Genomic DNA, 261,712 nt, shown 5'->3' on the forward strand with positions numbered 1-261,712 from the left:
AAATATTTGCTAAAAGTTTCAAATTGGGTTGAATCCATGACAGATTGATGCAGACTAGATGGCTCTTTTTTTTCTTTTGACAATTCACCAAGCACAAAGAAATATTGATGATAATTTTAAATAGCAAGTGTAATATACCAAGAAAAGGAAGTCAGCATCTGAAACTTCAAAAGTTGACCAATCTCACACTGACAGATCTTTGGGAACACTGTTTGGGATGGGTTGTTGTGGTCACAGATGTGGGCTCCTAAACTGCCTTGTTGCCTCTGTTACTGTGGGCCTCACTTTATAAACAACAAACAACTAAACAAACGTGTTCTGCTTCTTTTATATTCCTTACGTTGACTCGTTGTCCACAACAAAATTCCCTATAGTATCTTCTTTTTCTGTCACAAAGCCATATAGCCTTCTAAAATATCAACTATAGAAAAATGGAGCGACTTGCAAGTGGTGCGACGCAAGGGAGCTCATGGCCTTGCTGGTGAAGCGACAGGTAGAGCCTGTGGGCAGCTGTCGCGGGACTATCTAGGTAGTGGGTTGCTGCGGAGAAGGCTGACAGGCAGCAGTGAGGTGACCCTGTGGTCGTCACAGTACTGTCTAGTGGAGAGGAGGGCGGCATGTGTAAGGCGCAGTGGTTTTGTGGGTGGCAGCGTGTCTGGGATACTGGTTGCTAGGTGGAGCAGCCGTGTGATGGGTGCTGTGGCGCATTGTTTTTTTCCCGTTGGGTGGCGGCAGCGATTGGGTGAGGGTGGATGCAAGTTGCGGGTGGTGGGTTTGGTGTTGACTGGCGGCGCGCAGTGTTGGGTGGATTCTGGTGGGTGGGTTCCTTGCGATCGGTATGGCTGATGGGTTTATTCTGTTTCGTTTGATTTTTTTTGGACGGCGGTGGTTGCTGGTTGGGTGTGGGTGGATTCCGGTGTGGGAGATTCTGGTGTAAACTCATTGTTGATCATTGATTCTTATGGAGAACAATCAAAAACCTGGCTCTAATACCAAACTGATGCGGGACAAACAAGCAATTGAGATGAAAGTTTGAAAAGAGAAGCAGAAGAGAAGAAAAAGCTAAGAGAAGAGAAAATAAACGAGAGAGAAGCTCAGTAAAGACGAAAAACAAGGAAGATAGACGACAACAGTCGATCAAAAGTTTAATTCATCATAAGCTGCTCAATACAATAGAAAATTAGGCTTAAATAGACTAGGAGTTAAACCCTAATCCTAACCAAACTTGGGCTAATGGCCCCCTAAAATTAAGATAAAGCCCAAAATAAAATAATGAACCCAGTCTGAAAAATAAACAATAAAACAAAAACGCAAACTAATGAAAGCCCAATAATGATCCAACTCCCAATCACTCAATCACAAGCTCATGGATTGGGCATCCTCTGATGTTCACGTCTCTATGCACATGTGATATGTGGCTCGGGTTTGGTGTCATGCATCAGGAGGATTTTAAACACGGCACATTAGATTCTCAATCCTCAAATAGGCGCCGATTTCTTTCTCTCCAAATGCTCCACATCAATAGTACAGGGATAACTTTCTAGATGGCCTCTTCGGAGTGACCTCGTCCTCTAGTCTTCCAACAATGAAGCAGCTAAAGCAGTATTCTAAGTATACAATGATCTCAAAAACATAAGCCTAAGCTTGTATAAAGTAAGCTCAACACGGCCAAAAGTTAGATTGGCAGTACACTTAAAAAAATAGTTGGTTGAGGTCTACATGTTGACTAATTTGAAGAAATTGAGTTGGGGATTGGTTTGACCTCTCCTGGAAGGATGCTAACCCAACCCCCTCTATCTTCCCACTACTCCTTTCTCTTTCTCATACAATTAGGTAAACTTTTCCGGCATGAGAGCCTTTTTCTTTTATAGACCCCTAATTATCCACTTCCACGGTACACAAAGTCTATGGTTTCCTGCCCTATTTCTGATGTTTTGTACAAGCTAGCAAATCTCTTTTCCCTTATCATTCTAGCAAGAAAGAAAAAGAAAATGAATTAATTACCTAATGATTTGCAAATCTCCTTTTCATTCGCTCTTTCTTGTTTGCGTTTTATCTTATTTCTCAGATTTCAATGAAATGAAGCTTTTGTCCTGACAATCAAATTCAGCTAATAATTTCACTTCTACTCAGGATTTTGGCCCACTTGAATTACACATCAACAGTGCGATATGCAATCAACCACACAATCTACCTCCTAAACTTTTGGGTTACAACTCACCACAATTTATTTACCATCTCTTAATTTCAAGCAATGTTAAACTCAATAAGTTTTTTTTTGGATAAGTGATAATCAGTCTTATTAAAAGCGTAAGACGCTCCTAAGTACACCGAAAGTATACAAAATGAATGACCTAACTAGAAAGATAAGTAAGAAGTTGTCATACATTTTTTTTTTTTTTGACAAATGAAGTTTGTCAAACTTAATATTAATATCCATTAGTTTGTCACACTGGAAAGCTGCCTTCAATTTTAATATTCTTGGCTTTCATATTTTTCTTGATCTTTTTTCTTTTGCTAGCTAGGTGTATCTCTTGTATACTTTCTTGTGTAATTGGGTTGTGCCTTTGTGCTTTTTAATAAATTTGAGATTACTTATCAAAAAAGAATCTACCTAGCACCACTAACATGGGGAGGAGAGAGATCTTAAAGGCTCTGTAGATTTCCAAATTAGCATAGCTGGAAATACTTCAATTTCCTACCCAATCAAAGCATGAAGGAAGTTTAGTGAATACGCAACTATCCCACACCCATCTGTCTGTTTGCAACGGCCACATATTAATTAATGATCTTTATGTATAATGCTTAGTAAGCATCATACTTAGCAATGTTAAGACATTTTTTGACTACCAATACTGATTTAATCATTTATATAAACACCATGGACCTTGGATAGGCAAAAAAAGGGTCTAGATGTTGCCTGGGCAACACTAAGAATAGCCCAATCTAGCTTACCAACACTATATGTCATTGGCACCACACAATCACACCTTAGCACATGACCATCACATGAGTACACCAAAGCGCTCTGGAACCTCAAATTATCTAACTAGGCCCTATACCAGTATCATGGTTTCCAGCTAGGCAAAGGAATGGTCTACATGTTGACCATACAAGATTAAACTGGCCCTCTTATTGAACCCCTACTTCGACAACATACAATACTTTTTGGCAACTGCAAGCAATTACATGGAATCAGAATGTTTGGGGTGTATGCCAAGTGGATAAGATAGGAAATTTGGAATCATAAGATAAACTGATGATTATGAGAAAATAATATAATATAATCCGATCATTTACTTGAACAACTTATTATCAAGATATAACCCTCTAGAGCATCATACTTAAAGGTACCTCCTATCTGACATAGATTACTGTTATAAACCGCTAGGCAGAATCAATGGGAACTAAATGCAACAAATGAGCAGCACAAAGAAACTGAGATGTTCTAGCTTCAACAAATTGATGCAAACTTTGAATCAGAAAGTGGGTTTTATTGGCAGTGGCATTATAAACAAGCACATAAAAAGTTCATACACTTCAAACATATAAAAAAATCCCTCTTAAGATTCGAAATGTTAGCTAACCAAATTTTCTAGCATCTTCAGTGAAAACGTGCATTTCAAACTCCCATAATTGAAGTTCCAAACAAGCTCTTATATAAAATGGCACCAAGTTTATTAAGAAGTTAAGACGCATATGCATACCATGTTCCTAAGCAGCAAAACCCGAGTGGGTGGCCCATTGAAGTTGACACTCTTCACCTTCTTATCCTGCTTCGGCTCACTAGCATTCACAATCACTCCGGCTCGCCGGTCCGTTTTCTTGGCCATCAAAGGAGTAGTAATCCCCTGCTCCTGCTTGCCAAGCCCTTGCCCCTCCTTCCATCCCATCTTCGCCATCATCCTCTGTGCGGCGGTCATCTGCCCGCCCGCGCCTACGCCCAACCCGACCGTCTCTGACTTCCCGATGCTAAACCCGTCTCCACTGCTCGGCGGCGAAGGCGACCTCGGCACTGCCCCGCTCATAGCCGCCCGCCTTCTCCACGCCTCTTCACCCGAGATGTTCAACCGCGAATCTCCGTAATCCCTCTCTCTCTCCCTCTCCTCCCTCTCCCTCTTCTCCCTCCTCTCCCTCTCCTCCTCCTCCTCCTGCTGCCGCCTCTTTTCAAGCTCCCTCCTCATCTCCGCCTCCATGGCCTTCCTCTTCTTCTCCCTCCGGTACTCCTCGTAGTCGTTCGGCCTCGCCGGATCGTACTCCTCCATCACCGTCGAAGTCACGCCCACCAATGCCGTTTGAGCTGTGTCGTCCGGCACTACGGAATGCGCCGGCACTATCGAGGAAATGGCGATCTTCGGCTGTGCCGGCGCCGAGGCGGTGATCTTGGGCTTGGTTTGGGATTTGAGAATGGTCTGCGGCGGTGCGAAGACCGACAACGACTTGCGGAGGGTCGGCGGCGCCATCTTGGCGCTGCTCGACCATACGGTGGCGTTGCTCGGCTTCTCTTCCTCCGCCGAAGAGGGTGGAGGGAGGTCTCCGTACAACCCACCTAGCATTTCGACACCTGTGCCCTTTTCCTCTCTCTCTCGCTCTAGAATTCCGAGTTTGGGGTCTCAATTAGGGATTTGCGTGGCGACGATGAAGAGGGGTTTGAATCGAATTGAGTGTGAGAGAGTAGGCGATAGGTTGAATTAGGATTAGGGCAAGCCTGAGTGGAGCTAAATTAGAATAATTTGTTTATTAAATTTGATTCATTTATTTTTTTTGTTCGTTTTGATTTTCGAATAGGAGCCGAATCAGTGAAATAATTTATTCAAATTTTATTTTATTTATATAGTTTTTGAAACAACACAATCTTGTTTTTTAATAGATAAATAAAGAACTATATAAAAGCATAACAAAAAATAAATAAAAAACAAAAAATTACAGAAACCAAGTTAAAGACTAGCAAGATAACATTATCCATGCACCAATTCATTTCACAGCCTCGAAGAAGATTCTCAAAAATGGAAGGAGGATGCGGGAATTCTACTAGCAGTGCTAGTTGCAGCAGCTCATGGTGCAAGTTTAAGTGTTGTGTGTTGTGTTCGAGTTATATCGAGACATGTATATAAAATTATATAGGTCAATTATAATTCAATCTCTTTAACTAAACTCTAACTCGCTAATTTCGTGTTGGGTTCATGTCGGGTTTGCAGACTGTGTTGAAAATTGTCAGTCTTGTCTATAAATAGATAACGAGTCCACACCTTGAACTATGAAACACATGGCAACAAAGTTAGTGTATCATGCGGTCTACATCTTAATTTAGAATCTACTTTACAACAAAAGGCTCCACTAGAAAAAAGTTGAAGGAGTACGGATTAAAAAGATCCATGAAATCTACCCGAATAAATAAAGGATGGTAGTGGCACATGTACCACACGCACACTATGGTAGTGCGTGGCATACACATATTGTGACGAAAGATGTCGATGGAAGAAGAGGTAGTCGGAGATGGTGGATGAGAGCCACATGGCTTGTATGGGTGGACCATGGACTGGTTATGGTAGATTTAAAATCCAAACCCCAAACAAAAAAAACTATTGAAGCTAAAAGGAAAATAGAGAATGGAAACCAAAATGAGGCAAATAAATGTTTACAAGGGCACAGGTGCTTCGAATGAGGGAAGCTCAAGGAAGAGCTTCTTAACTCTTGGGCTTGGAGCGAAAAGGTTTTGCAAAGGGGTCCAACAAAATCTTATCCATCCCTTATATAAAATAAATATTATTATTGTTTATACTTTTTATAAGTTTATATTAATTATTAGTTACTTAATTATTAATAAATTTTATGTTCGAGTTAATTAAATACATTAATTCCTATTTGTGAACTTATAAAATTTACTTTTAGTAATTCATATATAATTTTTTATAATAAAAAAGACTATTTATGTGAAGACCCATTTTTTAATATATATACAAAAAATGGAATCGCACAGTAGCATAACAATAAGTCACAAAGCCAACTCATAGCACATATTCCATGATATGTACCTGATATATCAGAATATAACATTTATGCAGCGAATAACATTTATGCAGAGAAAATTATATCTTATGAAACTATCAAATGTTAATTATAACATTCAAAGTTATTTAAATGTCTATATGTTTAGAGCTTAATTAAAACATTGTATACATCAAAGTATGGTTGTACAAAAATACGTGTCACATACGATATGAGCCATTTACAAAATACCAACAAAAGTGGACTATCCAAGTCCGACCCATCTACGACCCTAGCGAAGGTGCCTCAGTCGTAGTATCCCAAATAGTATGCCACAAGGTCATCGTCGATGTCTGTGGTACTTGCAGCCAAAACATTAGCATCTACACGATCGTGATGTTAGTCACACCAGCATAGATGAAAGCATGAGTCCATCAACTCAAGAATGTAATACACATTGATTTTCGCAATAAATCATAAGCATATAAACATTTCTAAGCATGCCAACTATCATAACATTTGAAACATCATAAACATATCATACATCATCATTTTGCTATTCATACTCAACATCATTATCATCACACTATACATGATCACTTTACTATACATTCTCAACTTATACTTTCATCTCATTCTAGTGCCAAAGGGGTCGCAGCCCAATGGTCTTACTTTTTGTCATTTTACTTTACACATTTTTTATTAACTTTCATTTCGTTGTGCCAAAGGAGACGCAACCTAGTGGTCTTTCACTTCTTAATGTCAAAGGGGACGCAACCTAATGGTCTTTCACATCACATTACCAAAGGGGATGCATCTTAGTGGTCTTTCACTTTACTTTGCTAAATGGGACGCGGCCCAGTGGTCTTTCATTTCACTTTCTTTCTCTTTCATTTCGCATATCCTTTTTTCATTTTCTCTTTTCATGTACACATTGATCATCTCTCATGTTCTTTTCACAAACTAACATCATTCTATATTCACAACTCAATCATCATCTCATTGTCATATTAAATTCACATTTTAAACATCATTCTATTTTCACAATTCAATAATCATCTCATCATCATATCTCAAATCAACATTTCCTAATCATTTTTCAAACAACAATTCATAATCACATTTCAAACATCATACTATTCTCACATTTCATATTCATACTCATTCTCTAACTCATATTCACTTCACAATCATCATGTCATGATCACATCTCAAATATTATTTCATCATCATATGCATATAATCAACAGAATGTTTATTTATAATCAACATATGCATTGCAAGTAACTTTGTTTTCGTCCAAAGAGACAGACAACATGGACGGAAGGTACTATTTAGCAAAGTTGGCTAGATTTGGAAGTCTAGTGCCCATTTTTCAACACCTCTCTCCTACCTTTAGTCTTTTGGCGGGCAACCATTGATTCCCGATGAAACTCCTCTTCGCTAACGCTGGCATCCAGGATAGCCAAAAGCGGAACCTCATCCTCATCACTATCTTCTGCACAATCCAAATGTATATCGGGCGGACAAACACCCAAAGGGAAAGGGAAAACACCATTCTCCCCATCCCATACCTCATCGCTCTGATCCCACACAACAACCTCCTCGGAAGGATCAAAACCAACCGACCACTTCTGAGACTCGAGAGCAAACCATTTACCCTAAGGTCCTCACCTTTTTCAGCTGGTGGAGAGACGCAACGACCCAAATAAGAGGGAACCCCTACCACCTCATCTTCCTTAACAACTAGAGTTGACGACGACACAACCGACACTTTAGGCGAAACTTGCCCGGCCAAACTCGAGTTGAGAAAATCCCTCCGTAAGAAACCTCTCAGTAGAAGAATTTGCTTAATAACATCCCTCACAGAAGCTGCATTGTCAACAAGGAGTGGCACCCGAGAGCTTTGCACTAGCTTAGACTCCAAAGGGAGCTCTGACTTAGGAGTGGCACCTGAGAGAGGAAAAGGAATCCCACCAGCAAAATCTAACCTCATCGCCATCACATAATAGAAAATAAATGCTTATCCATTTTCACAACTCGACCTTCCCTAGCCTTCCTATAATAATTGTAGAATGGCTTAGAGATCAACGCCATTGGACAAGAAAGATGTAGCCTCTCTCCTACCTCAACAACCCTTGAGGAGGAACCACCAGAAAAGAGGTGAACCGGAGCCGGAGAAGACACCTCAAGCTTGAGAGACGCTTCCAAAGATGCCGAAGCTGAATCTTGCACAAGCAGCCAAGCAAAGATGCCAAAAGAGAAGGACTAGAGCTCACAAGGACATTGCTTATAATTTGCTTTTAGGGCTATAATTTTCGGTAGTTCACTTGTTTAAATAGAGCTTAAAATTGGTGTTTCTTCTATTTTCGATGTACTAAATTATGCTTAAGTTGCAGGCTAGGTCACTTATATTGTTATTCATATTAAGCATTTTGTGTGCCTTTGGAACTACCCTTTAAGATATCATGTGATATTAGAAAATGCCAAAATATTTGTATATTGTTATTTATGCTTAAATAATTAACATTATTCGTATATAGTATCGGCAATATTTTGGTTGAATTTGTTATGCTATTATTGGTGGAGAAGTAATGGCTAAATGTTATGTGGATCAAATTTTGATTTAGGTCTTTCAAAACACTTGAAGTATGAGAATCAGCTACATGAATATGCCCAGAGGTCTGGAATTCCACTACCAATATACCAGACTATCAATGAAGGATCTCAACATGCACCTTAATTTAGGTCAAATGTTTGGATAGATGGATTAAGTTATACCTCTGTACATACTTTTTCTTATCGAAAAAGCATCTGGACAGGATGTTGCCAAACTTGCGCTGGAAGACATATCACTAAAGATTTTGAAGCATAAGAATCGGCTACACGAATATACCCAAAGGTCTAGAATTCCACTACCAATATACCAGATTATCAATGAATGATCTCAACATGCACCTCAATTTAGGCCAAATTTTTGGATAGATGTAGTAAGTTATACATTTCCAAATACTTTTTCTCATCGAAAAGCAGCCGAACAGGATACTGCCAAACCTGAGCTGGAGGGCATATTGCTAAAGATCAAGGAGGATTGATGTCCTCTCATTACTCATGGCTTGTTGCAGTGTGATTGTAGATTTAGACCTTGAATGTTTAGTGACTCCTTTTTAGATCAAATTGTAATATTATTTAGTTCAATCTTTTACATGTTATATTATCTTTCCTAGTAAAACCATGGTCTCAAAGTAGTTTTCAAGTCCTTTTCCCATACTATTTTAGTTGCTAAAGCCAATATTCCTTATTGGAAAAATATCTAATTAAATTTATAGGAGAATGCATTACTGCCATATCAATGAAGAGGTCAACCATTATAGTACCAAACCAAATTCACATTTTATTGGCATTGGTAATTTGCATCATTTCTTTCATAATGGTTTACTTGATTTAGGCTTTCCTTTTTCAACCACTTACAACCAATATAGATTGCTTGTTGGTGTATGTCCTTTTTAATATTTTGGATTAGGTAATTGCTCAAAGCTTTCTTAAGTAAATGGCAACTGCCCTAGCCTTTTCTGTTGAATTCATATAGGGGTTCACATTTTATGTTCAGCATAGAATCCATTTAACCGACCATTAGCCTTGGCTCATCCATTCAAGCTTGATTCAGCCATGAAATTTGGGGAAGGATTCATATTAATTTACGTATAGATTTCATTGAATGTGGACCGTTTTGTTGGATAGAAATATCCTTCTTGCCTGCCTTGTAATATGATATGGTTAATTCAATTATCAAGATAATCTTTTCAGTTTACTACTGTAAAGTTTTGCTAAACTGCTAGAACATAAATATTTAGGTTGTATCTTTTCTAAGTGGATTAATTTTCAATATCAGTAATGCAGTTTGAGTCATAACTATTTGAGCTATTGGTAACCAACATTTCCTTAATGTCTATCTCTACAAAACTTGTTATATCAGAAGTACAACATTGTCCATCTGATTTCGCGTTCACGTGTGAGATCTTAATTTTGTTATGACAGAATTAGTATGGTTGTGTTTATTGATAAGTTAGATAAGTTGGAAAATATGTGTTATTGTCATAGAGACAATTATTATTAATATTATTTTTATTTTTCATTTGGAACTTCCTTTATAAAACAATGTTTATATGTTATCCAAGGTCTCACTGCTATTTCTGATGGCACTGAAATTTATTCATGATTCTTGTTGTGAAGAATGGCAGGAGTTGAGATAATAAAATTAGGTGTTGGATTCTCATGGCATATATTATTACATGTAGTCTTCTATTATTGCTTGAAATATTGTCCAATATCTTAATTTTTATTGTTTTAATTAACTTTTTTTTTTTGTGGTATTTTCCAGGATACGGTGTTTTGCAAGTCTATCCTTAACGAATTTGCTAGCAAGATGAATCTAGAACAAACTACTTATGGCACCGTCAAGCGAGATGGTTTGCTTCCTGTTTTCATATCTTCTTTGGTTTTCGATGCTGTAAGTTACACCAGTGAAGTTGGTAGAAACAAGAAAGAAGCTGAATAATTAGCAGCACGTGTTGTTATTGTATCTCTCCTAGGTATCCTTTTTCTCTACAATCAATATGGATTTTTTTTTAATCTATTCATTTAATGTGTGCTCTTATCTTTTGTGTAGCTAAGTATTTGAAATAATATAATTCAGGTAGTTCTGGGTCAAGAACACTTCTTTATGAGATAATCAAGTCCAAACACAAACCCTATACTCCTTCGGATAAAGTAAAGGACCAAAGCTATGTCCATAAGAGTCCTGGATCCTAGGGAGCAAGTGTAGAACAAATTAATGCCATGCACCAGAGCGCGAGCATAGGACAAATTAATGTCATACCTCCAAAGGCAAGCCTATGACAAATTAGTGTCATACCCGGAGTAAGTGTTTGACAAATTAGTGCTGCACCGTAGGGAGTACAAACTTGCTACAAAACCTTAATTTCATGCATAAACAACACTCCTAATCACTACAGAAACTCTAACACATGTCATCTACCATGCACAAGCATTACTGTTAGATCTAAATTCATACGTTGTTATAAAATATTAAAGCATTTTAGTTATCATTATCATAATCAAGCCCATTTGCGAAACTTACAAAATAAGTGTATTAGAACGTGGATTATTGTGTGTGTTAGTGCTGTTTGCCATTTAAAACAAAATCAAACTTCAAGATCTATAGTTCTCATGCATGGATCTACTTTCTTAGAATACAAATATTAACTTTAACTCGTTTCATTAGAAAACAACTGAGCATATATAACTAAATTTAAAGTAAACAGTGTAATCATGCTTAAAAATTGAAGTTAAAGGTTGGGTTTAGCTCATTACTGTAATTGTAGAGATTCTCCAAGCAAGGTCTCCAAGAAATCCTCCTCCTCGTCCTCCTCTCTCTCTCTCTCTCTCTCTCTCTCTCTCACACACACACACACACCATAGGGTTTAGCTCTCAAAAATGGCGAAAATATGACCAAGGGATTATCATTGGTCCTTTTATAGAGCCATACATCGCTTCATAGTTCTAAAATTTTCTTTTAAAAACCTAGCATGTGCACATTGATCGTTCGATCCTTAAATCGATTGATCAGTGTGCCACGAGTATCAATTGATCGATGATCACTAAACCCTAAATTTTTTAAATATTACTCCTACCAAAATACAAAGAAAAGCCTCGACAGTTAACTCTTTAAAGACAAGGACAATCAATGACACAAAGTTCTTAGAATAATTTCACCTTTGCTGGCATCAACCTCCACATTTTAAAAAAAAAATAAAAAAATAAAAAAATTATTTGGCCTAGCTAGCTAGTTGATATTTGATAACAACAATCTAAAATAAATAGCTTTTGAGCTCAACCTTAAATGAATCAGTTATTGATCTCTTATAATAATAGAGGAAAAGTACACACACCCCCTTTAAACTACTACCCAATTATCAATGTGCCTCTCAAATTAACATTATTCGTATATAGTATCGGCAATATTTTGGTTGAATTTGTTATGCTATTATTGGTGGAGAAGTAATGGCTAAATGTTATGTGGATCAAATTTTTGATTTAGGTCTTTCAGAACACTTGAAGCATGAGAATCGGTTACATGAATATACCCAGAGGTCTGGAATTCCACTACCAATATACCAGACTATCAATGAAGGATCCCAACATGCACCTCAATTTAGGTCAAATGTTTGGATAGATGGAGTAAGCTAAACCTCTGCACATACTTTTTCTTATCGAAAAAGCATCTGGACAGGATGTTGCCAAACTTGTGCTGGAAGGCATATCACTAAAGATTTTGAAGTATAAGAATCGGCTACACGAATATACCTAAAGGTCTGGAGTTCCACTACCAATATACCAGACTATCAATGAATGATCCCAACATGCACCTCAATTTAGGCCAAATTTTTGGATAGATGGAGTAAGTTATACCTTTCTACATACTTTTTCTCATCGAAAAGCAGCCGAACAGGATATTGCCAAACTTGCACTGGAGGGCATATTGCTAAAGATCAAGGAGGATTGATGTCCTCTCATTACTCATGGCTTGTTGCAGTGTGATTGTAGATTTAGACCTTGAATGTTTAGTGACTCCTTTTTGGATCAAATTGTAATATTCTTTAGTTCAATCTTTTAGATGTTATATTATCTTTCCTAGTAAAACCATGGTCTCAAAGTTGTTTTCAAGTCCTTTTCCCATACTATTTTAGTTGCTAAAGCCAATATTCCTTATTGGAAAAATATCTAATTAAATTTATAGGAGCATGCATTACTGCCATATCAGTGAGGAGGTCAACCATTATAGTACCAAACCAAATTCACATTTTCTTGGCATTGGTAATTTGCATCATTTCTTTCATAATGGTTTACTTGATTTATGCTTTCATTTTTCAACCACTTACAACCAATATAGATTGCTTGTTGGTGTATGTCCTTTTTAATATTTTGGATTAGGTAATTGCTCAAAGCTTTCTTAAGTAAATGGCAACTGCCTTAGCCCTTTCTGTTGAATTCATATAGGAGTTCACATTTTATGTTCAGCATAGAATCTATTTAACCAGCTATTAGCCTTGGCTCATCCATTCAAGCTTGATTCAGCCATGAAATTTCGGGAAGGATTCATATTAATTTATGTCTAGATTTCATTGAATTTGGACCATTTTGTTGGATAGAAATATCCTTCTTGCCTGCCTTGTAATATGATATGGTTAATTCAATTATCAAGATAATCTTTTCAGTTTACTACTGTAAAGTTTTGCTAAACTGCTAGAACATAAATATTTAGGTTGTATATTTTCTAAGTGGATTAATTTTCAATATCAATAATGCAGTTTGAGTCATAACTATTTGAGCTATTGGTAACCAACATTCCCTTAATGTCTATCTCTACAAAACTTGTTATATCAGAAGTACAACATTGTCCATCTGATTTCGCGTTCACGTATGAGATCTTAATTTTGTTACGGCAGAATTAGTGTGGTTGTGTTTATTGATAAGTTAGATAAGTTGGAAAATATGTGTTACTGTCATAGAGACAATTATTATTATTATTATTTTCCATTTGGAACTTCTTTTATAAAACAATGTTTATATGTTATCCAAGGTCTCACTGCTATTTCTGATGGTACTGAAAATTTATTCATGATTCTTGTTGTGAAGAATGGCAAGAGTTGAGATAATAAAATTAGGTGTTGGATTCTCATGGCATATATTATTACATGTAGTCTTCTATTATTGCTTGAAATATTGTTCAATATCTTAATTTTTATTGTTTTCATTAACTTTTTTTTTTTGTGGTATTTTTCAGGATACGGTGTTTTGCAAGTTTATCCTTAATGAATTTGCTGGCAAGATGAATCTAGAACAAACTACTTATGACACCGTCAAGCGAGATGGTTTGCTTCCTATTTTCATATCTTCTTTGGTTTTCGATGCTGTAAGTTACACCAGCAAAGCTGGTAGAAACAAGAAAGAAGCTGAATAATTGGCAGCATGTGTTGTTATTGTATCTCTCCTAGGTATCCTTTTTCTCTACAATCAATATGGATTTTTTTTTAATCTATTTATTTAATGTGTGCTCTTATCTTTTGTGTAGCTAAGTATTTGAAATAATATAATTCAGGTAGTTCTAGGTCAGGAACACTTCTTTATGAAATAATCAAGTTCAAACACAAACCCTATACTACTTCGGATAAAGTGAAGGACCAAAGCTATGCCCATAAGAGTCCTGTATCCCAAGGAGCAAGTGTGGAACAAATTAATGCCATGCCCCAGAGCGCGAGCATAGGACAAATTAGTGTCATACCCGGAGTAAGTGTTTGACAAATTAGTAAACAGTGTCTATAACTAAATTTAAAGTAAACAGTGTAATCATGCTTAAATTACAGTAATGAGCTAAGCCTAACCTTTAACTTCGATTTTTAAGCATGATTACACTGTTTACTTTAAATTTAGTTATATATGCTCAGTTGTTTTCTAATGACACGAGTTAAAGTTAATATTTGTATTCTAAGAAAGTAGATCCATCCATGAGAACTATAGATCTTGAAGGTTTGATTTTGTTTTAAATGGCAAACAGCATTAACACACACAATAATCCACGTTCTAATACACTTATTTTGTAAGTTTCGCAAATGGGCTTGATTATGATAATGATAACTAAAATGCTTTAATATTTTATAACAACGTATGAATTTAGGTCTAACAGTAATGCTTGTGCATGGTAGATGACATGTGTTAGAGTTTCTGTAGTGATTAGGAGTGTTGTTTATGCATGAAATTAAGGTTTTGTAGCAAGTTTGTACTCCCTACGGTGCAGCACTAATTTGTCAAACACTTACTCCGGGTATGACACTAATTTGTCATAGGCTTGCCTTTGGAGGTATGACATTAATTTGTCCTATGTTCGCGCTCTGGTGCATGGCATTAATTTGTTCTACACTTGCTCCCTAGGATCCAGGACTCTTATGGACATAGCTTTGGTCCTTCACTTTATCCGAAGGAGTATAGGGTTTGTGTTTGGACTTGATTATCTCATAAAGAAGTGTTCCTGACCCAGAACTACCTGAATTATATTATTTCAAATACTTAGCTACACAAAAGATAAGAGCACACATTAAATGAATAGATTAAAAAAAAATCCATATTGATTGTAGAGAAAAATGAGACCTAGGAGAGATACAATAACAACACGTGCTGCTAATTATTCAGCTTCTTTCTTGTTTCTACCAACTTCACTGGTGTAACTTACAGCATCGAAAACCAAAGAAGATATGAAAACAGGAAGTAAACCATCTCGCTTGACGGTGCCATAAGTAGTTTGTTCTAGATTCATCTTGCTAGCAAATTCGTTAAGGATAGACTTGCAAAACACCGTATCCTGGAAAATACCACAAAAAAAAAAGTTAATTAAAACAATAAAAATTAAGATATTTGACAATATTTCAAGCAATAATAGAAGACTACATGTAATAATATATGCCATGAGAATCCAACACCTAATTTTATTATCTCAACTCCTGCCATTCTTCACAACATGAATCATGAATAAATTTCAGTACCATCAGAAATAGCAGTGAGACCTTGGATTAACATATAAACATTGTTTTATAAAGGAAGTTCCAAATGAAAAATAATAATAATATTAATAATAATAATTGTCTCTATGACAATAACACATATTTTCCAACTTATCTAACTTATCAATAAACACAACCATACTAATTCTGCCATAACAAAATTAAGATCTCACACGTGAACGCGAAATCAGATGGACAATGTTGTACTTCTGATATAACAAGTTTTGTAGAGATAGACATTAAGGGAATGTTGGTTACCAATAGCTCAAATAGTTATGACTCAAATTGCATTACTGATATTGAAAATTAATCCACTTAGAAAAGATACAACCTAAACCTTAAAACCCTAAAACCCTACAATTACAGTAATGAGCTAAGCCCAACCTTTAACTTCGATTTTTAAGCATGATTACACTGTTTACTTTAAATTTAGTTATATACACTGTTTACTAATTTTTTTTTAATAGTTTAATTTAGTTTTTTTTTCTTTGAATTTATAAGGATATATTTATCTCATTCAAACTTTTTTTGGTAGTTTCGCGCGGGGAGGAGTGGGGGGTGGTAACATTGACACAATTTGATGACACATTGAGAAAAGAGTAATAGTTTACTTTTCCCTAATAACAATTTAAAGCCTTAACTAACATATAGGAATGTAACACATACACATGCGAAAACTTCATTTTTGTGTCTGTGAGGAAGTGGCAGACGTTATTAATGGAGATAACTCAAATTCAGCTAGTCAAAAGGTTATTTTAACTAGTCATGTAGTATATATATATATATATATATAAACTCTTCATTTGGCTAGCCATTTTGGCTCAAGATTTGACTAGTTGTTTTAGTGCTCAACAAATTTGTTCGGATAGGACTGCACGCAGCTCATACGTAATCATGCGAAAAACTCTGTTTTTGTGTCTATGAAATTAAAAGTGGCAAATGATATCAATGGAGAGCACTCACATTAACCTAGCTAAAAGGTTATTTTAACTAGCCTCGTAGCAAATATATATATACATAAAACAAAAAAAAAAAAAACCTTCATTCGGCTAGTCACTTTAGCTAAATTTGATTAGATGCTTCAATGCTCAACGAACTTGTTGAGTGGTAGCTCAACAATACATGAGTTAAATTAATTAAAAAAAAAAATCAATTTGATTATTTATCTTTTTGAAAATAGTAAAAATAGACAAAAAAATAAAATAAAATTAATAGAATAGTGAAAATGAATAACTAAAATGTTGAGTAAGATGTAAATGCTTAGAAAAATAGATAGTTAAAATAAAAAAAATGTTGTTCTTAATTAGCTAAACATTTGCAAAGTAGAATGCGAAAAGTCTGGTCATACTTTGTCTTATTAACTTACAATGCTGCCATTATGGCCCTCCGAGCTTGAGTCCTTGTATAGAGTCTATAGACTAGGTTTTGTTTGGTAACCCTTGTGTTGAATTTTTTTGTTTTTGTTTTTAATAAGAATAAAATGTGATTGATGTGATATAAAGTAGAAAGAAGTTTGACATTTTTTATTTGAATAATAATAATAACAAATAATTGATGTGATATAAAAAATAAATAAAGAAAAGAGGAGAAGAGGAGGGAGGTTTATCAAACACGGCCTAGATTGCTTCACTAAAAAGAATTTTATGCTCGGATTGTCGCTCAAAAGCATATCAATATGTGATAATAAATAAGCATAAATCTCACTACTCCTGAAATTAGGCATACATTTCAAGCCATTTCATCTCATAAATTTCACAAAAATATTAATAATAATAAAATAAAACAAGCACTAAGCACAAGCAAGAGAACTTCAAAACTTGGATATAGACCATATAATTCATTCCCTTTTCTTTCAATTTGAAAATTAAAAAAAAATCGTATTATATACATTACATTGAAAAAATGATTAACACCCATAATTATTAGTTATTAAAATTGCCTTTTGATATCCTTAAAATCCATGGAATCAATGCACTCCAACTCCAACCGATCCTTGTGAAGATTCATCGCTTTCAACAGCTCCGTTGCCTTCTCCCTCGTTCTCTCCGTACATCCAACTTGCAAGAGCAACAGAAGCTTCTGAAAAGCACCCACTTGAAGAGCTTCAACAAGAAGAACTCTTCCTCCTACTTCATGCTCCCTCTTTTCATTCTTCCAGAGCTTCCATAGGATGGAAACCGAGAACTCGGTTGTGAAATCCGATACGCGCAACAACTTCTTGACTAGAACCGGCACTGTCAAAGCATGGCTGTAGGCCTTTTCTCTACCTTTTTCTCCGCTGCATATTCCGTCAAGAACGCCCATCGCCTTCTCGCATACGCTTCTTTCGCTGTCCACAAGTTTCTCCAGCAGCAATGAGACCAAACCCATGTCCGCAAATCTTTCTCTGTTTGTCTCGTTTTGATCGTACGAGGAGGAACTGTTAACCATGTGATATATCACCATCAATGAAGCTTTTGTGGCAGTGGGGCAAATGGGTTCTTTGATCAGCTTCACCAGTGCTTCTAAAGCTCCTTCAATCTCCGCCAATGCGTCTGATTCAAGAAGAAGCTCTTTTAACGCCAAAACCGCGTTCCTTCTCGCCGACAAATCTCCGCCCTTCAAAAACCATACCATGCAATGCAACGAAGCAGCCGACCCAAGATTAGACTTGGCCTGTTCGTCGAGCGGGAAAAGCAGTGTCAAACCCGACAAGATTTCCTCCAACACGGCACCGTTTGTGTCGAACGACGCGGATCTCGAGAAAGATTCAAACGCGGCCGACAGAACGCTGCCGGCTCTATTTGCCGCAATGCACCGCTTGTTGCGGTCGCTCTCCTTCCCCAACGCCTTGATCTTCGCCGCCAACTCCCGGCAGCCGGCCTGGTCTCCGCGTTTACTTGCCGTCGTAATCTTGGAGAGAATTTCTGAAACCTGCGCCGAGCTGGTGGGAATCCGCGGCGTGGGGATCCTCTCAATGCCGTAGGATTGATTCTCAACGCACCAATCCTGTACCATCTTCCTCAACGTGTGGTTCGGTATTGGGTCGAGATTTCTCAACTGCTGGTTAGTAATGGGACAGGTCTGGTTCCCGCCGTCAATCCACGTCTCAATGCTCTGGCGGTCGTACGTAATCCCCGTCGCCAACGTGACCGGATCTTTCATCAACTCTAGAGATATCGGGCATCGAAAGTGGCTGGGTATCATCAGCTCCTCCAGCTCCAGGTCTCCGTTCTTAGCAGCAGCACGGCGGCCAGCTATTCGCTTTCTCCAGGAAGAAATCATTTTGTATATACTTGTTAATTTGCGTTATGCTTCTTTTGTTAAGGATTGATTCTAGTAGTTGGCCGGGCTATCTATATATAGAGAGAGAGATATTATAAGGACGGACGCGGTCCAAGTTTGAAAAGTTGGGAATAATAAATTAATTATAGTTTGAAAATATTTTGGAAAAGGGTTATGGGTTTTGAATATAATGAATATTCAACCCGAAACCCGTTGAATTGAAATGGTAAAATACGACACCGTGGGGTTTCGGTTTAGAAAAAAGAATTGATCAAATCAAACCCCCCAAAAAGACTCGAAAAGTTTGACACAAATTAAAAAGGTGGTCAACTGGTCGGTGGGACTGACCGACTCGGCGCCAACCTTTTGCACATGTGAGTTAGGCTTGGACCCGGTGGGTAATAGTATATAGTATATGTGTATAAGAGAAATGAAAATCCTACCATTAGATTTTGGACAGTCTTAACTGCAAAATTTTTAGGTGGCTTTTGGATGGGATTTAATAGGATTTTTACTGTTAAATTAGGAAGTGTTAACTTTAGAATGCATGTAATATTTTTCTTTTTCTTTATTTATATATATATATATATATAATGAGAGAATATATTTGTCATATCCCATCTTACTTATATTTGGATTTGGTTTACATGGGAATCAGATGGGATAAAGAAATTATAGTGTCTTGTAAATTAATTTATATTTTTTTTATGAAAAAGAGAGATTAAATTTGGACCGTTGAAAAAATTACAGTGCTGGAGTTTTTTTTTTTACAAAACCTAAGCCAAATCATTCTATTTTACTGAGTTGATGTATTAGTTTTTTTTTTTTAGAAAAAAATGTAAAATCAATTCATGTGGTTGGTCTAATTTATAAATCGATCCATGTCGTATCAAAGTGAATTAAGAAGTTCTTTGTGTATGCCAAAAAAATAATTTAATCTATAGAGTCAAATTCTATTAAAACATTTGACGTATTCTGTTAGGTGTCATGCTAGTACCAATCAAATGACAACACATGTCACTCTTAAATGACAACACATGTCACTCTTAATAATAATAATAATAAAAAAAAAAAAAAAAACTCTTCATCTAACTGGCAACCACTCTTTTTTTTTTTTTTTTTATTAATAGTGATATGCGTCTTCATTTGATTGGCGCTAACGTGGCACCTAATGGAATTCGTCAAATGTTTTAACAAAATTCGACTTCAGGGACTTAACAATTTTTTTAGCATACCTTAAGGACCTCTGAATTCAATTTGATACAACATTGATTGATTTGTAAATTTGGTCGACCAAAAGAACTGATTTTATATTTTTTTTCTAGTTTTTAAAATAAAGAGTAACGTAGTAGGAAAAATGGACACGGCCACGTTAATCCAATAAAATATAGTATGACAAGTAGAACCATCCACATAAAATTATATTCTTATTTTACTAGATTAATGTGAGTCATAACAATTTTTTAAAATAAATATGAGAATTATTAAATATTTCAATAAAATAAGGGTGAAATGGAGAATGAGAAATAAAAATTGTCTTTGTTTTGACAACAGTCAGAACACGTTGGTACACCGACGCGTACTTGACTCGCGCCCCTTGCAATTCGGCATGACGGGAGTCAGTCAGTCACATTCTGGGCTCGTTAACTTCCCAACGCGTGCAGCACGCTTGCGCCAACCCTTACGCATCCGTCACACGGAAACATTTTTTATCCGTGTGGGACACTCGGGACTTTTCTATCAAAATCTATGCCAAAATTACAAGACAGAATTTATTTATTTATTTATTTATTTTTATTTTTTTTTCTTTTTAGATGGTGTACATCTGTATTATTATTCTTATTCTTGTTATTTTTTATTTTTAAATCAGCAGTTGAATTTGTGCAAAAGAAATGGACAGCATATATACAAAAAAATGAACCTGTGTCGCATTAGGAATTTTCAATTGCCATATTAGTTGTCAAATTTCACTTTCATCTTTTGGAAGCGTCTGCCCCCAAGCCAAAGGGCTCCCCTCAAAAAAAAAAAAAATATATATATATATATAATTTTTACCCCTATTCTTTAAAAAATTTGTAGTTTTGACCCCCCAAATTATTTTTTTTCAATTTGGCCCCCCCAAAGCCTAAAAGCTGGCTCCATCCCTGCCTGTGGTGATGCCCCTCCAAATTTGTACCTCATTTTGTTGGAGACAACTGATCGGAAGCTTGCTAATTACCGATGCATCTTCATTCGTGAAAATAAATAATATGTAACTCGATAAAAACTTCGAAATTTATTTATTTATTTATTTTATAAAAAATGTAAAAAAAAATAAATTGAAACCTATAGACATTAATATTTTTAAACCAGTAAAAGCTTATGGACTGAGTTTTTATTTTTCAAAATCTATATGCCCATGTTACCGTCTATCATCGGGGCAAGACATTGTCTACTTTCGTAGTTGCTGAGTTGTTGTTTGGTTTCTGTTATATGTGCTAATAAAATTTTGAGTTGAGGCGTTTAGGGTTATTTACTAAGGCCATTTTGTTTTGGCGGAAAATATTTTTTGAAAAATGTTTTATATATTTTTTGGTGTTTGGTGTAACCGAAGATAATAGGCACTCTCGAGCCATCGAGCCATCATCAAACCACCACCAGAACACCACTAAGCTGTCCCCGGACTATCATTGGACCACCACCAAACCACTCTCAAACCATTACTGATCCACCATCGATCCATCCCGGACCATCACCGAGCCACCCCCAAATCACCACCAAGCCGTCCCCAGACTACCACTGAGCCACTCCTAAACCACCGACGGGCCTTCGCTATACCACTGTCATAACTCAAATTTGTAGGTTAATTTTTTTTTTTTAAAAAAAAATGTTATATTAATATTTTTATGTCTTGAAAAAAATTAAGTTTTATAGGTTACTATGATTGAATGAAAATATAAAAAATATTTGTAATTTTTTGTATGCGCTAAACACTAGAAAATGATTTCCCTGAAAACAAGAAAAATGTCTCATAGACCGGTGTTGGCTCTTTTACTAGATGACTTAGACAATCGCTTAAGAGTACTAACAGTAGCTTCCATTAAATTTTTCTTCAATTTAGGGAATTAAATTACTTTTTACTTTTCTATTTAAATGCACTCCCCATTACCTTCCATTATCCTTTCTTTATACCATTTAAACATATTTTTAAATTAAATTATAGGGGAAAGAGAGGGAAAAGATAAATCGTTTTAATATTATTTCAAATAAATGCTAGAGAAATGAGATAAGAAAGATAAAGTTTTTTTTTTTTTTTTTTTTAACATTTAGAAAAGAAAATAAGATTTAAAGAATAATTTCTTCTACTTCACTTGCGTGTGAATAATTTGTGGTTTAAACTTTTGTTTGCTATTGAGTATTGATAACATCCTACCATCAACAATGTCACGACATGAAGATTAAGTAGATTAGTAAATATTAAAAATTTAAATAATAATTTTGCTCTCAAAAAAAAAAAAGAGAAGAATAATTTTTAAATAAATAAAATAATATAAAAATTAAAATAAATATCTTAGGCCTTAATTAAAATTAATCGAGCCGCCGTGCCATAAGATAGAGCTGAAACTTTGCAGTACTATTAAGAAACAGGAAAACAGGTTATGCTGGGAAAGATTGCTTGGTGATTAAGTCAGCTAGGCATGTGATGACCGGCCAACAACCGTTTAAAAATACTCAATTAAACTTTTCCAAGCATTAAAAGTGTCGTGATTTTCGCGTATCATGAATAGTGTCCAAATCTTTTTTTTTTTTTTTTTGACATGTAATAGTATCCAAATCAAAAACACATGCATGTATGACATAATAACATATATATGAATTCATTATTATAAGAGTTAATGGAAAAAAATGGTCTCACTTTATCCTTAATCTTATGGTACGTAATAATCATGAAACTTCTTTATTATATTATATATATATATATAAAAGTCGAGTTCCAACTTAGAGTTGAAATATAATTATGACACGTGAATTATTTTTAAACATTGAACCGATTTTTTAAGTAAAAAAAAAAACAGTTTTGTCATGATTTTATTAAGTTTATTGTGCTTTAATGAAAATACCATGGGAGTGAATCTTCATGTGACCAAAATAATGACTTTTTTTGCGTTATAAGATTAAGAGCCATTATATCATTAAGTTGTGAGATTTTATTTCAAAAAATTTCCATATATAAGATTTCATTAAGTTCAAAATTTTAATATACAATATTATGGTTTCAGAATTTACTACTCTCCAAAATTGTAGAGAGGCAAAATTTAAAATTAAGAAAATATTACATTAATTACCCATAATTGACCATATAGGTATTGCATGCATTAACTCTAAAAAAAATTAAAAATATTAGTAATGCATCAACGCATAATAAAAAAGTGAAGAAAGAAACCATACAAATAAGCTGAAAAGTCATATTACTCTCTTAGATTAGTTATTTTTACATCTATCTGTTTAGGATTTAAAAGATCTTGAATTGTGAAATCAATAGCATCTAGCAACTACATTCAAGAGAATAATAGAGTGTTTAAATACATAATTTTATTTTATTTTTTATTTTTTTAAGGACCTTGCTTTCTTTTTTTGGTTTTTTCTTTTTAGTGGAGGTTGAATTTGGCATTGATTCAATCTGGGAACAAAGATTTTAACAAAGATTCAATCTAAGAACAAGGATTCAATCTAACAATATCATAAATTCCTGCTATTTTTATTTTATTTTATTAATATTTTAATAATTAGATTAAACTATGTTTTTTTCTTACTATTTTTCTTTTTCCTTTATACTTCTTTTTCGCTATAAACTACTCATATGGGAACAAATATTTTAACATGTTTTATATGGATTGAACTAAAATTAATAGTCTTATTTTTTAATTCATTTGAATATTTTATGGAATATTTTTGCTTTCGTTTGTATGATTTACTCGATTTTCAGCCATTTTTAAAAGTTTTTTTTTTTTTTTTTGCTTTTGAAAGCAAAACAAGACAAAAATTTATTTGATTGTTGCGCATAAAATGAATATAAATACTTTCGAAACACTAAAAAGATATAAAGCATTGAACCTAATATAAGGTTTATTTGATTGCGTTAAATGTTTAGTGAAAGATTTTGTTTTATTTTGTGTTCATAAAAAAATATTTTGTTTAGTTTGCTATGTAGTTTTTTACAATATTCAGAATTATATGGGTTTTATTTATATTGAAATGTAATAGGTATCACCTCAATAATATTAGGGACTTCTACTAATTTTTTTTTTTTTTTTTTTATTAATGCTTTGATAATTATAATCTACAAGTTTTATTCTTGTTGTTTTTTCCTTTATACTTCTTTTCATTTTAAACAATTGATCATATGGGAAATAAATATTTTAACATGTTTAATTTATATGGATTAAAATAAAATTAAGAGTCCTATTTTTTAATTCATTTGAATGTTTAATGCTATTTATTTTTCGTTTCAGATTTTATTGTTCGGGTGAGATTTTCGCCGGGGGAGGGTGGCTTCACGCCTCCCTCCTCCCGGTAAGGGCTTCACTTGCAAAAAGCAATGTCAATGTCATTACCATCGGCAAAAGTAAATTCTATCACATCACGTTCAATGTCAAGAATGAGTAATTCTACATATATATTAAGTGTCTATCAATTATCTATCAAAAAATGAGGTGGTTTTTAAAATCACAATTTGATCAATCACACGCCCAATAATAATTTTAAAAGTTATCTCATTTTTTTATGGATACTTGATGGACACTTAATATATATATATATATAGAATTACTCGTTAAGAAAAGAGCGGAGAAGAAAGAGGAAGATGAGGCTAAGTGTACATTAAGTGTCCATAAAAAAATAAGGTAATTTTTAAAATTACCATTTGGTCAATCACACGCTCAATTATAATTTTAAAAATTATTTTAATTTTTTATAACTACGTAATAAACATTTAATATGGACGTAGAATTAATTACTCGTCCTCACGGCTCAAACACCTCAACTTGTGTCTCCTCCATGATTTGTGCTGTATTTGTCGCTTCATTAATATTTTTGTCGTTTAACGTTTTTCAGAAGGGATGATCTTCTTGCACGACAAGCATTAATGTCGGGTCGAGAACATGACACTTGCAAGTTGAGAAAAGTGAGGCTGTTTTATTGACTTTATTCACACAATCTGTGTTACGATCCTTTATTGATTTGGGAAAATAATAAAAAATAATAATAATTAGGATCTTGACTTGGGAAATAAAAAAATCTTTGCCTTCCTGTTTCCTCTGAGTGATACATTGGGAGTAGTAATTGTATTTGTCTTTATTTGGATAAATATAGTGCGTTTGAGATTACGATTTTGTAAATAAAAGATACGATTTTAAATCAAATTCTAAAAAATAAATCGTTTAGAAATTACGTTTTTAAAAGTTGTAATTGAAAAATGTAGAAAAGTACTTTTTTAAATCGCAGGCAAGTGAGTATTTTTTTATGAAAAATCATAATTTAAAAAATTAATTACGATTTTACCAAACACTGAACTTCGTTTTTAAAAATTACTTTTTCAAATCACAATCTTAAGCAAACCCTTAATGTTATTTCCATGTTAGTCCTTATTTTATTCTCATGTTTCCATCCAAGGTTGATATAGGAGACGTGTAGTACAAGTAATTCCATATATATTTCTGCCGCACTAATATTGTTATTTCCATATATACCGAGTTAATGTCGGTTTTGCATGCAATCTTTATTTAAGAACATATAGTTTAAAATAAAGTATGAGCATAGAATTATTTAACAAAAATCAACACTTGTATTACGAGGTTTCGAGTCCTTCTAAACGCCTTGATCTACATTAACAATATATAGGTTCCTGTCCAAGGTAACAATCTCTCTCGATCTCGATCTCGATCTTTATGTTGTTTTCTTGAATGGGGTCGATCTGTTTCTCGTGCTCGTAACAATTTTTCTTTTTTTATGTTGTTTTCTTGAATGTGTAGGGTATGTAGGCAGTGAATATTGTGGGTATCGCTCCGATAGTGGACTTCTATCGCTATATATCAGAAAAAGGAGTAAAGCTTTGATCATCGATCGGCCGCGTAGCGATATGAAGGGGAGAGGGTCAACAACGGCGATCGCATGCATCGTGATCGTACTACTTTTCTTGGTATTCCAGTTCAAATATTTATCGAATATACCAAGAATAAATGTGACTGATCATTCAAGTACTATTAAGAGTCAAGGTATGCGTTGCAAAACCTTTATTTATTTATTTATTTTTTTAATGGGAGTTTGAAAGTGACATGTGATTGAAAGGGGTTAAAGAAAAATCACTAATAATTCTTGATTTTTTTTTTTTGTTATTTTTAAAATTATGTATTTAAATTTTAAAAAATGTCAATTTAAGGTATTTATATTTAATTTTTTTTTTAATTTCAACTTCCTGTTAGAATTTTCCGTTAAATCTTATTAAAATTCTCAAAATACTTTTTTTTTTATTTTTTAGGAAAAAAAATTGCAAGATTTAGGTGTTGGTAAGAATTTAATAGAATTTGCAAAAATACTCATGCCTGAATCTTTAAAATGTTTTATAGATTTTTTTTTTTACACAAGGGTATTTTAAATTTTTTTTAAATGGGATTTAAAGGGAAATTCTAATAGAGGGTTGGAATTGAAAAAAATTTTGAAAGATAGATACACTGAATTGACACTTTTTAAAGTTTGAGTACTTAATTGCAAAAATAATGAAAGATTAAAGGTTATAAGTGAAGTATTTTCAAAAAATAATTAGTGGTTAACGCGACTTCAAGCACATACTAATACATGATGTAATGAAAAAAAATAAAAATAAAATAAAAATACATGATGTAATGGATTTTAAACCACGTCACATCAATTAATTTGAAATAAATGTGATAAATTAGTGTAAATAATAACATTATTTCATAATAAAATATTGTATTTCATTTCCTCTTACTTTTTGTGCATCTTCTTTCCACACGCTTTTAACAAGACAACAAAAATATAACACGATGTGTGGTTCATGTGTTATCACTAAACTCAACCCATCTTCCTTAAATTGATACGTGCCAAAAAAAATATTGTAGCATAAGAATATCACTTGTTAGAGGGGAAGGGATAAGATGCAATAGATATTAAATTATTAATATAATATTTAAAATTTTAGAATAAGCGATGATTTAATTGTTATTTGTTCACATAACTGTGCGCACCTTGAACTCTTAAAGTAAATTTTCATGGCTGCAGATGAAAAACAAAAATCAAAGAGCAATGGGAAAACACTCCCTCTACCACGTCGGCAATCAACAGAAGAAATCAGTTGCGATCGATCCCACAATGCCTACGACATCTGTTCAATCAACGGCCCAACAGTCCTGGATCCCGCAACCTCCACATTTTTTCTAATGGACCCCATTAGCTCGACCCCACAAAAGCCCCTAGTGGAAAAAGTCCGACCATACGCTCGCAAGATGGAGAATTTGACGATGTCCTTAATCACAGAGGTCACCCTCGTGGCGGGCCCTCCAAGCCCAAAATGTGAAATCCAGCACAAGGCTCCGGCCCTGGTATTTAGCGTTGGCGGGTACACCGGATTCTTCCACGAGTTCAATGATGGCTTCATCCCCCTTTATGTCACTATCAATACAATCTTCCCCGATCAAGATGTTGTGCTTGTGGTATCGCACGCTCGTGATTGGTGGATTCACAAGTACAGTGAATTGTTACGCACTTTCAGCAATCACCCTATCATAAACCTCGACAATGATACTGCCACCCACTGCTTTCCTTTTGCCAGTGTGGGTATGATAACACATTATGGTGTGGCCATAAACCCTGCATTGACACCAAACTCAAAAACCTTCAAGCATTTCCGCGCCTTCCTCGGCATAGCCTACAACCAAAATCATAAGGTCCAAAACCTTCCAAAATCCCGACCACTTCTTGTGTTAGCTGGTCGCACTGGCAGCATTGGTCGCTTGCTCTTAAACCAAAATGAAGTGAAACTTGAAGCAGAAAAAGTTGGTTTTGATGTGACTGTTTTCGAGCCAAGACGTGGGACCCTTCTAAAGGAATCCTATGCGTTAATAAATTCGAGTCATGCAATGGTCGGGATACACGGCGCAGCGCTTACACATTCTTTGTTTCTCCGACCTGGCTCAGTGTTTATGCAGGTGGTGCCGCTTGGGGCGGAATGGGTGGCTGAGGTTTGCTTTGAAAGGTCGGCAAGAGCTATGGGATTAGAATACATGGAGTATAAGATAAAGGCGGAGGAGAGCAGCTTGATAGACAAGTATAACAAGGATGAAATGATTATAAAAGACCCAGTTGCTTTTCGAGGAAGCTACATTTCCAATCTTGAGACTAGGAAAATATACTTGATGGATCAAAATGTTAAATTGGATATTGTAAGATTTAGGGAGTACTTGAAGGAAGCATACATAAAGGCCAAGAAATTCATGGACAAGGAAGGGTAGTAACGAGGGTTCTCAATATTGAAAGGACATAAATAATTTTGATATTAATTTGTTGAAGAAAATTAAAAAAAGGGCCCTGCTTAGGTTTTTTTCTTGTACTAACAAATAAAGAGTATATTGGTTTTCTTATTTATTTTAATTTCATTTATTATCGAACGAATATATTAATTGAATAATGTTTTTTATTGCCCAATCGATCAAAAAAAAAATTCACGTAAAAATAATAAAAATACTTTATACTAATATTTTTTAGAGGAAATCATTTTTTTTCATTTTTTATTTAATTATAATTTTACTTATCATCATACTTAGATGTTAATTAAAAAGTCACTTTTTATTATTGGTCAACCGAACAAAAGAATTTAAAAGTTAAGAATTAAATGATTTTACTACTCACATCCTATAATTATTATCATTAAACGTAATAAGTTATAAGGTAAAATATCAAGGATAAATAAATTCTCACATTCTCCCTAAGGCTTTCTTCAGTAATATATGATAGTACATGCTATTTATTCAAAAAAAAAAAAAACTATATGATAATTAATAGGGAAAAATACAATTTAGCCCCATAAACTACCAGTTATTTTTCGGATAGTCTGCCAAACTATTAAGGCTTGGACTCTGGCCCCCCAAACTACCAAAACCTTTGAAAAAACTCATTTTTGATGAAATATACCCATAATACCCTTGCTATGTATCCTTTTCAATTAAAAATTTTAAAAAAATAAAAATAAAAATTGAAAAAATTAAAAAAAAAAAAATTTTTTTTAAAAAATAAAAACTAAAAATAAAATAATTTTTATTTTTTTTTTAAAAAAATACTGCGATTGACCGGATCGTCGTTGGGCACGATGCACGCCTGCAACTCGGCGAACTCGTCCCCGCCCCTCCAAACGCGGACATGGTTAATTTCCTATCATTCGATGTCTATGATATTGATTTTTCGAATGTTATGAACGATTTTAATAAGAATTTTGTTTTGTTACAAACAACAAGCAAGTCTATCATCGTTGTGGAAGACTTTGATCGGTTTATAATGGAAAAATCAACGGCCGTGAGCTTGTTCGTTGATGTTGATATCCATTTTCATCTTTGTGATTTTTTGGCATACAAAACGTTGGCCAATAGCTATTTGGGGCTCAAGGATCACAAGCTTTTCTCTCAAATGGATGATATATTTCAGAGTAGGGCGAGCTTGAGCATGGCCGAGATTAGCGAGTTGATGATTGTGAACCGGAACTCGCTGAGCCGGGCTATCAAATCGGTCATCATGGCATTGCAAACGGACGGTGACCGGAGAGGTGTCGAGAAAAAAAAAATTGCAAGATTTAGGTGTTGGTAAGAATTTAATATAATTTGTAAAAATACCCATGCTTGAATCTTCGAAAATTTTTATAATTTTTTTTTACACAAGGATATTTTAAAAATTTAAATAGAATTTAACGGAAAATTCTAATGGAGGGTTGGAATTGAAAAAAAAATTGAAAGATGGATACCCTGAATTGACACTTTTTAAAGTTTAAGTACTTAATTGCAAAAGTGATGAAAGATTAAGGATTATAAGTGAAGTTTTTTCAAAAAATAATTAGTAGTCAACACGACTTCAAGCACATACTAATACATAATGTAATGGATTTTAAACCACGTCACATTAGTTAATTTGAAATAAATGTGAGAAATGAGTGTGAATAATAACATTATTTCATAATAAAATATTGTATTTCATTTCCTCTTGCTTTTTGTGCATCTTCTTTCCACACGCTTTTAACAAGACAACGAAAAATGTAACACGATGTGTGGTTCATGTGTCATCACTAAACTCAACCCATCTTCCTTAATTGATCCGTGCCAAAAAAATATTGTAGCATAAGAATATCATTTGTCAAAGGGGAAGGAATAAGATGCACACCGGCTTTTTCCATGAGTTCAGTGATGGCTTCATCCCCCTTTACGTCACCGTCAATACAATCTTCCCCTATCAAGATGTTGTGCTTGTGGTATTGCACGCTTGTGATTGGTGGACTCGCAAGTACAGTGAATTGTTACGCACTTTCAGCAATCACCTTATCATAAACCTCAACAATGATACTGCCACCCACTGCTTTCCTTCTGCTAGTGTGGGTATGATAACACATTATGGTATGGCCATAAACCCTGCATTGACACCAAAGTCAAAAACCTTCAAGCATTTGCGCACCTTCCTCGACATAGCCTACAACCAAAATCATAAGGTCCAAAACCTTCCAAAATTCCGACCACTTCTTGTGTTAGCTGGTTGCATTGGCAGCATTGGTCGCTTGCTCTTGAACCAAAATGAAGTGAAACTTGATGCAAAAAAAGTTGGTTTTAATGTGACTGTTTTTGAGCCAACATGTGGGACCCCTCTAAAGGAATCCTATGCTTTAATAAATTCGAGTCATGCAATGGTCGGGATACACAGTGCATCGCTTACACATTCTTTGTTTCTCCGGCCTGGCTCAGTGTTTATGCAGGTGGTGCCGCTTGGGGCGGAATGGGTGGCGGAGGTTTGCTTTGAAAGGTCGCCAAGAGCTATGGGGTTAGAATACATGGAGTATAGGATAAAGGCGGAGGAGAGTAGCTTGATAGACAAGTATAGCAAGGATGAAATGATTATAAAAGACCCAGTTGCTTTTCGAGGAAGCTACATTTCCAATCTTGAGACTATGAAAATATACTTGGTGGATCAAAATGTTAAATTGAATATTGTAAGATTTAGGGAGTACTTGAAGGAAGCGTACATGAAGGCCAAGAAATTCATGGACAAGGAAGGGTAGTAACGAGGGTCTTCAATATTGAAAGGACATAAATAATATTGATATTAGTTTTGTAATTGTTGAAGAAAATTAAAAAAAGGGGCTCTGCTTAGATTTTTTTTTCTTGTACTAATAAATATAGAGTATATCGGTTTTCTTATTTTTTATCGAATGAATATGTTAATTTAATAATCATTTTTTATTGGCCAATCGATCAAGCAAAAAAAAAAAAAAAAAACTCTATACTAATACTTTTAGAGGAAATTAGTTTATTTATTTATTTAATTATAATTTTACTTATCATCATACTTAGATGTTAATTAAAAAGTCACTTTTTATTATTGGTCAACCAAACAAAAGAATTTAAAAGATAAGAATTAAATGGTTTTACCACTCACATCCTATAATTATTATCATTAAACATAATAAGTTGTAGAGTAAAATATCAAGGATAAATAAAATCTCACATTCTCCCACTTAGCTATATGATAATTAATATTTATGAAGGTTAATTTTTCTCATCCTCTCTCTATTTTCGCATTGAAAAACAGCCTAACCACCGTGGATTCACAAACGTTCATCTCAAGTCTTGGCTAATCGGCTCAAAGAAGTGGTGCCAGGAATTATATCCCCTTCTCAAAGGCATTCATCCCTGGACGTTTGATTACCGACAATGTCATAGTAGCTTATGCATTCTATGCAGACTCAAATGTGGAGTAAGGTCGGATTTATGGGGTTGAAGCTTGATATGAGTAAGGCTTACGACCGTGTGGAGTGGGTTTTCTTGGAAGCTGTCATGAGACGATTGGGGTTTGATGAGAGGTGGATACATTTGGTTATGAGTTGTGTTCGCTCAATTCAATATTCAGTGGTGGTTAATGGAAATCCGATGGGCAACATTCATCCTACTAGGGGAATTCGGCAAGGTGATCCAATTTCCCCTTATATTTTCATAATTTGTGTTGAAGCTTTAAGTTCTTTAATCTATCGAGCAATTGATACAAGTATTATCACAGGTGTTCCTACCTCCCATTGTGGCCCACATTTGAGTCATTTGTTTTTTGCGAATGACAGTTTGCTTTTCTGTAAAGCAAATTCAGTTGAGTGGCGATGATTAATGAGGATTTTGGGAGTCTATGAATCTGGTTTGGGGCAAAAACTGAATTTCAAAAGACTTCAATCATTTTTAGTAGAAACACTACTGATGTGAGAAAATAGGAGATTCTTAATTCTTCTGGTTTTGTGGAGGCTCAACGTATAGATACTTATCTTGGTTTGCCTTCTTACATTGACAAATAAAAAATCTAATCTTTTAGTAACATTAAAGATTGGGTTAAAAAGTGGTTAAATAATTGAAAGGTTAAATTCCTATCACAGGTTGGAAAAGAAGTACTTTTAAAAGCTGTTGTGCAAGCAATTCCAACTTATAGCATGAGTGTTTTCCAGCTTCCAGCCACTTTGTGTAAAGAGTTGTAGGGCTTGATGCAACGTTTTTTTGTGGGGATATATGGCTAAGGAGGCTAATGTACATTGGATGAGCTGGGAAAAAAATGGAAAGATCCAAATCTATTGGGGGGCTCGGTTTTCGGGATCTTATTATGTTTAATAAAGCCTTGCTTACTAAGCAAGGCTGACGACTTATGCAAAATCCAGACTCCCTTATAGCTCAAGTACTAAGGGCAAAATATTTTCCACATGATTCTTTCTTGTCATCTGTGGTGGGAACACGCCCTTCTTTTGCTTGGAGAAGTTTGTTGTCTGCAATGGAATTATTAAAAGAAAGTTTGGTGTTGAGGGTTAGTGATGGGAAGAGTATTCACATTTGGAATGATCGGTGGTTGCCTACACCTGCAGTACAGTCTCCCCCAAGGGTAATTTTTGCAGACTCGGCAATTTCAGTTCTTATTGATTCAGAGTTACGAGTATGGAATACTAGCCTTATCAATGCTGTTTTTAGTATGGAAGAGGCAAAGGTCATTGCTGCTATTCCTTTGAGTCATACTCTTTCTTCAGATAGAGTTGTGTGGCAAGGCACAAAGAATTGAGTTTTTTCAGTTCGAAGTGCATATCATATGGGAATGGAAATCAATGCTTGCAGTATGGGAGGTACCTCATAGGAGGCAGGTGGACTGCAAGTCTGTTTGTTATTTGGAATCTGAGAGTTCCAAACTTAGTAAAGCTCTTCATGTGGCGTGCATGTAATGGTTTACTTCCCACTAAGAGCAATTTATTTCGGCGAAAAATTGTGGATTCTAACCTTTGCCCTTGCTATAGCAGTGACTCTAAAACTGGTTTTCATGTTCTTTGGAAATGTCTAGCTGCTCAAGATGTTTGGGGTGGAAGTTTAGTGCAATTTCAGAAGTGTTCTTTTATGGGAGATAATTTTATGCAGCTGATGGAGTATTGTATTGAGCGTTTCTCATATGAAGATTTAGATCTTATGGCGGTTATCTCTTGAAGAATTTGGTTACGTAGAAATCAATTTATTTTTTTATAATATTTTCACTCCCCCTCAAACTATTTTTAAGGAATCTATGGAATCTCTTGATGATTTCCGCAGGTACAATAAAAAAGAGGAGGAGTTGGTAATTTATGGGGGGGAAACTAGTTCTCATATATTGCTTAAAGGGTGGCAACCTCCTCTTGCTGGAATTATAAAGGTGAACTGGGATGCTTCTTTGCGAGTTAAGGAGCGTCACATTGGTATTGGTATTGTGGCTAGAGATGAATATGGAAACTTCTTGGGTGCACGGGCTATAACGAAAATGGTTGTGACTACTTCGAAAGTGGCTGAAGCTATGGCTGCCCTAGAAGCGATTTTATTTTGTAAGCAGGCTGGTTTCTTCATCGTTCTCCTTGAAGGGGATGCTAAGCAAGTGGTAAATGAAGTTAATCATGGCTCCATAAATATGTCAATTGGTGGCCATTTTATTGAGGGGATCATTTCATAAATGCAAGGGCGCAAGTATGCAACTATGGCTTATGTGGGTAGAAAGGCTAATAATGTGGCCCATTGCTTAGCAAAGGACGCATCTAGTAAGTGTGTTGATTTAGTTTGGCTTGAGGATATACCTCATTGTATTTTGCATGCACTACTTAGAGACCGTTCTTGTACCTAGATCCTTTTTTTGAAGATCAGTTTTTGTTCTATCAATGAAGAAGTTCCAACGTTGTTCAAAAAAAAAAAAAAAAAAGAGATTGCGATTTCGTAAACAAAAACTATGATTTTAAATGCTAAACTGTGATTTTACTAACCACTTAACTGCGTTTTTGAAAATTATTTTTTCAATCGCACATTTTTAAATCACAAACTCAAACGACTCTTACCAGCACTCTTTCATTTTTCAGCTGTTGGTTATTAACATTTTTATTTGTGTTACTTAAATGCTTTTACCATATGATATTAAGACTTATTCATGAGTTTTTTAAAGAGATATAAAAACCTCTAACCAGCTTAACAAAGGTAAATACTATAGTTTAATCTTAAGAGGTTGTATGTCAAGGAATTCGATTACACTGAGTTATATACTTCGAGAGGCACGAATTAACCTTTAAGGACAACGCTCTTGCGTGATTATATAGCATTATAAGATCTTTCCTTACTTTAATTTTATTCTATTGCATTCTATTTATTTTATTATTATTTCCAAGAAATCTCACTCTCTCTCTCTTGATTACCTCTACTACGTAAAAAACCAAATTGAATCAAAAGGTGCAAATCACAACTTACAAACCAAACACTTGTACATCAAAACACTGGAATGCAAACTACCTCCATTTACTCTGTTTCTTTCTAAACACACAATCTATATGACTCTTATATACAAATTAAACAAACCAATCAAACTAATCTATGAACTTTTGAAGAACTTTCTCAAGGATACCCCATCTGCTACAAAGCTGCTCATTCTCCAATGTCCTCTTAAACTTTCATTTTAAAATAATGTATTATTTAATTACTCTCATAGTTCTCATACATTACATATTGATTACATAACTCTCATACATTACTCCTGATAATTCTCATATGTTACATATCAATTATGTAACTCTCATAATTCTCATGAGTTACATATTGATTATATAATTATTGTATTCAGGGCCTCATTCAACTATAAATAGACCATTTTATTGTAAAGTTTCTATCAAGTGAATAAGAGCATAATGTAGTCATATGGGCATTATTTTGTGGACATAGGTCATAAACCGAACCACGTAAAATCTCGTATCTCTTTCTCTTTATTCCGCTTTGTCTTTATTTTTCTATTTGATTCTCTTTTCTTTCATTTCCCTGCTGACCTTCTAAGATCTTGTGGCCTTATGTGATGGATACATTAACCATGAATCATGAAGTCATTCTGAACTTCAATTTGTTTATTGTGCTCTTTCTCTCTCTCTCTCTTTTTTTTTTTTCCTCTCACATTATTGAGACGAATCTTTTGCTTTCCTCTGAAAATGGAGGATCTTATGGCTTATAAATTATGACTCCTTGTGTTTGATGTTCAAGGCTAATTACGAAGATAAATGTATGAATCTTGTGTTTGATCTTGGAGAAGATCTATTCTCATCCTTATTGGAGAGATGTTGATAATTCTTTTCATTGATAATAAGATTTGACCATTTCATTGTTGAAAATTTAAGTTTCTCTCCAATTTGAATATTTCAACTCTCTCTATTTTTTCAATTACTCTTTGTCCCACATTGAAAAGCTATGAGCTTTTTGTGTGTTTTATAAGCATTTATCTTACTATTATACTAAATAAGATTTTGAGTACACATGTACTAGTTGTGTCACCAAATGTGAAGCACTGGTTGTGTACTACTGCTTTTCTAACAGTAATATTTTTTGAATAATTAACTGTTTTCTCAACTGTCAGAAACTGTATTTTCTAATTGCTTTTCCAACAGTCAAATACTATTTTTTCAACAGTTAGAAACTACTTTAAATTGTTTATGCAATTTATTTAAAAGTATATTTTTCCAGCATATTTTAGTCAATCTTTTTCCTTGTTTTCTTCTTCTTCTTCTTCTTCTTATTCTCTGCTGTGTTTAAGTGGGATGTAATATTTGTTTAAGAGACAGATTAATATTCGCCTTACTGTCCAAGAATTCAATGATTTTCCATTCAGTTTTATTTTTTGCTTTCTTCAATTTCTGTAGCTCCACATCTTTATTTCCAACATTCATAACAGTTCCTTTTGTTTTATTTTAATTTTTCACGTTACAAAATTGAAGGAGATACAGGGTGTGCGATTTTGGAGACAAAAAATGCGATTTTAAACCAAATCGTAGAAAATGAATTGTTTGATAATTGTGTTTTTAAAAAATTACGATTTAAAAACGAAAAAAGCTGATTTTTCAAATCGCAGGCTAGTGGAATATTCTTTTGAAAATGCAGGATTTTAAAGGCTGACATAAAATTTTGCTAAATTTTTAACTGCATTCTTAAAAATAGTTTTTTTAAATCACATATTTTAAAATCAAAATTTTTAAAAAAATCGCAAAATCAAACGGATCATAAACACATCGTAGACGGTGCTCAATCAATATTTTCATCTTTTTTTATTTATATTTTTGAGTTTTCTTGTACCAAACAGACCCTAATTTATGGGCCTGGCCTAGTGGGCCAAAGAAACTCTCACCAACTTATTGGGCTTTGGGGGCAATGTTGTACTTTCACAATGCTGAAGACGGATATACACAATACATGTGAGAGTTGCTCACAATTGACTCTGCGTCTGCATCAAGCTCTCTCTTGGAGTTTCCAAAGTCTCCGGTAAATTCATGTCTTTCTTGTTTTCCTCAACTTTTATTTTTTATTTTTATTTTTATTTTAATTTTTAAATGGGTATGATGATTTGTTTTACGGATTATACTGTTTATTGGGTTGTAATTATATCTGGGTTTTGAACTTTTGATTAAATTTGTTGGTTTGGTCTTTGAATATCTCTTTTGTGAAAATCTGCGTAGCTTTGTTTTGTTTCTTGAGGTTTTCTTTTGACGAAGTAAGTGGATTTGAACCCGCAACGCCCTCTCCAGTCTTTGATTTTCCGGTAGGTGCAGGTTTTTCTAAATATCTAAAAAACAAAAAATTAGTTTCTGTATTACGGAAAAGATTATAGAAAAAGGATTCAAAAAAATAGTAACATGTGAATTAAGAATTTTTTATTTTTTTATATATATATATATATTTTATCGAAGTATCACGAAATTAGTGGACTTGTTTGAGTTTTGGGGCCATGATGTTTTTGCAGTTTCGGTGGGTAGGTGCCTAGTGGCTTTGAATTTTGACTCATGCATATGGGCTGATGATAATGGTATACCTGAATCCAAGATCTTAACTCTCGTTACATTTTTCTAGGAGAGAGTCTCATTTGAAACAGAGTTCATTGGTCATGTATTCTCTCCCAAGTACTGATGACAAAGATATGAAATATTTTTCTAAGATTAATTTCAGATCTTTTCCTGGTGAAAGGTTATGAAATTCTATGTTGAAGATAGTTTGTAATTTCTGAAAAGCATCTAGAAGCTCTTTGAGTTTGGAGAAACTTCAAATGATGTTTGGAAATTGGAATTAAAGGAAAAAAAGAGGCTTTTAGGCATGCTTAGTTTTGCTTTCTTATCGGTTCATAATTGGCTTGCTGTTTTGTTGAATTTTGCCTAATTTTTTTTCAAAGATGTAGGGTGTGTGTGCACGTTGTGTTGATAACTAGCAAGTAGCTAACTGGTGCACGATTCACTGTACTTGATGAACGTCTTCAAGTGAGGGTCATTGCAAATAGCTTTGAAGAGCATAACTATACAACTTTAATTAATATAAACATGAATCAGTGATGAGCTAGTGCTTGCCCTGTACTGGAGGTTTATTTTGTTACAAAGAATTCCTACTAGTTGTTTGTCCTTGAAAAGTGGAAAATTGAGAACCCTATTATTTATATTCTTTCACCTTTAGAAATTCTCATTAGATAGATGTTATGGAGTCTAAGCAACCCTAGTAGAATTATTTTGCGTTTGAGGACCAAGTTCTTATCTATAAAGACGTTCAAACTAAATGGACGATTCTCAAGGTGATCGGCAAGCCAATGCTGGGAATGAATTATTAGATGATAACAGGTTGAGACATTAAGTTGTAAAATTTGATGGAACAGCAGACTCATAAAAAAGAAGAAGTGTGTTGTTTATTATTGGTTCAAAGCACGATAGAGATGGAGCCAAGCAAACCCTCATGGAGTTGTTTTGCTTCAGAGGAACAAGTTCTTTAGAAGATCAATGCAAATTTTCAGACCAACTTTACGATTCTTATGGTGGATAGCAAACCAAACTGTCCAACTGTTGCATTCTCTATGATGGTATGATCTTGCTAGACCAGTTTCATTGCATTGGCTCTCTGCAACCCCTTGTCAGAGCTTTGTTTGCATTGTAGTTGGCTGGAATCTTCTTCACACTCTTCATGAAAACTAATGACTTGGACTCTAGAAGTATCAATTTTGTTGTTTTGTTTTGTTTATTTTTTTAAGGTTTATTAGCTAATTGAGTCCACTTCCGCAAATTCGTGCAGATGTTGTAGCTTCTCTGTAGTGCCATTCATCTAGAAATTCCCTTAAGTGCATTGCCAACTTTCTTGTCTATGAATAGTTACTGTATTTGAGAAGGTAATAGCAATGTCAATTTTCAAATAAGGAGCATAATTTGATATGAGAAATGATAACATGTAATGACTTGTAGGAAGACATTATTAGTTGGTAGGAAGGATTGATTTTTTTATTTATTTTGGATCTAAAGGAAAATGTAGAGTAGCTGTTGGATTGTGTTGTGGACTTTTAGCTTTTAAGTAGCTCTATGAAAACCTCCTCTTTAGTTCTTTAGCACTTGAAACTGTTCTTCTCTTCTTATCCTAATCCATTCAAATAGCTTGTAGGACTTTTTAAAAGCTGGGTATTCTACCTTGATTAAGAAAAATGCACTAAAGCTTGCAATTTTAATTTTTGAAGCGTTGCTGGTCAGGATTCGTTGTCTTCTTGAGATTATTTTATATATGACAAAGAAGGCTTTGATATATCTTGTACTTAATCAATTATTTTCTACTGGAGAATGGTTTGTACTTGAACAGTTTTTAAAATGATCTAGGTTTCAATTGATTTTGTACTTGTTATAGGCTTTTTTATTTTTTCTCTCTTTTCTTTTCCTATCTAGTTAATCTATGTTCGAACTTTAAATTCTGTCGATACATTAACTGCATGTGCAATTGCAGACTTTTTTGGTTGTTTGTTATGCTTTGATTTAGTCACTAGGAATTGCAGTTGCATTCCTATATGCATTGCAAATGTGCTCTGCCTGTCCTGCCTTGGGCTTTCGGCATGAGCACTCCGGTGGAGCCTAATGGCTTGCTAGAGGTCACGCTGGAGGCTTTTATGGTTCCCGCGTCTTCGTCTGTCGTGCTCCGTCTGGTTGGGCCTACTCCGGCGAGGTTTGATAATTTCGGAGGTTTTCTTTCCCGCCAAGGCCGGTGGTGTTTCCCCCAGATTTTGACGGGTATGGTATCTGTTTCCTTTCAGCTTCCTTCTTCCTTGAGGGATGTTGTTTGGTCTGATGGTCAGGTTCTGGCGAATCTATGGCCTCCCCTTTCTCAGCTTTAACCAAGGTTGGTGGCTGCTTCCCCTTATGGGGGATGGGTTGGATAGGGCTTTGGGTTTTATGGATGGTGTGGACGGGGCTGGTGTGGATAAACTTGCTGGTGATGGTAGTTACTTTGAGGCAGTGCAACTTGTGAAGGAGGTCTTCCCCTTTCTGGGGATCTCTTGTGGGGGTAATGAGAAAAAGCTCTTGGAACTCTTGACTGTTCTTGATAAGGACCAGCGTCGTGAGGTCCTGGCATCTCCCTCTAAACCGAAAGGTAGGAGGGAGCTTAAAAATTTGGAGTGCTCTACTAATTTTGATGGTAGAGGCGACTGTTCTAGCTGGGGCAAAGGCAAGAGGGTGGTTTTGGCTGGGTTATGTAGTGTTGGGTCTTTTGCAGGTGTCTGTTTGTGGGTGCCTTTTTGTAGTTTCATTCTTTTGGGTGTTTGCAGGTGGTTTTGGATGGGTTTTCTTTGTTTTCTTTTTTGGTGTTCTTTTTGTATATTACATGCCTTACGCTTTTAATAATATTTTCAATTACTTGTTAAAAAAAATACTTGATTAATATTATGATGCTTACAGTTATGATGTTGGTTTTATGGCAGATTTTAGTTCTTGTGGCTAACTGCTTAATTTCCGGAATGCCAAAGGTTAGAAACTTGTCTGCTCACTCAAGGGCATCTTCTTACACTAGCAGCTCCATGATCATTGAGCAATATAAAGTAGAAGAACAATTGGGATCAGCTGCTGATGTGAAAGAATGGGAGGAAGCTAGGTGCCCAATCTGCATGGAACACCCTCATAATGCTGTTCTTCTAAAGTGTTCCTCCTATGGGAAAGGCTGCCGCCCTTACATGTGCAACACTAGCTACCGGCACTCCAATTGTCTTGATCAGTTCTGTAAGTCATTTGCACCACATGCCTCAATAGCACTACTGCAAGAAATTCCTCTTACAAGCTCAGCCTTTCACAGCAGGGAAGATGGGTCAGAGCCTGGGCAAGCAAGGCATTGTGGGAGCCAATTGCAGCCAAAGCTTTTCTGCCCTCTTTGTCGGGGAGAGGTTTATGGGTACAGTATACTAGAGCCAGCTCGTAAATTCATGAATTCCAAGGCAAGGGGTTGTTCTTCTGAGACGTGTGATTTCAGTGGGACCTATTCAGAACTCAGGAAGCATGCAAGGTCTGAACACCCGGCTGTTCGGCCATCGGATGTGGACCCTATGCGACAGAGAGATTGGACAAGGTTGGAACGGGAAAGAGACTTGGAAGACGTTCTTAGCTCACTTCACCCAGAGGTTGGGGAAGAGAGTAGCGAAGAAAGCACTCTCTCAGTAGATTTTAGTGACTGGGTGTCTTCCATTTTTGATTTCATGTTTTGCTCGCTTGGGTTCTCCCTCATGCTATCGGATGTTTCAAGTGATATGGAACAGTTGCATTATAGGAGACCGAGGGGAGACTATGATATGGAGGTCAGTCCCATCACTGGAAGGAACAACAATTTGTCATCAGAGAGTATGCCGCGTCTGAGGCAAACCACTCGAGGAACTCATGGTAATACTGGTACTGCTGCTATACCGAGCAACTTGTCAGTGCATGTGCCCCATCATCGGCAAATGTCTGGGTGGTCATCGGAGGGTATTTCCCGTCCCTGGTCATCACAGAATAGGTCCTCCTTTTCCTCATATGGTCGGCCCCATTTCCGGCAAAGGCCTGGGCAGTCACCAGGGAGTGGGAGTACACGTAGTTTCACACGATATCCTCGACGTTTGCCAGAAAATATGCCCTATTCTCGGCGATTGCATTGGCGGGGTGAAAGGTGGTCACCATACAATAGCCAGCGCTGATTGCAGTACATTGTTTCAACGTTATTTGTCTAACAAGGCAGATTTATCATAGGGTCAGGTTCCCATTGTAAGTTCTCCTCTTATCTTGTTCTATGTACATTCCTTTTCTTTTCCCTGCTCTGTAGCGTTTGATCTTTTGGAGGTTGGTTACCTCAAGGCACTTCACAGAAACACCTGGAGAGAATGATGGTCCATTCAAGCCATTCAAGTGTTGTTGATTTGGTATGGCGAACAGAGAGAATGATGGTCCTTTGGTTGCAAGACTTTGAAGAGCCGAATTTAAGGATATTTTGTTTTTAATTTGCTGGACAATTGAGTTGTATGCATCCCCTCAGTAAGAAAATGCAGTAGAAAAACTTCGATTGAACATTTTCTTTAGTGTATGGATATCCATTGTTAATTTCATTGTGATTATTCTTGTTTGTTTTATTCTGTTCTGTTTTACTTTTTTTTTTTATTTAATTTTCTTTTGTTTGTTGTGGGATCAGGATAACATGTTATGTGGTGATGTAGAGTTGAAAGTGTAATTACTGGGAACAGTTATTTGAGCCACAGATGCAGTGAATCAATTGACCAACCAGGTGAAAACACAATTGACCGACTGTGAAATAGAATATATACTGGATCTTTTGTTTTTTTCTCAGTTTGACCAAAAATCGAGCAGAAAAAACATGGCTGAAATTTAAAAATAAAATTACTTGAAATAATGTTGTTCACATTTATTTATTAGATTCATTTTACAACGACCGGTGTGATATGTTTCAAGTGGTTTTTATTTTATTTTTTTCAAGTAATTAGTATAAAAAGTTATTTAAAATATATTACGTCAGGATTATAAACGGATTTGGGAATGTGAAATTACTGTTTATGATTGTAATATTTTCAGCCATATTATGTATTTTGTGAGGTAAATGGAATAAAATTGCTGATGCATTTGGGTGGACAATTCTAGTCCTACCTATAAGAACTAAGGGCACTAATGCTCTCTATGCTCAATTTGGAATTTTTATTTATTTATTTATTTTTTATTTTTTTGCCTAATTTACTTATCAAAAAATTTGTTAGATCAAAAGGGTAATGCATTTTGCGTGAAGATGAATGTTACGTGCACTTAAACTTTCACACTTTTAAGTGCAAACTCTCTTATATAATTTTTCATCACCATTAGATTTTTGGATGGATCACTATTAGATTTTGTATTTAATTGTAACTTTCACAATCATGTGAGGGGATGCATTTGAAAGAAAGTGAAAGTAAGAGTATAATATTTCTTTTGCGTGAAAGGAAATTTCAAAATAAAGAAGGAAACAACTAATTGCAAATTCAAAGAGGTTGTGCACACATTTTGACACCATCTTCTATCATAATAGAAAATTATTGAGTAAAAAGATAAACTCTAAGAGTATTCGCAATGAACTCTACTTCTAGCTTTTCCCTAAAATTTTAACAAAATTCACAAAATGCACCATTTAACAAACTCGTAACTCAATTTTAAATTTAAGTTCTATAAGTAATGTTCTTTAAATGTAAAGAGTCAAAAAGTGAAAGTGAAAGATTTTTTAAGGGAAAAGTGCATATCCTTAAACTATCACCTAATAGTCGATGTGCTCCTCAAATTACTAATTGTATCAATGTTCATCCCATAAACTACCAAACAATATCAATGTCCCCCAATGATAAAAATACTTTTCATAAAATTATAAAAATTCTTAAAATTATATAAAAACAAAACAAAAATAATAATAATTATTTTTTTTTAAAAAAATTTAAAATAAAAAAAACGAAAAAAAATAAATAACAAGGTTTTTCATTTTTTTTTTTTAGATTATGTCTTATATAATTTTTAGTTTCCACCCCTTGGATTTTGATTTTTTTTTTTTCTATTTTAATTTTTTTTCTCGAATTTATAAGGATATATTTCTCATTGAAGCTTTTTTAGGGTTAATTTTGTCTTTTTGTTAGCTTTAGGAGGATATTGACATTTTTTGGTAGTCTATGAAAGGATATTGACACAATTTGTAGTTTGGAGGGCATATTAACAATGAAATGGTAGTTGGGGTACTTTTCCCATTTTTTAATGCTCTTTCTCTTTTATACTTTCTCGAGAAATATTTAAAGAGTTTAATATTTAGTTGTTTTGAAAAGTGACTAACTAATCAAGTAAAGTAAATTTTTAGAATTAAATATATATATATATATTTTTGTGAAGAATTCAACGTGAATGCTCTAATTTTTTAATTTTTTTAAAAAATGAAAAAAATTGTGAGGTCATATTAGTACACTTGGTAGTTCAGGGAGTTATTTTAAAAATGGTTCGTAGTTTGAAAGTTTTTTATTTTTTAGTTTTTCTTTTTAGAAAGTGACTAAATAAATCAGGGAAAATAAATTTTTGAAGTTAAATTTAGAATTTTTTTTTTTTTTTGAAGAATTCAACGTGCATACTCTAATGCAATATAGGTCGGAAAAAACGCACCTCCACCTCCTTCTAATTCCGTAAAGCCGTAAGGAACGGCTTGTCATCTTCTGCGTACTTTTTAATTTGAATACCTTCGACCCAACGCTCAATCCAATCTATGGAAGTCTTAAGACAATCTAACTTCTTTTAAGACTTGTCAACTCTTTTGTTTCCTAGTTGTTTAGCTTGTAATGGTGGAACCTTTGCGTAATATGTTTCTCAATAAGATAATATTTGAGATGTTGACGGTAGACTGTATATGCAGATGAAGATGTGGTTATTGACTATATATCTGTCTCTGTACAATGTATTTATTACTAACCGCTTTCACCCGGTGGCAAAGCCAGGATTTTGGGTCGGGGTGTAATATATTATTCCTTTTTGGTTGTGGCCTTTATATCACATTTACGGTATTTACTATGTTTATTATTTTTTCAATAAACATATACGGCATTATGGATATTTCCATTAATTTAGATTACCGTAAATATAGAATCGGTATTATGGTTATTTCTATTAATTTAGATTACCGTAAATATGGAATCGGTTAATTGATTTTAAAATCAATTAACGATATTGTTTCCTTGATGGAAGGAAACAAATACGGTGTTTACCATTTTGAGGGTCCCTAACCTAGCCTATAAATAGAGTGCCTGTGTACACCATCAGTACAGCCATCAAGCAATAGGCATAGGTTAGAAGATCCCTCAAATAATCTTTCTTGTTCTTCAGATGGGTCGTGGAGACGCTTGAGCAAATATGGCTAGAGGTAAGCCTGAATCCTGTTTTATTCGTTTTCCGCTGCGCATGTTAGTTTAAGAAATATGTTAAATATTTCCAACATGTGGTATCAGAGCCATCCTCTGTGCTATTTTGCTTAGCGTATAATTTTACTATGCGTTATCAATATTGAATCAAGTATTTTTATTGGTTATCAATATTGAATCAAGTATATTCTATTTGGTATTGTTCGCTTCTGTTTGTCATTATTGTTTGAGCAATATTTCGTCTTTTGTGACATGATAGAAACGCATTAGCGATTATTTTGTGAATATTTGTTGTTCACGTACTGTTTGTGAAAACCCATAAATTTGATAAAACTATTTTTTGTTTTATCACTATTCTGTGTATTGTGATATACTGCCTAATTTTAAGTTGTTGTAATTTTGATATGGGTATTTTCATAAAGGGGTGGCGGCTAGGGTTCTATTTTTAGGGTTTTCAACCCATCTGGAACATTACGGGTCGGGTTGGTTGGTGACTGGGTAGGGTTTCGACCCATTAAAATTTTTGGGTTGGATATATTTTTCGGGTAGGGTTTTTTTTTTTTTTAAAACCCATGCAGTTTTGGGCCATTTAAATGGGCTGACCTAGTTTGGGCCAGCACTATACATAGACCCAGAGGCCCGACCCGATTAAGTGGGTTGACCCAATTGCCTAAATACAGTAGCCCATTTGGAGTCTTGTGACCCAGAAACCCAACCCAATATAGTAGCCCATTACAGTAGCATTTAAATAAAATAAAAGATTTGGCTCATATGGGGTTCGAACTTGGGACCTTCATGTCCATAAAGTGACAAGCTTCAAACCATTGAGCTAAGTCTGGTTTTATGCTTTCACATTAAGGTTTTATTCCCTTTATTATTTACAGTACTGTGTATTAAAATTATTGTTTATTTAATACATGAATTGAGGAATATATTTTTAATTATTGTTTAAATATAAATTGCTTGATGCCTAGACCTAAGAATAATTAACAATACCATATATACTGGTGTGTTTACAGTAATATCTAAGAATACAATGTCGGGGAAAGTTCTGGCAAGGAAAGTCTTGGGATTTAAGTGTGTCCGGTGTGACCCCCCTCACTTTCCTGGGAGCTCATCTGCTTGCACCTTGGAAAATGCTGTTTACCCCTTTTAAGTATTGATTTGTTATATTCCTGGGGCTATTTAGGGGGCATCTATAAAGTTGTTAGATGTTAATGAAGTAGCAATTATCATGATAATTTTGGGAGAGCCACAGCATCCCAATTTTTGAATGACAATTGCATCAAGATTACACACACGTAATTATCATAATAATTATGGGAGAGCCAAAGCATCCCATTTTTTGTATGATAATTACATCAGGATTACACGCATGAACCTCATAAAGATATATTAGATGTTCATGAATTACAGCGTGATTATTATGATTTTGGGAGAGCCAAAGCATCCTAATTTTGTAATAATTGCATAAGGATCGTACACATGAACTTCATATAGAAAAATTAACATCGTATTGTAATTAATTCATAAATTTAATTACCTATCCCCAAAGGGAAGTTTTTATTTTTGTGACTTAATTAGAATAAGATAACAAATTTAGTATTAAAAGTAAAATTTCTTTCGGTTGCCCAAAGGTACGAAGAATTTTATTTATTAATATTTAAATTTGCTTTAGTCTTATTAATAAAGAGTAAATTTCATTCGTGATGCAACCTTTGCCCACAGGTAGGTTGAAATTTACTATTTAAATTGGCATTGGCTAATTTAAAATAAAGTTAATTCATAGCATTAAAGTATTTATTTTATTTTTGGGTTATTGCAGCTATTCATATTACTCTACCTTGGTAGTTTCATATTCCAATACATTATGATAATATTTTTCTGACTGAAAAATATTAATATGCTTATTCATTTGGGGTGTTAAAAATTTTGGTGCTCCGTGTGGACAAACCACCTACTCCCGCGGAATTAAGTACGCCACGTGAGATTATTAAGCATGAACGGTGGGAGTGATTTAATCACTTAAGTTAGATGTTCATGAAATCTCATGTCACTAAAGTCATCAGGGATTTATTCCTGAATGTTTTAGAGCCAAAGTTTTATAAAGGTTGTTTATGAACATTTAGTAAGTTCAAACAAAACTTGGCCAGAACCCTAATAGAAAAAGCTTTAAGGACAAACCTTTTACAGTTTCTAAAGTGTTTATAATATCATTATAGGAATGAAGGATATTATAGCTTAGCTTAAGTCCCTAAAGATTGAGATTTTTTGAGTCATTATTGGTCATTTTATTTTTGAATTCTCTCTTCTAAGTGTAGAATTTTATCTTGTAACACACGTAAGGATAAATGGTTAGTAAATAAACTTCTAACCATGTGTGTTCAAGGATATGAGAGAATCCATAAAATGTTTACATGATTACTCATGTTAAGGGAAAGACCGATAAGTGCAATCATGCCCAACAATTAAAGCATGAGAATAAGGTGCCAATAAAGTATTATGGCAATCAAGATACCTATTTCTCATGCAATAAGAAAAAAATTAAGGGCATATATAGAAAGATTGCGTGAAGTATGAGAAATGACTTAAAATAAAGATAATCTCATATATATAGTATGTCGTGAATCTCTTTTAGTGACTCATTCAAATATGTTGTGGATTGATTATGGTTTAACAATCCACGTTGTCAACACAAATGCAGAATCTTTTTAAAAGTGAATAACACGTGTTTATAATTTGAGCTTGTTGGGATCTATAGGTTAATTTTAAAATTCAGTTATAATTTTGACCTAAAAAATGATTTATATTCCATAATCTTTTTGAAATCTATTTTCTAGTTTGGCTTATTAAAAATTTCAATTTTTATTTTTGAAATTTTTCTTATTTTTGGTGGAATATTGGTTGGGGTTTATTTAAAGTCTATTTAAAATTGACATACATCCCAATTTTTGAAATAAAATTATTTGTTTATTTCTGCATACTGATGTTGACGTAAAGTAGAGTCTTTGAGAATTTAAAATGCTCTGGTTATGGCTTTGGAGATTGAAATATATCTCCATACAGTAAATAAAAGTCGGTAATTTACTGACTTTGGTTCTTGTGTGGGCTGCATAAGGGAAAGCATACCAACAAGACCACTAGAGGTGCCAAAGAGAGCATTTTGAGATTCTTGAGATCATGTACATTGAAATGTGTTAACCTTTCCATACTCATTGCCTAAATGGTCAGAGATATTTTTATCTCTTTTAGTGATGACCATATAAAGTTTATGTACCTCTATCTTCTAAATATTAAAGCTGGGGTATTGAATGTTTTTAATACCTATAAGGAAGAAGAGGAGAAACAATTTGAAGATCATAAGATCTAATATAGGCATAGAGTACTAAGGTAGGTACACACAAAGGGAAATGATTAGTAATACTAATCTGCTATTACCCTTATAAAGTAAAGCTTTGAAGACCATTGTGTATATGTTAAACAGGATTCCATCTAAGGTTGTCTTTAAGACACCTTTTAAAGTATGAAATAGATGAAAGCTTGGTTTACATTATTTACACATATGGGGTTGCCTTACTAAAGAGAGGATTTATAATCCTCGCCTTAGGAAATTAGATTCAAGGACAACCAGTGGATCTTTTATAAGCTATCTAGTAAACTTTAAAGGGTTTTAATGTTTTATTGTCCTTCATATAAGCCTAGAGTTGTTGATTGTAAAATTTCTAGAGGATACGGAACCTAGTGGGAGTGCTCATTCACATAAATTGGAATTTGAGGAAGCACTAGAGTTGGCTAAGTCTCCTCCTCATAGAGGATGAATGATTGAATTCAGGAAAAATCAGATTGATTATCCTGAGCCACAATCATTTCTAGAACAACCAACTCATACAGAACAGGTTCAAAAGTCTATTCTCCCATTGCAAAATGCAGAGGAAGTAGAATTAAGAAAATCCTATAGAATAAATAGATCAACAATTCTTAGTGATCATGTTGTATATCTCCCAGAGTCTGATGTTGACATTGGACATAAAGATGATCCAAATTTGTTTTCACATGCTATGAATGGAGAAAACTCCGCATTGAGATTCAGTGCCATGAAGTAAGAGATAAATCCATTGCTCAAAAGTCAAACTAGACTCGTAGCCAATGGTTTTACTCATAAGGAAGGCATTGATTATCGTGAAACATTCTCTCCAGTGTCTAAGAATGGTTCATCAAGATAATCATAGCATTAGTAGCTCATTTTGATCTAGAGCTGCATCAAATCGATGCGAAAACAACCTTTCTGAATGGGGATCTTAAAGATGAGGTTTACATGAAACAATCAAAAGGTTTTATAAATAACAGTCAAAAAGCTTGCGAATTAAAGAATTCTATTTATGGGCTGTGATAGATCTCTCATCGGTGATATACTTTTTACAAGGTTATTGTTTTATTGTTTATTGAAAACCTTGTTGATTAGTATATATACCTTAAAGTCAGTGGGAGTACAGTAATCTTTCTAGTCCTATATTTCCAAGTGATGATTTAGATTTGCTACATAAAGTTCATTTCACAAAACTTTGAAATGAAGGATTTGGGTGAAACCTCTTATGTCTTTTGACATAGAGATTCATAGAGACATAAAGAATATTAGCATTGTCTCGGAAGGCCTACATTGAAAAAAGTTTTGAAAAAAAAAAAAAAAAAAAAAAAAAAATTTAGAATGAAGGATTTGCACCTTCAGTAGCAATTAAGAGGGATCGATTAAATACAGATTAATGTCCCAAAAGGTATTGGAATAAGGGCAGATGAAAAGTTTTTTCTTTAAGCATCTGCATTATGCATAACCATATGACTGACAATAAGAATATTGGGTCAATAAAGTGCTGCAAATAAAGTCTTGCGGTATATGCAAGGAACCAAGAAGTACAACTTAACCTAAGGATACACTTTCCATTTGAAGGTGGTTAGTTGTTCAGATTTGAGTTTTGCTGATTGTGTAGATAGTAGAAAGTCTACTTTAGGGTATATATCTTTTTATTGAAGGATATATCCTAGAGATGCAGTATGCAGGCTATAGTTGCTACGTCTACCAAGAAAGCTAAAAGTCTAGCGTGCTATGAATTCAGTACACAGGCATGATGGTTGAGACATTTTGTTGAAAGTCTCAATATTGTCGATTTTACAGTTAGACCATAAAGATACTCTGCGGTAATTCTACTATAATATTCTTTTATAAGAATAAAGAGTAGAACCAGAAGTAAATCGACATCAAGTATCTCAATACGAAAGATAACATTAAGAGACATAAATGGTCTATTGAGCATATAAGTACTGAATTAATGATTGCGGATCCCATGACTTAAAGTTTACCGGTAAAGAAAGAATAAAGTCATGCGGAATATATGAGACTCATTAATTCATTTTTGCTTGGTTTGTCTCTTTTTGGTCTATAGACATAAAGTTATTATAATAAAGATTTTGTGCACATTTGTTATTTTATCCATGAGGGTAAATAAAGTTAGACCCGAATGACTTATAGGAAGTTCATTCATAAAGCTTGATTATCCATAAGGTACTCATGTAAGGAGTGTTTTACATTGTGATACATGGAAGGGACGACCTAATTTTATAATGGTTTTACCGCCATGATTCGTGTGAAACATTTCTTAACTGAGTTGGAGGATTCCATAAAAGATTGGCCAAAACTAAAGAACCTAATACCATATGGTCATGTGTTATAAAGTCCAAGTGGGAGAATGTAATATATTATTCCTTTTTGGTTGTGGCCTTTATATCACATTTACGGTATTTACTATGTTTATTATTTTTTCAATAAACATATACGGCATTATGGATATTTCCATTAATTTAGATTACCGTAAATATGGAATCGGTATTATGGTTATTTCTATTAATTTAGATTACCGTAAATATGGAATCGGTTAATTGATTTTAAAATCAATTAACGATATTGTTTCCTTGATGGAAGGAAACAAATACGGTGTTTACCATTTTGAGGGTCCCTAACCTAGCCTATAAATAGAGTGCCTGTGTACACCATCAGTACAGCCATCAAGCAATAGGCATAGGTTAGAAGATCCCTCAAATAATCTTTCTTGTTCTTCAGATGGGTCGTGGAGACGCTTGAGCAAATATGGCTAGAGGTAAGCCTGAATCCTGTTTTATTCGTTTTCCGCTGCGCATGTTAGTTTAAGAAATATGTTAAATATTTCCAACACGGGGGTCAAGATTTGTTTATTTTTATTTTTATTTTTTATAAATAAAAAAAAAACTAAAGCTGGAAAAAAAATAAAAAAAATAAAACTAATGCAATAAATAAATAATTCATGAAAATTTAATTATTATTATTATTTTTAAAACATAGAAATGTAACTTACAATTTATTTTGTCACGCCTTGCGTTAATTAATTCAGTTGTCCTAAACCAGTTTGCATACCTTGAGCTCGTAGCATGGTTTTTTTCTTATTGATAGTCTTGAATATATAATTTTCAAATAATTACAATTATATATTTTATACAATTAAAATATCAAACGAAAATTATATATATTCACAAACAATTAAATATGAAAACAATTCCTTTAAAAAAAAAATAAAAACAATTATAAAAAACAAAAGCAATCCAAATTTTTTAAAATAATAATAATAATGATTTAAAAGAGCAAATGAGAGAAGAACAAATTTTTGTTTTTGTTTTTTTGGAAACTCGGTGCCTTCACTGCCTTGTCACTTCCATGTTTCACAAATGAGAGAAAGAACAAATTTAAAGGAAGGTCATGTCTCGACAGTCTTTTTAAAGGTGCAGTGTCAGTTGTGAGTGAAAAGTTTGTTCTTTTTCTTTTTTCTTTTTTTTTTTTTTTTAAAAAAAGGTGCAAGCTCTCAGAGATAAAATAACAAACAAATAGTTAACCTACGTGACTCACTTAAGTCATACGGTGCTTTTTGAAAAAGAAAAAGAAAAAATATGCTTGGGTCTTCTTCAACCTTGGTCTCTTGTTCAACTTCTGTAATTTTTCTAACCAAATTACAAAAATTCCTTGAAGACTTGAGGTCTGAAAATAAAAGAAAATCACAGCAGATGGTGGACAAATTTGCCCCCTAATGAGTTTCTGATGGTGGGCAACTAAAGTATAGGTAAAAATTTTACCATGGGTAAGAAAAAAGATTTGGAGTTGAGGGGCGGCATGTGACCCCCCTCGACCCCCCTGCCTCCACCCCTGCCTTCACGTGGTTATTGAATGTAGTTATAATTTGTTATTCACATATGAGGTAATGAGTTTTTTGGGCTTATTTTAATCTTTTGAACCTTCTTTGAGTTTCTATAAGTATGACATGTCAACTTTATTACATGGCTACGTGTGATTTGGCGACTAGTTGATGTGGTAAAAACTCTATTAACAATTTGAACGAAAAAGCTAGTGAAGGGAGTGACTTTTAAAATTATAGAAAACTATGTTTAACTCCCTCAAATTGTTACTCTATTTACAAACACTCTCAAACTTTAAAAAGTGACAATCGACCATTTCAAACTAAACAAAGCTTTTAGGTTACCATATTCGATAGCATTTTATGTTAAGCTTGACGGAAATCACTTTACATGACCTACACATAACTTATTTTTACATTTCTTGACTATTATACCCCACATCAGATGTATAATTGTACTCCTTATATTAAAAAAAAAATTAAAACTAAAATAAAACAATAAGGATTAAATATAATTTATCTCTATCAACTAGCATATATTTTTTATAAAGTTCCACAAACTAACAGTTGTCACATTTATGTACATCAAACTATTATTTTATTGTAATTAAGGCCATCTGCGTTGACTGCCTGTTTGGATGGAAAACTCATATTTGACTAAAATCTTTTGGAAATATACTCGTTTTGACACTTGAAAGAAAAAATTTACCCATTATAATTGTTAATTAATAAAAAATATTAAAAAAATTTAAATGAAGGTGACTAGCAACTATCTTAAATGGGTTGGGGGTGGCTCATGAGATACTTCCATGGGCTGGGGGTGGCTGCGAGCCACCCCTCTGCCACCATGGGGGTGGCTTGCAGGCAACCTCTTGTGGGTTGCGGGTGGCCATGAGCCACCCCTTTGACACCATGGGGGTAGTTCACAACTACCTTTAGCCACCTTTAGCACACCTTCAATTTGGGTGGCCAAACCACTTACGTTTTACTTTATTTATTTATTTTTCAAAAAATGGGTATTATAGAAAAGCTGATAGAAAAGGGAACACGTGACCACTCTTCCATCCAAATAGATGGTCTCTAACAGAGTGACTTAAATGTAATAAATTAGTAGTTTAATGTACCTAAGTGGTGAATTTGTCAGTTGTTGGGGCTTTATAAAAAGTGACTGTTAGTTAATGGAGCTAAAGTATATTTAACCAAAACAATAACAAAAAGAGGGTTAATTACACTTAACCTTCCTTTACTACCACTCATTTACATGTTACCCACACGAACTACCACTTGTCACACATGATTAATTTTAAAAACCAAATTTACTTAAATACCCACAAAGTTAAAAAAAATAAAAAATAAAAAAGGAAACCAACAAAGAGCATAAAAGGGATGGTTAGCACCCATAGGGTTGCAAGACCACCCTCAAATGATTTAGGGTGGCCGAATTAGGAGGTGGTCGAGTCACTCCCAACTACTTTATTTACTCAAATGTGATTCAAGAATACCCAAGTAATGCATTGTGGTGTAGATGTGTAGTACGTAGTTCGCATATTTAACAATCACGTAACGTACAAATTTATAGCAGCCCTTGTGACTAACGTTTTGAATTGCTCTTTGTTTTGATCTTTGTTTTAAATCTTCTTTTCGGAATAGAATTCCTTAAAAAAAAATGTCCCCTTTGAGGAGAAGTTGACTAAACCTAAGATGCTAATTAACCTCAAGTCTTTTGATTTTTATGGCCACGAGGGGAGATTAATTTAAGTGACCATCATTTGGTTTTGACTATAATGCAAATTGCAAAGGATTTTGAGTGTAGTTTCGCCTAACACGGTGTGAAAGCACACAATAACTTTCCAACAACAATTTCGTTTTGACTAAGGATCTTGCAGGTGGCCTTAAACACCCTCAAACCATGCCACATTTTTCAACCCGAAAATTTCACACACGTACGTGTTAAATAGAATGTCAATACATGAAATTAGGTTAAATTATAACTTAGTTTATCTACAATTTTTTTTTTTTTTTTTTTTTTTTTTTTTTTTTTTTTTTTTTAAAATTTCTTTCCTTATTAAAAAGAATGGGCAATTTGGAAAAAATATGTAAAAGAGGTCGCGTGTGGAGAACGTGACATTTTTTCCATTTATTTTGATGACAAATACTAATGGAGTGTCTAATTTTTTTTTTTTTTTTTTGACATGTCTACACAAAAGGGGGATGAGAGATTTGAACTAGTGACCTCCATTTCATGAGGCGTGGTCCCCAACCGATTGAGTTACCCCCTGGGCATTCTATTCTCTATGTACTCTTTTTGTTATATATAGTTTTTAAAGTTAGGGCATTCTATTCTCTATATATTAATTAATTAGATTTCTTTAAAGGTTAAAATTTAACCATATTATGACTGCTGAGTTGGTTAAAACAGATAGTTGGTTATAACCTAATATCACAAAATTTCAACCATCAAATTCCAAGTCAAGATTTGAAAAACTTGAGTACACGGAGGAATAACGGCCGTTATTCTTGCCTTTTTATGTATAATTCGTAGGAAATTCCATATATATCCTTAATGGCACATTTGTAATTATGGTAATATGACTTATTCCATTCATATTGATCATGAGAGATCATGAGAACCTATTTGCTGATGTCATGCTAATTTTACTCCTTGATGGGAGGAGAAAAATCAAACATCACTTTGATCGATCTATTTTGATTGAAGGGGTCCCTAATCTAGCTTATAAATAAACTACATGTGTAGTCCATTAGTACGATATTCAGTTGGCATAAATAAGAAAAATCTTCCTAAAATTCTTTTTTCAAAATCAGTACTGATTATTGCTAATAAGGTTTCATCATATTCGTTTGAGCAAAGCATGACTTCTGCTTCTTATTTACATTTGATTTATATTGCTAACATAATTGACCCAAAAAAACTGATGACAAATTTGGTCAAAGCAGGCCGGCTGCCGCAATGAGTTCATATTCATAGTGGAGCTGTTTGGTAACCAATCCATCCCATTTCAATTTCCATTTCACTTCTCCCAAAAAAATCAAATCAAAAACATTCCAACTTTTTTACACTTTTTACATCACATCAATAATTTTTTATTACTATTCAAATAAAAAAACTCACTACAAAACAAAACTTTTTCACTTTTCTATAAAACATTCTCAAATTCTATATCACATCAATCATTTATTACTACTATTCAAATAAAACATCCCATTTTCCACAACTTACCAAACAGGTCCAGTATAAAAGAATGGGCAAAGAAACTTGGTTGCAATAAGCCAATAAGCTAGCTCTTCCATATATTGTGTCTTCCAAAATGGGCATTAAACTACTTGGTGTTTCTCTTCCTCTCCTTGTGATCTCAATTATTGCAGTGACCTCAACAGCCGCCGATGAGAAAGGCAAGCCCCTCATAACCAAAACTTGCGCCGGCACGGAGTTTCCCGATGTGTGCACCTCAACTTTGGAGTCGGATCCTCGTAGTTTAAGCGCAGATCTAAAGGGGCTTTCAAGGATTGCCTTGGAGTTGAGCGCAACCAAAGGAAACGACTCTGCAGGAGTGGCCTACAATTTGATGCAGAATGCATCTGGCTACGATACATGGTCGGAGCGCTCAGCTTGCTTCCATGGTTATAACATGAGCGTGTACCAGATTAAAGATCACGGTCTCCAATCTTTCGACGACGGGAAGTACGACAAGGCATACCAAGCAGTTGATCTTCTTAATAAGGAAGCACTCTATTGTAGCACCTTTCAAATACCAGAGTTGGATGAAAGCAACACAATGCTATCCAAGTTTACAACTGTTGTAAAGACCATTCTGCAACTCCTTTTCTGATCACTACTGTAGTTGTCTTTTCCATGAATAAATGTTAGTTTCTGAAACAGTACCAAAGTATTATGGAGGTCGATCGTGCCGGCCATTTCTATATCTTTTTGTTTTGTTTTTACATCATCGATTCATCATCATTTATCATGGTACAAAATTCTAGAGAAGAGCAGACAGTGAAATATATATATATGTTTTAATCCTTCGACTGATCAACAAGTCTTGCCCCCACACTTTTGTTTCCTAGTTATAACAGCGATGGATTAGCTTGTTTTAACCCAACGCTCAATCCAATCTATGGAAAGTCTTAAGACTATCTAACTTCTTTTAAGACTTGTCACCTCAACCAGCCTTGCCCAACACTTTAGTTTCCTTGTTGTTTAGCTTGTAATGGTGGAACCTTTGCGTAATACGTTTCTCAATAAGATAATATTTGAGATGACGTGGACAGTAGGCTGTACATCTATTAGTTATATATATATCTATCTTCGTACAATAAAGTTATTACTTTTAGATATCTGTATTTGCATCTCCATCATGTGATTACTAACTATTTCTACACAGTGACGGAGTTAGGATTTTGGGTCCGGGGGTCAAGATTTTTTTATTTTTATTTTTATTTTTTATGAATAAAAAAAAAAAACTAAAGTTGAAAAAAAAAATTAAAAAAATATAACTAACGCAATAAATAAATAATTCAGCAAAATTTAATTTTTTTTTTAAAAACATATAAATGTAACTTATAATTTATTTTGTCACGCCTTGCGTTAATTAATTCAGTTTTCCTAAACCAGTCTGCATACCTTGAGATTGCTGCATGATAATAATAATAATAATAATAATAATAATAATAATAATAATAATAATAATAATAATAATAATTTAAAAGAGCAAATGAGAGAAGAACAAATTTTTGTTTTTTACTTTTGGGAATTCAGTGCCTTCACTCCCTTGTCACTTCCTTGTTTCACAAATGAGAGAAAAAACAAATTTTAAAAAGAAATGTCTTGTCTTGACAGTCTTGTTAAATGTGTAGTGCAATGTTTTTTATTTTTATTTTTTTTATTTAAGGGTTAAATACGTTTTTAGTACTTGAGTTTTGAAAACTTTTTAATTTTTGGTACCTGAGTTTCAATTCGTGTTACAAATGGTACCTTCGTTTTGGGAAAATACCAAATTAGTATATCAGTCAAGTTTTTCGACAAAAAACTAACAGCCCACCACATCACTGCTACTTAGCACCATTAGGAACATGACACCTATTCCATCCGACATGTCAGCACCCACATAATTGCCAAATCCCTCCAAAATCAGTAAATGACGTGGGTGTGTGATGTTGAAATGTTTGGGTGATTTGGCAATTATGTGGGTGCTGACATGTCGGAAGGAACATGTGTCATGTTCCTAATGGTGCTAAGTAGTAGTGATGTGGCGGGCCGTTAGTTTTTGGATGGAAAACTTGACGGTACTAATTTAGTTTTTTTCCCAAAACTGAGGTATCATCTGTAATACGAATTGAAATTCAGGTATCAAAAAATAAAGTTTTCAAAATTCAGGTACTAAAAACGTATTTAACCCTTTTTTTTTTTTTTTTTAAAGAAAAGGTGCAAGCTCTCAGAGATAAAATAAAAAACAAATAGTTAACATATGTGGCTCACTTAAGTCATACGGTGCGTTTTGAAAAGAAAAGAAAAAATATGCTTAGGTTGTCTTCAACCTTGGTCTCTTGTTCAACTTCTATAATTTTTCTAACCTAATTATAAAAATTCCTTGAAGACTTGAGCTTTGAAAATAAAAGAAAATCACAGTAGATGGTGGGCAAATTTGCCTCCTAATGAGTTTCTGAGGGTGGACAACCGGAATATAGGTAGAAATTTTACCATGGGTAAGAAAAAAAATTGGAGTTGAGGGGGGAGGGGGCATGTGACCTCCCTTGACCCCTGCCTCTACGTGGTTATTGAATGCGGTTATTATTCGTTATTCGCATATCAGGTAATAGGCTTTTTGGGCTTATTTTAATCTTTTGAAGCTTCTTTGGGTTTCTGTAAGTATGACATGTCAACTTTATTACATGGCTACGTGTGATTTGGCGACTAGCTGATGTGGTAAAAACTCTATTAACAATTTGAAAGAAAAAACTAGTGAAGGGAGTGACTTTTAAAATTAAAGGAAATTACAGTTAACCCCTTCAAATTGTCACTCTATTTGCTAATACCCTCAAACTTTAAAAAGTGACAATCGACAATTTCAAACTAAACAAAACTTTTAGGCCGATTACCACATTTGAAGCATTTCTTGTTAAGCTTGTCGGAAATCACTTTACATGACCTGCACATAACTTATTTTTACATTTCCTAACTATTATACCCCACATAAGATGTATGAAAGTACAATTGTACACCTTATGTAAAAAAAATTGAAACTAAAATAAAACAATAAGGGTTAAATATAATTTATCCCTTTCAACTGATAGATATTTTTTATAAAGCTCCACAAACTAACAGTTGTCACACTTAGGTACATCAAACTATTATTTTATTGTAATTAAGGCCATCCGTTAGCGTTGATTGTATGTTTGGATAGAAAACTCATATTTGACTAAAATCTTTTGAAAATACACTCGTTTTGATACTTAAAAAATAAAATTTACCAATTATAGTTGTTAATTAATAAAAAATATTCAAAAAATTTAAATGAAGGTGACTAGCAACCATCTTAAATGGGTTGGGGGTGGCTCGTGAGATACTCTCATAGTATGGGGGTCGCTGAGCATGGGGGTAGTTCATGGCTACCTCCAGCCACCTTTGGCACATCTTCAATTTGGGTGGCCAAACCATTTGCATTTTACTCTTCTTCTTTTTTATTTATTTTTTTATTTTTAATTTTTTAAAAAAGGGTATTATAGAAAAGCTAATAGAAAAGTGATCGTGTGACCACTCTTCCATCCAAATAGATGGTCTCTAATAGAGTGGCTTAAATGCAACAAATTAGTAGTTTGATGTACCTAAGTGGTGAAGTTGTCGGTTGTTGAGGCTTTATAAAAAATGACTGTTAGTTAATGGAGCTAAAGTATATTTAACCAAAACAATAACAAAAAGAGGGTTAATTACACTGAACCTTCCTTCACTGCCACTCATTTACATGTTGCCCACACGAACTATCACTTGTCACACATGATTAATTTTAAAAACTAAATTTACTTAAATACCCACAAAGTTAGAAAAAAAAAATCAAAAAAGAAAACAACAAAGAACATAAAAGGGATGGTTAGCACTCATAGGGTTGCGAGACCACCCTTAAGTGATTTAGGGTGGCCGAATTCGGAGGTGGCCGAGTCACCTCCAACTATTTTATCCACTCAAATGTTATTCAAGAATTTTCGAGTAATGCATTGTGGTGTAGTCAGGGGTGGAGCCGGGGGGTCGAGAGGGGGCACATGCCCCCCCTCAACGGAATGTCGTTTGAAATTTTGTCTGAATTCTAGGTTTAGGTTAGAAGAAACTGGGGGAAGAAGATGACGACGACTTGAGAAGCTCGATGCCTTTAAACATACCGTTTTAATAAAGTTGTCCTTGGATTGTTTGTGGGCCATATATTGCCTTAACTTCTTCCTTTTTTTTTTTTTTGATTTTTTTTTTGGTTTTTTATTTTTTTGTAAGTTGCATAACCTTCTTTCATTTGAGGCGTTAGTGGGCTTAGGAAAAAAAAAAGGTATGTGGGCCAAAGGTTTTGGTTGAGAGACCAAGCTCCAAAGACTTTTCAAAAGTTAATAAGTTTAAACTCTTCTAACAACACAGCCCCAACACCACTAAAAACAAAAGTCTAAACTCTAAAGCATATACTTAAAAAAAAAAATAAAAAAAAATGAAGAAACACAAAATAGTATATTAAGGCCTAAATCTAGTTGAGCAACAAATAAAGGTTATTGATATCAAAAAACAACATTACAAATTGAGAATTGCGATTTATACTTTTTCAAAATTCTGAAGTTTTTCTTTCAGTTTGCCAATTATTTTTTATTCAAGCCTTTAACAATTCAAATCAATTGCTTTTTTAAAATTTCCCATTTCTTAAAAAATTTCAAGTATGTAATCAAACTTCAATTTTGATTAAGCTTTTAAATTTAGATTGCTCAATGAAATTAACTGTTATGAATATATATAATTTTTCTTACATATTTTAATTGTATGAAGTATATAATTGTAGTTACCTGAATTTATGAAAAACAACAATGATTTCATTATGCTCCAATCAAATTCTAAATGAGTTTGTGCAAAGGTAGATTTAACAAATATAAAAACATATCTTTGCTTAAGATTTTTTTTTTTTTTGAAATTATGAAGATTCGTCGAAAATAATTGAATAAAGTAAAAGGCTAGGTTAGGTATGACAGAATAAATTGTATGTTACATTTATATGTTTTAAACAATAATTGATTTTTTTTTAGTTATATTTTTTTTAATATTTTTAATTAATTTTTGTTTAACTTTAGTTTTTTTTTTTTCTTTCATAAAAATATATATAAAAAATAAAATAAAAATCTTGACCCTCCGACCAAAATCCTAGTTCCGCCACTGGGTGTAGTTGTTCGCATATTTAACATTCACGTAACGTACAACTTTTTTATTTTTATTTTTTTATTTTTTTAGCCCTTGTGACTAACGTTTTGAATTGCTCTTTGTTTTAAATCTTCTTTTTGGAATAGAATTCCTTAAAAAAAAAACGTCCCCTTTGAGGAGAGGTTGACTAAACCTAAGATGCTAATTAACCTCCAAGTCTTTTGATTTTTATGGCCACGAGGGGAGACAATTGAAGTGACCATCATTTGATATTGACTATAATGCAAATTGCAAAGGATTTTGAGTCTACTTTCGCCTAACACGCTCTGGAAGCACACAATCACTTTCCAACAACAATTTCGTTTTGACTAAATCAAATAAAACCATGCCACATTTTTCAACCCGAAAATTTCACACACGTAAGTGTTAAATAGAATGTGAATACAAGAAATTGGGTTAAATTATAAATTAGTTTATCTACAATATATATATTTTTTAATTTCTTTTCTTACTAAAAAGAATGGGCAATTTAGAAAAAATATGTAAAAAAGGTCCCATGTGGCGAACGTGACATTTTTTCCGCCTATTTTGATGACAAATACTAATTAATGGAGTGTGTAATTTCACACGTGGTGATACTATGGGGGCTTCAATGTTATAATTTTTAGAGTTAGGGTATTCTATTCTCTATATATTAATTAATTAGATTTCTTTAAAGGTTAAAATTTAACCATATTATGACTGCTGAGTTGTTAAAACAGATAGTTGGTTATAGCCTAATATCACAAAATTTCAACCATCAAATTCCCAAGTCAAGATTTGAAAAGCTTGACTACAATAAGTTGCAGAAAATCTTAATCCTTGAAAAAACGAGGAATAACGGCTGTTATTCTTGCCTTTCTATGTATAATTTGTAAGAAATTCCATATATATTTTTAATGGCACATCACTAATTATGGTAATATGACTTATTCCATTCAGCCCAATCATGGGAGATCATGGGAAATCCATTTACTGATATCATGCTAATTTTACTCCTTGATGGGAAGAGAAAAATCAACCATCATTTTGATCAGTTTTGACCGAAAGGGTCCATAATCTGGCCTATAAATAAATCACATGTGTAGTCTATCAGTACGGCATTCAATAGGCATAGATCAGAAGAATCTCTCTAAATTTTTTTTTTTTTTTTTTTTTTTTTTTTTTTTTTTTTTTTTTCTTCAGAATTAATACTAATTATTGCTAATAAGGTTTCATTGTAAGATATTATTCCCTTATGTGGCCTTTATATCACATTTACGGTGTTTGCTATGTTTATTATTTTTTAATAAACATATACGGTATTATGATTATTTCTATTAATTTAGATTACCGTAAATATGGAATCGGTATTATGGTTATTTCTATTAATTTAGATTACCGTAAATATGGAATCGGTTAATTGATTTTAAAAATCAATTAATAATATTGTTTCCTTAATGGAAGGAAACAATACGGTGTTTACCATTTGAGGGTCCCTAACCTAGCCTATAAATAGAGTGTCTGTGTACACCATCAGTACGGCAATTCGGTAATAGGCATAGGTTAGAAGATCCCTCAAATAATCTTTCTTGTTCTTCAGATGGATCGTGGAGACGCTTGAGCAAATATGGCTAGAGGTATGCCTAAAACTGTTCTATTTAATTTTCCGTTGCGCATGTTAGGTTAAAGAAATAATTGTTATTTAATTATTTCTAACATGTGGTATCAGAGCCATCCTCTGTGCTATTTTGCTTAGCGTATAATTTTACTATGCTTTATCAATATTGAATCAAGTATTTTTATTTGTTATCAATATTGAATCAAGTATATTCTATTTGATATTGTTCACTTCTGTTTGTCAATATTGTTTGAGCAATATTTCGTCTTTTGTGACATGATAGAAACGCATTAGCGATTATTTTGTGAATATTTGTTGTTCACGTACTGTTTGTGAAAACCCATAAATTTGATATAACTATTTTTTGTTTTATCACTATTTTGTGTATTGTGATATACTGCCTAATTTTGAGTTGTTGTAATCTTGATATGGGTATTTTCATAAAGGGGTGGCGGCTAGGGTTCTATTTTTTGGGTTTTCAACCCATCTGGAACATTACGGGTCGGGTTGGTCGGTGACTGGGTAGGGTTTCGACCCATTAATGTTTCTGGGTTGGATATATTTTCGGGTAGGGTTTTTTAAAACTCATGCAGTTTTGGGCTATTTAAGTGGGCTGACCTAGTTTGGACCAGCACTATACATAGACCTAGAGGCCTGACCCGATTAAGTGGGTTGACCTAATTGTCCAATTCAGTACTCATTTGGAATCTTGTGACCCAGAAGCCCAACCCAATATAGTAGCCCATTACAGTAGCATTTAAATAAAATAAAAGATTTGGCTCATATGGGGTTCGAACTTGGGACCTTCATGTCCATAAAGTGACAAGCTTCAAACCATTAAACTAAGCCTGGTTTTATGCTTTCACATTAAGATTTTATTCTCTTTATTATTTACAGTATTGTGTATTAAAATTATTGTTTATTTAATATATGAATTGAGGAATATATTTTTAATTGTTGAATTTATATTGTTTAAATATAAATTGCTTGATGCCTAGACCTAAGAATAATTAACAATACCATATATACTGGTGTGTTTACAGTAATATCTAAGAATGCAATGTCGGGGAAAGTTCTGGCAAGGAAAGTCTTGGGATTTAAGTGTGTCCGGTGTGACCCCCCTCACTTTCCTGGGAGCTCATTTGCTTGCACCTTGGAAAATGCTGTTTACCCCATTTAAGTATTGGTTTGTTATATTCCTGGGGCTATTAAAGGGGGCATCTATAAAGTTGTTAGATGTTAATGAAGTAGCAATTATCATGATAATTTTGGGAGAGCCACAGCATCCCAATTTTGAATGACAATTGCATTAAGATTACACACACGTAATTATCATAATAATTATGGGAGAGCCACAGCATCCCAAATTTTAATGATAATTACATCAGGATTACACGCATGAACCTCATAAAGATTTATTAGATGTTCATGAATTACAGTATGATTATTATGATTTTGGGAGAGCTACAACATCTCGATTTTATAATAATCGCATAAAGATCGTACACGTGAACTTCATATAGAAAAATTAACATCGTCTTGTAATTAATTCATAAATTTAATTACTTATCCCTACAGGGAAGTTTTTATTTTTATGACTTAATTAGAATAAGATAACAAATTTAGTATTAAAAGTAAAATTTCTTTCGGTTGCCCAAAGGTACGAAGAATTTTATTTATTAATATTTAAATTTGCTTTAGTCTTATTAATAAAGAGTAAATTTCATGCGTGATGCAACCTTTGCCCATAGGTAGGTTGAATTTTACTATTTAAATTGGCATTGGCTAATTTAAAATAAAGTTAATTCATAGCATTAAAGTATTTATTTTATTTTTTGGGTTATTGCAGCTACTCATATTACTCTACCTTGGTAATTTCATATTCCAATACATTATGGTAATATTTTTTTGACTGAAAAATGTTAATATGCTTTTTTCATTTGGGGTGTTAAAAATTTTGGTGCTCCGTGTGGACAAACCACCTACTCCCGCGGAATTAAGTACGCCACGTGAGATTATTAAGCATGAACAGTGGGAGTGATTTAATCACTTAAGTTAGATGTTCATGAAATCTCATGTCACTAAAGTCATCAGGGATTTATTCCTGAATGTTTTAGAGCCAAAGTTTTATAAAGGTTGTTTATGAACATTTAATAAGTTCAAACAAAACTTGGCCAGAACCCTAATAGAAAAAGCTTTAAAGACAAACCTTTTACAGTTTCTAAAGTGTTTATAATCTCATTACGGGAATGAAGGATATTGTAGCTTAGCCTAAGTCCCTAAAGATTAAGATTTTTGAGTCATTGTTGGTCTATTTCATTTTTTGAATTCTCTCTTCTAAGTGTAGAATTTTATCTTTTAATACACATAAGGATAAATGGTTAGTAAGTGAACTTCTAACCATGTGTTTTCAAGAGAATCTATAAAGTGTTCACATGATTACTCATGTTAAGGGAAAGACCGATAAATGCAATCATGCCCAATACTTAAAGCATGAGAATAAGGTGCCAATAAAGTATTATGGCAATCAAGATACCTATTTCTCATGCAATAAGGAAAATTAAGGGCATATAAAGAAAGATTGCGTGAAGTATGAGAAATGACTTAAAATAAAGATAATCTCATATATCTGGTATGTCGTGAATCTCTTTTAGTGACTCATTCAAATTTATTGTGGATTGTTTATGGTTTAACAATCCACGTTGTCAACACAAATGCAGAGTCTTTTTAAAATAAATAACACGTATTTATAATTTGAGGTTGTTGGGATCTATAGGTTAATTTTGAGATTCAGTTATAATTTTTACCAAAAAACTGATTTACATTCCATAATCTTTTAGAAATTTATTTTTCTAGTTTGGCTTGTTAAAAAATTTCAATTTTATTTTAAACTTTCTTATTTTTTTGGTGGAATATTGGTTGGGGTTTATTTAAAGTCTATTTAAAATTGACCTACATCCCAATTTTTGAAACAAAATTATTTGTTTGTCTCTGCGTACTGATGTTGACGTAAAGTAGAGTCTTGAGAATTTAAAAAAATGCTCTTGTTATGGCTTTGGAGATTGAAATATATCTCTATACAGTAAATAAAAGTCGGTAATTTACAGACTTTGGTTCTTGTGTGGGCTGCATAAGGGAAAGCACACCAACAAGACCATTTGAGGTGCCAAAGAGAGCTTTTTGAGATTCTTGAGATCATGTACATTGAAAGGTGTTGACCTTTTCATACTCATTGCCTAAATGGTCAGAGATATTTTTTTCTCTTTTAGTAATGACCATATAAAGTTTATGTATCTCTATCTTCTAAATATTAAAGCTGGGGTATTGAATGCTTTCAATACCTATAAGGAAGAAGGAGAGAAAGAATATGAAGATTATAAGATCTAATATAGGCATAGAGTATTAAGGTAGGTACACACAAAGGGAAATGATTAGTAATACTAATCTGCTATTACCCTTATAGAGTAAAGCTTTGAAGACCGTTGTGTATATGTTAAACAGTATTCCATCTAAGGTTGTCCATAAGACACCTTTTAAAGTATGAAATAGATGGAAGCTTAGTTTAAATTATTTACACATATGGGGTTGCCTTGCTAAAGAGAGGATTTATAATCCTCGCCTTAGGAAATTAGATTCAAGGACAACCAGCGGATCTTTTATAAGCTATCTAGTAAACTTTAAAGGGTTTTAATGTTTTATTGTCCTTCATATAAGCCTAGAGTTGTTGATTGAAAAATTTCCAGAGGATACGGAACCTAGTGGGAGTGCTCATTCACATAAATTGGAATTTGAGGAAGCACTAGAGTTGGCCAAATCTCCTCCTCATAGAGGATGATTGATTGTATTCAGGAAAAATCAGATTGATTATCCTGAGCCACAATCAACCAACTCATACAGAACAGGTTCAAAACTCTATTCTCCCATTGCAAAATGTAGAGGAAGTAGAATTAAAAAAAAAATCCTATAGAATAAAGAGATCAACAATTCTTAGTGATCATGTTGTATATCTCCCAGAGTCTGATGTTGACATTGGACATAAAGATGATCCAAATTTGTTTTCACATACTATGAGTAGAGAAAACTCCACATTGTGATTCAATGCCATAAAGTAAGAGATAAGTCCATGGCTAAAAGGTCAAGCTAGACTCGTAGCCAATGGTTTTACTCATAAAGGAATGCATTGATTATCGTGAAACATTCTCTCCAGTGTCTAAGAATGGTTCATCAAGATAATCATAGCATTAGTAGCTCATTTTTTGATCTAGAGCTACATCAAATGGATGCGAAAACAACTTTTCTGAATGGGGATCGTAAAGATGAGGTTTACATGAAACAATCAAAAGGTTTTATAAATAACAGTCAGAAAGCTTGCAAATTAAAGAATTCTATTTATGGGCTGTGATAGATCTCTCATTGGTAATATACTTTTTACAAGGTTATTGTTTTATTGTTTATTGAAAACCTTGTTAATTAGTATATATATACCTTAAGGTCAGTGGGAGTACAGTAATCTTTCTGGCCCTATATGTGGATATTATTTTTGCAAGTGCTGATTTAGGTTTGTTACATAAAGTTCATTTCACAAAACTTTAAAATGAAGGATTTGGGTGAAATCTCTTATGTCTTTTGACATAGAGATTCACAGAGACATAAAGAATATTAACATTGACTCAGAAGGCCTATATTGAAAAAGTTTTGGGAAGATTTAGAATGAAGGATTATGTACCTTCAGTAGCAATTAAGAGGGACCAATTAAATACAGATTAATGTCCCAAAAGGTATTGGAATAAGGGCAGATGAAAAGTTTTAAGTGTCTGCATTATACATAACCATATGACTGACAATAAGTATATTGAGTCAATAAAGTGCTGCAAATAAAGTCTTACAGTATATGCAAGGAACCAAGAAGTACAACTTAACCTAAGGATATACTTTCCATTTGAAGGTGGTTAGTTGTTCAGATTTGAGTTTTGCTGATTGTGTAGATAATAGATCGAAAGTCTACTTTAGGGTATATATCTTTTTATTGAGAGATATATCTTAAAGATGCAGTATGCAAACTATGGTTGCTACGTCTACTAAGAAAGCTAAAATTCTAGCGTGCTATGAATTTAGTACACAAGCATGATGATTGAGACATTTTATTGAAAGTCTCAATATTGTCGATTTTTACAGTTAGACCATAAAGATACTCTGCGGTAATTCTACTATAATCTTTTTTTATAAGAATAAAGAGTATAAGCAGAAGTAAATCGACATCAAGTATCTCAGTACGAGAGATAACATTAAGAGACATAAATGGTCTATTGAGCATATAAGTACTGAATTAATGATTGCGGATCCCATGACTTAAAGTTTACCGGTAAATAAAGAATAAATTCATGCGGAATATATGAGACTCATTAATTCATTTTTTGCTTGTTTTGTCTCTTTTTGGTCTATAGACATAAAGTTATTATAATAAAGATTTTGTGCACATTTGTTATTTTATCCATGAGGATAAATAAAGTTGGACCCGAATGATTTATAGGAAGTTCATTCATAAAGCTTAATTATCCATAAGGTACTCATGTAAGGAGTGTTTTACATTGTGATACATGGAAGAGATGACCTAATTTTATAATGGTTTTACCGCCATGATTCGTGTGAAACATTTCTTATCTGAGTGGGAGGATTCCATAAGTGATTGGCCAAACTAAAGAACCTAATACCATAAGGTCATGTGTCATAAAGGCCAAGTGGGAGAATGTAAGATATTATTCCCTTATGTGGCCTTTATATCACATTTACGGTGTTTGCTATGTTTATTATTTTTTAATAAACATATACGGTATTATGATTATTTCTATTAATTTAGATTACCGTAAATATGGAATCGGTATTATGGTTATTTCTATTAATTTAGATTACCGTAAATATGGAATCGGTTAATTGATTTTAAAAATCAATTAACAATATTGTTTCCTTGATGGAAGGAAACAATACGATGTTTACCATTTGAGGGTCCTTAACCTAGCCTATAAATAGAGTGCCTGTGTACACCATCAGTACGGCAATTCGGTAATAGGCATAGGTTAGAAGATCCCTCAAATAATCTTTTTTGTTTTTAAGATGGATCGTGGAGACACTTGAACAAATATGGCTAGAGGTATGCCTAAAACTGTTCTATTTAATTTTCCGCTGCGCATGTTAGGTTAAAGAAATAATTGTTATTTAATTATTTCTAACATTCATCAAATTCGTTTGAGTAAAGCATGACTTCTGCTGCTTATTTACATTATTAAATTAGCATTTGATTTATTTTGCTAACGTAATTGACCCAAAAAAACTGATGACAAATTTGGTCAAAGCAGGCCGGCTGCCGCAATGAGTTCATATTCGATCATAGTATAAAAGAATGGGCAAAGAAACTTGGTTGCAATAAGCCAATAAGCTAGCTCTTCCATATATTGTGTCTTCCAAAATGGGCATTAAACTACTTGGTGTTTCTCTTCCTCTCCTTGTGATCTCAATTATTGCAGTGACCTCAACAACCGCCGATGAGAAAGGCGAGCCCCTCATAACCAAAACTTGCGCCGGCACGGAGTTTCCCGATGTGTGCACCTCAACTTTGGAGTCGGATCCTTGTAGTTTAAGCGCAGATCTAAAGGGGCTTTCAAGGATTGCCTTGGAGTTGAGCGCAACCAAAGGAAACGACTCTGCAGGATTGGCCTATAATTTGTTGCAGAGTGCATCTAGCTTCAAGCCATGATCGGAGCTCTCAGCTTGCTTCCATAGTTATAACACGAGCGTGTACCAGATTAAAGATCACGGTCTCCAATCTTTCGACGAGGGGAAGTACGACAAGGCATACGAAGTAGTGGATCTTCTTAATAAGGATGCACTCCGTTGTAGCACCTTTGAAATACCAGAGTTGGATGAAAGCAACACAATGCTATACAAGTTTACAACTGTCGTAAAGACCATTCTCCAACTCCTTTTCTGATCACTACTGTAGTTGTCTTTAATTTCCATGAAGGAGAGTGATTCCTGCACTCCCATGCATAACATGAGTACCATTTCCCTTCCATGAATAAATGTTAGTTTCTGAAACAGTGCCAAAGTAGTTTCTGAAACTCCCACTCACACACTTTTGTTTCCTAGTTATAACAGCGATGGATTAGCTTGTCAACCAGCCTTGCCCAACACTTTTGTTTCCTTATTGGTTAGCTTGTAATGGTGGAACCTTTGCTTAATACGTTTCTCAATAAGATAATATTTGAGATGATGTGGACAGTAGGCTGTACATGCAAATGTGGTTATTGGCTATACATCTGTCTCCATACAATGCGGTTATTACTTTAAATATCCGTATTTGCATCTCCATCGTGTGATTATTAACTGCCTCCACGTAGTAGTAGAGCCAGGATTTTGGATTTTGGGGGTCAAGATTTGTTTATTTTTAATTTTTTATGAATAAAAAATACTAAAGTTGAATTTTTTTTTTAAAAAAAATATAACTAATGCAATAAATAAATAATTCAACAAAATTAATTTTTTTTAAAAAAATATATAAATGTAACTTACAATTTATTTTGCCACGCCTTGTGTTAATTAATTCAGTTGTCCTAAACCAGTCTGCATACCTTGAGATCGCTGCATGGTTTTTTCATAATTTTTAGTCTTGAATATATAATTTTCAAATAATTACAATTATATATTTTATACAATTAAAATATCAAACGAAAATTATATATATTTAGAAGCAATTAAATATGAAAACAATTCCTTTCAAAAAAAAAAATGAAAACAATTATAAAAAACAAAAGCAATCCAATTTTTTTTTAAATACTACTACTACTACTACTACTAATAATAATAATAATAATAATAATAATAATAATAATAATAATAATAATAAAGAGCAAATGAGAGAAGAACAAATTTTTGTTTTTTTGTTTTTTTTTGGGAATTCGGTGCCTCCACTGCCTTGTCACTTCCTTGTTTCACAAATGAGTGAAAGAACAAATTTTAAAAAGAAAGGTCATGTCTCAATAGGCTTGTTAAAGGTGCAGTGTCAGTTGTGCAGTGCAAAGTTTGTTCTTTATAATTGCACCGTTGGTCCCTGTGGTTTGCCATAAATATTTTTCACTTCATATGGTTCAAAAAGTTCATGGGAGGTCCTCGTGGTAAGCAATAATTACGTTTCACTCCTTGGATTGATTTTCCATTCACTAGTTTGACAGAATCTATTAGTCATCCACGTTAGACCCAGTAAAAAATTGACACGTGTATATATTTTTTTTTCAAATTTCTTTTTAGTTGTTTTTTTGGCTTTTCCACGTCTTCTGGGGTTGGCCACATAGGCTGACTAGAGTTCCATAAATAATTAGGGCTTACTTTTTTCCCCAACAGTAAATTCTCTCCATTTACTCCGCCTCTCTCCATTATCGCACAGTTGGGTCCCTGAAAACTGCTGTCTTCAACAGCTCATCGTCTTCATTATCGTACAATTGGTCCCTGAAAGCCGTCTTCTTCAAAAGCTCATCGTCTTCTTTGCCGGTCACGTTGTTCATCGTCTGCTTCGTCGGTCACGCCATTCAGTTCGCTCAACCCATCGTCTTCCTCATGAGTCACGCCGGTTTGAGCCATTTTCTTCTTCAAGCGCTACACCGGTCACAAGTAATCGACGGTATTGTTGTTCCTTATCACCATTTGGGGGTTTTTGTTCCATTATTTTCTGTATATAGATTTTTTTTTTTTGTTGAGAACCCCTCTTAGTCTGTAGAATAGATTTGTTGTTTAGGGTTTATCCATTTATTAAAAATCTTGTTTCAGTTCGGTTTGATGTATTAATTGCTTAAGCGGAAATGTAGTCTGTCTCTCTCGATGATTAATTGTTTCCGTTTGATGTATTTTTCTATATGGGTTGGAGATAAGATCTAAACTTAATTTGACCAAACTCATAATATTTTTTGTTTGAAAGACATAAATTTTTAGTTTTGAATGAGAAACAATGTGGAATTGGATTTGGAACCACTTTGTTAATTTGAAGTTATTTGTCTTTTGATTTAGATGTCTTCAAATTGGTCATCATTGGAAAATTGTTGTGAAGCGTCGGCACAAGAATGTTACTATGGTATGAAAACATATTTAAGGGCTTCATGGACGAGGAAAAATCCGGAAAGATGGTTCTTTGAATGCGCTCAATACGGCAAAGGCCCACATTGCAAATATTTTGAATGGTTTGATCCACGCATTTGTGAATGTGGTGGCGAGGTTGTATACGAATTGAGGGTGAGGATTAAGACTATGGAAGAAGAACTTCGGAAATAAGCAAAAAAAGAGAAGCGATCAAATGTCATTTTGTTTATGTCATGGAGAATAATTTTTGCTCTTTATTTTTCTTTTATGTGTTATGTTTAGATCACTTTTGTTCATCTTAGAGGTGGTGTTTGTAATAAGTGGTTGATATGGACTTGGAAAAAGTAGGTCGATGCTTTTCTTGCTTCTTAATTTAACTAGGATTCTCTTGCTGTACTCCATTGGTTTGATGTCATTGTAATTCCCAAACCAAAGGCACCAAGAAGTGAATTTTGTGTACTTAAAGCCTTATCCTTAGTAGTTCCAATTATGTAACTTGTAACCATAGTTTCTTTACTCCTTGAATAAGAGATTCAATTGGATTTCTGTAACTTGTAACCATAGTTTGTTTATTGGAACAGAACCAGGCTTATAAGTCATCCCACTGAAGGAATTTTCTGTGGCCATATTGCATGTTTCCCTTGTGTGATATTTTCCTGTTACACTGAGATGCTGAAATATTGTCTTTGCAATGTAGGAGACTTTAGCCCCACAGTTTTTGATGGTGTCGGAAGCTCATTAGCACATGTGAATCGATTTGTGCTCTTAGAGGCTTAATTAGGCTTAATTTGTTGATGTATCCTGAATGCCTGCTAAATACACATCGAAATGGAAAATGACCCACTCATGCTTTCCTTCTGTCATTCTGGCAAAAGGATCCTTTTAATAGTTGTTCTTGAAGGCTCAAAATTAGCCCAACTCTGATGCAGGTCATCAGGAAAATACAGACAGAACAATTAAAAGAAATTTTATTACTAACTAGTGGCAAGAGAAAAACAAAATACCATCATAGAGTAGAAATTATGATTACTTTGGGTCAGAGATCTAAAACTAAATAGCATTCTGCAATTCGCCTGTTTTTGGGATCCCATAAGCATCATACATCAACAAAATACATTCTAATTACCACCATACATCAACAAAATACCTTCCAATTACCACTATACATCAACAAAATACCATCATAATGTTCTTAACAAAATACCCCCATACATCCACAAAATACACCATACTGTTCTCGTCAAAATACCCCCATACATCTACAAAATACCATTATATTGTTCCTAACAAAATACCACCATACGTCAACAAAATACCATCATATTGTTTCTTACAAAATACTCAATCACAAAATACGTTACTTCATTCCTGTACCCCATCATGTTGCGAACCTTTAATTGTTGTCACATTCCCCCCCTCGCAGGGAAAAAACAACACATCCACAAAAATCCTTTAGTAACATATATAGGGAATTAGACTAAATCTAAAATATATACAATGACTAGGCTGAGTAGTAATATACACTATCAATTCCTCATTACAGTGCAATACAATAATTTTTTTTTTTTTTTTGCAAAATATGTCCTTACAGTTTCTATCAATTTACTGTGCTGACTAGGCTGCCATGTTACGTTGGATAGCGCATACGCATTTGGTTGCGAGACTTGCTCATTACTCACATTTCCCTCATTACGCACAGTTTCCAACATGAAAAGAGAATATACATCAACAAAAGATTAAGTCAAGTAGCCAAAACTAACATGTATAAATGGCTCATCCTTACAGTTCTTTTCTTTTTGCTTGGTTTCTTCTTCAGGATTTGATGGTTTGGCCTCAATGGCTCGTGACAGGACTTGACATTATGGCCAATCAACCCACAGTTCCCACATCTAACATCATACCCTTGCCTTGTAACTTTATACGGGTGTTGAGGCTCATCTGTATCTTTTCTCCTAACTTGTTTAGGGCGTTCATGTTGAGTTCTCACCAATGGTGGTAGAATGGTGTCAAGGGTAATTTTTGGCCATTCATTAGGGCCAGGCATTGGATGAATTGAAGGAGTGTATGCTTTCTTGTATGTATCATACTGATAGCATGCATGGCCAAAGTCTTCTGGATTACGCCGATCAATGAAAATGGCAGCACATGCATGAAGACACGGAATCCCATTAAGCTGCCATCTACCACCTCCTTGAACCATAGCAGCTGTCTACCTCAAACGTTGCCCCATCTCGCCATTCACAAATGTAGTTTCTCTGTAGATCTTTGGATCTCTCTAGCCTTTTTAGGATCTTTGGACAAATCCTATTATTGGCTTGACTAGCTCATTCTCTTTTTGTGTGATACCTATTCATCAACTGTCTCCTAATTGTCTCCAACATGGTTAGGAGTGGCTTGTTTCTAGCATCCTTAACCCAAGAATTAAAAGATTCAGCAATGTTATTGGATATCATATCAGTTTTGGAATTGGTTCCAAATGCATGCCTTAACCAACCTCTAGGATCAATTTTTTCCAAGTAATCAAAAGCTTCTTGGCTCATACCCTTAATCACATTCAGGTGCCGTTTAAAATCTGATTTAGTTGTGGCTCTAGCTGCTCCAAACAACTCATCTTTAAATGCTCTTCCTTTCCGCCCTTTCTGCTTACAATTGGCATGCAGATGTCGGATACAAAACCTATGTTCAACCCCAGGGTACACAGTATCAAATGTATTCATGAGACCCTGCAAAAGAGACAAATATATCACATTAGCATAGTATCTTTTTCAAAATTATGCATTTTAAGAAAATGGTTCAAATATATCACCTTTTGTTTATCAGACATAAATATCAATTCATGCTCTTCAATAGGGCCAAGGATATCAAGAAGAGTAGCCATAAACCATGTCCATGATTCTTTACACTCGGATTCTACAACAACATAAGCAATTGGGTATCTGTCATCATTCCCATCCCTACCTATCGCACATAATAATTGTCCCTCGTATGGACCCTTCAAATGGCAACCATCCACTGCAATCATCGGCCTGCATCCAGCAATAATACCTTTCTTGCATGCATCCAAGCATACAAACATACTATGAAAATGAATGTCGTCGTTTAGCAAACCACACATGCTGCTTGGATTCCATTTGTGCACCGTTGCAGCATAGTCCCGACTTTGGTAGTCCTCAACCTCACTCCCATATACCTTCTTCATGGCAATTGTCTTGGCTCGGTAGGCAACCCATTTGGAATTTTAATATTGTAGTCCCTCTTAACTCGCTCTCTCAAACGTATACAGTCCATGTGGGATTGTCTCTAAACTCCCCAAGATATTGATTTGCGATCAAATGTATGTTGGCTATTTTGTTCTCATGATGGGTGCCACACTTGTGCGTATTGACGAAGGTTTTAATTTGTATGGCATCTCGTGTGTTTGACTGTGACGTATGAAGCCGCCACCCACACTTTAGTTTGCACACCGCTGTTACTCGTATTTTATCATTGTGTTGGAACACAAAATCAAACCCATTATGAATGGCAAAAGTCTTAAGGGTAGTCTTCAACAATGTTGTATTTGGAAATCGGATCCCCTTTTTCAGCTTTATTTTGCCTTTCAAATCATTCTCAGTGAATTCTGGGTATCTTATCTTCTTACGCCCAGACCGAGAGGCATTCATATCGTCAGACTTTGAGGATAAACTATCCATATCCCGCTCACTATCAGCGGAATCAGATGAGATGACATCCACGTCACGTGCATTAGAGGTTGCACCAACCCCAAACCAATCAAATTTGTTGTGAATATCCTTTATATTTTTACGTCTCCTAACGTTTTTGTAAAGATCTTCATCCTCAGCATCAGTTGTCTCATATTTACTTAAATTTTCATCCCCACTAGCTTCATAATCAGGATCGTCAGATGAGTCCTCACCAACCCCTTCCTTCTCCCCAACACCTTCCTCAACACTAGCATCTTCTACACTTCCCTCATTCACAACCCCTTTCTCAACATTAGCATCTTCTATAGCTCCCTCCTCCCAAACCCCTCTCTCAACACCAGCTAGTTGTTCTGTTGGGTCAATTAAACTAGCCACATTAGTTTTGTGATCCACGTACAAGTGCAACACTCTTGTATTCTTTGTTTGTATCATACCAATCAACTCGATAACATCACTATCATTATGGATGTGATGAAGTCCATTTTCTGACCATTCATCATCAAGCTTACACCAAAATCCACTATGATTCCTATACCCCAAACTATGTAGCTTTTTTTCCCAATGCGTAATCGATAATAAGTCTTCGTCAATTTCTCCTTGGTCATATATCTTGCCTCCGACATAGGTCATGCGTAGATATTCGGGGTAGCTGCCACAGTAAATGAGTACTCTTACCATTTCTACGACAATATAAAGAAGTTAATTAGATGAGTACACTTCCAACTGAATTTTATTTTATTTTTCTCCCAACATAGTTCAAATTCCCAAAAAAATAAAAGAAAAGTAACATGGGCCTAGGAATTTGAAGCCCCCTTAACATCACAATCCAAACATAGTCTAATGAAACCATGGTGTTTTAGTAGTGTTGAAAGTGAATGTGACAAACAAAGGAACAAAAAAAAAAAAAAAAAAAAGCACAACTTTTAAGTATGTGTCATAGTAACAACTGGAAAAGGGAACAAAAAAACATAGTATGATGCATGTCGAATACATGTCCCACTTATAATTATCTGTTTCAATGAAAAAAAATAATGATATGGAACTATCAGCTACCCATGTGCTCAATCGGTAATGGACCACAAAGTATAGTTAATACTTTAGCACATGGACCACACATGTGCATAGTTAATATTTTAGCATTGTTAAGTAACTTTGGCACCCAAATTCACATGCACCATACTCGTGAGATATAAAAAGAGTGGAACATTACTATCATTACGGATGTAGACAAATAAAGGGGGAAAACAAGCCCCACAAATACCACATAGAGATATAAAAATAAGCCCCAAAAGCCAAACTTTTTGGAACCCACTGTCTCCATCCTCTATTTAATCCCATCAGTGGCCGATCAAACTCATCTATCTTCAACCCATATATCTCCAATTTCGAAACAATTAAAGAATACAAAACCAAATAGCATATAAATGAATGAAAGTGAAGGAGAATTGAGTAAACCCTAAACAACAAATTTGTTCTACAGACTAAAGGGGGTTCTCAACAAAAAAATCTATATATAGAACATAGTGGAACAAAAACCCCCAAATGGTGGTGACCGGCAAAGAAGAATGAAAAAGAATGAGGAACAACAACAATACCGTCGACGACCAGCGTGACACTTGGGGAAGAAAATGGTCCAGACTGGCATGACTCGTGACTTGCGAAGTAGACGATGGTCTGGGCAACGTGACTGGGGAAGTAAACGATGAACAGCGTGACCGGCGAAGAAGACGATGAACTGGCAAAGAAGACGGCTTTCTAGGACCCAATTGTGCGAATGTGAGGAGTAAATGGAGAGAATTTACCGTTGGGGAAAAAAGTAAGCCCTAATTATTTACTGAACTCTAGTCAGCCTCTGTGGCCAACCCTAGAAGACGTGGAAAAACCAAAAAAAGACCAAAAAATAATTTGAAAAAAAATATACACGTGTCAATTTTTTATTGGGTCTGACGTGGATGACTAACAGATTCCGTCAAACTAGTGGATGAAAAATCGATCCAGGGAGTGAAACGTAAGTATTGTTTACCACGAAGACCTCCCATGAACTTTTTGAACCATAGGGAGTGAAAAATAATTATGGTAAACCACAGGGACCAACGGTGCAATTATCTAATTTTTTTTTAAGAAAATGTGCAAGCTCTCAAAGATAAAATAAAGAACAAATAGTTAACGTACATGGCTCACTAAAGTCATACGGTGCATTTTGAAAAGAAAAGAAAAAATATGCTTGGGTCGTCTTCAACCTCGGTCTCTTGTTCAACTTCTGTAATTTTTTTAACCTAATTACAAAAATTCCTTAAAGACTTGAGCTCTGAAAATAAAAGAAAATCACAGCAGATGGTGGGCAAATTCGCCCCCTAAGAGCATTCTTAGTAGCCTCACCAAATTTTACTCACCAAAATAACTTAAAATTACTTTTTTCTATTCTGGTGAGCCACTTTATTAAAATTCCCCCAGCAGCCTCACCATTTTAACTAGTCAATATTCACTATTCCATTTAAATAATAATTTTTTCATATTTATTTATTTTTTCTCTATATAATCTTTTTACAAAAAATCATTCATATCCATGAAATAAGGACATTATCGTGTGAGAGATGGGAGATGGGAAAAGAAAATGAGAAGAAAAAGGAAAAAAATGTGCTAATCATGTGAGAGAGAAAGATGAAACAAAATTTGGTGAGTGGGTTGTTGAGTGAAAATGCCTCATCTAATTTGGTTAGTAATTTCAGTCATCAATTTTTTTTGGTTAAAATGGTGAGGCTGTTGGGAGTGGTTTTTCAGAATTTTTATCAAATTGGCTCACCAAAATAGCTAAAAAACTATTTTGGTGAGGCTACTAGGAATGCTCTAATGAGTTTCTGAAGGGTGGGTAACCGGAGTATAGGTAGAAATTTTACCATGGGTAAGAATAAAAATTTGGAGTTGAGGGGGGCGCATGTGACCCCCCTCGACCCCCTTTGCCTCCACCCCTGCCTCGGCGTGGTTATTGAATGCGGTTATTATTCGTTATTCGCATATCGGGTAATGGGCTTTTTGAGCTTATTTTAATCTTTTGAACATTCTTTGGGTTTCTATAAGTATGATATGTCAACTTTATTACATGGCTACGTGTGATTTGGCGACTAGTTGATGTGGTAAAAACTTTATTAACAATTTGAACGAAAAAGCTAGTGAAGGGATTGACTTTTAAAATTAAAGAAAACTACATTTAACCCCCTCAAATTGTCACTCTTTTTGCTAACACCCTCAAACTTTAAAAAGTGACAATTGACCATTTTAAACTAAACAAAGCTTTTAGGTTACCACATTCGATAGCATTTTCTGTTAAGCTTGTCGGAAATCACTTAATTTACATGACCTATACATAGCTTATTTTTACATTTCCTGACTATTATACCCCACATCAGATGTGTGAAAGTACAATCGTACAACTTATATACAAAAATTTAAAACTAAAATAAAACAATAAGGGTTAAATATAATTTATCCCTTTCAACTAACAGATATTTTTTTTAAAGCTCCAAAAACTAACAGTTATCACACTTAAGTACATCAAACTATTATTTTATTGTAATTAAGGCCATCTGTTAGGGTTGACTGTCTGTTTGGATGTCAAACTCATATTTGACTAAAATCTTGTGAAAATACACTCGTTTTGACCCTTATAAAATAAAATTTACCCATTATAATTGTTAATTAATAAAAAATATTAAAAAAATTTAAATGAACATTATTAGCGACCATCATAAATGGGTTGGGGGTGGCTCGTGAGATACTCCCATGGGCTGAGGGTGGCTGTGAGCCACCCCTCATCCACCATGGGGATGGCTTGCAAGCGACCTCTGTGGGTTGCGGGTGGCCGTGAGCCACCCCTTTGACACCATGGGGGTACTTCACATCTACCTCAAGCCACCTCTGGCACACCTTCAATTTGAATGGCCAAACCACTTGCTTTTTACTTTTCTTCGTCTTCTTCTTCTTCTTTTTTTATTTTTTTATTTTTTTATTTTTAAATTTTTTATAAAAAGAAGGGTAGTATAGAAAAGCTGATTGAAAAGTGGTTACGTTACCACTCTTCCATCCAAATAGATGGTATCTAACATAGTGGCTTAAATGCAACAAATTAGTAGTTTGATGTACCTAAGTGGTGAAGTTGTCAGTTGTTGGGGTTTATAAAAAATGACTGTTAGTTAGTGGAGTTAAAGTATATTTAACCAAAACAATAACAAAAAGGGGGTTAATTACACTTGACCTTCCTTTACTGCCACTCATTTACATGTTGCTCACATGACTTGCCATTTGTCACACATGATTAATTTTAAAAACTAAATTTACTTAAATACCCACAAAGTTAAAAAAAAAATAAAAAAAGAAAACAAAAAAGAACATAAAAGGGATGGTTAGCACCCATAGGGTTGCGAGACCACCCTTAAGTGATTTACGGTGGCCGAATTCGGAGGTGGCTGAGTCACCCTTAACTACTTTCTTCACTCAAATGTGATTCAAGAATAGTCGAGTAATGCATTGTGGTGTAATCAGGGGCGGAGCCAGGGGGGTCGAGAGGGGGCACATGCTCCCCCTCAACCTCTAAAAATGTTTCTTACCCGTGGTAGAAAATCTTTTAGGTGCCCTCTTTGCTCACCCTCAATTGTAAAATCAGGGACAACTGAAATCCAATCACCAAACTTCAGGGGCAAACTTCAGCTGTGGCCTGTGGGGATGTCGTTTAAAAATTTTGTCTGAATTCGAGGTTTAGGTTAGAAGCAAATGAGGGAAGAAGATGATGACAACTTCAGAAGCACAATGCCTTTAAACACACCATTTTAATAAAGTTGTCCTTGGATTGTTTGTGGGCCACTTACTGCCTTAGCTTCTTCCTTCCTTTATTTATAAAATAAAATTTACCCATTGTAATTGTTAATTAATAAAAAATATTAAAAAAATTTAAATAAAGGTGACTAGCGACCATCTTAAATGGGTTGGGGGTGGCTCGTGAGATACTCCCATGGGCTGGGAGTGGCTATGAGCCACCCTTTAGCCACCATGGGGGTGGCTTGCAGGCGACCTCCTGTGGGTTGCGGGTGGCCGTGAGCCACCCCTTTGACACCATGGGGGTAGTTCACATCTACCTTCAGCCACCTTTGGCACACCTTCAATTTGGGTGGCCAAACCACTTGCGTTTTACCTTTTTTTTTTTTTTTTTTTTTTTTTTTTTAAAGGGTATTATAGAAAAGCTGATAGAAAAGTGATCATGTGACCACTCTTCCATCCAAATAGATGGTCTCTAACAGAGTAGCTTAAATGCAACAAATTAGTAGTTTGATGTACCTAAGTGTTGAAGTTGTCAGTTCTTGGCACTTTATAAAAAATGGTTGTTAGTTAATGGAGGTAAAGTACATTTAACCAAAACAATAACAAAAAGAGGGTTAATTACACTTAACCTTCCTTTACTGCCACTCATTTACAGCCCACACGAACTATCACTTGTCACACATGATTAATTTTAAAAACTAAATTTACTTAAACACCTACAAAGTAAAAAAAAAAAAAAAATCAAAAAAGAAAACAACAAAGAACATAAGAGGGATGATTAGCACCCATAGGGCTGCGAGACCACCCTTAAGTGATTTAGGGTGGCCGAATTCGGAGGTGGCTGAGTCACCCTCAACTACTTTATTCACTCAAATATGATTCAAGAATAGCCGAGTAATGCATTGTGGTGTAGTCAGGGGCGGAGCCGGGGGGGTCGAGAGGGGGCACATGCCCCCCCTCAACCTCCAAAAATGTTTCTTACCCGTAGTAGAAAATCTTCTAGATGCCCTGTTTGCCCACCCTCAATTGCAAAATTAGGGACAACTGAAACCCAATCACCAAACTTCAGGGGCAAACTTCAGCTGTGGCCTGAGGGGATGTCGTTTGAAATTTTGTCTGAATTCTAGGTTTAGGTTAGAAGAAAATGGGGGAAGAAGATGATGGCATCTTGATAAGCACAATGCCTTTAAACACACAGTTTCAATAAAGTTGTCATTGGATTGTTTGTGGGTCACGTACTGCCTTAGCTTTTTCCTTTTTTTTTTTTTTATTTTTTTTTTATTTTTTTTTATTTTTTTTTATTAATTTGTTCTTTTTTGTAAGTTGCATTACCTTCTTTCATTTGAGGCGTTAGTGGACTTAAGGAAAAAAAAAAATTCTGTGGGCGAAAGGGTTTGGTTGAGAGACCAAAACTCCAAAAACTTTTCAAAAGTCCATAAGTTTAAACTCTTCTAACAACACAGCCCCAACACCACTAAAAACAAAAGTCTAAGCTCTAAAGCATATACTTAAAAAAGAAAAGAAAAGAAGAAGCACAAAATAGTATATTAAGACCTAAATCTAGAAGGAAAAGTTGAGCAATAGATAAAGGTCACTGATATGGAAAAACAAAATTGCAAATTGAGAATTGCGATTTAGACTTTTTCAAAATTCTGAAGCTTTTCTTTCAGTTTGCCAATTCTTTTTTATTCAAGCCTTTAACAATTCAAATCAATTGCTTTTCTAAAATTTCCCATTTCTTAAAAAATTTCAAGTATGTACGTAATCAAACTTCTATTTTGATTAAGCTTTTAAATTTAGATTGCTCAATGAAATTAACTTTGATGAATATATATATTTTTTCTTACATATTTTAATTGTATGAAATATATAATTGTAGTTACCTGAATTTATGAAAAACAGCAATGATTTCATTATGCTCCAATCAAATTCTAAATGAGTTTGTGCCGAGATAGATTTAATAAATATAAAAACATATCTTTGCTTAAGATTTTTTTTTCCTTTTAGTTATGAAGACTGGTTGAAGATAATTGAATAAAGTAAAATGTTAGGCTAGGCATGACAGAAAAAATTGTATGTTACATTTATATGTTTTGAACAATAATTGATTTTTTTTAGTTATATTTTTCTAATATTTTTAATTAATTTTTATTTAACTTTATTTATTTTTCATAAAAACATAAAAAAAAATAAAAAATAAAAATCTTGACCTCCTGAACCAAAATTTGAATTCCTTAAAAAAAAAAAAAAAAAAGGTCCCCTTTGAGGAGAGGTTGACTAAACCTAAGATGCTAACCTCAAGACTTTTGATTTTTATGGCCACGAGGGGAGATAATTGAAGTGACCATCATTTGATTTTGACTATAATGCAAATTGCAAAGGATTTTGAGTCTAGTTTCGCCTAACACGCTCTGGAAGCACACAATCACTTTCCAACAACAATTTCGTTTTGACTAAATCAAATAAAACCATGCCACATTTTTCAACCCGAAAATTTCACACACCCACTAACGTGTTAAATAGAATGTGAATACAAGAAATTATATTTTCAATGTATAATTTGTAAGAAATTCCGTATATGTTTTTAATGGCATATCACTAATTATGGTAATATGACTTATTCCATTCAGACTGATCATGGGAGATCATGGGGAATCCATTTACTGATATCATGCTAATTGTACTCCTTGATGGGAAGAGAAAAATCAACCATCACTTTGATCAGTTTTGACCGAAAGGGTCCATAATCTAGCCTATAAATAAATCACATGTATAGTCTATTAGTACGGCATTCAATATGCATAGATCAGAAGAATCTTTCTAAATTTTTTTTTTTTTTTTTTTCCCGAATTAATACTAATTATTGCTAATAAGGTTTCATCATATTCGTTTGAATAAAGCATGACTTCTGCTACTCATTTTCATTATTAAATTAGCATTCGATTTATATTGCTAACATAATTGACCCAAAAAAACTCATGACAAATTTAGTCAAAGCAGGCAGGCTGCCGCAATGAGTTCATATATATTCATAGTATATTAGTATAAAAGAACGGGCAAAGAAACTTGGTTGCAATAAGCTAGCTCTTCCATATATTGTGTCTTCCAAAATGGGCATTAAACTACTTGGTGTTTCTCTTCCTCTCCTTGTGATCTCAATTATTGCAGTGACCTCAACAGCCGCCGATGAGACAGGCAAGCCCCTCATAACCAAAACTTGCGCCGGCACGGAGTTTCCCGATGTGTGCACCTCAACTTTGGAGTCGGATCCTCGTAGTTTAAGCGCAGATCTAAAGGGGCTTTCAAGGATTGCCTTGGAGTTGAGCGCAACCAAAGGAAACGACTCTGCAGGATTGGCCTATAATTTGTTGCAGAATGCAACTGCTTTCAAGCCATGGTCGGAGCTCTCAGCTTGCTTCTATGGTTATAACACGAGCGTGGACCAGATTAATGATCACGGTCTCCAATCTTTCGACGAGGCGAAGTACGACAAGGCATACGAAGCAGTGGATCTTCTTAATAAGGATGCACTCCGTTGTAGCACCTTTGAAATACCAGAGTTGGATGAAAGCAACACAATGCTATCCCAGTTTACAACTGTCGTAAAGACCATTCTGCAACTCCTTTTCTGATCACTACTGTAGTTGTCTTTAATTTCAATTCCATGAATAAATGTTGGTTTCTGAAACGTACAGTACCAAAGTAGTATTATGGAGGCCGGTTGTGCCGGCCATTTCTATATCTTTTTGTTTTGTTTTGACATCATCATCATTTATGATGCATGGTACAAAATTATTCTAGAGAAGAAGAGACAGTGAAATATAATATACATGTTTTAATGCAATAGGTTGGAAAAAGATCGACTCGATCACCTCCATCTTCTGCATATATACTTTTTAAAAGAATAATACCTTCGACTCAACAAGTCTTGCTCCCACATGCACTTTTGTTTCCTAGTTATAACAGCGATGGATTAGCTTGTTAACGCGTTTGTGTAACACGTACGTTTGTCCCTAGGATAATATTTGGGATGATGTACGTGGACCGTGGGTCGTAATATATGTGATGAAATATATATATATATATATATATATATAGGTTTTTATAAGTTTAAGGTTTTAACAAGTTTTTTTTTTTTTTTTTTTAATTAAATATTTATCTGCTAACACACTCAAACTTAAAAAAAAGACAGTTAATTGACTCTCTGATCAAACTAAGCAATAGTTTTAGGTTACCCCATTTGTTAGCATTTGACCTAGGTATACCTAGCTAGATATGTTAAGTTGGTTGGACATCACTTCATGTGACCTACATATACCTAGTTTTGATATTTCCTAATCACCATTATACCCCGCATCAGACGTATGAAAATACAATTGTACTCGTTAGTTGAAAATAAAGTAAATACTAAACAATAACAAAAAAATAAATGGATTTGTTAAACTTAAACCCATCAACTACTACTCATTTACTCCTTCAAAAAAAAAAAAAAAAACTACTACTCATTTACATTTTGCCCACACCAACGACCACTTTGTCACATAAAAAAAAAAAGGGGTGGTCCTAGTTGTAGGGGGGTGGTGGCTGGACTACTCCTAGTTGATTTAGGGTGGTCGAATTCGAGGGTGGATCGTGTTAAATTTTTCTAAAATTTAATATGTACATATTTATCTTGTGGTTTGTGGATGTTTTAAATAGAAGGTATTAAATAACATTGAATGAAGAGTCTCACATGAAAAAAAGAAAAAAAAGAGAAAGTCAAATTGGTATTTAAAAGGTTAAACCCAATTTAATCATTTGCTTTAAAATGATGCTTGGGTGTATGCACTTGTGTACATACGAACTATCTTGACTTAACATGAAGCAACAGTGCAATAATAGTTTGTTACTGTTAGATTAGTAGTTTATATAGATTACTACTATTAGAATAACAGTGAATGACTATAGGATTCACAGTTAATTTTGAAACTAAAGGACTGTTTCCATCTCTTGCTAGAATAGAAGATTTGATGGTATTCAAGTTTAGTTTTGTTTATGCAAAATGCAACTAAACAATATATTATTTTTCCGGACTCCATTGTATCCTCGAAAAATATTTGTTGTAACCCTTTGCATATATACCATTTCTGGTGGGAAAATAATTTTTTGAGGAAAATAACATTGTAATGCACCTTAAGAGTAATTTTGATGTTCTACCTTTTATTATTTTTCTAATAGCTTGGCCACCGCCATGTGATTAAGGATTTGTAGGAAAACAAAAAGAAAAGCTCTCTATGAAGTAATTTATATATAGAAAACTGATAAAACAACATATTGGGTGGTCAAACCGTCCTTATTGAGATTAAATAGAAAATAGGGTTGCAACTCTGAAAACAAGAGACAAAAATTCCTTATTGTACATCAATCAATTGTGTTGCTTTTTATTTTTTATTTTTAAAAAAATCTAATTTTTAAAGTGAAAAAACCCTAAAAACCACATATGCATTTATGTCGTTCATAGGATCCCGAATTTCCCGGGATCCATAATCCCTCTAAGGAATTAATTTCTCGCAATTTTCTCCCCGAATCTCTTGGGATCAATGGTCTTCTCTTTGGATTCTTCAGGGTCCGTGATCTCATCTGCGATAGAACACTGATTATTCAGGGCCCCGGATCTTCTGGAAGCGTTACCTCTTTAGGGAGATAACGCTCTGTAGATCCTGGGCCTTTCAGAATTCAAGATTGCCGCAAATCTCGGCTGCAGTCTCGTGTTCGATCGGACCTTCTCGAGTCAGTCAAACCAACTGGGCCCGGAGTTTGGTTTTGGGCTCACTTGGGCTCTAGGGAGTAATAATTTTCCCAACAGTTACTTCTCAATTCTCTTATTTGAATTTTGCATGTAAGAGAATTAATTACCAGCATCTTCCTTGAATTTGAACTTGGATTTCCTAGAGTCCGTGTCCGATACCTACTGCTTTTTTTCGAAGTAATTATGACGAATGATGCCTCAAATTCAAGGTTTTGGAACACGAGGCGCCACTTTAATGAATTTCGAATTTCTAGAAGGCAGCTGAGTTGATGGGTGTTGGTTTCGTTCCCCGGCACACATGGAAACCATCGAATTGAATGCTGTCATTTCGATTCTCGGGTAGGCATGACCGACTGGCGCATTAATTACGCTCTCCCTATATATATGTCTTCCTTCTTACAAATTTCCTCAAAGCATTTTGGAACTTACTCCTCCTTTGTCGGAAAAAAAAATGCCCCCTTTCCGATGGCTTTGCAACTCCTCTATTCAAGAATATCGATATTGGCGTCAATCTTGCATTTCCCAGCATCGATCAGCCTAAGTCGACTACTGATAGGAGTGGAGTTTCCATCATGAACAGAGTTTCGGCTCAGCCTAAGTTGATGATTGAGGGTAGCAAAGCCTCCACCATGAATGGAGTTCCAGGATCCATGAGGCTTCACTTTTCCGGGCCGGTTGAGACTGTATTCCCGGATCCCACGTTCATGGATGTCCGCCTTCAATTGTTACTTTGCGCAAGAGAGATTGGAATGTGTAATCCCCGGCTCTATGTCCTTTAAATCTTGATCAAATTCTCAACAACTAAAAGAGGACGTTTGATCTTTCTAGCATCAGAAAATATGCGTACTTCTTCATTTTTTTTCTTCATCTCTTTTGATTTCCAACTGATGTGACAACTGCTTCTCCCAAGTATGAAGTTGTTTGATTTCCAATTGATGTGGCAACTGCTTCTCTTGAGGATGAGGCGGCTTTCGAGCCTTAATTGTTTACTAGCTAGGTTGTTCCCGAGCCTTAATTGTAATTGTTTAATTTTTTGTAATGAAAATTGCCCTTTGATGAAATTTTTGCGTCTCGAATTCTTTGTTTGTTTCTATTGTGATTTGCAATGGCTACTGAGTGAGGTCTTGATAAGTTAGACAAATAATAATTTGCCTAAGTTATTTCAAAGAGATCACTTAATCGGGCATATCGTGACTTAGTCAACTATAACCGAGCTATTCTCCAACCACTTAGGCAAATAGTCGGATTTGCCTGAATGAATACCGGGGAGGGCAACAATTTGAGCGTGCATTCAAAGCTGCGGAATCCGAGTATGCCTCCAACGTTGCGTCCGGGAGTAAAGACGCAATTGAGGACCGAGACTCAACCGGGAGTCTGCTTTTGTAATAATTTTTGTAAACCTTTGTACCTTTCGGCTTTTGAACCAATTGTAACCGGACCATTTTCTCAACAAAATGAAGTTGTTTATTTTACCTTTGTACTGTGATCGCACTGGGTTACCCCCCTAATAACTTAGAATAATATTACCGAGCTACCCCCTTAATAACTTAGACAAATAATCAGATTTGTTTAAGTTATTACCGAGGAAGGTAACTAACCAGTGTTTCCGAGTTAACCTCCTAATAACTTAGACAAATAATAGGATTTGTCATAGTTATTATTGAGGAATGTAACTAACCATTGTTTCTGAGCTACCCTCTAATAACTTAGACAAATAATCAGATTTGTTTGAGTTATTACCGACGAAGGTAACTAACCAAATTTTCGAGCTACCTTCATAATAACTTAGACAAATAATCAGATTTGTTTGAGTTATTACAGAGGAAGGTAACCAACCAAATTTCCGACCCTTGGAGCTAGTGCTACTTTGTTAAAGAGCAAGTGTGATCATTTTCGTTCTAAAGAGGTAATGTTGTTATGCTGTTGGTTTATCTTTATAGATTTGATTGTAGGTTTAATCCTCTCGTCATTATCTTGATGTTAACTCTATGTTAGATTTAGTCTTTTAATGTTCTAGATGTATTAATGTTGCTTAGAACCATGTTGGGGATGTCATTTAATATCCTAGGATTAGTTTTGGAGTATTTTCTGCTAGAGACGAACATTCAATCCCCTTGGCCGAACATTAGATATTCCATGCTTCAAACAAACGTTCTATGTAATTCGAACATTTGCTAAAGTATCACGAACGTTCGACCATTGAACACGAATGTTCGACCCTTGAGCACGAACGTTCTCAAAGTAGGTAGAATACTCGTTTTACACTTGTTATAGCTTATATTAGGCTTAGATCTTAACTTGAGATTAGGTTTAAAATTAGGTTTTTCTTAGATTTCAAGGTTGTAAAGCCTCAAGAGAACTTTCTGGAGGAGCCTTGCAATACAAGTGAATTAAAACTCACATGGATACTTATTATTTTTCCCGCACAGCATGCATATTTTGTGTACCAAACATGCATGCTTACAACTCGCATGAAATATATTGTTGACTACTGTGAACTGTATTGGTGAAAATGATTGATTAATGACAAGATAATAGAAATGATGAATTCATGAATAACATGCATGTAAAATAAGATGAAGATTAAATTGCATCATATAACATGGTACATCGTTTCGTGCAGGATAACGGCCATAGACTTACTATTATATGAGTTTTTCTTTATGTTAAAATGTTTAAGACATGTTATGATGTGCCTTTAATCTAATGTTATTTTGTGACTCACGCACCATGCTTGAATGAGGGTCACAATTACAAACGTTATTCACAGTGTGGGCCACCCAAGGAAGAACTTTGTCGGGCTGTTAATAATGGTTGGTAGCGTAAATATTAAGGGCATCGATTTTGTATCACAGGTTCCTTAGGACAGTGTCAACCTTATCTAGAATGGGTTAAAATCGTGGGCAGACCATATGATGTTGAACTATAGTATGATTATCGTATTACAACATATATTATATCTATATTGCATCCATAATAACATTGTCAAATGATAAACTATAACATTGCATTTTTGTATGTGATCCATAAATAACTGAGTTCACTACATGATAACCTGTCAGCATGTGTATTATTACTCACTAAGTTGTGGACTTACGCTTGTATCTTTCAACCTATGAAACATGTGTTATTTTATAGTTGGACTATCTTTAGATGTTAGATTCGAGATGGACCTCGTAGCAGTTACAGCAGTTTAGCATAGTGATATCGATTCAGTTATGCTCGAGGACTAATTGTGGGATTCTGAAGATCACTCGTGGTAATAAGTACTTTTGGGTGATGTTGTAGGCTTAATATTTAAGGCTTGATTGTGTATTAAGATTTAGTATTGATATTTTATATCGATGATTTATATAGTGTGATTTCAATTAATGTAATGACTCTTGGTAGATGCTTTAGTTGTAATTAATGGTGATAAAATATTTTATATTTCTACTATGTAGTATTATCTTCTTAAGCAGTAGTAAATTTCTTAGTCTCATTCCTTAAATTGGAACCAATAGAGAAACTGTAATATTATTAATTAATTAATTTCTCGAAGCGTTATAACACCTTCACCACCTCAATCATCTTCAACTCCATATCAAGTCTCTCTTAACAAGTGTTTTTTATTTTGCTATATATTCTTTTGTTTTTTACTTGAGAATTTCCTCAAAACGTGTGTGAAGAGTCAAGAGTGAAGACAAATTTATCGATGGTAACGTATACGCACGGTAGAGCTTAATTCTAGAGACTTCATGACTAGGACTCGTAGTCTCGTAGACCATCAATTTATTTTTATTTTTATTTTTTTTAAAGAAAAAAAAAGAAAGAAAAAAGACAGCAAATCACCCCCCCAAAAACCGTACGTTTTGATTGACCCCTCAATTTATCAAGTTTTTGTTCCAAATTGTTAGCCGAAGTACACCATTGTTTCCGCCGTTGAACTCATCGGACAAGGGTCTAGCATCGTCCAAACATGTGTACTTTGCAACTTTAGGCTATGTTTGTTAATATTTTTTAATATACATTTTATGTATTTATTTTTTTAAAGTATATTGATGTAAAATAAATATAAAAATAATTTTAAATATTTTATATCTTGAATTGTTTGTTAAAGTTTTTTTTTTTTTTTTTAAAAGTGCTATCAAACAAAGCCGCTACGTTGGTAAATATTTTGAGAGGATTGTCTTGATTGGCAAATACTGAAAATCATATTTTTATTTTAGAGTTATCCGAAAGTGTTGAAGTGTCAATTACAACCAATTATTGAATCAGTCATTAATAATATATATATATATATATATATATATATATATATATATATATATATATATATATATATATATATATATATATATATAAAGCAGCAATATTGTATATATACCAAAAAATTCAGTTTAAATCTCCACAAAAATCCTCTCTAACAAGTAGATTAGCTCTGTGCCGTCTTTAGAAAGCCATTTGAGGAAGGTAAGTGTTGATATAAGGTAATTATGGAAAAATGATTAGGATTTCCTTAAATTATTAGGGATTCTATTCTGTTAATTAGATTTCTTTATCTTATCTACTAATTTAGAATTCAATAAAAATTGTACTATATAATTGCTGACTTGTTAAAAGAGCGTTTGAAATTGTGATTTCGTAGAAAAAAAGTACGATTTTAACCAAATCCCAAAAAATGAATCGTTTGATAATTATATTTTTAAAAAATTACAATTTTAAAATGTAGCAACCTGCTTTTTCAAATCGCAGTCAAGGGGATACTTTTTTAAAAACGCAGAATTTTAAAAGCTAGCCTGTAATTTTAAAAGTTACACTGCAATTTCACTAAACATTTAACTGCATTTTATAAAATCACTTTTACAAATCTCACTTTTTAAAATCGCAAATTTAATTAAACTTCAAACAGACAGTGAGTTAACAAAATTTCAACCGTCAAATTCCAAACAAGTCATAGGGCAGAAACCGGAGCAAAAATTGCCGTAATTAATTCTTGCCCACTGCCTTAACCAGGCCAAAAAAACTGACCACAAATTTTAGCTTGAATGCAGATTTGAAGCGCCTTTCTAGGATTGCCTTGGAGTTGACTGCAGCCAAAGCAAATGATGCTGCAGAAGTGGCCTATCCGTTGCTGCAACATGCATCTGGGTACGAGACATGGGCGCAACTCTCAGCTTGTTTTAATGGTTATAACTTGAGCGTCTTTCGAATTAAAGGGGACGGTCTCCAATCTTTGAGTAATGCTACACATCATCCCCTTGTCCTCCCAAAATTGATGTGGCTCTTATAATCACCATTGAATTTTTGATATATCATTCTTGGATTTTGATCCAATGGTGATTATAAGAGCCACATCAATTTTGGGAGGACAAAAGGAGGACAAAGGGATGATGTGTAGCATTACTCCCAATCTTTCGACGGGGGGAAGCATGATAAGGCATACCAAACTGTGGATCTTCTCAATAAGGAAGTAGTTCATTGTAGCACCTTTCACATACAAGAGTTGACCGAAAGCAATACATTGCTATCCAGGGTTACCTCCGATGTAAAGACCATTCTACATCTCCTTTTCTAATCATTCTAATATTTACCAAACTATAATGGAGGTTGTGCCATTTCTTGAATTAACTTTTTGTTTTTATTTCGTTCGTTCGTACATTTGTTTGTTTTTTCTTTTGTTATATATTCTTCTCCATGTCAAATCACTACAAAAAAAATTAGATTTTGCCACTTGCATTTAGCCACGTGTCACCTTTTACGTACGAGTACTTTGTAGGGTTGGCAATTTGGATTGCCGTGTCGGGTTCGGGTTGATCCGATTAATCCGTCAACCCGTTTAGGCTAATCTGAACCTGACATGATTAGCTAAACGAGTGGGCGGGTTAACCCGTTTAACTAAACGTGTCATAACCGGGTTATAAACGAGTTGGCATGTGACTTGATAACTAAACGGGTTGGTGAGTCAACCTGGAGTTGACTTGCCAACCCGTTTATAATTGTGTCAGTAAAGGGGTCAACCCGCCAACTTGTTTAGCCTAAACTCTAATCCTGTAATTTCGTATCGTGTTTGTATTGAGTTTGCGGGTTGTGTTAAAATTACCAACCTTAGTGCTAAGCTAGCGGTGATAGCAAGGCCGACGAAAGGCGACTTAGGCCATCATTTAAAGATCCCAATTAATAATTATACGATAATTATCTTCGGTGGATTATTGGCGAAACATGTATCGTACAATACATTTGAAATGGAATGTCTAATTTCACACGTGTTGGTACTATAGGGGCTATGATGTAATTTCGTATCGTGTTTGTATTGAGTTTGCGGGTTGTGTTAAAATTACCAACCTTAGTGCTAAGCTAGGGGTGATAGCAAGGCCGACGAAAGGCGACTTAGGCCGTCATTTAAAGATCCCAATTAATAATTATACGATAATTATCTTCGGTGGATTATTGGCGAAACATGTATCTTACAATACATTTTAAATGGAATGTCTAATTTCACACGTGTTGGTACTATAGGGGCTATGATGTTATTTTTTAGATTTTAGAGACGTACATGAAAATATAGTAGTAGTTCAAGAGGCATTAATGAAGTTGTAATTAAGATGGACATACATGTAGGTATTCATGAAGTTATTGACCGAATTTGATGGCATGACCCAAAATGTTACGAAGAAGCTAATCTAGAGAAATGATTTTTGCATATCTTTTGTACATTTTTTGTGCATCACTTTTCTAAATCAACAATTGAATTTGAAGGATCTACAATGATCCATATGTGGGTCCTACGAATCCAATGGTTGATATAGAAAAGTGATGTACAATAGATATGCATGTAACATGCCTCGCTAATGTAACCTACATAATGTGAAAGGGATGTGTTATTCTTACATCACATTACCTTACATCAATCCTACACCAAAATACATTGAATGTGGGACCCATGTATATGGGATCCACATGCATGGGTTCCACACCCCATGTGTCTTGGTGTAGGATTGATGTATGGTAATGTGATGTAGAAAAATCATTTTCCAATGTCAAAATATAACAATGTGCCATAATTTTTTTTTAAAAAAAAAACAAAATTTAATTAACCTATTTAAATGTGAATTTCCATTTTAAGTATATATGGAACTTAAAAGACTAATTTTTAGGAAAAAACTAAAATCAGTCCATGTGGTTATATTGATTTGCAATAAGCTCTATGTTGTCAACAATGTTTTTTGAGCCCTCTATGGTATGCAAAAATAACAAATAAGTCCAAAATATTAACTTCCGTAAAAAATATTGTCGAATTCTTTTAGTTTGCTACATCATATAATTGAATTATTTAACGGCACGTGCCAACCATAATACTACACTCATTATAATAATGTTATATACTACACTCCTATTAGGAGAGTGTACGTATGTAGTGTATAACATTACTAAAAAAGAAATCTAAGATTTGATCGAGACAATTATATCAACATTTGTCAAATAATTATAAAATAAAAATGTAATTTATAGCCTTACTTTTTCCCAAATTATTGATTGTCTTCGAATCTTCGAATTTATTCGGTACTTGCGGCGCAGACCGTTGACATTGAGAAATTTATAAATTAATTTGCAGCCATTTTGACTAACGTTTGAATTGCTCTTTGCTCTAGATCTTTATTTTTTATTTTTAAAGTAATCTTTGTTCAAGATCTTATTTGCGGAATAAAATTCGTTTAAAAGAAAAGGGCCCTTTAAGGAGAGCTTGACCAAACCTAATTAGATGCTAACCTCAAAGTCTTATGAATAATTTAAGTGACGACCATCATTTCATTTTGAGAGTAGTTTCGCCTAACGCGGTGTGGAAGCACATATACTTTCCAACAACAATTTCGTTTTGACTAATTAAGGATCTTGCATTTGTCGTCAAAGGTGGCCTAAATCAAATAAAACCATGCCACATTTTCAACCCCAAATTTCACACTCATATTAAATAGAATATGAATACTAAGAAATTAGGTTAAATTACAAATTGGTTTATCTACATTACTTTTTTCTTTTCTTTTTTAAATTAAAAAGAAGGGGCAATCCAGAGAGAAAAATGCACAAAAGAGGTTGTTTGTGGCGCACGAGACCTCTTTTCCATCTATTTTGGCGACAAATATTAAGAGTGTCTAATTTCACAAGTGGTGGTAATATGGGGCTCCAATGTCAGCTTTTAAAATCTGAAAGAATAAATAAAAATGTGATGGTAATTCAAGAGGCTAAAGTATATATATTTTCTCCCCTCTTTGGATAACGACCCCTTACTATTTTAAAGTAATTGTAGATTTTAAAATTGTGTGAATTCATGCCGTTATTTGCATTAAATGACTTGAAAAGTGCTATCTAATAAAAAGATGACATGTTACTAATGAGAATTGAGTATACTTTTATTAGATTTTTGTGCTTTATGCTGTAGAAAAGCTTTGAGTCAAAAGCTATCTCAATTTCAAAGGAAAAAAAAAAAAATTAGCTGCTTAATAGTGACATAGAATAGAGAGGGTTATGCACACTTCATATCACATTTTACGAAGTGGTAAAAACTGTTCAATTACATGTCATGCATCAATATTTATATCATTGTATGTTATTAACATATCTCATGTCTCGCAAAACATCAAGCTTACATCAAAATCCACTATGATTCCAATACCCCAAACTATGTAGCTTTTTTCCCTAATGCGTAATCGATAATAGGTCTTCTTCAATTTCTCCTTGGTCATATATCTCGCCTCCGACATAGGTCATGCGTAGATATTCGGGGTAGCCGCCACAGTAAATGAGTACTCTTACAATTTCTGCGACAATATAAAGAAGTTATTAGATGAGTACACTTCCAACTAAATTTTTTATTTTTATTTTTCTCCCAACATAGTTCAAATTCTCAAAAAAGAAAAAGAAAAGTAACATGGGCCTAGGAATTTGAAGCCCCCTCAACATCACAATCCAAACATAGTCTAATGAAACCATAGTGTTTTAGTAGTGTTGAAAGTGAATGTGACAAAAAAAGGAACAAAAAAGTAAAAAAATAAAAAAGAAAAGAAAAGAAAAGCACAACTTTTAAGTATGCGTCATAGTAAAAACTGAAAAAGGGAACAAAAAAACATACTATGATGCTTTCCATTACGTGAATTAAACAATGTCAAATACATGTCCCACTTGTAATTATTTGTTTCAATGAAAAAAATAATGATATGGAACTATCACCTACCCACGTGTTTAATCGGTAATGGACCACAAAGTATAGTTAATACTTTAGCACATGGACCACACATGTGCATAGTTAATATTTTAGCATAGTTAAGTAACTTTGGCACCCAAATTCACATGGACCATACTCGAGAGATATAAAAAGAGTGGAACATCAATATCATTACGGATGTAGACAAATAAAGGGGGAAAACAAGCCCCACAAATAGCACATAGAGATATGAAAATAAGCCCCCAAAGCCAAACTTTTTGGAACCCATTGTCTCCAACCTCTATTTAATCCCATCAATGGCCGATCAAACTCATCTATCTTCAACCCATCTATCTCCAATTCCAAAACAATTAAAGGATATAGAACTAAATAGCATATAAATGAATGAAAGTGAAGGAGAATAGAGTAAACCCTAAACAACAAATCTGTTCAACAGACTAAAGGGGGTTCTCGGCAAAAAAATCTATATACAGAAAATAGTGGAACAAAAATCCCCCAATGGTGGTGACCGGAAAAGAAGAATGAAAAAGAATAAGGAACAATGACAATACCGTCGACGACTGGCGTGATGCTTGAGGAAGAAAATGGTTCAGACCGGCATCACTCGTGACTTATGAAGCAGACGATGGGCTGAGCAGCGTGACTGACGAAGCAGACGATGAATAGTGTGACCGGTGAAGAAGACGGCTTTCAGGGACCCAACTGTGCGAATGTGAGGAGTAAATGGAGAGAATTTACTGTTGGGGAAAAAATTAAGCCCTAATTATTTACTGAACTCTAGTCAGCTTACATGGCCAACCCCAGAAGACGTGGAAAAGCCAAAAAACAACTAAAAAATATATACGTGTCAATTTTTTACTGGGTTTGATGTGGTCTTTTGTTTACTAAAATATATCAATAATAAAATTACCACTCGCAATAGTACGATTCCTTATAGGATAGGGTTATATTGAGGGTGTCGAACCTCAAGGACTGCAGGGATATTGTTATCAAGTTTGTGAAGAAAAAATAACTAAAGAAAAGATTGTTGAATTTGTAATTAACTAAAGTGCATAAATAAATGTAAAAGAGAATTGAAATATAAGAGAGAGAAAGAGTAAAGTATTGACTTCACCGCTATCCGCACATCAATGGTTAATCATATTTAATTAGAGAAATTCATTCTATGCATGTTATAAATAAACAAGAAATTACCTTATTAAAGCATAAGTATAATCCATCTTCGGTTGGCACGAACCGTCCACCTAACCACTAAGATGCGGTACGACCCGTCTTTTATAGGTATGGATTAGCTACGTCTTTAATATAATACATATAATCAATAGAATAGTATAACCCATCTTCGGCTGGCACGGATCGTCTATCTAAATTACACCTAACTAGGGTGTAGTACGATCCGTCTTCTCTAGGCATGGCCTATCTAATCCTTTTGATCATATGTCAATTAAACCCGTTGTATAATTATTAGTCTTATAATCACATAAAATAAGAATGATTTGAGTTCAATAAAGGTAAAAATCTTTCTAAGACAAGAGAAGAATTCTACCAATATTGATTATGAATTGAAGAACAATTGCATTAAATGATGAAGAACAGTATCAAATTATTGTAGCAATTCTCATAATTATACAACCAACATACATAACCTAAAATTCTCAAAATTAAAATACAATCAAACCATTGTGCTTGGATAGGGATGCCCTACAAAGGTTTTTAGCTGCTCATGACGTTGCTACAATGGCCTCCTGCCATGATTACTTCTCTTCAACTCTTTATGCCTTTAAGAAGTTTTTCTCTGAATTTGCTTTAGGTAGCAGTGTGTCTTTCTTCAATGTTTAGATGCCTATTTATAGAGATTAGGAGAGGCCTAGAAGTTCTTGTAATTCTAGAAAAATCATCTGTTGAGTCTTCTTGTCCAAGTAGGAGATTGAAACTTCAATCCAAGTACGAAAAGGATTCCAAATTCGTCTAGAATTGCGGTCTTTTATTGCAGAGCGGTTTTGGCATAGTAAACGTCCGAATTATGGAAATGCTATGTGTGACATATTTGTTGAATGTTTTACTAGATTTCCAACGCCACCAATTTCATTACAATCCAATATTTGAGCCAAAAGTTATGATCAAAACACTGAGATATGTGCAGAATCCAAATTTGAATTCAATCCGATTTTGACTCTTAGTGGAGAAATTTCGATTTAATCATTCACTTGATTTGATTAAACTTAACCACATCATACACGCATTCTATTATGATTGATTAAGCTTAAACATATCTTCTAAGTCTTCTCAAAGTGTGTTTTAAGCCCAAAATCAATGGAATTAATTGCATATTTATTTAAAACCTGAAAACAATAAAACAACACAAAATCAAACAAATAACAATGCCAAGGAATTAACATATGCAAGTCAAGAGGCTTGAATGTGCAACATTCAACGCTTATCACCCTCCCAAACTTACATATTGCTAGTCCCTTAGCAATACAAAACAAGAAATAAAACGGAAAAACAACAAGATAAATAATTCTTTCGTGGGATGTACGATTGCATTTAGCGTATGTAACAAGCCTTTTAAACCCCTAGAATTTCCTAGTGGACGAGTGAAGTCTCGTGAGGATTTGCCAGAATTGATACCCACAAACATTATGCAAGATCATGTTATATATAAGATTGAAGTGTCACAAAAACAATGATTCTCATTCATTAGCAAGCTTAACAAAATAAACTCCATCTTCACAATTTTAGAGAATTAAAAATTAAGCTACTAACATGGCATTATGAGATATCACAAGATTCAATTAGTGTAAAGTGAACTTAACACGTAGTCATGGGGTTTCCAAAACTAATCTCAATCATGAATGGATCAACACTCAAAATTCCCTGGACTCCCCATTAGATAAAACAACCAAGGCATATATATTTATTATTATTATTATAAATATGCAGGCTGTGCAATGCTTAGCTCCCTTCACCTTTCTAATTGACCCATGTAACGAGTGCTAGGTCAATGACTCCCAAACCAGATGGTTTTAGGGCATTAGGTGTAAAACACCTTAAAGACTTACTAACTCGAGTCAAAAAGGCTACAAAGCTAAACTTAATCATTTTATCAATCAAAGAAAACTTTCACTTTTTGATGTGAACACTCAATGCTTAATGAGGCAAGAGATCCGGTTACTCAATGAAAAGCTCAAAGTGATCAATATTATTATTATTATTTTTTCTTTCTTTCTTTCTTTCTTTCTTTCTTTCTTTCTTTTTTTTTTTTTTTTTTTTTAAAAAAAAAAAAATAATGCCAAGGTTATTCCTCCAATAAGTTACTCAATTGCATCCAAGATATTGATAACAGACATAACTGATTTCAAATTTCATACCCCACAGACTACGTGCTAGTGTGCTTGTGAGAATCAAATTGAAACAAGTAACATCTCATGCTGCCAAAGAAAATAACAAACTTCTTAATTCCCTAGTCAAGTGATCATGTGTTTGTCATGTTAAGCTCACCAATGAAATACAAATGAAAGTTAAAGTTCAACAAAATTTTTAGAAATAGCATGATCAGGCAGTCACAATATCTATAACAGGACAACAAAATATTTTTCCCACCTCCAAACTTAAACGATATATTGTCTCCAATGTATAGATAGAGATACAATACCGGATGGAAGGAAAAAAATTGGGGCTGGTTGTACTCCCCCAAACTTCAACGAAAGAATGCCTGTCTTGAAAAACAAAGCACTGCTCCAGTTGTATAATAAGCATCAAGAAGATTAACAGGAGAAGTGTTAGTAAAGTGGGTTGCCTCCCATTAGCGCTGAGTTTAACGTCTTCAGCCAGACAAACCAGATCCATAAAGAAATCAAAAACGAGGAAGGATAAGAAAAACTCTTGGGATCCGTCAAATAGATGGAAGCAACATCTCCATTTTGTTTAATGCCCTTTATGTAGGGCTATAATCATTGCCCTTGGTAACTTTATCATTTACCTTTTTGGACCACCGGTAAAGAATGTTACCTGGAAGCAGTAATCAAGACATTTTGGATATGGCTAATGGAGGAACTTCGAGTTTGGCAGTAGTGGGAAGCTTGTAATTTGCTTGGCCTATGGATTGCCCTGTATTGCAATTATCCACCTTGATGTGCGCCATACCAGCCTCAAAGGGATCTTTAGTAAGAATGCAAGGAGGGGGCTCTGGAACCAAGTTCTCTATGGAGTCTAGAAAGAAGCACTCAGCTTTATCCGGTGGTTGTTGGAAGGTATGAAATATGTTTAATTTTACTTTTAGATTCCCAAACCTGATCTTCATAATTCCAGTCCTACAGTTTATGTTTGCATTAATTGTAGCTAAGAAAAGGGTGACCAAGGATTACAGGGATCATCTTTGTGGGATTAGCCACAGGTTCAGTATCAAGAACAATGAAGTCCACGGGGAAATAGAAATTCTCGACTTGGATAATAACATCCTCGATGATTCCCCGCAGTTTCTTGATGGATCGATCAGCCAATTGCAAGATAATTGGTGTGGGCTTTAATTCCCCCAAACCCAGTTGTAAATAGACCGAGTACGGCAATAGATTCACTTCAGCCCCCAAATCAAAGAGGGCTTTATCAATCTTGTGGTCTCCAATAATACAGGAGATGATGGGAGCACGAGGGTCTTTGAACTTTGGAGGGAGACTGTGCTGAAGGATAGAACTGACCTGCTCAGTGAGAAACACCTTATTTGGAGTGTTGGCCCTTGTTCGTCGCTTTTGAGTACACATATCTTTGAGGAATTTGGCATAAGCAGGCACTTGCTTAATGGCATCAAGGAGTGGGAGGTTGATTTTTACCTGTTTGAAAACCTCCATCATATCTTGTATTTTCTCTCCTTCTTTCCCAAAGTGAGAAGGCACCTTGAGACGTTCTGAGAATGGGGCTTGGGGCTCATATGGCATCTCAGGAGTGGGAGCAAATGAAGAAGAAGCCTTAGTTTTTTCTTGCTTACTCTTTTTCTTCTGTAGATTCTGTGGGGTGGCTAGTTGCTTATAGTCATTTTCTTGCACATGATTGCCGACCCTTCTTCCACTTTGCAATGTGGTGATAGCCAACACTTGTTGGTGATGTGAAGTACCACCTTCTACCATGTAGTGTCCCTTCGGGTTGGCAACCGGCTGACTTGGAAGTGTCCCCTCTTCCCTCTTGTTGATTGTATTAGCCATTTGTCTCATCTCCACCTCTAACTTGGCAATGGCTTGGGAGTGAGAGTTCATTGTCTGATTGAGAGAGGTCATTGTCTGAGCGAGAGAGGTCATTGTCTGTTCCATATTGCTCATAAATTGTAACATCTGATCTTGAAAATTAGAATCCAACCGAGGAGATGGTGTAGCTTGAGACCGCTGCTGTGCAGGTTTGTATGTGGAAGAAGGTTGATAGGACTGCCTGGTAGATTGAGATTGATTGTACACCCTTGGGACTGAGTTACTTGTAGCTTGAGCCTTCCATGAGAAGTTGGGATGATTTTCCACCCTAGATTATAAGTATTGGAGTATGGATCATTTCCCGGATGAGAAAATGCTGCACTAACCTGTTCAGTTGAAACATCAGAAAAATTTGTAGCCGTAGGACAATCATTGACTTGATGCATAGGACTCAAATAGAATGAACATGGTGACTGTTATGTGTTCGTGTGAGCAGAGTGAGGAGCAAAACCAGCCACCATCAATTGATCGAACTTCCTATTGATAGCGTCAACTACTTGAGTGGCTATATCTAAAGAGTGTCCTACTTCAAAAAGTCCTTCGGTCTTTGGTGCTTTAAGTGTAGGTGCTCTACGTCTAGTGGATGCATGCTGAATTGAATTATTACTCAAATTTTCAAATGATGTCCATGCTTCATCCTAACTTTTCATCATAAATGTTCCCTCACAAGATGCATCTACCATTTGTCTATTAGGCTCGGTCAAGCCTTCATAGAAGTTTTGCACTAGCTGGCACTTTGGGACAATTTGGTGTGGGCATGATCTAAGTAGGTCCTTGAGTCTTTCCCAGGTCTTATACAGTTGTTCTCCCTCATATTGGGAGATGCTAGTGATATCTCTCCTAATATCATTGGTCTTTCCTATAGGAATACTTCGTCAGAAATTCTTGTTGTAATTGAGCCCAAGAAGTAACGGAGTTTAGTGCTAAGAAATGAAACCAATGTTTGGCTCTTTCCTTGAGTGAGAAGGGAAAGAGACGCATCCTTAGAGCGTCCTCGGTGAACCCGTTCAATTTAATGGTAGAACAGATTGCTAGGAATTCACTAAGAAACTCGTAAGGATTTTCAGTACTAAGTCCTAGAAAAGATGGTAAACTTTGTATAGTGCTAGGCTTAATCTCATAGTGGGTTGCCATAACATCCAGCAGCCTGAGACATGTTGGAGAAGTGTATGTGGTAGGGAGATAGTGATCTCTCAAAGCCATAGGGTTATTGTCACCCATAGTCTCAGTGGTACGCTCTCCTAGCAAATTAGAGTTCCTTTCGGATCTAAGTTGTCTAAGAATGCGCTCAATGTCGGGGTCATAAGAAATTAAAGGCAATGATAGAGAACGACGACCGAGCATACAACAAAACAAAATAAAGATAAAAACAAAATAAAAAGCTCACAAACGGCCCATAGGAATGCTGGAATTTAGCTGCTGTAGATGATGATGGCGGTCAGCGAGGAAAACTGATAGGGAAAAGCAAAAGAAAAACTAAAAGCAAAATTAGAAACGAAAATCAAGAGTAAAATTAAAAATAACAAGAAATAGAAAATAATGAAGCTAGATTTAATCTTTGAAACTTAATAACACAACCGTTAAGCAGTCCCTGGCAACGGCACCAAAAATTGATGTGGTCTTTTGTTTATCAAAATATATCAATAATAAAATTATCACTCGCAATAGTACGAATCCTTATAGGATAGGGCTATATTGAGGGTATCGAACCTCAAGGATTGCAGGGGTATTGCTATCAAGTTTGTGAAGAAAAGATTGTTGAATTTGTAATTAACTAAAGTGCATAAAATAAACGTAAAAGAGAATTGAAATATAATAGAGAAAGAGTAGAGTATTGACTTCATCGCTATCCGCACATCAATGGTTAATCATATTTAATTAGAGAAATTCATTCTATGCATGTTATAAATAAACAAGAAATTACCTTATTAAAGCATAAGTATAATCCATCTTCGATTGGCACGAACCCTCTACCTAACCACTAAGATGCGGTACGACCCGTCTTTCCTAGGTATGGATTAGCTACGTCTTTAATATGATACATATAATCAATGGAATAGTATAACCCATCTCCGGTTGGCACAAATCGTCTATCTAAATTACACTAAACTAGGGTGTAGTACGATCCGTCTTCCCTAGACATGACCTATCTAATCCTTTTGATCATATGTCAATTAAACCCGTTGTATAATCATCAGTCTTATAATCACAGAAAATAAGAATGATTTGAGTTCAATAAAGGTAAAAATCTTTCTAAGACAAGAGAAGAATTCTACCAATATTGATTATGAATTGAAGAACAATTGCATTAAAATTATTATATCAAATTATTATAGCAATTCTCATAATTATACAACCAACATACATAAACTAAATTTTTTTAAATTAAAATACAATCAAACCATTGTACTTGGATAGGGCTACATCAATGCCCTACAAAGGTTTTTAGCCGCTCATGACGTTGCTGCAATGGCCTCCTGCTATGATTACTTATCTTCAACTCTTTAAGCTTTCAAGAAGTTTTTCTCTGAATTTGCTTTAGGTAGCAGTGTGTCTTTCTTTAATGTTTAGAGGCCTATTTATAGAGATTAGGAGAGGCCTAGAAGTTCTTGTAATTCCAGAAAAATCGTCTGTTGAGTCTTCTTCTCCAAGTAGGAGATTGAAACTTCAATCTAAGTACGAAAATGATTCCAAATTCGTCCAGAATTGCAGTCTTTTATTGTGGTGCGATTTTGGAATAGTAAACGTCCGAATAGTGGAAAATTTATTTCTAATATATTTGTTTAAATTTTTACTAGCTTTCCAACGCCACTAATTTCATTACAATTAGATATCTGAGCCAAAAGTTATGATCAAAACACTGAGACATGTGCAGAATCCAAATTTGAATCCAATCCAATTTTGACTCTTAGTGGAGAAATTTCGATTTAATTATTCACTTGATTTGATTAAACTTAACCACATCATATATGTCTTCTATTATGATTGGTTAAGCTTAAATATATCTTCTAAGTTTTCTCAAAGTGTGCTTTAAGCCCAAAATCAATGGAATTAATTGCATCTTTATTTAAAACTTAAAAACAATAAAACAACACAAAATCAAACAAATAACAATGCCAAGGAATTAACATATGCAAGGTAAGGGGCTTGAATGTGCAACATTCAATGCTTATTGGGGTCTGACGTGGATGACTAATAGATTCTGTCAAACTAGTGGATGGAAAATCGATCTAGGAAGTGAAACGTAATTATTTCTTACCATGAAGACCTCCCATGAACTTTTTGAACCATAGGGAGTGAAAAATAATTATGGCAAACCATAGGAACCAACGGTGAAATTATTCATTTTTTTTAAGAAAAGGTGCAAGCTCTTAAAGATAAAATAAAAAACAAATAGTTAACGTACGTGGCTCACTTAAGTCATATGGTGCGTTTTGAAAAGAAAAGAAAAAAATATGCTTGGGTCATCTTCAACCTTGGTCTCTTGTTCAACTTCTGTAATTTTTCTAACCTAATTACAAAAATTCCTTAAAGACTTGAGCTTTGAAATAAAAGAAAATCACAGCAGATGATGGGCAAATTTGCCCCCTAATGAGTTTATGAGGGTGGGCAACCGGAGTATAGGTAGAAATTTTACCATAGGTAAGAAAAAAAATTGGAGTTGAGGGGGGCAGGGGGGGGGGGGGGGGGGGGGCAGGTGACCCCCCTGCCTCCACGTGGTTATTGAATGTGGTTATTATTCGTTATTCGCATATCAGGTAATGGGCTTTTTGGGCTTAATTTAATCTTTTGAACCTTCTTTGGGTTCTTATAAGTATGACATGTCAACTTTATTACATGGCTACATGTGATTTGGCGACTAGTTGATGTGGTAAAAACTCTATTAACAATTTGAATGAAAAAGCTAGTGAAGTGAGTGACTTTTAAAATTAAAGAAAACTACATTTAACCCCCTCAAATTGCCACTCTATTTGCTAACACCCTCAAACTTTAAAAAGTGACAATTGACCATTTCAAACTAAATAAAGCTTTTAGGTTACCACATTCGATAGCATTTTATGTTAAGCTTGTCGGAAATCACTTTACATGACCTATACATAACTTATTTTTACATTTCCTAACTATTATACCCTACATTAAATGTATGAAAGTACAATTGTACACCTTATATAAAAAAAAAATTAAAACTAAATAAAACAATAAGGGTTAAATATAATATATCCCTTTCAACTAACAAATATTTTTTATAAAGCTGCACAAACTAACAGTTGTCACACTTAGGTACATTAAACTATTATTTTATTGTAATTAAGGCCATCTGTTAGCGTTGACTGTTTGTTTGGATGGAAAACTCATATTTGACTAAAATCTTTTGAAAATACACTCTTTTTGACACTTATAAAATAAAATTTACCCATTATAATTGTTAATTAATAAAAAATATTAAAAAAATTTAAATGAAGGTGACTAGCGACCATCTTAAATGGGTTGGGGGTGGCTCGTGAGATACTCCCATGGGCTGGGCTCACCCCTTAGCCACCATGGGGGTGGCTCGCAGGCGACCTCCTGTGGGTTGCGGGTGGCTCCTTTGACACCATGGGGGTAGTTCACATATACCTCCAGCCAACTTTGGCACACCTTCAATTTGGGTGGCCAAACCACTTGCGTTTTACTTTTTTTTTTTTTTTTTAAAAAAAAAGAAGGGTATTATAGAAAAGCTGATAGAAAAGTGATCATGTGACCACTCTTCCATCCAAATAGATGGTCTCTAAAAGAGTGGCTTAAATGCAACAAATAAGTAATTTGATGTACCTAAGTGTTGAAGTTGTCAGTTGTTGGGACATTATAAAAAATGATTGTTAGTTAATGGAGCTAAAGTATATTTAATCAAAACAATAACAAAAAGGGGGTTAATTACACTTAACCTTCCTTTACTGCCACTCATTTACATGTTGCCCACACGAACTAACTATCACTTGTCACACATGATTAATTTTAAAAACTAAATTTACTTAAATACCTACGAAGTTTAAAAAAAAAAAAGAAGAAAACAACAAAGAAAACAACAAAGAAAACAACAAAGAACATAAGAGGGATGATTAGCACCCATAGGGCTGCGAGACCACCCTTAAGTGATTTAGGATGGCCGAATTCGGAGGTGGCCGAGTCACCCTCTACTACTTTATTCACTCAAATATGATTTAAGAATAGCCAAGTAATGCATTGTGGTGTAGTCAGGGGCGGAGCCAGGGGGTCGAGAGGGGGCACATGCCCCCCTCAACCTCCAAAAATGTTTCTTACCCGTGGTAGAAAATCATCTAGATGCCCTGTTTGCCCACCCTCAATTGCAAAATTAGGGACAACTGAAATCCAATCACCAAACTTCAGCTGGGGCCTGAGGGGATGTCGTCTGAAATTTTGTCTGAATTCTAAGTTTAGGTTAGTAGAAAATGCGGGAAGAAGATGATGGCAACTTGAGAAGCACAATGCCTTTAAACACACCGTTTCAATAAAGTTGTCATTGGATTGTTTGTGGGTCACGTATTGCCTTAGCTTCTTCCTTTCTGTTTTTTTAATTTTTTCTTTTTTTGCAAGTTGCATTACCTTCTTTCATTTGAGGCGTTAAAGGACTTAGGGAAAAAAAAATTCTATGGGCGAAAGGGTTTGGTTGAGAGACCAAACTCCAAAAACTTTTCAAAAGTTCATAAGTTTAAACTCTTCTAACAACATAGCCCCAACACCACTAAAAACAAAAGTCTAAGCTCTAAAGCATATACTTAAAAAGAAAAAAGAAGAAGCACAAAATAGTATATTAAGGCCTAAATCTAGAAGGAAAAGTTGAGCAATAGATAAAGGTCATTGATATGGAAAAAAAAATTGCAAATTGAGAATTGCGATTTTGACTTTTTCAAAATTCTGAAGTTTTTCTTTCAGTTTGCCAATTCTTTTTTATTCAAGCCTTTAACAATTCAAATCAATTTCTTTTTTAAAATTTCCCATTTCTTAAAAAATTTCAAGCATGTAATCAAACTTCAATTTTGATTAAGCTTTTAAATTTAGATTGCTCAATGAAATTAACTGTTATGAATATATTTTTTTTTTCTTACATATTTTAATTGTATGAAATATATAATTGTAGTTATCTTTTTTTCTTTTTTTTTTGAACAAGAAAGTAACTCATATCATTACTCAATAGAAGGATCAATCCAACAAAGAAGATCTAGGGACCAATTAGTTCCATAGTTACAATATTACTGAAACGAGAAGGTAGATCTTCCAACCAAACATTGTTGACCTTCTGCTTTGATGCCTCTGCTGCAAGGGCATGTGCCACATCGTTCCCTTCTCTTGGTGTAAAGGAGAAACCCACCGATCTGAAAAACCTCTTCTCATAATGGATGGACTCAATAAAATGCCCAAATTTAGAAAGGAAGGGAGGGTAAGAATTAATAGCCTTCAGGACTTGTATAGCATCGCCCTCCATTATAACTTCAAAAATACCCACCTCTTTGCAGAAGTACATAGAACTAAGTGCTGCCATCGCCTCAGCCGTTGTTGAATCAGCTACCAATTCTTTTGTCTCGCTTTTAACTCCTAAACAAGCACCATTACTGTCCTTGGCAATCAGCCCCAGCCCTATCCACCCCTTATTCTTGTTTATTGAGGCGTCCCAATTAACTTTTATCAACCCATGAGGAGGAGGTTGCCATTTAACATTTCTATTACATGGAACATATACCTCATCCAACATTGCCCCAGACTCCTTAATCTGACATCTTTTGAACTCAATAAGGGATTTCTCCGCATCAGCAAACACAACATTAGGATGAGTGAAAGTGCCATTAAAAATCAAAGAATTTCTTCTCAACCAAATATGCCTTGCCACCACTGCCATAAGGTCTAGTTCCTCCCGACTAACTCTTTCCAAGCAATAGTTAAACAGCAGCTTGAAATCATTCCCTACCCATTGACACTTTTGGAAACAAGAAGAATTCCCACCCCAAACGTCCTGAGCTGCCGGGGACTCCCAAAGAATATGACAAATGGTTTCATCAGCCGCACCACAACAAGGACATGAGGAATCTTCTAGTACCTTCTTCTGAAATAAGTTCATTCTAGTAGGTAGAATGTTATGACAGGCTCTCCAAATAAATAGCTTGACTGAGTTTGGTACTTGTAAAGCCCAAATAGCTTTCCACACCTTTACCCCTTCCCCCACATAGGAACATTGTCCCCCTTCCATAGCTTGGATCTCCTTGCCAAGGTGGTAAGCACTTCTAACTGTAAAGCTTCCATTTGTTGTGCCTTTCCAAACCATCCTATCTGGAGGCAAACCCGGACTCAAAGGGATGCCTGTAATGACTTTGGCTTCAACTTCATAAAATTCTGCTTGGATGAGCTCCACTTTCCAGCCCTTGGTAACAGAATCAATCAGGTCAGCAACAGTTGTCGATTCAGCAAGGGTCTTTGGAGGAGATTGAACGGCATGAGTAGAAGGGGTCGATAGCCACTTGTCCCCCCATATTTTAATTGATCTCCCATCTCCAACCCTCCACTTGATGCCCTGCAAAAGTAAGTCTCGAGCATTAAACAAACTCCTCCATGCAAACGATGGTCTGGATCCCAACTTAGCCCCCAAGAAGTTCGAGTTTGGGAAGTATTTTGCCTTTAGAATGGTTGCAAGTAAAGAAGATGGATCCTGTAGCAATCTCCATCCTTGCTTGGCTAGCAATGCTTTATTGAACGTCACAAGATCTCGAAAGCCTAATCCTTCCACCGCTTTAGACCTTCCCATTCTCTACCAACTCATCTAGTGGATTTTGGATCCTTGTGACATATGTTGCCACCAAAATTCCTGCATCATCTTGTTGATTTCCTTGCCCAAAGAGACCGGCATTTGGAAAACTCCCATACTATAAGTGGGTATTGCTTGTATCACCGCTTTCAGTAGCACCTCCTTACCTGCCTGGGATAAAAAATTTATTTCCAATTAACCAATTTTTGAGAAACCTTCTCAATAATATAACTGAACGCCTGCTTCCTCGACTTGCCAACAAAGGAGGGCAACCCCAAATATGTATCCAACAGTTGGGTTTCTTGTAATCCTGATTGTTGTAGAATCTCTTGTCGTCGTTCCATACTAGTATTCCTGCTAAAGAATATAGAAGTCTTGTGCAGGTCAAGCTTCTGACCCGAGCCTGCCTTATAGGTCCCCAGGATTCTCAACAACCGTCTCCATTCTACTGAGTTAGCTTTGCAAAAGAGCAAGCTATCATCTGCAAAAAAGAGGTGACTAAGGCGAGAGCCCCTCGGGGAAGTTGGCACCCCAGAAATGACACCTCTCTTTTCCGCCTTAATAAGTAAATTGCTCAAAGCCTCTGCACAAAGGATAAAAAGATAAGGAGAGATGGGATCTCCTTGTCTAATACCCCTCGATGGCTTAATAAGACCCACAGGATTACCGTTCACAACCACCTTATAAGTCACAGTTCGAACACATGTCATAACCAGGTTGATCCATCTATCTGCAAAACCCAATTTCCCCATTGCTGCCTCCGAAAAATCCCACTCCACTCTGTCGTACGCCTTGCTCATATCGAGCTTGATGCCCATAAAACCCGTTTTACTCCACATCCTAGTCTGCATTGAATGCAGGGTCTCATACGCAGCTAGGAAATTATCTGTTATTAGGTGGCCCTGCATAAATGCACTTTGGAAGCAGGAAATGACTTCGGGTAAAACTGTCTTTAGTCTATTGGCCAGAACTTTAGAGAGCAGCTTATAAATGACATTACAAAGAGATATAGGCCGGAACTCAGTAACTGAGCTAGGAGAAGCAACTTTTGGGATGAGGGCTATATGAGTAGTGTTTATACGAGCATCCATACTACCCGAATTTAGAAAATGTAAAATGGCAGCACATACCTCATGGTGGACAGTACCCCAATTGTGTTGATAGAAGCAGGCTGAAAAGCCGTCTGGCCCAAGGGACTTTAGCGGTGGCATTTTCCTACATATTTTAATTGTATGAAATATATAATTGTACTTACCCGAATTTATGAAAAACAACAATTATTTCATTATGCTCCAATCAAATTCTAAATGAGTTTGTGCCGAGGTAGATTTAACAAATATAAAAACATAACTCTGCTTAAGAATTTTTTTTTTTTCTTTTAATTATGAAGACTGGTCAAAGATAATTGAATAAAGCAAAAGGTTAGGCTAGGCATGAAAGAAAAAATTGTATGTTACATTTATATGTTTTAAACAATAATTGATTTTTTTTAGTTATATTTTTTTTAATATTTTTAATTAATTTTTGTTTAACTTTAGTTTTTTTTTTCTTTCATAAAAACATATAAAAATAAAAAATAAAAATCTTGACCCACCTGAATGAAAATCCTGGCTCCGCCACTGGGTGTAGTAGTTCGCATATTTAACAATCATGTAACGTACAATTTTTTTAATTTTATTTTATTTTTTATTTTATTTTTTTAAGCCCTGGTGAGAACTAGTGTTGCCTTTCCGAGGCAAAGATTCTCTAATGGGGAACCAGTGAAGCTTGAAAAACTTCCAGGTGATAAGAAAGGCAGGGCATAAGACATTAGACACACTCAATTGCCTTGTCTTGGAGAGTGAATAGCCTATTGAAGTCTTCGGCAAGAACAAACAACCTGACGCTTGCCTTTGAAGTATGCTTCTTCTCACCGTCAATTGCTCTTTGTTTTAATCTTTGCTTTAAATCTTCTTTTTGGAATAGAATTCCTTACAAAAAAAAAAAAAAAAACGTTCCCTTTGAGGAGAGGTTGACTAAACCTAAGATGCTAACGAGGGAGATAATTGAAGTGACCATCATTTGATTTTGACTATAATGCAAATTGCAAAGGATTTTGAGTCTAGTTTCGCCTAACACGCTCTGGAAGCCCACAATCACTTTCCAACAACAATTTCTTTTTGACTAAATCAAATAAAACCATGCCACATTTTTCAACCCGAAAATTTCACACACGTAAGTGTTAAATAGAATGTGAATACAAGAAATTGGGTTAAATTATAAATTAGTTTATCTACAATATATATATATATTTTTTAATTTCTTTTCTTATTAAAAAGAATGGGCAATTTAGAAAAAATATGTAAAAAGGGTCCCATGTGGCGAACGTGACATTTTTTCCACCTATTTTGATGACAAATACTAATGGAGTGTGTAATTTCACACGTGGTGATACTATGGGGGTTTCGATGTTAATTTTTAAAGTTAGGGTATTCTATTCTCTATATATTAATTAATTTGATTTCTTTAAAGGTTAAAATTTAATCATATTATAACAGCTGAGTTGTTAAAACAGATAGTTGGTTATAGCCTAATATCACAAAATTTCAACCATCAAATTCCAAGTCAAGATTTGAAAAACTTGACTACAATAAGTTGCCTTTCTATATATGTATAATTTGTAAGAAATTCCATATATGTCTTTATATGGTAATATAACTTATTCCATTCATATTGATCATGAGAGATCATGAGAATCTATTTACGTACTTGAGAAATGCTAGAATATTTCCTGGAGTTCTCCTAGTGTTCTCCTGCAATAGTATAAATGTAATTAAAAAATTACATCTATGTCCTTTTAAATGGCATATATGTAATTTTTTAATCAAAAAAATTACATCTATGCCATTGCAGGAGAACACAAGGAAATGTTCTAGCATTCCTCTACGTACTTATATCATGCAGATTTTACTCCTTAATGAGAGGAGAAAAATCAGCCATCACTTTGATCTGTTTTGATTGAATGTGTCCCTAGTCTAGTCTAGTCTATAAATAAACCGCATGTGTACTCCATCAGTACGACATTCAGTAGTCTTAGATCAGAAGAACCTCTCTAAAATTCTTTTTTCAGAATCACTGATTATTACTAACAAAGTTTCATCAGATTCGTTTGAGCAAAGCATGACTTTCATGCTTATTTACATTATTATATTAGCATTTGATTTATATTGCCAACATAATTGACCCAAAAAAACCGATGACAAATTTGGTCAAAGCAGGCCGGCTGCCGCAATGAGTTCATATTCGTAGTATAAAAGAATGGGCAAAGAAACTTGGTTGCAATAAGCTAGCTCTTTCATATTGTGTCTTCCAAAATGGGCATTAAACTACTTGGTGTTTCTATCCCTCTCCTTGTGATCTCAATTATTGCAGTGACCTCAACAGCCGCCGATGAGAAAGGCAAGCCCCTCATAACCAAAACTTGCGCCGGCACGGAGTTTCCCGATGTGTGCACCTCAACTTTGGAGTCGGATCCTCGTAGTTTAAGCGCAGATCTAAAGGGGCTTTCAAGGATTGCCTTGGAGTTGAGCGCAACCAAAGGAAACGACTCTGCAGGATTGGCCTATAATTTGATGCAGAATGCATCTGGCTACGAGCCATGGTCGGAGCGCTCAGCTTGCTTCCATGGTTATAACACGAGCGTGTACCAGATTAAAGATCAGGGTCTCCAATCTTTCGACGAGGGGAAGTACGACAAGGCATACGAAGCAGTTGATCTTCTTAATAAGGAAGCACTCCGTTGTAACACCTTTCAAATACCAGAGTTGGATGAAAGCAACACAATGCTATCCGAGTTTACAACTGTTGTAAAGACCATCCTGCAACTCCTTTTCTAATCGATCACTGTAGTTATCTTTAATTTCCACGAATAAATGTTAGTTTCTGAAACAGCACCAAAGTAGTATTATGGAGGTTGTGCCATTAATTTCTATATCTTTTTGTTTTGTTTTGTTTTGACATCATCATCATTTATCTAGAGATCGAAGAAGAGACAGTGAAATATAATATACATGTTTTAATGCAATAGGTTGGAAAAAGACTCGATCACCTCCATCATCTGCATATATACTTTTTAAAAGAATAATACCTTCGACTGATCAACAAGTCTTGCCCCCACACTTTTGTTTCCTATTTATAACAGCGATGGATTAGCTCGTTAACACGTTTGTGTAACACGTACGTTTGTCCCTAGGATAATATTTGGGATGACCTACATATACCTAGTTTTGATATTTCCTAATCACCACCGCATTAGATGTAGGAAAATACAATTGCATTCGTTAGATGAAGATAAAATAAAAACTAAAACAAAACAATAACAAAAAAATGGATTTGTTAAACTTAAACCCATCAACTGCGACTCATTTACATAATGCCCACACAAACAACCACTTGTCACATAAAAATAAATAAATAAATAAAAAAAAGGTGATCCTGGGTGCAGGGGGATGGTGTGGCTGGACTACCCCTAATTGATTTAGGGTGGTCAGATTTTAGGGTGTGTCGTGTCAAATTTTTCTAAAATTTATTATGTACATATTTATCTTGTGGTTTGTGGATGCTTTAAATAGAAGGTATTAAAGAGCATTGAATGAAGAGTCTCACAAGAAAAAAAGAAAGAAAGAAAAAGTCAAATTGACATTTAAAAGGCTAATCCCATTTCAATCATTTGCTTTAAAGTGATGCATGGGTATATGCATTTGTGTGCATTTGAACTTTCTTGACTTAACATGAAACATCATCGCGATAATAGTTTGCTAATTAATGTTAGGTTAGTAGTTTACATAGATTGTTAGTATTAGAATAACAGTTAATAACTGTTGGATTCACGGTTAATTTCAAAACTAAAGGACTGTTTCCATTTCTTGCTAGAATAGAAAATTTGAGGGTATTCAGGTTTAGTTTTGTTTATGCAAAATGTAATTAAACAATAATGATTTCCGGACTTCATTGTATCCTTGAAAAATATTTGTTATAACCCTTTGCATATATACCATTTCTGGTGAAAATATAATTTCTTAAGGAAAATTATGTTGTAACGCACCTTAAGAGTAATTTTGATTTTTGACTTTTTATTATTTTTCTAATAGCTCGGCCACCGCCATGTGATTAAGTATTTGTAGGAAAACAAAAAGAAAAGCTCTCTATGGAGTAATTTATATATAGAAAACTGATAAAATAACATATTGGACGGTTAAACCATCCTTAGTGAGATTAAATAGAAAATATGGTTGCAACTCTGAAAACAAGAGACAAAATACGTTATTGTACATCAATCAATTTAGCCGATTTTTATTTTTATTTTTATTTTTTTAAAAAATCCTAATTTTTAAAGTGAAAAAACCCTAAAAACCACATATGCGTTTATGTTGTTCATGGGATCCCGGATTTCCCGACATCCATAATCCCTCCAAGGAATTAATTACCCGCAATTTCCTCCCCAGATCTCTCGAGATCAATGGTCTTCTCTCTGGATTCTTCGAGGTCCGTGATCTACTCTACGATAGAATATTGACTATTCAGGGCCCCGGATATTCTGGAAGCGTTACCTCTCAAGATCAATGGTCCCTTTGGCTGAAGATTAGATATTTCGTGCTTCGAACGAACGTTCTTTGTAATTCGAACATTTGCCAGAGTATCACAAACGTTCGACCATTGAACATGAACGTTCGACCCTGGAGCGCGAACGTTCTCAGAGTAGGTAGAATACCCATTTTACACTTGTTATGGCTTATATTAGGCTTAGCTTTCAACTTGAGATTAGATCTAAAATTAGGTTTTTCTCAAATTTTGAGGTTGTAGAACCTCAAGAGAACTTTTTGGAGGAGCCTTGCGATACAAGTGAATAAAAGCTCAAATGGATACTTGTTATTATTTTTCTTGCACAGCATGAGTATTTTGTATACTAAACATGCTTGCTTACAACTCGCATGAAATATATTGTTGACTATTGTGAACTGTATTTGTGAAAATAAGTGATTAATGACAAGATAATAGAAATGATGAATTCATGAATAGCATGCATGTAAAATAAGATGAAGATTAAATTCCATCATATAACATGGTATATTGTTACGTGCGGGATAACGGCCATGGACTTACTATTATATAAGTATTTCTTTATGTTAAAATATTTATGATATATTATGATGGGCCTTCGATCCAATGGTTATTTTGTGACTCGCACAATGTGCTTGAATGAGGGTCACGATTACAAACGTTATTCACAGTGTGGGCCACCTGAGGTCGGACTCGGTTGACCTGTTAATAATGGATAGTAGCATACATATTAAGGGAACCGATTTTGTATCACAGGTCCCTCAAGACAACGCCAATCTTGCCGGGAATGGGTTAAAATCGTGGGTATTTTGAGGTTGTGGAGCCTCAAGAGAACTTTTTGGAGGAGCCTTGTGATACAAGTGAATAAAAACTCACATGGATACTTGTTATTATTTTTCCTGCACAACATGAGTATTTTGTGTACCAAACATGCTTGCTTACAACTCGCATGAAATATATTGTTGACTACTGTGAACTGTATTTGTGAAAATAAGTGATTAATGACAAGATAATAGAAATGATGAATTCATGAATAGCATGCATGTAAAATAAGATGAAGATTAAATTGCATCATATAATATGGTACATCGTTTCGTGTGGGATAACGGTCATGGACTTACTATTATATGAGTTTTTCTTTATGTTAAAATATTTATGATATATTATGATGGGTCTTTGATCCAATAGTTATTTTGTGACTCGCGTACCATACTTGAATGAAGGTTACGATTATGAACGTTATTCACAGCGTGGGCCACCTGAGGTCGGACTCGGTCAGGTTGATAATAATGGATGGTAGCGTACATATTAAGGGAACCGATTTTGTTTCACAGGTCCTTCAGGACAACGTTAACCTTGCCGGGAATGGGTTAAAATCGTGGGTAGACCATATGGTGTTGAGCTATGGTATGATTATCGTATTACAACATATATTATATCTCTATTGCATCCATGATGACATTGTCAAATGATAAACTATAACATTGCATTTTTGTATATGATATATAAATAACTGAGTTCACTACATGATAACCTGTCAGCATGTGTATTATTACTCACCAAGTTGTGAACTTACGCTTGTATCTTTCTACCTATGAAACATGTGTTATTTTATAGTTGTACTACCTTTAGATGTTAGATTCGAAATGGACCTTGTAGTAGTTACGGTAGTTTAGCATAGTGATATCGATCCAGTTATTCTAGAGGACTGATTGTGGGATTCTGAAGATCACTCATGGTAATTAGTACTTTTGGGTGATGTTTGGCTTGATTGTGTATTGATATTTTATATCGATGATTTATATAGTGTGATTTTAATTAATGTAATGACTCTTGATACATGTTCTAGTTGTAATTAATGTTAATAAAATATCTTATACTTTTGCTGTATAGTATTCTCTTCTTGAGCAGTAATAGATCCCTAGTCTCATTCGTTATGGATTGAAACCGGTTAACGAACCGTAACATTATTAAGTAACTAATTTCTCATAGCATTGGAGTTGCTTTTCCCACCCCACTCATCTTCAACTCCGTGTCAAGTCCCTCATAACAAGTTTTATTTATTTATTTTTATTACTATTCATTTGTTTTGTACTTGGAGAATTTCCACAAAACGTGAGTGACGAGTCAAGACAAATTTATCGATGGTAACGTATCCGCGCATGCAGTAGAGCTTCTAGAGACTTCATGACTAGGACTCGTAGTCTCGTGGACCACTGGAACTAACGGGTAATAAGCGTCTTGCCACTCTAGCTTACTACATCAGCATGACACCATCAATTTATTTTTATTTTTATATTTTTAAAAAAAAGACAGCAAATCACCTCCAAAAGCTGTACGTTTTGATTGATTCTTCTATACTTTTTTTTAAAATAAATTATATTTTATTTATTTATTTTTTTAAAATTGTATCTCACAAAGTCAAACCTTAAAATTCGCACAATAAATTAAAATTAAATTCTAATTTCAAAAAATCAAACAACCGAACATACCACTGTCTTCAAACTTTTGTTCCAAATTGTTTGTCGAAGTACACCATTGTTTCCACCGTTGAACTCATCCGACAAGGGTCTAGCATCGTCCAAACATGTGTTCTTTGCGACTTTAGGCTATGTTTGTTAATATTTTTTAAGATATAATTTATTTTTATTTTTTTAAAGTGTTTTGATGTGAAATAAATATAAAAATAATTTTAAATATTTTATATTTTGAATTGTTTGTTAAATTTTTTATTTTTATTTTTTTAAAAAAAAGTACAATCAAACAAAGCCTTTACGTTGGTAAATATTTTGAGAGGATTGTCTTGATTGGCAAGTGGTATATTTGCTATGAGTAATACCGAAAATCACATTTTTATTTTAGAGTTATCTTAAAGTGTTGAAATGTCGATCACAGCCAATCATTATATATATAAAGCAGCAATATTGTATCCCAAGAAATTCAGTTTAAATCTCCACAAAAATCCTCTCTCACAGGTAGATTAGCTCTGTGCCCTCTTTAGAAAGCCATTTGAGGAAGGTAAGTTTTGATATAAGGTAATTATGGAAAAATGATTAGGATTTCCTTAAATTATTAGGATATTCTATTCTGGTAATTAGATTTCTTTATCATAATAATTGTTGACTTGTTAAGAGTGCGTTTGGAATTGCGATTTCGTAGATAAAAATTACGATTTTAAATCAAACCGCAAAAAATAAATCGTTTGAAAATTGCGATTTGAAAATATAGAAAACTATTTTTTCAAATTGCAGTCAAAGCGGTGCTTTTTTGAAAACACAAAATTTTAAAAGTTAGACTGTGATTTTAAAGGTTATACTGCGATTTTATTAAACGTTTAATTACGTTTTTAAAAATTACTTTTACAAATTCTACTTTTTAAAATCGTAAATTTAAACAAATTTAAAACAGAAAGTGAGTTAAAGAAAATTTCAACCGTCAAATTCCAAACAAGTCATAGCGCAGAAACCGGAGCAAAAACTGCTGTAATTAATTCTTGCCCACTACCTTATCCAGGCCAAAATAAATGACCACAAATTTGGTCAAAGCAAGCTGCCACAATTAGTTCGTATTGACGTTATAAAAAGAAGGCAAAGAAATTAGCTTTCCAATAGGCTAGCTAGCTCTTCCATATATTCTCTCTTCAAAAATGGGCATTAAACTACTTGGTGTTTCTCTCTCTCTCCTTGTGATCTCAGTTGCAGTGATCTCAGCGGCTGCCGATGAGAAAGGCAAGCCCCTAATAACCAAAACTTGCAGCGGCACGGAGTTTCCCGATGTGTGCACCTCAACTTTGGAGTCGGATTCTCGCAGTTTGAGTGCAGATTTGAAGGGCCTTTCTAGGATTGCCTTGGAGTTGACTGCAGCCAAAGCAAATGATGCTGCAGAAGTGGCCTATCCATTGCTGCAACATGCATCTGGGTATGAGACATGGGCGCAACTCTCAGGTTGTTTCAATGGTTATAACTTGAGCGTCTCTCGGATTAAAGGGGACGGTCTCCAATCTTTCGACGAGGGGAAGTATGATAAGGCATACCAAACTGTGGATCTTCTCAATAAGGAAGTAGTTCATTGTAGCACCTTTCACATACAAGAGTTGGCTGAAAGCAATACATTGCTATCAAGGTTTACCACTGATGTAAAGACCATTCTACATCTCCTTTTCTAATCACTGTAATATTTACCAAACTATAATGGAGGTTGTGCTATTTCTTGAACTTTTTGTTTTTATTTCGTTCGTTCATTTGTTTGTTTTTTCTTTTGATATATATTCTTCTCCCCGTCACCTTTGACGGGGGTTAAGTAGGGTTGGTCTTTCAGGTTGCTGTGTCGGGTTCGGGTCGATCCAGTTAACTCGCCAACTCATTTAGATTAACCTGAATATGACACGATTAGCTAAACGGGTTGGGTAGGTCAACCAGTCGGGTTGGTAGGTCAACCCATTTAGCTAAACATGTTATAAACGGGTTAGCAGGTGACCAAATAATTAAACGGGTTGGCTAGTCAACCCACGAGTTGACCCGCTAACCCTTTTATAATTGTGTCAGTAAGAAGGTCAACTTGCTAACCTCCTAACTCGTTTAACCTAAACCCTAACCATGTAATTTCGTGTTGTGTTTATGTTGAGTTTGCGGGTCATATTAAAATTACCAACCCTAGTGCTAAGGGGTGATAGCAAGGCCAACGAAAGGCAACTTAAGCCGTCGTTTAAGGATCCCAATTAATAATTATATGATAATTATCTTCGGTGGATTATTGGCAATACATGTATTGTACAATTCATTTTAAATGGAGTGCCTAATTTCACACGTGGTGGTACTATATACAGGGGCTATGATGTTATTTTTAAAGTTTAGAGACGTACACGAAAATATAGTAGTAGTTCAAGAGGCATTAATGAAGTTGTAATTAAGATGGACATACATGTAGGTATTAATGAAGTTATTAACCAAATTTGATGGCATGATCCAAAATGTTACGAATAAACTAATGCAAAGAAATGATTTTTGCACATCTCTTGTATATTTTTTGTACATCACTATTCTAAATCAATCATTGAATTTGTAGGACTTACAAGGATCCACATGTGAGTTCTACAAATCCAATGATTGATTTATAAAAGTACTATACAAAAGATGTACAATAAATGTGCATGTAAGTATGTAACATGTCTCGCTAATGTAACTCACCTGATGTCAATATGTAACGATGAGGCATAATTTTTTTTTAAGAATAAATAAAAATTTAATTAACCTATTTAAATGCAAATTTCCATTTTAAGTATACATGGAACTTCAATATTAATTTTTAGGAAAAAAAATTTAAATTAGTCCACGTGGTTATATTGATTTGCAATAAGCTTTATGTACGTAGTCAAAAATGTTTTAAGAGTTCGCTATGGTATGCAAAAATAACAAATAAGTCCATACTATTAACTTCCATAAAAAATATTGACAAATTCTTTTAATTTGCCACGTCATATTGAATTATATTACGGCACGTGTCACCCATTATAATAATGTTATATACTACACTCCTATCAGGAGAGTGTACATAGTGTATAACATTATTGAAAAAGAAATTTAAGATTTGGTCGAGACAATCACATCAACATTTGTGAAATACTTTTTCCCATATTATTGATTGTCTTCGAATCTTCGAATTTATTCGGTACTTGCGGCGCAAACCGTTGAAATTGAGAAATTTATAAATTAATTTGCAGCCATTTTGACTGACGTTTGAATTGCTCTTTGTTCTAGATCTTAATTTTTTTAAGTAATCTTTGTTCTAGATCTTATTTGCGGAATAAAATTCCTTTAAAAGAAAAGGGCCCCTTTTAGGAGAGCTTGACCAAACCTAATTAGATGCTAAGTACCTCAAAGTCTTATGACTTTTATTGGCATGAGGGGAAATAATTGAAGCGACGACCACCATTTGATTTTGAGTGTAGTTTCGCCTAACGCGGTGTGGAAGCACATATACTTTCCAACAACAATTTCGTTTTGACCAAGGATCTTGCATTTGTCGTCAAAGGTGGCCTAAATCAAATAAAACCATGCCACATTTTCAACCCCAAATTTCACACGCATATTAAATAGAATATGAATACAAGAAATTGGTAAAAACTGTTGAATTAAATGTCTTGCATCAATATTTATATCACTATATGTTATTAACATATCTCATGTCTCGCAAAACATCGTCATATTTCATAAGACAATATCATATCTCAAATTTCATAAAACATCAATATAAGTAATACATATCAACTCAGTCAGATATCAATGGAATAGTAGATCAAGAGTTTAACTCCCTCATATTCAAAGAAATGGTAAGAGTAAGCTCAAACCTAAGTGAGAGCAGCTCAATCACCTACAATATAGCATCATTTTAACTAGAAAGAGCAAGCTCAATTACCAAAATCATCTGTGTCCATACTTCGATTCTTTCCCTCTTTCTCTTCATCATCTTCCTCCACCAAAATCATCCACACAGAAAATCTAGAACCAAAACAACCAACAACAAAATTAACCCAAACCCAAATACCCAGAAATCTTTGGTCGCTCTTTCCCTCTCTCTATTCACTATTCATTTTGGGTGTTTTGGTTAACGAAGGCAGAGAGAGGTGAGATGAGAAGTGAGGGAGAGGGATGCAGGTGAACGAAGAGGGAGAGGGATGCGGGTGGAGTGACAGAGAGGGAGAGATAAAATATTAATAAAAAAAGTGTAAACAGATGAACAATGAATAGGCTGTTCATGTTAGTAAAAAAAAAGTTATAATGATTAGTTTGCTGGAGTGAAAAAAGGCTCAAAATAGTCAAATTTGACTATTTTAAAGGTTTTAGAGCATCTACTGGAGATGCTCTTATATCAATAGTTAGGTGAGTTTGCATTAAATCCACGTTTTACTTCAACCCGCACGCTAAAGTCACGTCAGTAGAGGAAGACCCAAAAGACTATTACCTAATATGTGAATACTGAATAATAACCGCAATAACTCTACATATGCAGTTAATAAAATTATAATGTAAATTTAGATATCTAAAAATTATATCCGCATTTTATAAATATGACCGAGTATATTACAACTAACCGCATTCAAATTCAAAATCACATTTGCATGTACACCTTACCTATTGTGAATAGCTAGAGCTTGATCACGTAATCATTGGTTGTTAGGCCTGGAGTAGTAGAGGATTCACCTACATTAGCACCTGGAAATGTCCCCATACCGATGTCATTTAACATTTATTCAACCTCATCAATATTCTTCGCACTTGCATTATCATCTTTATGATTGGCATGCTCATTTATACGAAACGGGTCTTCTTCCCCATGAAATACCCACTTGGTGTAGTACATATCAATTCCGTTAATGAATAAATCATCTTCCACCTTGTCTATCAGCTTATAATAACGATTCTCACACTTGCGACATGGACACTTGATCCTATTAAGCCCATCCACATGACCACGTGCCATTCTAATGAATTGTTCAACACCATTTGAATATTTCTCACCAAATCTATGAGTTTCTTGCATCCAACTCTTATCCATCTCGATGTTCGTTTAAATAAAGTCTTCGTACCAGTTTATAAAGCAAGCTACAAAGGAACCGGGAAAATAAAGGTAAAATTAGTATTAGTTTTAAATAAAGCTATATTGCAAATTATACAAATGGCAGTTATGACCAACAAAAACCATGAATCAAAAATGACAATTTCGATGGCTTATCCCTCCATAACTAATTGTGCAAACAATATCCAAGCTTTAATCCAAGCAAATTGCCCCCATTTTCTCAATCTTTTAAATTCACTTTGGCATTCTTTTTTTTCTGTAATTCAATGTTTCAGACCAACTTCTATGACTTCTAACGTTGAAAACTTTGGTTTGATGAGATTAGTGTTATATCCAAGCTTTAATGCTAAAAGCCTCCACATTTCATCTTAGCTTTAGGTAAACACTGTTTACAATGTCTCTTCAATCAAACAATGTCTCTAACCTAGTACATTCTTCTCGGTAGTTGCACATAAATGCAGAAAAGGCACTGAAAAAAAATAATCAACTTGTGAAAGAGATACTTTCCAAAAGGATTTCACTTGTGGACCATGGCTAGACACATATTACAAATAAAACTTGTCGACCATGGCCTTCTGGACATATTTTGAAAGGGAAGCAGATTCTTGCGTTCACATTGCATATAACTGAGCAATAGATTCAGAAAGAGGGGTCTTTGAATGCTTTCTGGCTGGTGAAGCCTGCTTTCTATTTTTTAGCACTGGCCCACATTTCTATGCCTACAAACTACCATGTGTGGCCGCCCTACACTGCTTTCCATGCCAGTGTGCTAGTTAAGACTCCAAGACTTTGTGTATATATATATATATATATATATATATATATATATATATATATATATTCACGTTTCAATTAAATCCAGGAGCTAATTTTACAAATTTATACAATGAAAAGTGTTACTGTTCACAAATGATCTTTGATAAGCTTAATGACATTTGGGAGTGTTGGTTGAGCTCACAGGTTCAAACCCCAGCTGGATGGTAAGCTAATTAATTATCATGCAAGAAATATAAGTGTTGCCGTTTGATTAAACATAATTAACCATGGTGTATGAATCCACATGTTATCTGGTCATAATCATATAAAAGTCCAGCATATATAGACTAGTTTTGGAATCTTTGTGGAGCTGATGATATTATTAAACAAATGTTAGATATATTCGTGATTGTGATTGGCAGTGAAAATATGCAATGGGGAGTAACATAACATGAAATCTCCTCAACTCTCCTGGAAATTTTAGATATATTCATGACCAAACCAAAGTCGTAAGCTTCTGCTTCAGTTTGTTTCACAATTTCATACTAAATCAAAGGTATGCAAATGAGAAAACCCTTGCACCCTTGTTTTGCAACCAGGAATGAATTCACCCTTTTCAAGCCATATGATATAGCCAAGAGGTATTAGAGGCAGTCAAAGGTACCAAGCATCTAAAAGATATTGTTTCATAACATTGAAATAACATAAATTAACATCATAGCTAAAACTGTATGGAAAGGAAAAAAGAATATCCAAATAGCACTTCAAAGATTATTCTCCCTGTGCTTGCTAGTTAGAATTATGCTTCTTCCTGCAAGGTCAAAGCTCCTCAACTTTCTAACGAATGTTGTCCTAAAACATCTCAATCAATGAAATCAGAAAATCTATAACTTCAATCGTAGTTGTGTTTCGAGAAAGAAATTATTTGCCTCCATAAAACTTAAAATAGTTCATTAAGTCTAGAGAATTCCAGGAGAGATTTACATAACTCAGAGACGTTTAAGGAATCAAAGCTATTAGCAGAGTTGAAATATGAATGCCTTTGAAAGAGAATGGCGAAAAGATACACTTATAAGAATTCATGATCGTAGAGAACACACCTTAATTGGACTAAGAACAACAGCCTTTTTTCTCTCTTAGCCAGTAATTCAAACAGAGCTTCGGTGCAAATACTCCTACAAAATTACCCAATTCAACATTGTCATAGCAGGTTGTGATCCTCAATGTTCAACCAAAACCAAACTTTTTCATTATTCAATTCTCCAAGAGGGAGAGAATGGAAGACGAGTACACAGCAGAACATTAATCTACTAAACTTATATATGTGTATGTGTACATAATTACAGGGTTACAGGGTTCCTTAATTAGCTTTAGATTTAAAACTGGGATTAAACTAATAGAGGACAAACAGAGAAGAATCAAAATCACATTGTTGCTCACCCATAGGAGTCGTTCCGATGCAAGCAAGAAGAAAGAAAAATATTATGCTTTCTAATTTATTTTTGGGATTGACAATTGTTCTGATGCAAATAATTTTGTGCTGTAAAGTTCCATCTTGGTGAATGAAGGGAAAAATAGTCATGCTCTCCACATTAGCATCATCTCAAACATGCAATACTTAAGAACATGCAGACAACAACAAACCAAGCGGTATGCATACTCTCTCGCTTGAACACGAAGATATCACAAACAATTCTCATAGAAAATACAAAAGTTGAAAGCTTAAACATAATGACATACCTCCATACCCTGTAACCCTGTAATTATGTGGCCTTGTCAGTTGAAGGCCACATATAAACATATTCAATTGAGGGATGAATCCCATCTATTAACACCCATCTAAAGTTAAATGCACCAATTACAGATTTTATGCAATTGTATGTAGTTCTATCTGTCTCTGTTTTTGGGCTCATCCATCTCAGTGTATTCACCTCTACAACAATAAATCTGAGACTGAGTCCTCACTTGGAGGATAAACTAATTCATAGAAAGATACGAAAAAGCTGACAAACCAAAAGACCCTTAATCAAGAGAAATACAGAGAAAGCAATTAAAACCCACTTTCAGTACAACAGAGTAAAAAGAAGGATCGTCTTCCCCCCATATATTTCTGAACAGAGAATGGCAAAATCCAAAATTGAACCGGTGACCTCACTCTCTATATTCTTGGAATTGTATGCGAGGAAAGGTGAAATCAGCGACTTTGTAAGTCAAATTTAAGCACTTTCTCTGCTTTTGGTTGAATAAAAACTTGATCTGCTCACAACTTCAGTTACATATTATATAAAGGGAAACGAAGGGTACGTACAGTTGAACCACGTTACATAATAGAGAATTGTTGTACAATGGCCTCAAATCCGATTTTTGTGCTGCCCACCTGAACTTCCAATCTTTTTTCCCCACTTGTGTAGCAATTTCAGAGAGAGAGAGAGAGAGAGAACAGTAATGATGAATCCGTTCCCTTCTCTGGTAAAATGAGAGACCAATATTCCGGCCCTTCTCTCTTTCTTTCTCGAAACCTAAGAAATTTTGATTGTAGCTAGAAGAGGGAGGGCGTTAGAACAGAGAGGCTCGTTGGGGAAAATTTTGGCGAGTGCGGGAAAGACTCCGAACGCGCCGGTGAATATTTTCAGAGTTAGAGATTCAATTAATATAATTTATGGATACTTTTAGCGACGACAAATATATACATAGTCGTCATTAATATCTGCTATTAACGACGACCGTTGTGGCCGCTATAATGTTTGTTATAAGCCCACTCTGGTCACTAATGCTTTCCGCGTGTTAAAAAGAATTCTTGCTTCAATAATAACGACGACATATTAGCGACGACATTTAGTCGTTGCTGATGTTAGAATTTTTGTGAAACATTAGCGACAACAATATTAGTGACAACTTGTGGGTCGTTGCCAACAAAGTGGTTACTATAAAGGCACTTTTTCTTGTAGTGTACTCTCTCTCTCACATAGGGAACGCAGCAGGGGAGAAGAAAGAGAGCAGAGGAGAGGGCTTAATGCAGGGGACTTACTTGTCTCTAAAATTCGAGTTCTTTCTTTTTCATGTCTTTTTATTAGTACTTTGTCATATATTTTAATAGGATAAGTAGCTAAATCTCTAGTTAAGGTTAAGGTGAAGCCTAATATGTGCTCTTGAGACTATTTTAGTTGTCGTTCTTCATTGATTAATGATTGAAAATTAGAAATGGTTTTTATTTGAAAGTAATTTTATGAGACAAGTTTATTTTGATTCATTATGATTTTTGTTTATATCAAATGCATAATTTGTTTGATTTGTTATGATTCGAAAATATATTGAATGCTTAATTTATTGTAACATTTGATTAAAATCAAATTTTATCCTCTCATGTTCAATCTATATTTCATTTTTCCTTACGCTTAATTGTTTTATCTTCATACTATAAGAGTTTATTATCTACCTAGTTGAGAAAAAAAATATATGTCTCAAGAATACGTAATAGATTACTAGGTGGACCCCTGAAGCCTTAGTATTTTCCATTAATTTCTTCAAATCTCACTTTTATTAATTAGTTTGGTAATTTAATGTTAGTTTACCTTTGGTTCTTTTTATCTTGATAGTTTATTGCTTTTATAATTTACTTTGTTTAGATTAATTGCATGTTTAATTTTATTTTTATTTTTGACCAACTACATTTTCATTGAACTAGATTAGGATTAATATAGTTAGATTTGGTTAGTTTTCCTATGATTACGCAAGTCTCTCTGGATTCGATCTCGCACTTGCAATGCTATACTTGAATACGGTTCATACGCTTGCAAGTACAATAAAAATTTCACAAGTTTTTAGTTGGGTGTTTAGCTAAGAGATTGAGAGGATAAAGGTTAACGTTGCTAGATTGGACACGTCAACTTTAGAAGATCTAGAGCAGCTTATTAAATAAGTTTTTTAAGGAAATGATTATTTTCTTACACCCTTTTTGATAAGGTTGAATAAATTAATAATATCGAGGAATACGAAGGCATAGAGGTAGGTCTCCTTTCGTGGTAGTGTGAATAATGTAATCAAATGTTATTGAGGCTGTTTGTTTAAGGAATGGATTGACTGAATGAACTTGAGATAGAAAACAAGGTAGCTGGCTGAGGCTAACAACCAGCAAAAGAGCAGACCTTTACACTGAAACAAAAAATAGAATCATAAGATTAACATCTAAAGCAAATGCGACTATACTCTGTAAAATAATTTGGAGATAGATAGATCATGCTACAATATAATATCTGACGAAAAGATAAAGATGTTGAGGTTTGAAGGATGTATGGAAGCATTGCGTGATCTAGATCAACAGTAAAGGCTAATAGCTAGGGTTGGCAATTTTTGACACGACCCGCAAACCCAACACGAACACGACACGAAAAAATCGGGTTTGGGTTTGTTATAATCGGGTTCGGGTCATAATCGGGTTGACCCGATTATGACCCGATTGTAATCGTGTTTGGCGGGTCAACCCGCGGGTTGGCCCGTCAACCCGATTATGACCCGATTGCACGAGTTGACCCGATAACACGATTACCCGCCAACACGATTATAACCCGATTACCCGGGTTGACCCGCCAACACGATTATAACCCGATTAAAAAAAACAATTGAAGGTTGAAACTTGAAACATGTGAAAAACAGTGAAATTGATGCCGGGTCGGGTCGGGTAAACGGGTGACACGTTTTTTAGTCGGGTTTGTCGGGTCGTGTTCGGGATACCCGATTAATAATCGGTCGGGTTCGGGTTGACACGTTTATATAATCGGGTCAGTCGGGTTGACCCGAACCCGACCCGTGAACCCGAATTGCCAACCCTACTAATAGCCAGACAGAGTAATTATGGGAGGATGGAGAGGATGTATGTTGAAACAACAAGGAATTAATGAATTGAAAAGAGAATTGAGAAGCATTATTTTATGCCCTTATTCTTCATTCGAGCATTTCTAAGTGATAAGGGTACGTAATGAATGAAGAAAGGATCATGATTGATGATTGGATGTTATATCTATGAGATTGGTCAATGATGGAACAAGTAATGTTAGCTAGCAAGCAAATTTTAAGGATGCAATTTATTTAAGGAGTGGATAATGTAACACTTGAGATTTCAATCTGGTAGAACAATTGAGAAAAAAATGTCTAATGATAAGAGGGAATTATCATTACATTTCTACATGTGTTATAAACATACCACAAAGATTAGGATCGATCGGATTGCGTTTAAAGGTCGCTTCTAAAGCAAAGTAACTTTACGCGCTAAAGTTTCGAACAAGTGAAACAAGGTCAAACGAATTGCAAACGCTTCGTGTAATATATAAAAACGACTGTCTCATAGTCTTCTATATATTGTGTAGCTAGGGATGACATTCTATTTATAGAATTTTATGACCATCAAATGAGAGACACGTGTCCCTCCATTCTGTAGCTAGGGAAGTGCCACATGACACTGCCTTGGGATGGTTTGGCTACCCTCATTTGGCTAAAGGATTTGCTCGAGGACCCTCTCCATTTTTTTTATATATAATATTTAGTTTTCTAATATTATATAATTATTTTTCTACCATAATTGGCAGCTAGCATTAATTAGAGACGATTAAAATTAACATTTTTTTCCCATCTTAGAGCTAGCCTTAAATAACTTTTTCTTTTTTTGAAAAAATCTTTATCGTACAATTATTAATTAGACCTTAATCGACCGCCTAATTCGCATAAAGCTTGAGCCGCCTGTTATATATCACCTAAACCCCTAGCACCATAAAATGTGACAACTGGTAAAACATGACGGGGAGAAGAATATATAAAAGGATCAAATAAAAATTAGGAACGGAGAAGGACAAAAACAAAAAAAAGATATGGAAATTAATGGCACAACCTCTGTTATTCTAATATTCTTTGTTATTTTAGAAATATTTATTCATGGAAAAGACTCCATGCAATGATCAGAAAAGGAGACGTAGAATGGTCTTTACATCAGTGGTGAACCTGGATACCATTGTGTTGCTCTTAGCCAACTCTGGTATGAGAAAGGTGCTACAATGGAGTGCTTCCTTCTTAAGAAAATCCACAGTTTGGTATGCCTTCTTATACTTCCCCTCATCAAAATATTTGAGACCGTCCCTTTTTATTCGGTAGACGCTTATGTTATAACCATGGAAACAAGCTGAGAGCTCCGCCCATCTCTCATAGCTAGACTCATGTTGCATCAACCGAAACACCAACCTTGCTGTGCCATTTGCTTTGGTTGCGCTCAACTCCAAGGCAATCCTAGAAAGGCCCTTAAGATCTGCACTCAAACTCCGAGGATCCGATGCCAAAGTTGACGTGCACACGTCGGGAAACGCCGTGCCGCCGCAAGTTTCGGTTATCAGAAGCTTGCCTTTCTCATCGGCACCTGTTGATATCACTGCAATTGAGATCACAAGGAGAGGGAGAGAAACACCAAGTTTAATGCCCATTTTTAATTGCTGCACAATGGAAGAGCTTATATATTGCAACTTGCAACCATACTTTCTTTGCCCTTCTTTTTATAGTATATTATCAGTATGAACTGATTGTAGCAGCCTGCTTTGACCAAATTTGATTTGGAATTATTTTGACGGTGGAAATTTTGTGATATTAATTAGTTTGTAACAAATTATTTGTTTTAACAGCTCATATATCAGTTATAATATGGTAAAATTTTTACCTTCAAAGAAATCTACTTAATTAATAAAATAGAATACCCAAACAATTTTTCCTAACAATCACTACAAAAAAAATTGCATTTAGCCACTTTCACGTTGCCATGTGTATGGGACCCATACACGTGGCAAACTGTTAAACACGAGTAAATGGCCACGTGTGCGCGGTGTGATAGATCGGGTTGTTGCGAAATGCACATCTTGCCATATGTCCACCAAATACACGTTGCCACTGTGCCACGTGTCTCATATATAGAATACGATGCGACACGTCAGACACGTGTAATACACTTCAGCCACGTGGTCTTAATACAAGGGGCACAATCGCCATGTGTATCAAAGTACACGTGTCTGACTGTCAGCCACGTGGATTAAATCCACGCCCTTGACAGTCAGCCATGTGAACTAAGATACACGTGGCCGACAGTTAGACACGTGTATCAAAGTTCACGTGGCTGACCGTCAGTCACGTGGATTTAATCCACGTGGCCGACAGTCAGGCACATGTACTTTGATACACGTGGCGCTCAGATGGCAACGTGGATTCCAATCCACGTTGCCGACTGTGGCCACCTGGATTAAATACACGTGGCCACAGTCGGTTGTTGGCATTTTGCCACGTGGCCATTTTTATTTTTTATTTTAAGAGACCGAAAGTATCGCAAAATCCATTTACCCAAAAATATCACAAAAATATTATGACAACATTTAAAATTTACAATTAACACAAAATCAAAATACACTTGTCAATAATTTGAAGATTATGTACACAAATCAAACTAATAAGCAAATCAAACTACACAACAATAAATTATGTACTAATAAACATGTTTGTTACTAATAAAATAAAATTACACAGAATATCTATAAATCTAAATACCGTCTCTACGGATCACGAGCTCCCGTACCAGGCGTATTTTCGCCAACGGGCGATTGTTGCACGAGAGATGGTGTAGCGGGCGATGGTGTCTCGATGGGGGAGTGCTGGCTCAACTGCCGTCCAATAAGCGACAACGGACCAATCGTTGTCGCATTACCTGGAAGTAATGAAAATAATTAAAATATAGTAATTATATCCAAATTTAAACAAGTAATCAAAACAGTTAAAAATATGTAATTTACACAATATTAATCATACCTGCAGATGCACTACTAGCAGACGACGTACTACCTCCGTTTGCAGGTGGAGACTACTGAGCACCTGGGCTCACATGTGATACTCCCATGGAGGTGAGCAGAGCCTCTAGTTATCGCAGGCGCTGCTCTAATGCGTCATTCCTCTGGGTCTGAGCCTGCAGCGATGACTCCATTGTTGCCATCCTGCGATCATGTACAACCCAGTCCCGAGATGTGCCCTAAGATGATCCCCCTTGTGAGCGAGCCCGGTATGAGAATAAATATATATGAGAATAAATATGCCACTTGCCAATCAAGACACCTCTCAAAATATTTACCAATGACATAAAACATTATCAATAGTCTACAAGTCCTAGTCTTATACTCTCTACAAGATCTTCTATTGGTATAGGTTACCGGGGGAAATTCTCCGAGCAACAAATTAAAAAAAAAATATATATGTTTTTCTCTCTAAAGTTAAGGATAAATATTGGAATATATAATAAATTAAAGTAATGTTATATGCTACATTAATATCTTACAAAATATTTTATTATGTTAATTAAAGTGATAGATCTAATAGTCATTATTTATATATACTACTCATGAACAATTCGTGACAGAGATTCCTGACAAAGTAACTATTTATGAATAGTACCATATACAAATTACTATTCATGAGCTGCTAGTATTTCCACAAACACTAAAGGGAACAAACCACACCAAGCTGCATTTGCTACTGCTCTATCAAATCTTTATTAAGTAAAAAATGAATCGGTCCTCTTGTTCATCCAAGTGTATCGTGGTCCTGAGTATCCCAAATCACTAAGGCAGTAGTGGTCCAGTACATTCTTGAAATCTTCCATTTGGCCCTAAGGACGTCGAGCCCCACCCAATTTTTCAGACGACTCCAAAATTTCATTAAAACCACCTACACAAAACCACGCCATAGGCTCAAGCCTGCATAGATGGTGCAATAAATTCCACGCTTCCTTCCTCTTCCTAGTCTCCGAATGCCCATAAATTTTCACGCCTCTACATGATCAGTAGACAGTATTGTAGCATTGATATGCCACCTACTATAATTTTGTATATTCACTGACAAATCATTTGTCCAAAGAAGAGCCAAACTACCCTTCTTCCAACACAGTCCATAGCAAAAACATTAGTGAATCCCAATTTATTTTTTATGTTATCAAATCGATGTTGCCTTAATTTGGTTTCCATTAAGAAAACTATTTTGGGTCGCTTCTCCTTTATCATTCGGTAAAGGTCATGAACTGACTAAGGATTCCCAAGCCCCTGGCTGTTCCAACTTAAGATACTCATCGGAACTAGTGGGATTGTGAAACGGTCTGGTGGATTTGAAACTTGATTGTATGGAGATGTGTATGAGAAATGCGATTTCTCCAACTCAGGTACAACTCTTATCCAACAACTTTCTTTAAAATAAACTATTGGATATGTAGGACCTCAAATGTAATAAAACAGATCCAATGGTTGATTTGAAAAAATGTTGGATGAGAGAGTTAGATAAGAATTGGAGAAGTAACAGCTCTCTCTCTCTCTCTCTCTCTCTCTCTCTCTCTCTCTCTCTCTCTCTCTCTCTCTCTCTCTCTCTCTCTCTCTCTCTCTCTCTCTCTCTATATATATATATATATATATATATATATATAGAGAGAGAGAGAGAGAGAGAGAGGCGTCAACATAGTAAAATATTTTTGAGATATTAGTGTAGTATACAACATTTTTCAATAAATTAATCTTTAAGTTCCATATATATGTTAAAATATAGGATCCCATTTATGGGATAATTAGGCTAGATGGAGACAATAGAAATAGGGTAGATAGAAATAATATCAAAAAGAGATGTTACACATCATTCTCTTGTACATTTCCTTTACATACCTATGGTAGATTTGCAAATCTGTTATATGGGCATATATAATAAATGTACAAGAAAATGAAACCAAGCGTTTCTCAATATCTAATTATATTAAATCTAATTGAGATATGATACGTCTACAACTTCTATACAACTTGTGTACAATTTCAACAAACTTTTTTTTAAAATAACCATTGGATATGTAAAACCCACATGTAAGAAAATAGATCCAATGTTTCGTTTAAAAAAAGAAAAGAAAAAAAAAAAGTAATGTTTATTGCACAACTCTTACACACAACTTTTGCACAACTCCAACAACTTTTTGTTAAGATCAATTATTGAATATTTATGGCACACATGTAGGAAAACAAATCTAATGGCTGATCATAAAAAAATAAAAAATAAATAAATAAAAAGTTAGAATTGTGCAAAAGTTGTTTAAGAGTTGTGTAAGAAACATTACTCTTAAAAAAAAAAGTTGTTAAGAGTTGTACAAAAATTGTAAATACATCATATTTCAATCTAATTACCTAAAAGATAGGAGACGATATGTAAGAGTAATGTTTCCTGAACAACAAATGTATATACTTTGTCCAACAACGCTAACGTAGAAATGATTTTCATAATAAAAAAATAGTTTTGTTTCATGCACCAAAAAAATAAATAAATAAATCATTTCCATGTCAGTATTGTTGTACAAAATGTGTATATTTGTTGTGCAGAAACCCAATGATTTGAATTCAATTAAATCTAATAATAATCATATATCCTATTGGGATACACTAAATATGGAAATTCACATTTACATTCATTAATGAAACTTTTTGGAAAAAAAAAAAAAAAAAAAAGGCTCCGTCATTACATTTTGTCATTTTGATATAAGGTATATCAGCGTCTTTGTAACATTTTGGGCCAAGCCGTCAAATTTAGTTAATAACTTCATTAATATGTTTTTCTCCTCGTGTTCTTCTTAAAAAGGGATAACATAATTCTTTTTAAAAAAAAAAAATGGAGAAATGTATTTTTAGTCTATCTAGTTTGCAATTTTGACAATAGCTATCTAAATTTTAAAAAATAATTATCTCCTACTCCCTCAGGTAAGTTAAAAAAAAAAAAAAAACATATAAATCAATGCAGTTAGAAAAGTTGGCAAAATTCATTAATGTTCCAAAAAACCAACACCAATCAAAGTGTAACACTTGTTACTTATAATAAAAATAAAAAATAAATTACTGAAAAATGTTAAAATATATTAAAAACCAAATATAAAATATGTATTAAAAAATGTAAACAAAAACAAAAACAAAATGTTCTCAACTCTAGTGCACGATTTAGTTGCCAAAATTTATCGAAAATGCAAAGAAAAACCGGATAGAATGAATGAATGAATGAAATTTTTACTGAGACACTTCTGATTGGGACCGGAGTCCTCACAATCGGGTTTGAAGGAACTTTAAATGACAAAATGAAGGGGGTTTCTCCACAAGGTAGAATTTAATGATATTTTTTGGTTGATCTTCATAAATTTCAGCAACTAAAGCAAGTAATGTAGTTGAGAATATATATATATATATATGTAGATATATATTGTCTTTAACAGTTTTAGTTTTTTTTATTATTATTATTGTAAATGACGCATGTCACATTTGGATTGGTACTGATGTGGCACATTAGCAGTCTTTATCAACTTTTCTAACGGCATGGATGAATTTGGGTTTTTTTTTTTTTTTTTGGCTTACCTATAGAGTGATTAATCACTTTTTAAAACTCAATGAGTTATTTATCAAAACTTCAAAACCACATGAATCAAAAATGAATTTATCTCTTAAAAAAAAAAAAAAATTGGAGGGATAGAATATATTTTAGCCTGCTGAACTATCACCACTTTTTTATTTATACTTCCATGAAAGAAAATATAAACCTAAAAGATATTAAAGATAAAATGCAGAAATAATAGAAAATAGAGACAATGAATTTTAGATAGTTCGGTCTATGACCTACGTTCATAGAATAAAGCCTAAATGACTATATTATACTTTTATTCCTTTGATTGTTTTATAATACAAAATGCTCCTATTTATAGGAGAATTGAGATATGTAAGAATGGTAATCATTATCATCAAACCTAATTACAATCAACCTTATAAAAGGGAAGTAACATACAATATCAATATAATATATTTCTTTTCAATATAGGAAATATATTCTCTAACATTCCAAACTTTAAAAAATGACATCAAAAGCTTCATACTCACTACAAGAAATTTCATCATTAGCGACCACATTATTAGCGGCCAGCGCATAGTGGCCGCTAATGATCATATTATTAGCGGCCAAATACAAGTGGCCGCTAATAGTTGCCGCTATTTATTAAACTATTAGCGGCCACTTAATTGTGGCCTCTAAAAATGGACGCTAATACACAAAATATTAATATTAGAGTCGAAATTCGGGTCGCCGCTAATAACTTGGCGGGGAGTTATTAACCGCTAATAATCGCATAACTGTCTAAGTCGGTTGCGATTATCGATTTTCATGAGTAGGCAAAAGCAGTTAATAACCGCTAACCGGTTTATATATATATATATATATATATATATATATAATTAAATATTTTTAAAAAATAAAAATAAGTAATATTTGAGTAGGATTTCTATCTTTCTATTAGTCACTTCTCATTCAAATCCACCGCATAGTAAAAGATGTAATATCTTCATGTTATGAATGAAATTAGTACGATTTCTCAAAAAAGAAAAGGGGGAGGAAGAAAAAAAAGAAAAGGGGGAGGAAGAAAAAGAAGAAGAAGAAAGATGTATATCTTTTGTACTCATATCCCTCAACAGCTCGTTGCATTTCCTAGCCTTGAACCATATATCAACCACAAAGGTGGCTATGCCTTTTATGAGTTAGAACTTAGAGATGACAACAAAAAGCACTTTAATAAGCTTTTATGAGACTCTATTGACATTATATTTAAGAGCACATAAATCAACATGATGCTTATAATCATTTTGAAGCTTAAATTTTAAAACCATGGGCATAATTATGTTGACACAAAGAACTGCTCAACCCCTGTTATCAATATCATCTTGTACCTCATTTTATGGTTAAACAACTCCATTTAAGTGCGAGAAACTTTTGAAAAATGATTAGCTAATAACCGGCCTTCAATAACCGTATAATCGCCGGTTACGGTTGCGATTACTTAAAAATAATATCCGCTAAAGTGATTGAGGTTTAGAGAGAATAATAGCAACCACAATTACTTGTACACTCCTACTATTACCGCTTGTGAAATTAGTCATCCCATTAACACAAGTGCATACTCTCAAGTATCACTTTAAAGCAAATACTTGAAATGGGTTTAGCCTTTTAAATGCAAATTTGACTCTTTTTTTTTCTTTTTTTCTTTTTCATCTTAGACTCTTTATTTAATGTTCTTTAATACATTCCATTTGAAACATTCACAAACCACAAAATAAATATATACATACTAAATTTATTTTTTAAAAATAAATAAATAGATTAACATGAGCCACCCTCGAATTCGACTGCCCTCAATCAATTAGGGGTAGTCCAGCCACTCTCCCCACCCCCAACACGCTTAGGGGAGGCAAGCCACTTCTTTTTTTTTATTTTTGTGACTAGCTAGTGGTAGTTGGTGTGGGCAACATGTAAATGAGTAGTAGTTGATGGGGTTACGTGTATCGAATCCATTTTTTTGTTATTGTTTTATTCTAGCTTTTATTTTTATTTTTATCTAACAAGTACAATTGTATTTTCATACATCTGATGCGGGGTATAGTGGTGATTAGGAAATATCAAAACTGGGTATATCTAGGTCACACGAATTGAGGGCCAACTAACTTAACATATCTAGCTAGGTATATGTAGGTCAAATGCTAACAAATGGGGTAACCTAAAACTATTGCTTAGTTTGATCAGAGAGTCAATTAATTGTCTTTTTTTAAAGTTTGAGGGTGTTAGCAGATAAATATTTAATAAAAAAAAAACCTTGTTAAAACCTTAAACTTATAAAAACCTATATATATATTTCATCACATATATTACGACCCACGGTCCACGTACATCATCCCAAATATTATCCTAGGGACAAACGTACGTGTTACACAAACGTGTTAACAAGCTAATCCATCGCTATTATAACTAGGAAACAAAAGTGCATGTGGGGGCAAGACTTGTTGATCAGTCGAAGGTATTATTCTTTTAAAAAGTATATATGCAGAAGATGGAGGTGATCGAGTCGATCTTTTTCCAACCTATTGCATTAAAACATGTATATTATATTTCACTGTCTCTTCTTCTCGAACTAGAATTTTGTACCATGCATCATAAATGATGATGATGTCAAAACAAAACAAAAAGATATAGAAATGGCCGGCACAACCGGCCTCCATAATACTACTTTGGTACTGTACGTTTCAGATACCAACATTTATTCATGGAATTGAAATTAAAGACAACTACAGTAGTGATCAGAAAAGGAGGTGCAGAATGGTCTTTACGACAGTTGTAAACTTGGACAGCATTGTGTTGCTTTCATCCAACTCTGGTATTTCAAAAGTGCTACAACGGAGTGCATCCTTATTAAGAAGATCCACTGCTTCGTATGCCTCGTCATACTTCCCCTCGTCGAAAGATTGGAGACCTTGATCCTTAATCTGGTTCACGCTCGTGTTATAACCATAGAAGCAAGCTGAGAGCTCCGACCATGGCTTGAAGGCAGTTGCATTCTGCAACAAATTATAGGCCAATCCTGCAGAGTCGTTTCCTTTGGTTGCGCTCAACTCCAAGGCAATCCTTGAAAGCCCCTTTAGATCTGCGCTTAAACTACGAGGATCCGACTCCAAAGTTGAGGTGCACACATCGGGAAACTCCGTGCCGGCGCAAGTTTTGGTTATGAGGGGCTTGCCTGTCTCATCGGCGGCTGTTGAGGTCACTGCAATAATTGAGATCACAAGGAGAGGAAGAGAAACACCAAGTAGTTTAATGCCCATTTTGGAAGACAAAATATATGGAAGAGCTAGCTTATTGCAACCAAGTTTCTTTGCCCATTCTTTTATACTATGAATATGAACTCATTGCGGCAGCCGGCCTGCTTTGACCAAATTTGTCATCAGTTTTTTTGGGTCAATTACGTACGTTAGCAAAATAAATCAAATGCTAATTTAATAATGTAAATAAGCAGCAGAAGTCATGCTTTACTCAAACGAATATGATGAAACCTTATTAGCAATAATTAGTATTAATTCTGAAAAAAAAAAAAAAAAAGAATTTTAGAGAGATTCTTCTTATCTATGCCTTGAATGTCGTACTGATAGACTACACATGTGATTTATTTATAGGCCAGATTATGGACCCTTTCGGTCAAAACTGATCAAAGTGATGATTGATTTTTCTCTTCCCATCAAGGAGTAAAATTAGCATGATATCAGTAAATGGATTCCCCATTATCTCCCATATATGATCAGTCTGAATGTAATAAGTCATATTACCATAATTAGTGATGTGCCATTAAAAACATATATATGGAATTTCTTATAAATTATACATAGAAGGACAAGAATAACAGCCGTTATTCGTCCGTTTTTTCAAGGATTAAGATTTTCTTCAACTTATTGTAGTCAAGTTTTTCAAATCTTGACTTGGAATTTGATGGTTGAAATTTTGTGATATTAGGTTATAACCAACTATCTGTTTTAACAACTCAGCAGTTATAATATGCTAAAATTTTAACCTTTAAAGAAATCAAATTAATTAATATATTGAGAATAGAATACCCTAACTTTAAAAATTAACATCTTAGCTCCCATAGTTGATAGTACCACTGCACCACGTGTGAAATTAGACACTTTATTAGCATTTGTCATCAGTGGCGCCCCTGCCCGCCCCCCTAAATGTCTAAAAAAAAAAAAATTATGTAATTTTTTAACCCAAACTCTATTCTATCCCTACAAGGCTACAAACCCCTACAAATTAAATCAAAACATTCATTCTCCTGTATTTGCTTCAAAAAAAAAATATTCAAGACAATTTAGCCTAGCCCCAGCCCAACGGCAATATCACCCTTAAAAAATAGAAGTTACCCTCAATTTTGGGCTGATATTGAACTAAGAAAACCCAACCCAAAACTAAGAAAACTCAACCCAAAACCAAAATTAGACACCATGAATAATATAAAAATATAATCTATAAATAGAACAAAAAAAAATATTTATCATTATATTTTACTATTTTAATTCCGCCTCTTCTAAGATAGATTCATAGCTCCGCCACTGTTTGTCATCAAAATAGATGAAAAAATGTCACGTGCTTCACACACGACCTCTTTTGCATATTTTTTCTAAAGTGCCCATTCTTTTTAATAAGAAAAGAAATAAAAAATAAAAATAAAAATAAAAATTTAGATAAACGAATTTATAAGTTAACTTAATTTCTTGTAGAGATATGATTCTCCACCACCTAAATATACAACTTTTCACCACCTTATCTATATGGCAAGGTGGTCCCCTACTAACTTTAGATTTTTTTTATTTTTAAAAAATAAAATAAAGTGGGGGACCACCTTGCTACATAGACAAGGTGGTAAAAAGTTGTATATTTAGGTGGTGAAGAATCATTTCTCTTTCTTGTATTCACATTGTATTTAACACGTGTGTGGATGAAATTTTCGGGTTGAAAATGTGGCATGGTTTTAATTATTAATTAATTGATTTAGGCCACCTTTGACGACAAATGCGCGCAAGATCCTTAATTAGTCAAAACGAAATTGTTGTTGGAGAGTATATGTGCTTCCAGACCGCGTTAGGCGAAAATACACTCAAAATGCTTTGCATTGTAGTCAAAATCAAATGGTCAAATTATCTCCCCTCATGGCAATAAAACTCCAAAGACTTTTAAGGTTAGCATCGATCTTACGTTTAGCCCCCCCCCCCCCACTTTTTTTTTTTCTTTTTTTCTTTTTCTTTTTCTTTTCTTTTTTTTTTAAAAAAAAAAGGAATTTATTCCAAAAATAAGATTTAGAACAAAGATCAAAACAATGAGCAATTCAAATGTTAGTCAAATGGTTACAAATTCATATTTCATCAAAAAAAAATTTCAAATTCAATGTTTGTTAGGTAAAAAATGCCCATAAATAGAAGTTCAATAATTTGGTTTTGGGATCTCAGTAGATGCTCGATCGACCGAGAATGTTGCATTAACTAAGTCTACATACAAAAATTCGAGACACTCGGTATATGACTCAATCGATGCTCAATCATCCAAGCGTGGCTCATTGAGGTTTTTAGGATTTTTTTTCACTTTAAAAATTAATTAAGGTTTTTTTGAAATAAAAAGCGGCACGATCGATCGAGGTGCAACAAGGTATTTTTGTCTCTTATTTTCAGGGCTGATATCCTATTTTCTATTTAAGGTCAATAAGGACAGCTTAACCACCCAATATGTTGATTTATCAGTTTTCTATCAATAAGATGACTCCATGGAGAGTTTTTCTTTTGTTTCCCTACAAATCACTGATTCTTCTTGGTTTGTGGAAGAGTTATACGCTTTGTGATTGTTAAATCTGTGAACCACTACACCATGGTGCATCACTCAGCCACTACGAATCACTTAGAGGTAGTCTGACCACCACCCCCAACACCTTGGGGTGGTTAACCACCCATTCTTGTTTCTTTTTTTATTAAATTTTTTAACTATGTAGATATTTAAGTAAATTTAGTTTTTAAACTAATGGTATTTTTGTCATTTCACGTTCAAAGTAATTAGTATAGGGGTGTGCAGATTCCACCCGTACCCGCGAATCTGCCCCGCCCCGCCCCGCACCAACCCGCCCCACCAATAACAGATAAAAGACATTTTTAGAAAAGTGCGGATCCTAAATATGCCAACCCATGATTTATGGAGCGGGTTGCGGTATTAAATTTTTTCTCACCCGCCTCGCCCCGCATCCCTTTATATTCATACCATCAAATTTTCTCCAAAAAAAAATTATAAGAGTCACGACTAGGAGTGTGCCTTTGATTTCATCAAATTTTTCCCAAAAAAATTATAAGAGTCACGATTAATTGCCTAGATTGTGTACCTTTGATTTCATTTAATACAGTTTTGAGATGGACAGTTCTGCACTATCCATTTCATCTCTATTCTTATTCCATTCTCATATACACTTCCATCTCTACATTCTCACATACACATACCCATTCAATTTACAATCAAAGAAAAAAAAATAAAAAAGTTCTTTACAGTTGGGTTTTGAACTGGGTTAGCAAGATTATGAATTATTTTTCTGGTTTTGGGCCCAAGGAAAAAAAAAAAGAAAAAGAATACCTGAACCCGCATGAACCCGTCCCGATCCGTGTTACCTGAGGCCTAGCGGGTTGACCATTCACTATGCAGGTTGCGGATTTCGATTTTCAAACCCGTTTACTGCAAGACGGGTTGTGGAAAATATGCAAATCCGGCCCGCGCCCACCCCTAAGTAAGTATATGCATGTCATGTGTGTTTTTTTTTCTGTCTAATTTAACGTGCTTGTGTAATGGAAAGGCTTTTTTGCCAATGATTGGTAGTTAAAAAGGGTTAAGTGTGACAACTAGGGGTGGGCACGGGTCGCATATTGGCCATTTTGGCTACCGGACCCACATGCTGCGGGTTTTAAAAATCCTACCCGAAGCCCGACTATAGTAAACAATATCCACCGAGTCTCGGGTACTGTGGGGGCGGGTATTATTTGTCTACTATATAGGGTTGTATTCGAACAAACTTGAGTCGAGTATTAAATGTTCAAGCTTCACTCATTGAATTTTATTTTGAACACGAGTCGCTCGAACTTATCACCAAACCAAATATTTGTTCAAACTTGGCTCGTTTAATTTTATTTCGAACCCAAGTCGAGTTCGATCTTATCACAAGCTACTCAATTAACTTACTCATTTCTTATATAAAGTAAATATCATGATTGTTTACTTTTCCGTAAATCCATACTAATCATTAATTAATTAAGTATTTATTAGGGTTAACTTAACAAAAGGGTACCGAACTATCCAACGTTTTGACGGAAGGGTACCAAACTATCGTTTCTCTCGAATCGGGGTATTAAACTATCAAAAACCTTCAAATAAGAGTATTTCGTTAGGTTTGAGCGTTAAATCCTGACGGAATACCCAAAATATCCCTATTATTTTTCTAGAAAAAAAAAAAATAAATAAAACAAAAAAGGAAAAAAAATGCTAGAATTTAGGTGTTCGTCAAAATTTAACAAAATTTGCAAAAATACGTATGTCTGAATCATTGAAAATTTTTATAAAAAAAATTTAAAAAAATAAACACGGAGGTATTTTTGGAATTTTAACATGATTTAATGCCCAAAGCTGACGGAATACCCTTATTTGATGATTTTTAATAGTTTAATACTTCGGTTCAAGAAAAATGATAGTTCAGTGCAGTTCGGTACTCTTCTGTGATGTTGACCCATTTTATTATTTAAGTTAATTAAATAAATTAACTTGAATCTTAAATAATATAATCTTGAGTTCATATGTATGTATATAAATTCATTATGCACAGACACAAATTACATGGGTGCATACACACACATATTGTTAAAGTATTGATTAAGCACTACCAAAAAGTTGGCATTTAGCCACCTACATTTAGAGACATGGCTAAGTGTGAACCACGTGGCTAACGGTTCGCCATGTGCCGTTAGTTACATAGGGCCGGCGTAGCGAATCAGGTAGTCGCAAAATGCAATTTAGCTACGCGACATTCCAAAAACGTGGTTAGTTAGCGACATGGGATTTAGCCATGTGCCACTCACATGTGGTAAATGCAATTTTAATTTTTTTTATTTAAAAAAAAAAAAAAAAAGAAATAAATGCAATTAGCCACGTACCCCTAACCCACATCTCTAAAAACATTTTTTTTTTTAGGGAAAACTACAATTTACCCCCTGATGTTTACACTAATTTGCAATCATGGTACCAATATTTGAATTGCTTCAATTGCACCCAAGAAAGTTGCAAAAATTTGCAATCCACCCCCTTCCGTCCAATTGCTCCGTCTGAAGAGACAGAAATTGACCCACGTGCGCGGCATGTAACTTATATGCAGATAACTGGACGAAAATACCCTAAAAAAAATGAGTTGTTTACTTCTAAGTTACCCGTTTTGTTTCATGTATATTGGTTCAAATATTGGGGAGAGAATAAGAGAAGAGAAGGTTTCAAGAAAAACAAGGCTTTCGAATTTGAAGGCTGACGGAGACGATGGACGCCTCAACATAGGACTCGACCCCCAACCAAATACCCGTCTGCTTTGGGCAATCAATTGGGCACTCAAAAGAGAGGATGGAAGCAAGCTCGGAGTCCACGCAGAGTGTTGCTACTTTTTCACGGCAACGAGTATGCTACTGTAAGTGGCCGATGAATGTGAAAACGGCGCATACGAGAAAAAATTTCAGAAGAAGGTTTATTGGGTGTGAAAATTGGAAGGCAAGTAGTACTTATTCTAATCGATTTTAGGGTTTCATTTTGTAGTTGGGGGTTCAAAAAAGTTTAGGGTTTCATCACTTATAGTCGGCTTTTGGAATCTGGCTTTTCTGCATATATGTCATTCAATGTTGGATTGTTGGTGCTAAAAACCTATGTTATCTGGAATGCATTCTGGACAAGTTGCAATATTTTTGTTTGTTTAATTGGCCATCATGCTAAACTTCATTATTTGTTGTGTTTTGCAGATCCACAAATATTGTAGTTTCATTGAGTGGGTTGATCCCAAAATGTGTGCACATAGTTAGAGGGTTGTTGGTCGATTGGTTGAGGGGCATGAAAGTTTGGTGGCAAAAACTAAACGATGTGAAACCATGGTTGAAGTACAAGTTGGGAAAGTGAAGGCCTAAATGGAGAAAGAGATTGAGGAGGCCGAAGTTGACAATGAGAGGAACGCAGAAATTGCACAATACCGTAAAGAAATTGAGATTTTGGGGATCAAATTTGAAGTAATGAAGAAGAATTACTATACAATGCTTGTGTGTTCGTGAATTTTGTTTGCACTGTGTTTCTTCTTCGGACATGCAGCCAAAAACCAGCAGGACAGTAGGGTTGGTTATTTGAGGTTGCCCTGAGTTGTGATTGTTAGACATTTTTTGTGCACTTCTATGGGGCCATAGAAGCTAGAAGTGAACCATTTTTTGTGCACTAAGTTGTGTTATGGTACTTTGGTTGCCCTATTGCATGTATTTAAGTGGGATTGTTTGTAGTTGGAGCTGCTTGTATTTATAAAGTTATAGAAATTTATCCCATCATATTTGAACACTGTCATTGAATTCAAAAACAATTGATCCACAATCCGATGATACGCACCTGCTTAAAATTGGATACCTCAAAAACAACTCAAGACAATATTATGTATCACACTTATCAAAAAATAAATAAATTATTATGTACCACATCAGCAGGTTCCTTCAAATATTATGCTCTTTCTCTGTCCAACCAAAAATTACATTATTGCAAGCCATTCCAAAACCACACAAATATCAAACCTACAATGCATTCTAAAACCACACAAATATCAAAACCTGCAATGCATTCCAACATCATAAAAATATCAAAACCTGCAATGTATTCCAAAACAACTCAAATTACAATTATTGCAATGCGTTCCAAAACCACACAGAAGGTGGTCTGGGGGTGGCTCAATGGTGGTCCGAGGGTGGCTCGATGATGATCTAGGGTGCTCGGTGGTGGTTCAGAAATGGCTCAATGATGGTCCAAGGTGGCTCGACGGTAGTCCAGGGATGGTTCGGGGGTAGCTCGGTGATGGTCTGGGGGTGGCGCGGTTATGGTCTAGGTCAGCTCAGTAGTGGTCTAATGGATGACTCGATGGTGGTCCAGGGGTAACTCAGTAGTGGTTCAGCGATCATCTGGGGGTGGCTCGGTGATGGTCTAGGATGGTTTGGTGGTGATCCAGGGGTGGCTCGGTGGTGGTCTAGCGATGATCCAGCGGTAGCCCAAGGGTGGCTCGGTGGTGGTCCAAGGTGGCTCAATTATGGTATAGGGTGGCTCGACGGTGGTTTGGGGTTGGCTCGGTGATGGTTTGGAGGTGGTTCAGTGATGGTAACGGGAGTGGTCCGAGGGTGGTTTGGTGTTGGTCTGAGGTGGCTCGGTGGTGGTTCAAGGTGCTCGGTGATGGTCTAGGGTGCTTGATGGTGGCCCAAAGGTGGCTCGATGATGGTCTAAGGTGACTTGGCGGTGGTTCGGGAGTGGCTAAGTGATGGTCCAGGGTGGCTCGATGGTGGTCTAGAGATGGCTCAAGGGTGATTTGGGGGGTGGCTCGGTGATGGTCTTGGGTGGCTCGGCGGTGATTCAGGGGGTGGCTCGGTTATGGTCTAAGGTGGCTCGATAGTGGTCTAGGAGTGGCTCAGTGATGGTCCAGAGTGGCTCGGAGATGGCTCAGGGGTGGTTCACGGGGTGGCTCGGTGATGGTCTTGGGTGGCTCGGCGGTGGTCCAAGGGGTGGCTTGATGGTGGTCCGAGGGTAGCTCGATGGTGGTCTGGGGGTGGCTCGATGGTGGTTCAGCGATAGTCTGGGGGTGGCTCAATGATGGTCCAAGGTAGCTCAGTGGTGGTCTGGCAGTAGTCCAGCGGTAGCCTGGGGTGGCTCGATGATGGTCCGAGGTAGTTGGATGGTGACCCAGCGGTAGCCCAGGTCTGCCTCGGAAAATGATTTATTGAATTTAAAAATGTAAATCATTTTTCGAAACTAAAAAAAATTTTTTGGTCAAACCGAAAATATTTTCGATTTGACTATTATTTTCGGTCACACCAAACAAATGTTTTACGTCGAAACAAACAGAACATTAAAGTAAAAAGTATGTTATAAGGTAAACTAAAACTTCATTAGGAACTTATAAATAAAAAAATAAAAAATAAATAAAAAACTTCATTAGGGTGCACATGGGGTTTTGAAAATGGATTTTGAGCTAAAACATTGGTCTTCTTGGTTGTAAAATAATGTTGGGTAGGTTTTATAACAAGTGATAAATAAAGAAATTACTAAATTATTATGGTGAATTTTGCAAATATTTAACCTTATTTAAAGTAGTATCAGCTGGCTATATTAACAAGAAGTTAACAATATATGCTCCTGAAGCATCAAAATTACCAACCACTCTACTTATACATACATACATCTATAGACGAGAAAATTCACAATAGTGGATGACTGCGTTTCATATATTTAACGAAATTACCAAGGAAAATATTTTGTTGGGAATCTGAGGTCTCATAGAATCTCAGTTAATTTTCGTCTTTCATCCCAACCAAGTGGTAAAAATGCTTTGAATTTGGTAGCATTCCCATCAAATTTAAGGTTAGAATCTACCCGAGTGCAAACAACTGATCATTGCCGCCACACCCGCGGCAAAGACGAGCCTAACTCGATTCGTGTGGGCGTCTTTTGCACGAGTCTAGAGTTTGTCCATTAGGAATAGGTAGATGAAGTAGCCACGCCTTATTGATAGTCATTAAGCTAATAATAACTTCTAATAACATGTTAAAATCGTCATAGCGCAGAAACCGGAGCAAAAACTGCTGAAATTCTTGCCCACCAGGCAAATGACCAAAAATTTGGTCAAAGCAAGCTGCCACAATTAGTTCATATTGACGGTATAAAAAGAAGGCAAAGAAATTAGCTTTGCAATAGGCTAGCTAGCTCTTCCATTGTCTCTTCAAAAAATGGGCATTAAACTATTTGGTGTTTCTCTCCCTCTCCTTGTGATATTCTCAGTTGCAGTGATCTCAACGGCTGCCGACGAGAAAGGCAAGCCCCTAATAACCAAAACTTGCAGAGGCACGGAGTTTCCCGACGTGTGCACCTCAACTTTGGAGTCGGATTCTCGTAGTTTGAAGGCAGATTTGAAGGGCCTTTCCAGGATTGCCTTGGAGTTGATTGCAGCCAAATCAAAAGAAGCTGCAGGAGTGGCCGCCCCGTTACTGCAAAATTCAACTGGCTATGTGTCATGGTCGGAGCGAACAACCTGTTTCGATGGTTATAACTCCAGCGCCGATCGAATTAAAGGGGACGGCCTCCAATATTTCGACGAGGGGAAGTACGAGAAGGCATACCAAACCGTGGATATTCTTAACAACGAGACAATCTATTGCAATAGCTTTGGCATTCCTCAGCTGGCTCAAACCAACAAATTCATGTCGAGGTTTGTCAGTGTTGTGAAGACGATTCTGCATCTCCTTTTCTGATGATTAGTGTTATCGATCTTTTCCACTCGATTATGCAAATACCATTCTATATCTTCTTTTGTTGATTAATTTTTGAATAAATCGAATATTATGGAGGCTGTGCCATTTCTGTACATTTATTTATTTATTTATTTAATGTTATGTTTTCCTTATCCTTTTCTCATTTTGATTCTATCTTTCTATATAATATATATATATATATATATATGTTATGTGGTGATTTGGAGTGGAAACTATTTGTAATTACTGGAGCATTTATTTGATCCAGATGCAGTCATTTGGCCAAGTAGGTGAAACATGAATATGATAAATAAAGAAATTAATAAATTATTATGGTGAATTTTGCAAATATTTAACCTTCAAAGTAGTATCAGCTGGCTATATTAACAAGAAGTTTGCAATATGTGCTCCTGGAGCATCAAAATTACCAACCACTCTATAATTTATACATACATACATACATATATTGACGAGAAAATTCACTATATATAGTGGATGACTGCGTTTCATATATTTAACGAAATCACCAAGGAAAATATTTTGTTGGGAATCTGAGGTCTCATAGAATCTCACTTAATTTTCATCTTTCATCCCTACCTTCACAACTTCACAGAAATCCTTTATTGAAACTGCTGTTATATGTATGGAACTTAAAAAATGGAGTATATATATATATATATATATATATATATATATATATAACTCCAAAGAGTTGGTCAAGCGGTAAAAATGCTTTGAACTTGGTAGCATTCCCATCACATTTAAGGTTGGAATCTACCCGAGTGCAAACAACTCATTGCCGCCACACCCCGAGGCAAAGCCGAGTCTAACTCGATTTATGCGAGGATCTTTTGCATGGGTCGAGAGTTTATCCGTTAGGAATAAGTACATGAAGTAACCATGCCTTATTAATGGTCATTAAGCTAATAATAACTACTAAGAGCACTCCCAATGACTTACGTATATTTCAATTTAGAATAGTTAATCAAAATCTATTTTATTTAGTTTAGCTAATGAGTTTTAAAATGCATCATACATTCGATTATCTATTTTTAACTCTATATTATTTTTCATTAATTTTTTTCATTATAGTATTTTTTTTTTCATGTGGGTCCCGCTTGATAACCCCACTACTTTACACACTTTTCCCTAAATCTTCACTATAAAGGAAAATCAAAAAGGAAGAACGTGGAGTCATGGAGGGAAAAGGAAAAAGAAAAAGCTAAAAAGGTAGAGATAAAGAATAAAAAAAAAAATAGATAAGTGAATAGCATAACTCTACTTGTAGAGTTGCACTATTTATGGAATTAAGAAAAATCTATTCTAGAGTTGGAATACATAAGCCGATGTAGTTTCTTTTTAACACTTTTGTTATCTATTTTAGCTTAAAATTACAAATAGATAATCCATTAGAAGTGTTCTAAGAGCATTCCTAGTAGCCTCACCAAATTTTACTCACCAAAATAACTAAAAATTACTTTTTTCTATTATGATGAGCCACTTTATTAAAATTTCCCCAGCAGCCTCACCATTTTAACTAGTCAATATTCACTATTCCATTTAAATAATAATTTTTTCATATTTCTTTATTTTTTCTCTATATAATATTTTTATAAAAAATCATTTATATCCATGAAATAAGGACATTATCGTGTGAGAGATGGGAGATGAGAGAAGAAAATGAGAGAAAAAAGGAAAAAAGTGTGCTAATCATATGAGAGAGAAATGTGAAACAAAATTTGGTGAGTGGGTTGTTGAGTGAAAATGCCTGGTCTAATTTGACTAGTAATTTCAGTCATCAAATTTTTTTGGTTAAAATGGTGAGGCTGCTGGGAGTGGTTTTTAAGAGTTTTCATCAAATTGGCTCACCAAAATAGCTAAAAAACTAATTTGGTGATGCTACTATAGTCATAATGCAGAAACCGGAGCAAAAAACTGCTGAAATTCTTGCCCACAATTAGTTCATATTGACGGTATAAAAAGAAGGCAAAGAAATTAGCTTTCTCTTCCATTGTCTCTTCAAAAATGGGCATTAAACTACTTGGTGTTTCTCTCCCACTCCTTGTGATATTCTCAGTTGCAGTGATCTCAACGGCTGCCGATGAGAAAGGCAAGCCCCTAATAACCAGAACTTGCGGCGGCACGGAGTTTCCAGACGTATGCACCTCAACTTTGGAGTCAGACACTCGTAGTTTGAAAGCAGATTTGAAGGGCCTTTCTAGGATTGCCTTGGAGTTGACTGCAGCCAAATCAAAAGAAGCTGCAGGAGTGGCCTATCCGTTTGTGCAAAATTCAACTAGCTATGAGTCATGGTCGCAGCGAGTAACCTGTTTCGATGGTTATAACTTCAGCGCCGATCGAATTAAAGGGGACGGCCTCCAATATTTCGACGAGGGGAAGTACAAGAAGGCATACCAAATCGTGGATCTTCTTTACAACGAGACAATCTATTGCAATGGCTTTGGCATTCCTCAGCTGGCTGAAACCAACACATTCATGTCGAAGTTTACCAGTGTTGTGAAGACGATTCTGCATCTCCTTTTCTGATTAATTAGTGTTATCGATCTTTTCCACTCGATTATGCATATACGATTCTATACCTTCTTTTGTTGATTGATTTTTGAATAAATCGAGTATTATGGAGGCTGTGCCATTTCTGTAAATATTATTATTATTATTATTATTATTATTATTATTATTATTATCATTTTTGTTTTTAATGTTATGTTTTCCTTATCCTTTCCTCATTTTGATTCTATCTTTTTATTTATATATATATATATATATATGTGTGTGTGTGTGTGTGTGTGATTTATATATATATGTGTAGGAAAATGTTAAATTTACAACACCAACACAACAACCACACAACAACCCCTCACATGAGGGTGGACCCCACACACTAGGGCCCACACTCATGTGAGGAGTTGTGTGGTTGTTGTGTATGAATCAAATCCCGTATGTGTGTGTGTGTGTGTGGCCATTTGGAGTTGAAACTATTTGTAATTACTGGAACATTTATTTGATCCAGATGCAGGCAATTGACCAAGCGGGTGAAACATGAATAGAGTGAAAAATCGGGCTTGTTCGCAGGGGTGGAGCTACCCTTGGCCTTGGGGGTGATTTAGTATATTTACCCTTGCCCTAGTTTTCAGACCGCCTCTCCCCTTTTCCTAGTATTTGTTAATATACTAAATCAATTCCATTTCCAAGTAAATATTTGCCCGAAATTCTCAAGTACAACCCAAATTGGCCATCAATGTGCATCAATCAATCATGCCATCACTTCCTTCAATGTCACTAACACCTTCAGATTCATCATCAGATGCTTCCTCATCTTTGCCATCTTCAGCATCAGTTTCCATGGCATCTTCAGATTTCTCTTCATCACTTTCATCCTTGTCCTCGTAGATTACTGGCATTGTTGGGGTATTTTTGTCTACCTCGTCATCCACAACCTATTCCAAAGTTTCGCATAAATAAAACTTGACTCTTAGAAAACTCCAGACCACAAATTTACCAACCAGAGACTCACCCCGGTGTAAAGGATGTCCAAGCAACTGGATAGTTGGATAGCTGAATCAAAAGTTGAGACTCTAGATTCGATTAGCTGCACAATATAGTACAAGGCTACGTAAGATTACTAAACGTAAATAATAATAATCATTGTAATAATAGCATAGATGGGAGGAATTCAAATGGGTATGTTAGGATTTCTTATAATATTCTATGACAGAATCCATTGTTCAGCTTTTCACCTAAAAAAACAAAAACAAAACCAACAATCTGAGAAGCATGCATGTGGATATAGAATGAGAACAAAATACGATAGAATACAGGTCCATTGATAGATAAAATATCAAAAAAATTTATCCACTAATATGTTAAAACTTCTAAAGATCATATCACAAACAATTTAATCATGCAAAACAACGTAGCTTGTATATAAGTCAAAATATTTTTCATGAAGCTTATGCTTTTAGCAGTCATTCTACCCGTGTTCTTTCTTGGAAAAGGTTATTCAAGGAATATATAAATATTAGAACCTCAAGGAAATGCTGGCTACATTTCCAAAGCCAAGAAAATGTGAATTTCAAATTGTAGATGCATTTTTGAAATACCATCCAACGAGAAGTATTAAAATCACCTTAGATACCTAATGATAAGCTCTCGTGCTGAATTATTAAAATCACCTAGGGTTGCGCCCCTTTGCGCTTTTTAATGAGATTATTACTTATCAAAAAAAAATTAATGGAAATATGTAGATTTCGTCACTTATTGAAATCCTCAATATCATAAAGTCATATCATATTTAAGATAAATAAGTTAAAGAGAGTTTCATATCAATCAACCCAAACAACTTCTACAACAGAAAGTACATAGAAACCATCCCAACATGCATGTAATCAACCCTCTATAGTTCTATGTGTCTTTTGTAGTAGGTTCACCTAAAATGTTTCCACAATGAAGTAACCATTTCTTACCTGAAATAAAGAATTCAGGGCAAGTAAAGAAGATTCCTGGGAAATTATTCCACTTGCATGTTGAAGAAGTATACTTTTTAGCCATGGAAGCGCACAGGCCAAAATCGCACCCCTGGGATGAAAATACAACAAAATCAATTAAGCTCAATATCATATAGAAGATCAAACACAAGGATGAACTGCAATTCTAGAACACCAGCAATACAGAAAAGGGGGAAACCAGCATAAATCAAGAGCCATGGGATTCCCTTCAAGTGAACATCTAGGTTGTCTTCAGGTTCTTAAGGGCATCAGATATACATGGTTTTAATAAATTAGATTAGTGATGTAGGTAGGACCTCAGAAGGTCTAATTTACTTGCATATTCTTATAAAACAACTGACATAATTGGTAGACACCATCCATCTAGGAATCAGCTGACTTTTATTTAACTCAAGAACCGGGAAAAAAAAATGTAGACAGCTAATGATTAAATCAGGGTATAGTTGTTACAAGCCTACTGGCTAATAACATTACTTTGCTCTTGCATTGCTTGTGGCTAAAATAAGAAGCTGGAAAAACAAATTTAAGGAATGATGCTGAGAACTTTTACAGGAAATTAAACCTGGAAAAGGTTGCTTTAGGGGTCCTTTCTTTGTTAGCATAACATTTGGCCCCGCATTGACAATTACAATAATTGGGTTCAAAACCCACTAGCTATGGGTGTAGCTTACAAATTCAAATAATCAGTTATCCCTATTTTCCTCATTCACAAACATTATGATCTCGAACAAACAGTTCATCCAAAAAGAAAAAGAAAGAAAGAAAGAAGTAAGAATCCCAATTGCTAGTCACTATTTTGATAAATAATCCAAGTATATTAATGATCAAGGAGCACAGCTAATCAAGTATCACAATTAGTACATTAAACTTGTTTGGTGAACATTCCAATACTTCTCTACATGGACCCTCTACGTCAATCAAAACAACAGCTATGGCAGCGTATTAAAATTCAAACCCGCAAAAACAAAATTAACAAGAAATCAGTTCACAATTGCCAATTGGCTTAACAAATTTATCACATTCATATTAACCAGACACATAAACACTCCCTAATTACACTGCAGAAAATGTTTTACCTCGACTGAATAATCGATACCAGAGACTGCAAAAGCTTGAGAACATCCGCCGGACTCAACAATGCAACGGACTTTGCAATAACCTGCAAGCAGAACCACAAGCACAAAACACAAGAAGACAATTAGAACTGAGACTCAACCATGAACAAAACCCTAGAGAACTAAAAACTAAAACTGACCTTCTCATCTCGGTTGTACAAGCAATCCAACAACAGTGCGCGATCATCGGCACGTAATGCTTGCCTGAGCAGCAGCTGAACCGAGTCCGCAGTCGGAGGCTGAATGAGCTGAGAAGAAGACTCCAACTGTTTCTCACCCCTCTTGGAATCATCAATCTTGGAATCGTCACTCTTGGACTTATCATTCTGTATCAGATCTAGACTCGCGAGCTTCTCTCCAATCGTGGGCTCGTTCTGGTCCTCCTCTTTCACAAGAACTCTATTCACTACCTCTTTGCGACCTGAACAAAACCGTGTGATTCAAATGAAACGACGGTGTTTTGAGAGCTAATGCATCAAAAAAGTTGCTGTATTTCTATGAAAATAATTTTGCAGAGAGATTAGAGAGGAAGAGTGAGGGCTTACTCTTCTTCTTCTTCATTGCCAGCACTCGATTGGTTGGTAGAAGGGGCACAAACGAGATTGCTTTTGGAAGTCCTTCTGCAAGACCAATTCGTGACATGAAAAAGGAGGTTTACGGGTTCTACTATAGTTTCTACAATTCACCGAAATTTCCACCATTCAAAGAAAGCTACCAATTCATCATTATCATCAAACACTCCGAAATTTGAAGCCCAATAGAGAAGAAAACAAGGTTTGAGAGAGAGAGAGAGATTCAAAAAAATGAATATTGATGGAGAGATGAGAGAGAAGGAGAGACGATTACCCAAATCTTCTTCTTCCTCCTTTTGCGTTGGCTGGGAGACAGAAGAGCAGCTCTGCTCCTTTATAACCAAGGAAAGGGGTTTCTCTCCTCTCCCGTGGAGTGACAGCGGAGTCGATAGACCCCCATAAACATTCACTGTTCACATTTGCCGTTTCCAAAATTTCTGTAAATTTTTTAACTTTAAAAACCTAAAATTTAATTAATCATTTTTCAAAACCAGTAAATCTCAAACCCTTTAAATATTATTTTTTACTTTAATTAAATATTCTATTTTAAAGATGAACTCAACTTTTAAAGTCATTACATTAAAACTTTACTAATTGCAAAACAAAAAAAAAAATATATATATATATATGCATAATCCTTTCAAACTACCACCTCATTGTAAATATTTTTCAAACTATCAACTGTGTCAATATCCCCTAAATTACTAAAAAGTAAAAAAAGTTAATGTCACCCCTAATGACAAAAACATCCTTCATAAAATTATTAATTTTAAAAAATATTAAAAAAATATAAAATAACAAAAAGTTATAAAATAACAACAAAATATAATAAATAAAGAAAAATACTAAATAAATAAAAGAAAAAACAAAAACATCTTTTCTTTTTCTTTTTTTTTGAACAAAAAAATTGTTTTTATAATTTTCATTATATTTCGTTTTTTTTTTTAAAAAAAAAAATCTTTCTTTTTCTTTTTTTTCGTTTTTTATTTTTTTTATTTTGTTTTTTAAGAAAAAATTTAAAAAATATTGTTTTTATTTTATTTTTTTAGTTTTAGTTTTAGTTTTTTTTTTTCAAATTTATAAGAACATTTGTCTTATTGAAATAATTTTATGGTTATTTTTGTCTTTTTATTAGTGTTTGGAGGAGGTTTCTTGTTGCCTTATGTGGTGCTTGTGGAGGGAACGCAACGATAGACAGTTCGAGGACAAAGAAAAAACCTTAGAGGAGCTCATTTCCTTCTTCTTTCATTCTTTGTACTCTTGGACGGCTACGTTCCTCGCACCTTTAGTGATTAGTTTTAATGATTTTCTTATTTTGTTTTTGTCTTCTTCCTAATTGTCTTTCTTGTATACCCCATGTGTACTTGATCGCGCTTTGCGTTTTAATGAAATTACTCTTACTTATAAAAATAAAAAAATAAAAAAAAAAAAAAAAAAAAAAAAAAAAGATGACATTGACATTTTTTAGTAGTTTAAGATTGGGCATTGACATAATTAGTAATTTGGGGAAAACATTGACATTGTTTTGTTTTTGTCTTCTTCCTAAACGTTTGTTTCGACGTAAAATAGTTTTAGGGAAGTCAATTTTCAAGAAACCATTTTCCGTCGAAAGCATTTTCCGGTGTTTGGCGCGTACGAAAAATCGCAAATATTTTTTTATATTTTTATTCAATCATATTAACTTATAAAAATCAATTTTTATTCACAACATAAAAATATTAATGTAAAATAATATAAAAATCATCAATGACGAGATTCGGTCACTGACCGACAAGATTCTGACTATTTTTACCTGATTCCGGCTAATATAGCCAGAATTCGAGATAAAGGCCAGAATCCGAACAGTTTCGTCGGAATCTGGGATAGCTGGATTCCGGTCAGATTGGTCGCCGGAATCTGGCTGACCGGATTTCGGCGAAGGTGGCCAGATTCCGTCGCCAAATTCAGGCGAAATTAACCGAATATTGGATTCCGATACCGGCAATATTTCAATGGTGGTCGGCTGCTTGAACGTGAAGGTCGACTATGCCGTTTAATATAGATCAACTGCGTCTGGCATCTTCGGAAAATGATTTACGCTTTTAAAAAGCGTAAATTATTTTTCAAAATTTATTAAGCATTTTTTGTCAAACAGAAATCATTTTCTAGTGGACTACTATTTTCGCCCTTACTAAACACTGGAAAATGCCGAAATCATTTTTCAGAAATCATTTTACGCCGAAACAAACGGAGCATAAGTGATTTTTTTTTTTTTTTTTGGTCTAGATAATTAAGTGATAGTTTAAGACTTTAAGGGGATATGTATACTTTTCCAAAAAAAAAAAAAATTACCTTCAAAAAAAATTTTGAACTTTCACTTTTAGACAACATTTACAAGAGTTAAATCTTTAACTTTCACTTTTGGAATGCTCTAATTATTGATTCTCCACGTAGATTTTGTGAAATTTTTGCCAGCATTCTTATTGTTTTCGTACTTTTTATTTAAATCTTATATATATATATATATATTATTCTTTTATTATTATTATTATTATTATTATTATTATTATTATTATTATTTATACTAGAAAATTAAAAGTTAATGGGCTCCCTTATTAAACCTACAAATTTTTTTCTTGGGGTGTTATATTTCCTGCCCCCATCTCTAATTCACATTTTCAGACGATCCCCGTTACTACCATGCTTTTGATAAGAACAAAGGGTTTCTATCTAATACAAATCAGAAAATAAAGGGATAATCGATCGCTTCGAGAGGATGAACCTCCAAGTGACCACTTTTAGGGAGTCGACTTCAAGCAAATACAGATTTTCTTTGATTATCAGCCGTCATATGGCATCTACAATTATTTATAAAGACACAAATAGAGCTTAATAAACAAATAAACGTAACAAGCAAGCAATTGAATAAAGAAGGAAATAAACAACATCCCCCAAAGTTTGTAGCCACTCAATATCCAAAACAACCTCATAATTTTTCAAGGGTAATAAAAAAAGGTCGATCCTTATTTCGTAATATTGCATGGTAACTTCACTTTGGGGCTCATACCTTGACAATGTGAGACCTTCCCATTTGCAAGTTGTACCTCAAACGGTGTACAAGATTTTACAAGAAGTGAAAGTAGTGTAGTGGTATCGGTATCCATGAAAGTGCTAGTACTACTCGTATCAATAAAAATTGTCACTAGTTGTAACTTAATTAAACCATTTACCCGCATAGCTTGAGGGTTGGAATAATTGATTATAGCATGTGCAGTGATCATATGCCCAAATCATTGTCACTGTTAGATTCCAAAGCGTCCTGGTCGGAGTCTCTTTGTCATTTTTTCTACAGGTTCAATCATGTTTGCGTTGATTCTCTTTTTGCCATTTCTCGTCACAATGTCAACACAACCCTTTTGCAGTTTGCTCCTTGAATCAAGCGCATGGCTGGAGTTTTTTGAATAGGAATCAAAGATGAGCTGCCAACCACTGGCCTATTTATCTCTCTAAAAGTTCGGCAGCTTTCTTCGATAAGCCTTTTTGCCTACACTCTTTGCGAGAATGCCGCTATGATGGTCTGTGACTCCGTGGCTAATATGTCTTGACTTCTCTCCTCATATCAGGTCGAAGACCCTCAACAAAAAGGTGTCGATCATCTGTCTCTCAGACTAATCACGGGTATGGTTGGTAAGTGCTCAAATCGGCTTTGATATTCACGAACTAAAGAGGTTTGTCGGATCTTAGCTAATGCACCGTTGACATCCTCAAATGAGGAGGGGCCGAATCGTTCAAGAAGCCCTTCCACAAACGCCACCTAGGTGGGCATCCCATGGCATGCCTCAAACTAATCATATGCCTTTTAGGTGGTTTTTAAGTTGGTTTATTGTTGCAGTAGGTGTTATTTCAATCAGATTTGTCTTTGGGCAATCCCTTTTAAATGTCGTTCAAGGCAACTCTTTTTCTGGTGAGTGAACCAAAAATCAAATTGGCAAGGCCTTTTTTTTTTTTTTTGGCTTATTCGCAATAGATTTTAAATTTTTATTGCTCTAAATTGATTGTATTGGGATTTATGTTGGGTTTTTCCTATTGAATCTTGGGTCACACTCGCTCTTTCCATAAAGACATAAGAAGCAAAACTATAAATGTTGTGCTTATTTTAACAATTAATTTTTTACAAATTTAAATAAACACATGGTCTTTAATCACATTTGCATGTCATTGAAAGAGGTGATGTCATAAGTATTTATGCCTTAGGTCTGACTTGTGAAGGTCAAATTGATCTAAGACAAATGCCACACTCATATATGAGAAGATCTAATAGGACTAACACATGTAGTCAGCCTCAACCTTGTGAAGAGTGTGCAAGAATATGACAAAGCTTAGACAAGTCATTCACTACAAGTGCAAACACATTAAAAACACATTCCATCATACATGTCAATTTCAATCAACAAGAGATAAAAGATAAGACATAATGAGAGAATCACACATGACATGACATGTAAAGATTGTAAGCACTTAACTAAGAGCAAAAGAGTGGGGTCTCACAAAAGTTTCTCAATGATTCACAAGTTTTTTGTTTTTGAGAGAGGATGCAAAGACAGATAAAAAAAACAACAAGATAAAAACATAGTAAACTAAAACAAGTACATAAATAACAAAAAAAAAATTATGAAATAGGATGCAATGAAAGATGCATGAGACACAATCCTAGCCATGTTACACCCAACCTACTCTAGGTAGGTCCACTAGCAACCTCAAGTTTGTCAAACCTGAGGACAACATCTTTCATCATGGAGATGAGGCTCTCCATATCACTCTTAGGAGGTGTGGGGACTTTCCTTGAAAAAGAGTTCACATACATAGTCTTTCTTGGGACTTGATACTGGCAATGAGATCAGATGTGACCAACTATGCCGCAACAGTGACAAGTAGGAGACCCCTTTGAACAGGTTGTCTCTTATGAGGGTTAGGACCTCTAGAACCCTTCAAACCATGACTCTTATTACTGACCAAAAATTGACATGTTAGACAAAGGATCATGCTGTCTATTTGACGAAACAGATACCGAATCAAACAAAAAAAGGGAAAAAAAAAATAGTTAGAAGATTGTGAAAGAGAGAGAGAGAGGGAGAGAGTATCTTGGCGGAATCGATTAAAGGCATGGTCCGCGTGGATTTGAGAAGATCGAGAAAGAGATGGAGAGCGACGTAGGGTTAGACAAGAGAGAGAGAGAGAGAGAGAGAGAGAGAGAGAGAGAGAGAGAGAGAGAGAGAGAGAGGATGAGACTGAAAGTTGCTGTGTTTTAGCCTTACGAACGGGTTAGAAACTTAGACAAGAGAGAGATAAGGCGATTAGGTTTTGTGAAATGAGTGGCTATGAGTTTTTTTTTTTAAGATACGGGTTGACCTGTTTATGACCCAAACCTGATTAATCTAAACCCAAACCATATAACTTCGTATTGTGTTCCTGTCGAATTCGCGGGTCGTGTCAAAAATTATCAACCCTAAGTTCAAGCAGTTAAGTGAAGTTTCCCCTAATATTTAACATAAATAATTTCATGAGACTTAAATGAATTAAAAATAATAATATATTGTTTTTTCTTTTTTGCATGTTGGTAGTGGTAGGCAACTACTAATAATATGATACAAAAGTTTCTCAATCTTCATTTCCAATAATAACAAAGGAAACATAACGTAATAAATCTTTGATATGATAATCTCGCACATTTTTTTTTAATTTGTTTTTGTCAAAAATCTTTGTGTGACCTTTTTTTCAAAAAAAAAATAATAATAAAAGAAAATAGAAGAGCGGAAAGGGGAGGTTTTTGTTGGTACAGTTTTCGGATTGGTGACTTGTCACCTTTTGATTCGCTTTCTCCAAGATCTGCAAAATAGTAAACAACTTGTCGAGGGTGCCGACTAATCCCACTCTAATGCCTAAGCCAGATTCCGGTAGACAATTTTAGGGAGTAACAAGAGCAGCACAAAATCAGAGAGATTAAAGTAAATTTCGTACTTGAGGTACCAGCCTATTTATAAGCACACAGTTCTGAGATAATTGGAGTGCTTTTATACAATTCAATTAGAAGTTTGATCCATAGATTGTATGGGATCAGACTTATCTTCCTAAGAGTCCAATTCGGACATGATACTTCATGTTAGCTGATTTCATATAGGTATCAAGGGCCTATCTCGGGAAAAACTCGAGATAGAGTCCTTTTGTGCTTTGTTAGGGATTATGGGATAAGAACTTATCCCATAAATCCCGGTCGTGATTTCAGGATAAACATTTCAACATGTTTCATCCATATCGCCTCGTAGTGATCCTCAGAAAGTTGTTCTCGAGACCAAGTGGATATAGGCCTTCGGTATGTCCTTCTAACATTCTCGAGACGATGATATTCCGAAATCATTGCAGCGTGCCTATTCCGATCGTGCCGACCAAGGATATTAATAAAATTCTGCAACGGATATCCGAGACCCTCATGTCCGAGTGGGTCTTGCCAGGTCGGTCTGATCGACTAGGCCTCTGGTTTGGTCATGGGCCCATTTAACTTTTGGAGTTATAATTTCCCCAATAGTTACCCCATAATTCTCTTATTTGAATTTTGAATGTAAGAGAATTAATTACCGTAATTTTTTGAATTTTGAATTCTTGGAATTTATGTCTCACACTTGTCGCCTTTTTCAAAGGAAATTATGATGAGTGGCACCTCGAATCTCGAGTTTTTGAACTCAAGGCGCCACTTCGATGACGAATCTCGAGCTTCGGGCTAGCAGCTGACTTGATGGGGGTCGATTCTGTTCTCGGGCACGCATGACAACCAGCGAATTGATGGGTCTCGATTGGACTCCCGGGCATGCGTGGCCGACTGGCGCATTGATGACCCCCTCTCTATATAAACCCTTCTCCTTTCATTCTTACTTTTACGCTTTCACTTTTTACTATTTTGTTGCTCCTGTTTCTTTGCTCTTACTTGTGCTTTCGCTCTTAAGCCTTCCTTTCTTCAAACCCAAAACTTTCAAGAATGTCTTATGGTTCCGAATTCGGGCATTCATCTGAGCACGAAGCTCATCTCAAGCTTCAACAGGAACATATTTCGGCCTGGGGAGCTTAGGCTGAGGATGCTCTGCTTGCTCTCGGAGCTCCAGCACTAGTACCGCTTGAGAATTGTCGGGCGGCAATCTTATCTGTGGAGAATGAGTGTGTTCTCCACCACAACTACGAAACTGTCCCTTCGTCCAGCTTAATTTTCAGGATCTGGCTACGCGAACGATCAACAGCGGGGACATCATTCTCTTTAAGAGGATGTTCATGGCTGGTCTTCGGCTTCCCTTCCCGGAGATTGCTTGGGAGCTCCTGTGTTTTTCTAATGATAGCCACGAGCCAGCTGGTTCCGAATGGCTGAAGGTATCTCTCCGCCTCCTACATTCTGTGGAAGATGATGCTCGAGACCCGAATGAGAATCCCACAATTTTTCAACATCTACCGGCCGACGATGAAGCTTGATGGGATAGTGGAGCTCCAGGTCTGCCAGAACCTCGTCTTCATCTGGATAAAGAGTAATTATTCCAATAATAAGTTATGGGAGCAACTGATTTTTCGGGTCCCCGGGGAGCGGGAGTGCTCTAGTTCCAAGGAGCTTCTCGAAGATCAGAGAATTTCTCAAGAATGGAGACCCTTAGATGACGACCTACTGGAGCCCCCACACTTGAACATTGAAGATCGGTCTGAAGTCGCCAAGATGATTTCCTTCTCCCGGCATGGAGTAAATCAAACGGACGACATTGACTTTGACAAGATTGTCATGGATGCCACTTTGAGGGAGTATTTCGGGTACGCCATTCCCAAGGACAAGGTCTTGCTCGACAAAAAGGGCAAACCGCTGAAGAAGAAGAAGATTGACGCCCAAGGCCTCTGTACCGGGCGATGTTCCGAAGAAGTCTTCCAACAAGAGGACTAATGTACCCGAGGCCTTCGCACCAGGAGGTGCTCCGAAGATGACTTCCAAGAAGAAGAAGAATAAAAAATCTCTGTTGGTTGCATTTATTCCGATGCGTATGCCTCCAATGAGGGCAGCCAAGCAACCGATCACAGCCATATCTTGGGAAGTCGTGCCTGAGGTTCAAGTTGAGGACATTCCCAAGATCGTGGAAGGTTCCATTTTGGAATCTAAGATAGATCAAAAGCCGCCCAGAAGAGAGGAGGTGATTTTGCTTGCTTTCCGCCTAGTGGGTAAAACTGTGGAGGAACCAATACCCCGAGGGGGAAAGAAATCTGACCCCTCCTCGAGAGGTTATGGAAGATAATGTTGAGGACAGTCATCAATTAACTATCCCTCGTCGAATGAAGACTTGTGTAAGGAAGCGCAAAGGTGCTGAGACAGGTATGGTCAGAGAAGTCTCAAAGAGTTCTCGAATTGAGGCTCTAAACAAACATGTGCGAACTTGCCTTGGCCAAGTGAAGAGTTTATTTGGTCGCCCGGAGTACAAACACCCAGAGGAGCCCATATCTACTCAAGATGCTACGACTCGAGCCTCTGCCAAAGCCACTTCACCTGCTAATACCGAGGAGATGATCATTGATTCTTCTGAGGGAGATGGAGAGGATCTCAAAGATGCAAGACAGAGGCATCAAGCCGATCTTCCTCCTTCGAGTCGAGTTAGGAGTTTGGTTCCAAGTCCTTCTCAAAGTGAAGGGTTGTAGTCCCCTTCGCCTTCGGTAAATCAGCCTAAACTCACTTCGGCCGAGAATCGATAGCCTTCGGTCGAGACAGATCCATCTGGTTTGGTATCAGCTAGCCATGAGGCAAGTACTTCTAAAAGAAGGCCTCCACTTCAGTTTCATAAGGAAGGCTTAACTGGGTGTCCCATGGAGGCTCTTACGACTATCATCCCTAGGACTTCATGAGGGGTGTCGGGAGAATCAATCCTGAGGGGTTTGTCGAAACCATAATGCACTCCCAACTATCGGTAAGACTCTACTTTTCCTTTATCATTTTTGTACCTGTGTGTTTGCTTTTGCTAACCTTTCTTTTTTGTTTCAGTTCATGGTCAAGCTGGTTGCATTGTGGTGAAACTTTCAGGCGCACATTAACGACAACCTTTTGCCGGAAGTAGCCGAGATGCAGGCCAAGATCACGAGCCTTGAGAATGAGGTTTCAACTTTGAGGGGGTTGGAACCTGAAGTTGCAAGGTTGCGGGACTTGGTCAGGGTCCAGGACCAAGAAATTGCAGCTCGGGATCAGTCAATTGCTGAGGAGCGACTGCAGCAAGAAGTATTCCTTCGTGAGGCCTGGGAAGCTAATGCCCAGCTAGCCGACAAGGGCTAATCAAAGACAATTTGAAATAAGAGTTCGGTTCATCGCAAGCTCAAGTTGCCAATTTAGACATGGACTTGTCAGCTGCCAAGACTATGCAAGAAAAGGCCGAGGTAGAGAAGGAAGAGGTTGTGGTCGGGAAGGCAGCTGCCATTGAGCTGCAAAAGAATGCCAAGAGCCAATATAAAAAGCTTCGCAATAAGCATCATCATTACAAGGCCAAGGCAAAAAGGCTTCTCGAGGAACTCTCCTTCGTACCGTGGATCCGACACCTAGGTTGGGCTTTGGGTTTCAACTGGGGATTTGAGAACTTCAAGACTTTAGTTCTCAATCTCGATCGGTTCAACATCCAGCTCGAGACCATTATGATCGAGGAAGGTAACCTGACGATTTTTCAGAGCTACCCCCTATAACTTAGACAAATATTCAAGTTTGTCTAAGTTATGACCGAGGAAAGTAACCGGTCGGTTTTTCTTGAAGCCACAATCACATTCTAGGCTATCATCTTTTTTTGAAGAGATATGAGCCATAATAATCAATTGAGGAAAAGATTCTTTATTTATCATAATCAGAGAAATTTGGAGTAGATAGGAATCATATGTAATATTTCTTCACATGCTCAGCATTCCATGCTCTCGGTAATGGCTTGCCATCGACTAAGATCAAATGATAAGCTCTTTTCTCGTGACATTTGACTACTCAGTAAGGACCCCTCCCATTTGGGAACGAGCTTCCCTTCTACTTAGTCTTTGGTCATCAGGCCCACTTTCCCCAGAACCCAATCTCCGACTTGAAGTTTTATGGGGTTCACTTTTTTGTTGAAGAAGTGAGCTGTTCGGTGTTGATAGGCAGTCCATGTGAAATGTGCTTCGTCTCTTCTTTCGTACAATAAGTCTAGATTCAAGTTGATTCCTTAATCATTGAGTCTCGAATTGTAGTGGGATACCCTGAAGCTTAGAGAACCCACCTCAGCAAGGATAACTGCCTCAATCTTGTATGTTAGGGAGAAAGGGGTTTTCTGGTCGGGGTTCGGGTGGTTGTTCGGTATGACCATAGCACTTCTAGGATGAATCCTACCCAACCACCTTTCTTTTGGTTGAGCTTTTTCTTAGAAGTTTTCAGTAAGGTCTTGTTCGTTGCTTCAACCTGCCCATTAGCTTGAGGATATATCGGAGTTGAGTAGTAGTTCCAGATGTTAAGCTCGACACACCACTTTCTGAACGGTCCACAGTCAAACTGTATTTCGTTTTCGGTAATGAATGCATGAGGTATCCCGAACCAGCACATGACTGATTTCTATAGGAAACGCGTTACATTCTCGGTAGTGATGGTGACAAGTGTTTCTACTTCCGCCCATTTGGTGAAGTAGTCAACAGAAACAACTAGGAACTTCCTGCTTTCCTTTCCCGGGGGCATTGGTCCGACAATATCAACCCTCCATTTTGTAAATGGTCATAGTGAAGATATAGGAATCAGCTTCTCGGGAGGATTCTTCATGACTCGGGCAAACCTATGAATTTATCACAACGCTTGACCAGCTAGACTGAATATTTACTCATGGTAGGCCAATAATAACCGGCCCGCATTACTTTGTGTGCCAACATCCGCCCCTCAGAGTGATTTTCGCACACGCCTTCATGTATTTCTCTCGGCACATATTCAGCTTCAGTGCTAGGGAGACATTTGAGAAGAGGCTGGGTATATCCCCTTCTATATAATATCCCTCTAATCATAGTACACCAGGCTTATTGGAGCTTCACTTTCCGGGACTGTGCTTTATCTTTGGGTAACAATCCGTTCTTCAAGTACTGAATGACATTCGTGGCCTATTTAGCGTCGGGTGGAGCTTCATCTACTTGCATCATATCTTGCTTCAAAGTGATTGAGGGCTCGACTATGACAATTACTTCATATTCTAAGGCTTTAATTTCTTTGTCGGTTCCAAATCCCAGTCAAGATAATGCATCAACTCGAGCATTATCCTCTCTAGGAATCTTTGTCAGTACTACTCTGTCAAAGTAAGACTGACATTTGCGTACCTGGTCAAGGTATTTGATCATTTTATCCCATTAAGCTTCAAATTCTCCCTGGATGTGGCCCACCACCACTTGGGAATCACTGCGGACTTCCACATTTGTAGCACCTATCTCCCGGGCTATGGATAGTTTGGCAAGAACAACTTCATATTTCGCCTCATTTTTCGTGGTGATGAAATCCAACTTGATGGTGTACTGAAATTCTTCACCTTCCGGGTTGGTGAGAGTGATTCCGATGCCACTTTTTTTGTTTGTTGGACCCATATACATAGACCACCCAATTAGATATTTTGGGGAGTTCTTCACTTGGGAATTCTGAAAAATTCTACCAAAAAATCAGCTAGAGTCTAACCTTTGATTGCTGTCTGGAGATGGAACTCAATATCAAACTGCCTGAGCTCAATCGCCCAATTCACAAGTCTTCCTGAGAAGTCTGACTTCTACAATACTTTTTTCATAAGGTACTCGGTCAATACTCGGATAGCATGAGCTTGGAAGTATGATCTTAGCCTTTAAGCCGAGATGACTAGTGAAAATTAAATAGACTTCTAATTTTAACAAGTGTGTGTGAACAGTGTGCAACAAAATATTAAATGCTGAATTAAAGGAGACAAATATTTTGTTGACGAAGTGGAAACTCAATTAAGAGAAAAACCACTATGGGGTAATCAAACCCAGGATATCCATTATTCAGAAGACAAAGCTAGTTACAAAGTAGTAGCACTCACATACCCCTGATGCAGTGGTCCTACCTTGAACTCTGACGTGTAACCCAACACGAACGCCTCACAACCAGGTCTCCTACTTAAATGTGTCTTCAATGGAATCCTTTACCTTAGTGACAACCCCTAAGATAGACTTTACAGCTGATTAAATCACGCTAGCAGATCTTCAATATCTCCCTAAACACCCTCTCTAAGCTGTAAGGAATTCACTACTGAATTATGTGTCGAATGCATGCCTAGAACCCTTTATTTATAGGCTTTAGAAGCCCTAATTCTAGTTAGAATCGGAGTCTCTGGCACGCGCGTCTGGACGGCAAACTTGGGCGTTCGGACGGGCAACTGTTTCCGTGTCCGAAAAACAATTCTGAAAAATTCTCAAATTTTGGCAGGACCGTTTGGACGTTTCTATTAACTGTCTGGACCATCAATTTACAACATTTTTCGTTAGCTTTCCAACGATGCCGATTTCGTCCCAATCTGATATTTGAGTATAAAGTTATGACCAAAACACCGGAGGGTGTCCGGACAGCTTGACCGAGTGTCCGGATGGTCAACTGCAACCACCTTCCAAAATAGCGCTGAAAGCTTCCAAAACAAGGTCATGTCCGGACGGTGTTGCCCTAGCTTCCGAATGGTGAATAAAACTTTGAGCGTCCGAACCTTGAAGGCTGATGTCCAGACGGTTGAACTGGTGCACACAATTTCCATATATGATGCTTGATCGTCTGGACCATGAAGACTGACGTCCGGACGGTTGAACTTTGTATGTACAACTTACCTTATGGAGGACATCGTCTGGATGGGATCACACATCGTCCGGACGGTTGCAGCCGTCTTCCCATAGACGTGTCTTGAGGCAGAAACCCTAATGCTTGTCAAACATTGAATGGCGTCCGAACGGTATAGCGACATCGTCCTGACGGATTCACTGGTACACTGGGATCTTCTCGAACTCTGAAGAGCGTCAGGATGATTTGCCATTACGTCCGAACAGATGCAAACTTGAACTGGTCGAAGCTTCTAGATACTGATGGGCGTCCGGACGAAAAGTTCTCGTCCTGCGGACAGATGTTGCTAACTGATAAGCGTCCGGACGGAATACCACGTCGTCCAGACGGATGCAAGGGAACTGAACTGACTAATTTGAATTCTACACAGAGTCTTCTTGAAGGTCATAATTGAAGTGAAGACTTTGAATAAACAACATTCCTGTGAAAGCAGCAACATTACATAAAAGTGATTTTGTCCAACAAAATGCAGCCAACATAAAAACTAACAACTAGAGCGAAGGCTAATTTTTCAATCTGAGGATACCTTTCCTCAGCTCTATGAAGTGCTTTGCTGGTGAAGTAGACTAGTTTTTAAATCCTTGAGTCTTCTCTAATTAGTGTCGAGCTTACAGTCGAGGGAGATACAACGGGGTAAAGATAAAGTATCTCACCCTCGGTCAGTTGGCTTAATAATGGTGGGTTCATCAAATATTTCTTCAATTTGTTGAAGGCCTCTTCACATTCTTCACTCCAAATGAATGCCTTTCTCAAGATTTTGAAAAAAGGCAGACATTTATCAATGGACTGGAAGATGATTCGGTTCAGGGTTGCTATCCTCCTAGTCAATTGCTGCAATTGCTTAATGGTCTTGGGCGGTTACATCTCTAGAACCATTTTTACCTTCTCAAGATTTGCCTCAATACCTCTCTATGACACCATGAATCTCAAGAACTTCTCAGACAAGACTCCAAAGGCACATTTAGGCAGGTTCAAATTCATTTTGTAGTGCCTCAGTGTGTGGAAGGTCTCTCTTAGATTTGCTACATGGTTGGCTACTTGTATGCTTTTCACCAGCATATCATCAAAGTAAACTTCAACATTCCTGCCTATTTGATTTTGAAACATTTTGTTTACCAACCTTTGATATGCGGCTCTGGCATTCTTCAAGCCGAAGGGCATCATTTTGTAGCAGTATAATCCCCGGTTGGTGATGAAGGATGTTTTCTCTTAGGCTGCCTCATGCATGTGTATTTGGTTGTATTCTGAGAAGGCATCCATGAAGCTGATAAGCTCATGTCTGGATGTTGAATCTATTAGGAGATCCACCTGAGGCAGTGGAAAATTGACTTTTAGGCATGCTTTGTTCAGGTCGATGAAGTCGACACACATCCTCAATTTGTCGTTGAACTTCTTCACGAGCACAACATTGGTTAGCCACTCTGGGTAGTCCACCTCTTTTATGAATCCGGCCTACAGTAGTTTCTTTACCTCTTCAGCGATGGCTTGGTTTCATTCTAGAGCGAAACTTCTTCTTTGCTGCTTCACCGGTTTATGGCTCGGGTCCACATTCAGACTGTGGATTATTATTGAGGGGTCTATCCCCGGCATATCTTCGTGGCACTACGCGAATAGATCATTATTACACCTGAGGAATTTCACCAACTTTTCTTTTATTGTTTGGGAGAGTTATGAGCCTACTTGTATTTTCTTTCCCAAATCTCTGATCTCAAACTCTTCTAGATCTTCGACCGGCTCCCCCAACTGTGATTACTACTTTCCATATTTTGTGGTTTTCTTTCTGAAGTTTGTCTTCTCAGGGGGACTCTTCAGCATAGTGTTGTAGCACTGCTGGGCTGCTACTTGATCACCTTTCAATATTTCGACTCCTTCGGTCAGGAACTTCATGCTCAAGTGTGGCGTTGACGTCACGACTTTCAGCTAATTTAGTGATGTTCTTCCAATGATGGCGTTGTAAGCCGATGGTTTGTCAATTACCAGGAATTTCACCACTATAGTCTTTTAGCTTGGGAATGTTCTTGCAGTGACTGGAGTTCGATAGAACTGACTAGTAAGACCTATTCTCTTGCAAAACCTACCAAGTGGTATCTAGCCGGGACAATTTTATACCGAGGAATCCTCATATGATCAAAGGTTGACTGATACAAGTTATCTACCAAAATTCGAAATATCTTGTGGTTGGTGATAGCCAAAGTGACCACTAATGCATTGGTATGGGGGAGTGATACTCTCACATAGTCTTCATCAGAGAACCCTATAACCAGGGTTTCACATCTTCTTAACTTCGCAAGTCTATCTACAGAGTATACCTGAAAGTCCTTTAACTACCTAGCATAGGCCTTGCGAGCCGAGCTAGTCTCTCATCCTCCGCCAAATCCACCTAATATAGTGTAGATTTCGGGAAGGTTATCATGGCCTCCCTGTCTTGCTCGGCTTCTACTTCTCTCACGCCTCTCCCGATCATCTGCTCGAGGAGTAGGCTCACTGGCTCTTTCACGAGTTCTTTCCCGACTTCTCTCTCGTTGTCTGGGCTCGGTCTCTTCTAGGCTGCTAGGGTCAAGCTTGATCCTGCTAACTCCTCTGAGTGACAAGGAGCCAGACAAGCTTCCCTATTCTTGATGAATTTCTCGATCAAGAGCCTTAAGGATATACATCCCTCGATATTGTGGCCATTGCACTCAAGAAAGGCACAATACATGTTTGCAATTTTGATGGGCGGCTTTTTGAGTATCGGCCTCAGGTTCTGGCATGTGGGATCTCTCTTTACCTTCATAATAACCTCGATGATCGGGGCGTTGAGGGGAGTCCTGTTGTAATATTTGAACAACTTCTTGGGCTTTTTGAAGTTTGTGGAGCCCTCTTCCCGGTCAACCTTCTTTTTCTTCTTGTTCGGAAGCTAATGCCAGAGATGGCTCGGGTCTTGGGAGGGCTCGAAGTGTCTCCTCTTGGCTTATGAATCCCTCAGCTTTATCCATAAACTTGTGAAGGTTTTGCGGCAATTTTCAGGCCAAACCCGCCATCAGAGGCCCATCTTTCCAGATTCTTTGAAATAAGGCACCGTAGATGAAATCGTCTGTAGCACCCTCTGTGCCAAGCTTTTCCTGATTGAATCTCATAAAATAGTCCTTCAATGACTCATTGTGATCTTGACGTAAGGACATCAATGATCTAGAAGGCTTTCTTCTCACTCTTCCAGCCAAGAACTATGTTAGGAACATCTTTCTAAGACCATCAAAGTCGCTAATAGACTTTGGGAGAAGCTTCTTGAACTAGTCCCAGGCATTGCCTGACAAGGTGAGAGGAAAAGCCCGGCATGCCACTTCGTCGGGTATCTTGTAGAGATCCATATGAGCTCGAAAATTTTCCAAGTGCTCAATTGGATCTTCGAGTTCGGTGTAGATTAGAATGTCTGTGACTTTGAACCTCTCGGGGAGAAGGAAGGTGGCCACCTGGTCGGTGTACGGTGATGCCGTCTTCAGCAAGAGGTTGTCCACTAGGGAAGCCTCTTCCTTGTCGTTTCATTGAACCACCTCGGATAAAAGATCACACCTCTGTTCTAATTTGGTGATCATGTCTTTCATCTTCTTCTCAACTTCAGTCTAGGGAAGATTCTTGGGATTGGCCTCTCGGTGAACAGTCCTTTCACCAGATCCTTCTTCATGGTGGCTCGGATTTCCTCCTTCTCTTCATCAAGTGCTGGTATGGCTATACTCTTCTCTATTTTCGGGATTCACAATGGGGGGAACAATCGCTGGTTTATGAGATTGTTCCGAATTGTGGATGTGCACCTCCAGATTGGGGACGTGCACTTCCGGAATGCAAGTAGCTTGCAATATAGCATTATGTGCTGTCAGGTCTTCCACGTTCTTCTGCATCTGGGCAAGTCGCTCGTTTAGGTTGGCTATTGTAGCTTCAGGGTTGGCAGGATTAGGAGCTAATCCATCATCATGGATATTCGATCATGTAGTCACCATTGCTGATTGTTTTGTGTAGAAAACGACAAAACGTTCCCACAGACGGCGCCAAACTGTTTGTACAATTTTCAGTTTGGTGGCTTGTCGCCTTTTGATTCACTTTCTCCAAGATTTACAAAATAGTAAACAACTTGTCGGGGGTGCTCACTGATCCCACTCCGATGCCTAAGTCAAATTCTGGTAGAAAATTTCAGGGAATAACAAGAGTAGAGTAAAATCAGATAGATTAAAGTCAATTTCATACTTGGGGTACCAACCTATTTATAGGCACACTATTCTGAAATAATTGGAGTGCTCTGATACAATTCAATCAAGAGTCTGGTCCCTAGATTGTATGGGATCCGACTTATCTTCCTAAGAGTCCAGTTCGGGCAGGATACTTCATGTTAGCTGATTTCATATAGGTATCAAGCTCTTATCTCATATTTTATAGGATAAGGGCCTATCCTGGGAAACTCGGGATAGAGTTTTTCTGCACCTTTTCTAGGGATTATGAGATAAGACCTTATCCCATAAATCCCAGCTGTAATTTCAGGATAAACATTTCAACATGTTTAATCCATATCGCCTTGTGGTGATTATGAGAAAGTCATTCCCGGGATCAACTGGATATAGGCTTTCGGTATGTCCTTCAAGCATTTCCGAGACGGTGATATTTCGAAATCATTGAAGCGTGCCTATCCCGGTCTTGCCGACCAAGGATATTAATAAGTTTCTGCAACAGATATCCGAGATCCTCATGTCCGAGCGAGTCTTGCCTGGTCAATCGGATTGACTGGCCTCCTAGTTTGGTCATGGGCCCAATTGACTTTGGGAATAACAGTTTCCCCAACAGTTTTCAATTATTATTATTATTTTTTTTTTTTGAGGGGTCGAGTCTTTGTGCAGGAGATTGTGGATTCCTCCACCTCCACCATGTCTAAGAAGCACGCCTCCAATTAATGGCGAAGCCAGGATTTGATGTGAGGAGGGGCATAACTAAAATAATAAAATATAGTAATACAATATTTTGTCCATAGAGTCAAATTTACTTGGATCATAAACATTGTATTTTCCTTATTTAATATTTTTCGCTTATACACTTTACTGAAAAATGAAAAAAAAAAAAATATATATATTTTACATCAAAACAAATATTTTTTTACTAATGCTACACTTTACACTCATTTATCACACTTATGTCACAATGATTGACATGATGTGTTTTAAGTAATTTACACTTTGGGTCAAATATTATTTAGTCCCCTCAACTAACAACCATTTTTGATAAAGTACCATGGACTGACAAGTGCTTTGGCCCTTCAAATTGTCAATTTGTTGCAACATAGCCTAATCCGTCAGTCTTGACCGTTATGTTGGATGAAAAATCAAATTTGACCAAAATATTTCGAAAACACCCTTATTTGAACCATTGAAAAACCAAAATCACCCTTCGTAATTGTTAATTAATAGAAAAAGACTATTGTTTTTTTTTTTAAAAAAAAAAAAAATCTAGGGATAAATGCTAAATCAATATTTGTGGTTGACCTAAATTACAAATCAATTGTTGCGATATAAAAAATAATTCAAATGCCCTTAAGGTAGGGCAAAAATAACAATTTAATCAATTTAATCAAACTCTATCAAAATACTTGACGGGTTCCATTAGTGTGCCACATGTCATTACCAATAGAATGATGACACCTATCACTTTTTTTTTTAAAAAATATAAATATATAAAAATGAAAAATGAAAAATGAAAAACTTAACAAATTAATTTTTTAAGTTTTAGATTTTATATATATATTTTTATTAAGTGTGACACATGTCAGCATTCTATTGGTGTTGACATGGCATACTAATGGAATTCGTCAAGTATTTTGACCGAATTTTACTACATAAATTAAATTGTTATTTTGGCCTATCCTGATGACCTTTAAATTATTTTTTTTATATTGTAGGGAGTTATTTGTAATTTAAGCTAACCACATGACTAATTTTGTATTTATCCCAAAAATCTAATAAGGCTATTTAAATTGCAACAAATTGGTAGTTTGAATGGCCAAAGCATGACACTTGTCAGTTAATGTGTTTTATAAAATAAAAAAAAATAGATATTAGTTGAGGGGGCTAAATAATATTTAACCCTTACACTTTTGTTTTTTTTAATAGTTGATATTGTAAGCTACATAAAACACAAAATGTCAATCGTGCGACATAAATGTGATAAATGAGTATGGTTTCCTTAATCATCAAATTTTGCTTCATTAAATACTAGATTTAGGTGATGCTGCTTAAAACTACTCATGCCTTAAGCCCCTTTTGGTCCAACATTCTTTGTGTCCTATCTTAAAGGATGAATTTATTTCCAAAGATAGAACATGTACTTTGGTGATTTAATGTTTTGCCTTAAACCTAGGATTTAATAGAGGTTGACATCTATGATATAAAAAGTAAAGAGTGCAAAGGAAGACATTCATCATCCTTCTTGCAGTATTATCTTGCTGGTTTGCATGAATCTCCCTCAATCCATAAATCATGTGTTCAGGGGCGGAGTCAGCCCCCAACTAAATTAGAAAAAATAACAAAATTTGGGGTAAAATTTTAGTTTTTTTAATTTTTTTTGGGTAGAACTTTAGGGCTTGGGGGGGCCAGTTAGTGGCTCCGCCACTGCATGTGTTGGTTCAAATAGAAATCACCTATAAATTAGTTTGTAGTTAATTCTTACAAATCAGTTCAATGAATTGTAGTGTCCATTAGCTCATGAGATATATGGATATATATATATATATATATATATATATATATATATATATATATATATATATATATATATATATATATATATATATATATATATATATATATATATATTTTAACAAATTGATTTGTAGAAATTAATTATGAATAAGTTTGTAACTAATTTATGTGTGATTGGTCAAGTCATTCTTGCTCTTGGCATGTGCATTTGGAAAAAGTTATTCTTGCTTGTCCAATCACTTTTCAACACGTGTCAATACAGAAAGTTATATGCCAACCACATTATACACATCTCTTTCTCATGCTTAGTAGCATGAATTGTTAACATATTTATCTTATTCTTATTAATGTTTTTTTTTTTTTTTTTCAAGGAAAAAGAAAAGAACAACTTGGAGAGACATTAAATGCCCCCAAAGCATGTGGACAACAAACCTCCAACATTAAAGGGGGGAAGGCAACTAAAACTAAAGCTATGCAAATTTTGGGAGATCATTGCCCTCTTTTCCATACCAAAATGGCTGGCTATCGCCTATCAAACATCATTATCATACAAACAAATATCTCATTTTTTATAAACGAATATATATATTTATTTCCTAGATGTGAAAACTAATGCTACCAAATAAATATTACCATAACATTTTCGGCCGTATACTCTTCTCCTCTCCCTATTCATTTTCTAAAGACTCGTCCCTCCCGCGATTGCTGGCGTTCTGGTTTCTCTCTCTATCTCTCTTTCTCCCAGCGTCTTGGATTCGATCCAATCCAATACCCAATTTGTTCTAATCCGCCTGCTTCAGATTCTAGGGTTTCGTTTCGGTCCGCAATCGGTGAATCCGCGATTGATTCGAAGATTGGCGAGGCGGCTGCGCTAGGGTTCCTGAGGCCCTTAGATCTGCGTTTCGTCCGGTGCGTGGAGGAGATTTCGCTGTAGAACACAAAATGTTTTGGCGTATGGCGGGCCTGTCCACTGCGTCTCCTGTGAGTTCTCCAATCGCGGTTTTGGGTTTTTGTTTCGTCGATTCAATATGTGTACGCAAAATGCATGTTATACTGAACGAGATTTTGGAAATTGTGTGGATTGTGTTAATTTGCGTTTGGTTTCTTATAGAATGTAGGATAAGACAAAGGAATTGGATTTGTGAATTTTAGTTTATTCGTTGTTTTGGACCCAGAAAACAATGCCCACTTCACAACTATTTAGTTGTCCGTTCCCTAATCTGAGAATTGAATGGTCATGGAAGATTAGATCAAAAGAACACCCCCCCCACCCTTTTTTTTTTGGTTCCCCTAACTCCCTATGTTTCCCCAGCACTTAATTAGGGATAATTGGGTCAGTTTTTTGTTAGAGTTTTACCTATCATTTTTTTTTTAATTTTTAATTTTTTTAATTTTTTAGAGTTTTGAACTGAATGATTATGTGTTTATAGTATTACTCTATTAGTTAGAAGTAAGTTGAATTGACGGTCTGGATGTAATGGACTGGATATATATTTTTTTTAAATAAGTAATTCAATATTAGTATAAAGCACAAAGGGGCGCAAGGCAAGTACAAAAGGAGTATACAAGAGAGACACCTATTTAGGGAGAAGAGGGAGAACTCAAATCCATAAATTCTAGAAAATTGAAAAATGAGAACTATTGATAGCAACCGTCCACCCATAAAGGGTTTTGAACAATGTTTCTTTTAAATCTACCACCGTTCTTTCACAATCTTCAAAATTTTGAGTTTTTGTCCAAATACACTGCATCACGCAAGGGGAGCCATCCTCCATACTTCTGAATTACGGTGCCTCCCAAACTGGCCTCTCTAACTAGCCAATAACTCCACCATCCGTTGGGGCATTACCCACTCTATACTAAAACGACAGAAAACCAATACCCACAAGTCTCTAGGTACTCTGTAGTAGAGCAGGAGATGATTGATAGATTTCTTGCTCTTATTGCACATGCAGCACTAGTCCATCACTATGATGAGTCTATTTCTTAGATTATCCAAGGTCAAGATCCTCCCTAACATTGCTGTCCCCAAACAAAGAAAGCCACTCTTGTAGGTGCTTTATTTCTCCAAATGCTCTTTCAAGGGGACCAGCAGGAGGCTAAGACCATGATAGAAAGATTTGACCTCAAATGTCCACCTTTGGAAAGGGGTCCAACAGACCCTATCCTCGCTATCTTGACTCAGCCTAATAGAGTACAAGAGATTGAAGAATGAAGTGACAAACTCCATCTCCCAATCATGTATGAATCTGATGAAAGTAATATTTCACTAATAGGTGTCATACGAAAATAGCATGTGGTTTGCCACCGAGGTTTCTTTAAATCGAGCAATACTGAACAACATTGGGAAATCTTCCTTCAAGGTTTGATATCCACACCATACATTGTGCCAAAACCGAATCTTAAACCTGTCTCTCACCTCAAATCTCACAAATCTAGAGAAATCCCCCCATTCCCTCCTAATTTTTTTTCACACCTCCACACGGCAGGACCTGTACACTGCATTGGAGCATAGTTTTGGGAGAAGAATATAAATCTAGGTGTAATTCATGTATTTTTAAATTTGAGGAGATTCTGACCTAGTTCTGCTTGGTAGACAAAGTGCTCTTTGCTATAATTAAAAGGGCTATAAATGGATGGGTTGTATAATGGCAAATTCCATGACACACTAGCACGGATACCATACAAAACCATTGGGACAGAAATTGTAATATGTCACTCTTGAAATTCTATGATACAGTGTGGTAGGAATACATTAATTAATTGATTAGTTTACATCCATTCAAATATTTTTGTTATAATGCCAATTTTTATTTAAAAGTGAATGAGAGGCACTAAAAGACATTAAATATTTAAAACAGTAAAATTAAATTAGAAGCTATTTATAACAAAAGGATGCATGACCCGTGGCCCCTTACCATGAACAATTTTAGGAAGCGGTATGTCATTGCGATTGATAGGTGTTGTATGTATAAGAGGAATGGGGAGTCCGTGGACCATCTCCTTCTCCATTGTGAGGTTGCTTGTGCCGTATGGATTGTATTTTTTAGTCACTTTGGGCTATAACTATCTTGAGTTATACCTAGCCATGTAGTTGACTTGTTCGCGGTGGACTGCTGGTAGTACTTGGAGTGTTGCTGTGTAGAATATGGTGCCTTCTTGCCTCTTGTGGTGTTTTTGGAGGGAAAATAATGATAAAAGTTGAGGACCTTGAGAGGACGTTAGAGGAGCTGGAGTCTTTTTCTTCTATACTCTTTATCTTTGGATAACTGCTTTTGTTTAACCTTTAGTGCTTAGTTATCATGATTTTCTTAATCTTTTTTTTCTCCTTCTAGTTAGATTGTTGTTTTCTCTTCCATACTTCCTGTGTACTTGGGTTCGCCTTACGCATTTAATGATATTTCAATTACTTATAAAAAAAAAAACCTTTCCAAAACATTGGATCCTGTATGTCACATTTAACCCCCTTTTCTATGTTTTTAAGAAAATTCAAAATTTACTCCTGAGCATATCCATGCCATACCCAAGTCCTATTTGAGTTGTTTCCTACCATATCTGGAATTTTTTTACCGTATGCGTCCTATATTATGCTTGTATGCCTATATTGGATACTTATCACATCTGGTTATAACGGTTCCTGTCCAGCATGCTTCCTAGTTGGGAATTGATACTTATATTTGTGACACAAAGAAATACAAAAGCAAAGAAAGAGAATTGTGGGTTGTGGCCCTATAACTGAAATTAAAGAATAGAACCATGATCTGGGTGGCTATTACATGTGGTGACGAGCTTTTAAAATCAGTGTCTTCCCTTGTATTTGCTTACTTGATGGATCAGCATTGAGTTTCTATATTTCTGATTTTGTTATGGATGAGTAGAGTTTTGCATGGGTTAGGATCTTATGAGGCCTTTTTAGGTTGATGTTCTTTGATGCATTTATTTTGCAAACAATATAGTGTTACTTGATGATATTTTAAGTTGGAACTACCAATGGGTACAATATGATGAAGGAGTCTTTGGTAAAGTAGGATAAGCTTATTCTGTTTGCAATTTTAGCCAAACTTGAAACGGTGATGACTTGGGCAGAACATTAATGCAACGAGACCTAGAGATAGCTTGATATGGGTAGGTCTAAAAATTGTGTGTTTGTGAGAGATACCACTAAGAGTTACATCTTCATTGCATTGGAATGGTAATCCTTAAGGTAAGGGGAGGCTGTGTAGGATTCTACCATGAAGTAGGGTGAATGAAGTGGTGTTGTGTGTCCAGAATTGTGTCATTGGATCCCTATAGGGTAGGTATCATCCCTTCACATGAGAATCTGCATCACCATGCTGATGTCAATTGGGCCTGTCATGGAGATAGCATATAAGCATTCCCCTGCATACGGATATAAGTTGGTGTTTTGGCCCCATGAGAACGAGACAATCCTGTATTGGTATTATTTTACGTACACCACTCTTCTTTTCAGTAGGTCAGCTAAATGATATGAGGTGTTTAAGTTTGTTCAGATTGTACCAAATGGATAGCTGTTAGGTGAACTGCCTGCTGCTTATGTGGCTTTACTTGTTATCAGGTGCTGCTTGTATGATCAATATGGAGGCAGTTTGTGCGTCAGATCATGTCAAATTCTATGTAAACCATGCTTATTAGGGTTGGCAATTTTGTGACATGAACTTCTGTTTGAACCTAGGAGCAGATTAGTGGGGATACCATTTGCTTTGCCTCTCTTGGAGGGCTGGATACCATTTGCTATACCATTTGCTTGTTGTGAATTTTCTGTTTAGAAATTTTACCTGGCCTTATATTATGTAACTGTTGCTAATTTTGAAGGTAAAATATATTGTAAATATATTGTTTGTGAATTTTTTGGTCAATTACAATTCTTTGTTCTTGATGTATGCTTATTGCAGGTGGAGACGATTTTGGATAAGGAAACTTTTATGTTGGAGGAGCTTCTTGATGAGGATGAGATTATTCAAGAATGCAAAGCTCTTAATGGGCGCCTTATCAATTTGTAATGCTCTTTCCATTTCTACAGTTTTTCTTATTAAATTAAATACAATAACATAGATTGCCAATCTTGGGGTATAAAAGAGGGAGGCTAAGCCCTCTCACTCTCGTATTAAATCCTGCTTATTGGACTCAAGGAAGTCGAGAAGCTAAACCAATTAGATTAAGATGGCCAGCTTGATCCAAGCAGAAGTCGCCCTCAAAACAATAGTATATGGCTTCTTCCTGGGGCATGCTGCCTTAAGGAGAGGTGCCCGCCTATTACAATTAGCTAAGAGAAGGTGAGCCGCAACTCAATATATCCAAAATTCATGCTTTCAGTATGAGCTGGACTGAGACTACCAATGCTTTCAAGCTGTTTTGTCTGTCGATGAGTCGGGGCTTAAGGTTAATTTGGCAAAATCCAGCATTATTCCAGTGGGAAATGTCGATAATGTGGGTAGGTTAGCCGACATTTTAGAGTGTGAAGTTGCTTATTTGCCTGTGAAGTATTTGGGTCTTCCATTGGGGGCTCCTTACAAGTCTACTCGTATTTGGGATGGTGTTATTGAGAAGGTTGAAAGACGGTTGGCTAGTTGGAAAAGGTTATACCTATCTAAGGGAGGGCGAGTGACCCTTATCAAGAGTACGCTTTCCAACTTACCTACGTACTATATGTCTCTGTTCCCTATTCCGGTGAGTGTTGCTTCTCGCATTGAGAAGTTGCAGCGCGATTTTCTGTGGGGTGGCATGGGTGAAGATTTTAAGTACCATCTGGTGAGTTGGGAGAAGGTTTGTACTCCAATTTCGTACGGGGGGCTTGGCATTAGGAAGCTGGTTCAGTTTAATCGCGCACTGTTAGGTAAATGGTTATGGCGATATGGTATGGAAAGGGATGCTTGGTGGAGAGTCGCGATGGACTCCAAGTATGGAAGTTTGTGGGGTGGGTGGTGCTCCAGAGAGGTTGCTGGGGCGTTTGGAGTAGGGTTGTGGAAGTTTATAAGGAAAGGTTGGGAGAACTTCTCCAAACTCCTTAGATTTGAGGTGGGGGATGGGAGTAGGATCAGATTTTGGCATGACTTGTGGTGTGGAGATTCGATTCTGAAAGAAGTGTTCCCTGATCTCTTTGGCATTGCTCGGGTGAAGGATGCGTCAGTGGCGGATAATTTGGAGAATTTGGGCGGGTCCGTTCAATGGAACGTGAGTTTTTTTAGAGAGGCTCATGATTGGGAAGTAGATGTTTTTGCCTCTTTCTTCCAGTGGCTGGGCTCTACCAAGGTAAATATGGAGAGGGCAGATTGTCTTATATGGGTCCCATCCAAGAAAGGTGTGTTCAGGGTGAAGTCATTTTTTGGTTCTATGATGTGTGCTGGAGGTACTCGGTTCCCATGGAAGTGTGTGTGGCGGTCTCAGGCTCCCCCGAGGGCAGCTTTCTTCACTTGGTCTGCAGCTCTAGGCAGAATTTTGACCTTGGACAATCTTAGGAAGAGGAACTTAATTATTGTGAATAGATGCTGTCTTTGCAAGCGGGATGGGGAATCAGTGGACCATATTCTTCTGCATTGCGATCTGGCCTCAGCTCTATGGAACAACATTTTTTCACGCTTTGGTATCGCGTGGGTCATGCCTAGAAGTGTGCTTGACTTAGTGGCTTGTTGGTGGAAGTCGGGGAGATCTGGGAGTGCTACTTCTTGGAAGATGGTGCCTATTTGCCTTTTTTGGTGTATTTGGAGAGAAAGAAATCTTAGGTGTTTTGAGAATTTAGAAAGCTCCCTAGAGGAGGTGTTAGAGTTGTTTCTCCATACTTTGTATGTTTGGTCGATGGCTTATTTGTACCCTCTATCTATCAGCTTTGCTGAATTCCTCACTTCTTTTTCGCTTTCTAGTTAGGTGTTTCCTGTTGTATACTTCTAGTGTACGTAGGGGCGCCTTACGCTTTCAATAAAACTATCATTACTTATCAAAAAAAAAATGCTCACTTTGTGTCATTGGGAGAAGGTTTTTCGCAGGACATTGTAAGATTGGACATTAGTTTTTAATATTTTGACTATGGGGAACTGGATTTATATTATATGTAATATGAGGCATTTCAACTATGATTTCCCTTTTGGCAACTGTTTTAAATTTCTGTAGCAGTAACTGTGAGAAATGAGTTATTATATACAATACATTCATAATACTGTTGCCAGTTCTAATACATTTTGGGAGCAGTTTGTTCTTTTTAGTGTGGATAATCAAACATGAAACACCAAATTGAGTATAGGATAAGAAGTTGAAATTTCATCGGTGGTCCAAACAGTGCATATAGCATAATATTCACTTTGGTGCTTATACCATAGGATTTTAAAAAACTTTCTTGTGACTTATAAACCAACAGGAAAAAAAAGCAGAAATGTGACCAGAAATGTAAGCTTAGTACAGGGGGATTAATTTGAAGAACATTGGTGAATCGTAACATGAAACTTGAGAATGGAGCACAATTCAAGGAAAAGCTTTCCTTTCTTCATATAATCATTATTTGCCGTGATGGTTTGAATTAATAGTTGTACCTATATTAGAAAAAAAATAATAGTTTGTCAAGTGGAAGAAGATAATCATTTTGTCAAGTTTGTGTGTTTCAAGAAAATATTCCAAACCAATTAGGTATACAAATGTTTTAATAAATTCATTGTAATGTTGATTTCCTTTCTGTGAGAAGCATAACTTATACCCTTGGCAAACTGTGCTGTTGCATTTTGCACCATGGCCAGACTTTTCTCTGTCATGGTTAAAGCTGTTGGAGGGCTGTGCCATCACTTGATCACATATTTTATCTATAGCTTATTTTCATTTGAAATTCCTGTCAAACTTAGTCATGATTAACATGAGAGATGATGGATACGTGGTTAGATATTAGGGTGAGAGAAGACGGTGGGAAATTATGCTTTCTATCATCATGATTCTGTTTTTGGTTGCAATTTTTTCATTTAGTACTAGTGCTAAAATAATTTTGCTGTTTCCTTTAAAGAGGAGTCCAGTTAGTCATTTTCATCTATTGATTATACTGATGATCCCTTATGCATGCACAACTAGTAAACATAACTTAAGTGGATCTTGTTTATTAACCAATTGGATATGGATTGATATCCTGAAAGCCAAACCTTTATTGCTATATTTATTCTCCCTTCAGTTCTAAAAAATAATGAATGATGCTACTTATAAAAAATTCTAAGCATTTTTCCTGTGGCCGCATTCCTTCCTATAACCAAATGTCATGTCAAAGTTTGAATACCTGTACTTCGATTATATTTTTGTTAATTGCTACATCTTTTTTTTTTTTTGGTTTGGTTGTGCAAGTGTAAACCTTTTAAGTTTCATCTGGTTGTTATAATGTTGATTTCATTTTTATTTTTTTGATAAATAACAGCAAAATTCATTAAAAAGCGCAAAGACACAACCCAAGTATACAGGAGAGAAGCCTAACTAGAATCAGAATGTTGTTTTTAATGTCACCACTACCTTGTAGAGTGGGCAAGAAGATTAGTTTAATTTTACATGCTTTTTTGTCCTTTTCTTTTTTGGAAGTATGGTTCAATGGCTACATATTTGGCCCAGTGTTGGGGTTGCAATATGACACTGCCTTTTAGTAAATGAATATTGGATGCGTGCTTAGTTTTCTGTGTCTAGGATACAATTGTGGATGTCTCCTTAGATAAATGCATTGCTAATCCTTCGATTTGAACTAAATATGTTAAATGAATTACTGGATACCTAATGCTTCAATTATTTTGAATCGGATACGGTATAAGTGTTTGCCATTGTTGTATATATGAATGGAAATCAACTACAAAAGTAAATAGTTACATTTTCTTTGCTGTTCAACTCTATAATGCACACCCCCCCCCCCCCCCCCCCCCCCGCCGCACCCTCCAATTTTTTTTTTCAACTTTAATTTTTAAGTGAGTGAGGTTGAATAACTATTTGGTTTAAATTTCACTAATAATTCTCTCCAATCTTTTGAATAGTTTTAATGGTGATTCGATCTTTAATTTCCTTGGGAACTGAATTTTTTTTCTTTTGGCATTATTGGATGTGTTTTCACTGTCTTTTTCTTGCAGTTTGCGAGAAAAAGTTCAGGTTGAACAGCTTATTCGATATATTGTGGAAGAAGTTCATGAGGATGCTGAAAAGAGGCGAGCTTTCAAGTAGGTTCCTTTTGTTACCCAGATACTTCTGTAAACCTGGATGTATCTTTTAATTGATATTCTCAAATTATTGCGTTCGCAGGTTTCCTTTTATTGCCTGCGAGATTTTTACTTGTGAAGTTGATATAATACTTAAAACATTGGTCGAGGATGAGGAGGTAAGAAATTTTAATTATTCAACCTGTTGCTGTCTTTGGAATCTTACTTCTATAACTGATTTCTTTTGGTCATTGCTTGCTGGCAGTTGATGAACTTGTTATTTTCCTTTTTGGAACCCGAACACCCCCATAGCACACTATTGGCTGGATACTTTAGCAAGGTAGTTCTTTGTTGAACTTCTAGAATCTGGTTGATTTTATACTTGGTAGGATGGTTCTTTTGTCGATATGAACTTGTAGCATTATACATTCGATTTGAGCTCCTCCTTTTACTTCTTTTTATGTTAAATGAAATTATCAATAACATATTACATGGGGCCATCTGTGACTTAATTCTTGTTGCTAGGTTGTCATATGCCTGTTGTTGCGGAAGACAGTTCCTTTTATGCGTTATGTTCAAGTAAGTCTATTGTTTCTTCTCATTTGATTGACATATTCTCCCTGGTTATGTACTTATCAAAAAAAAAAAAATTCTCCCTGGTTATGCTTTAAACTCTGGATGATTGTTGTGACCTGGTGAGTGCTTTTCATAAATGTATATATTCATCATTTTTGCACTTCGATAAGAATACTAATTAAAAAAATTTAGCATAGAATTTTATGGTAACATACAAGATGTAATTTCAACTTCCAAGAAAGGCCACATGGTAGCATACAAAATTTCTTAAGGGTAGCCCTGGTCTTTTAAGCTACTGATAAAGGTGTTGTTTTCAGTAGTTTCTACTGTAGAGTCAATGTTAATGCACCTCTGTTTGTGTTTGCTCCCCTTATGTTAATTAACTGTAGCCCTATTCCATATTTGCTTTTGCATTAGAGGTTAAGGGGGTAGTTGATTGATTCAACCTGCAAGTGGAGCTGTTCGTCTCTCCTATCTCCTGTCAACCTACTGTGTTGAAATAAAATGAAAAACAGTTTTCTGTGTCTCACTGACTTTGAAGGAAGTTTTATGATCATCTGGACCCTCCCCCTCTCCTTTCTACTTTTTTGTCCTTAAAATGTGATGATCTATATTTATGGGGTTGAGCTTGTATGAAATTCATAAATGTAAAGTTCTTAAACTGGCGTAGTGATCAGGAAAAAATAACTTAAAGACAATCATGTGAGGTGTATTTTTGGTCATTTTCATAGTAGCAGAAAATGGAGGAAAATTAGATCGTACGAGGTTAGTGACATCTGCCATTTGAACGTTTAATAGATTGATTTTTGGAACGTAAGATATCCAAAGATAGCTTTTTGTTCATGTCAAATTGTACACCCGGGATAATGATTAATAATCATACTTCTTTATTCAGCTTTAGATAGCTTTTCTGAACTAATGGGTTTTTAATTGTGATAAGCTGCTGCACTGTTCATAAGTTGACCTCTTTCATACTTTCTTTCAATATTTAAATAACACTGGCCTCTTGTGTCCATCCAGGCTCACCAGGATATTGTCAAGAAGCTGGTTGACCTGATTGGAATAACGTCTATCATGGAGGTTAGTTGTCGATCACCTTTATATATTGCTTCTGGTATTGAACTCCTTACTTATGTGTTTATTCATATTAAATTGCAAGTATATGCTATCTGCAATCTGTGTGCATGCGTGTTCTTCTGGTCTATCAAGTATTACATGGATTTATATGCTTCTGATGTTAATTGTTTGTATGACTAGAATTAGTGTTTGCAGGTGTTTTGATGTTTGTATTTGGAGTTGGTTTTGCCTCTTCTCATCATTTTATGTTAAACAAGAGTTTTTGGCGTTTTGAACTTTTGACCCTGTCCACTACTAAAAGAAAATCCATCAGCTATTATAGTTTTAGTGTTCTTTTGATTGACTAGACTATATTTTTCAGAGTGATTTATACCTATCAAATTTTTCTTTTTCAGAGTGATTTATGAGAACATATTTCCTTGTTGAACAGGTTTTAATACGTCTGATTGGCGCTGATGAACATATGTATACGAACTATATGGAAGCAATGCAGTGGATAGAAGAGACAGATGTGCTAGAGATGATTGTGGACAAGTTTAGTTCTTCAGTAAGTAGTATTAATTGTATTGAACCTGTAGATGTTAGTGATTGTGTCTCGGTACTCGATTGATCTCTTTTTTCCTGGTTTTAATTCTGCTCTATATTGTACTGTTACTTTATACATCTTATTATGTATTCCTCTTTCTGTTCTCATTAGTTTTCTACACACTGATATCCTGCTTAGACATTTTGGTTTCTGGAGTAGCCTTTTTCGGATTTTCTTTGGACTAAACCCTTGGATAGCTCATCTCCAGCTCTATTTCAGCCTTTCTCTGTAGCGTACTTTTCTTGTTTTAAGAGGTTTGATGTCATAAACTTCTTATTTTGATAAACTTGTACATAGGAACCTTGGTGAAATAGGACTTTTTTTTTATTCATTAGCTACTAGGAATAGGACTATATTAGCAAGTGACAAAATTTAAGGATTAAACTAGCTAAGGACCGTAAAAGTCCATTAGCTGAGCAAGTCATATTTTAATAAAATATGACCCTTGGTCCCCAACTGTTGTTATCATTACTGAAATTACCACAATACCATCTTTAGAAACTTAAAGAAAAGAGAAATATAATATAATGTGATAAGCTTTGAGGTTTACCTAATAGGGATGGATACATGAAGTGTCCTTGCCTTGGAAGGGGTTCCTTGTCATAAAAAAAGGAAATTGTGGTAACTATCATGTACACTCCAAAAAGCCTTGACATCATGGGACTCGGCTTTATCTTTTGGTTTCCAAAGAGGAGATTTTCTGTCTAACCATGCTATTGCGCAGATGTGATACGGCATATCCGAAAATAGGATTTTAATATGTCATGGATATGTCTATGTAGGATATGCTAGTTCTTAACAATTTGTTACACATGTTTACAAGCATGTGTACATGCACCTTTGAATTCTGCAAGCCTTATTGTCTCCAAATTTTGTTTGTTACTACCTGCTGATCAGTAATTACACTAACGTAAACGTGTTTAAGATGAAATCTTGTTCTTCTAAGGTGAATTGCTATCATCTATCTTTGCCCACAAATATGCATAACTGAGGTGGATAATCTGGTCGTTAGTTATTTGGTATCATGCCAGCATATTCTGCTGCTGTTATGCTGTATTGCGTGTCTTGGTCATAAGATCATCTGTGCGATGAGTCTGATCTATTGGTATATGAACTGTGGATTGATGTTAAAGATACATCTATGGACATGCTTTTTACAGGACTCGCCTGAAGTTCATGTTAATGCAGCAGAAACACTGTGTGCTATTACAAGATTTGCTCCATCTGGGCTTTCTGCTAAAATTTCCAGCCCAAGGTAGCATTTAATTTCTCTCATGTTGGGTAGAAATATGCGCATAATTATACTATGGCTCTTCAATTATTTGTCTAAAGTTTATTTGTTTTTATGTTTGCAGTTTTATAGGAAGATTATTTCGTCATGCTCTGGAAGATTCACGGCCGAAGTCTGTTCTGGTCAACTCATTGTCGGTATGCATATCTTTGTTAGACCCTAAGAGGCTAACCTTGGGAGTATATCATACATACAACCGCCAAATAGCTCAGGGATCTACAGTAACTGCTAATCCTGAGACAGTTGAAGGCATGTTGGAAAGCCTAAGTAAGGATTCCTCCCTTAATGTTAGTGTTTGAGTTTTTAGTTAATTTAACACTTTCCGTGTTCTGCCCTTTTTTTTTTCTTTCTTTTTTTTCTCTGTGGGAACTCTCACTTTCCAAACTTGCGAGTACCTTTTTCCTTAAATGTTCATCACCCATTTACTTTATTTCTCCTAAAAGTACTGCTTGAGTGAGGTTTTTAATTTCGCTTTCATGAGGATGGGAAATTGAGGAGGATGCGACTCCTAGAATCCTCTTTTTTGAGATCTCTCTTCGACTGGGCTGAAGTCTATGTTCCTAATTTATCCTATTTCAAATCTTGTAAATCTTGTCAACTTTTTAGATTTCAAACGCTTTTAAGGTGAGTTTCTCTCTTTAATTCTTTTTGTGTACAAGGGCATTGTCTTTTTCTCTTAATAAATTCTTATTCTTAAAAACATTTATTTTCTGAGAGTGCTGTATGATTGGACGTGCACTACTAACGGTATTCTTTCAACTTCTTTTTTTTTTTTTTTTGTAATTTTTTATTTTGATTGTATGAATTGATTGAAATTCTTTATAGGACTTTCTTGTATGCTTCTTGTGTTTAGATTGTCTCAATATTTCTATTACTTATCAGAAAAATAAAATAAGAGCAGGATAGATGAAGGGAAGAAGTACATCGAGAGTTTGTATGAGAATTCTGATTAAGTTGAAGGAAATTTTTATAGGACCATTAAAAGACCAGCTATGCTTTATGGTATGAGATTTTGGTTTAAAAAGAAGCAATATGGCTATAAAATGAGCGTAGTGATGTAAATATTAAGATGGGTAAGTAGGAATAATAGAAAACATTGGATAAGGAATGGATTCATCCAGTCAAAGGTTGGGTTTAACCATGTCCAACAGGAACTGGTAATGCACTGGTGAGAAGGTGTGATTTAATTCAAGTTGATGGAGAAGGAAGCCTAAGTAACATGGGTTTAAGTGGTGAAAATGTCTAGAATACCATGAGGTAACAAGATTATATTTTGCATAGGATAGAATGGCGGAAAACTATACGTGGCTGACCCTAATTAATTGACTAGGATTTACAAAGCCAATCACAATTTCAAAAAAAGAAGAAGAAAAGATTAAGGCTTGATTAATTTGTGTTTTCATTGCTGGGAAGTTAGCAGTATACTTGTGCTGCTGCCTTAAACTCAGAAATTTATAATCAAACTTAGGAACAAACCTAGAGTAGTTGGAGGCCCATGGCAGGAAATGTTGAGTTTTTTGTTGAGAAATTGTAGAATATGAATCTGACTATTAATTTAGATTCCATCAGAACAGTTTTGATATACCTGTGGAGTTATAAAGAATGTTTGTATGCTAGAACAATCAAGTTTTGGGCGGCAGTTTACTGGTTGGGGGGAACGGGAGAATGCACATAAGCCTAGGGCAATGGACCTGGCATGTGGGTTGACTAGTAAACTTTGCTTAACGATGCATATTGTCATCAATGTTTGTATTTTACTCGAATGTTCTATATGATGCCTTGGTTGGGTTCGTAAGTTTTGTATATTTTGGAGACCTGGGCATAATAATGTTGAACATAAAGGAATTAAAATATTAAGGGATTCAGGTGCAAGAAGCTATTTCTTTAATGTCTTCATGGTGAGTTGGGAGGGGAAATGTTGTCTTTTTAAACAGTTGTGTAAGTGCCTTTTTATCAAAAGACATAACAAATATTAATCAGATTTTATCCTGCAGGTGATTTACTCAAGCTTTTGAATATTTCAACTTTGGAGAATGTCCTGTTAACTACTTATGGCAAGTTACAACCGCCTCTTGGAAAACATCGCCTAAAGGTATTGTTTATATGAGTGTTTGAGATTCTTTTTGATTTATTATAAGCATTGAATATTTTGTTGTCTTTCCTCTTTTAACTATGGACTATTACTGATTTGTTATAATCTCTTCTTTGTTCCTTCAGCCTGATTTTTTATCATCATAATTTGTTTGTAGGTTTTTACTAACATATTAGCCAAACCCGTTTACGTATTTGCTTACATTCACAAATGCGGATTAGCCATATTTGCAACTTTCTGCTGATTATTGCTGATCATGGAATTTTTCAGATTGTGGAGTTTATCTCGGTTTTGGTGACAGTTGGCAGCGAAGCTGCTGAGAAGGAATTAATTCGCCTTGGAGCTGTACAAAGAATTTTAGACTTGTTCTTTGAGTAAGTTAAAAAATGAAAAACAAAATTTGTTATCTAGGAAGGGTGACAGGACTCGACCCTTATTCCTCTGTTTGCTTGTGAAGGTATCCCTACAATAACTTCCTGCATCATCACATAGAGAGCATACTACTGTCGTGTTTGGAGAGCAAGAATGTGCCTCTTATTGAACATCTTCTACATGAGTGTAATCTTGTTGGGAGAATTCTTGAAGCTGAAAATAATTACAAATTGGCAAATGATTCGAACAAGGTAGTGGTCCAGTCCTTTATAAATGATTAATAAGTCCATGTATTTTCTGTTCTTTTAAATATAAATATTTTGGATATGTTGCTGTAGATGTGGAAACAATATTTGACATTATATTTGTTCAATTCTTTTCTGCAGCCAACTGTCCCTGCTGAGGGTAGATCCCCACCAAGGATAGGGAATATTGGGCACTTAACACGTATATCTAACAAACTTGTTCAATTGGGGAATAGCAACAGTGAGATTCAGGCACATTTGCAGGTGTACTCTTATGTTTCCAATAGTTGTCTTTGTTGTTGTATTTATCCTACCAATTTGTGCCCTTTTCCTTTATACAAGTTTCGTTGTAACCTCATATTATTATCCATTTTCAGCATGATATGTCTCTTTGACCATTAAAATGTTTTATTAAATTCTGTAATTGTGGTTGTTCCAATTATGTTTGAGTGAGATCTATAGTTGAGATATAAGTTTTGATAGGTTTAGTATCAAAAGTATTTGACAGTAATTATCTTTTCTTCTTTTGGTTCTATTGTACACGTCCACTTTTTACTTCATTTAGTTATTTTTTTTGTGGGTTAGTTGCCAAAAAGTAACATGTAAGTGATGCCGCAAAATTTTATCCCCTCTATCGTTTTCATCTTTGAAAGTCATTTTTAGAGTGGTTTTTCTTTTGACAGGAAAATAGTGAATGGACTGATTGGCATACAAATGTTCTATCAACACGGAATGCTGTGGAAAATGTGTATCAGTGGGCCTGTGGGTATGTTTTCTTCATTTTAAACGTGTTGCATTCGCAGTTTAAAGTACTTTCAATAAGGCATAAGTAAATGAAACTAAAATTTTCTTTCGTGGTTATAATTATTCCATGCATGGTCCAAACTGGCAAGATTCATCTTCTAAAAAATTTTTCTTTTGTGGTTATAATTATTCCATGCATGGTCCAAACTGGCAAGATTTATCTTCTAAAAAATCACTATTGCTCCCCATCTTACCATCCAAACTGTAGTATGTATGTATATTTGTATGTGCCAATGAGTTTTAGCTCAAATGGAATGCCTGTAAGGGCAGGTTGGAGGGTGAGATCTTGGAGGCAAGACGCAAGATCCACTGGATGCATGTTTAGTCTATCTGTAGAAAATAACATGTTTGTATGTGTGTGGTGCCTTTTCCCATTATGCATCATCACTCGGTTAGTATATGTATGGAGCTGAACTGAATGAAGAAGTTATGAAATATCATAATGACAATGTTGTATCCGATCTAGTTTGTTGCTTTGACATACAAACGACAATGGTATGTCAGAACCACTATGCTTGCAATAGGCTATGTATTTGTTTTATTTTGACTGTGTTGACAATTTTAGACTTTTAGTAAATAGTTTTTTGGTTATTAAATATAGTTTACTTGTTTTATTGCTCACAATTTGGGCTGTTGTGAGGCAGTACTGCTTTACTGGCAAGTAGGGCTGTCAGTATGAGGTAAGCCAGGCATGAGTAAGAGCCACAAATAACCAATTTAACTGTAAATCTTTCATGCTTATCCTATCAACCCTTGAGGCTCCGGAGATAAATACAATTGAGAAATTGAGCTGGCCATGACCATATCTCTTTTAATTTACGGGATCGCATTTTACTGTCTCATTTTTTTTCGCTCATATTTTCATCCTTAAAAATGATTCATTTTTTACAGGCGGCCAACTGCACTGCATGATCGGACTAGAGATAGTGATGATGATGATTACCAAGACAGAGACTATGATGTGGCAGCCCTAGCAAATAACTTAAGCCAGGCTTTTCGATATGGCATTTACAGTCATGATGAAATTGATGAGGTGCCTTCTAAAACTTTCACATATCACCTATTGAGTTCTTAGTAATCTTTGTAAATAAGAGACAAATATGTTAAGTGGATTTATGGAAGGGAGAACATGAAGTTTTTCTGATAATCATACTTAAAGAAAGGGGGAAGGGGTGTTATTTTACCGAACTGGCAGACCAAAGTCATGTTACCATACTGGCAAGGACTAAATCAAGTTATCAAGATAGGATGCCTGAGGCATGAGGCATAAGTCTAATAATATGAGCATACCTCAAGGCCCATCTCTTTAGCTTTAAAACTTTGATCTCCAGGAAAAGATTGGATAAAGTTTGAAAATTTTTATTATTATTATTTTTTTATGAATGATAAAGTTGTGTTTTTGGATAGTAAGGCGCCGAATGATTCTGCAAGACTCATTGCATTTTAATCATGTTAGTAAGAATTTAACCCAAAAATGCTCCCCATACCCTTTGGGTGTTTTACCTCCTGATTTGACGTTGGATTTGGCCTTAGATTGGGAGTTGAGTAGTGATGAGGATATGGATCCATCCTTGGCGATGTCTTAACTTCCATCGGGTAGTTAAGACAGCACGTCCAAAGACCAAATGTAGGAGGAAAGTTTTGAATTTGGTAAGCTCCATCAACTATGGTGATTCTAGCGCGTCCTCCTGACTTTGGAAAGGCAAGGTGCACATGGTGTAGGGTTGGGGTCTTCCGAAGGTTTTGGGTTTGAAGGCTTGGGTTTTTTAGGGTCGGGTTTTCTTTTTTGTTGTAGGCTGCTTTGGTAGTTCATGTATATACTTTCTGTATACTTAGGGGTACCTTATGCTTTTTTTATAAATTCGTTATTACTTATCAAAAAAAAAAATATAGATCCTTGCTTTAATTTATTTGTTTGTTGTGATGCTCCAGTTGGGAATTACTGATACGAACATTTTTGTATTTGAGCTGTTTCTTGTCTTCTCCTTATAGTATAGAAAAAGTCACTTTACTTCCTTTCCTAAGGCTATATATTGAACTTGATAATCTTGGCGAACCTGAAAACCCTGGCTTGCAGTCTTTTCTTAACTTGAATGGATTCTACTCTTCATGACTGGGCTTAAATGAGCCTCTTCTATTATGGGATGGGTACATTAATCTTTGTTCCTAGTTGCTCTACAATATTCAATGATTACAATGATGGTGTTATACTCCACTGTTTTTTTTCTGATGTGGAAATGCATTGAGTATTGTGCTTCCAAACTTTTGAACATGTTGCCTCACCTAAGAAAACTACTGCCGCCTGCTTTAGTCAACATTAAGTTGGTAATCTTAGAGAATGTGTTAAAACACGGATGTTATGGACCCATCATGATCTTTTGTCCTTTTACTGTTTTTATTTTTATTTTTGTGGTTTGATGAGTTCCACACCCTTGAGATACTTTCTTCTTGATTCTGTTTTACCACTCTAAATGCAAACGATTAAAAATTGACGCTTGTTTAGTCAACTAGGAAGTCAGTTTTTGCTTTAATTTTCTTTCTCCAGTGATCTCATGTTAGTGATTTGGTTGGAGTGTCATCTGATCTAACTTTATTCAACAATTAATCACTTGCTTTTGATTATGCAGTTTTTGTTTACTTCTATTCTCATATACTCATAGACAGGCCAGTTGCCCAACTAAGTGCTATTTCACAGTTATCTTAACATAGTTTTTCGAACTCAGTCCTGACTCCTGTTATTCATACTACTATAACCATCTCTACTGTGATTACTTCTGTGTTCAATTACTATTCATTTGTTAGATAAATGTTCATTTACTTATAGAACTTCTTGTTAATACTTTTCAGGCTCATGGCTCACTTGAACGAGACGATGAGGTATGGGATACATTATGAACTTATTGGTATGGGTGGGAGGTTGATCTTCTGAATACAATTAGCAGGGGTTAACTTTCTGAATCCATATAGCAATCCATGTGTATTCCGTTGAATATAAAGTGATGGTTATTCATGCTGGTTGTCTGTTGAATACTATGTTTTTTTCATTAGCCTAGTCCCTACTTTGGAAATGATCTTAGGTATAAAGGTGGCCTATGAGTATCTCCTGCTTCTTGGGTTTTCAGCCATGAAGTTTGATTTAGTCAGAAAAGTACAGTAAGAAAGCATTTTGCCTAAAATTAAAGTTTATGAGGCTTGAGATCACGCCTCATGCAGCGGAGGTCACTAGTTTGAATCTCCTTTACCCCTCCTCTTGGGGTAAAAAATTACTTTGTTTTAAAAAAAGTTGATACGGGAAGATAATCTTAGTAACTATGTATAATTTGATGGTTGTTCATGCTGGATTGTTCTGTTGAGTAGTATCTTTTTTTTTTTTTTTTTCACTAGCCTATCCTCTACTTTGGAAATGGTCTTAGGTTAGGTTTAAACAAGGGATCATCTTTTGGTGGCCAATAAGTATCTCCCGCTACTTGAATTATCAGCCATGAAGTTTGATGTAGTTAGAAAAGTACATGAAGAAAAGAATTTTAGCCTAAACATTGAGTAGGATATTACTATTTAAAAGTGATTTGCTAAACGCTTCCCCCCAGGGTGCTATTTACATTCATTTTTTAGCATTAAATGAATATAAGCAATGGATATGTTTTTTGTTTAACTTGGAAATTAGACAAAGTGATCCTATCTGAATTTGTGTCCCTGGGAGGAATCCAACAATTTTACCATCAATTCGTGTCATTTAAAAATTGATTTGGGCCATTTTATAAACATTTGTTTTGTGATGGGCCATACATGACTTATGTTTTTCTAGTCATAGACTAAGAATTTATATTGATTAAAGAAATATGTTGACAGTTGAGTTAGTTTGCTTACATTGCAGTTCAATATGGATATCATTATTGGTAATTCGACCCTTTAGGTGGTGATTCTCTCCAGTACCGAGTCATCAAAATAAATAGTGCTCGCCATCTTTATTCATTTTCTTTTTCCAAAGTGATCTACTATAATGATTGATATTTTAGAAGGAAAAAAAAAAACGGATAAGAGCTTGATGAATGGCTTGCATGGTTTTGATTATGTCTCACTTACATACATGTCATATATAACAATTGTTGTCATTTTCTGATAGCAGGGTGTTTTAGTAGAAAACAGAAACTTTTATGAATAATGGAGAAGTTTCTTACCTGGATACTTTGCAGGATGTCTACTTTGATGATGAATCTGCTGAAGTTGTCTTATCTTCTCTACGACTGGGAGATGACCAGGAAAGGTAGGGACAAGGTCTTCTTTAACCTTTTTTTCTGTCAATTCTTTAGTAAGACTCAGTTTGTGTTCTCGGTGGGAAGATGTTGTCTTTGTATTCTGTATTGTTGGATGGTTGTTTTTCACTTTTGGGGTGAGATGCTGATGGCTAGCAATTCATGCTTGTAGCCAGTGTTGTTAAAAGTTTAAGATGCACTTAATCATGAAGACCTTATGGAACCTAGAAGAGAAAAGGCTGAAGAAAAACAACAAAATTGGGATGGAGATGTATGGGACCAAGAAGAGAAAAGGCAGAAGAAAAAATTGAAAAAAAAAAAAGGGAAAATGTTTATTGTGTTCTTGGTCCAACACATGATGGTCAAAGAGCATAAAAGAAATTTTTGGCTATGTTTGTTAGTGTATTTGGATAAGTGTTTTTTTTTTTACTAGTGTTTTGATGTGACATAAAGGTGAAAAGTGTTTTTGGGTGGAGTCACAATTGAGAAAATGTTTTCTTTGCTCCTTATTTTGAGAAAACACAAACAGATGTTAAGCTAACTCCTTATATATATATATTATATAAAAAAAAAAATTTAAAGAGTGGCTGTGGCCACTTTTTTTTTTGTTTTTTGTTTTTAAATAATATGTTTTGTCAGAACATTCTTACAAGAAGGTGCAGAACGTTTTATAAGTGTTACGTTTTCTGTTGCCTGGTAATGTATTAGACAAAAGTGTATTTTTCAAACTGCACTTGGAGAATAAGTTAGCAAACATGGCCTTTGTTTTTATGTGAAGGGGTAGGGAGATGGAAAATAGACAACTGAGTATTTTAATAGGCAATAACAATGAAGTCAGTAGTACAGAACATTAGTCAGATCTATTTGGTTGCTGATCCAACAGTTATTTTTCATAAAATTTACATTTATGTAAAGAATGAAAAGGTGCGGCATTTTGTGCCCAGCACTTTAGAAAAAACTCTGTTTTTAATAGAATGTGATTTACTTTTAGTATTGAAAAGGTGCGGCATTTTGTGCCCGGCACTTTAGAAAAAACTCTGTTTTTAATAGAATGTGATTTACTTTTAGTATTGAAAAGGTGCTTTCCCTCTGGTTTACTCTGCATTTTAAGGATGCCTATATAGGAGCGGTTTTTACAACACTGATGTAGGCTAGAACTTACCTTTTATAGGCTTTTGTTTAATTTCATGAGGTCTTCACCAGCCCAAGTCTAATTAGGAAAGAGCAATTAGTTTTTTTGGAAAAACCAATGTGCACCTGCTAATTAGAATGACAGGAGTGCAGCGTGAATTTCAGCTTAAACCAGAAATGGCTAGGGGAGCTAGTTTTTGAATTTTCTGGAAGAAAATATGCGTGCTTGCTGTCTATTATGATTTTGGCTCACATGCTCGTTGAATAATGTAGTAGGTTAATGGTCATAAAGCCATTAGTAATCCATTTCGCTTTAATTCTCTTGGATGGCCCTGTAATAAACTTCTAAATATTTTGGTCGGCGTTAATTAGAGTTTTTACGGTGCTGCTTTCTTTGGTTTACTTACCAGAAAAAGATTAGTGCATTTTACTGAGCTATCATTTTTTTTATATTCTGTTTATAAACTATTTGTTCAGATTTTCTGTCCGTATACAATTCCAGTTACTTGACTAGTTGTTGTTGCATTTTGCCTTGGTATGTTCAGCGGCTCACTTTTTACAAATTCCAACTGGTTTGCATTTGAGGATGACAGAGTTGCCAATGAACGCTCAACTGGCTCACTGGCTTCTCCATCCCCTAATACTGAGGGGGGCGATGTTATTAATGGTGGCAGTGATGATAATGTTATTGTTGGTGAAGATGATGAGTTGGTTGACACTGCAACATCTTCACCAGAGGCTGAAGAAAAGTCAGAAGAAACTACAGATGTCTTGTCTAACAACTTAAAAGAAACTGGACACACTGAAACTGATAAACCACCTGAATGGGTTGAATGGAGGGAGACTTCAAAATCTGGTGACCCATCTGATGTTCTACCCAATGGTGAGATTCAAGTTGGATTAGAAGAAGTTAGCAAGCCAGATGCGGCCGAACCTTCATCATCCACTGATGGATTGGAAATGAATGATGAAACCGCTAGTGGACAATTGGTGGCATCAACAGATGAGAATCCGAGTTCCGATCCTTCCGTAGAGGCAGAATCAGGTAATGGGACTGAAAAGATAGACCCAACCACTTGTGAGGAAGTTGTGATGGCTGAAGGAACCAAAGGTGCTCCTGAGGCGGAAGATGACAAAAAAGGAGTTAATGAAACAGGGAACTAATGTAAATTATCAAGAACCTGTTTGATTTGGCTAACTCGATCATATGTTGCAACATTGATCAGGTGGGAAGGTGAATTCTAGAGATTGGGTAGGTTTCTGTAACTTTAGAGCCTTCTTCTGTACATCATGAATGGGGGGGCAGTGTTGTTAAATAGGCTGACGATTCTTGACCCCCACCCATGAAAAATTGCGTTCTCTCTCTCTCTCTCTCTCTCTCTCCCTCAACATTGAGAAAAATGGAAAAGGCAGGTTTTGATTTTCAAACTTTTTCTAGCAGGAAGTTGATACAGAAACTAAATGCCACGTACGTGTTGCATGGATTTTTAGCGCAAGTCACAAGAATCTGCATGCATATATTGTACTATTGCCCTTCCTCCAAGAATATCAAGCTTTTTGTTATTATTGGAAATGAATTCACATGAATTTGTCTTTGTTATCTTTAGCAGACAAGCGCTTTCTAATAATATTCTGGATTTTATGTTTCCAAAAGGGGTAGCTCAATCGGTTGGGGATTAAGCTTCATGAAGCGGAGGTCACTAGTTCGAATCTCTCATCCTCTTTTTGTGTGGACATGTCAAAAAAAAAAAAAAAAAATAATAATAATAATAATATTCAGGATTTCCGGTCTAGAATGTGCATGCATACAGGTTTTTTGGCTTGAGGGCAGCGCGTGGAGCACATATGCGGTGAGGAAGGGGTGGGAGGGCAAAGAAAGGGTTGAGTGGGTGGATGGCAACATATATCTGCCCTTCAAAACAAGGGAAAAGAGGAATAACAAAATAAAAGATAAAAAAATAGGGAGGGAAGGAGGTTCGAGGAGGGAGGGCAGAATTCTACAAAGAGAGTGGAAGAGGTTGAGGGAAAGCTTCTCTTTCTAAAAGAACTCTAAATATGATAACAAATCAACTTACATCTCTTCGCACATCAAGATTAAGCCTTGCCCTTTCCATGATGTTTGATAAATTATCTGCTGGAACTAAAGTGCCTGTGTTGCTTGAGATTTTTTGATTTTTAATTTTTGATTTTTGATTTTTTTTTTTTTTGTGACTTCGAAGAGACCAATTTTTTCGTATTAAATTTCAAGTTAAAATATTTTTTAGAGAAAATTACAATTTAGCTCCTCAAACTGCCAGTTGTTTTGCAAGTAGCCCATCGAACTACCAATGCTTGGACTTTGGCCCCTCAAACTTTCAAAAAGTTTCAAAAATGCGAATTTTGTCGAAATATGCCTGTAATATCCATGTCATGTGTTATTTTTGAATTAAAAAACCAAAATTAAATTTAAAAATAAAAAACTCAAAATTTTATTTTTTTATTTTTTTGGAAAGGAAGAAATTGGGTGTTAGGAGTGGCTGCCCTTGGGAAAGGGGGGTGGCATGTGAGCTACCTTCCGCATCTAAATAATGTTAAAAAAAATATAAAAACAAAAAACAAAAAGCTCTGAACTAATGGCTGATTGTAGAATAGTCTCTCGAATTTTCAAGTGTACTAATGTAATCCATCAAACTATTAAAGTGTCAAAAATGCTACTTTTGTCAAAATATTCATATAAATATTCACTTTGGTAGTTTAATGGGTCACATTAATGCACTTGAAAATTGATGAGCTATTTTAAAATCAGATGTTAGTTCATAAGGGCTTTTTTTTTTCCCAAAAGAAAAAGAAAATGGAAGTGAGCCACCCCCTTTGGCCGAATGGCAAAAAAAAAAAAAAAAAAAAGCGAAAAATTGAGGGGCTATTTTAAAATCTGATTTGTTTTTAAAAAAATTGCGAATACCAATAGAATTTGATTTGGAAAAACAATGCACCCAATCATCTCATACTATAATTTCACACTAATATAAAAATTCAAAGATGATTCATAATTTACAGCTTAACCGCAAAGGTGTGAGTGCATTTTTTTCTTTTAATTTCTATATATATTTTGTCATTTCAATTATTTTACATATTCATTTTTTTATTGTGAGAATGAAATATGATTAACACCATTTCATATGACCGTATTGATGTGGATTTTAAGAAAATTTCAAATAAAAAATGGTACATCTAGTAGAATAATACATAATATTAATAAGATATGATATACTTACATCTTCTATTTTTTTCTTGTACATCTACATAAAACTAAGTTTCAAATTCACTATTGAATTTATATGAAGTAATTTTATTAGTACATTAAGTGTTCATCAAAAAATGAGGTGGCTTTTAAAATCACCATTGGACATGTGATTGATCAAATGATGATTTTGATCAAATTGTGATTTTAAAAGCCACCTCATTTTTTGATGAACACTTAATGTACTAATAAAATTACTCATTTATGGGGCCCGACCCAATGTGGGTCTTATAAATCCAAAGGTAAATTTAAAAATGAGATGTACAAGAGATATATAAGTTCCGTTTAGGTTTGCGATTTTAAAAAGTGCGATTTAAAATAACGATTTAAAAACGTGCGATTTGAAAAAATGATTTTTAAAAACATAGTTAAGCATTTGACAAAATCGCAGTTTTGCCTTTAAAATCGCAAATTAGCTTTTAAAATTTTGCATTTACAAAAAAGCATCCTATTACCTGCGATTTGAAAAATCAGATTTTCTACGTTTTCAAATCGCAATTTTTAAAAACGTAGTTCCTAAACGATTTATGTTCTGTGATTTGGTTTAAAATTGCACTTATTGTCTACGAAATCGCAATCCCAAACGCACCCTAAGAGATGTAAAAATATCATTATACACTATTAAATGAACTCCACGAATTTCGGTTGCGCATTTCCTCGCAATGAGAAGAGGTGTGTTTATACCAAGGTAAGTGGAAAATTTAAAATGCCTTTATTTTTAAAAGATAATCATATAAATAAAGCAAGATAGAAATTCCTGACTGCTTTTCATATATGGATATAATTGGTATTTATCCGGTATTTTATTCATGAGACGTGCTATACATTCTTTTCTGGTCCTTTTCCTATCTTCTCACTTTTCAAAATTATTGTTAAATTTGTGGAGTCCATTTGAATCCCATATATCAAATGGTGATTTTGAAAAGCAAAAAGATGAAAAAAAGAAAAAAAAGAAAAAAAAAGAAAAAAAGACAGACCACGAGAAAAAATGAACCATTTCTCTCTATTTATCAAGATAGACTTCAAAATAGGGAAGAAATAAAAGTATAGTGAAGTAGAGACTAATGAGAGACATATCTGAAGAGTAAAGACGTAGAAAATAATAATTGGGCACAATTGAAAGGAACACAAATTCCTTTCTGCCAAAATTTTGTATGACTGTGGAGATCGAAGATTAAGCAAGAGCAATCAATTGGTAAATTTATCATGAAAATTTCGACTATATATTTTTTTACCAAAAAAGAAAAAAAAAAGAAAAAGAAGACTATATAACGAGGCACTGCACATGTAAAAGGTGGCATATTAATTCGCATATAATAGAAAGAAAAAGATATAGAAAGTATATGTATGATGCAATACATCTGTTACTTTTTTTAAAAAGGTCGGGCGGCTACCGCATGTAGAGGATTAAAACCTATCGCTTGTAGCTTTAGCTTAAACCCAACCTCCATCTGCAATTCCCGAAACATGTCTGACAATTCTGAGTTGCAACAGACGACCGCCACCTCTCGCAAGGCAGTCAAACTCCTTACTACAGAAGGGCGCATGGTCAACTTGAAGCATCCTGCTATAACCAACTTCCTTAGGCTTGGCATTGCACCTTCGTCCTGTTTCCATTCTACAATTTCCTCAATATACAATTTTAAGACTTGGAGTTCAGGAAACCAACGTGCATGGACGTGGAGGCCACTGAAAGAAAGGCAACCCTTTAGTGTAAGTATCCCAAGTTTGGGAAGTTTTCCCAACACTTCTATCCCACCGGCATCAAATCTCACACGCGATAAGCTTATCTTGGTGACTGTCTCTGGAAATGAATTAGTAAGACTAATAATATTGTTTTCTTTACCACCATACACAATTTTCAATCTTTGGAGATGACTTAAATGGTGAAGGCTTGCCAAAAAATCAACTACGTCACAATCCCATAGCGCTAATTTCCTTATATTCGGAAGCTTGCCCATGACAATGAGATCCCCAAATTGGGCAGATGGTTTTACGGTAGTAAGGACTTGCAGGTTCCAAAAAGTTGTGTCCAAGTGCTCAGGGAAATTCACTGTCCCACACAAATTCCTTAAACGCGGCAGCTTCGTTATCGAGTCTGGCAAACATCTTGACCCACTACCCACTATCAAAAGTGTTTCTATATTCGTAAGGTTGCCAATCGAAGCTGGAATATATCCCTCTTCACTGAATAATAAATTTATCTTCAAGTACCTCAAATGGATCAATGTTCCTATCTCTTCGGGAATGATATTGCCATGTTGCTCCAAATGAAGCACTCGTAGCATTTTCAAGTTTTTGAGGATCCACTTCCAATGGATTTCATTAAACTCGAAATCTTCCCCAAAGGACAAAAAAGAACGAGCACATGAAGCGCCAGCGCCAGCGGTGTTTGAAGAAGTTAATTGATCAAGAATATTATTGCTACTCTGGATGGAAAGTCTCCGAAAGGTGTTCCAGGATGAATGGCTATCATCTTTAAGTACATAAAGAAACTTTTCTTCTGTGCTCTTGGTTATGCATAGGTCTCGCAAAAGATCATGAATACGACTTGTGTTTGCTCCGTCATCTGACCTCTTAGTCGCCACTTGGATTAAGTTTCGATCAATGAGCTCCTCTAAGTAGTCTTCAGCAACATCCTCAATGTTTCTTTTACTAGTGTGCTGTATGAATCCCTCAGCTATCAATAGTTGGATCAGTTCCCTTATATTGATTTCAAAGTCTTCAGGGTATGCACCAAAATACAAAAAGCATGGTTTCAAGCGTCGTGGCAAGTGGTTGTAGCTTAAGGCCAAAATGTCTTTGCATTCCGTAAGGTACCAATTTACATCGGCAATCACTTTCGACCATGTTCGGTGTGTCTTTTCTTTGGCGGCTAAGAGACCTCCTAATACTACAATTGAAAGTGGCAAGCCACGACAGCCTTCTGCAATTTGTCTCCCCAGAGTTTCTAACTCGGCAGGACATTCTCCTCCTCGGAACACCTTTTAAGAAAGAGTTCATAGCTTTTACCTTTGTTAAGAAATTGGAGAAAGTAGGGAGGAGTAAGACTTGAATGTAAGGCCACATCTTTTGTGCGGCTAGTGATTAATATTCTGCTTCCATTAGAGTTATCAGGAAAAGCATATTTTACCTCATTCCAGACTTCAGTCTTCCAGATGTCGTCCATGACTACTAGGTATCTCTTCCCTTGCAAGTATTCAAGCAACTTCTCTACTAGGCACTCTTGTGCTTGATCCTCACTCATCCCTTCGAGTTGCCTTGTCAACTCATCTGATATTGCCATCTGGGATTTTAAAATTTCAAGCAATAACTCTCTAATTTTGAAATCTTGAGATACATAAACCCATGCACAGCATTCAAAGTGCCTCTTGACGTGATCATTATTGTAGATTTTCCTGGCAAGAGTCGTCTTTCCCAAACCACCCATGCCAATGATTGAAATGACATCCAATTTTGAATTCTTTGTTCCACGTGTAAGCTGATTCACCAATGTATCAGAGTCATGAAGGAAGCCCACCACATCATCTTCCTCGACGTGTCTCCTACGCCTGTGCAGTGCCTTCTCCGCTTCTGCATCTACACTTGCTTCTGCTCTTTCAATGCCGTACTTTTCTATATTGTCATAGATTTTGTTGATCTCTTTGTTGAGGGCTTCTATCTTCTTCACAACATCGTGCAGCATTTTCGCATGCGGAATGCTATAGATAATCTGTCCTGCGATATTCCTCTTCTTGTGTTCTTGGACTTTGAGGATGAACGTGTTGATAACATCCTCAGCCTCGTAAGAAACTTCAATGATTTGCCTCACTAACGCCTTCACATTCTCATGCTCATTCCGTTTCCCATCGGAGTTCTCAAGAAAGACATTTATCCTCTCGAGCTCCCTTTGAAATGACTTGACTTCATCTTCTACTCTAGAAGGGAAACTTGCTCCTTCTATGAGTTGGGGCAATTGCTGTAGGAGAACATTCACAACACTGTCGGCCATTGTTGCTTATCTTGCTTCCACAAAACAAGAACGATACATGATAAGTAAAATAACTACACTGAATGAATAAAAGCAGCTATTAAGAAAGACTTACTGGGGTCAATAAAAGCAACTATGAATATGCAGTGACCACTGCTATTGATAACTTCTTCCTGAATTCCAACTGCAATTCAAAAATTAATCAATTTCATGTAATCCTTAAATTAAAAATAAAATCCATTTTGAATTAAACGTGAGAAACTCACCTTTCATTTAATTTTCTCCCATTTACTCTAATTTATGGTTCAAAATATTGGTTACGACATCATTGAAAGAATTAATCTGATTTTATTTTATTTTATTTTTTTCACTCAAAAGTTGCCTAGTCCCTTTGACCCCTACCTCTCTTTCCATTGATGAAAAGAACAAAAAATAGAGTTTGTGACGATAATTTGAGTAATGCTAGAAGTCACTCTTATTTTTCTCTAAAAATAATGTGGCTTTTAAAAATCACCATTGAGTTTGTGATTAATCACTATTAAATTTTGATCAAGTGATGATTTTAAAAGCCACATTATTCATGGAAGGACACAAGATTGATAAAAGAATGACTTCTAGCATTACTTATCAAAATAATGCTAGCAATCACTCTTTTGTCACTCTTGTATCTCTCCAAAAATATTGTGACTTTTAAAATCACCATTGGCTTTATGATTGATCACTATTGAATATATTTTGATTAAATTGTGATTTTAAAAGTTACCTCATTTTTAGAGAGTCATAAGAATAACACATGAGGAACTTCAATACCTCATTTTTTTAAGTTTTATTCAATTTTTTTTTTAATTGAAAGTTTTATTCAAATTAGAATGTTTAATATGACTTATTGTTAAGTTTGAAAAATATATTATTGTTATATATCTAATAGGTTATGAAATATCCCATTTACATCATGGACTATGTTCATACTATTCTTTGTATTATTACAAACAACAAAATATAGGGCATTAAAAAAAAAAAAAACACTCTAACCACGTCGACTTCATATGAGGAGGTCCTTAATTGTGATGTAATTAATCAATCTGAGCTCCAGTTGACCCTCAAAGTTCAGACGACACGGTTGTTTGCCGTTTCGATTTTGAAAAGACGACGTTCACAGACTCCCCGACTTGCGAGGAATATCTATACCCACACAGACTTCAGAATAAGAGGTTGGACCTGTTTGGTAAGTTGTGGAAAATGGGATGTTTTATTTGAATAGTAGTAATAAATGATTGATGTGATATAGAATTTGAGAATGTTTTATAGAAAAGTGAAAAAGTTTTGTTTTGTAGTGAGTTTTTTTATTTGAATAGTAATAAAAAATTATTGATGTGACGTAAAAAGTGTAAAAAAGTTGGAATGTTTTTGATTTGATTTTTTTGAGAGAAGTGAAATGGAAATTGAAATGGGATGGATTGGTTACCAAACAGCTCCGTTGTTTCTCAATTTCATTTGGAAAAGCAACTCCTTGAAGCCTATTTAGAGTGGCACTATTTCCACGGTGCTTCCTTTTTTATTTTTCTTCAGGCACTTCAATGTAGCTTTTTTTTTTTTTTTTTAAAAAAAATTTATTAATATTATTATTATTATCTATAGAGGCTTAGCTAATACCATGGACTGATAAACATGTTACATGTAATTTTTATCATACTCTTGTCCAAGGAAACTTCTTTTTTTAAGATTATTTTATAGACACGAAATTTTTTATGTAGTTATGGCTTAGGATTTAAGATACGTTTGGGTTTCCGATTTCAAAATGTGAGATTTTAAAAATAGAAAATTTAAAATTTACAATTTGAAAAAGGTGATTTATAAAAACGTAATTAAGCGTTTAGCCAAATCACAGTTTGATCTTTAAATTCGTAGGTTAACTTTTAAAATTCTGTGTTTTCGAAAAAAGCATCATTTTGCCTCCTATTTGAAAAAAACAAATTTTTTACATTTTTAAATCACAATTTTTTAAAAACACAATTTTGAACTATTCATCTTTATTGTACAGAGTTAGCTTTGTAGATTTCATTATGTCAATCAGTGAAATTTTAAGGTTGAGGTATTCTGCACGTAATATTAAAATTAATTCAATTTGATACCAGCTGTAAATTAATATTAAAAAAAATTAATTCAAGTTGATATCAGCTGTAAATTAGTAATGTTAAAATTAATTCAAGTTGACACCAGCTCTAAAGTAATATTATAATTAATTCAAGTTGATGAGAACTATAAGCTTGCAAGAGACATCTCTTTATTCTTCTTTACCTAATTATCCAACCTAACCTTTAAAGTTCAAACATGTGCAAACCAACCAATAAAATGATGTTAACGTGTAACATGGTAGATGGACTCGAATGTGGGGTCTCCACCTTTACTACCACGTAAATCATCCAATAAAATCACATAAATTTGTTAGAAAAAAGAAAAGAAAAGGAAGGAAAGGAATTGTTTTATTTTTATTCATAAAACAATTAGTTTAAAAAATAAAGAAAAAGTAGAACGTGTGTCATAGGACCGAATTGACGTCAACATGCACCTGCTCATTTATTTCTTTCTAGTCTCCACCTACTCGATCGTTAAGATATAGGAAAAATAGAATGACAGTTGATTAGAAACTAGAAAGGCCGCTCTCTTGTCGAATACTAAAACTAAATTCATGGTTTTGGAATCTTGATAGAGAAGATTAGGACAAAAATAGCAAAAATCAATAGCAGGTCTACTATATCATTAATTGCAACAATGTTGAGCGTTAGGTAGCAAACCATATATAACTTCTATTATGAGTATTAAAATTGCAAATATAACCCTAATTGATAAAAACGCACTTCTAGATCCATGATATATAAAAATATGGATACAAATTTTCTACAAATCAGTTTGTGAGAAATTTCTTACAAGCCACATATAAAAATGATATATGTCCTTTAAACATGTGAGAATCACATATTTTTTTAATAACATATGCTTTTCACATGCTTTTTTTAATAGTATTAATAAAAAACATGTGATTCTCACATGCTTAAAGAACACATGTCACTTTTATTTGTGGGGTGTAAAAAATTTCTTACAAACCGGTTTGTAAGAAATTTCTATCCTAAAAATATTTAGGACATGTTCGGCCAACTCTTTTTATTATATTTTATTATTTTTGAAAAACGTGTTTAGGTTAATTTTTGAAATTTAAATTCTAGACAATAATTATCCAACTTTTTTTAAAAAAAAAAATTTGGTCACAAGTTTTTTAAACCATTCAAACATAATTTTAAAAGATAAATTTCTTCGATATTTACACTTTTTAATATAGTAAAAATTAGTAAATTATAATAATAATAAAAAATAAAAAAATAAATAAAAGCCAAACCCAAACCCAAACGAACCTTTAATTTAGAGCGACCATCAAACTTGTATGGAATGTCATGAAAAACAAATAAAACCAAAGAATAAGAAGGAAGGGGACGGTGAGTGAAACCGGATCCGGATCCGGATCCAAATCAAAATAAACTATGTGTTTATTTATTTATTTTTTTCGGTGGAGCAAGCAAAAAGCACTTAACCAAGAACATAAAAAGAACAGATGCAAGGGAATAAATTTGAAAAGCACGTACCTCTGTTTTAGGCCTCTGAGTCGTGTGCAGAGCAGCAAAGATCGGTAGTGAGTAGAATGAAGATGAAAACCAAGATGAGAGTGTAGAGAGGAGATGGCAAAATGATTAGCTAGAGTCTGAACAAAGCACAAACAAACGAGAACTGATGGGGTTTAGTTTTAAAAGCGCGTAAATTGATGAGAAAGTGATGAGGTGACTGCTCTGCTCTCTCCACGAAGTTTCCTACTTTAAAAAATGATTTCATTATATTTATTTAATTAATTAATGAGGATAGTGCTCTTAGCATGCGGAAAGGGAGTCAAGGGCCAAGGCTGTCAAGGGACCACAGTCGTACATCATTTTTCAAATTCGAGTCCAACTGGAAACTACCATATTATACGTTATCATTTCTTAATATATATATTTAATAAATTGTTATTGAATTGGACTTACGTATTAGTAAAAATTTATCATTAATTCTTCTTTTTACATTGCCCTGTTAATTTAAAGGTTCATTTAATTTTACTCTTACATCATTTTAATTGTATAATAATCATATAAAAGTCTACTAAATTACATTAATATCTTTTTTTTTTTATGAAAAAAAAGGATGTTAGTGTAATTCTAGAGGGGTTTTATTGATTGGAAAATTATAAATTTAATTAAAAAAAAAATGAGAGACTTATAGAATACCTCATTTTTAAAGTTTTTTTTCAAATTAGAATGTTTAATATGACTTATTGTTAAGTTTGAAAAATAAATTCTTGTTATATCCCATTTACATCTTGGATTCTGTTCATACTATTCTTTGTATTATTACACACAACAAAATATATAGGGCATACAAATAATAATAATAATAATAATAATCATTATAATTTAGCACAGCCTCCAAAAATAAATAACAATCAGTATAATTTTGTAAAGCAAACAGAAAATTCGGAAAAAGAAAACAAAATAATGTAGGGTATGAAATTCATATACCTTTCCAAGTAAATTGTAAGCACGTTGACTTGAGATGAGAGGTCCTTAATTGTGATGTAATTAATCAGTCTGAGCTCCCATTGACCCTCAAAGTTTAGGCAACGTGGTTGTTTGCCATTTCGATTTTGAAAAGATGTTCACAAACTCCTCTTTCTTTCCTAACTGGCAATTTGGGCAAGAAGTACGCAACTTGCTAAGAAGATCGATCTATACCCACACAGACTTCAGAATAAGAGGTTTCTCAATTTCGTTTGGGAAAACAATTCTCACTACAAAAAATTGTGTATTTAGTGACATGTTTACAGCAATCAAATTTTTTCACGCCACTAATTAATAACGTGTTAGAAAATTAAGATTTTAGTTAGTGTCGTGGCAAACTGCCACGTTACTAAATTTGTGTACGTATATATTATATTTAGAACTAATATATATAAACACAAAATATATAACTTATATTTAACATACTATATATATAGTATTAATTTATGCACATATATAGTTTATAAATTTAAACCGTAATCCTATATATATACTACATTTAGCACTAATATATATAGGGTTGGGAATTATACGTACATATATACTATATATAGTATGAATTTATACATATATATGGTTTTCTAAATGTAAACCCTAATCATATATACTATATATAGCACTAATATAGAATTAGGATTTATAGTATATACGAAACATATATTTATATTAATTAGCACTAATATAGGGTGAGGGTAATTATATTAATATACTCCGTTGATAGAGAGCGCATGATCAACGCGTAAATGGGATCTGTTTAGCATGTGATCGCATGACGAAAACCCGAAAAGGTCCACCTCAATTTCGTAGAAAATAGAATAAATTAATGCTCCGTTTGTTTCGACGTAAAATGGTTTCCGTCGTAAAATATTTTCGACGAAATCAATTTCAAAAGAAATTATTTTCTCGAAAATATTTTTCGGCGTTTGATTCGCACGAAAAAAATTACGAAAAGGGAAAATGCAACTGTCGCCGGAATCCGGCGACGACCGGTCGCCGTCGCCGGAATCCGGCGAACATGTTTGGCCGGATCCGGCCAAAATTGCCGGATTCCGGCAGGACACCTCCGGGACCGGTCAGATCCGGCCTGATCCGGTCATTTTGGCCGGATCTCGGCAGGATCAGTGGCCGGATCCGGTCAGATCCCGCCGGATTCCGGCCATTTGGGCCAGATCCGGCCGGATCAGTAGCCGGATCCGGTCAGATCCCGCCGGATTCCGTCCATTTGGGCCAGATCCCGCCGGATCAGTAGCCGGATCCGGTCAGATTCCGCCGGATTCCGGCCATTTTGGCCGGATCCGGCGGGGTCAGTGGCCGGATCCGGTCAGATCCGGCCGGATCCCGGCCATTTCGGCCAGATCCGGCCGGATCAGTGGCCGGATTCCGGCAGGTTTCTGTCCATGGCCGGATTCCGGCGGCCGGCGGTGTTCCGGCAACCGGATTCCGGCGGCTGGCGGTATTCCGGCAGCCGGCAGGATTCCGGTGGTCGGATTCCGACGCCGGCATTATTCCAGTGACTTGATGATGCCGGATACCGGTGCTGCCTATTTTCGAACGACCGACTATTGTAGGATTTGGACAGTCAGATATCAAACGTGCGTGTAAGGACGAAGAATATAATTTTGGAAAACGATTTACGGTTTTAAAAACCGTAAATCGTTTTCCAAAACTTAAAGAAGGTTTTACGGTCAAACCGAAAATGATTTTCGTTGACCGTTATTTTCGCCCCTACCAAACACCGTAAAATACCGAAATCATTTTCCGGAAATCATTTTACGCCGAAACAAACGGAGCATAAGAAGAAAATTCCAGGAGGTCTACCAGTTAAAGGTGCCAGCAAGAGACGTGTTTGGCTTCTCCTGCCTCTTGTACGCGTTTTGACCATTCCCAAGAAGTTTCGTGTCTCCCTTGTAATAGATGCAGAAGGTTTCTCTTTGTTTCTGTTCTATTTCCACTATCATTTCACATTTTCACTCATTGTTATAAGCCTTTTGTTTATATATATTCGTTCGAAAGAAATATAGGTGTTTGTCTGGCAAAAACACTCCAACTCTCTCTCTATTTCTTTTCACTTTTCAAAAAAAAAAACATTCATACTTTTTTACACATTTTATATCAAATCAATATTTTTTATTACTATTCAAATAAAAAAACTTACTACAAAACAAAACTTTTTCACTTTTCTATAAAACATTCTCAAATTTTATATCACATCAATCACTTCTTACTAAACAACACAAATATTCCACAACACAACTACTTACCAAACATGCCCATACAAACCCAGTTGATATTATTCTGACTTAATGTTTCTTCCTAGAGCTATTTGTGCTCTGATCATTCTAGTGTTCGCGCTTCTATCCTCTATCAATGCAATTCGATCATTTCCCAACGAAGCACACATTGAATTGGGCAGGTATTTGCAATTCTCAGAGGCACCGGATTACCAAAATGAACCCAAGTGCACCGTAGTCCTGGCCAGAAAGTCTAAGCTATTTGTATGCGACCCTTCGCTTGTTCACATCGCCACGACTATTGATTTGGAGTACTTCAGGGTCTTTGTTGCGGCTGTTCATTCGGTTCTCAAGCATGCTTCTTGCCCTGAAAATGTATTCTTTCACTTCATTTCCTCCGATACCGGCTTGGTGACACTAAAAAAAAAAATGGCTCTTGGCCACTTGCAGTTAGCCACGTGGATGGGGGTCATCCATGTGGCTAACAGGTCGCCACGTGTTAGTGGTGATGTGGGCATGGCGTGGCAGATATGGGTGTTGCAAAATGTACATTTCGCAACGTGACCACGCTGTCCACGTCGCCACTGGGCCACGTCTTCAACACATGGATTAACTGTCAGCGACGTGGCATGAATCCACGTGGCCCAGTTGCAAAGTGGATTCAAATCCACGTGGCCGACTGTGGCTATGTGGATTTGGACCACATCGCCACAGTCGAGCACGTGGCCCACGACCATGTGGCCAGATTTTGCCACGTGGTAAAATTTGCCCAACTTTTTTTAAAAAAAATATATATTTGATTAAATATAGATTTTTTTTTCTTCAAAATATCACAAAAATATTAAGACAACATTTGAAATTTACCATAAACACAAATTCAAACAATATTACAATAATTCTGAATCCAAAACAACAATAAATTAGTTACTAATAAATGTTATTGTTATCAACAAAATAGAACTACAAAAACTCTACAAATCTTCACGTCATCGTACTTGGGGATCACGAATTCCCGTACCAGGCGTCGACTCTCTAATGGGCGACTGATGCACAAGGAACGGTGTAGCAGGCGAGGGTGTCCTAACGGGAAAGTGCTGGCCCAGCGGTGGTGGGGAATACTGCCGTCGAAAGGGCGACCGGACCTGGGGCTACAACAGACCAATCGTCGTCGCATTACCTGCAAATAATAAAAATATTAAAAAAAAAATTAATCTATATGCATATCAAGTCCATAGCATTGATAAAAAATAAGCAGTTTACACAATTGTAATCATACCTGCAGATGCACTACCTACGGATGATGTACTACCTCCGTTTGGAGGTGGAGACTACTGAGCACTAGGGCTCGTATGTGATACTCCCATGGAGATGAGAACGGACTCGAAGTGCCTCATATGCTGCTCCAACATTTCAAAGTGCCTCATACGCTGCTCCAAGGTCTCATTCCTCTCAGTCTGAGCCCGTAACAATACCTCCATCGTTATTGAACAGTTATTGAAAATACACATAATAGTAATACAATCAAAGACCTACGTACCTTTTTTTGCTCGGTACACCATTCCCTTAGCATTTGCTCCACATTTGCTCTATCATACTTCTCAAAAACTTTAGTAGGCACTCTTCCGCGTATACTTTCTAGCGTGTCATCGTCTTGAATTTTTAGCTGTGTTTTAAATGTATGCTTCCAAGAATGGTGCTTACGTTCTATATCAGGGAACGCCTCGTGTTGTGCCTTGCACAGGTCTACAGATACCAGGAGATAAAACTCCTCCTGCACATGCAATTTAAACATTTAGTTTATAAGTTCAACAAAAACATAACCCTAAGTTGTAAAAAATAAATAATTAAATTAATCAAAATACAGATGTGTATTGAAACATCTATATTAAACATACCATCAGCTAGCGCCTCCCACATAGCCCTCTTAATTTGCTTATCTACCATCAACCATTCGTCCTGCATATGTATGTATGATCCGCTCCTCACAAGATTTCATATATGGCCCTTAAAATGGTTACAGGCACGTCCTATGGGTTGTGTTGCGACATTGTACTGCAATACAATCTTTTTTCCCATCGGGAGCACCCAATTCGTCTCAGGGTCCCTGACCACCTCATAGTATATGCTCTCATCTGGATTATACCCTAACCAAAGAAAATAAAATGCTTAAGTTAATATAATAAAAAAATAAATTAAGATAAACAATGATAGATGTATATTATGTCAAACTTCATATTAATTGCACATATATTCAAGGATTTAATGATGTATATGTATTTACCCATCAATCGAATTTGGTCCAGTTGTATGCGCTGGGTCGCAAGGTCATTTGCATGCTCCTCGCCAACTCCTTCCCCCGGGGGAGGCTGTTGGCCTTCGTCTGGAGGCATATCCTGAGGGCTATCAGGGGGCGATTGATCGGGACCCAACATTGCAAAGTCGCCCTCATGGGGCATTTGGCTCTTCCCCAGATCTGGTGTGACGTCCCACATCGCCTGGGAATGAGGATGTGCTTATATGCATAAATGCACCCTATATGACACAACGCGTTTTAAAGCCGTGATGACAATGAACCTATCAGAACTCCGCAGTTAAGCGAGCCACTGCGAGAGCAATCCTAGGATAGGTGACCTCCTGGGAAGTCTAATATGGGGAGCCAAAAGCGGACAGTATTGTGTCATTGGGGGTGGATCGTTACAAATGGTATCAAAGCCATTGCCCAGCCTGAGATGGTGGGAGCGTGCACAAGCCCAAGAGGGTTGCCGGCGGGCACTCGCTGGGATGCCAAGAATGGGGTGATCCCATGAGGGTCGCCAGCGAGGACGCTGGGTCCCAAGGGGGGGTGATTGTGACGTCCCACATCGCCTGGGAATGAGGATGTGCTTATATGTATAAATGCACCCTATATGACACAACGCGTTTTAAAGCCGTGATGGCAATGAACCTATTAGAACTCCGCAGTTAAGCGACAAGTTTTAGCCCCACTTTATTCTCATTTCTATTTAAGCTTGAGGGGTATCTTGGTAATCACATTGGCTCCTCCTTTCCTTAGTTCACGCATCTCTCTCCCATTTTTCCCCACTTGTTGACTTTTCTCACTTAAGGATAGGGCCCACACTTGTTTCCTTTCTTTTTGGTTTCACATGGCTCACTCTTCTTACACGTGATTCCCATCAATAAACAAAGACAAACAAAAACAAGCAGCACCCTCTCTTCTTTCTTTCCTTCTCCTCTCTTCCCCTTCGTCCCCCACACAGCAGCTCGCCTCTTCTCTTTCCTTTCCCTTTCTTCTTCCTCTTCTCTCACTCGCACTCACGCACACATAGCAACCCATGAGAGAGCCCGAAGTGCAAAAATGCCGAGAGAGAGAACAGATCGTGAGAGAGAGATTTTGAAATGGAAGCTGTCCAGCCATGGGTAGAAGAAGAAAAGATGGGGTTTTTGGCCATGGACGTCCGGTGAGGTAAAAATCGCTAGCTTCCTTGTATTTTCACTTTTGCCCATTGATTTATGTTGCAAAATCAGGTTCTCTTTGGGTTTGGTTTAGGTTGAAATCCTAGGGTTTTTAAAGCCACTAATTTAGGTGAATAATTTTATGGGTTTGGAATGGGTTTTACTTGAAATGAAATTCTAGGGTTTTCATGGGGATTTATTTTGTGGGATGGCCGAATGGTGCATTTTTGTAGATTTTGATTCTTAATTATATTAGCCAATGATTAATGCTTTATTGTAGGTTGTTGATGTTTGATTGGAAATTGATTATTATGTTTATGGATGTGAGATGAGATTTGGATGAAATCTGGTTGTGAATGGGGGGCTGATTTGGGATTGATATTATTTTGGTATGAATGGCTTAGGACAATAGTGTATTTCTCTTGGAGTTTCGGTTTTTAGTGATGCTAGATTTATGTTAATGTTCTAAGATAGGTTGGGTTTCATTTATTGGTTGATTTGGGGTTTGTTGTGAACTTGTAGGTTTGAAGTGCTAAGTGGATTGATTGTGTTGATTTGTTATGGGTTATTGGTTTGATGGTGATCTTGTGTGATTATGGGTTTGAGGACATTGTTAAGGATATTGATGGATATATATATATATATATATATATATATATATATATATATATATATATATATATATATTAATGCTAAGAATTTATGTTATTTGGGAAGTGTTATTATTTATGGTTGATTGATGAGTATGTGTTAGGCTTGTTGTATGAAGGGTTAAGGTAACCGAATGGATTGTTGTTAGGTTATGATTAACAGTGTGAGATTTTAGAGTATTTTAATGGGCTGATTTGGTGTGGTGCCTATTGGGTGAGTGTTATGGTCATATTGTTGGATGTTTGGGTGCTCGATTGTTGGAGTCGTGGTTCTAGGATTGATGTGGCCGACTAGACTGTGAGTGGTGTTGTTGGAAGTTGGTTAGGCTTCTATGGAGGCTTGACCGTGATGTTGTAGATCTTATGTTATGATGGTGTTAATTGCCTAAGTGTTTGGTTAGAAATACTTTGGATGGAAACCGGTTGGGCTAATTGCTTGTGTTTTTAGTCATTTGATTTCTATAGTGATGTTGAAGGGGGTGTTTTGCTTGGATATGTTAGTTGCCAGAGAAGAGTTTAAGTTAATGCATATAGGTCCTATGTTATACGACCAACTAGGGATAGAAGCTAAAATTGCGAATGTATGTGTCTAGGTAATTTCTATAGAAAATCTATGTGTGTCTCAAGCTTTAGTAAATTAATATACTCGAAATGTGATTGTAATCTTGTTTAATAAGAGTTATTAAATTAATTAGTTAAATAAGATTAAAGTTCTATAATCTAAAGCTATTTGGATAGTTAGAAACTAATATAAATAAAGTGTTGAATGTACTATTAAGTTAGGCATAAACTTAACTTATGCTGTATATATATATATATATATATAAATATGTATATACATGTATATGAATCAAATATGCATTGTTAATGTAATAAATAAACAAGTAGAATAATAGGAAGTATCTTAAGGATAATAAGTGATAAAATATGAACCTACCAGCGAGGATTGACCTAATAGGAGTTAAAGGAACTTAATTGGTTCTAGAGATCGAGTAATGCGACGTGTGAGTACGCGAGTGGCTCTTGTGTCATAGAGTATAGAGTTCAATAGCATAGTCTAATGTTACCGATGTTTGCAGGCTTGTTTCGTGATTGGAGACGTAGACCTGTTCTCCAATGTAGAGTTCGAGTTGGAGTCCAATGCAGTCAAGGTGGGTATTCTACTCACTGAGAAAATATATATTTTTATATGTATTGGATTGATAAAAATATATATTTTGTTTATGAAACCGAGCCAACCATATGATGAATTATATGCTTTGAGATGATTTGATTAGTTTCAATTATGTTTAAATTATATCAATGATGTTTAAGAAATAGTGTAAGAGTGAAAAATATTGAATTGATTTAAAGTGTTATGTTCTGTGGTTGGGATTTAAATTGTGTAAAATTATTTGAGAACATGTCATGTTGAAACTGTTTAGTTTTTTTGAAGAGAATATGTTTTGAATGATTTCAAAGTGTTGGATAAAATGTTGAATTTGTTTAGTGTTAAGAGGACGTGATTTAACAACTGCATGATTTGAGCATGATACAGTAGTGAAATATATACTGGTCAAGCACGGAACATTGAGCATGTAGTATAGAGCATACATCAACAGTAGTACAGCAGTAAAGGAGCAGGATACACAATAAAACAGCAGTTATCAGCATTGTGGGGGACCGAAGCCCCAGTAGACCCAGTCATGCATATCATGTATAGCATTGTTTAATGAGTGATGTTTTTATGTTATGAGTAGATTTTACTAGACGTGTTGGTATGGATAAGTGTCTTAAATGAAAAGCACTTATGTATATTTCTATCGGATAGTCATGTGTTAATAGCATACATTGAACTTGAAAGTACATGGATACATGATTGCCCAGGTGCGAGTAATGGCATGTCTATGAGTAAGAAGGTTGACTGTTCTTGTTCTTTAGGAAAGATGTGTTAGCATGATTGAGTTTAGCTCTAGTGCTCTCATGATCTACTGGCGTCAAGGCACGAAGCTGAAATACGATTAGAGATGGTGTTGCGAGTGTTTTGTTGACGGATGTTGTCCTAGTACGGAAGAGTAAGATGCCATGTTCTTTGCTTAAGACTTATGTGTATACGTGATATCTGTGATGGAGTGATTGTGTGCACATATGTCCAAGCGACCGGTGAAAATTATTATTATAGAGGAGTCTATATGTAGAATCTTCTAAGCGGTAGATTGGAACTTCTACATATGTTCACAGCTATATAGTATGTTTTAAATGTTTTCTAAATAGTCGGTGTTTGCTGCATTAGCTGTTGGAAAATGGTGGCTAATATAGTGCTCGCACGATTAAAAATAAATAGAGGTTGGTTCTTTGTGAAAACTCAGTTAGTCTTATACCACTGAGGTCTTAGTATGAGGTATACTAAGGCGGTGAACTCATTATTTCACCTATGTGGATGTGGATACCACCACAACCGTGTAGATGATGTTTCTTTGGCTGCAGGTACTTCGGTATAGTCGATGGGTCGGTAGCAGTGTGCTTGGGATATTATGACTGAAGCTTGCTGCGACAGTTGTAATTGTCGGACCACGGGTTGTCCACTATTTTATAGGTTTGGTATGGCTTGTGACGTTTGTGTCACTTATTCTTTGTTAAGCCATTATTGTTATAGTGTTAATAAGACTCAAACAGATAGATGTTAAATGGCTCTTTGTTGTAATTAATTTGTGATAGATGTATAAGTTGTAATTTCCGCTATTCAGATTTATGTTTTCCGCTGCATAGATAGATGTATGTTATACTCTGATTATCAGGTACATGTTATGGGGCATGTGCCATATGTTGGCTGAGCGACATGTAGTCATGCCACTGCGATGACTCGTTTTATGTTTGTATAAAAAAAAAAAACGGGTCGTCACATCTGGCCCCTGGCTCTCTCCCGAAATCGGCCCCTGGCTCTCCCTAGGATCTGGCCTCTGGCTCTCCCCCGGAGCCGGCATCTGGCTCTCGCCCAGCAAGGTCAGCGGGAACTTGTAATCCTGCGTCTCACTATCAAATCCACATGGATGGGGTCCAAACCAGGGGTACGGTCCGTACATCATAGAAGACCAAGGGCTACTGATCCATTGATGACCCTCTCGGGCCCAGTGTCGAGCCACATGACCTGGTGAGGTGATCCCTAGCTGTGAGAGCGTCGGTGGTATAGAATATGGAAAAGAAGAATATCCAGCGAAGTCGGCCTGCCAGTGCTCTGGTTGGGACCCCGCCGTACCAGGCAGTAATGGTCTATAAGCGCCATCTGTGTGGTGTGGCGCAGTATATAATGGCCCCTATGGTGTGGACGTGGACGTAGACGGCACGGGCATGCATGGTGCCCAGTGCGCACAAGGAGGAGGTTTCTGGTCCATTGAAACCTGTGAACAAATTTAGGCAACGAATTAAACAAGTTAAAAGTATAATTACCCAATTATATATTAGTAAGGAACATGAAAATTAGACGATGAGATTATTAAATTTGGAATGATCTCACTTATTAATTACTATATGTTACAAATTATGTAATTGAATTTAAATGAATTGTACCAGCAAATAATATTTATTCATCCAATGGGCGCTTCAATCGGATCTATATCAGGCTTGTCGTGCTCGAATTCATTATTCATATTATATAGGTTACCAGTGGTTAATACGAGCGGCTCGCACTTGTGATTGAAAGCACCTACATCATGACTCCTTTCACCCTGACCAGCGTTGTACACTTTCCTTGGTTTAGTCCTCAAGGCACATACCTAATCTGGGTTTTTTTCATCTTCGACGTAAAATACTTGGTCAACCTAAGATGTTAGAACGTAAGGCTCATCAGTAATCAACTCTTCCCTATGGACAAGGTGATTGAAGTTGACAAACACTAGGCCATAATCGTCTATCCTGAATCCCATATCTCTAGTGGGGTCCGCTCAATTGCACTTGAATAGGATGTACTTAGTCCTGTCATAGTACTCGACTTCAACTATATCAGTTAACTTCCCGTAGTACGTTTTGCCATCAACTGTTGGCACACATATGCCGCTGTTTTGAGTCCTCCTTCCCACATCATAGGTAAGCGTGCAGAATAGTTTGCCATTGACCATGTACCTGTTATACTTGACTGCTGTCTCCTTTAACCCTCCACAATCCATAACCAATTTGTGACCCAATTCCTCCCTACGTTGATCGTCCAGTCCATTGACCTATGTGTGTATTACAATTAATAGAAACCAAATTGGTTAATTACTTTGGTAAATCGATACTTAAACTACATTGAACACGCAGTATATATACTATATAATGAAATACCACTATTTTCTTACATATGTATGGTACCATTCGCAGAATTGCTCATGATATTAGGCTTCAATAAGATTGTTCGTAATATGACCCCTAGTGCATGATCGCCTAAGCGCGTCCTTGTGCATCTTACATTTAGCGGATATAATTATGTACTAATTAATAATTTTAATTTCGTATTTGAATCAACATACTATATAAACACTACTTACATCCGCAATTGAAGGAACTCATCAGAGTTGAACACAATGAAACGGTGAATCTGGTTCATTGTCAAACGGTTCAGGCTTACTCGCGTTCCTGCCCCCTTTAAACCATTAGGATTTTTCTGAGGTCTGTTGTGGAAGGTTGGTGCGTTATCTAGATACCTTGAACAGAACGTCACCAGATTGGTCGCTATGTAACCCTCCGCAAAGCACCACTCAGGGGCCTCTTTATTGCGCACGTTAGACTTGAACCCCCCAAGGCTCCTGGTGTACACACATGCACATAAACTTAGTTAGATATTGTCAAACTAATTTTGAAATATATATATATATATATATATATTCACATTTTACCTCTCTGCCGGGTACATCCACTTATACTGTACGGGTCCGCCGAGCCTACATTCGCGCACAAGATGCATGACCAAGTGGACCATACTAGTAAAAAACTCGAGGGGACATATCTGTTCCAGCTTGCACAAAGTGATACAGACTTCACTCTGCAGTCGATCCATCTCATCTTGTGTTAACTTGGTTGAGCATATACCTCTGAAGAATGTAGACATCTCCACAAGAGGTCTAACCATTTTATCTGGCAGTGACAGGCGCAATGCAATTGGGAGAAGCTGCTGCATCAGTACGTGACTGTCATGACTCTTCAACCCTGAAATCATACGTTCCTTCAGCCGAACACACCGAGAAATGTTCTAGGCATATCCATTCGGGACTTTCACATTTCGAAGAACCTTCAAAAAGTTTTCTTTATCCTCCCTGGATATCGTGTGGCAAGCTGAGGACATATATGTTTTACCATTTACGGTTGTGAATTGATGCAATTTATGTCTCAACCCCATTTCTTGCAAGTCTTGTTGGGCTGCCAGGTTGTCCTTCGTTTTCCTTTGATATCCAGAATAGTGCCAAGTATATTGTTCATGACATTTTTTTCTATGTGCATGACATCAAGATTGTGCCGAAGTAAATTGTCTTTCCAGTATGGCAGTTTGAAGAAAATACTTTTCTTCTTCTATAATACATCATCAGTACTTGCTGCACTCGTCTTCCGCTTCTTCAGTTTCTTTTTACCCACATTCTCATCCCCAAATGCAATTTCGTCCAACTTTTGAAGGATTTCATCCCCGCATGGTACATTTGGAGAAAATTCTAATTGTTCAGTACTGTCAAATGCTCGTCTGTTCAGCTGCCACAGATGCTCTGGTGACAAGTATCTTCTGTGCCCCATGTAGCAAAATTTCTTACCGTTCTTCAAATATTTAGACCTTGTCGAATGCATATAGCAAGGACATGCCTTCACACCCCTGTTAGGCCACCCGGACAAATCCGCATATGCCGGGAAGTCGTTTATTGTCCACATCAACTGAGCTCGCATATTAAAATTATCCTTCTTTGAAGCATCAAATGTGCGTACCCCTACATTCCACAGTTCTTGTAACTCATTAATTAATGGCTGAAGGTAGACATCGATATCTATATCAGGTCAGGGATAACCAGTGATAATATGAACGATGTCTGTTTCATGCGCATTCAAGAAGGCAAATTGTACGGTACAAGCATTACCGGCCATGTGCTGTGGGAGGTGCTCATATTTCCAAAAAGATTAAATCCATCAGATGTAAAACCAAGCCGCACGTTCCTACTGTCTGCCATAAAATTTGGATGTACTTTGTCGAATGATCTCCATGCTTCCCCGTCAGCTGGATGCCTCAATACGCCGTCCCTAGTGCGGCCTTCTGCATGCCACCATATATACGACGCAGTATGCTCCGACATGAAAAGTCTCTGTAGCTGTGGGATGAGTGGAAACCACCGCAACACTTTCACTGGACGTTTTTTCCTAGATGATATGGGCTCACCATCCTCGTCTAAATGATTGTCATCCCTCCACTTAGATTCTCCACATACGATACATGAATCTAAGTCCTTATTGCATTTCTAGAATAACATATAGTCATTACGACACACCGAAATCTTCTCATACCCGAGCCCCATGTCACTGAGAAACTTCTTTACCTCGTATCTATTACCTGGCAGAGTCTCATCACAAGGAGGCAGCAACTAATTCATAAGTTCGAGAATATCAGAGAAAATTTTGTTACTAATACCTTCAACGCACTTCCAGTTATACATGTGTACAGTAGCACTCAATTTACTATGCTTGGTATCGGGATGAAGTGGCTTCTCGGTAGTCTTTAGCAATTCGTAACACTTTAATGCGTCCCCTCCAGCCGCTCCTTCATTAACTGTCTACGGCGGGCTATTGATGTCTTCCTTAACATTGTGCATGCCGAAGGTGTCACGTAACATGGCGTGCATGTCGCCACCCTATTTTGTGCCTCCACCCTGTTATGTGCTATCCGCTGTCGCATCTGTGGCCACATGATTTGAATACCGGCCAGGAACAGGTCCGCTAATCGCGGTCTCACCGTGCATATACCACAAAATGTATCCAGGGGACATTTACCTACCCCTTGTCAGGTGGGCAAGAACGTATTCTAGGGGGTGGTACTGGTTATTTTGACAGTACTTACATGGACATAAAATTTTACCATCGGCGGCCGTACAGTTACTAACGGCAAATTCTACGAATGCTCTACACCCGTCATTATACTGTGTCGTACCCCTACGTGCTGACATCCATCCATATTTGTTTGTACGCGAATCAACAGACCGAAACAAATTAAGATTTTTTTTTTTGAGCAATTAAAGGGCCTAAATTTATTAAAATCCCATGAAAATTTTATACTGTCTTTTTTGTTTTTTGTTCAAAGACAAAATAAAAGTCAAAACATGGTAATCGCTCTTGTTTAAATTTGAACTTCGTTTTTATTTTGTTGATTCCGTATATTATTTTAAATATAAAATGTGGAAAATATTGTGTATAATATTTCGAAGATACCAAAATTCAACTACGTTCATAGCACTTTAGAAAATTTATAATCTTCTCACATCAACAATTAAACTTAAAAAAAAATTAAAAGTGAGAATGTGTTCGTCGCTTTTGTTTAAAATTTAAGTTTGTTTGATTTGTTGATTGCTCTTATTATTTTAAATATAAAATGTGGGAAATGAAGATTTTAAAAAGAGATTGTCGCACTTTTTTAAATTTAATGTTTGTTTTAAATCGTTGATTCCTTATATTATTTTAAATATAAGCTATGGGAAATTTTGTTTTATTTTGTTGATTCCGTATATTATTTTAAACATAAAATGTGGAAAATATTGTTTATAGTATTTCAAAGATACCAAAATTCATCAACAGTTAAAGTTTAAAATGAAAAAAAAAAAAAAAGATTGTCGCACTTGTTTAATTTTTTCCAAAGATAACAAAATTCTTTAATATTTGTGCATAAAAAATATTTTAAGCACCTTAAAAAAAAGTGGATGTCGCCCTTGTTTAAATTTCATTATTGTTTTAAATTGTTATGTACGAATATTATTATAAATTTAAAATGTCTATTACTTTTTGGGCGTTTATAAATTTTAGAAACATAAACACCCAAAAAAAAAAATACATGGCCCAAAATGTGACTTAAATTTACTACAATGGAAAAAAATTCATCTACAAAATAATATAGATCATTGAATAAAAAAAAACAGTAATAAAATCAAAAACTTAAATACACATAGAACCTAAAAAAAAATAAGGATAAAATTTCACAAAAATTACAAATTTATTCATCAATACTAAAAATCTGTTTTAATTTGTACATTGAAAAGAAAAAATAAAAATTTCAAGAACACATTATATGCACACGTCCAAAAGGCTAAAAAAAAAAAAAAAAAAACCAAAATTATAGATTTATACATCAACACACAAAGATTACAGATTTACACATCAACTGTGAACATCAATATTGAAAAAAAAAAACATAGGAAAAAAAAAATAAAAAAGAACACAGAATCGGAATTAATTTGGATTTACAGATTATACAAAAATTATATTAAAAAAAATCAAAATCCACACTAAAAAAAATCAAGAACACATACCAAAATCAAGAACAAACAAAATTATAGAATAATATTCTCACATCAACAGTAAACAATGAGACACAGAACCAATTAGGCACAAAAAAATTACAAAAAAAAAAAAAAACCAAAGCAAAATGCTCACGGGAGAAGGTCGCCCGGTGGAGACTCACAGTGACGGTGGAGAACAATTTGTAATGTTCTTAAGCTTCAAGTTGCCGGTGTATATACCTGATCGAAATGAGGAAAAAAAAAATTATTACACAAATGCAAGGAAAACTAGAGAGAGAGAGTGAGGGACTTACCACCGTAGTGTTGCCGTACTGGAGTCGTCGCCGGAGGTGGTTGATGGACAGTGGGGACGTTTGGTGGTCAGTGCTGAGAGAGAGAGAGAGAGAGAGAGAGAGAGAGAGTACTGTGAGAGTGAGATAGCTTCCTCTATCTCATTTTAAAATCTTTTTTTTTTTTTTTTTTGGGAATTTTGGGCAAGTGGCGCGCACAGAAAGCTCCCGCGCATGCCCACTTGCCCTAAATTCTGCCACATGGCATACGTGGCGAATTGGCGTCGTCATAAGGCATGCACGTCGCCATTGTGAGATGTGGAACAATACACGTGGCAACTGTGCCACACCACTATATATATATATATATATATATATATATATATTATATTTGCAATACACAAATGGTAACCCTAACTCTAAGTATACTATATATATAGCACTATCTATTTTAGTACTACATATAGTAAGGTTAGGGTTTATTAAATTTGTTATACTAAAAAAAGAACATAACCCTAATTAAAATTTGTATTTATATTTACAGGTGAATATATTATATGTCTATTACTAAAACGTAAACCATAACTCAACGTATACTATATATAGCATAATTCTAGGGTTAGTGCATATAAATAGTATATGTTCAATATTTAATTAAGGTCATATATATTAATTGAAAGTTAATTTGCATATATTTATTAAAGTATATATATAGTATGGATATAAACCCTAATCCTAAGTATATGTACTATATATAGCACGTAACTAGGGTTAGAGTTCAATAAATATATAAAATATATATTAAAAAATATATATGTTGAAATAAAATAGTATTGATTTGTTAATGGATAAAATTTCAAAATGTATATATAGTACATAAACGTAAACCCTAACCTTATATACATACGTACACTACATAAAGTAGTATTAATTTGTTAAAGTATAAAATATAAAAGGGTATATATAGTACGTACACAAATGTAGACCCTAACCCTATATACGTACGTATACTATATATTGCACAAATCTAGGGTTAGGGTATATGAATAGTATATGTACGTACAATATTATGTACATATCTAGTATTAATTGGAAGTTAATATACAAGAGCTTATATGAGATTTGACTAAATGTGGAGAGTTGAAATAAAGTAGTATTAATTTATTAAAGTATAAAATATAAAAATGTATGGGGTAATTACCTTTTCCCCCATCAACTACCAGCCATTGTCAACATGTCCCCATGAATTAACACTTCGACAAAAAAAGAGCATCAAACTACCATATTTACATACTTTGGCCCATTCCGTCAGTCTAATTCATGCAAAGATTTAAATGCCCTAACTCAATTTCAAAAATGACCTAAATGCCCTCATCTTAAACAATAAATAAATAAATAAAAAACTAAAGGAAAAGTGGCTGCCAGGTGGCTTGCGAGCCACCCCCATAGGTGGCTCTGGCCTTCTTTGGGGTGGCTCGTGGCCACCCCGGAAGCTGGGTGGCCACGGGGCCACCCTAGAAAAGACCTAGAGTGGCCGCATGGCCACCCCAGGTTATGAGGTGGCCGTGCGGCCACCCCTTAGACCGGGGGTGGCCGTGAGCCACCCTAGAGGTGGTCGGAGCCACCTCTGGGGGTGGTTTGCTCGCCCTCCCCTCCACCAGGGTGGCAGCCACCCCCTTAGGTTTATTTTATTTTTTGTTTTTATAAAAAATATATTAATTTTAAGGGGTAATTACCTTTTTCCCCCATGAACTACCAAAAAATGCGCGATGCCCCCATAAACTACCAACTAGACCAAAATAGGGAATTCAACTACCAAAGACAACCATTTTCCCCCCTTTCGTCAGTTAGAGGGGTTAAAAGAAACAGTCAACGGGTCATGTACCGTTTTACATGGGGGCATGTTGGAAGATGGTAGTTATGGGGGGAAAAGAGGAAGAAAATGAGGGTAAAACGGCGTCGACCCGTTGACCGTTTGTTTTAACCCCTTTGACTGACGGAAGGGGGGAAAATGGTTGTCTTTGGTAGTTGAATGCTCTATTTTGGTCGAGTTGGTAGTTCATGGGGGCATCTCGCATTTTTTGGTAGTTCATGGGGGGAAAAGGTAATTACCCCTAATTTTAATATTTTTTTATTAATTACTGTAGAGGGCATTTTGGTCTTTAAACCAAAATTAACGCTAAAAAATGGCATATTCCATCCAAGTTAATGGGATTCCTTGACGGAAGGGGCAAAAGTATGTAAAGATGGTAGTTTGATGCTCTTTTTTGGTCGAAGTGTCAGTTTCATGGAGGCATGTTGACAATGACTGATAGTTCATGGGGGGAAAATGTAATTACCCCAAAATGTATATATAGTACGTACACAAATGTAAACTCTAACCTACGTATGCTATATATAGCACAAATATAGGGTTATGGTATATAAATAGTATCTGTACAATATTATGTATATAGTATTGCATGTAAGTTAATTGGCATATATTTTTAAAAGAATATATATTATACGGATGTAAGCCCTAACCCTATAGTATATATACTATATATAGTATTAAACTTGGGTTAGAGTTCAATAAATAAAATATACCCATAAAAGTATATATGTTGAATTAATTAAGTAGTATTAATTTGTTAAAGAATAAAGTTGAAATATATATCTATATATAGCACAAATCTAAGGTTAGGGTATATAGATAGTATATATACATTATGTACATAATATTAACTCCTAAGTTGACATATATATTTTTTAAAGCATATATTTTATATGTGTACGTAGTACACAAATGTAAACCCTAACTATACGTACATATACTATAAATAGTATATGTCTAGGGTTAGGGTTCAATAAATAAAATATATCATTAACACATGTATATACTATACAAGGACTTATACGATATTTGAGTAAATGTGGAGAGTTGAAGGGAATTCAACTCACCCTCCTTCACGGTGTGTTTGAAAATAACTATACAAAGACTTATATGAGATTTGAGTAAATATGGAGAGTTGAAAGGAATTCAACTCGCCCTCCTTCACGGTGTGTTTGAAGATAAATGTAAAAATCACCTATGGTTTGAATTCATTACTGGCAGTTGAACACTAGTCTCCCTCTACTCGTATAGTTTCCAAGGCTCCCACCTACTAGATAATTGGGATGGATGTGTCACGTACGTGACCCTTTGGGATAGTCTAACATACTATCAATTGCTGCGATGGTCAACTCAAGGCAGTGGCTATTGAAATATAAGTTTAGGGCATCTGTTCGGACACAGTCTCCAAGGGTGGAAATGCTAGATTCGTTATTTAGGCGTGTGTCTGAAACTGGAGATGAAGGCCCTTACTAACTAATATTTAGGGAGCTTTTGATTAACTTCTATAAGAGTTTAGGCCAGATTAGGAAACACTGGCCTTGGTCGGATCATTATATTCAGAGATGGAGTCAGCGAGTCACAATTCAACTAAGTTTTGAACATTGAACTGGATCTATATAATGATAGAGGCATGCAAAGTTTTATCTTTGTGCTTACGTTGGAATGATCGGGACCACAAGGCCAACACATAACATCCGTTCGTGAGATGCACTCACAAGCTGAGATTGGTGAGGATGGCCATCAGCATTTTGCAGCAGCTTATGGTGGGAGTCAGCGGGTAGAGCGAGGAGCCTTACTCAAGTGGGACCAATAGATAGTTAACTTGTGTTAGTCCAGGTGCTGGATACAGGGCTAGGGACATGGAGGAACGACTTATTAGCCGCATGAGAGACAACTCTGATAGTCTGAGTTACAAACCATATATCACAGGGTGGGAAGAGGAGCTCATGAGGAACATAGAAATAAGGTCACATGTTCGACTTTATGGGCAACATGATCTTGATCTGCCAAGAAGTAATTATCTAGTAGGTTGATCATGATCATCGTTTTGAACTGGATCAAATGATAGAGGCATGCAAATTTCTATCTTTGTAGGGTATGCTGGAATGCTTGGGACCACAAGGCCAACACATTACCATGTTCTATTTGACGAGGTTGGCTTTTCTGCAGATGATCCTCATGAACTTGTGCATTCACTTTCTTATGCGTACCAGACAAGTACAATTGCGGTTTATATATATAGTATTAATATATTGCAAATTGTTATATTTTTTAAAGTATATGTTTTATATGTGTAGTACACAATCCTAACCCTACGTATATATATTATATATAGCACTAAACTAGAGTTAGTGCTATACATAGTATATATACATTATGTATATATATACTATTAAATATGTATATAGTATTAATTAAAACAAGTATATATTTTTAATGTGTGTATATATATATTACACAAATATAAACCCTAGCCATACGTATACATGCATACTATATAAATACTAAATTAGGGTTGGAGTTAAAACCATAGAATATACCGAAATATGTATGTAGTATTAATTAAAAGTTGTATTTATTTTTAAATGATTTTATTTCACATGTAAAGTATTGGATTATTTTTTCTAACTTTCCCAAAAAAAAAACTTGTAATACAGTTAGCCACGTGGATAGAAGACACGTGGCCATTTGGCGACGTGGTCATATTCCATGTGTCCATTTGCCCACGTGGTACTCGTGACTGGCCACGTGGCTTGTGAAATGTGGCTGGATGTGGCCACACGTGTCACGCCCCCGTTTTGGGATATAAGGGAAACGCGAACTTGAGTGTTAAAAACAATTAAATGAAAGCGTACATTTACAACATATAGATTGTAACTTCCTATTTTATTATTCCTGCCTATTAATAATTCTTTACAATGCAATGAACTCCAAAAAGGGACATACTATACAATATAAAGGTTTGGTCGGTCTACAACGATCTATTGCTCTTAGCGAGGTCTACGCCATTACAAAGAAATGACTCCGTCTTACTGTGTCATCTAAAAAGATTTGAGGAAAAATGGGTGAGTTTGACAACTCAGTATGGAAAGCACAACAAACAAAAGTATGATATTTTTCAAAAATTTAAATAGAGTTCAAATAATTTAGCAAGTAAAGAAACAGTTAAATGACATACAATTAGATCAAATGCAGAATGATGTATGAATCATTTATGCAGCGTGCAAGTTTTACCCTCCACCGGCCCACCTCCGCTATTTAGCCGTGAGCGGCGCACGTTAAGTTTGGCACGTCCAAAAGGACCAATCCCAAAGGACCTAATCGCTCATCCTGTCATCACAGGGGAGAGTCGACAGGCTAGGAACTTTCCTAGGCGAGAGCCACGACACCTATATGGATTCGGATCGTTACACGGTGCAGCCGTGGGGCAAAACTTTGTGTAATATATGCACATATAATTACGATGATGCCATCATTTTTCGCTCACATGGAGCACATGCAACATATACGATATGGTGCACAAATACAACTATACCGAATCTCATGAAATCATCATATAACACATATACATTTGAGAACCATAGTTTCATTAACTTCATTCATATGGTGTATGTGTAACTCATTCACAATTCATACTTTGAGAGCTATAATTCTATCTACATTATATAATCACATGATTTCTCAATCACATTTGATAATAAGTGTAATATCATGACATAATTTAAAGAGACAATTAATATAAAGGAATAAAGGAGTTTAGGAAAATCCCCGACTTTTTCTTTTGAAAAGTTTTATTAAAATTTCGCTGGAGTTTTTAGGTTGTGTTCCCTTACCTGGACTGGCCATTAGCATTGGGGTCGAGCTTTTACCCAAAAACGAGCTCCTCCTTGTTTGTGTACCGAGAAAACGCCGGAAAAGTGTGCTCCTTTTTTCTTCTCTCTTCCTCTCAGATGTGTTCTAAAAGATAGGAAAAGAAAGGAACTAGAAAGGAGAAGCCGAGGCAGGGGAAGAAAAAGAAAAAAGAAAATAAGAAATAGAAGTGGTTGTGCGTTGGCAAATTTCTGCATAGACTTGTGCATGTCCGAAACGTGAGGGAAGGAGACTGAAAAGTGGCAGATAGAGGATGAGCTGCTGCTACGTGTATAATGAGGTGTTAAAATGTGGCTTATGTTTGAAGGCTAGATCGAGGAAAAAAAATATAATTGTTTTCTAGAGTCTTCTTTTATTTGCCATGTGGATGGAAATAAATTGATGTTTTAAATAATGGGCTTTATATGTGGCTGTCCATTGCCTTAACAAAAATGGGTCAGCAGAATAATTAAAGGCCAAGAAACTAGTCTGAATGAAAGGGCCTTTACAACCCATGGGCTACACTATATCTGACATAATAATTTTAATCTCTTTTAATCTTCATTTTTTTTTTTCTTTTTGGGTTCTCTTTAAAATGCTAATTTTTTTTTGGGTGTTATATCCTTCTCTCCTTATAAAAATTTCGTCCTCGAAATTTGTCTACACTAATCACATAGTATAATTTTATATAAATACAAGAACATCATGTATTCCACCAAGATTTGGTGGCAATGCTAACAGGTAGGCTAGCAGGGCCTAATCTTGAACGGTCCGATGTAGCGAGAGTTCAACTTATCTTCTTTGCCAAATCTAGAGACTCTCTTCATTGGTGCTATTTTTTTTTTTTTTAAAAAAAAAAAAATACTTTATCACCTTCTGTGAACTCTAAATCTCTGCGACATAACTTTTCTGTCGATCTTGAGCCGCTAATATTTTATTTTTAGCCTCGATGTCATAACTAGTTTTTTTTCCTTTGGCTAATTCGCATTTCAATCATTCAAAGTCTACATCATCCTCTACAACCCTTAATAACATATACTCATGAGTTACTTTACCGACTATAACCTTACAGGCATCACTTGTATTTTTCAAACCAATCTGATAAGTCTTCCCTCCATATTTCAAGACTCATTAGTTAGACCAATGATTTGGGGTGGATCATAACTATTCCTTTATACCACCAAGCTTATCCTTAGCTCCTCAAACTTTTAATTAATGCGGAAACTTGTCTCCAAAAACTTTGGGCATGAAATTTATTTCCTTAAGCAACCTCAATAGCATTTGATCGCAACATTCCACATAGGTTTTACTCATCTTATATTGTATCAACTCCTAGCATTACAAACATGTACTCCAAATGTCCTCAATTGTGGTCTTCATAACATCGAAACTCTTGTGTGGCTTTCTTAATGTCTCCAATGTAAACCTTTAAACCAATCCTCATATGGTATCGTGACTTATACCTCGATTATACATAAGCATCATAGTCCCCGAAGGATACATCACCTCCATTTTTAATCCAATTTAACCTTGCCTTTACGATTTAGCCTATTTCCATATTTTCTTTAGATCGACTAGTATCTCACCCTTTGTCCCTGGTAGTCAATACTCATAATCCTAAACATATTATACGAAATTGTAAGCATGTTATAATTTATACACTCAAGTTGGGTCCGTAATAAATTACAGAGGCTTAGAGGATTCCCTACTAAGTGTACCTGTCACAACCTTAGCCTTTCTTAGAGTGATAATTAATCAAACATTCATAATTCTTAATCAACTAAAGTCATCCACACTACCGTTTAACTCTTTAAGTGTAAATGAATACTTATATAGTATTTGCAGAACTCATCAAGAAACAAATCTCATTTCTTTGGATAAATCCATCACATAACACTGAACAATGACAACCTTGCATTAAGAGACATAAAAATCTAAGTATAACCCATTGATGAGATACACCTGCTCCGCTAAAATCCTATACAACATATAGTACTATCATGAATCATACTTTAACAAAATCTGTTCTATCTCTTTATGTATGCACCAACTATAGTCTCATCAACAAGTATACGATTCAATAATTACTCAAAACCGATCAACTCTTAGTAATTTATCAATATGCTTGAGTGATCCTAATTTTTTTTTTAAAACTTTTACACAGTCAAAAATCAAACTCTAAAACAATATTAACAATTCAAGATTTTAACAAAACAAACTCCCAAATATAATAGTCACCATCATCAAGACTAAACCAGCAGCTATGAAAATAACACATCTACAAGCTCTTAGTCAGTAAGCAAACATCAATAATCACACCCCAATTGGTTAACCTCCATAATCATAACACACTCACTCAAATCAAAGACTATTCACCCCTCTACAATTCTCTATAGCAAAATCAAAATATAGTATACTCAAAACCTTCTCTTATCAACCTAATTCCTCAATCCTATAAACTCAATAAACTTCATATTCGAACAACAATTACCTCAAAATCTTCCAATCACAATTCGGTCTCCTAACTACCAAAAGAAAACACTAATCTGTTTTAATTCTTGAAAATGTTTCTTACACTCTCTGTTCAGGTCAATTATATCAATGAGATCGCCATATGTTCAATACCCCTTAAAAGCAACTTGATTTACAACCACGCGTCTTTTCCCTAGAGATTTTGTTATTCCACCCTCAAAAGATATCCACGCTTCTCTAAGCCTTAGGCTACACCAATATATTATAATCACAAACAAAATCACCGAGTTCATCAAATCCATATATGTAGCTGGAGTGTTAGTCAACCAAGTGTCATAACCATTCTATCCTCAGAATGACCTCAAACCAAACTTATCCAATTAAATTCGCACATAACTCTTTACCATCAATATTCTTAGTACTATATATATATATATATGATTACCAAGTACGTTCCAATATAAGTCGACACAAAGAATTCACAATTTCTAGCTGGTTGCACTACAACATAATTCTAGCAAGATCCACGCTTAGATTTTAAGCCTACTGTCCTCAAAAGTCCACATAAGCTTAGTATCACTTGATACCACTATTGCCAAGGGGTAAATTGATTAAATCTCCATATTTACCTCAATTTTGGTGGCTAACTAGCATTCCTTGCCATTACCAATCTCTTCGGTAGACTACTGAAACTATCTATCCTCGAAATAGATATCCATCCTAAGAAAGAAGTTCCAAGTCCATTACATCTCTAAACTCTTAACAGTATTCTTTTTGTAATTTTGATGCACTATGGAACTTCCAACAATTTAATTGATCTTGATATACTAAGTCCCCAAAATATAACTTTCCTAATTCTCCCAAGATTTATCAAGTGCGCATCGAACTTTTAGTATTCACCTCTAAAATTTACTTCCACTGTGTGATAACAAAGAGTCAAATCCTATTTCCTATATCCATACACCTTATCAATAGACCACAAGCCTGCAAAAATAATATGCTCCAAAAGTCTGCAATAAAATATATACTCCCAGAAAGTGAAAATATCCTTCTTGATTATACCTCAAAACGTGATCCTAAATACCAATCCATTCAAAACAAGTTGGCTTATAACCGGTGGAATCTAAAACAATTGCTAGACTCCTCGAAAAAAAATTGTACAACTTAACAATTAGGTAAACAGATCTTGAAAATCTATCCCACTTTGATACTGATCATAACTTGTACCTTGGTATTAGTTCCAACTTAGAGACTTCAACTTTAATAAGATCAATCTTATGGTCCACAAAGTCAATCTGCTATGATGCAAGATCATATCCGCTCCTTAGATCCTATAGAAGTTAGACTCTAATAAGATCCATTCCTATAGTCTATAAAGCAAACTACTCTAATATCATCTTGTCACGCCCCCGTTTTGGGATATAAGGGGAAACGTGAACTTGAGTGTTAAAAACATTTAAATGAAACATTTACAACATATAGATTGTAACTTCCTATTTTATTATTCCTGCCTATTAATAATTCTTTACAATGCCATGAACTCCAAAAAGGGACATACTATGCAATATAAAGGTTTTGTCGGTCTACAACGATCTATTGCTCTTAGAGAGGTCTACGTCATTACAAAAAAATGACTTCGTCTTACTGTGTCATCTGAAAAGATTTGAGGAAAAAGGGGTGAGTTTGACAACTGAGTAAGGAAAGCACAACAAACAAAAGTATGATATTTTTCAAAATTTCTAAATAGAGTTCAAATAATTTAGCAAGTAAAGAAACAGTTAAATGACATACAATTAGATCAAATGCAGAATGATGCATGAATCATTTATGCAGCGTGCAAGTTTTACCCTCCACCGGGCCGCCTCCGCTATTTAGCCGTGAGCGGCGCACGTTAAGTTTGGCACGTCCAAAAGGATCGATCCCGAAGGACCTAATCGCTCATCCTGTTCTCACAGGGGAGAGCCGACGGGCTAGGAACTTTCCTAGGCGAAGACCCCCCGACTGATAGCCCACACTTTTGGTGTGGTTGCCACGCTACCCATATGGATCCAGATCGTAACACGATGCAGCCGTGGGGCAAAACTTTGTGTAATATATGCACATATAATTACGATGATGCCATCATTTTTCGCTCACATGGAGCACATGCAGCATATACGATATGGTGCACAAATACAACTATACCGAACCTCATGAAATCATCATATAACACATATACATTTGAGAACCATAGTTTCATTAACTTCATTCATATGATGTATGTGTAACTCATTCACAATTCATACTTTGAGAGCTATAATTTTATCTACATTATATAATCATATGATTTCTCAATCGCATTTGATAATAAGTGTAATATCATGACATAATTTAAAGAGACAATTAATATAAAGGAATAAAGGAGTTTAGGAAAATCTCCGACTTTTTCTTTTGAAAAGTCTTATTAAAATTTCGCCGGAGTTTTTAGGTTGTGTTCCCTTACCTGGACTAGCCATTAGCATCGGGGTCGAGCTTTTACCCAAAAACGAGCTCCTCCTTGTTTGGGTATCGAGAAAACGCCGGAAAAGTTTTCTCCTCTTTTCTTCTCTCTTCCTCTCGGTTGTGTTCTAAAAGAAAGGAAAAGAAGGAACTAGAAAGGAGAAGCCGAGGCAGGGGAAGAAAAAGAAAAAAGAAAATAAGAAATAGAGGTGGTCGTGCGTTGGCAGATTTCTGCATAGACTTGTGCATGTCCGAAACGTGTGGGAAGGAGACTGAAAAGTGGCGGATAGAGAATGAGCTGCTGCTACGTGTATAGTGAGGTGTTAAAATGTGGCTTATGTTTGAAGGCTAGATCGGGAAAAAAAAATATAATTGTTTTCTAGAGTCTTCTTTTATTTGCCATGTGGATGGAAATAAAATGATGTTTTAAATCATGGGCTTTATATGTGGCTGTCCATGGCCTTAACAGAAATGGGTCAGCAGAATAATTAAAGGCCAAGAAACTAGTCTGAATTAAAGGGCCTTTACAACCCATGGGCTACACTATATCTGACATAATAATTTTAATCTCTTTTAATCTTCATTTTTTTTTTCTTTTTTTTGGGTTCTCTTTAAAAAGTTAATTTTTTTTTTCCTGGGGTGTTATAACGTGCACGAATCCCATGTGGCTAGCTCGCCACGTGGTCAGTTGGCCACGTCGCTGAAACATTCAGCGACATGGCCATGTAGACCATGTGGCGAGCTGGCCACGTGATTACAGTAACGACTACTATAGCCACGTAGCGAATTGCTTATTTTTTGTAGAATGACTACGGGTGTCATTATAGCAAAAGTCAAAATGATTTGCTGTTTTGAAAATAACAGGCTGTACGTATAATTCTTTGAATGTCATCCAAATCTCACAATGGTTTCGTCTTTTCAATGAAACCAGTAAGTATATATATAGTTACCTCCAAATGATTTTTTTTTTCCTATTTTAGTTACCTATGAGTAGAGAAAATTTCCCAGCATCTCAGTTTTGTTTTCATGAACACCGCCATCTCAAGATAAAAGAGTAGGTAAGGTGCTGCATGGCTGGATGATCGCTGTTTTTTAGGAAAAAAAATATTAGATATGAAAAGCACGTTCTATTCAGACCAAGCTACAGTTTCTTCTTCTATGTATGAATACAGATCGAATTAGGACACGACCAATAACGCGGGAACTAAAGTAAAAATCTCGTTTTCTTTTTTAATTTCTAAGACTTGGTCCCTTCAGGCATAATTATGATTTAGAAGAAGTCCGTGATATTTATACGCACTTCAGTAAAACTTGAACGAACGCGGTCGATGGATCGATCTTCGATCATGCACATTAATGGAGGACTAGTGCCGGTGGAATATTTTGATTAAGCACACATTACTTGATACAATTTTTTTTAATGAAGGTTTCCATACAGCTAGACCTAAAATGTCCTATCAGGGATATATGCATGTTGGCTAATTTCAGACTGGGATAGCTGTAATCCGGAGATTCTTGTTATAAATCTTACTCATGTAAGAGGGAGCTTCTTTGAGTTAATAAAACCAACCAATCATTACCCAAATCACCATAAAACTTTCTTAAAATTCATTGCATGCAGAAGCAATTAGAATTACGGTTGACATAGCAAATCATTATACGTACAGCCTGTTATTTTCAAAACAGCAAATCATTTTCACTTTATTGGTTTCATTGAAAAGGTGTACTGTACATAGTATGAGACTGTTTTTCCTTTGGTGAAAACTTAAAAGTGTGTAAAACGAGAGAGAAAGACGGAGAAAATTTCCTTGCGTTTAAAAACATTTTGACTTGTAATATGATATCTCATTTTTCGTCATTTTTTTTTTCTTTTTTAAGAACAAAATAGCATGTGCTATCATTAATACTACAAACAACCTTTAGGCTTACAACTTGAAAGTAAAGGACAGAACCCCCCAACTCTCTAAGCCAGAATGATCTAGCTTAGTAAAACAGCTGCTTAAGCAGAAATACAAACTTTACAAGAAGAGCACTTAAGCATCTCTAACAATAACGCTCATTCTTTAAAGAAAGAGGGCAGATCTAGCACTTAACCAACAAATAATCCCATAAAATTTGAACCAAACACAAGCAGGCTGAGACCGGAGAAACACAAGAAAAACACCAAAAACACATAGGCAAAAACACCCAAAACAAACTGCCGTCAGAGGGGGAAGAGCCGACATGCTGGATGGCGGCGCGTGAAAGACACGCACTGTCATCGGGGCCACCCAGACGGAGATCCGACGCCGTAAAACCCAATGCCTCTGAGCACGGCCAGAAAAAGGCGAAGTGTGGCCTTCACGCGCACCATAGAGCAGAGAGCTTCTAGGCGTGTCACGCGCCGATCAACACGACCGAACCTTGCGGCGGCAAGGGCAGAAGATGCCTAGGAATGTGACTGGGGGGCGCATGGTAGTCAAAAGTCCACGGAGAAGTGTAGATATGGCTTCCAAAATCAAAGAAAAAAGTGAAAAAAAACCGGCCAAAAAACGTCCCACCGACGACACAATCGCACGGCCACTCCTCCAAAGAAGACATCTTGAGATGAAAATTCCTGCCAAAAACGAAAGAAAAAACAAAAAAAACAAGCCACCATAGTCCAAAAAGGTTAGGGGAAAGTCAGCCACCATGCACCTGATCTAGCCGGGTGGAACAAAAGCTCCACAACCCTAGAGATTAAGAGAACAACTAACCTCACTGGACCAACTCAGGGGAAACAAAAAAACACCCTAACTCACGAGGAGTCAAAGAGAAAAACACTACCGGGAGGGGGAGGCATGAGGCCACCCCCTCCCGGTGAAAACCATGCTCACAGGGAAGGGGCTTTAGAGATAAAAGCAATTTTTTTCTCTCAACGCAGAGCGGTCTCATTTTTCGTCATTAATTGCCTCTACAAGAATTTTCTCACTTCTCAATAGAACCTTTTATGCTGTGAAAATGGTTTTTTCATTTTATTTTTTTATTTTTTATGTTTTTTTAAATTATTATTATTATTATATTGTGCTGACACATCATTAGTCTGTGCTACCTACGTTCTTTTGCTTTCGGTTTTCTCTCTTCTTCTTTTTTTCAAGATTTTAATTTTTTAACTTTTTTAGTTTTATAATTTTATATTTTTAATATATTGCTATTTTTTTTAGTAAGAGTGACACATGTCATTATTTTATTAGTGTTGACGTTAACACTAATAGAATCCGTCAAGTATTTTGACAGAATTTAAATACAATGACTAAATTATTATTTTTTTGCCTACCTTGAAGACCTTTGAATTACTTTTTATTCCGTAGTGAGAGATTTGTAATTTAGGCCAACCTCATTAATTGATTTTGCATTTATCTTTTTTGTTTTTTGTTTTTTAAGAGATATGGGTATTATAGGAATATTTCGACAAAAGTGACATTATTTGAACACTTAAATAGTTTGATGGGTCACATTAGTATACATGAAAATTCAGGGGGCTATTCTATAATGGCTATTAGTTAAGGAGGGTTTTTTCTTTTTTAATTTTTTTTTAATTTTTAATTTTTTTTTAATTTTTAATTTTTTTTTATATATATATATATATTCCCCTTCTTTCTTTCTTTTGAAAGTTGGTTTTCGAGATCAAAACGTACTTAAAACAGATGCATAATTTTTTATAAAATTCATGTATTAAATCACCTTAGCGGAAGCGACAACGTAAAACAATTTAACATAGAGAGATGCTTGCCCCAAATGGCAACAAACATACTGACTAAAATCTACAAAAGTCCTGCAAACTCCAAAAGATGAGATACCACGCAAATCCCAACGGTAGAAATCTAAGCTCAGGTAGGGTTCCTTTTTACCCCCTACGACTATATCTGTAAAATAAAGTGAGTCCACGGCTCAACAAGTAAAAGATAACCAACTGATCTTTGTGTGAGATATGACCCCATTTCCTTTAAAATTTCTTTCTTTCTTTTGAAAGTTGGTTTTCAAGATCAAAACGTACTTAAAACAGATGCATAGTTTTTGATAAAATTCGTGTATTAAATCACCTTAGCGGAAGCAACAACGTAAAACCATTTAACTTAGAGGGTTCACAATGGGCTTTTTTTTTTTTTTTTTCAAAAGTGTTGAGATGTTTTGAAACAAGATATTATGATTGTGTTTTACAAATTCCATAATCAACGCTAGTTTGAGAAGAGTTTGGGAAAAGTTATAAAAAAGCTTTCTGAACTGACAACTGATTTTAGAATAGCCCCATAAATTTTCAAGCGTACCAATATCACCCATTAAACTACCAAAATGTGACAAAAAGATCATTTTTGTCGAAATATCCATATAATACCCTTATTCTCTAAAAACCTAAAATAAAAAATTAATTAAAAAAAAAACTATTTTTTTAAAAAAGAAATTTTAAAAAAGTATTAATATAAAACTAAAAATTTAAAGAAATTAAAAACTTATTAAAATTAAAATTTTTTAATTAAAAAAAATGTAAAAAAAGAAGAAAAGGGGTGGCTAGACAGCCACCACAATTAAAAAAAATTAATTTTTTAAGTTTTTGGGGTAATTACCTTTTCCCCCCATGAACTACCAAAAAATGCGCGATGCCCCCATGAACTACCAACTCGACCAAAATAGAGCATTCAACTACCAAAGATAACCATTTTCCCCCCTTCCGTCAGTCACACGCCGTTTTACCCTCATTTTCTTCCTCTTTTCCCCCTATGAACTACCACCATCTTCCTCTTTTTCCCCCATGAACTACCATCATCTTCCAACATGCCCCCATATAAAACGGCACATGACCCGTTGACCGTTTGTTTTAACCCCTTTGACTGACGGAAGGGGGGAAAATGGTTGTCTTTGGTAGTTGAATGCTCTATTTTGGTCGAGTTGGTAGTTCATGGGGGCATTGCACATTTTTTGGTAGTTCATGGGGGAAAAAAGTAATTACCCCTAAGTTTTTAATTCTATAAATTTTTAGTTATATATATATATATATACAAAAAATTAATTTATGGTACTAACGTCGTTTTATTGATTCTAACGTCGCACAGTAACGGAATCCGTAAAGTGTTTTGTCGGAATTTTTAGTGGTGAATCATCTATTGTTTGCAGATTACATTTTAATTTTTTGTGGTGCGCAGGTAGAACATGTTCGAAATTTGCGGTGTATTTTCTTATGTTTTGAGGCCACATTAGTGTTGAGGATTAATTTATGAAAATCAGAACTTGTTCCCATAAGCAAGGTGGAAAATGTTGATAATTTAGCTCACATCCTTGGGTGTAGAGTTGCATCTTTGCCGATGAATTATTTGGGTTTGCCTTTGGGAGTGTATTTTAAAGCTACTTTTATTTGGAATGGAATCATTGAGAAAATGAAACGTTGGTTAGCTAGTTAGAAGAAATTATATTTGTCTTACATATTATATATATATATATATATATATATAAGAAAGTGTGATGGTGTAACAAGTTCATTAGGTCTTGGGGCTGTAACAGGAATGGCCGGTGGAATACTCTTTTCTGGAGTCTTCTTGGCAAAGTCCTTGTAAACAGTCTGGATAATAACATCAGTTTGTGGGAATTTGTCCCTCCATTTAACAAACCAATGGCGATCAATGATATCACCATCTTTAACATAATTCCATTTTAAAAGCCAAGAGATTTTGAATTTTATAGCAAAATACATTATGGCAGGGAATTTCTTTCCATAAGCATCAGTGTTGTAATGATCTCTGAAGGTTCCAAAAGCTTTGGCGAGCTGCAGAGGGAGAATGTCTGGAATTGCTCCAAATTGTCCCCACCATTTTGAGAACCAAAGGGGGAGGATTCCAGTGAACTTTTTATTAAAATTAATAAACCAAGAATGGTTATTAGTAGAGTTCTGGTAAAGCATGAATCTGAACCAGACATCAATATAATCATAATAAGAATAGGATAGCTCAGAATTGGAAAGAATTCTGGGCTGGGAAGGCTTAACAGTTTTAGAACGCTTATGCTTCTAAAGATTTTACCAGGCCTTTCAGGCATAATAATACGTCTTTTAGTATGACGGTATTTTTTAGTGAACTTATCTGGTTTCTTCCTATGTCTCTTACTAGGAGCAATGGGAGGTAAACCAAATTGTTCACAGAAATTACCCATGCCATGGTGGCACTGCAAAAATTCACGAGTGAGAAAATTAGGAATGGAATTGTTAATTCCTTTAATATAAACAATATCAAAATCAAAAACACTTAAAATCGCTTGCCATCTAGCAAATATTTGTGATGCAATATTTTCAACATCTTTTTTCAAAACATATTTTGCAGATTTGCAATCAATTCTTAATAAAAATTTTTGATTTAATAAATCAGATTGAAACTTTGTAATGCAAAGAAAAACAAAAAGGATTTCTTTTTAATAGTACTATAGTTCTTTTGTGCATTATTCCAGGATCCAGAATGGAATCGAACAATTTGTTCTGATGATCCTGGTGAAACAACCTGTTTCAGAATTCCTCCATAACCAATGTCGGAGGCATCAGTTTCAACAATTTTGAAGGCAGTATCAGTGGGAATTCCCAAACAAGGAAGAGATCTAACATGAGTTTTGTTCTCTTTAACAAGTGAAGTATGAACTTCTATCCAAGGAGGAGGATTGTTTTGCTACCTGTCAAACAAAGGTTTGCAATAGTTTCTCAAATCTTTGTAGAAGCAAGCAATGTAATTCAACGATCCAAGGAATCTTTGGAGTTGATTTTGATCAGTGATAACATCAGGGAATTTGCTAGCAAATTCAATGGCTTGATCAATAGGATGAATTTGTCCTTCAGAAATGTCAAAACCAAGGAATCGAATCTTGGTTTGAAATAATTTAATTTTCTTTGCAGAAACAACAAGTCCATTGGTTTTGACGATTTATAGAAACGAATTTAAATGTTTCCAGTGTTCATCAATGGATTTGGAATAGATGAGGACATCATCAATGTAAACAATGGCAAAATGACTAAAAGGGTTAAGAATGTTGTTCATGATCCTCTGGAATTCACTAGGGGCATTCTTAAGACCAAAAGGCATAACATTTCATTCATAATGTCCAAAAGGAGTGGTAAAGGCAGTCTTATACCTATCCTTATCAGTAATCTGAATTTGCCAGAATTCAGATTTCATATCAAACTTAGAGAAGATAAGGGCTTCACTAAGGCGGTTGACTAGGTCTTTCCTATTAGGAATGGGGTACCTAATCCACTCTAAAACATCATTCAAAGGTTTGTAATTAATTACCAACCTAGGAGAACCTCTTTCAAGTTCAGCATTTTTCATAACATAAAAAGTAGCACAAGACAAAAGGGACTTACTTTTGCGAATAATATTCTTCGCAAGCAAATCAACAATTTCCTTTTGGCAGAAAAGTTTCGGCATCCATTTGAATGGGCCTAGCTTTAGTAGGAATTTTCCTTTCGGAGAAGTCCTTAATATAAGGTATATATATATATATGTTATTAATATTGACACGTGTCGTCGTTTTATTGATACTAACGTCGCACAGTAACGGAATCCGTAAAGTGTTTTGTCGAAATTTGAAGAATTAGTGGTGAATCATCTATTGTTTGCAGATTACACTTTAATTTTTTGTGGTGCGTAGGCAGAACATGTTCGAAATTTGCGGTGTATTTTCTTATGTTTTGAGGCCACATCAGGGTTAAGGATTAATTTATGAAAATCAGAACTTGTTCCCATAGGCGAGGTGGAAAATGTTGATAATTTGGCTTACATCCTTGGGTGTGGAGTTGCATCTTTGCCGATGAATTATTTGGGTTTGCCTTTGGGAGTGTATTTTAAAGCTACTTTTACTTGGAATGGAGTCATTGAGAAAATGAAACGTTGGTTAGCTAGTCAGAAGAAATTATATTTGTCTAAGGGTGGTCGGTTGACTCTGATTGAAAGTACTCTTTCCAACATTCCTACGTATTATTTGTTGTTGTTCCCCATTACAGTGAGTGTGGCTTTAAGACTTGAGAGACTACAACAGAATTTCTTACGGAGTAGCATTGGGGATGAGGTAAAATTTTATTTAGTAAATTGGCACACAATTTGTACTCCAATTAAGAAAGATGGTTTGGGAGTTTGAAGTTTGATTCAATTTAATAGAGCTTTATTGGGGAATGGCTGTGGAGATTTGCTAAGGAGCGGGAGGCTTTATGGAGATCGGTGATTGAAGTTAAGTATGGGAGTTTGAGGGGTGGATGGTGTTCATCAAAGGCTGTGAGGTCTTATGGTGTGAGTGTCTGGAAATATATTCGAAGGGGGTGGCATACTTTTTATAAGTTTATGCGCTTAAAGGTGGGGGATGGGTATAATGTACGGTTTTAGTATGATCTTTGGTGTTGAGATAGGCCGCTGAAGTTTTGTTCAGCGTTGCTCGATTTAACGATGCCTAGGTGGTAGATAATTTAAATGTGCTAGATGGAGTTGCACATTAGAATGTTGTCTTTTTGTGCCTTGCACATGATTGGGAGGTGGAGATGGTCCTTTCCTTATATGAGCGGTTGTATTCTCATCGGATTCGGTATGGAGTGGTTGACAAGTTAGTTTGGAGTCTTTCTAAGAGGGGGCATTTTGAAATGAAATCATTCCATAAAGCCTTAGCTAGTCAATCAAGAGGTTTCCTCGTTTCCTTAGAAGAGTATTCGGCGTGTTAAGGCTTCGTCACGAGTGGACAGCAGCCTTAGGAAAGATCTTGATGCATGATACTCTGCGTAGGCGTAATATAGTGGTAGTTGAGTGGTGCTGTATGTGCAAGAAGAGTGGGGAATCCATTGACCACCTCTTATTTCACTGTGATGTTGCACGGGATATATGGAGCTTTTTTATAATTTGTTTGGGGTGGAGTGGGCCATGCCGTGACGGGTGTTGAATTTGTTGAGTAGTTAGGAAAATTCGTTGGGTCGTGGTCAAGTTAAGCAAATTTGGAAGCAGGTTCCCCTATGTGTTATGTGGGGTATTTGAAGTGAGAGGAATGCTTGACACTTCGAAGATGTAGAAATTCCGGTGTTGGAGATGTGTCGAAATGTGGTTAATACTTTATTTGTATGGGTCTCGACTCATCATAGCCCGAGTCGTGTTATGTTTGCAGAGTTTTTAATTTTTTGCTCTTTTGTTTCCTCCTTTTAGGTTCACTTTTGTATACTTTACTTTTTGTGTATTAGAGTTGTGCCCATCTACGCTTTTTGATGATATGATATTATTTATCAAAAACAAAGAAAAGAAGATGTTTTTCATAATCGGATCCAAACTATAAATTTATTTACCATTTTGCTTTCCATATGTGTATATATACACGTATGTATGTATGTATGTATGTATGTATGTATGTATGTATGTATGTATGTATGTATGTGTGTGTATGTATGCTAACACATTAAATGAAAACAATAATTAAACGAAAGCATGCTAAAGCATATATATATATATATATATATATATATATAGAACACAAGCATTTCTACATTTTGTTCATTAATTTGGTAAGTGTATTACTCTCACTTTACCATTGGGTTGTTAAGTGTATTGTCACCATTTAACTATTGGGTTTACTAGTTGTATTGCCCCCTCTTAACACTGGGTTTATTAAGCATATTGCCCACACTTAACCGTTGGATTTGTTAAGCGTATTACCCTTACTTATCTGTTGGGTTTGTTAAGCGTATTACTGCTACTTAGCCACTGAGTTTGTTAAGCATATTCTCTCATTTAACCACTGTACTATTTAAGTGTTTAACCCCCTCTCAAAGCTTGGGCTGTGACAAAATATTTTATCATAACCTTCATTTTCATTTCACAAAACTTATTCTTTTCCTTCCAAACCTCTTTCCTTAAAAACCTTTTTTCTTTCGAATTTTTTATTTTTTAAAATCCGTGTTCTTTTCAACCACGTAAATCCCAATGTAATATACATTAATATATATGAACATAATTAAATTCACAGGACTCATTATCATGATAAAATATGCATGTAGTAGTGCATAATATCATATGATATGTAAAATAATTTGATAAATGTTGGTTAGTAAGTTTTTACTTACCACATTTGTTTGAATCATTGCTAAATTTTCTAACACGTGCCACGATTTGGTCTGCAATTTTTACCATACCATCAGTTGTAGCTTAAATCGATCATTAGACTCTAAACTAGACATCACTTGAATAATGGCTTTTTCACGTGACTTTTTCAAAATTTTCTCTAGATATTTCTTTTAAGTGGTTGAATAATGGCCATGTAGCCACTTTGGTAAAAACAGCCGAAAAAAACCATTATAATTTCTTTTTTATGTTATTTTGGCTTTTGTTTACGTTATTTGATGGATGAACGATGAATGAGAAGCATTCAAAGAAAACCATTAAATAAATAAGGGAAAAGTATACATAGCTCCCTTAAACTACCACTCAAATGTCAATGTGCCCCCAAACTATTAATTGTGTCAATATCTTTACCTAAACTACTAAATAATGTTAATGTCCCCCAACGATAAAAATACCCTTTATAAAATTATAAAAATTCTTAAAATTATATAAAAACAAAACAAAAAATGTTTTTTTTTTCTAAATTAAAATTTAAAAAAAAAAATAAAAACCAAGGTTTTTCGCTTTTTTTTTTTCATTATTCTCTGAAAAAGAATTTCGTTTTTTTTTTTAAAAAAAAAAAAGAAAATATTTTTTTTATGCTTTTCCTTTTCTTTTTCTTTTTTCCCGAATTTCTAAGGATAGATTTGTCTTACTGAAACTTTTTTAGGGTTATTGTTGTCTTTTTGTTAGCTTTAAGGGAGACATTGATATATTTTAGTAGTTTGTAGATGGGGGAAACATTGACACAATTAGTAGTTTGAGGGACATATTGACAATATAATGGTAGTTTGAGGGAGGTATGTGTACTTTTTACAATAAATAAATAATAACGTAAGTAAAGTGTGAGGTGGTTGTCCACCCTCTTGAGAAGTGGCAAATTATGGTTTTACTTTTGAAGGGAAAGATCGACCACCCGAAAAAGTGGTTGGGGTAGTTTGACCACTCACAAGAAAGTGGCTAACCCACCTCTCACCATTTGAAAGGGTGGTTGGCCATCCCCATGATATTTTTGGGTGGGTTGACCACCCCTCACCCTTCGACAGGTGGTTGACCAACCCTTTAAAGGGCGAGTTACTAGTTGTAACACCGTGGCAACTGTTATGGGGTGGTCAGCTCACTCTAACCATATTGTTGGGTGGCCGACCACCCCTTAATATGTTAGCTTAATTTCACACTCCAATATAAAAATACAAAGAGGATTCATAATTTAAAGCTTAATGGCAGAGGTTTGAGCGTATTTTTTCTTTTAATTTCTATATATATTATGTCATTTTAATTGTTTAACATATTCATTTTTTTATTGTGAGAATGAAATATGATTAACACCATTTCATACGACCATATTCATGTGGATTTTAAGAAAATTTTCAAATAAAAAAATGGTACATCCAGTAGAATGATACATAATATTAAAGAGATATGATACACTTCCATTTTCTATACATCTCTTATACATCTACATAAAACCAAGTTTTAAATCCACCATTGAATTTGTGGGGTCTAATTTGAATCCAATAGATTTAAAGGTAGATTTAAAAATGAGATGTATAAGAGATATATATAAGAGATCTAAAAATATCATTATATAATATTAAATGGACTCCACAAATTTCAGTTGCGCATTTTCTCGTGATGAGGAGAGGTGTGTTTAAACCAAGGTGAGTGGAAAATTTAAAATGCCTTTATTTTTAAAAGATAATCATGTAAATGAAGCAAGATAGAAATTGCTGACTGCTTTTCATATATGGATATATTTGGTATTTCTCTGGTACTTTATTAATGAAACGTGCGATACATTCTCTTCTGGTCCTTCTTCTATCTTCTCTCTTTTCAAAATTACTATTGGATTTGTGGAGTTCATGTGAATCCCACATATGGACCCCACATATCAAATGATGATTTTGAAAAGCAAATAAATGAAAGAATAAAAAAAGACCGCGAGAAAAAATGAATCATTTCTCTCTGAGTAATGCTACACATACGTCGACTCCTCTACACCTATTTCTCCATATCCATAAGTGACTTTTAAAACCACAATTGGCTTTGATATAGATTTTTATTGAATTTTATTCCAATGGAGATTTTAAAAGCTACCTAAGGGTGTAGAGAAATGAGAGTGTATGTAACATTACTCTTTCTTTCTATCAATATAGACTTCAAAATAGGGAAGAAATAAAAGTATCATGCAGTAAAGACTAATGAGGGACATATCTGATCAGTCGAGATCCAAAAGACGTAGAAAATAAAAATTGATCACAATTGAAAGGAACACAATATCCTTTCTGCCAAAATTTTGTATAGTTAACAACTGTGGAGAACATTAAGCAAGAGCAATCAATTGGTGAATTTATCATGAGAAATTTGACTATATATTTTTTTACCGAAAAAGAAAAAAGAAAAAAGAAAAAGAAGACTATATAAGATGAGAATTTCGAGTTCCTACCGCATTTACCTTAAACCCAACCTCCACGAGCTTTTTTATTAAAGGTTGGGTGGTTAACACATGTAGCTTAAACCCAACCTCCATCTGCAACTCCCGAAACATGATTGACAATTCTGAGTTGCTAAAGTACACCGCCACCTCTTGCAAGGCAGTCAAACTCCTTACTACAGAAGAGAGCATGGTCAACTTGAAGCATCCTTCTATAACCAACTTCCTTAGGCCTGGCATTGCACCTTTGTCCTGTTTCCATTCTACAATTTCCTCACGATACAATTTTAAGACTTGGAGTTCAGGAAACGAATGTGCATGGACGTGGAGGCCACTGAAAGAAAGGCAACGGTCTAGTTCAAGTATCCCAAGTTTGGGAAGTTTTCCCAACACTTTTATGCCACCGTCATCAAATCTTACACGCGATAAGCTTATCTTGGTGATTGTCTCTGGAAATGTATTTGGAAGACTACTAATATTGTTTTTACCACGATATATAATTTTCAATCTTTGAAGATGACTTAAATGGTGGAGGCTTGCCAAAAAATCAAGTGCATTACAATCAGATAGCCCTAATTTCCTTATATTAGGAAGCTTGCCCATGACAATGAGATCCCCAAATTGGGCAGATGGTCTTATAGTAGTAAGGGCTTGCAGGTTCCAAAGAGTTGTGTCCAAGTGCTCAGAGAAATTCACCGTCCCACACAAATTCCTTAAACGCGGCGGCTTCATTATCGAGTCTGGCAAACATCTTGACCCACTACCCATTATCAAAAGTGTTTCTATATTCGTAAGGTTGCCAATCGAAGCTGGAATATATCCTTTTTTATCTAATAAACTTATCTTCAAGTACCTCAAATGGATCAATGTTCCTATCTCTTCGGGAATGATATTGCCACGTGGCTCCAAATGAAGCACTCTTAGCATTTTCAAGTTTCTGTGGATCCACTTCCAATGGATTTCGTTAAACCTGAAATCTTCCCCAAAGAACAAAAAAGAACGAGAACATGAAGCGCCAGCGCCAGCAGTGTTTGAAGAAGTTAATTGATCAAGGATATTATTGCTACTCTCGATGGAAAGTCTCCTAAAGGTGTTCCAGGATGAACGGCTATCATCTTTAGGTACATAAAGAAACTTTTCTTCCGCGCTCTTGGTTATGCATAGGTCTCGCAAAAGATCATGAATACGACATGTCTTTGCTCCTTCATCTGACCTCCTAGTCGCCACTTGGATCAAGTTTCGATCAATGAGCTCCTCCAAGTAGTCTTCAGCCACATCCTCAATTGTTCTTCTGCCAGTGTGCTGTATGAATCCCTCAGCTACCCATAATTGGATCAGTTCCCTTACATAGATTTTAAAGTCTTCTGGGTATACACCAAAATACAAAAAGCATGGTTTCAAGCGTCGCGGCAGGTGGTTGTAGCTTAAGGCCAAAATGTCTTTGCATTCAGTAAGGTACCAATTTACATCGGCGATCACTTTTGACCATGTTCGGTGTGTCTTTTCTTTGGCTGCTAAAAGACCCCCTAATACTACAATTGAAAGTGGCAAGCCACGACAACCTTCTGTGATTTGTCTCCCCAGAGTTTCTAACTCGGCAGGACATTCTCCTCCTCGGAACACCTTTTTAAGAAAGAGTTCATAGCTTTTATCTTTGTTAAGAAATTGGAGAAAGTAGGGAGGAGTAAGACTTGAATGTAAGGCCACTTCTTTTATGCGGCTAGTGATTAATATTCTGCTTCCATTAGAGTTATCAGGAAAAGCATATTTTACCTCATTCCAGACTTCAGTCTTCCAGATGTCGTCCATGACTACTAGGTACCTCTTCCCTTGCAAGTATTCAAGCAGCTTCTCTACTAGGCACTCTTTTGCTTGAAAATCACTCATCCCTTCGAGTTTCCTTGCCAAGTGATCATCTGATATTGGCATTTGGGATTTTAAAATTTCAAGCAATAACTCTCTAGTTTTGAAATTTTGGGATACGTAAATCCATTCACGACAATGAAAGTGCCTCTTGACGCGATCATTATTGTAGATTTTCCTGGCAAGAGTCGTCTTTCCCAACCCTCCCATTCCGATGATTGAAATGACATCCAATTTTGATTTCTCTGTTCTATGAGTAAGCTGATTCACCAATTTATCAGAGTCATGAAGGAAGCCCACCACATCATCTTCCTCTACGTGTCTCCTACGCCTGTGCAGTGCCTTCTCTGCTTCTGCATCTACACTTGCTTCTGCTCTTTCAATGCCATACTTTTCTATATTGTCATAGATTTTGTTGATCTCTTTGTTGAGGGCTTCTATCTTCTTCGCAACATCGTGCAGCATTTTCGCGTGCGGAATGCTATAGATAATCTGTCCTGTGATATTCCTCTTCTTGTGTTCTTGGACTTTAAGGATGAACGTGTTGATAACATCCTCAGCCTCGTAAGAAACTTCAATGATTTGCCTCACTAACGCCTTCACATTCTCATGCTCATTCCGTTTCCCATCGGAGTTCTCAAGGAAGACATTTATCCTCTCGAGCTCCCTTTGAAATGACTTGACTTCATCTTCCACTCTAGAAGGGAAACTTGCTCCTTCTATGAGTTGGGGCAGTTGCTGTAGGAGAAAATTCACAATACTGTCGGCCATTGTTGCTTATCTAGCTTCCACAAAACAAGATCGATACATGATAAGTAAGTAAAATAACTACATTAATTGAATAAAAGCAGCTCTTAAACTTCTTCCCGGTTTCCAACGCCCAACAGCAAGCCACGAAGTATTGAGAAAGACTTACTGGGGTCAATAAAATATGAAGCGACCACTGCTATTGATAACTTCTTCCTGAATTATTCCAACTGCAATACAAATTAAAATTAATCAATTTCATGTAACCCTTAAATTAAAAATAAATTCCATTATGAGTTAAACGTGGGAACTCACCTTTCATTTAATTTTCTCCCATTTACTCTAATTTATGGTTCAAAATATTGGTTACCACATCATTGAAAAAATTAATCTGATTTTATCTTTTGTATTATTACACACAACAATATTGGGCATATAAAAAAAAAAGAAAAGAAAATCATTATAATATTAGCTCAACCTCCAAAAATAGGTAACAATCAGTATACTATTGTTAAGCAAATGGAAAATTCGAAAAAAGAAAACAAAATAAAGAAGGGTAGGAAATTCGAATACCTTTCACAGTAAGTTGTAAGGATGTTGATTTCAGATGAGAGGTCCTTAATTGTGATGTAATTAATCAATCTGAGCTCCCTTTGAGCCTCAAAGTTCGGACGACGCGATGTTGTTCGCCGTTTCGATTTTGGAAAGACGTTCACAGACTTCAGAATAAGAGGTTGCTGTTTCCCAATTTCGTTTAGAAAAGCAACTCCTCAAAGCCTATTTAATAAGAGTGGCGCTATTTCCACGTTGCTTTTTTTTTTTTTTTTTTTTTTTTCTAATTATTGTTATTATTATCTAGAGAGGCTGAAGCCTCAAGCTGTGGACAGCACTTTTGACACACAAGGCTAAAAACATGCCACCGTAAACCCCTTCTTAAAATTCTCAATTTTTAAACCAAAATTTAACCACTTTCTTTCTCCACCATTTTTTTACAACTTTTTCTTCTTTCATTACTCTCTCCCAATTTTCTCACGGGATTTGATTCTTGTACAACACCAATACAACAACTGCACAACAACTCCTCACATGAAGGTGGCCCCCGTATGTGGGACATACCTTCATATGAGGGATTGTTGTACAATTGTTATATTGGTGTTGTAAATCTAACATTTTCCTTTTCTCACACCTACGCCTCCTTCTAGCGTCTTCTTCAGCTTCCTTTGGCACGAACATAACCGAGGAAGAAAATTCGTCCAGAATCTTGTGAAGAATTCTGGTTTTTGCAGTATTAAGGCGATTGCTTTGGCAATTAATGGTAGGTAATCCACATCCGAAGATATTCTCTTTGTTTTCATGAATAACAAAGATCCTGCAGTCTTTTTTTAATCATCTCTGATGAAACAATTATTCCCTTTACGTGGTCATAGTTCACCCAACACGATCGATTATCCGGGGATATATATATATATATATAAATGGGAAAAAGTCTTCATGTTAAATATCATGGAGCACACGGTATTTGTTTAATACCATTTGGTTATAAGAAAAGAGAGGAAACATAAAAATCAGGAAGTCAACAACTTTGAGCTTCAGCAGCTATTTCATTGACAACCTTGTACCCGGCCAACCCACCCAATTCGTCCTATGATCTTCTGCTTGCTTTTTCTTCCTTCTTCACCAAAACATTTCTTCCATGAAACAAAAATCAAACCCATTTCTATTTGAAACACAGAAAATTACCCATTTGATTTGACTAAAGCACCCAAGAAAAGGAGAACCCAAACTTCTCTACCCATTCATTTTCGGTCAACACCCATAACCCAATCGGTTCAAAGAACCGAAATTTTCTAAAATATTCAAGGACAAAAGAGAGGAGGGAATGGCCTTGCCTTGCTGAAAGACCACCACACCAGTACTCACGCAATATTCAATAGGCCAGGTAAGCTTTTCACTCTTTTATTTGTTTTTGGTTTATGGGTTTTTAACTTTTTCTTAGATTTTCTCTCTTTAACTTTGGCCGACCATTTTTCTTGTTGCAGAAGAACCGGTTCTCATTTTTCGCTGACCAGGTCCGCTCGAAGACGAAGAGCGAATTTTGACAAAGACCAACCAGAAGAAGACAACGAGGTTGAAAAGAAGAAGACGGGAAGGGCCATGAAAAAATCATGTAAAAAAGAAGGTGGCATATTCTAAGCCGTGAGATATATCTCACTGCCTATATTGTCAAAAGTGCTACACGGCAAGGATCTCAATCAGTCAATCCTGAACAAATACCATGGACATGTAATTTTTAGCATACTCTTGTGGCAAGGGAACTTTTTTAAGATCATTCTATGGAAATGTATCTTTGTTTATAGTTATGACTTATGATTTAGGATATGTTTGAGTTTACGATTTTAAAAAGTGCGATTTTAAAAATGACGAATTTAAATAAAAAAATTATTTATAAAAACCCAGTTTAAGCGTTTGACAAAATCACAGTTTGACTTTTAAAATCGTAGACTAGTTTTTAAAATTTTGCGTTTTCGAAAAAACGGCATATTACCTGCTATTTGAAAAAACTAATTTTCTACGATTTTTAAATCTAAATTTTTAAAAACGCAATTCTCAAACAATTCGTTTTCATTATATGGAGTTGGCTCAATAGACTTATGTCAATCAATGAAATTTTAGGGTTGAGGTACTAGTCTCTTGTACATATACATAACAGTGTTGTTTTTTCCACTTAAAGGCATCTACCGGAGAGACATCACACGTGGAAATGGATAGCTTATCTTCAAACAATGATCGAAGGGTGTTGTTGGAGAAATAATCAGCTCCAAAGACACGTGGGCCTAGGGTAGTATCGGGGGCTGAGCTCATCGGGTTGACCCAACCAGATTAGACTTAAGTACAAGACCATCCATTATCTCCAAAAAGCCGCATATCCCAAATATATCAAGATAGACTTCTATCCCATCAAATATGGGATAAGGTACCTAATAGAATGACATTGGCTAAAGAGAGTGTCCTACTTAGCTTGGACTATACTACCCAATTTGAATTCTATGAAGATAAGATTAAAGGCTATGTGATCTAGGACTCAGACTCCTAATCAGATGATGCTCCAAGTATTTTAGCAGTTTTATAACTGTGACATGTGAGCCTATAAATAAGACCATTACACCAGGTATTTGACAGGCAGATTCTCTAAGCTTTGAGATTATCGATACTCTCCAGAAAATAAATAGTTTGAACTAACTTAGGCATCGGAGTAGGGGTATGGTCAGCACTCCCACGAGCCGAGGAGCCGTTTATTATTTTGCAGATCACGAGGAGAGCGAACATCAAGGAAGGTAACGAATCACAAGGCAACACGTCACCGTACCGGAAATTGTACCAACAGTTTGGCGCCGTCTGTGGGAACGACAGATCGTTCTTGCTAAAAAAAAAATCCGCAACGATGACTGCGTGATTAAATCAAATCTGAAAATCTCTCTTCATCAATAGACAGAGATCTTCGAGATTATGGGTGCAATCCATGTCAAAAAAAAAGGGAAGAAAAGAGTCGGCCCAAAAGAATAAGCCAACTTACGGGTATGATTCAACTGATCAGGTAGGCTGTTCCTCTTATGACAAAGGAGTTTGAAGCCAGATTTATTGCCAATGGAGTGGTGCTAGAATCTGTCCAAGAAGACAACCGGGCTTTGACCGCGACCCGCCGGAATCTGAAGCCAGATCCAAAACCACAGCGCCGGTGAGGGGATTATAGCATCACCGCAAGAGCCAGATCATACCTCCACCGTCAAGTCGTGCTGGAGCCCGAGGACATCTCGACAGTGGACCAGATTTTCCAAGCCCTAGCCCATTGCCGCTGTGTAGGCGAGACCACCATTATTTGGTAGTCACTCGGTGAAGAAGACGATCTAGTGGCTGATTCTACTAAGATTCTGACAGAACCAAGTTCAAGATGAGTTTTTACTATCCTTGGTTTATCAATCTCCCTGAGGCACAAACTTAATTATTTGTCTAATTCGTATACTCTGAGTATTGGCATCAAATTAGCCATCTTGTTGTTCGATTTTTGCTTTGGGGGTTTCCCTTTGATTGCAGAGACAGTAAGTCAGGTGCCTTTGCAATTGTGGATTATATGAAGAGGTACCACAGAGCGTTCTATTTTGGTGTGCTTTAGTTGTGGTTAGGCACCCTTCAACAAGGTTGAAATACAGTGGGAAGCCCCAGTAATATGGAGATCTTCAAGCAAGGAAAGACGTCGGAAAAAGGAAGAACGGCGTGCAGAAAGGCTGAAAGTAAAGAGGCCCAACCCGAATCGGTTGGACCATGAATTTGGATCCTCTCCCTCGACCTAGTGACCACCAGTTACCGAGCCGTGGTTTCCATAGGTACACATCAGAGAAATTGAAAGGGACCAGTCCATCGCCTAAGCTTTGTCTCGGAGGTTCGGCCAACGCCCAGGACAGAGAGAGGGACGCAGTCAGGACCCCGTGCTTTGGTTTTCGTGGCTCAAAAACCATGAACCTTCGAGACTCACCCAGAAGTTTTTGGAAACCCGAGTCTATGGGTTGTTTGTTCCGGAGGCTTCATCAAACGCCATCAAGTCAGTGGCCATTACCGGGACTCCCAGAATTGTTGGGTTCAGACTCGGATCTGCTACCCGAACCAGAACTTTAAGGTGGATCGGTCTTGGTGGGATGTTGGGTTCGGTCCGGCGATCCAAGTAGTGGGTCTGGCGCCCACGCTCCAAATAAGCCTACAGGCTCGGCAAAGTGTAAACGACGGGTTTCACCTAGTGGGAAGTTGGAACTCCAACGATCTGGAGATTTCCAGTAAGATAAAATACCCAGAACGTGGTTAAAAGCCACAGATTTCTCGAAGCTGATCCAGACCAAACCAAATCCGGTTGTTTCAGCAGATTTTTGTTTGTCTTCATTAGAAAAGTTTATGTACAAGTCCTTTTTACAAACAGGAATCAGGACCACCTTTGGACTTTCCGGAGAATCGCTGCCTTGGTCGGCCTTCAGGTCAGCCATTGTTGAAGTATCCGAGAGCTCTGGGTCCGGTTCCAGATCTATGCTCAGAGTTAGAAAAAGTGGCTACATCAACAAGAAGATATTCAAGCCCCTTCTTTCTGGACTGTAAAGTCCAGACCCAACTCAAATGGACCAGCAACTTGACAACATTTTAGAACCGAGCTCTAGTTGTGACCCGCCGAAGCCTGAACAGACCTAGAACCGGGCACCATGGACAAAATTTGATCCGACCCGTCCAACTCAGTTCTTGACGATGTTCGCAGGGAGGCCGAGAATTGCGATTGTAGGCACCGATCTAGTGCCCAGAATCCAAATGGTTAAAGGTCCCAGTCATAAACTAGAGACCCAGAACTAGGGGTGGGCAAGACCCGCAAAAAACCGATCCGCCCCGCAAACCCAACCTGCCCCGCCCAGCAAAAACACTTAACCCATATAATATATTCGGATTTCGTTTCAGTTTTTAGCAAACCGCACAGTGTGGTGCGGTTTGCGGGTCCGAATTTTTCAAAATCCTGGGGACCTGCCCCGCCCCGCCCTGCACCGTGTAAACAAAAAATAATAAATAAAATATATTTTAAAGTCCTTAACCCTAGCGTTCCCTAAACTAAACCTCCTCTTATTTTTTTCCTTTCTTTTCTTCTAGCGCCGCACTCTTCCTTTTCTCTTCATTTTTCATTTTTTCTTCCTGCACTACTCCTTCCTCTTCACGAACCTTTCAAGATCTTCGAGTCCATGGCGAGCATTGCGAACATTGCAGGGTGGTCAAGGTTGCTGGAGGTCCACAGGCGAGGTTCCTGTACATGCTCTCGTAGCTGACAGTGAAGACCTTCAAGGTCTTTTTCTCCGGCACTCCAATCTGTATCTCTTTGAGTCTCTGTTTCGTTCTTTAAAAAATATTTCGCGATTTTAGTTGAGAAAATATTTTTGGTATTTCTTTCTTCTGAAGTTTTTATTTTGTTGTGTTGGTTTGTGAATTGTGAGTGGTATCCTGTTTGGTTGGTGAGAAAATGTGAGAAAAGAAAAGAAAACCAAATATTTAGAGATTCAGAGAGGTCTCTTGACTCTCTTCAACAAAACCTGCTACGTCCCGCAAACCCGCACCCCCACCCCGCACGTACCCCTTCCCCGCCCCCTCCCCGTACGTACCCGCACTGCACGGGGTTCCCTTAAAATAAGCGGTTCACGGGTCCAATATTTCCAACCCGCAGGGGTGCGGGGCGGGGCCAAAAAGGGCGGAAAACCGCCCCACCCCGCCCCATGCCCACCCCTACCCAGAACCCCCTAACCGGCGATGGGTTCATGAAGTGGGGCGGGAACGGCTTTGTTAGATATGCCTGCAGGTTCACCGAGACACCGGCGCGTGTATGGCCTTGAACGATTTCTGAGTTGCCCATCACTGGAACTTTCAGAAGTGCTGGGTCCGATCCCGGGTATCCGGCCCGAGCTAGAAGTCATAGTGACCTGGTGAAGAAGAAGCGCAATCTTTAGGCTTTATGGCCGAACCAAAGATTTTCCATGGCTGAAGGAACGAAAAGAGGCCAACTTTCTGAGCCAAACATTGTCAAACTGATAGTCAGAGGTGACTGAGGAGACAGTAGGAGTTGTTGATTTTAAACGTTAATTTTTGGCAAAATCATCACCGAACTCAGATTATGAAAAAGTGTTATCCTGGTTTGAACCAGTTCGGCGGGCTAGTCCATCACCCAAAATTCATCTCAGAGGTTCGGCCAACGTCCAGAACAGAACGTGTAAAGACCAAGAAATTAAATAGGAGATTTATCAATTAATAAATGGGGTTCATTAAATAGATGGGATTAATAATTATATTTTAGGTAATAATTATTATTGTGGGTCCTAGTTGAATAAATAAATAATTACGTTAATAAAAACGTGGTTTGAATAAATGTGGGGCTAAATTTTTATTGTTAAAAGATAGAAATAAAATAAGATGGGGTCCTCCTATAATTTTTATTGTTGTGGGGTTTTTAATAAAAAGAAATCTTAGCTTGCCACATGTCACCACTGGATTGGCTAAGAGAAGATTTCATTATCCTCTTTCAACCAACCCCATGATGACACATGGCACCCTATCTCTTTTCCCCCCTTTTTCTCTTCCTTTCCCCTATCCAGATCCTCTCTCTTCTTTCTTTCTTTTTCTTCCCCCACTCGCACGCCCATCTTCCTCTTCTTCCCCTTTTCTTCCTTCTTCCTCTCTTGGTCGAAGCTCTCTCAGTTTTCCCTTTCTCTCCACGCCCCAGCAGCACCCTCTTCCCCTCTTCTTCTCTTCTTCTTCCATTCCTCTTCTTTCTTCTTTCTCTCCTTCGATCGCCCAGCCAGCAGCCCCTCTCCCCTGTTTCACGCAGCCCTTCCTCTTCTTTTCCATTTCTTTCTCTTCTCCCCTCCTCCCATCGGCCATGCTTGGAATTGCAACACCCGAACCCCTCTTCTCTTCTCTTTCCTTCCTCTCTTCTCCCCGTCTTCTTTCTTCTTCGGTTTACAACTGGAACCCGTGAGGCTGATGGAGCCGAGAGAGGTTTTCTGCAGTGATTAGAGTCTGAAAATGCAGAAATTTCAAGGATAGTGTTCGGATTGGAGACTTCAATTGATTCTCCAATGTGGAGTCCAAGTGACTAGAATTCGAGGGGATGTTCAAGTCAGGAGTCAAATGCAGCCAGGTGATATTTTACTCACTGAGAAACTATTATTTTTATGTTTGATAGAATAACAAAATATATGTGTTTTATAAATCCGAACCAACTGTATGTTGAATATATTTGTTTTGGTTGATTTGAGTAGTTTCAACTATGTTCAAATAATATCAATGATGTTATGAAATGATGTATGGATGAAATGTGTAGAATTATTTTTAAAGTATTTGAATGTGAGCTGCAGTTGGGATTTAATTTATGCAAAGTAGAATGATAAAGTTTTATGTTAATTGGTTTATCGTATTTGAAGAAAGCATGAATTGTAAAGAATAGGAGTATAGAGTTTGAATTGTAAAGCATAAAGCATGAGCATGAGCATAAGAATGAAAGGAAGAGTAAGCCTCAAAGAATGGAAAGGAAGGAAAGTCTCACAAGGAATGAAAGGACCATCATAAGCATGCATATCATTATTTAAATTATGTAATGTTTTCATGATATAGAATATTGTAATTTTTATGCTAGACGTATTAGTATGCCTAAGAGTTTTAATGGCAAAAGAGCTTATGTATACTGCTAACGTCTAGTTGCATGATTTAAGAACATTGAGCTTGGATGAACGAGAGTATTGTCATGGTTCGGTATGAGTAATACAGTGTTCTAGGAGTTGGCAGATGAATTGTCGTGACACATCAGTAAGAAATGCTTGGATACCTGAGTTTTACTCTAGTAACCGCATGGACAACTATGTGCTCGACATGAAGTTGTAATGCCCTAGGATTCTGTGTTAACCATGTTCGAAAAATAATAGTAAGCTTGTACTAAAGAGCGAGATGGCATGCTTTAAGCTTAGTGTGCTTGGTTTTGACGCTATTGGTTGTGATATCAGTGTGGCTTGGGAGTAGGTAGATGGATTGTCGTGGCACATTAGTAAGAAGTGCTTGGATACCAGAGTCTTACTCTAGTAACCGCATGGACAACTATGTGCTTTGACATGAAGTTGTAATGCCCTGAGGCATAGTGTTATCACAGTTAATAACGTTAGTCCTATGTGCATTTGAGCTACCAACATAAAAGTATTATAGTAGGTGGGTTTATACGTGGTTACTTCCTAGCCAATGGAACTTCTACGTATGGGTTCAACTACATAGTATGTTTTAAATGTTTTCTGATAGTCGGTGTTTGCTATATCAACTATGGGGGTTTTCAAACAAAATTTTATAAATTGGTAGCTGCTATAGTGTACGCAAGACTAAAAAGAAAAGTTGGTTCATTTGGAAAACTCAGTTAGTTTAATATCACTGAGGTCTCGGTATTATGTACTGAGGCGGTGAACTCATCATTTCACCTATACGGATGTGGCAAACCCCCACAACCGTATAGATGATGTCTCTTGGCTGCAGGTACTCGGGTCGTAGTTGATGAGGTCGTAGACGTGCATTTGGGATATTATGACCGGAGCTCGCCGCGATGGTCGTAATTGCGGGACCATGGGTGAAAGTATACTCCGAAAAGATAGACCCGAGGGTGTCATACCGGGAAGAAAGTATAATAAGTTAGATCCAAGGTGTTTTACCGAGGAGGAAAGTTAGATCCGAGGTGTTTTACCAAGGAGGAAAGTTAGACCCGAGGGTGTCACACCGAGAAGAAAGTATAATCCGAGAAGTTTGATCCGAGGGCATTCTACCAAGGAGAAAAGATAGATCCGAGGTTGTTCTATTGAGGCGAAAAGTATGTACCGAGATGACACATACCGAGAGTATTATTCTGAGGGTACTATCCCGAGGAGACTATGCTCGAGCTCCTAGTTCCAAATGGCACACTCCGAGGACCCCTTCAGATTTGCCATCCTCCGAAGGGCACAGTCACGTGTTGAGGGACCAATCCGAACCGAGGGTCCAGTTTGAGGAACTCTCCCATAGAGCCTTATATCGAGTGGCATGCAAGATAAGGAACTCCAAGTAAGACGGTTCATCTTCATCGAATTCACCAGATAAGTTCATACTCTTCTTTTACAAACATGATTCATGTTAAAGTAAGGATAAATGTTGGTTTTTATTTTATCAATCAGAAAAAAAAATATGTATGCATGCACTTGTACGCTTTGCCAAAAAATATATATGTATTTTGATAAAATAGACTCATGTGTTGAGACCTCACTCCTGCAGTGAGTGAAAAGATAACAAAATCATCCCGACGGATGAAAAGAATATATGGTGCTACTGTGCATTCTGCGATTTTGTTTTAGTATATGCAGTGCTTTGTTAACCCTTTTCGCAGAAAAAGATATGGGGAGACAATCCCTACATCAAATTATACAAGGAAAGTCTCTCGGTTAGTCCAAAACCGAGAGCCAGGGAGACAACCCTGCAGAGAAAACAAGGAAAGTCTCTCGGTTAGTCCAACACCGAGAGCCAGTGAGACAACCTTGCAGAGAAAACAAGGAAAGTCTCTCGGTTAGTCCAACACCGAGAGCCTGGGAGACAACCGTGCAGAGAAAACAAGGAAAGTCTCTCAGTTAGTCCAACGCCGAGAGCAAGGAAGAACAGGTAGTCTCCAGGTATTGATTGATCTCTGCTAAGAATAAAGCAGCAGTCCGAGACAGAATGTAAACACTTCTTCATCAAACTTCTCCAAAGATGATCAAGCTACATCAACGTCCACCCGACTCCTCCCCTCGAACGACTCGAAAGAGTTATGGTGGGGATGCTCAGGGAAGAATCCGCCCGAATCCTTTCCTCGAACAACCCGAAAGGGTCATGGCAAGGATTCAATGGGAAGAAACCCCTCGGTTGGGGGTTTCCGAAGGGATGAGGACTAGAATTCGCCCGAATCCTTTCCTCGAACAACCCGAAAGGGTCATGGAAAGGATACAAAGGGTTGAAACCTCCCGGTTGGTGGTTTCCGAAGGATAAGACTAAGGATATCTAGAAAAGAATCCGCCCGAATCCTTTCCTCGGACAACCCGAAAGGGTCATGGAAATGATACAAAGGGTTGAAACCTCCCGGTTGGGGGTTTCCGAAGGATAAGGTTATGGATATCCCGATTAGAATCCCCCCGAATCCTTTCCTCGAACAACCCGAAAGGGTCATGAAAAGGATACAAAGGGTTGAAACCTCTCGGTTGGGGGTTTCGGAAGGGTAAGGTTAAGAATATCCCGAATCCTTTCCTCGAACGACCCGAAAGGGTTATAGAAAGGATACGATGGCGGGATTGGAGGTGTTCGGAAGGACAAAAACATTCAAGATAGAATCGGCCCAAGTCCTTTCCTCGGACGACCCGAAAGGGTTATGGAAAGACCAAGACAAGAAACCCCTCGGTTGGGGGTCTCCAGATGCTATGAGTATGGATCATCTAAATTCAAAGATGAGGAAATTGAAAGGTTAACATTTCAATTCAGTAATATATAAAGTCTTTTACAGGTTACAAAGATTTCAGAAACGAAGGTAAAGCTCAGCGACCTGACTACCCACCTCGAACAACTTAACCTGCAGTCGCAGACTAAAGTTATGGGGGGTAGCTCAGAAAGGTAAACAGGAAGAAAAAGCTTTAGGATGACAAAGTTTCAGAAAGGAAGGTAAAGCTCAGCGACTTGACTACCCACCTCGAACGACTTAGCCTGCGGTCGCAGACTGAAGTTATGGGGGGTATTTCAATAAGGTAAACAAACAGGAAGGTAAATGTTTAGGAAGACAGATTTTCAGGAACGTAAAGGTTCAGGGGGATAAAGCTTCAGAAAGGTAAAGCTTCAGAATGATAAAGCTTCAGGATGATAAGATTCAGGAAGGCAAAGATTCAGGGAGAAAAAGCTTTAGTATGACAGAGCTTCAGGAAAGATTCTAAATGATAAAAGCATCAGGAAAGATCCAGGAAGATAAAGTTTCAGAAAGATAAAATTTTAGAATGATAAAGCTTTAGAAAAATACAGCTTCAGAAAGGTAAAGCTTCAGGAAAGATCCAGGAAGATAAAGTTTCAGGAAGATAAAGCTTTAGGATGACAAAACTCCAGAATGATAAAGCTTTAAGAAGATAAAGGTTCAGGAAGGTAAAGCTTCAGGAAGGTATGAGGATAAAACCTCTTTAAAAATATCAAGTAAGACTCAACACTTTGATGCAAATAGTTTTTTCTATTCTCCTCTGTAAAATTTTTCAACAAACCGATTGTTTGTTCAAAAATTTTTGGGGTAGCTTAAATTTCAAAAAATTAGACCAGTTCTTCCTTCGGAAAAACTGACACAAACCGATTGTTTGTTCAAGTTTTGGGGGTAACTCTAGTATAAAAAGTAAGATTTATAAGAAACCGAGATATGTCTCGGAAGAAGTTTTTGAGTGAGAAACTTTAAACTTTTTTCCAGGTAAAGATGTTCAATTCAGTTTGAAAAATTATAATGTTCTACGGCTAAAAAGATAAGGAAAGTGAAAGTCAAAATGTCCAAGATTTCCGTTCATTAACATTGAAATTTTGTTCATTACAAAAAAAAATTTTACATGAAAAAGAAAAGATACATTTGAAAAGGAAAGTTCATGTATTTACAGGTTGAAGCCCCGAAACTCACTCCGAACTCCGAGATCTCTTTTCCACCATCGTCCAGGATACCAAGAGGACCTGACTATCCGCCTCGAATGACTTAGCCCGCGGTCGCGGACTAAAGTTATGGGGGGTAGCTCAACAAAGTTAAAGCTTATGCAAAGGGAAAATCACCGAAGCTACACCAAGCTCTCAGATTAAGATCTCTCAAGAGCAGCTCGAACAAAGATACGGGGAGACAACCCCTACAACAAAACCTTACGGGGAGACAACCCCTATAACAAACCATACGGGGATATTACCTCTACAAAAAATAACCAAGTAAGTTCATCGCTTCTAAAAGATTTTTTCCTATCCTCCTCGGTCATAACTTACACAAACCGATTGTTTGTTCAAGTTAAGGAGGATAACTCAAAGTAAGATTTTTTCCTCCTAGTCTCGAAGTTAGAAAAAAAAAAAAAAAAGGGTGGGGTGGGGGGGATTTTTCCCTCCTAGTCCTGGAGGTTGAAACAAAAAGATTTTTTCCTCCTAGTCTCGGAGGCAGAAAAAAAAAAGATTTTTCCCTCCTAGTCCCGGAGGTTGAAACAAAAAGATTTTTCTCTCCTAGTCCCGGAGGTCGAAACAAAAAGACTTTTCCCTCCTAGTCACAGAGTTCAAAACGAAAGATTTTTTCCCTCCTAGTCCCGGAGGTCGAAACAAAAAGATTTTTGAAACAAAAGATTTTTTTCACCCTCCTCGGAGTTAACTTACGCAAACCGATTGTTTGTTCAAGTTATTAGAGGATAAGTGAGAATTGATTTGTTATGGAAAGTTTTTCCATAACAAAGAATTCAAACATTACAAAGTTCGAAAATAAATATATTCACAGGTGAGACCAAGCTAGATGGTATTCAGATTAGAAGATTCGATACGCCAAGCACAAAACCTCGGGCCACCAGAAGCCCCTAGTCGTTGTAAGTCTCGGACAACCAAAGCCTCAGCGCTAGTCCGAGCCTCTAAAGCCGCCAAGAGCGATTTTTGTGGAAGCGGTCTATGAAGCACTACCGATGAGGAAGCTCCGGGTATGTTAAGCCTTTTTCTTCAAACGGTTTACCCTTTTTTGTCAGACAGAACCTTGATCTCAGGAAAGTTGTACGCAAAGTGTTCTCTCAGAGTGGCATTTCACTACAATCTTAGTGAAATCAACTACATTAGTCCGATCCATCTCCTATCGAGAGTAGAAGATCATCTTCACAACTTTGGCCCAACCGACAATATTATGTAGAGGCACTTATGTAGAAGATATTTATGGGAGTTGCTATTAGTACTCCGACAGATCACAAGTGTCCAAGAATTGAATTGGCATCCATCAGGTCGGACGCCACTCCAATCCAAAGATTCAAGACATTATTCGTCATAATTACTTTGAAAGAGGCGGCAATTGTTAGATACAGGTTATGGAAGATCTAGATTCAGAAATTGAGGTACTTAATTCTCTTACATTCTAAATTCAATTAAGAGAATTAGGGGGGTAACTGTTGGAGAAATAATCAGCTCCAAAGACACGTGGGCCTAGGTTAGTATCGGGGCCCATCGGGTTGACCCAGCCAAATTAGACTTAAGTACAAGACCATCCATTATCTCCAAAAAGTCGCATATCCCAAATATATCAAGATAGACTTCTATCCCATCAAATATGGGATAAAGTACCTAATAGAATGACATTAGCTAAAGTGAGTGTCCTACCCAACTTGGACTCTACTACCCAATTTTAATTCTATGAAAGTTAAGATTAAAGGCTATGTGATCTAGGACTCAGACTCCTAATCAGATGATGCTCCAAGTATTTTAGCAGTTTTATAACTGTGAGCTGTGAGCCTATAAATAAGTCCACTACACCAGGTATTTGACAGGCAGATTCTCTAAGCTTTGAGATTATCGATACTCTCCAGAAAATAAATAGTTTGAACTGACTTAGGCATCGGAGTAGGGGTATGGTCGGCACCCCCACGAGCCGACGAGCCATTTATTATTTTGCAGATCACGAGAAGAGCGAATATCAAGGAAGGCAACGAATCACAATGCAACACGTCACCGTACCGAAAACTGTACCAACAGGTGTTAATCTCTCCTTCTTAATATTCGCATGCTATGAAGAAAGAAGAGAACATTATTGATTCATTCTAATAATTGGTATTAGAGCTACTGTCTCATTTTCTTTATGGTTGTGTTATGTTTTGTGTTTTTAAACTGGGCAATTAATTTTAACACTTGGCATTAGAGCTACTAGATGTTTTAATCTCGTCTCGAGTTCGAGCCGAGCTCTAACAAGCGAAACTCACCCCAACTCTATTACAACCCTACTAATAACTGAGAAGCTAAGGCTAAGCACTTAAGAAGCCTAACAATCCATGATATGGTCATTGTTTAAATGAGAATTAGAGTTGGTGTCATATCGGAGGTGTGATTTGTAAAGAGATTAACTAGGCACCATTGTCTCCTTGTATGAGTGATGCATCTTAACCATCACCTTGTCCTAATACCTCAAGTGTTCATTGCCGATGTTATTGACATGCATTCCATCTCCTATTATAAGAGAAATCCTTATTCATGGCCTTAACTTCGAATGCAAATGTCTGATATTATTCTTAGGGTTTCATCTTTTCACCTCATTTGGGTCTTAACGATTTCCCTCTTTCGTCAAGGAAGTCCTAACACTCATTTTCTTTTATTCTAACTCTTTTAAGTCTTGGACTCTTGGTTTAGAAGGACATAAATTAGTTACAAATTGGTTTGTAATTAATTTTTACAAAACTAGCCTAATAAAGTGATATATATTCTTAAAGCATGTGAGAAATATGTACCTTTTTATTTTTTATTAATGCTCTTAAAAATATATATATATTTTTTATATGCTAAGGAACACATGTCACTTTATTGGACTGTGTTGTAGAAATTAGCTACAAACTAGTTTGAAGCTAATTTATGTCCATATTTTATTACGTCACCTAGCTTGAATCCATATCAAGCCGTAAATTATGGTAGTAAGTGTCATATCGTATTCCGAGCGTTTTCTGCTTCCATAAAGTTGAAAGTCTTGAATTGGTCCAAAATTTAGAAGAGTCACTCTCTTGTCATATGATTTGGTCCTAAACTTTTATTTATGTAGCTAAGTGCATGTGCGATAAATTGAGCACGAATGCAGTTAAATTCTCTACGTAGGAGTAGCATAGTGAACTTTAAACATAAAACTCATGCTGAGGAAACAAAAACATATATATATATATATATATATATATATATATATATATATATATATATATATATATATATATTTCTGGAACTAAAAACACACAAAACACGTTTTAACAAAAAAATGCAAAACGTAAAACAAGAAAAACAACACGAAAGTAGCAACATACATCAAACATCAAGCTTCTCCCCCAACCTAAAACTTACATTATCCCTAATGTAACAGAACGAAGCAAATAAGTAGAGATTAAAGAGATTACCTCGAGGCGATGAAAGCAATTGACACTTTATTATCTGCAAAAAGGGTTAGAAAACAAAGACAGCCTAAACTACGACACAATTACTACTAGGGGTGGGCGCGGGCCGGATTGGGGAGGTTAGTGAATCATTACTCTAAAAAGTATTACATATTCATATATAGTAAACATAGACTATAGTATTTGGACTTAGTCCAACAAATT

The 261,712-nt window shown here is 35.8% G+C and overlaps 16 protein-coding genes, 2 long non-coding RNA genes and 2 pseudogenes across 20 annotated transcripts in view; 12 read left to right on the forward strand and 8 right to left on the reverse strand.

Annotated features, from left to right (window-relative positions):
• LOC133868549 (DNA-damage-repair/toleration protein DRT111, chloroplastic) overlaps nt 1-4,755 on the reverse strand; it is a 10,045-nt gene extending 5,290 nt beyond the window's left edge. Inside the window, exon 1 of the mRNA XM_062305473.1 lies at nt 3,708-4,755. Coding sequence (XP_062161457.1) covers nt 3,708-4,556 — 849 coding nt within the window. The 5' untranslated portion in view covers nt 4,557-4,755. The remainder of the gene's footprint in view (nt 1-3,707) is intronic.
• A 3,835-nt stretch (nt 4,756-8,590) lies between these two features.
• On the forward strand, nt 8,591-14,012 carry LOC133869099 (double-stranded RNA-binding protein 1-like; annotated as a pseudogene).
• Nucleotides 14,013-17,415: 3,403 nt separating this feature from the next.
• Nucleotides 17,416-18,923, reverse strand: LOC133869386 (U-box domain-containing protein 21-like). The gene has a single exon (XM_062306362.1). It carries the CDS (start codon nt 18,868-18,870, stop codon nt 17,536-17,538), a length of 1,335 nt encoding a protein of 444 aa, XP_062162346.1. The 5' UTR covers nt 18,871-18,923; the 3' UTR covers nt 17,416-17,535.
• An 8,214-nt stretch (nt 18,924-27,137) lies between these two features.
• On the forward strand, nt 27,138-28,376 carry LOC133869101 (xylan glycosyltransferase MUCI21-like). Its single transcript, XM_062306069.1, has one exon. It carries the CDS (start codon nt 27,138-27,140, stop codon nt 28,374-28,376), a length of 1,239 nt encoding a protein of 412 aa, XP_062162053.1.
• Nucleotides 28,377-30,280: 1,904 nt separating this feature from the next.
• LOC133869102 (xylan glycosyltransferase MUCI21-like) lies at nt 30,281-31,174 on the forward strand. The gene has a single exon (XM_062306070.1). The coding sequence runs from the start codon at nt 30,281-30,283 to the stop codon at nt 31,172-31,174; it is 894 nt and encodes a 297-aa protein (XP_062162054.1).
• Nucleotides 31,175-36,870: 5,696 nt separating this feature from the next.
• On the forward strand, nt 36,871-42,042 carry LOC133868484 (uncharacterized). The gene is made up of 2 exons (XM_062305387.1): nt 36,871-36,929; nt 40,375-42,042. The coding sequence occupies exon 2, from the start codon at nt 40,411-40,413 to the stop codon at nt 41,611-41,613; it is 1,203 nt and encodes a 400-aa protein (XP_062161371.1). The 5' UTR covers nt 36,871-36,929; nt 40,375-40,410; the 3' UTR covers nt 41,614-42,042.
• A 13,295-nt stretch (nt 42,043-55,337) lies between these two features.
• LOC133869453 (pectinesterase inhibitor-like) lies at nt 55,338-55,957 on the forward strand. Its single transcript, XM_062306456.1, has one exon. It carries the CDS (start codon nt 55,373-55,375, stop codon nt 55,892-55,894), a length of 522 nt encoding a protein of 173 aa, XP_062162440.1. The 5' UTR covers nt 55,338-55,372; the 3' UTR covers nt 55,895-55,957.
• A 26,875-nt stretch (nt 55,958-82,832) lies between these two features.
• LOC133869103 (pectinesterase inhibitor-like) lies at nt 82,833-83,354 on the forward strand. Its single transcript, XM_062306071.1, has one exon. The coding sequence runs from the start codon at nt 82,833-82,835 to the stop codon at nt 83,352-83,354; it is 522 nt and encodes a 173-aa protein (XP_062162055.1).
• A 15,382-nt stretch (nt 83,355-98,736) lies between these two features.
• LOC133869104 (uncharacterized) lies at nt 98,737-101,170 on the reverse strand. Its single transcript, XM_062306073.1, has 3 exons — nt 100,821-101,170; nt 99,080-100,217; nt 98,737-99,009 (listed from the first exon to the last, which is right to left on the reverse strand). Exons 1-3 carry the CDS (start codon nt 101,168-101,170, stop codon nt 98,737-98,739), a joined length of 1,761 nt encoding a protein of 586 aa, XP_062162057.1.
• Nucleotides 101,171-111,053: 9,883 nt separating this feature from the next.
• On the forward strand, nt 111,054-111,673 carry LOC133868966 (pectinesterase inhibitor-like). The gene has a single exon (XM_062305956.1). It carries the CDS (start codon nt 111,098-111,100, stop codon nt 111,617-111,619), a length of 522 nt encoding a protein of 173 aa, XP_062161940.1. The 5' UTR covers nt 111,054-111,097; the 3' UTR covers nt 111,620-111,673.
• A 5,315-nt stretch (nt 111,674-116,988) lies between these two features.
• On the forward strand, nt 116,989-117,507 carry LOC133869105 (pectinesterase inhibitor-like). The gene has a single exon (XM_062306074.1). It carries the CDS (start codon nt 116,989-116,991, stop codon nt 117,505-117,507), a length of 519 nt encoding a protein of 172 aa, XP_062162058.1.
• Nucleotides 117,508-120,397: 2,890 nt separating this feature from the next.
• On the reverse strand, nt 120,398-124,279 carry LOC133869580 (uncharacterized). The gene is made up of 3 exons (XR_009900478.1): nt 123,982-124,279; nt 122,774-122,848; nt 120,398-120,943 (listed from the first exon to the last, which is right to left on the reverse strand). It is a non-coding gene; the product is annotated as an uncharacterized LOC133869580 (long non-coding RNA).
• An 11,580-nt stretch (nt 124,280-135,859) lies between these two features.
• Nucleotides 135,860-136,381, reverse strand: LOC133869106 (pectinesterase inhibitor-like). Its single transcript, XM_062306075.1, has one exon. It carries the CDS (start codon nt 136,379-136,381, stop codon nt 135,860-135,862), a length of 522 nt encoding a protein of 173 aa, XP_062162059.1.
• An 8,736-nt stretch (nt 136,382-145,117) lies between these two features.
• Nucleotides 145,118-145,639, forward strand: LOC133869107 (pectinesterase inhibitor-like). Its single transcript, XM_062306076.1, has one exon. It carries the CDS (start codon nt 145,118-145,120, stop codon nt 145,637-145,639), a length of 522 nt encoding a protein of 173 aa, XP_062162060.1.
• A 2,025-nt stretch (nt 145,640-147,664) lies between these two features.
• On the forward strand, nt 147,665-148,186 carry LOC133869108 (pectinesterase inhibitor-like). Its single transcript, XM_062306077.1, has one exon. The coding sequence runs from the start codon at nt 147,665-147,667 to the stop codon at nt 148,184-148,186; it is 522 nt and encodes a 173-aa protein (XP_062162061.1).
• A 450-nt stretch (nt 148,187-148,636) lies between these two features.
• Nucleotides 148,637-152,281, reverse strand: LOC133868485 (uncharacterized). The gene is made up of 7 exons (XM_062305388.1): nt 152,127-152,281; nt 151,826-151,900; nt 151,421-151,701; nt 151,242-151,324; nt 150,124-150,235; nt 149,175-149,249; nt 148,637-149,097 (listed from the first exon to the last, which is right to left on the reverse strand). Exons 2-7 carry the CDS (start codon nt 151,839-151,841, stop codon nt 148,906-148,908), a joined length of 759 nt encoding a protein of 252 aa, XP_062161372.1. The 5' UTR covers nt 151,842-151,900; nt 152,127-152,281; the 3' UTR covers nt 148,637-148,905.
• Nucleotides 152,282-172,029: 19,748 nt separating this feature from the next.
• On the forward strand, nt 172,030-194,425 carry LOC133869953 (uncharacterized). Its single transcript, XM_062307053.1, has 19 exons — nt 172,030-172,396; nt 176,329-176,432; nt 180,505-180,591; nt 180,674-180,749; nt 180,836-180,910; nt 181,096-181,149; nt 182,167-182,226; nt 182,654-182,770; nt 183,970-184,064; nt 184,165-184,367; nt 186,095-186,192; nt 186,463-186,566; nt 186,650-186,815; nt 186,951-187,073; nt 187,493-187,575; nt 188,505-188,646; nt 190,461-190,490; nt 191,807-191,877; nt 193,543-194,425. Exons 1-19 carry the CDS (start codon nt 172,358-172,360, stop codon nt 194,159-194,161), a joined length of 2,346 nt encoding a protein of 781 aa, XP_062163037.1. The 5' UTR covers nt 172,030-172,357; the 3' UTR covers nt 194,162-194,425.
• Nucleotides 194,426-197,451: 3,026 nt separating this feature from the next.
• LOC133869435 (putative disease resistance RPP13-like protein 3) lies at nt 197,452-204,044 on the reverse strand (annotated as a pseudogene).
• A 6,052-nt stretch (nt 204,045-210,096) lies between these two features.
• Nucleotides 210,097-213,942, forward strand: LOC133869495 (uncharacterized). Of its 2 annotated transcripts, XR_009900461.1 has the most exons (3): nt 210,097-210,581; nt 212,301-212,372; nt 213,667-213,942. It is a non-coding gene; the product is annotated as an uncharacterized LOC133869495 (long non-coding RNA). The 2 variants fall into 2 exon arrangements; XR_009900460.1 differs by lacking the exon at nt 212,301-212,372.
• Nucleotides 213,943-243,005: 29,063 nt separating this feature from the next.
• Nucleotides 243,006-246,556, reverse strand: LOC133869684 (putative disease resistance RPP13-like protein 3). 2 transcript variants are annotated; one of them, XM_062306750.1, is made up of 3 exons: nt 246,390-246,556; nt 245,986-246,046; nt 243,006-245,850 (listed from the first exon to the last, which is right to left on the reverse strand). In XM_062306750.1, the coding sequence occupies exon 3, from the start codon at nt 245,838-245,840 to the stop codon at nt 243,189-243,191; it is 2,652 nt and encodes an 883-aa protein (XP_062162734.1). In that variant the 5' UTR covers nt 245,841-245,850; nt 245,986-246,046; nt 246,390-246,556; the 3' UTR covers nt 243,006-243,188. The 2 variants fall into 2 exon arrangements, with proteins under 2 accessions (XP_062162734.1, XP_062162733.1); XM_062306749.1 differs by having other exon boundaries at nt 243,006-245,854.
• Nucleotides 246,557-261,712: the final 15,156 nt, after the last annotated feature.

Source organism: Alnus glutinosa, chromosome 5 (assembly GCF_958979055.1).
Source record: "Alnus glutinosa chromosome 5, dhAlnGlut1.1, whole genome shotgun sequence".
Classification (NCBI taxonomy): Eukaryota; Viridiplantae; Streptophyta; class Magnoliopsida; order Fagales; family Betulaceae; genus Alnus; species Alnus glutinosa.

Coding starts and splice junctions, on each gene's coding strand:
- LOC133869386 (XM_062306362.1), bottom strand. CDS start 18,870: ATGATTTCTTCCTGGAGAAAGCGAATAGCTGGCCGCCGTGCTGCTGCT.
- LOC133869101 (XM_062306069.1), top strand. CDS start 27,138: ATGGCTGCAGATGAAAAACAAAAATCAAAGAGCAATGGGAAAACACTC.
- LOC133869102 (XM_062306070.1), top strand. CDS start 30,281: ATGCACACCGGCTTTTTCCATGAGTTCAGTGATGGCTTCATCCCCCTT.
- LOC133868484 (XM_062305387.1), top strand. CDS start 40,411: ATGCCAAAGGTTAGAAACTTGTCTGCTCACTCAAGGGCATCTTCTTAC.
- LOC133869453 (XM_062306456.1), top strand. CDS start 55,373: ATGGGCATTAAACTACTTGGTGTTTCTCTTCCTCTCCTTGTGATCTCA.
- LOC133869103 (XM_062306071.1), top strand. CDS start 82,833: ATGGGCATTAAACTACTTGGTGTTTCTCTTCCTCTCCTTGTGATCTCA.
- LOC133869104 (XM_062306073.1), bottom strand. CDS start 101,170: ATGGGTGACAATAACCCTATGGCTTTGAGAGATCACTATCTCCCTACC. Junction 100,218..100,820: donor CAACAAGAATTTCTGACGAA/GTATTCCTATAG, acceptor CTTATAATCTAG/GGTGGAAAATCATCCCAACT. Junction 99,010..99,079: donor ATCCCACAAAGATGATCCCT/GTAATCCTTGGT, acceptor GGAATTATGAAG/ATCAGGTTTGGGAATCTAAA.
- LOC133868966 (XM_062305956.1), top strand. CDS start 111,098: ATGGGCATTAAACTACTTGGTGTTTCTATCCCTCTCCTTGTGATCTCA.
- LOC133869105 (XM_062306074.1), top strand. CDS start 116,989: ATGGGCATTAAACTACTTGGTGTTTCTCTCTCTCTCCTTGTGATCTCA.
- LOC133869106 (XM_062306075.1), bottom strand. CDS start 136,381: ATGGGCATTAAACTACTTGGTGTTTCTCTTCCTCTCCTTGTGATCTCA.
- LOC133869107 (XM_062306076.1), top strand. CDS start 145,118: ATGGGCATTAAACTATTTGGTGTTTCTCTCCCTCTCCTTGTGATATTC.
- LOC133869108 (XM_062306077.1), top strand. CDS start 147,665: ATGGGCATTAAACTACTTGGTGTTTCTCTCCCACTCCTTGTGATATTC.
- LOC133868485 (XM_062305388.1), bottom strand. Junction 150,236..151,241: donor GTATCGATTATTCAGTCGAG/GTAAAACATTTT, acceptor TTTTCATCCCAG/GGGTGCGATTTTGGCCTGTG. Junction 149,250..150,123: donor CCCTGAATTCTTTATTTCAG/GTAAGAAATGGT, acceptor TATATTGTGCAG/CTAATCGAATCTAGAGTCTC.
- LOC133869953 (XM_062307053.1), top strand. CDS start 172,358: ATGTTTTGGCGTATGGCGGGCCTGTCCACTGCGTCTCCT. Junction 180,592..180,673: donor GAAAAGAGGCGAGCTTTCAA/GTAGGTTCCTTT, acceptor TTGCGTTCGCAG/GTTTCCTTTTATTGCCTGCG. Junction 182,771..183,969: donor TGGACAAGTTTAGTTCTTCA/GTAAGTAGTATT, acceptor TGCTTTTTACAG/GACTCGCCTGAAGTTCATGT.
- LOC133869684 (XM_062306750.1), bottom strand. CDS start 245,840: ATGGCCGACAGTATTGTGAATTTTCTCCTACAGCAACTGCCCCAACTC.